The sequence below is a fragment of the Aquarana catesbeiana genome, linkage group LG04, assembly GCF_042186555.1.
Source record: "Aquarana catesbeiana isolate 2022-GZ linkage group LG04, ASM4218655v1, whole genome shotgun sequence".
NCBI classification, from domain to species: domain Eukaryota; kingdom Metazoa; phylum Chordata; class Amphibia; order Anura; family Ranidae; genus Aquarana; species Aquarana catesbeiana.
In genome coordinates, this window is record NC_133327.1 from 415,578,201 (window position 1) to 415,866,558 (window position 288,358).

At 42.2% G+C, this 288,358-nt stretch overlaps 3 protein-coding genes and 1 pseudogene across 5 annotated transcripts in view; 2 read left to right on the plus strand and 2 right to left on the minus strand.

Moving 5' to 3' along the window:
• Positions 1–6,903: 6,903 nt before the first annotated feature.
• Positions 6,904–32,296, plus strand: TBPL1 (TATA-box binding protein like 1). The gene is made up of 7 exons (XM_073627310.1): positions 6,904–7,041; positions 14,957–15,136; positions 17,189–17,271; positions 18,524–18,587; positions 27,144–27,247; positions 27,348–27,442; positions 32,118–32,296. Exons 2-7 carry the CDS (start codon positions 15,002–15,004, stop codon positions 32,195–32,197), a joined length of 561 nt encoding a protein of 186 aa, XP_073483411.1. The 5' UTR covers positions 6,904–7,041; positions 14,957–15,001; the 3' UTR covers positions 32,198–32,296.
• A 33,810-nt stretch (positions 32,297–66,106) lies between these two features.
• Positions 66,107–194,931, minus strand: SLC2A12 (solute carrier family 2 member 12). The gene is made up of 5 exons (XM_073627311.1): positions 194,672–194,931; positions 124,522–125,844; positions 117,178–117,300; positions 113,475–113,607; positions 66,107–72,886 (listed from the first exon to the last, which is right to left on the minus strand). The coding sequence occupies exons 1-5, from the start codon at positions 194,742–194,744 to the stop codon at positions 72,802–72,804; spliced, it is 1,737 nt and encodes a 578-aa protein (XP_073483412.1). The 5' UTR covers positions 194,745–194,931; the 3' UTR covers positions 66,107–72,801.
• A 46,274-nt stretch (positions 194,932–241,205) lies between these two features.
• LOC141141928 (U2 spliceosomal RNA) lies at positions 241,206–241,339 on the plus strand (annotated as a pseudogene).
• Positions 241,340–257,529: 16,190 nt separating this feature from the next.
• Positions 257,530–288,358, minus strand: part of SGK1 (serum/glucocorticoid regulated kinase 1) — a 206,663-nt gene continuing 175,834 nt past the window's right edge. Inside the window, exons 1-11 of one of the 3 annotated variants that reach the window (XM_073627315.1) lie at positions 267,034–267,433; positions 262,718–262,793; positions 262,196–262,271; positions 261,202–261,390; positions 260,556–260,687; positions 260,172–260,284; positions 259,939–260,062; positions 259,738–259,833; positions 259,302–259,457; positions 259,105–259,194; positions 257,530–258,602 (exon numbers count right to left, since the gene is read on the minus strand). In XM_073627315.1, coding sequence (XP_073483416.1) covers positions 258,435–258,602; positions 259,105–259,194; positions 259,302–259,457; positions 259,738–259,833; positions 259,939–260,062; positions 260,172–260,284; positions 260,556–260,687; positions 261,202–261,390; positions 262,196–262,271; positions 262,718–262,793; positions 267,034–267,067 — 1,254 coding nt within the window. In that variant the 5' untranslated portion in view covers positions 267,068–267,433 and the 3' untranslated portion in view covers positions 257,530–258,434. Of the gene's footprint in view, positions 258,603–259,104; positions 259,195–259,301; positions 259,458–259,737; positions 259,834–259,938; positions 260,063–260,171; positions 260,285–260,555; positions 260,688–261,201; positions 261,391–262,195; positions 262,272–262,717; positions 262,794–262,907; positions 263,083–267,033; positions 267,434–288,358 lie in introns of those variants that run through there. The other 2 variants (XM_073627314.1, XM_073627312.1) reach the window with 2 other exon arrangements.

Sequence of the window (288,358 nt, forward strand, 5' to 3'; positions counted from 1 at the left end):
ATCGGACATTTTCCTTCGGATTTTCCGACACACAAAGTTGGAGAGCAGGAGATAAAATTTTCCGACAACAAAATCCGTTGTCGGAAATTCCGATCGTGTGTACACAAATCCGATGGACAAAGTGCCACGCATGCTCAGAATAAATAAAGAGATGAAAGCTATTGGCCACTGCCCCGTTTATAGTCCCGACGTACGTGTTTTACGTCACCACGTTTAGAACGATCGGATTTTCCGACAACTTTGTGTGACCGTGTGTATGCAAGACAAGTTTGAGCCAACATCCGTCTGAAAAAATCCTAGGATTTTGTTGTCGGAATGTCCGAACAAAGTCCGACCATGTGTACGCCCTATAACAGTTAAAATAAAATAAAAATCACTCGTTACACTGTTTTCATTTACAAGTAATTGGACCACAAGCACATATTACAAATATTAGGTATCCCCACACGATAAATGTTACAGACAGCAAATCATAACTGGTGGACCCATGCTTTCTCATATCATTATCAGTATTTGTGTCCTCTTTGGATTTCAAAAAGGGAGGTAAGTGTTACATGGCTACATAGTAGGTGAGGTTGAAAAAGACACAAATCCATCAAGTTCAACCTAAAATTCCCCCGACAATTCCCAGACCAACCCCCTATCCTGATTAGCTAAAGACATTTGTCACCACCCTTGATGTGTATGTTGCCGGCTGGCTGACATCTTTGGACAGCCAGCGTTCCAGGTCTCGACCGCCTGCTGCTTTTATTGGCCAGGAGGAGATGATGTCACTCCAGTGAGACTCCAGTGAGATTTGGCATTGCTGAATTTGTACAGTGAGCTTTAATTTCATTAAATTTTTTTTTTTTTTTTTTTTTAATAATTTATTCAAATTACAAAGTATGTAATCATACCACACTATTAAAGAATAAACCCAATACCCTTCAACACTCAATTAAAATAGACAACGTTATCTGATTTTTTTTTTTTTTTATTAATTTTTTTTACATTTAAGACAAACCATACAATGCTGTACAAAAAGATATGTAAAAACAAAAACAAAAAAATGAAAGAGTAGACTGTATATATACACTTTTATCTTTGCACTTCTACCTTAAATCGCTTTTCTCAATTATATCGTTTATCTAATAAACACTTCTATACAATATTTAGAATCCACCTTCCCCACCTCATCCAAACAAATAAAAAAAAAAAAACTCCCCGAGAAAAAAAAAAAATAAGAGGGGAGAGGCAAGGGGAGGAAGCGGAGGCAAAAGAGGGGCACAATCCAAAAAAAAAATTAATACTACCGTACCAAAAATGTGCATGGAACCTACCAATAATGACGTAGGAAGAAAAACAAAACAAAAAAAAATAATTTTAAGATGCCTGTAAAAGAGAACGTAATCCCTTCCTAACTTATGTGCAATTGTGTATCTGTTATAAGTGCATTACATACCAAAAATGTGCATGAAACCTACCTTCAATGACGGGGGAAGAAAAACAAAACAAAAAACATTTTAAAACCCCTGTAAAAGACAACCTAACCCCTTCCTAACTTACGGTATGTGCAATTGTGTATTTGTTATAAGTGTATTACTTTATGTTTGTGCCTTTGTCCATATATATTCCATATTAGGAATAAAAAAAAAATAAAAAAATGTCCCTCTCCACTTTCCTGTTCCATCCCCTCCCCCCCAAAAGAAGAAAACCCCACCCTACTCACCAAATTAAATACTCTACATTTATTTCCATATACATTATCTTAATATCTGGTACACCTATACAAGGGCTGAGACTTCATTGCAATGTTACCTCCTATTATTACAATGCTTACCTATATCCTCCTTTCTCATGTATTTTACTCTTTCCCAATCTCTGGGGAATATTGTTTCCAATCTGCCCGTATATTCTCAAATTTGTCCTGTTGATTTCTGATTTTATTCACCCATCTTTCCGCCTCCATTATTACTTCTACCTCTCTTTTCCATTCCAGGAGTGTACGACATATAATCTGTTTCCAGTGCCTAGGTATCAGTGTTTTTGCTGCGTTCAGCAAATGTGGGATAACACTTTTTTATATGATTTAATAGAAGCCGGCATTCAATGGAATAGAAAATGTAGAGGCAACACGTTATCTGATTTACAAGGATACAGGTACAGACATAAGGATGACTTCTCAGGGGTGCAAGCATCTAATGTATTAATCTTACAGTGTCAAATTCCACCTTAGATAACATACTGTGCCACCTTGATGCCAGTTACCCAGGTATATAAATAACACATGAATACCAGCATAAAGCTACATGGAGTGACAGACACTGCAAGTAAACCTGAACAATATGTGTAATAAATCAGTTAACAAAGTTCATAAGTTTCATAATTTGTCATTCCATAAGTATTATCAATAGTCCATCAATCAGAGATGTTCAGTTTGCAAGGGTATTGTGTGATAACAGCCATAATCAAGTCTTGCATTTTACACTGTGGACTGAAGCAAGTCGCAAATTTTCTGCTCACTCTCATGAGAGTTTGCTGGCAGGGGAGGGGCATGGAGAGTGGAGCAGGGCTGTGGGGAGTGATAGGAAAGCAGAGGATGCCTGCAAGGCTGGATGAGGGCGGAGATAGGGGAAAGCACTGGTTCTATTGTGCAGGCGCGACTGAGCCGAGCCCTTCATGCACATGCGCTTCCAGGCCTTCGTGTACATGTTACTATAGCAGCCACAGCGGAAGTTCGCTGCCGCTGTGCCGCCGTCCGAACAGGTCCGTCTGAAAAACGTACAGGCGGATCTGATCGGACAGCATATGTGAAAGGGGCCTTATATTGACACTGTGTGGGGACACTGGGCCAGTGATCAGTGTCTAAAAAGCTGTAAAAAACAGCTCATACTCACTGATCATCAGCCGGCTGCAGCGATCCGCTCTCTCTCTCTCTTCACTGACAACTTCCGTCTGAGGAGAAAACAGCTGATCGCCTAGCAACCAGCTCTCTATTTATATCACATGATGGCTGTGATTGGACACATGTGATCAGGAGGGCCAAACACAAAGCCCTCCTGTCGATCTGAGATGCGCTGTGTCCGGGTGACAGGAGCACATCGGAATCGCACCGCTGCGCTGGCACGTGAGCCCTCTCCTTCTTACGGACTTTCCTGAACGTCCACTCAGAAGGAGGAAGCGCCCACCTGGCCGTATATGTGCAGTGGTCGGGTGGAAGGTGGTTAAAAACTGCACCGCAAAGGTGGTAAAATCACATCAAAAATCACATTTTTGCAGTGGATCAGTGTGAAAGTGCCCTAAGCAAAATGGAAGCCATTCATGACTGTTTTGTTGAGATTGCAATCATGTGGTCGCTATGACCAATTATAGTGATTACAGGATACCCTGGCCTTCACAGTACTAATGGGCAGGGGATCTGCTGAACGAGGGTACTAATAAGCTGGGGATCTGCTGAATGAGGGTACTATAAGCTGGGGATCTGCTGAACGAGGGTACTATAAGCTGGGGATCTGCTGAACGAAGGGTACTATAAGCTGGGGATCTGCTGAACGAAGGGTACTATAAGCTGGGGATCTGCTGAACGAAGGGTACTATAAGCTGGGGATCTGCTGAACAAGGGTACTAACGAGCTGGGGATCTGCTTTACGATGGTACTGATAATCTGGGGATCTGCTGAACGAGGGTACTAATAACCTGGGGATCTGCTAAACGAGGGTACTATAAGCTGGGGATCTGTTGATTGAAGGGTACTATAAGCTGGGGATCTGCTGAACAAGGGTACTAATGAGCTGGGGATCTGATGAATGAGGGTACTGATAATCTGGGGATCTGCTGAACGAGGGTACTAATAATCTGGGGATCTGCTGAACAAGAGTACTAATAAGCTGGGGTTCTGCTGAACGCGGGTACTTATAAGCTGGGGGTCTGCTGAACGAGGGTACTATAAACTAGGGATCTGCTGAATGAGGATACTAATGAGCTGGGGATCTGCTGAACAAGGGTACTATAAGCTGGGGATCTACTGAACGAGGGTACTAATGAGCTGGGGATCTGCTGAATGAGGGTACTGATAATCTGGGGATCTGCTGAACGCGGGTACTAATAAACTGGGGATCTGCTGAACGCGGGTACTAATAAACTGGGGATCTGCTGTACACGGGTACTAGTAAACTGGGGATTTGCTGACCGAGGGTACTAATAAACTGGGGATCTGCTGAACGAGGGTACTAATAAACTGGGGATCTGCTGAACGCGGGTACTAATAAACTGGGGATCTGCTGAACGCGGGTACTAATAAACTGGGGATCTGCTGAATGCGGGTACTAATAAACTGGGGATCTGCTGAACCCGGGTACTAATAAACTGGGGATCTGCTGAACGAGGGTACTAATAAACTGGGGATCTGCTGTACACGGGTACTAGTAAACTGGGGATTTGCTGACCGAGGGTACTAATAAACTGGGGATCTGCTGAATGCGGGTACTAATAAACTGGGGATCTGCTGAACGCGGGTACTAATAAACTGGGGATCTGCTGAACGAGGGTACTAATAAACTGGGGATCTGCTGTACACGGGTACTAGTAAACTGGGGATTTGCTGACCGAGGGTACTAATAAACTGGGGATCTGCTGAACGAGGGTACTAATAAACTGGGGATCTGCTGAACGCGGGTACTAATAAACTGGGGATCTGCTGAACGAGGGTACTAATAAACTGGGGATCTGCTGAACGCGGGTACTAATAAACTGGGGATCTGCTGAACGAGGGTACTAATAAACTGGGGATCTGCTGAACGCGGGTACTAATAAACTGGGGATCTGCTGAACGCGGGTACTAATAAACTGGGGATCTGCTGAACGAGGGTACTAATAAGCTGGGGATCTGCTGAACGAGGGTACTAATAAGTTGGGGATCTACTGAACGAGGGTACTATAAACTGGGGATCTGCTGAACAAGGGTACTAATAAGTTGGGAATCTGCTGAACGAGGGTTCTAATAAGCTGCGGATCTGCTGAGTGGGAGTACAACTGAGCTGGGGTTCTACTGGGCCCCTTTAAAACAAATACAAAATCAACATACAGCCCCACATCCAATCACTTTCCAAAGCTTGCCCCCTCAAACTCCGCAACATCTCTAAACTAAGTCCCTTTCTAACAAGTGAAACCACAAAGCTCCTGATTCACTCCCTGGTTATCTCTCGCCTCGACTACTGCAACTCCCTCCTCATTGGCTTACCTTTAAATAGACTATCCCCCCTTCAGTCCATCATGAATGCTGCTGCCAGACTCATCCACCTTACAAACCGCTCAGTGTCTGCTAGCCCTCTCTGCCAATCCCTCCATTGGCTACCACTCGCCCAACTAATTAAATTCAAAATACTAACAATAAGTTACAAAGCCATCCACAACTGTGCCCCCAGCTACATCACTAACCTAGTCTCAAAATACCAACCTAATCACCATCTCCGTTCCTCACAAGATCTCCTGCTCTCTAGCTCCCTCATCACCTCCTCCCATATCCGCCTCCAGGACTTCTCCCGAGCCTCGCCCATCCTCTGGAATTCCCTACCCCAATCTGTCAGACTGTCTCCAAATTGATCCACTTTTAGGCAATCCCTGAAAACTTTCCTCTTCAGAGAAGCCTATCCTGCCTCCATCTAACAACTGCACCATTTTCTCTATTAGCTCATCCCCCACAGCTATTACCCTTTTGTACAACTTGACCCTCCCTCCTAGATTGTAAGCTCTAACGAGCAGGGCCCTCTGATTCCTCCTGTATTGAATTGTATTGTACTTGTACTGTCTGCCCTAATGTTGTAAAGCGCTGCGTAAACTGCGCTATATAAATCCTGTATAATAATAATAATAACATACACTGAGTATTTGGCAAGCTTCATTAAAGTTTTATAAAAGCATCACCGAAGTATCATAAAAGCATGTTGAAGCTGTAGGCACTTTAATGTCTGTTAAAGAAGTACAGCTAAAGCTCGTTTGGCTGTACTTCTCCTATGGATCATAGTTCAATCTGCACTCCTGTGACCTGTTTTCAGCAGACAGCAGGCTGAAACCCGCTGTCAGCTGATGTCACAGAGCCGGTCCAGGCTCAGGGAAGATCCCAAAAATATGGTTGGGATCCGCCCACATACCTGGACCGCCACCCGTTTCAGCTTCTAAGCAAGCCGCTGAGAGCCTGAGGCGGCCACTCCACAGCCCAGAGCTCCAGTGAGCACGTTGGGGGGGAGGGCAAGGCAGAGAGCTCTGAGAACGAGTGATCAGCAATGTTTGATCGCTCGGTTGTCAGTGTTCGAGCCGGCGGGGGGACAGATGCTGCATCGGAGTCCCATACTTTTCTTTTAAAGTGGAAGCAAGTGTAAATGAGCCCTTAGTCCATTGAATCCATACCCAGAGGTGGGGTCCTGGGGCGGGGAGAATAGTCTGCAGGAGCCTTTGAATCACACCCCTGAAACACTGATTGGGGTTGCAATGTTTTACAGGCTCCAATCCTAAAACAGAATAAATGGACATTAGTCTTGTATTCAATATGTATACATGTGCTCCTTTTTTTACACAAGGTGGACTGGCAGCTCCGTTGGAATAGCTACCAAAGCTGATTCCATTCCTTCAAACAATAATAAAGAGAAGAATTCCGTTAGAAATGCATTGGAATGAGAACTCCCTGTCCTTGAGACTTCTAGCCTGTCACTCACAGACCTGCCCCCTCCCTTATCTCCTCCCAGGAAGACTCTGCCCGGATGTGACATATCCGCCTCTCATCTCTCCCAACATCCAGCATTCCCAAACAAAGACCACGACCACCCTACACCCCACCCCTAACCGCCACGGCCCTCCTTCCAGCCAATCACACACAGACTCTTAGCCCGGGCGAAGGCGGAGATGCTTGAGCCGTCGTAGGCTATTGGCGGCGTTTGCTGATTGGCGGGAGGGCGGAGCGGCACGGACTGCGCTCCAGGGTTACCAGGTCCCAGCACAGCTTCCGGAAAGACACGGATTTGGATGTGCACTGTACTGGCTGCACCGGCTGTGACGGTGCACTCACAGGTACGTTGTGGCAGCAGCAGGCCCGGCTACGGACGGGTGGTCTGTGCCCTGTCCCGGGTGGGCGAGTATTACTGAGGAGATGCCGTATGGTGACCACTCCTTTGTGACACTGCATTACAGAACCTCATTCATTAAGATGAGCTCCCTCAGTGCTATCCCTCATCTCCTGACATGTCACAGCTCCTTCTGCAGGCACAGGGCCAGCTTTATTATGTGCACAGGACTATAGGGCCCCTAATGTATCACAGACAACATGGAGGCCATTTACACTACTGACTACACACACCAATTCACCAGGACCTGTCCTCACACTGCAGACAACATCCTCCTAGAATATCATTTGTCTGTATGTTCTTCCCCCTACAAAGTCCTCCCTTCTCTACACCTCCAATAGGCCAGAGACTGCTGCTGGGTGCTGCCATCTTGGATGTGATATCAGCAGATGTAGGAACTCTATAGTGTTCCCTCCCAAAAGCAACATAGTACGTTTTTGTAGGGAGAAGTGGAGGAGCTGGGCCAGCACAGGCAGCAGTTAGATATTCCCAGATAAGTAAAACCTTAAGTGCAACCTTAATGCTGATGCGGCGCATGATGAAATGGGGTTTGACACCCCTGGTCTAGAACAACATAGTGAAGAAAGAATGGGACACCACACATCAAAGACATCCAAATCAGTTGATTTGTCTGTAATCAGTGTGCACCATCCCATTCACTATGATGTTCTAGACCAGGGGTGTCAAAACTCCATTTCATCACGGGCCGCATCAGCATTAAGGTTGCACTTAAGGTTTTACTTATCTGGGAATATCTAATGGCTGCCTGTGCTGGCCCAGCTCCTCCACCTCTCCCTACAAAACGTACTATGTTCCTGCTGGGAGAGAACACTATAGAGTTCCTACGTCTGCTGACATCACATCCAAGATGGCAGCACCCAGCAGCAGTCTCTGGCCTATTGGAGGGGCGAGCTGCGTGCAGGGTTCGCGGGCGAGCCGCGTGCAGGGTTCGCGGGCAAGCCGCGTGCAGGGTTCGCGGGCGAGCCGCGTGCAGGGTTCGCGGGCGCGCCGCGTGCAGGGCTCGCGGGCGCGCTACATGCAAGGTGCGGTGTTCAGGGGTGCGCTACGTACAGAGTGTGGCATTCAGGGGCGAGCTACGTACAGAGCATGGGGTTCAGGAGTGTGCTACATGTAGCGTTCAGGGATGTGCTCCATGCAGGGTTCATGGGCGAGTTACGTGCAGGCTGCGGTGTTCAGGGGTGCACTATATGCAAGGTGCGGTGTTCAGGGGTGTGCTACGTACAGAGTGTGGCATTCAGGGGCGAGCTACATACAGAGCATGGGGTTCAGGAGTGTGCTACATGTAGCGTTCAGGAGTGTGCTCCATGCAGGGTTTAAGGGTGCTCTATGCGCAGAGTTCGGCCCAATATGTACAGAGTGCAGGATTTAGAGAGTGTGCAACCCCAACCCACACCCCTAAAACTTCCTCTCAACTCTACTGCCTGGCTCTAGTTCCTCCCTGTGTAAGTGGTTCTGCTACCCATTTATTCAGCTTTAGCGCCTCCCTGTGTAGGCGGTTCTGCGTCCCCTTGCAGGGAGATTGATCTGTCCCCGCTGTGAGTGTGTGCAGGGATCTGTTGGATCTAGGAGCCACTGAAAGCAAAGCTGTCCCTTATAACACAGAAGTGGAGGGTGAGAGCCAGAGGTGGTGGAATGGAGTTCTGGGTGTGATGGCCACATGACAAGGCTTGGCAGGCTGGATTGGGCCCCCGGGCCTTTTTTCTTTTTGTTTTTTCACCTGCGTTCTAGAGTATGCCAGGATGAGTTTCTTGGATGCCAGCCCTCACCGCATGAATTTACGTTGGTGCTTTGAGTGGCACTTCACAAGTCCGCGTTAAGGAAACTTGTGGCAACCTACCCTTCTTGAAAAGTCATCATTTTGTGCCAAGTTCAAAGGTGCTTTGCATAAAGTGGGGCTCGGGAGCGAGCACGCACCAGCTTGCTATTGGTAGCACTGGTTGAAGAGAAGGAGCCAGGAGCACCTTCGGGGGACCTGAAAAGAGGAGGATCTGGGCTGCTCTGTGCTAAACCACTGCACAGAGCAGGTAAGTTTTTTTATTTTTTATTTTTTTTTTGTTTTTGAACAACCTTTTAACCACTTCAATACAGGGCACTTTCCCCCCTTCCTGCCTAGGCCAATTTTCAGCTTTCAGTGCTGTCACATTTTAAATGACAATTGTGCGGTCATGCCACACGGTACCCAAACAAAATTGTTATCATTTTTTTCCCCACAAATAGAGCTTTCTTTTGGTGGTATTTGAACACCACTAGGATTTTTATTTTTTGCTAAACAAATAAAAAAAAGATGAAAAATTTTGAAAAAAAAAAAAAGTTTTTCTTTGCTTCTGTTATAAATTTTTGTAAATACCAGTAAGTACATATTCTCCTGCACTGATGGGCACTTATAGGTGGCACTTATAGATGGCTCTGATAGGGAGCACTGATGAGGCACTGGCAGGCATTATTGATTGGCATCTTTAATGGGCACTGATTGGTAACCCTGATGGTCCTGGGTGGGCATCCCTGGTGAGCATCCTGGGGGGGGGGGGGGGGCTGCACTGATAATCAGTCAGTGCAGACCCACCCCTGTCAGGAGAGCAGCCGATCGGCTCTCCTCTACCAGTGTCTGTGTCAGTGCGAGTGGAGGAAAAGCCGATAAAAGCCTCTTCCTGTTTATGCTGTGATTGGACACAGCTGACCACGTGGTAAAGAGCCTTCATCAGAGGCTCTTTATCCAGATCGGTGATGCAGTGTGACAGACTGGCACACCAATGATCGCCGCACTGCGCCCCCCCTGCCCAGTCAGGTCAACTTAACCACTTTGTGCACGTCATTCTGCTATATGGCGGACGGGAAGTGGTTAATGTCACTCTATTATGTTTCAACTTACCAGTTCTTAGAAGTGATGGCTGTATTTGTTTTTCTTTTTCAGGCTTTATTTTACTTTCAACTGGTGTTCCAGCCAGTAAGTCTGTTGTTTTTCAAAAGAACAAGCTGTCCTGCGAGATGTAGCAGTTAGAGATGAGACAAACCATTTTACAACTGGCAGGGGTGCTTAACCTCTTCAGTACTGGGCACTTTCACCTCCTTCCTACCCAGGCCAATTTTCAGCTTTCAGTGCTGTTGCACTTTGGATAATGCTTTCTTTTGGGGGTATTTATTCATCACTGAGTTTTTTTTTTTTCTAAAGAAAACAAAAAATGAACGAAAATGTAAAACGTAGTTTCTGTTATATAATAGGTATTTTTTTTTTCCTTCACTGATGTGCCCTGATGAGGTGGCGCTGATGAGGCAGCACAGATAGGCTGCACTGATAGGTGACACTGATTGACACTCATGGGGCTGCACTGATAATCAGGGCACTAATGCTGATAACTGGCTGACCCTTTGTGGAAATAACTGATCCGCTGTGTCCGAAGGACACAGCAGTCACAGAACACACCCAGTGTGTGCCTCGGGGGTGGTTTTGGGAGGACTTCCATGGACGCCCTCCCAGAACTAGACGATCGCGCTGTAGCCGTATTTTGGCTATAGTGCAGTATTAAAGTGGAACTTTACCCAGAATAACTTGATAAATAATAATGTTCTTTAGCAAGAAACATAAATTCCACATTAATAATTATGCTACCCAAATAAATGTGCGCTGTAAATAGCCTCCAGCATTGCTCCTGCTTCGTCTTGCTAAAGCCCCTGAGCAGCAGTAAATCTTTAGGCTGTCAGCAGATTGGCCTGTTGTGATTTTCAGCGCAGCGCTGAAAAATAGAGAGCAACTGAGCATGTGCAGAGCTCAGTGAGACGGAGTGATGATTTACTAAAACTGGAGAGTGCAAAATCTGGTGCAGCTCTGCATGGTAGACAATCAGCTTCCAGGTTTTGTTGTTGAGGCTGAGTTCACACTATAACACGCTGCGGATCGTACAGGAGCACTGTGCATCCCTGTTCCCTGTTTCAGGGACGAATCAGGGCGATTCTATGCCTGAATTTGGCCCTGAAACGGAGCCAAGGACGCACAGCATTTTTGTGCAGTGCGCTCCGCAGCCGCCCCGGAGATATGTGAACCAGCTCCATAGGGAGCCGGTCACATTCTCCTGCTATGCGAATTAGGTGTGGGGAAACGCACATCTAATTCGCATAGGTGTGAATGGGGCCTAAAGCTCAATTGAACAAGCTGAAGTTAGAAGCTGATTGACTACCATGCACAGCTGCACGAAATTTTGCACTCTCCAGTTTTGGTAAATCAACCCCATTGTATTACTGGATTTTAAGCCACATATGCACTTATTTTTAAAGTTCTACATAGCTACAAAAGGGTGTGGTGCTCAGGTAGCCTCCTAAAATGCCGGCTACACAAGCATTAAAGGATATCTAAACCCAAAAACAAAAATGTAATATATAGCAGGTTAACAATCATTAGATGTGGTAACGGCATTTGGTTTCTGTATTTGGTTTTATTTTCACTTGGTAATCTGGTCACTTTAATGGGACGTGGCAGGAGCAGGTGAGTGAATGCCCGCTAACAGGCGCTGCCTGGGCAGGAAGGGGCGAGAGTGCCCGGTATTGAAGTGGTTAAATGTAAAGACTTATTCTTGCTGGTAGTTAAAATCTTTTAATATTTGCAAACAAAATATAGAATAATATAAGAATAATAAGCTGTTGTGCTAGTAAAACAGCGATATCAGAACCAATTCAATCATACGGTTTGTAGTGTATGTAGATTTGCAAAACAATGGGATAATAGATGGAATTCTTCCGCTGTATCCTGCATATCACTATCCCACCAGTAACTATTCTGTAATCAGCAGCAACAATGTTGCAATGTTGTAATGTTGCTGATATGCAGGATACAGCGGAAGAATTCCATCACTGGAATCACCTCTCGGTCCATGGTTGTGTGAGCTTTCAGCTCCCTGTCATGATATGAATGATATCATGCTTTGGTAAATCTAACTCGTGCAACTCAATCTTCAGTGGATGCTCATTGGCGTGCGGCTCCTGTCCCTTCGGTTATCCATGTCTCCTGTGAGTGTGCCATGGAAGTTATTCCTTATTGACGTCAGTTGGTCACCCGTGAGAGAAGTGAGTCCTTAACAGTGTCCCTGCTGTTTCTACTAAGCCTGACTTGACCCCCCTGGGAAGGGCGGTCACAGGCTTTCTGGTAAGCCTCCATTATTTATTGAAAGGTGACGGGCAGCACAAGTGGTGGAGAACACATTTTCAAGGTCCTGTATCGGAATTCTTTCGTTGGGACACCTTCACTTATGAACTTTTTTGTTGTCACATTTTGTGTTTCATTATGCACGTATTTTCTTTAACACATTAATTACGTATGGACTATTTTTTTCACTCAATGTCTCTTATTTTTGATCATGATTAATTTCATATACTTTACATTAGTGTAAACCTACACATTATATTCACTTGGTAAATATTGGTCTATTATCCGGCGCTGCACTTTTATTTTATACATTTATCTTTCTCTGCCCTATATCGGGGTTATAGTGCCTAGCAGCAGGATATCCTTCACAGTTTATTTTAGTAATTTACATGTTTTTTATTTATCACGCACCTAGCTCAATTCTTTCTTTATAAACGGAAGGGGTTAACACTAGGGGCAATCAAGGGGTTAAGTGTGTTCCCTGGGAGGTGTTTCTAACTGTGGGGAGAGGGGACTGACGGAGTACAGAGAGATCGCTGTTCCTGATCATTATGAACAGACAATCACTCTGTACTTCCCTGTCAGAACGGGAAAATGCACGGTCACTGTACTAATGGCTGGGAAGGGGTTAACATCAGGGGGCGATCAAAGTGTTAAATGTGTGCCTGACCAGTGCTTTACTACTGTGGGGGAGGTGCTTGTACTAGGGGAAGGCATGCATTGGTGCCCCTGCTTAGCAGAGACACAGGATCCATGCCTTCTGTACTGACAGAACAGTGACCTGCCTTGTTTACATAGGCAGAACGCCGTTCTGCCTGTGTACCGAAGCATTGGCGGGTGCTGGCGGACATCAAGTCTGCGGTTCAGCTCCTGCTGTGTCTAATCACAGCAGGAGCAGGCCACTGGCAGCATGTGCACCTCAGACTCAGAAATGCAGGATCATGTATTAAGTACGTGATCCTGCACAGCAGAGCCGCCTTGCGCCAGGAGAGGAGTTTCACCCATGTTGAGAAATCCAAGTGTAACAATTCATAGGAGTCCAAAGTCTTTATTGCTCAACTGGTTACAAGCAGGACAAAAGACAGTCGATGTGTTTATACAATTACCTTCATCAGGGCTGTGTGCAATAACAGAATGTTAAGTGGACTCAAAAGTAAAAAAGGGACTCAGCAGTCAGTGCTGGTATTCGGAGTGGAATTGGAGGCCACTGACTGCTGTTTATGATGACATCTGCCTGCAGGAGTACTATTGAGTCCCTCTTCCATTCCGCCATTTTATCCAGCCCTGAAGAAGGGGGGTTGTGTGGCCCCTTGGCTCTCTTTTGCCCTGTTTGTCGAACAATAAAGACTTTGGCCACAAAAGGATTTTTTTATTTGGTGCGGTATTTGACACAAGACCCTTGCTGCTATGCAAGTCCGGTTCAGTTAAAGATTTATGGTGGCGGTATTTGAAAATCTGTAAAACCTACAGATCTGTGGACTACCAGTAAATAACCAGTTGCTGACTACCAGTTTTCTTAATGGAAATCTCTATGGGGGGATATGAAGGCTGCTGTTGCTGAAATCTTTTGGAAAATCCTTGTTTCCTAGATGTCTTTAACTTCAGTACTTCGAGGGCCTATTCACACCCTTTTTCTAGATGGTGTCTAGAATTTACTCCTTCAGCCATATGAGGCAAATGATTAACACCAACCCAGACCATTGACTGGATTTTGTAATTAGAACTGGGTTGACCCACAGCTTTTACACTTCCCACCCCATTCTTGGACAATCAACATCTGCCCTGATCCCATTGTCTGTGTCCCTTGTGTGTATAGATGTTAAGGTATCTTCCTTACACTGATTAAAACTGAAGAAATGGCTTGGATAAGGTACGAATCCTCCAACATTACTGAACAAATCCAGTTGAATGTGACTAACTACTTCTAGCTAATTAAAGTGACTTATGTGATGGTACCTTTACATATTGTTAACATGTTAACCCTATGCAAGAATTGTGTGGAAAGGTATTTTATAAAGATTAGTATTGCGCAGCATGTGGTTTCTCATCTGCTACCTAGGTCGCTATTGTTACCATAGGCTGATATGGTTATTGTTGTAGGGCTTTTGGGTCACCTAAGTGTCCAGTGTTGGCATCTGTCATTCTCCCTATGAGAGAGGCAGGGCGAGCTCATATCAATGACACCTTGAAGCATTGCAGCTTAGCAATTCTTAGATATGGTAGTTGTATTAGTTTCCTGTTTAGGCTTTCTTTGCCTTATTTTTCACCTGGTGATCCAACCAGTAAATCTGTTGTAATACTCTCTTGTAGTTACAGGGATGAGACAAATCATTTGCCACTGACAGGGGTGCTTGAAATGACCAGCTTTTATTCATGCAAAACCTGTCACAAAAGGAAAAAACTAATTGAATATTACGTTTTTGCTGGCGTTAAGCTTTAATTTGTTAGTGTGTTTAAATCTGGTAGTACTTCTAACACCTCCCTCCCCCCAGACTTTTTTTTTTGTTTTGGGTTACTTCAGCTTTAATTTTGTTGACTTTTCTTTGAGTAGAGAGAGACAGTCTGAAAGCAAACAACTTCTACCCATAACCCTCCATAAAAGCCAAAATGTTATCTACTGTAAAGCTATTAAGCTTGAATTTAAACATATCAGTCTTTGATCCCACATGTAGGCATTGTATATTAATTTTTGCATATTACTTTTTAGGGTGCATTCTTCATGGTTTGTACAAGAATCGAGTAATCCACCTCAATGGATGCGGACAGCGATGTGGCATTAGATATTTTAATCACAAACGTTGTATGTGTGTTTCGAACCAGATGTCATTTAAACTTGCGAAAGATTGCATTGGAGGGGATAAATGTAATATACAAGCGTGAAGTTGGCGTGAGTAACTTTCTTCTATCCCTGTCTCTCATAGTTAGATGTTATGGAAAACTTGGGGGGTTATTTACGAAAGACAAATCCACTTTGCACTGAAAGTGCATTTGGAAGTGCAGTCGCTGTAGATCTGAGGGGAAGATCAGCTGATTTTATCATCCAATCATGTGCAAGCTAAAATTGCTTTTTATTTTCCTTGCATGCCCCCCTCAGATCTACACTTGTAGTGCAAAGTGGATTTGCCTTTTGTAAATAACCCCCTTAGGGTGGTTGTAAACCTCTGAAATGAAAATTGAACAAAGCATATCCCTCCATAGTGTGCATTTGCCTCAATCCAAAGCACCTAGTTTGGTTCATATATTTTCTCTTATCCCTCTGCTAATTGCAAGTGTTACTTAGTCACTCTGATCCCCCACTCACCCCACCCCTTACACATAGAAGGTGATTGACAGTCTCGGCTGTGCATGTTTCCCTATGAGACTGTGTACAGGGGGTGTGTCCATTCCATCCATTTAAGTTTCCTATTAGACCGCTGTCTGTATTCTGTAAACCTGCTGACATTGACATTTTTAAATGTCAATGTGTTTTTAAAACTGTATATATCATCACAACTACTTACTGTATTCAGGTGGATATTATTATACCCTTTTTTTTTTTTTTTTTTTTTTTTTTTTTTTTGAAGACTTATTGTGCTTTCATTTGGTTGTTAATGGATATCTCCTGTATTTTTTTTTTCTTTTTACTAAAGGAAAACTGGCTACAAATAGTAAATAAAACAAAACAAAAAACTTAGCTATATATTTTTATGCCATTACCGTGACCCACCACCAAAATAAAACTGCAAAATAAATTCTCCTACTCCTGGCGATCGCAGCGATACCGCATATCTATGTGTTATTTTTTTCTTTGTACCCATAGTAGTACACTTTTTTTTTTTTTTTTTTTTTTTTTGTGTGTGTGTTTTCCTACCTAAACACGCTGACAGTAACTGACACTCACTAAACTAATCAAGCCCAGTAGTAAGCTAATCGGCGATCACACGATCAGGAGCCGGTCCTCCCTACTCCCAATATTTGAAGAAGACCTGGAGCTGTTGGTAACAGCTCAGTCTAAGTCCTGAGAGTGCGTGATCGAGCGCTATCCCAGCACAAACACAGGAACGCATATATGTGGCTCCCAGGAAAAAAATCCCCCTTTCTGAATTCTGCATATATGTGTGGTTAAGGCTTTCAATAATACGGCTCATAGGGAGACATGGGGGGGGGGCTAAAAAAAATTATTACAATGGAAAAGTTGAGATTTGCATATACTTAATAGGGTGCCTGTATCCCCGGAAATGCTGCTTGTTGTTTCTTAATACTTTTGAGTTATTTATTATTTTACAAGATTAATATAGTGCCAGCAGTTTCCTTGCTCAAAATGTGAATGGTTAAAAAAAAAAAAGAGTTGATTTGCTCTCCGGTAAAGATTAATATTTACAGCAAATTCATTTTAGAATTCATCCTCATTAATCCCAAAACACTTTACATACAGTGCCTTGAAAATGTAATCACGCCCCTTGAAATTTTCCACATCTTGTCATGTTGCAAACAGAAACGTAAATGTATTTTATTGGGATTTTATGTGATAGACCAACACAAAGTGGCACATAATTGTGAAGTAGAAGGAAAATGATAAATGGTTTTCAATTTTTTTTTACAAATAAATATCTGAAAAGTGTGGTGTGCATTTGTATTCCTGATACCCCTAACTAAAATCTAGTGGAACTAATTGCCTTCAGAAGTCACCTAATTAGTAAACAGAGTCCACTTGTGTGTAAATTAATCTCAGTATCTCAGTCATTTTCCTCCCATATTACAATTATTTGCCACTTTGTGTTGGTCTATCACATAAAATCCCAATAAAATACATTTTATGTTTTTGGTTGTAACATGACAAAATGTGGAAAATTTCAAGGGGTATGAATACTTCAAGACACTGTATGTAGAATAATGCATGTATTGTAATCTTTTGACTGTTTAGACTAAATGTGTTCTTTCTTGATCTTTCTTATTTTAGAAGGTGTTGATGAAACTGAGAAAGCCTAGAATAACTGCTACAATCTGGTCATCTGGAAAAATTATTTGTACAGGAGCTACAAGGTAAAACATTTCTTCAAATTTCATGAGAGTCCTAAGGACAGGTCTTGTAAAGATGGGTGAATAAAGCTGTATTCCTTTCTGTCAAAATATATAATGCACACATGTTCAACATTTAACTTACTGCACTAAGTAATTAGTCCAAAAAGTAAAATTTCCATTTTTGTGGATAATCATGTGCCAGAGACTACCATAGTAATATTTCCCCCTCTGTAGTTCCAGGCCTGACCTCAGCTACCTCAAACAAAGCCATGTAAGCTGGCCCCTCTTTCTGTTATCTCCTACAAATAAATAATACATAAGATATTGAACTGCATAAATAAGACCTACTCCATGATAGTCATAGCAATTAAAAGGTGCCTATAATTTGGGTATAAAATTTTGAATTCCAGATGCAAAATAAACTTGTTGGGATAGAAATATTGGAGCTGACATCACTGAATTGATTTGAAGCTTACTACTTTCAGAAGAATCCAGATTTGATAGCACCATATCTTTACATAGTTGGGTTGAATAAAGACCCCAGTTCAGCCTAAGTGGTTTCCTTTAATAACTTATCATTTGAATCCATCCACCAACATACACTGAAAACCTAAAAGTGAAGTATGGTCCAAGCTTTTTGTCAATACTTGTCTTTTGGGTCACAAGAGTGCACTTACGTTTGCTCTTGTGTCCCAGAATCAGCAGGCTAAAGCACGCTGTCGGCTGATGTCACAGGGCTGTTCTAGGCTCTTGAAGGATCTCCACCATATTGTCGGAATCCACTCAGCTGCCTTGTGGACAGCAGGCTCCAGGTCTCAGCATGGGGTAGAGAGCCGAAGCCCACTGCGCCCACCCCCTCACCTACCTGGCACTCCGGTGAGCGCTGAAGGGGGTGAGCAGAGACAGTCTAACTGCCACTTCTCTCTTCTCAGAGCTGAACGAGCAGTCATGTGATGATTCAGTTCTTGGGCTTGGGGGGGGGGGGGGGGGGGGGGGCAGCTGGAGCATCAGACCAGTGCTGAAGCATGGAGGTATTTTTTTTTGTTTTTGTTTTTGTTTTTTTTATAATCTTATACTTCTTTTAAATATCATGGTAATTTTTTCCCTACCGGCCAGATTCCAGTTAGCATGTTTTACAGGGATCTAGTTGTTATGCATTACAGCATTTTGTTTTTGTTTGTGTGTTGTGTTTTTGTTCTTCTTTTTCTTTTTTATTATTGTTTTATACTCCCCATAATTGTTTGGCTCATTGTTTTTTCTTTTTCTGCTCTAGTGAAGAGGAAGCCAAATTCGGTGCTAGGCGGTTGGCTCGTTGTTTGCAAAAACTTGGCTTTTTGGTACAGTATTAATTTTCTCTGTTTATGCACAAGGATAACTGCATTGTGTTTATCCTGTGCAACAGATGTGTGTATAATGTGGGCTATATCAATAATAGTTGTCATCTATGCAGTACAGAACTATGCGCATACAACAATCAACATTAAGACAGCTGTACCCCTCTTTAAGCAGCCAGGCTCTAATGCCGATCCAGTGGTTTCAGTATGTAACGCAACGTCCCACACTCCGCTTGAGTGCTTTCGTCATATACCGCTTCCTCACAGTCTGAATACAGATATCAGTTATTCCAACTGCTCACAAGAACAAAACAAGACGATACTTGTTTAGCTGCTGAACATGGATTCCTTTGTTTGAGATGACACACCAATATATACAGCAGTCTTACAATACAACTGTAACCGGAAACCTAATTAATCCCTTAAAGCAGCCGATGTTACTCCGTGCCCTCCTGAGCATTGTTATGATTTCACTACAGGTCAGACTTGTTGTCACCGAGCTTCACACATTAGTATAAACACAGGACACCTTCTCACAATAGCAGGAACTAATTACAATTAACAATACAAACCGTGATCTCCCCCCCTCAGCCTAGTAGGCAACAAACTATAGTAGGAGTAGACTGTCCGGCTCCTACCCAGTTCTAGAGGCCAATGTGATTGGCTCTCTCAACTAACATGTTGAGTTCAGAATCAAACAAACCAAGAATAGTCTTTACATATATCCTGGAAGACATTGTGGATAAATATTACTGTCCCATTTTAGGCAATCCAAGACATACCCTCCCAGTCACCATTTCCAATATGGCATACACAGGGTTCCCAGAGTCTGTGTGTCCTGGGGGACAAGGACCCAAATCCAAAGTAACACCACCTCAAGGGTCCCCCAGGCATACAACTCACAAAGCACACCGTTCCCTCAAATGCCAGGGCCCATAATCGGTAGGCAAGGGGCTAGCATTCAGTCCCCTCCAAAAGCCTCTGTCCCAGGTGAGTCTGTCTGACAGTACAATTAGAGTTATGGATAAGTAGGTTTTGAAAAAGAACAAGTATGCAGATAATATCTGACTTCACTGAATGCATACTTCTGCTTGGTCTCTGACAAAATATATTCAAGCCAGAGGCAGACATGCGGTAAGCTTGTTCAAGAAATCGGAAAATGTCTCCCTAAATGTTTCTTTGGCAAATAAAGATAAATAAAGCAGTCATTTCAGCAGTTATAGCATGAAAATAAAGCTGTTGCGCAATTTTACATATATGCTTGCTCAAACGTGGATCTTCTACTTCAATGCCAAGCAAAGGTTGTTGAAAAAACTGTCAATAGTAGTTTTGGCAAAATGGTTGAACATGTGCAGGAGAAATATGTAGACATTTTAATGTATTCTTTTCTTCTCTTGGGAAGCTAGTTATAATAACAAGGAAGCAATGTGGATCGCTTGTCTAAATGCTTTGGAACCCTTAAGCTATTTTCACGCTGGGGCATTGGGGGCGTCAGCGGTAAAGCGCCATGTCGTTTTACCGTCGCTATTCAAACGAAAAAGGCTTAAAACCGCCTTAAAAAAAAAAAAAAAAAATCTGTAACCGAGTCACTGAAATCAGTAAAAGCACATTTGTTTAGTTGAGTGAGGAGAGGTTAGAGCATCTGTCAGTTTTTTGTTGTCTTAATCCTGTTCCTTTTTAAGTAGATTTTCTGTGCTGTTACCTAGACAGTACGTAAGATATGCACACAGCAATAAAAACATTTTTCTTATTGTTCCTTTGCAGCCAAAACTTTTTTTTTTTTAAATTAGGCTTTAACCAGTTGCCGATCGCCCTATAGCAGTTTTACTATTGCAGGGCGGCCGCGCTGCACAGGATCATGTACAGTATATATTTACGTGATCCTGCACTTCCGGGTATCGGGCTTGAGTGTGCCCCGCAGGCGGCTTGCTCCCGCTGTGATTCTATACATTACAATTGCTGTTTTGCCGAACACGAGAGTGGGAGGCTATACAATCTGGTGAGTTCACTCTTCAGAGGGAGTGGTGTCACTATCACGGTGGTGTGGTGGAAGAGTAGAAGATTTATCACACAAGAAGATTGAAAAACAACTGTTGAACTTAATCATTCAATTCTTGTAATTTATTATCTATAATTACACTTTTCACTGGGTGTTGAAAATTTTTTTCATGATACATTTATTACTATTATTTTTATGTATAATTAGAGGGTCATAGGCATCATGGTGCTCTGACTCATTATTTCACACCATTTATATTAGCGCCACTATCTCTATCTGTACACATGTGAGAGATATAGTTTTGGGATTCTGATCAATTTACGTTTTTATTTAAGTGGCAGCTTTTTTCACTGTACACTGTGTATGTACACACATTTTGTATTCGTTTACACATCTTTTATATAGCTTTGCACCTTTCTTTGGCGCAGTGGAGCAAGAGGGATTCAGGGGCGGCTTATTTGTATTTCTCTTGCACAAACAATATGTTTTATTGCAAAAAGTAAAAAAAAAAATAGATTTTTTTTTTTTTTTTTTCAAAATTGTCGGTCTTTTTTTGTTTATCGCTCAAAAATAAACGCAGAGATGATCAAATACCACCAAAAGTAAGCTCTTTTGTGCCAAGAAAGTACACTTTTTTTTTTGTACAGTGTCACACGATCGCGCAATTGTTAAGTTAACTTGTGCCGTATCACAAAAAAATGGCCTGGCCAAGGAGGGGTTGGGGGGGGGGGAGGGGGTTGTGTTATCTTCCAAAGGGCAAGTGGTTAAAGTAAATCAGTCACAGCAGCTATTTAAGAACAGACATGTACCTCTGTTAGTTGTAAAATTCCTGCCCAATGTTTAAAAAAAAAAAATCCTGTCTTCTATGATCCTTCCCTTTTTCCACAGTCCCCAATCCATCTGCTGATAGAACAGCCCTAGGAGGCACTCTGCACTTGCGCAGTTTGGTGGGTCTTGCTAGAGAGTTGTGTTTTTTTGTGGTTTTTTTTGTTTTTTTTGGGAGGCTGCATGTGATCAGCATAGGGCCATACAGCACTGTCAAGACAAAGAGAGGGGTCATGCAGCCTCATAGAACAGTCAGAGAAGAATGAAACTCCTACAAGCTTTAACCAGTTCTTGGCCAGACACTGATAGAAGTCACAAGACTGCTATATACTGCAGATGAAATAAGATATTTAGCAGTATATACTTACTAAAATAATTGCATTTCCATGTTCTGTGTACTATGGGAGACCAGATATAGTGAATGCAGGGTCCTGGGTTTAGTAACACTTTAAAATACACATTTAGACAGATTACTTAAAACACCCAGCACATACGTATATACAGTGGGGACGGAAAGTATTTAGACCCCCTTTTTTTACTCTTTGTTATATTGCAGCCATTTGCTAAAATCATTTAAGTTAATTTTTTTTCCTCATTAATGTACACACAGCACCCCATATTGACAGAAAACAGAATTGTTGACAGATTTATTAAAAAAGAAAAACTGAAATGTCAAATGGTCCTAAGTATTCAGACCCTTTGCTGTGACACTCATATATTTAACTCAGGTGTTGTCCATTTTTTTTGATCATCCTTGAGATGGTTCTACACCTTCATTTGAGTCCAGTTGTGTTTGATTATACTGATTGGACTTGATTAGGAAAGCCACACACCTGTCTATATAAGACCTTACAGCTCACAGTGCATGTCAGAGCAAATGAGAATCATGAGGTCAAAGGAACTGCCTGAAGAGCTCAGAGACAGAATTGTGGCAAGGCACAGATTTGGTCAAGGTTACAAAAAAATATCTGCTGCACTTAAGGTTCCTAAGAGCACAGTGGCCTCCATAATCCTTAAATGGAAGACGTTTGGGATGACCAGAACCCTTCCTAGAGCTGGCCATCCGGCCAAACTGAGCTATCGGGAGAGAAGAGCCTGGATGAGAGAGGTAAAGAAGAACCCAAAGATCACTGTGGCTGAGCTCCAGAGATGCAGTCGGGAGAAAGTTGTAGAAAGTCAACCATCACTGCAGCCCTCCACCAGTCGGGGCTTTATGGCAGAGTGGCCTGACGGAAGCCTCTCCTCAGTGCAAGACACATGAAAGCCCGCATGGAGTTTGCTAAAAAAAAACCCTGAAGGACTCCAAGATGGTGAGAAATAAGATTCTCTGGTCTGATGAGACCAAGCTAGACCTTTTTGGCCTTAATTCTAAGCGGTATGTGTGGATAAAACCAGGCACTGCTCATCATCTGTCCAATACAGTCCCGACAGTGAAGCATGGTGGTGGCAGCATCATGCTGTGGGTTTTTTTTTTCAGCTGCAGGGACAGGATGACTGGTTGCAATCGAGGGAAAAATGAATGCGGCCAAGTACAGGGATATCCTGGACAAAAACCTTCTCCAGAGTACTCGGGACAGACTGGGCCAAAGGTTTACCTTCCAACAAGACAATGACCCTAAACACACAGCTAAAATAACAAAGGAGTGGCTTCACAACAACTCCGTGACTGTTCTTGAATGCCCCAGCCAGAGCCCTGACTTAAAGAAGTTGTATACGGCGTGTCTTCCGGGTATCGCGGCTCCAGCGCTGTGAGTGGCTGGAGCCGCGATGTCATCACTCCCGCGCATGCGCGCGGGAGATTTCTTTCCCGGCAAGGTCCGGCATCTGCCGGGCCTTTAGCGGAGAATCCCCTGTGCGCATGCGCCGCTGCAGTCAGCGGCTCATAGCAGGGGGAATATCTCCTAAACCGTACAGGTTTAGGAGATATTTTTTTTACCTACAGGTAAGCCTTATTATAGGCTTACCTGTAGGTAAAAGTTAAAAAATGGACTATACAACCGCTTTAAACCCAATTGAGCATCTCTGGAGAGACCTAAAAATGGCTATCCACCAACGTTTACTATCCAACCTGACAGAACTGGAGAGGATCTGCAAGGAGGAATGGCAGAGGATCCCCAAATCCAGGTGTGAAAAACTTGTTGCATCTTTCCCAAAAAGACTCATGGCTGTATTAGATCAAAAGGGTGCTTCTACTAAATACTGAGCAAAGGGTCTGAATACTTAGGAGCATGTGATATTTCAGTTTTTCTTTTTTAATAAATCTGCAAAAATGTCAACAATTCTGTGTTTTTCTGTCAATATGGGGTGCTGTGTGTACATTAATGAGGAAAAAAATGAACTTAAATGATTTTAGCAAATGGCTGCAATATAACAGAGAGTGAAAAATGTAAGGGGGTCTGAATACTTTTCGTCCCCACTGTATATTCTCATTAGTTTTAGTGCATGCAATCCCAATATACCACCCGTTCCCTATTTTTGATAAAACATGAGACTGTGCTGAATAAGTAGATACCAAATATGTAAAGTCTCAAAATTGTGCATGCTTGTGAAACAGCAAAATCTAGGGTACACAAAATTATCTATAGGTTGCGCCTTAAAAGCCTTTTTATAGCTCATCAATTTTACATTTAATATCAAATAATGGATCTATTTTTGTTAACTCCAGCATTCACTGCAATCACAAATATATATGGAAATCTTAATTTTCATACACGTTTGTGGGAATGTGTGACTTTAGAAAAAAGTTTTTAATGTGTGTGTTTCATTTATTTTTTTCTGTTTTTTTATCAAACTTTAATGTTTTTAAACATTTGAATTCTTGCAAATGTTATTGCTATCGCAACAGGACTGATGAGCCCCCTATGAGATAGCATAGTGCAGGTGACATGTGCCTTTTTTTTCCCCCCGATTCTTTATTTCCAGAGTTCGAGAGAGATAGAATGGTAGTTCAGCTCACACGTGGGACAAACTCGCATGGCATGTCCTCTTTTTTAAAGGGACATCAAGGGTCTGTTAGACTCCTAAAGTCACCTATGCACTTTGTTGAAGCTCATCCAGCACAGAGTGGGCATGGTTAGCCATATCTGCTTTTATATATAAAATATAATTTTCACACATAGTTGTGCTCATAAGTTTACATACCCTGGCAAAATTTATGATTTCTTGGCCGTTTTTCAGAGAATATGAATAACACAAACTTCTCTTTCACTCACTCATGGTTAATGTTTGGCTGAAGCCATTTATTATCAATCAACTGTGTTTACTGTTTTTAAATCATAATGGCAACAGAAACTACCCAAATGACCCTGATCAAAAGTTTACATACCCCAGTTCTAAGGCCTAATGTACACGAGATGTTTTTACAGCCTCTTCTAAACGATTTAACTAACTTGACAGATAGTAACCAACGTTTAAAACGTCAGTTTTGCCACGTTTACATACCACGTTTAGCTGCGTTTGCGTTTAGAAGCGTTTGAAAAAAACATTTTCAAAATAGTCAAAAAATGAAAAACGCCTGTAAATGAAACGTGGCTAAACGCGAATTACTGCGTTTAGAAGCGTTTGGCACTTGAAATGCCTCTAAACTCAGCGTCTGAACTCATTTTTTTGCTTTCCAATAAAGGCCTCTAAACTCAACTGCCTAAAAACAACATTAAACGAACCTGTGTACATGTACTGTACTGATAAGATAACATTGGATGAGTTCAGGGGTAGCTGAAAAAAGCATCCAACTGCCTCTGAACTTCCGTTTACCAGCAGAAGTGTACATGAGGCCTTAATGCTGTGTATTGCCCCCTTTAAAATCAATGACAGCTTGAAGTCTTTTGTGGTATTTGTGGATGAGGCTCTTTACCTTCTCAGATGGTAAAGCTGCCCATTCCTTTTGGCAAAAAGCTTCCAGTTCCTGTAAATTTTTGGCTTGTCTGGCATGAACTGCACGTTTGAGATCTCCCCAGACTGGCTCAATGATATTGAAGTCCGGAGACTGAGATGGCCACTCCAGAACCTCCACTTTATTCTGCTTTAGCCAATGACAGGTCGACTTGACCTTGTGTTTTGGATCATTATCATGTTGAAATGTCCAAGTATGTCCCATGCCCAGCTTCTTGGCTGATGAATGCAAATGTTCCTCCAGTATTTTTCAATAACATACTGCATTCATCTAGCCAATAATTTTGACCAAATTTCCTGTGCCTTTTGTAGATCACACATCCCCAAAACATCAGCGATCCACCTCTGTACCTTTCATCATAGGCCTTGTTGACTCCTCTCCAAATGTAGTGTTTATGGTTGTGACCAAAAGCTCAATTTTGGTCTCATCACTCCAAATGACTTTGTGCCAGAAGGGTTGAGGCTTATCTCTGTGCTGTTTGGTGTATTGTGCGTGGGATACTTTGTGGCATTTGCGTAGTAATGGCTTTCCTCTGGCGACTCGACCATGTAGCCCATCTTTCTTCTTCAAGTGCCTCCTTATTGAGCATCTTGAAACAGCCACACCACATGTTTTCAGAGAGTCCTGTATTTCACTTGAAGTTATTTTTGGGCTTTTCTTTGCATCCCAAACAATTTTCCTGGCAGTTGTGGCTGAAATGTCTGTTGGTCTACCTGACCGTCGTTTAGTTTCAACAGAACCCCTTATTTTTTACTTCTTGATTAGAGTTTGAACACTGCTGATTGGCATTCTCAATTTCTTGGATATCTTTTTTTATATCCCTTTCCTGTTTTATACAGTGCAACTGCCTACACACACACTACAAGCAAACAGATCACAGGTGAGGATGGTTACCTTTTAATAGCCATTCAAACCCCTTTGTGTCAACTTGTGTGCATGTTATCAGGCCAAAATCATCAGGGTAATTTGGGTGATTTCTGTTGTGATTATGATTTTAAAAAGAGTAAACACAGTTGATTGATAAATGGCTTCAGCCAAACACTAACCATGAGTGAAAGAAATGTTTTTGTGTTAACATGGCCAAGAAATCATAACTTCTGCCAGGGCATGTAAACTTATAAGCACAACTGTGTGTGTGTGTGTGTGTATATATATATATATATATATATATATATATATATATATATATATATATATATATATATATATATATATATATATATACACAGCCCTCAAAGATTCCACTCGCATTTTGAGGTATTTTCCTTTTGTGACATTTGTGTACTTTGAGGGCTAGCGAGCTATGGCTGCCTGATCACCTGTCCAATCCCAGGACGGGCGATCTGTCAATCAAAGTTCCATGGCCAGGGGGCGGAGGTCTATGTGACATTGAGCGGCGGGAACACAGCTGTTGAAATAAGCTGTTATTGTTGTGTTTCTTGTGCTCTGATCATCCGGACGGTTCCCCTGTTCCTCTCCTCCCCTGTACAGGTAGGCTGCATTGGTGGGCAGAGGCTGCATTGGTGGGCACAGATAAAGTTGTTGTTAATATTTATTTTTATAACTTAATTCTGCATAAAACATTTAAGTGTCATTTCATGAGATAATTTGAGGGAGTGTTTTGGGGCGGGGCAACTGGTGGGCAGTAACCCTTGAGGCCTGGCTAGTAGCTCAGGACTTGAAATTTTGAGCCCTGTGTGTGTGTGTGTGTGTGTGTGTATGTGTGTATATATATATATATATATATATATATATATATATATATATATATATGTGTGTGTGTATACATGCGTTAATGAATATTGCTCTCATAATTGAGTGTTTCTTTGTTTTTGTATAACAGGTAAAATTTACAGAATTTAAAGTTGTCAATGTGTTGGCAGTGTGTAATATGCCATTTGAAATAAGGCTCCCAGAATTTACAAAGAAAAACCGCCCTCATGCAAGGTACGTTTTTTTTTTTTGTTTTTTTTTTTCTCCCCATCTATCATTTTAATTCATTTCATTCCAATGTGACTTTTATGGTAAATATTGTGTTTTCGTGCAGTTATGAGCCTGAACTTCACCCTGCGGTTTGCTATAGAATAAAGACTTTAAAAACAACACTACAGATTTTCTCAACTGGAAGTATTACAGTAACAGGTAATACACTCAAACTTTTCACATATTCTTTCTTATGCCTAATGCAGTTGTGAACCAAAAGGAGTGTTCTGAATTTTTGCATGGATGGTTAAAAAAATGTGAGATGCTTTTCATATGTGGTTTGTGAAAAGCATCCCAGTTAAAAGCAAGCAATTCTTCTGCTTTTAAAGTGGAATTGAAGGCTACATCTAATTTATTCATAAAAATGTTCCCTCCCCCTCCTCCTAGCTGTCCTGTATTAAAGCGTTTGCTACCCCCCCCCAAAAAAAAAGCTCCTGTTCCTTTAAAGCATAAATAACAGCACAGTGCTTGTGCTGTGTAATCTGGCCCGTTCTATCACCTGAAATACCTGCCTGATCCTGCTTGGTTCTGTCCTCCCTCCTGTAAACTGACCCCAGTTTATCATGACTGCTGAGCCCTGACACCGTGGTCAGTTTACATGCCTCTGTCATCTGCAGCTCTCCTGTGTGCTCTCCCCCTCCCCTGCCTGTCAGCTCTGTGTGTGAGCCTCCCCTCCCCTTCTCTTCTAGCACCGTTCTGGGCAGTGCAAAAATTACTGCACACAACCATTGTCGACCCCTCTAGTAGGATAACATGCATACAGTGTATGTTGTTTTTGAAAATTTGATCTTCTAAATACCATTTCTTCTCGCTGATCAGCAGTCATGTGACCGCCCCTTGCTCTCTTTCTCCGAAGTAAGTACTACAGAGGGAGGTCACATGATCGCCTGGCAGACATCTGGGAGATCTCAGCCCCTCCCTCTGTAGTACATACATCGGAGGAAGAGAGCGAGGGGCGGTCACGTGACTGCTGATCGACAAGATGTCGGCCGATTTTTATTGAACCAGTCGATGTCTCCCGAAATTTGACCCGTGTGTACGAGGCTATAGTCTTATCTTCCACTTTAAGCAATGCTTCAGACTCCTGGGTCTTTATTGACCCAGTAGACTGTGATAATGAGAATTTTAAGGCAGTCAAGACACAGGGAAACATTGAGAAAAGGATCAAAAGTACCAAATGTTGTCTTCTGTCAGTAATAAGGGAAGGTTGTTATAGGTTCTGTGCACTAAGGGGTTTATTTACTAAAACCGGAGAGTGCAAAATCTGGTGCAGCTTGCATGGTAGCCAGTCGGCTTCTAATTTCAGCTTGTTCAAGTAAGCTGTGACAATAAAATCTGGAAGCTGATTGGTTTCTATGCAGAGCTGCACCAGATTTTGCACTTTCCAGTTTTAGTAAATGAAACCCTTATGTCTACTTATTCAGAGCAGGCAGATATTGTCCTGCCCATTGTTATTGAGGAGATATATGGCCATCCAGTCATTATAAGATAAGTCTCTTATGGTCTTGATTTAAGTTTCTGTGGGAGGAACAGTCTTGTACACTCTACCTTGCCCTACAGCAGGGTTGTCCAACCTTTTGACCTTCATGGGCCACATCGGAAGAAGAGGAATTGTCTTGGGCCACGCATAAAATACATGACTAATGAGGATAGCCGATGAGCAGAAAAAGTCAGGCAGATCACAAGTTAAAGATTACTGATACAGATAATGTACCTATCTGAGTGATAAAACAATTTTTTTTGTATTTTTTTTTTTTTTTTTTTTTTTTTTTTACAATTGATGTAAAAGAGTAACCTAAAACTAGTGTGATAGTTTATCAAAAACTGTGTACAATAACGCATCAATATCTGGTTCAGTGGCTGTAGTAGCAATTCTCAAGGTGCTCATCAGATATTTTGGTTTTAATTTTGCCCTTTGCTTCATCTTTGAAAATAGTTGCTCACAAATATAGGTGCTGCCAAAAACAAATGACCTGAATAAGGAGTTTGTGAAGAGTGGGGTATTTTTTCTTTGGGAAGGTAAAACTTATAAAAGTCCAGCAAAGAGACACTGTAAATTTTTCTTCAGCCTCATGTGTTTGCTAATTGTTAACGCATTATTACAAAATTTTTTAAAAAAAATTAATATTTTTAAGTACGTTTACGATTTTGTGTTGGGCCGCATTCAGAGCCACCTTGGGCCACAGATTGGACACCCCCATGATACATGGAGAGGAAACAAATCCTCGTTCGTAGGTTGTACTTGTTTATCTGCAGTCTTCTCTTCTCTGCAGCCATTGAAAGTGCAGAATATGTACATATTTTCTGAGCTTTCCGAAAGCAGGGGGTGGGGAGCTGGTTACACTCGGTGAGGAGAGCTGATTGGAGGGAAGGGACACACAGAGCAGTGGCTGTCATTCACAGGTTGTGCACTAGAGCCCCCCCCCCCGTCACCTGTTTATCTCTTTGTGTCAGCAAAACGTGTCATAAGTGGCCCATGATGATAGCAGAGGAACAGGGCAGTAGACAGAAATGACAATTAGTACTTTGGATTGAGACAAGGACACACTAGAGGGATATGGTTTGTTCATATTTTATGTCAGAGGTTTACAAGCACTAAAGTCACACATGCATGTGCCTTCAAAATTGTTATTTAAGAGATGGAACATCTATCATTGCCAGAAGTATTGGGACGCCTGCCTTTACACACACATGAACTTTAATGGCATCCCAGTCTTAGTCCGTAGGGTTCAATATTGAGTTGGCCCACCCATTGCAGCTTCAACTCTTCTGGAAAGGCTCTCCACAAGGTTTAGCAGTGTGTCTGTGGGACTGTTTGACCATTATTCCCGAAGCGCATTTGTTAGGTCAGGCACTGATGTTGGTCGAGAAGGCCTGGCTCACAGTCTCCACTCTAATTCATCCCAGGTGTTCTATTTGGTTGAGGTTAGGACTCTGTGCAGGCTAGTCAAGTTCCTCCAACCCAAACTCGCTCAGCCATGCCTTTTATGGACCTTGCTTTGTGCCCTAGTCCAAATCATTTGGTGGGGGGGGGATTAGGGTGTGGGGTTGTTTTTCATGGGTTGGGCTTGGCCCCTGAGTTCCAGTGACAGGAATTCTTAAGGCGTTGGCATACCAAGACATTTTGGACAGTTTCATGCTCCCAACTTTGTGGGAACAGTTTGGGGATGGCCCCTTCGTGTTCCAACATGACTGCGCACCAGTGCACAAAGAAAGGTCCATAAAGACATGGATGAGCGAGTTTGGGATAGAGGAACTTGACTGGCCTGCACAAAGTGCTGACCTCAACCCGATAGAACACCTTTGGGATGAATAATGCCCCTTACACACGGTCGGACATTGATCGGACATTCCGACAACAAAATCCTAGGATTTTTTTCTGATGGATGTTGGCTCAAACTTGTCTTGCATACACACGGTCACACAAAGTTGTCGGAAAATCCGATCATTCTGAACGCGGTGACGTAAAACACGTACGTCGGGACTATAAACGAAAAGCTCACATGGGTTCCCTCCTTGCTTCGCAATCCGGTGCTTGATGGATTTTCAATCTTATGTCATATGTAGGCTGGACTGGTACTTCGTAATGAGGAAGTCCTGAAGAAAACTGGCAACTTCATTACAGAGGCAATTTGGTACAATGTAGCTGCAAAAAAAGTTTCTGAACTTTTAATAATTAGTAAAAGCTATGCAGTTTTTGCCTGGTGGTCAGTTTCTGAATTTGGGTTAGTTCTAAAAATGTAGCCTTCTATAGTGCTTTTTTGATTGGGGGTGTAGCATTACTCGGGGCATGCATTTCTTTGCTGACTGCTGCATATTTAGAATAGTCGTTTTTTTTACCATTCCTTACCTGTGATCCGGTTTCCTCATACCAATCCTCATGAGTATCATTCCTCACTATCAGGCAAGGATCAGTCTTCCTATCTCACTCATTAGCAACGATAAGTCTTCATATTTATACCATTCTTCACTCCATAAGCAAGTAACAGACTGCTTTATTCCATTCCTCCCTTTTTAAAGCGGAGGTCCGTAGAAAAAAAAAATATTAAAAGCCAGCAGCTACAAATACTGCAGCTGCTGACTTTCAATATATGGACACTTACCTGTCCAGGGAGCCCACGATGTTGGCGGCCAAAGCCGATCTGTCTGTCGGCTCTCGGCTGCTGCCACCTCCATCCTCGGTAAGGGAATCTGGAAGTGAAGCCGTGCGGCTTCACTTCTTGGTTCCCTACTGCGCATGCGCGAGTCACACTGTGCATCCTCACTGGTCCCTGCTGTGTTCTGGGACCTGTGTGTCTCCCAGAATACAGCGGGGAGGACAGAATAGGCGCCGGAAGTGGTGTAGGACACCGCGGTGATCTATGCCAGGGAGTGGGAGCAAATACCTGTATTAGGTATCTGCTCCCTCCTCCCCCCTGAAAGGTGCCAAATGTGACACTGGAGGGGGGGAGGATTCCAAAAAGTGGAAATTCCATTTTTGGGTGGAACTCCACTTTAATACTATCTCCACTCACGAGGATCAGTCTTTATACCAGTCCTTACTCGAGTCAAGAATTGGTCTTCGTAGCATCCCTACTTGTGAGTAAGGATCTGTCTTAATATCATTCTTCACTCATTAACAAGAATCAATCTAATTCATACCTTTCCTCACTTATGAAAACTGATCACTTTTCATATCAAACACCACTCATGGCCAAGGATTAGTCCTTTTTTTTTTTTTTTTTTTTGTTTCAACTAGCACTGTTACTGCATGTATGCCAGGTACAAAAATATGTTTAAGTACTTCTAGGATGAAATACTTTACTTTTTAAAAAATGTTTTTCTTTTTCTGCAGGTCCAAATGTGCAGGCCGTTGCCACTGGTGTGGAGCAGATTTATCCTTTTGTGTTTGAAAGCAGAAAAGTGATTTTGTAAATAACCACTCTGAGCCCCATCCCTTTTAACCACTTCAAGGATTGAGGTTTTAAAGTCAGGCATTTAAAAAAAAAAAAAAAAAGGAAACTTGTAACTTGATCAAAGAAAATCGGACCAATAGAGGGACAACACTTTTTACCCTGTTGTCTGTCGCAGTGTTGCCGCTTTGTGGATTCAGAGACATGTCTGTGTTTTAAGAAAGGACTGTTTACAAGACGTGGACCTGCTGCTTTTAAACATCTGTGCTATTTATTTGTCAAGTAATTCCCATGCATTCATATGGAGAGACCTGTAAAGACGTGCACTAAGGCAAATCATTTGTTTGAGCTTGTGATTTATTTATAGTATTTTACAATTTTTTTTTTTTTTTTTTTTTTTTTTTTAAATATGGGCACCAAAGAAAATGTAAAAGTTTTCTTCTCACTCATTGAATGTGTTTTTATAAATGTTTTCTTCTCATAGCACATGTCCCTTCTTCCTTTTTTTTTGTTTTTGTTTTTTTCTCCTCTTTCTTTGTGTAAATATTTTTTATTAAAATGAATTTGCTTAAAATTGTTTTTATTTTCTAATTTTTTAGCAATCACTCCCAGGCAGGAAATAAAATATGTTATTTCTTTTTCATACATCGTGGGACACAGAGTCAGGCTAATATTCATTACCTGCTGGTTATACTCCATCTCCAGGTGAATGGACACTGGTAGACAAATGGTCTTTGTACAGGAAGTGATCCTCTATATAACCCCTCCCATACAGGAAGTATTTTTTTTTACCAGTGTCTGCAAGGTGGATGGTGCGGTTTGTTTGAGCTCCAGGTCTCTAGTCCCACAAACGGTTCTTAAATGATTCAAGGGATTGACCGATCGGATCCATTTGACACAGGCTTTATATGCTTAGATAAATGGTACCCGAGCCTTGCAAAAAAGACTCAAGATCCTGCAAGATTTGCCAGTAATGCAGCCTCTGGGCGCTAGACCCTGCGAAATGGAATCCTGGACACTACAGCGCTAAGGCATTCCTGCAGGGTGCTGTACAGGTCCAAGGGAGTGGACCCTAACCATGAAAAGGGTACCCAGTCCTTGAAGGTCCTCAAGTGACAGGAACCCACCATGAAGGGTGAAGATTGGGCTCTTCTAAGTTTCTAAGCTGCCCTGTGTTTGGACGGGTAAGTGAAACCCCTTATATTATTATTATTGTTGTGTGTCCCATTGATTGTAATAATCAGTCAAGCTAGCTAGAGGCTGGACAACTGTGTGCGGTGACCATACGGGGGACTTTTGGGCTAGCTGTGGGTGTTTGCAAAGTGTACCTTTTTTTTTTTTGCTTGTGTCTGGCTGTTTTTTACCTGTATGATGGCGCACGATGGTGCGCCACTTCGCCATGACCCACGTGTGTTCGCAAGAGCGCCGCTGGGCTCAGCAGTTTGTTTGGCGGCCATGGCGCACGTGCATTCGCAAAAGCGCCTCTGGACTTAGCAGTTTGGCGGCTTCGCTGTACATGCGCAGTAGCCTTTTATCTGGTTGCACAAAAGGTTTGCGACATACGCGAATACAGCCAGGACCACACGCACGCACAGAACGTTCCGTGTAGGCAAAGCATGCAGTGCTTCCAGAAGGCAGCTGTGGAACACAAAGCAGGCTCTGCACAGACATTTGCAGCGGTTCATTTTTTCCTTACCCGGGTCACGTGAGTCATCAAGTGTTGCTTGGCAGGCTAAAGGTGCTTAGCAGGATTGTTACATAGGGGCTTGGTAAGCCCTATTAAAGGGCCTCCCTTTTGAGGTGTTTTAATACTACACCCAAGTACTCTCTCTTTGTGGCTGGTAGATGTCTTCAAAAAAGAGGAGCGGGACTAACACTGTGGGGAAGGGCACACCTATGTCGTCAGTAGTTCCTGATGAACCTAGTCGTATCCCTAGTGTTATATCCCCTGAAGGACCAGAGGCTTCCAGGCAATCTGAGCCGCTGCGCCTATCTGGTATTGTGCCTACAGTCAACGCCGTTGCTTCACCCTTTATCACCAAGGATGAACTGTCCTCGGCCCTAGCCAGGTTAGAGCACAGGATTGCTGGCATGCTCCATGGCTCCATGCTCCAAGTGTGACAGAGTCTCCTAGTCTGGAGCAGTAATGTGTTGAGGATGGGGAAGAGCTTAAATATCATGATTCTGTGGAGGGCCCGGCAGATGAGTCTGCTTCTGAGCAATCTGGACAAGAAGATATCCAGTTGATGTCTGCCTCTCAGTCGCTGAGGCTTTTGATCCTGACTCTGACCGAAATGATTCATTCTGCCTTTTAAGTTGCCTCTTGCAGAGGTGACTGAGCCCCCCTGGTCCTCTTTGGGATCCCTGAGGCCTCTTCAGGCCGCACAGGCTTTCCCCCTGCACCCCCTGTTGGAACAGGTGGTGTATGCTGATTGGGAACATCCTGACAGGATTTTTGTTCCTCCTAAGAGGTTTTCCCTTTTATATCCCATGGATGAAAAAGTTTGTTAAAAAAATGGAGTATGCCAACCATAGATGCAGCAGTTCCTTCCGTAAATAAGATCTTAAATAAGATCTTAACTTGTCCGGTAGATGACGCACAGGGCTTGAAAGACCCTGTTGACAAGAAATTGGAGTCATTATTAAAGGCTTCCTTTTCTTTGGCCAGTTCAGCTATTCAGACAGCTGTTGCAGCAATTGGTATCTGCCAGTCTGTAAAGGATCAGGTCAAATGGCCTGATAGGCCTAACCAGGAGTAGGATCTGCAAGATAACTGAAATACATCACAGGTGATATCATTTGCTGCTCAGTGATTGCAGTATTCTAGTCTGCATCTCCCCAAGGTAATACATAAAACCTGGCCTGTTAGTGGGCCCTGAGGACAGGGTTGATGACCACTGCATTTAAAGGATTCAATATAGCAGGTTTCTCATTTGGCTCTCTTGTCTGTACATATGCGCAGACTTTTGTGGCTTAGGAACTGGTCAGCCAAGCTTCCTTGTAAAAAGTTATTGGCAGGTTTCCTTTTTCATGGGGAACGTTTATTTGGTGATCACTTATAGCCAAAGATTTCCGGAGGGAAGAGTTCTCTACTCCCTGTGAAGAAAAGCACCAGACGTCCCTCGTTTAAAACGTCAGGGACTGCTTCCTCACATTTCCCAGCGTCAAGGCGGTTCCGCCACCAACAGGGCGCTAGGGCCAGAGGCAAGCCGCAGGGCCTGAAGAAGCCCTGGGTCCAAAGGTCTTCTAAACCCAACACCAAGCCCTCCTTTTGAGGGGATGCCTGCACTCCATCAGGTGGGCTGAAGACTACTGCACTTTGCGGACATTTGGAGAACAATAATTCAGCATGAGTGGGTCGCCTCAATTATATCTTGAGGTTACAAGCTGGAGTTGCGGGGGATTTCCCCTCCAGAGGTTTTTAAGATCCAGCGTTCCCTCGGATCCTCCAAAAAGAAACTTTATTGCTTCAGGCACTACATCATCTAGTGCATCAAGGAGTGATTGTAGAGGTTCCTGTATCTGAAAGGGGCACAGGGTTTTACTGAAACCTGTTTATGGTTCAGAAACCAAATGGGGACACAAGGCCCATTTTGGACCTAAGATCCCTGAACAAGTATCTACTGATACAGTCCTTTCAGATGGAGTCTGTCCGCTCAGTAGTAGCCTCACCCCAGAGGGGAGACTTTCTAGCCTCCATCGATATTAAAGACAAGTAAGCCTCATCAGAGGTCCCTACGTTTTGCAGTAGAAGAACGTCATTATTAGTTTGTGCCTCCACCCTTCGGGCTTGCTACAGCTCCCCGGGTGTTCGCAAAGGTCCTAGCACCAGTACTGGGTCTTTTAAGGGCCCAAGGGATCCTAGTGCTCGGGTATCTGGGCGACCTCCTGCTCAGAGATCACTCATTACAGGCTCTAGAACAGTGCATAATATGCACAGTGCACTATTTGAAAAGCTTAGGCTGGATCATAAATACCGAAAAGTATTGAAACCAGCTCAAAGTCTAAAGTATTTAGGTCTGATCCTAGATACGGTTCAGGCAAGAGTATTCTTGCCACCTGAAGATTCAGGTGCATCAGATAAGGGGCACCAGACAACCCTCCATTCGGCTCTGTATGTGTCTTCTAGGGAGGATGGTATCCTCCGAGGCAGTGCCCTATGCCCAGTTCCATTCCAGCCCTTTACAACAAGACCTCTTGATGGCTTGGAACAGAGGATAAGCCCTGGATTATCCAATGTGCTTATCTCCTCGGGCACGCTTAAGCCTAAACTGGTGGTTGCTGACTACAGATGCAAGTTTCTCAGGCTGGGGAGCGACCCTAGAAGGGCTCACAGCTCAAGGGAAATGGTCAGGAACAGATCTTGCCCATCAACGTCCTGGAATTACGGTCAGTACGTCTGGCCCTACGGTCCTGGATGGTGGAGCTTCAGGACTGCCCTATCAGGGTTCAGTCTGACAATGCCACTGCAGTGGCCTATATAGACCACCAAGGCGGTACCAGGAGTTGTTCAGCTCTGAAAGAGGTGAACCACATACTAGCCTGGGCAGAGGAACATGTGCCAATTCTATCGGCAGTACATATCCCGGGAGTAGAGAACTGGAAGGCAGATTATCTCAGCTGCCAGCAGATCTCCCCAGGGAAATGGTCCTTACACCCAGAGGTGTTCCAGGAAATTTGCCAATGTTGGGGATGACCAGAGGTCGACCTCCTGGCATCCAGGTTCAACAACAAACTACAACAGTTTGTGTCCCGAACAAGAGATCCTCTGACAATTGGAGCAGATGCTCTGGTAGTTCCATGGAGCCAGTACTCCCTGATTTATGCTTTCCCTCCGATCCCTCTCCTTCCACTGGCTCAGAAGGCCCTGGTTTCCGGAGATTGTGAGACTGACAATAGATAGTGTTACGACCAGTTTCATCCTTTTTGCCAAAGATTATGTCGGCCTTTCATTTAAATCGGGACATTATTTTGCCTCTTTTTTTTTTTTTTTTTTCCCCCTCTCGCCCTCATTCAGTGGAAGAGAGACGACTGCATTCTTTGGACGTTGTCCGGGTAGTCAAGGTTTATTTGTCTAAATCTGCGGAGATCCGAGGATTAGACTCCTTTTTTTGTTTTGCCAAAAGGACCCAAGAAAGGGCAGGCAGCTTCCAAGGCTTCCATTACCAATTGGGTCCGTCAGTTGATCATTCAGGCCTATGGTCTGAAACATAAAGCTCATTCTACCAGGGGTGTAGGAACCTCCAGGGCTTTTCGCCATCAGGTATCTGTGGCTCAGATTTGCACGGCTGCTACCTGGTCTTCAGTGCCTACGTTCATCATTTTATCAAATAGATGTTCAAGCAGCCGAGGATTCGGCTTTCGGCCACAGTGTACTGTGGGCTGCTGTATAAGTTCTGATGGCTATTGTGTGGCAGGGTTTCTCCCTCCCCTCAAGGCTATTGCTCTGGCACGTCCCAGCAGGTAATGAATATTAGCCTGACTCTGTGTCCCATGATGTATGAAAAAGAAAATAGGATTTTTTTTGTCATACTTACCTGTAAAATCCTTTTATTTGAGTACATCATGGGACACAGAGATCCCTCCCCTCTTTTTTGAGGATTCAGTGCTTGCTACAAAACTGAAGTACTTCCTGTATGGGAGGGATTATGTAGGGGATCACTTCCTGTCTAAAGACCTTTGGTCTAGCAGTGTCCATTCACCTGGAGATGGAGTATAACCAGCAGGTAATGAATATTAGCCTGACTCTGTGTCCCATGATGTACTCAAAGAAAGGATTTTTTTTTTTCATCATACTTACCTGTAAAATCCTTATTTTAAACCTAAAAGATGCATACTAGTAATTACTTGAGGCAAAAACTGATATTTACAGATATTTTGGCATATCCCCTTTAACCATTTGGTAGAAGTCTAATAAGCCTCATAAACACTGTATGTAACCTTTAAAGATGCACTCCAGGAAATATTAAAAATGAATGTGTATGTGAACTAAAAATCTAGTTATCAGCATCTTTTGGCATACATGCCTTACCTTTTTGTGTTTTTCCTAAGCAAATCATTTTCTAAATTGTACAGTGCAGGACACAGGCTTAGTCTTAAATGATTGGGTTATATGCAAGTGCCTTTGGGTGACTGGACACTGGTAAAGCAGAGCTGTCTGAACACCCACCCAATCTCTCCCACTCCCAGCACTTCTCGGTTTTCTTTTCTTTTCTTTGTGTATCATTAGGTGACTGAGAGAAATCTTTGACTTTTTCTCCATGGATTTATTCTTAGCCTTTTCTATCAAGCTTTTGGCTGCACTATAGCTACTGTGGCTATTCCCCTTGCAGCTTCTGGATTGGTGCCCCTCAATATTGGGCCACGGTCTATACCAGTGATGGCGAACCTATGGCACGCGTCCAGCCCAGTATCGCCACTCGGAGAGAGAGGAGTCATTGCTGCAAGGGAGAGACTGGAGCAGCGTGCTGTGAGCCAGGGGACAGAGCAGCTGCGAGGATACCGCCCCTGCAGTGCCAGTTGTGGGTGTCACCCCGGGAAACCGAGAGTGAGAAGACATCTGTTCCGAGGAAGCGTTGTTGCTGTGTCGCTGGGATTATCGAGAGGCCCCTGCGGCCATTATCTGTGGCTGTCACTAATTGCAGTGTTGGCACTTTGAAAAAAAATAAGTTGATTTTGTGTTGTAGTTTGGGCACTTGGGCTCAAAAAGTTTTGCCATTACTGGACTATACCCAGACCTCACAACATGGAAGACACAGGGCCTGCCTATAATATCGCTTCAGGTACTGGAGCCTGAGTTAGGCGATCTCCTTGGCATGTGGAGTAACACATTGTCAGCTGCTGGGTGCTTTCAGGTCCAGGGCAGTGGCGACTGCACCAATGTAACCCAGTCCCTTAAGATCACTTCATGGGGTATGCCCACCTGTGAACAGCAAAGCCAGGCTGGGGTTTGTCCCTGTTCACAAGATGATCTGCTTTGATGCCTCTGGACTTACAGCTTTTCCCTGGGCACAGTGCTATATTCCAATAGGATCTAGCAGAGCAGTGACTGTGATAATTTAACCACTTGCCAACCGCATACTGTAAATATACAGTGGCAAAGTGGCTCTGCTGGCATTTCCAGGTTTAGGGCACTGGTGGCCCGTTCCTGCTGTGGCTAGACACAGCGGGAGCTGATTGGCGGGTATGGTGGACTCTATATCCGCCAGCACCCGCTGATTCTTCAGTACAGTGACAAAGCGGTGCTCTGCCTATGTAATCAAAGCAGATTGCTGTTCTGTCACTACAGAAGACATGGATCCTGTGCCTCTGCTAAGCACAAACACCTCCCCCACAGTAGTAAAGCACATCTTAGAAACACATTTAATACTTTGATTGCACCTGTTAACCCCTTCCCTGCTAGTGTCATTAGTACAGTGACGGTGTATATTTTTTAGCACTGATCACTGTGTTGGTATCACTGGTCCCCAAGAAGTGTCAAAAGTGTCAGTGTCCTGACTGTCCACCGCAATATCGCAGTCCCGCTATAAGTTGCTGATTGCCGCCATTACTAGTAAAAAATGTAAAATAAATAAAAATATCCCATAGTTTCGTTTGCACAAAAGTTATAAAATATGTAGCAGAATACATTTTGGCATAAATGATGATGAAATTAGATTTTTTTTTACATTTTTTTTATTGGATATGTATCATAGCAGAAAGTAAAATATATATATATATATATATATATATATATATATATATATATATATATATATATATATATATATATATATTTTTTTTTTTTTTTTATAGCGCAAACAATTAAAAACCACATAGGTGATCAAATACCACCAAAAGAAAGCTCTATTTGTGGGAAAAGAGACAAATTTTGTTAAGCTACAGAGTTGCACGACCGTGCAATTGTCAGTTAAAGTAACGTAGTGCCGTATGGCAAAAAATGGCCTGGTCACCAAAGGGGGTAAACGTTCCGGAGCTGAAGTGGTTAAGCCTGTCAGTTTGAGCATGTTTGTTTGCATTTGGTGCAATTTTTGCTAGCCAGGCCTTCCCATGCATGTCCCCAGGCTGCCATCACGCCTGTATAGTTCTCAGTTACCAAGTTTACAAAGCAGTGTGTGACAATTTTCCTGGCACACAGAGCACCAGCCAAACTCATGGCTTTAGACAGCAAACTCTATTCCTCCTTAATAACCCAGTCCCCTCAGTCAAATCTACCTTTCCTGCATAAATGGCAGAAGGATCTCAAAACTAAAATTGACACGTTAATATAGGACCCCCAGCGATTGTAACAGATATACCCCCAGGCTTCACAACGCTGTTGGCTTTGGCAAGCAGTGGATGACTCAGTTCACATATTTTGGAAATGCAGGATTTCTGGAAAATAATTGGGCAATAAATCAAGACTCTAATTGGAGTTTCCCTTAAAAACAGAGCGTATCTTATACACAATACACCCCTATTGTTTAAAAAGTACAAACACTCTGTTCTAAAACACCACCTGACAGCAGCTAAGACGTGTACCCCTGCGATGTGGTAACAAACTGATCCACCTACCAAGCAGCACTGTTATGTTAGCGATGATGAGATCCAATGTATAGAAAACCTTCCTATGACTATAAGAAATCAGGAAGAGAAATTCTTCCATATATGGACACCCTGTTTTTTCTTTAAAGACTCAGCATCCCAAACCATGTAAACAATGTAGAGATGGTTCTCACGCTAACGTTACTGTGTTCCAGTGATTTGAAGGTTTTTTGGGCAAGAGTACACTTCCTGCCTCCTCCCTTAACCCCCTCACTGCCAGGTCCATACGGACCTACAGCACTGCTTCCAGCTGGCCAGGCCTGTACGCCGTACAGACCTCATTTCTCCTGCTATAAGCTCATGGTCACTTCAGTGACCATAAACATATAGCAAAATTGTTCAGCAGACTCTGCTGAACAATTCTATAGCTCTGATCAGCAGATTACAATCTGCTGATCAAAGTTATTCAGCTCAAATGGGACCCCCCATGCCGTCGCTTCCTGTCTCCAGCCTCTCCACCTCCCGCCGCTCTTTTTCCTCTTAAAGGGCCCCACTTTTTTCCTATCTGCTACATCCCCTCCCCCCCCAAAGCATCTATCTGACCCCACCCCCAGCAAACTGCAGCTACCCTTGAGAGTCCAGCTTCCCTCCTCTGCCACTCCTGCCGGCTTCAGGTGCTTAGAGGGATCACACTAAGTCGCCCCCACATCTCCGATCCCCCTCTGCTCTGAGTGGCATCCCTCCTTCCCCTTCCGCCACCTGTAGCTGCTGCCCAGCATTCAGCTCCAGCTAGCTGGCAGGCTGGAGCATGGGAGGGGGGAGCTTTGCGGCGACGAGTGAGATTGGGGCTGGGGGGCTTGGTAAACTCTGCAGAGAAAGGAATGGTCTTCAGTCTTTTTCTCTGTCTCAAAAAAGACCTCAGGGGCTGTTTAGACTTCTGATATCTCGCCAAAGAAAAGTGCAAAATCTAAAAAAATATAATTGTACAAGAATCTAAAAAAAACAAAACACCATAGTAAGGACCCTTTCACATGGAGCGGACTCTATCAAGCAGATCCGCCTGCTCTGCAAGGGATCTGTCTGCTAATCCCTGAGCACACGGATGACAGGTCCGTTTCCACTCCGCTTATGCAGATCAGGCACGGAAACAGCCGACTATTCTCTTTGGGGCGGTCGGATGGAAACCGACCACCTGTCCATTTCCATCCAATTGTCATCCGATCTGCTAGACGGCTAGGGAATGGATGCCCATCCGTTTTTATCGGATTGGATGCAGACAGGTGTAAACGGACAGGTCCATTTACTACCGCCTCTCCACAGAGAACAATGGGTGGTCTGATCAGGTCCGATCGGTCTGCTCATGTGAAAGGGGCCTAAGGCCTTGTTCACAAAGGGCATACACAGCGTACACCTCTGCAAGCCCTTTTTACCTGTACAAGGATGCACAGGCGTTCTGTGCATCTCTGTGTAGGCAGTCCCATTGATGTCATTTGGGATGTAGCAACTGCCTGAACAGAGCCAGTGCTCCCAATTTGACATCCATATAGGTCCGGGTGCGTGTCCTTGAGCTCACACTGTTTTTTGTTCAGGGGTCGTGCACCCACACCAATACAGATGTCAGATTGGGAGCAGCGGCTATGCCTGTGCATCCATTGCATCCCAAATGACAAATGGGACTGCCTGCATGGGGATGCATGGAACACCTGTGCATCCCCATGCAAGTAAACATACCCCTCCAAGAGCGTACACTTTAGTATGCCACATGTGAGCGATGCTTTAGTAGCAATTTAACAGGAATTCTTGTAAGTTACGTTTGTGTGCACTAATAATGATTTTAGTGTATTTTTAGTGAAAATAGCAATTTGATGAACATTTGTGCAGTTATTGCGGGGCCTAAAAAAAAAAAAAATCAGTAGCACATTTTTTTTTTTTTATTCTGTAGGTCATGTGCTTTCAGAAAATCTTTAGTTTGAGATGTATTTTACAAATCCTGAAAGCTGTAAGTGAAAAATGGTAACCTCCAGCTTTTTAGAGTAAATTTGTTTTTATTTACCATTTTGCACACCTTTAGTTTTCACCATTTCACAAAAAGGTGCAATTTAAAATGTACAAATATTTGTTATTAATTAACTCAATACATTTATTTTTGATAAACATTTGCACAAATATTGCGGGGCCTTAAAAATCAGTAAAAAACAAACAGATACAGCGCTGACAAAAGATAAAATAAAATATAACCACACCATATATATGATACTATATAAAAAGTGCTCTGTGCAATGTTCCAAATATTTGTTATTAATTAACTCAATACATTTATTTTTGATAAACATTTGCACAAATATTGCGGGGCCTTAAAAATCTGTAAAAAACAAACAGATACAGCGCTGGCAAAAGATAAAATAAAATATAACCACACCATATATATGATACTATATAAAAAGTGCTCTGTGCAATGTTCCAAATATTTGTTATTAATTAACTCAATACATTTATTTTTGATAAACATTTGCACAAATATTGCGGGGCCTTAAAAATCAGTAAAAAACAAACAGATACAGCGCTGGCAAAAGATAAAATAAAATATAACCACACCATATATATGATACTATATAAAAAGTGCTCTGTGCAATGTTCCTAAAGTCATAAATCTATAAATAACTAAAATAACATAAATAATAAATAATTAATATACAGTTGGTCCAATACACAAACCAGCTGCTAATTGGTGGATTACTATTTGCTAATAGAGCACATACATAAAGTGCGAGTTTAAATATATGCAATAGGTACTAACCAATTGCTAGTGAAATGGTGAAAAGCAATATAAATTGTGTACTAACAAGATTAATTAATATAATGCTAGTGAATAGTCCCAGATGAATAGCATCGGCTAGGCTACTACACAGGGCTCTTGATGGCGGCCTCACTGGAGAGCAAACAGCATCTCTTCAACCTATGCTGACAGTCAATCTCAAGGAGTGCTGCAATATGATACCTCTGATGTAAATGCAATGTGAATGGCTTGTAATCATAACAAATAGGTCATATGCTTGTAGATGTCGACCATCGAATCAGACCCAAAAAAGACAAGGAAAGGCAATTTATTTATAGATTTATGACTTTAGGAACATTGCACAGAGCACTTTTTATATAGTATCATATATATGGTGTGGTTATATTTTATTTTATCTTTTGCCAGCACTGTATGTGTTTGTTTTTTTTTTTTTTTGTTTACAACGTTTTTATTGCAGAATAGTATAATATCTGGGTGAACAAGTGTTGAAAGTACAGGAGGTACATTGGTAATATAATCAGTAATAGCTGAACAATATAATTCTTACAAAGCATATCTCGTTGTACAGTACAATCATGGTGCACCCAATAAATCAGAGCAAAAAATAACATAAAAAAAAGAAACAATACAAAAAGAAAAGGGAAAAGAAACAAAAACACATTATTGTGATAAATGTGCATCCCAAGCATAATAATATAGCCATCAATCCATGAGGATGTTGTGTGACCTTATACCTGAAGTCAGGAGGCTATGCAGCTATTAGAGGTACATTTTCATACAGATTCTAACTTTTGGAAACATAATCATACCTATTGCGATTCAGCTATTGGGGCCGAAGGATCCCCCAGTCTATCACTTAGCAGGTGGGCCGTCCAAACATTCCATTTACGGTCAAAAATGTGCATGGAGTCCAGGAGAGTATGGTGTATTCTTTCCATAGTCCTAATGGACTCGAAATCACCTGGGACGGTACGTGGGGATGTTTCCAGTTCGAGGCTATTGTCCATTGAATAGCACTAAAAAGAGTGTGAAATAATTTCTGTAGTGGGATGGGAACCTCTGGGAGCTCTGCAAAAAGCAGACACATTGGAGAGGTCAGAGTAATCAAGATACCTGAGAGAAGTGTTATGAGAGACATTGTCTTATGTCATATGGCATCCAGGGCCTTACAGCTCCAGAACGTGTGCAACAGCGTTCCCCTGTCCTGGCATCCTCTAAAACATGTGCCAGGTACCAGGGGATATATTCTGTGGAGACGATCGGGAGTGTAATACCACCTGGTGTGAAGTTTGAGAGTTGTCTCTTTAATGGATATAGATCGCGTACATTTGTGCATATTAGCTATCATATCTTGCCAATCCTCCACAGGGAATTCTTGGGCCATCTCTGCCTCCCAGTCCTCCATTGCCTTAGATTTTTGAGGAGAGTTAAGGTCATTAAGATATCTATATAGAATGGATACGGTCCCCTTATCTCTTGAAGCCTCTCCACACAACGACTCAAACGGGGTTTTAGACAAATCAACTCCACCAGAGATCAGTGCCGAGTAAAAGTGCCGTATTTGCAAGTATTGGTGAAACTCAAATCATCCCATTTCATGGGTTTGCTGCAGGTGAGCATAAGAGCAAAAGGAGGCGTTCTGCAGCAAGGATTCAAGGTTCACCAAACCCCTAGCGATCCAGCTAAAGAATGATGATTTGGATGAGAAGGCCGGAGGGAAGGATGGTTCACCCAAAAAGGAGGATAAGAGGGGTCTATCTGATTGTAACTTAAACTTCTTGGAGTAAAGGGACCAAAGGTACAGTGATTGGCCTACTATAGAATTAAGTGAGGTGATATCTTTTGGAGTTATAGAGCGAGACCATAATAGACCTGGAAGGTGGTAAGGTGCTATCGAGATCTGCTCAAATTGTAGCCATGGAATAGAGGCGGAGGGGGTATGCCACTGCGCCAATTGAATGAGGCGGGATGCCAGGAAGTACTTCCAAAGGTCCGGGCAACCTAAGCCCCCCCTTGTCTGAGTTCTATACATCATCAAACGTCCTATGCGGGGTTTTTTGTTTTGCCATACAAACTTGAGCAGAGCCGATTGCATCATCAACAGGGTGGACCGAGAAACATATAGAGGCAAAGACCTAAACAGGAATAGAAGTTTAGGAAGGATATTCATTTTTATTGCTTGAATTCTACCCAGAAATGATATACGATAAGAGGACCATTGATTTAAAAGGAGTTTAACTTTGGAAAACGCCGGGGGGTAATTTAAGGAGTATATTTGTTTGAGAGTGGGGGCCAGCTTGATGCCTAGATATTGTAAGGAGGTGTGGTTCCATGTGAATTTGAATTTATTTAAGTGTGGTTAATAAAAGTTGTGGAAGGTGGATGGGCATCGCCGTACACTTGCTAGGATTAATTCCAAGGCCTGTTAATTTTTGGAAAGAGTTTAGAGTGGACATGAGGTTGGGGAGGGAGGTTAAAGGGTCCGAAATAAATAAAAGTACATCGTCCGCATAAAGGCTAAGTTTAAATTCTCGGTCGCCTTTTGTATAACCTCCAATGTTCTGGTTATTGGATATGGACCTAGACAGGGGCTCCATGGCGAGTGCAAATAATAAAGGAGAGAGGGGGCACCCCTGTCTAGTTCCACACTGCAAAGAAAAATAGTCTGAATTACATCCCGGCAACTTTATGCGGGTCTTAGGGTGATGGTAAAGGGCTTTAAAGCCTTGTATAAATGCCCCCCTAAATCCAAATTTTAACAATACTGTGTTGAGATACGTCCAGAGGACACTGTCAAATGCCTTATTTATGTCCAAACTTAGAAGCAGTACCTGGTTTGAGTGCATATGGGCGTCCTGTACAATGTTGGTGGCTAAACGGATGTTATCTGTGATCTGTCTCGATGGGATGAAACCGGTTTGGTCAGGGGATATCAAAGTCTGTATCACTTTAGCTAGCCTATCTGCCAAGATCTTTCCAAATATTTTTAGGTCGTTATTAATAACCGATATGGGGCGGAAATTTTGAGGGAGAGTATGGTCTTTGCGCGGTTTGGGTATGAGGGACATGTTTGCTAACAGCATTTCCTCTGGGAATTGTTTTCCCCCGAGGACCTGATTATACATGTTGGTTAGTGTGGGGAGTAAGGAATCTGCAAATTTTTTATAATAGACTGCGGGAAAACCCGTCCGGGCCTGGGGCTTTGGATGGTTTAAGGGAGGATATGATAGAAGCCACCTCCTCTGACGAACAAGGAGCATTGAGGATATCAACATGCTCCTCTGACAACTGGGGAAGCGAGAGGGTGTCCAACCATGTCTGCGTGGGTGGGGGAAGGGAGGGATCTGGGCCCGAAAATAGTTTCTGATAAAAGGAGGAAAAGATATTTAAAACCTGTTTAGGATGGGAGGTGAAGTTGCCATTTTTATCCTTCAGTTTATAAAGGTGGGTCGGTTGGGATGATTGTTTTAGTTTACGGGCAAACATCGTGGAGGCTGAGTTGCTGTGAAGGAGAAAACGAGCTTTGGACCACCTAAGAGATTTTTCTATGTGTCCTGAAAGTATATCGTCAAGGGCCCTTCTCTTTTCAGTGATCTGCTGGAGCAACTCCGTTGAAGGTGTCTGAGTGTGACTATGATATAGTCGTTCTAGTTCTAAGGTGAGTTTATGAGTCTCCTGTTGTCTTTGGCGTTTTTGTGTTGTAGAGATTTCTATTAGGTGGCCTCTCATAACAGCCTTATGGGCTGCCCAAAGGGTGATTGGTGAGATATCCTCGACATTATTGAGTCTAAAATATTCTTTAAGGCGATCCATCAGCTGGGCCAGGATCACCGGGTCTGTAAGTAGTGCTTCGTTTAGGCGCCAAGACCTAGCCGTGTGGGGGAGGCCTAAACAAGAAACATTGGTGGAGACCATATGATGGTCCGACCAAGGGCATACATGTATGTTGGCTGAGGTGGAATTCACCGCTAGGGAAGGAGTGCAAAAAACATAATCCAGGCGAGAGTAACTATCGTGGGGGTGGGAATAAAAGGTGTATTCTTTCGAGCCTATATTATGGGCCCTCCATACATCTATCAACTGAGAGGATCGCAAGGAATACTGAAGGGATTTGGGAAAAGCCTTAGAGGTTGGGCATGTCCTACTCCTGTCCAATCCTGAATGGGCTACCAGGTTGATATCCCCTCCAATTAACAGATGGGGGGAGTGAAACCTTTCCAGGATCTGGAAGAAATCTTTAAAAAATGTGGCCTGTGAGGCATTAGGCGCATATATTGAAGCTAGGGTCAATTGTTTGTTCTGGATGGTGCCCTGAATAATCACAAACCTACTGCCTGGATCTTTATATGTCTGTTGGACCTGAAATAACACCGAATTCCTAATAAAGATAGCGGCCCCTCTAGACCTGGACCCATAGGTAGTGAAAAAGCATTGTTTAAATGTTTTATCAAAGTATGATGCGTGGTTATCGCTGGAGAAATGCGTCTCCTGAAGCAGTATAATATCCGCTCCAAGTGACTTATAAGCTTTAAATGCTTTCCTCCGTTTTTGAGGGGTATTAAACCCTTTTACATTGTGAGAAATTACCTTGATACCCATAGTGGGTCAAAAGGAATGGCTTTAAGATTGGAATAGGGTCCAGGTCGAGAGTGGGCCCCCCAACAGTATGAAATCCCCTTGGGTGAGGCCCAGCCAGGGAGTACAACCCCCACAAAATACATACATGTTTTAACTGAGATGGCAATACATATATCAAAATGATAGAACCGTCTGAGTTGGGTAGCACAGAAAAAGCAGAAAAAGCAGAAAAAAAAATTAAAATAAAATAAGAAACCAAAGTGAACAAGAACCTGAAAACCAGGCCAAAAAATGGCCAACCATAGTCAAGGGGGGCAATGGGGAAAGACATCCCATATACCCAAAAAATGGTGTCCATTCGGACCAAAAGGTCCAACACTCTATGTTTTTGTGTCCATGTGATCTGCACGGGTGCAGATATATCCGGAGGGTTTACCTGTGATGGGTCTGTCGGCTCCAACATCACTGAACCGATGAAGAGCCGGCCAGCCCCAAATATTGACGAGTGTGGGGTCTCACAATCGGACGCGTCCAGGATTCCACAAGGAGCCAGGAGAGTCTAGGTGCATCAAAGCATGGCAGGAGAGGATCAGTGCTCTCAACCTTAAGGGAGAAAAACAAAACACAGCAGAGAGAGGAGACATCGAAAAAGGAAAAAAAAAGAAAAAAAAACAAAACAATAAGGGATGCTGCTGCTTCTGTTAGTCCCGTCTTTGATCTCGGCGGTCTCTTCTGGGTGGAGGAGTAGCCCAAATTGCTGAGTGTCGTGGCGTGGATGGTAGTCTGGGCAGTGAAGCCGCATCTAGGAGGCCCAGTTTCACAAGTACCTCCTTGCCTTCAGCCAGCGTGGTCACAGTGTAGGTCGTGCCATTATGGGGCACCTGAAGCTTGAAAGGGAAGCCCCAGCGGTAACCAATACTTGCCGACTGCAGCACCGACGTAACCTCCTTCATCTTCCTGCGTTTGTCCAGGGTAGTGGGGGAGATATCCGGGTAAATTTGAACAGGGGTCCCATCCAAACGAATGCTAGGAGTGTTCCTTGAGGCCCTGAGGATTTCTTCTTTAATCAGGAAGTCCTTGAGGCATAGCACTATGTCCCTAGGAGGTTTCTCTGGGGGTGGAGGGGGGCGTAAGGCCCTATGAATCCTATCACAGGAAAAGGCAGTCAATGGGGAGTCAGGCAGGAGAGATTGAAATAGCTTTTGGACGGCTGGCAGCAATTCTGTCACCGATTCTGGGACTCCACGCACCCTAAGATTGTTACGTCGATTCCTGTTATCGAGGTCCTCTATGTGTGCTTGTAATTGTAGGACCGTTTCCGACAAAGATTCATGCTCTTTTCTAAGATCAGAGTACCCTAGGGACAGTTCATCATGCTTGGTCTCCAGCGAGTCCGTTCTACTTCCCAGAGCTGCAATCTCCAGAGACAGAGTATTAGTGGACTTATGCAGCTCTGATTGAAACTTCTGGGCAATTTTGTCATACATCAGGGTTAGACTTGCATCCAAATCCGCCTTAGTTAATTGTAATGAGTACTCACAGTCTCCCAGGGAGTGTGCCGGTGAGGTAGCTGCAGCGGGAAGGCGCGCCTGTGACTGTGTCCTCCGGGCGCCATCTTGGGCCTGCATGTTTTTCTCTCTCACTCTTAGTAAGTATGTGGTTAGAGATCTTTGAGCCGGTTTGGAGCGGCGATTTTTGGGTCCCGGCATGCGCTGGATGTTCCACCGGGGGTGTTGGAAAGAATTGGGTCAAAATTCCGCGTGGATGGCCCCGGGGAAGTGCCGTTCTCCTTCGTGGCTCACGGAGCTCTCAGCCCTTGCTTCCTCCTCGGTTCGCGTCGCGCATGCGCCCCCCCCTGTTTTTTATTTTTTAAGTATTATTACTTTTCTTACAGCAGCGGTAATACACTTAATATTTGTTTATTCGTCACGAGCGCTGCATTATTCATATATTTTCTTAAAAATCAGTAGCTTCTTTTTATTCTAACGGCCATGTGCTTTAAAAAAATATATGGTTTGGGGGGTCTTTTACAAACTCTGAAAGCTGTAAGTGAAAAGGTAAAACCTAGAGATTTTTTAGAAAAATGTTTGCGTACATCCGATTTTCAGCATTTCTCAAAGGAAAAATTTAAAATTTACAAATATTTGTTATTAACTTAGCTTTTTTATTTAGCAGGAATTTTGTAAAATTTGCTGTGTTTTGTATCTGCTAATAATGATTTTAGTGCATTACTAGCAAAATAAGGATTGGGTAAACATTTGCGCAAATATCACGGGGCCTTAAAAATCAGTAGCACCTTCCTTTTATTATACCGGTCCTATGCTTTCATAAAATGTATGGTTTTGAGTCTTTTACAAAGCTGTAAAGCCGCGTACACACAAGTGGAATGTCCGACAGAAAAAGTCAAACGAAAGCTTTTCATCGTATATTCCGATCATGTGTGTGCCTCATCTGACTTTTTTTTTTTCGAAAATTCTGACGGACTTAGAAATAGAACATGTTCTAAATATTTCTGAAGGAACCAATTCCTATCTGGAAAACCGCTCATCTGTATGGTGTTCCGACAGACCAAAAATGACGCATGAGCTGAAGCAAGTACAAGACGGAAGCTATTGGCTACTGGCTATGGAACTTCCTTTTTCTAGTCCCGTCCTACGTGCTGTACGTCACCTCGTTCTGGACGGTCGGACTTTGGTTTGACCGTGTATAGGCAAGATCGCTTAAATGGAATTCCGTCAGAGTTCCGTTGGAGAAACGTTCGGAGTTTATTCCGACAGCAAAGCTGGTCGTGTGTACGCGGCATAAGGGAAGAATGAAAACAGATTTTTTTGAGGAGTTTGGTTATTTATTTAGATTTTTGCATACGTTAAATTTTCACCATTTTACAAAAAAGGCGTAATTTAAATTGACAAATATTTGTTATTTATTAACTCAATACAGGTTAAAGTGTTTGCCTTTTTATGATAAGCTGTCAGCCGCTCTATTAGGGGCTGGCATACCACACTGAGTAAATCCTTTATAAAAACGAGCATTCTAAATAGCTATTTAGAGCAGTCTTCAGCAGTTCGGGACCGCGATCTCCCTCTGACTCTAATTGAGAGGCTGGCAGTGACAGTTTTAGGTTTTTTTACTTTCAATAATAGCGGCAGAGCAGAGACAGAGAGTGCGCTGACAGGCAGGAAGGAGGGGTTGAGGGGGGAGGGAGGAGAGGAGAGCAGGGTAGCATATGACGAAGGGACGCACTTTGACCATGGTGATCAGGGATGAACAACCTTGGCTATCGTGGGCGGCTTTGTTCCAGCCTCCTAATCGTAAACACGGAAGCAACGTCATGACGTCACTTCCCGTTTACTCGGCTGCCAATGACGTCGGTTTTAAAAAAATACACAGTATTCAGAATCGCTGTTTTCGGCGATCTGAATACTTTGAAGTGCAAAGGAGGGATCGGGGGTCTTAGACCCCCGATCCCTCCATAAAGAGTACCTGTCACCACCTATTACTGTCACAAGGGATGTTTACATTCCTTGTGACGGCAATAAAAGTCATCAATTTTTTTTTTTTTTTAAACACAATTTATAAAAATAAATAAGAAAAAAAAATTTAAAGCGCCCCCATCCCCATGAGCTCGCGCAGCAAAGAAAACGCATACGGAAGTCGCGCCCTCATATGTAAACGGTGTTCAAATCACACATGTGAGGTATTGCTGCGATCCTCAGAGCGAGAGCAATAATTCTACCACTAGGCCTCCTTTGTAACTCTAACCTGGTAACCGTAAAAAAAAATTTAAAGCGTCGCCTATGGAAATTCTTAGGTAGCGTCGTTTGTCACCATTCCACGAGTGCGTGCAATTATAAAGCATGACATGTTTGGTATCTATTTACTCAGCGTAACATCATCTTCCACATTATACAAAAAAATTGGGGCAACTTTACTGTTTGGATTTTTTAAAATTCTACTGGTCGTGTGCTTTCAGAAAATTTGAATTGGGGGGGGGTCTTTTTTATAAACTCAGAAAGCTGTAAGGGAAAAATAAAAAAAATGAAAAAATTGCAAAAATGGTCCGGCCAGCTCAGTTTAAAAGTGGAGCGTAGGGTCTGGCAGCGGAAAGGTTAATATACCTTCCTAAAGTAGCATCTACCTGGATTTCCTTTTCTTCCATTTCTCCTCCCTGCAAAGTTTGCTTCACAACCCCATTCTAAACTAGTTTTTATAAAAAAAAAAGTAAAAACAAAGGAAAGCAAAAGGAATTGTTGATCATAGATATGATTGTTAAATATTCACCGATGGCAAGACGGCCCCGTGATCTGAGGCTTCTACCAGGGCTGCAGCTGCTATGTATGGAATTTATTCTTTGCACCCTACAGTGGCTTGAGTACCCCTCTGGGGAAGCTGTAGCATTGCAAACAGCAAATCTAGGGCTCAAGAGTACTGCGTCAGGGGGCTCACCAGCTCATTATTGACTAGGAGGAGCAATACTGTAGTGTCTTTCTCAAAGGCCCTAAGGCTCCATTCACACCAATGTGTTTTTTTCATGCTTTTTGCAGAAACGCAAGACATTTTTTTAACATGGATTTCTATGGAATACGTTCACATCAATGCATTTTTGTGCCTTTGCATTTTTGGAAAGGAACGCAAATTGGTGCTTTTTTTTGGTTCAATAGACTTTAATGTAGAAGCCGCAGAAAAGCAGGTAGTGCGTTTTTAATGTCCAACAACAAACCCCCCCCCCCAAAAAACGCAAATCGCTGTAAAAAAACGCAGAAAGCACTGCAGAAATGCTCAAAAGCAACATGCATAGATGTGAATTGAGCATTATACTCTCTTTACTGGCTGGGTCTGTAGAGCAACCAGCTCTGCAGGAAGGGCTTGTGAGTAACCTTTACTTGTAGTGTCTCACTTGAATGCTGTTCTGTTCTTAGTGGGGTTATAGTGACCTGCTCATGGACAGCTGGTGTCCTTTCATGCTCCACAGTAAGTCCGTGAGTATTTCTTGTATGTAATGTCTCACTTATGTACTGTTTGTACAGTGGCCTATAGCAACTTAGTCATGAATGGCCTTTAACCCCTCCTGCTCCTCAGAAGGGAGAAGGGTTTGTAAGTAACTTTTGTTGGTAATACTGTTTGGTAGCCTATGGTGGCTTGGTCACGGTTGACAGTTACACCCCTTTTCCACAGTAGGTATGAGTAACTTTTGTTGTTAATGCATCACTTTAGTTCTGTTTGTGACCCGATCGATGACCATTGGTCCCTCCACACATGCCAGGGTGCTGGGTCTAATCCTTGACTCTGACCTCTCTTTCAGCCCCCACATCCGATCACTGGCTAAATCTTGCCGCCTTAACCTCCGTAACATCTCCAGATATCACCCCTTTCTGACTAACGACACCACAAAGCAACTTATTCACTCCTTGGTTATTTCCCGCCTTGACTACTGCAACGCTCTCCTTAATGGCCTACGCTTACACAGACTATACCCCCTTCAGTCTATTATGAATGCTGCTGCTAGACTCATACACCTCACTAACCGATCCGTGACTGCTGCCAATCCCTTCACTGGCTTCCACTACCCCACCGTATAAAATTCAAAATACTAACTACAACATACAAGGCCATCCACAACATCTCCCCCAGCTATATAACCAACCTCATCTGCAGATATTGCCAAAAACGTCCCCTCCGCTCATCCCAGGACCTCCTGCTCTCTAGCTCCTTTGTTACTTCATTTCCATGCTTGCCTACAGGACTTCACTAGAGCCTCTGCCATCCTCTGGAACTCCCTGCCCCGGTATGTCCTAACAGCCCCTACCCTGTCCACTTTAAGAAGATGCCTGAAAACTCATTTATTCAGGAAAGCCTATCCCACACCCACCTAAGAACTGTACCTGAGCCACCCCCATCAAATCACCCCCCCCGCAGCTATTACCTTTTGTACCACCGCCCCCTCCCTTTAGAATGTAAGCTCCACGAGCAGGGCCCTCCTGTCCCTTCTGTATTGAAGTGTATTGCAATTGTGCTGTTCCCCCTTTACATTGTAAAGCGATGCACAAACTGTTAGCGCTATATAAATCACGTATAATAATAATGACCTATCACAGACAGATACTTATACCTTCTGCTCTGCAGTGAACTAGGAGTACCCCTAAATGTCTCCCTTGTATGTTGCTATACAGTGACTTATGATGATCCCGACACGGACAACCATGTCACCATCTGCTCTTGGGTGGATGCATAAGTAAACCTTTATTGGTCATGTTTCACTTGTGTGCTGCTGTAAGCAGTTTCTGGTGGCCTAGCCATGGTCACGTTTGACCCCTCCTGCCTTTCAGTGGATCTGTGACTACCCTTAGTGGTCCAGTGACCTTTTGTGCCTTAGTGTGCCATTAACCCCTCCTGCTCTGCAGTGGGTTCAAGGATAATCCTTATCGGAAAAGTCATGCTTGTATGCAGTTTGTGCTGCAACCTAAGTTTCACCTAATCACGTTCAGCCTTTAGCTACGGCCGCTTTGCAGTTGGTTCATGGGTAAAACTTGCTGGTCCTGTCTCACTTGCATATGGTTTGTATGATGGTTTAGGGCAGGGGTAGGCAACCTCGGCCCTCCAGCTCTGGTGAAACTACAAATCCCATCATGCCTCTGCCTCTAATGCCACGTACACACGAGCGGACTTTCTGGCAGACTTGGTCTGGCGGACCGGACACCGTTGGACAATTCGATTGTGTGTGGGCTCCAGCGGACTTTTTTTCCCAAAAGTCCGACGGACCTAGAAATAAAACATGTTTCAAATCTTTCCGATGGACTCGAGTCTGGTCGAAATATCCACTCGTCTGTATGCTAGTCCGACAGACTAAAACCGATGCTAGGGCAGCTCTTGGTTACTGACTATCAACTTCCTTATTTTAGTCCAGTCGTACATCATCAAGTACGAATCCGTCGGACTTTGGTGTGATCGTGTGTAGGCAAGTCCGTTCGTTAGGAAAGTCCGTCGAATAGACCGTCGGACCAGTCCGGTCAAAAAGTCCGCTCATGTGTATGCGACATAAGAGTCTTGCCTCTGATTGTCAGGGTCTTGCAATGTCTCATAGGACTTGTAGTTTCACCACAGCTGGAGGGCCGGGGTTGCCTACCCCTGGTTTAGGGTGTTCTAGTCTCCAGCGGCCATTAACCCCTCCTGCTTTCCAGGCAGTCCACGAGTAACCCCCCGTAGATGTGTTTTTTGTTTACTGGATGCCTAATACAACCCTTATCCCTGCTTTGTACTAAGATGCAATGGAGAGTGCAGTCATTGCAAAGCTATATGTGGATCCTCAACTCAGAACCTTGGCAGTCTAAGAAACATGGTTTGAGAGCGTCTTCAAGCTTCCCATCAACATTTTGAAACTCAAGGCCATTCAAATTTCCCTTCAGCATTGGATACCTCAGCTTTGGGGGCTTCCAAAGAGGGTTCAGTCAGACAATACTTTGGCTTACATCAACCATCCAGATCACAATAGAAGTCACACAGATGTGGCACAACGGATTCTGAACTGGGCGGAATGGCATCTTTCAGCCCTGATTGCCATGCTCCCTGGTGTGGAGACGTTGACAGCTGGACTTTAAAGAATGGTCCCCAGGTATTTTAGGACCTCTGTCGCAGATGGGGGAAGCCAGTGGACCTTTTAGCATCCAGGTGCAACAATAAATTGGGTAGGTTTGTTGCCAGGTACAGGGATCCTCAAGCCTTAGCTGTAGCTACTCTGGTAACTTTGGATCAGTTTTCCCTAATCTGCACCTTACTCTCATAATGATCCTACCTTGGCTGCTCAGCAGAATTGAGCTGGAGGACTTCCACTGATCCTCGTGGCCCAGAAGTGCACAGTACTCGCATTTACGCATGCTTCAGATGAACACGCCATGGCTGCTTCCAGACCACCCAGACCTACTGTCTCAAGGATCAATACTCCATCCTGCTTCTCAGTTTATGGCTTTGCCAGCTCAGTTGCAGAGGGATCAAGGTTATGGGACTCAGTGATCCCTAAGCCTGTCCATGCTAAAGGGTCCACTTCCCATATGGTCTACGGTCTACCGTCACACAGATGTGGCACAACGGATTCTGAACTGGGCGGAATGGCATCTTTCAGCCCTGATTGCCATGCTCCCTGGTGTGGAGACGTTGACAGCTGGACTTTAAAGAATGGTCCCCAGGTATTTTAGGACCTCTGTCGCAGATGGGGGAAGCCAGTGGACCTTTTAGCATCCAGGTGCAACAATAAATTGGGCAGGTTTGTTGCCAGGTACAGGGATCCTCAAGCCTTAGCTGTAGCTACTCTGGTAACTTTGGATCAGTTTTCCCTAATCTGCACCTTACTCTCATAATGATCCTACCTTGGCTGCTCAGCAGAATTGAGCTGGAGGACTTCCACTGATCCTCGTGGCCCAGAAGTGCACAGTACTCGCATTTACGCATGCTTCAGATGAACACGCCGTGGCTGCTTCCAGACCACCCAGACCTACTGTCTCAAGGATCAATACTCCATCCTGCTTCTCAGTTTATGGCTTTGCCAGCTCAGTTGCAGAGGGATCAAGGTTATGGGACTCAGTGATCCCTAAGCCTGTCCATGCTAAAGGGTCCACTTCCCATATGGTCTACCATCGCGCCTAGAATACTTACATATCCCAGACTTTCTCCAGTCTGGTCTGGATCAGCGTTTGGCCTTGAACACCAGTAAGGGGCAAATCTTACCTTGGCTATCTTTTTTCAGTGACTGCTGGCCTCACTCCCTAATCAATTCTTTTGTGAAGGGTGTAGTTCACCTAGCTCCCCCCAGATTATCTCCAGTTACTCCGTGGGACAATAAGCTGGTCCTGAGGGCCCTCCAGGAGCCTCCTTTTGAACCTAATGGCGACTTTCACTTGAGTGATCTTACACTTAAGGTGGTTTTTCTTTTCATGATCCCCTCTGCTAGGCAGGTACAGAGTTAGAAGTCTTGTAAGGTGAGAAACCGTTCTTGGAGTTTTATAAGGATAAAGCAGAATATAGATTATGCATTTTTTCTTTCATTCCACTACGGAACTGATCGAGGTTCGATCCATCTATGGCTGGCTTGAGGCCTCCATATTCCCTAATGTAGTCCCTCCTTTCCTCCCCTATATGGACATTGTCGTACCTTTCTTTTATCCAACTCCAGACAGATCTCCTCTGTCTGGATGTGCTTTCAAAAGTTATTTGTTGAATGTGTATGGGGGAGGTTCCAACTAGGAATGTGTTCCAGTGGAAGGTTATCATCCTTGTTTCAAATATACGACAAGACAGAGTAAATAATAGGACTTTAAATTCCCCTCCAGTAAGCACACAGATGCAGTTATATATAAAAAATACAGAACTTTATATCAATAAAATGTATAAAAACACATATTTAATGTTACAGCTTGCATATTGATGCCAACAATTATCGTCCTCTGCAAACACTTTTGGTCGAGATAGAGCGCCTAAGGTTGATGCGTTTCGCGAAGATCACTGGTTCTTCAGGACCTCCTATCTCTCACATCAATACATATGACTAAAGGAATAAATTATTTTCATAGAAAGGTTTCATCCATACGTAATATATTTCGGCTATGCTGGGTTGCATATGATAGTATAATGATGAAAGCAGTATAGGTCATTTTATACATGGGCAGGGCTTGATTGGCCAATTCTACCCACATCTGTAAAGTGGGGGGCTCAGATTTCTTCCAATGCAGGGTAATTGCTTTTTTTGCATAGAAAAGGAGGAACCGGACCAATACCTTCCGGGCAGCACCTAACTCTTCCTCTTCCAGACCTCCGAGGAGGCACCTGACAGGGTTACATATATTGGGTAAAGCCAGTCTCGTTTCCATAAAGGAGGTAATATCTGACCAGAACTGATGTATTTTTGGACAATCCCATATCAGATGGAAAAAGTTGCCTATAGCGTTCAGGGGATTCCAACCTACACATCTTATATAAACGGGTCGGGGTAAAATGTATTCTATGTAGATAATTCAGTTGTATTACTTTATCTCCTGCAGCTATACCATCTGTTAACTGAGCACCTAAAACCTCTTCCCTGGTCTCATCCAGCAATGTGGGTATATCAGTTTGCCATTGATTTTTAACCTTGAGTAACCTGGTAGTAGACAAAGACAACAATAAAGAATAGTATCTGGTGATCAGCTTAGAGTGATCATTATTATATAATAAAGCTTCCAAAACTGAGGGCTGAAGTTGGACATCCCACAGCCCAAATTGGGCTGCCACCATGTGTCTTAGTTGCAGATATGAGAAGAAATAGTTGTTAGGGACACCCAGGTCAGCCCTCAGGGTCACAAATGATTTAAAGATCCCAGAGGAAAATAGCTGGTGAGCATACTTTAGTCCAACACGAGCCCAGCGATGCATGTCAGGTAGATGAGCAAGTTCAGCCAAGTTGTTATTGAACCACAGGGGGCATTTGGTGAGGAGGTAAGAGGGGAGGCTTTAATTTTCCAACTGCATATATGAAAAATTTTATAATATAGCTTTAGAACCTCTGCCCCCTTACTGGGATAAGGTCCATTCCTATAGAGTAAGTTAACCAAAGCTTCATAGGAATGCATAACGACTGCCTGTGCCGCCACTGAGGCATTATCTATGTCAGGAAAAAAACAGCTGTGTATGTGTGTCAGCTGAGCGGCCAAGTAATAGGACTGAAAATCAAATAACGCCAACCCCATCTTTGCATCGAGAGTTGTAACATTTTTTGGGAAATTCTTGGGGGATGAGAGGCCCAGAGGAAGGAGGTGAGCTGGGTGTTAATATCCACAAAATGTTTTTTTGCACAAAGAAACCAGAGTATGCCAAAATATATATAAAACCTAGGCAGGAAGATCATTTTTAATAGGTTGATCCTACCCAGCAACTTTAGGGGGATTTTAACCCAAGCATTTAGATAGTGTTTCAGTTTGCGTATTAGGGGATATACGTTCTTTTCTATATAGGTAGTTGTATCTAAATTCCTAAATAGCGACATTGAGAGACCATTTGAAGTGGTATACCAGGAGGAATTACTGATTTGAATAGGTGGTCTAAAGATTTAGGTCTTGCACCCTTTAATAGCCTCAAACTAAAGATGAGGATCCCTCTAGGTGCGAGCCCCTGCCAGTGCTAGCCATAAAGTGAAGTGAAAAAATTGTATGTATGTAAATAGCCCCTAAAAAATAGAAAAGAAAATCAAAAGCAAGCAAAAAAGGAGGGGGAGGGGGGAAAGGAATTTGGGTGGGAGCTCTCGGGAAATAAACAAAAACTAATAATAAAAACCCTGTATAGGCTCAACCAATTCCAATGAAAAGAGAATAGGGAAACACAGCTCATTGTGCAACTGAAAGAGTAAAAATGTATTATATCAAAACACATAGTAGAATAACCAATATTAAAAGCTGAATCATGCGGTTCAAATCAATCATACTAGATTAAAAGCTCAATGTCCACCATTTATGCACTCTTCCAGTGACAAAGGTGAAGATGTGGCACTATGATGGCACAATAAACTCAATCCTAGATAGCAAAAATGAATTCAAAAGTGAAGTTGTATACAAATGGATTGGATGATGTGCTTAATCGGTTCCCAACCTGGGATGGATCCTGGGAGGGTCAGACCCAGATATTGGAGAGAAGGCACACTGGCAATTTGTGATGAATGTTGGCTCTTTACTGCTTTACTACTGACAGCAGTAAATACACATGGCTGAATGAGATCTAGCAATAAGCTATCGTGAGCTTATACACGATCATGTACTGAAGCAAAAAATAGCCATTGCAGTACAAAAAATTGTGTAAAGTGTTTATTTGTGAGAAATCGATAGTGATCCATTCAGTTCAGTGGTGTCGCTGGGGGGGGAGGGCGGGGGATGGACACCCAGAGGGGTGATATAATCCCGACTCTGCCGAAGAAAGCCCTGTCATTTTGTTTTTTTTCTTTTCAGCTGACCCGGCCGGAACACCTCCAGTGCCGCAGCCTGGCCTGTGTCCTTCTTCCTCCTCCTACGTACCTGCTGAGCCTGTCACATGTCACTATCTCTGCCCAGGCTGCGTGGCTGCACACTGTCCTCTCCAGCTGCCGCCCGGGATGAGTCACAGATGTTTTGTGAGCCACCCGCCTTGCCTTGGCCCTGAGCTAGTGCTATAATGGGCGAAAGGGTGTCGGCTTGCGATGAGGGGGTGTCCGCCACCAGCCTGAGCCCAAGGTGAGGTGTGATAGCCTTAGGTGAGGGGGGAAAGGGGTTGCCATGGTGTCGCCACACCACCCACTTACACCCCTGTGAGAGGAGTGTACATTTCTGGCGCCCTGTGCTTGTCCGATGGGGGGGGGGGTGCTGGACACACACACACATCAGACCAGCTCAGGGTGGGCATCTCAGTCAGCTTCTATGCCTATATATAATATAAATATAGCTGTATCTAGCAGCAGCACCCCCCCCCCACACCTGTTATCAGACACAGCTAAATTATATATAGGTATAGTAGCTCACTGAGCTGCCCACCCTGAGCTGGTCTGATGGGGGTGCTGTGTCCACCACCCAGGTATAGTAGCTGAGCTGAGTCACCATAAGCTGGTCTGATAAGGGGGAGGGGGTGTCCGCAGCCCAGGTGTGGATAGACAGTGACCCACACCCACATCAGATCCGGCAAGCAAGCAGAAGTTCACAGCAGCATCTTGCCAGCTTCCCTGGCTGCAGCCATCAGATACCATCCACCAAGGCGTCCAGCAAGCTACGCCTTGTCAGCAGGTCACAGCATCTTGCCATCTTCCCTGCGGCCATCAGATCTGGTTCAGCAAGCAACACACCATGTCAGCAGGTCAGTTCCAAAATCTAAATTAAATCATCAATGCCACTGATGCAAATATCTGCTGTACCCAAGGACTGATCCAATCCTGAGATACCAATACAGTGGGATCTCTGGATCGGATCTGTCCCTGAGAACAGCAGATAATGAAAAGTATGGGCAGAGCTGCGATGACATCACTCCCGCGCATGTGTGCAGAAGCCCTCAGTTACGGCACGGTGCTCTGAAGGTGCGGCACAGTATGCCAGACCTTCAGCATGCATGCGCCAGTGACGTCGATGTATGGAAGGGGGGGGAGGGGGTGACACTGTTTTACCGCACCATGTGATCATGTGATACCAACCCTAGTGACGCCACTGATTCAGGTTCAATGGTTCTAATGCACTAAGCAGCAGTTCCAATTTATTTTAATGTCACAAGAGCACAGGGAACCTAGTGGTAAACCATTACTCATAACATTTTTTTTTAAATCATTCCCAAAAAACTGATAATTCTGTTTGTAAAATTGTGTATTTGGAGTGTAAATTGTAGTGCTTACATCTTCTTTTTTGTAGTCCATAAATGGTGCATGTTTCCAGCTAAGATCTTGACATCTTACAGTGCATCTGGAAAGTATTTACAGCACTTCACTTTTTCCACATTTTGTTATGTTACAGCCTTATTCCAAAATGGATTCAATTCATTCTTTTCGTCAAAATTCTACAAACAATAACACATAATTACAACGTGAAAGAAGTTTATTTGAAATCTTTGCAAATGTATTAAAAATAAAAAAAAAATCACAAGTACATAAGTATTCACAGCCTTTGCCATGACACTCAAAATTGAGCTCAGGTGCATCCTGATTCCACTGATCATTCTTGAGATGTTTCTACAACTTGATTGGAGTCCACCTGTGATAAATTCAGTTGATTGGACATGATTTGGAAAGGCATACACCTGTCTATAAAAGGCCCCACAGTTAACAGTCTATGTCAGAGCACAAACCAAGCCATGAAGTCCAAGGAATTGTCTTTAGACCTCCGACAGGATTATATTGAGGCACAGATAGATCTGGGGAAGGGTACAGAAACATTTTTGCAGCATTGAAGATCCCAAGGAGCACAGTGGCCTCCATCATCTGTAAATGAATGAAGTTTGGAACCACCAGGACTCTTCCTAAAGCGTGCTGCCAAACTGAACGATCGGGGGAGAAGAGCCTTAGTCAGTAAGGTAACCAATAACCCGTTGGTCACTCTGACAGAGCTCCAGCATTTCTCTGTGGAGAGAGGAGAACCTTCCAGAACAGCCATTGCTGCAGTACTCCACCAATCAGGCCTGTATGGTAGAGTGGCCAGACAGAAGCCGCTCCTCAGTAATAGGCACATGACAGCCCCCCTTGGAATTTGCCAAAAGCAATCTGAAGGACTCTGATCATGAGAAATAAAATTCTCTGGTCTGATGAAACAAAGATTGAACTCTTTGGCCTGAATGGCAAGCGTCGTGTCTGGAGGAAACCAGGGACTGCTCATCATCTGGCAAATACCATCTCTGCAATGAAGCATGGTGGTGGCAGCATCATGCTGTGGGATTTTTTTTCAGCTGCAGGAACTGGGAGACTAGTCAGGATCAAGGGAAAGATAAATGCAACAATGTGTTGAGTAGAGCTGCATGATTAATCGTTAAGAATTGCAATTGCAATTCTTTTCCCTTCTTGATCTTCAAAACATAATTTCACGATTCTTTCTAACAAGTGCAGAGAGTTCTCACAGCTGAAAAAAAAAATCCAGGGAGCTTGCCAATTTGTTTTTACAACATCTGGATAAGTATAAACAAAGTAACATTTCTTCTTAGATCAAAGGAATGAACTTCTGCCTGTAGATGGGGGAAGTTTAACAACTTAAACCCGGGTTCACACTATAACGCGCTGCGGATCGCACAGGAGCGCTGTGCGTCCCTGTTCCCTGTTTCAGGGACAAATCAGGGCCGATTCTATGACTGAATACGGCCCTGAAACGGAGCCAAAGACGCACAGCGTTTTTGTGCAGTGCGCTCCGGAGATATATGAACCGGCTCCATAGGGAGCCAGTCACTTTCTCCTGCTATGCGAATTAGATGCGGGGAAACGCACATCTAATTCGCATAGGTGTGAACCCGGGCTAAAGGCTAAACCTTTTTCTGGCACTTGCTGCTTACAAGTTAAAACCAATATTTTTAGCTAGAAAATTACTCTGAACCCCCAAACATTATATAAAGTGGGGACGGAAAGTATTCAGACCCCCTTACATTTTTCACTCTTTGTTATATTGCAGCCATTTGCTAAAATCATTTAAGTTCATTTTTTTTCCTCATTAATGTACACACAACACCCCATATTGACAAAAAAAACACAGAATTGTTGACATTTTTGCAGATTTATTAAAAAAGAAAAACTGAAATATCACATGGTCCTAAGTATTCAGACCCTTTGCTGTGACACTCATATATTTAACTCAGGTGCTGTCCATTTCTTCTGATCATCCTTGAGATGGTTTTACACCTTCATTTGAGTCCAGCTGTTTTTGATTATACTGATTGGACTTGATTAGGAAAGCCACACACCTGTCTATATAAGACCTTACAACTTACAGTGCATGTCAGAGCAAATGAGAATCATGAGGTCAAAGGCCTGAAGAGCTCAGAGACAGAATTGTGGCAAGGCACAGATCTGGCCAAGGTTACAAAAATGTTTCTGCTGCACTTAAGATTCCTAAGAGCACAGTGGCCTCCATAATCCTTAAATGGAAGACGTTTGGGACGACCAGAACCCTTCCTAGAGCTGGCCATCCGGCCAAACTGAGCTATCGGGGGAGAAGAGCCTTGGTGAGAGAGGTAAATAAGAACTCAAATATCACTGTGGCTGAGCTCCAGAGATGCAGTCGGGAGATGGGAGAAAGTTGTAGAAAGTCAACCATCACTGCAGCCCTCCACCAGTTGGGATTTATGGCAGAGTGGCCCGATGGAAGTCTCTCCTCAGTGCAAAACACATGAAAGCCCGCATGGAGTTAACTAAAAAACACCTGAAGGACTGCAAGATGGTGAGAAATAAGATTCTTTGGTCTGATGAGACCAAGATAGAACTTTTTGGCCCTAATTCTAAGCGGTATATGTGGAGAAAACCAGGCACTGCTCATCACTTGTCCTAAACGGTCCTAACATTGAAGCATGGTGGTGGCAGCATCATGCTGTGGGGGTGTTTTTCAGCTCCAGGGACAGGACGACTGGTTGCAGTCGAGGGAAAGATGAATGTGGCCGAGTACAGGGATATCCTGGACGAAAACCTTCTCCAGAGTGCTCAGGACCTCAGACTGGGCCGAAGGTTTACCTTCCAACAAGACAATGACCCTAAGCACACAGCTAAAATAACAAAGGAGTGGCTTCACAACAACTCCGTGACTGTTCTTGAATGGCCCAGCCAGAGCCCTGACTTAAACCCAATTGAGCATCTCTGGAGAGACCTAAAAATGGCTGTCCACCAACGTTTACGATCCAACCTGACAGAACTGGAGAGGATCTGCAAGGAGGAATGGCAGAGGATCCCCAAATCCAGGTGTGAAAAACTTGTTGCATCTTTCCCAAAAAGACTCATGGCTGTATTAGATCAAAAGGGTGCTTCTAATAAAATACTGAACAAAGGGTCTGAATACTTAGGACCTTGTGATATTACAGTTTTTCTTTTTTAACAAATCTGCAGTTAGCTCAATTTTTTTGTATAATGTGAAAAGATGACGTTACGCCACGGGAATCGTGATCTTTATTCTGAGCAAAAAAAAAATCATGTGATATTTCAGTTTTTCTTTTTTAATAAATCTGCAAAAATGTCAACAATTCTGTGTTTTTCTGTCAATATGGGGTGCTGTGTGTACATTAATGAGAAAAAAAAAATGAACCTAAATGATTTTAGCAAATGGCTGCAATATAACAAAGAGTGAAAAATTTAAAGGGGTCTGAATACTTTCCGTCCCCACTGTGTGTGTGTGTGTGTGTGTGTGTGTGTGTGTGTGTGTGTGTGTGTGTATATATATATATATATATATATATATATATATATATATATATATATATATATATATATGTATATATTTTTTTAGCAGAGACCCTAGAGAATAAAATGGTGGTTGTTGCAATATTTTATGTCACACTGTATTTGCGCAGCGGTCTTTCAAACACAATTCTTTAAAAAAAAAATACAATATAATGAATTTTAAAAAAACTAAACCGTAAAGTTAGCTCAATTTTTTTGTATAATGTGAAAAGATGACGTTACGCCACGAGAATCGTGATCTTTATTCTGAGCAAAAAAAATCGTGATTCTCATTATAGCCAAAATAGTGCAGCTCTAGTGTTGAGACATCCTTGATGAAAACCTGCTGCATTCTGGACCTCAGACTGGGACAAAGGTTCATCTTCCCACAGGACCACAAACCTAAGCACACAGCCAAGATAATATAGTAGTGGCTATGGGACAACTCTGTGATTGTCCTTGAGTGGCCCAGCCAGAGCCCAGACTTGAACCCGATTGAACATCTCTTGAGAGATCTGAAAATGGCTGTGCACCGACGCTCCCCATCCAACCTGATGGAGGTTGAGAGGTCCCGCAAAAGAAAAATTGGAGACACTGCCCAAAAATAGTAGAATAGTAGAAACAAAGAAGGGGTAACTGGGACTTTTAATGAGGTATGTGTGGCAACAGAAAGGCAGTCAGTGTAAAAACACAATGTTTATTCCTTAGTAATTATTGCATAACATGTTAAAAAATCCATTCATGGGTTTGTATCCATATAAACAACATGTAACAAAACATGGTATATAGAAGAATCAACAACAATAAATTGATACATTGTATAATAAATATATGAAAACTGGCAACAGCATCAAGGTTTACAAAAGGCAAATCCACTTTGACTACAAGTGCACTGAAAGTGCACTTGGTAGTGCAGTCGCTGTAAACCTAAGCGGTAGATCTGAAATGAGGGGAAGCTCTGCTGATTTCATCATCCAATCATGTGCAAGCTAAAATGCTGTTTTTTATTTTCCTTGTATGTCCCCCTCCGATCTACAGTGACTTTACTTCCAAGTGCACTTTCAAGTGCACTTGTAGTGCAAAGTGGATTTGCCTTTAGTAAATAACCCCCATTGCCTGATAAATATGTAGCAACTATCCTAGATGACATAGACCACCTCAAGGACAGAGTATAAAAAATGAATTCTGACCAAAAATAGGTGTGCCAAGCTTGTAGCATCATACTCAAAAAGTCTTGAGGCTGCAATTGGTGCCAAAGGTGCTTTATCATAGTATTGAGCAAAGGCTATGAATATTTATGTTCATGGGATTTTTTTAGTTTTTTTAATTTTTTTTTTATGAATTTGCAAAGATTGCAAGCAAAGTTCTTTCACATTGTGATTATGAGGTATTGTTTGTAGAATTTTGAGGAAAATAATGAATGTAATCCATTTTGGAATAAGGCTGTAACATAACAAAATGTGGGAAAAAGTGAAGCACTGTGAATACTTTCCGGATGCACTGTATATGTCTTTCATTTTTTTTTTTTTAATAATTTAGTTTACTTTCCTGAATACCTACAGTAAATAAAGGGAAAGTATACTGTATTTATAGTAGCATATTTTTTGTCACTGCAGTGTGCATCTGGAATTATTTTTTTTCTTATGTTCTATGTGTTTGCTTTGTAGTTTTTGTATTAACCACTAGAATAATCACTAGAGGGAGCTCTGGGCTTGACCTAACTTCCTTCCTAAAGGGAATATATAACAAGGACGCATGGAGGCTATCTAGTTGTTGGTCTGGCTACATGGCTTCAGTACTTTTTGAGTCACTAACCCAGAATAAATATGCAGATTGGGAGCTCTGAATTTACTTTGACTTTTTTGATCTGAAAGTGTTGATAGCAGATATAACAAACATCATCAATAACATATTGCTTTCAGTACTGATTTCCTTGAACAATTGTTAAGTCAGTAACAGATCTACCACCATATTAGCATATGCAGCTTCAATGGGGCCTATGGTCCCCCAGCCAGATTGCCGTCCTTGGGGCACGTGTGGCCAAATTGTTGTTTTACAGATTACATTGGCTCTTACACTGCCTTGAGAAAGAATTCATACCCCTTAAATTTTCCACATTTTGCCATGTTACAACCAAAAACATAAATTCATTTTATGTGATAGACCAACACAAAGTGGGACAGAATTGTGAAGTGGAAGGAAAATGATAAATGTTTTTACACATTTTTTATAAATAAATATCTGAAAAGTGTGGCGTGCATTTGTATTCAGCCTGATTTACTCTGATACCTCTAACTAAAATCTAGTGGAACCAATTGCCTTTAAAAGTCACCTAATTAGTAAATAGAGTCCACCTGTGTGTAATTTAATATTAATATAAATACAGCTGTTCTGTGAAGCCCTCAGAGGTTTGTTAGAGAACCTTAGTGAACAAACAACATCATGAAGGCCAAAGAACACACCAGACAGTTCAGGGATAAAGTTGTGGAGAAGTTTAAAGCAGGGTTAGGTTATAAATAAATATCCCAAGCTTTGAACATCTCACGGAGCACTGTTCAATCCATCATCCGAAAATGGAAAGAATATGGCACAACTGTAAACCTACCAAGACATGGCCGTCCACCTAAACTGACAGGCTGGGCAAAGAGAGCATTCATCAGAGAAGCAGTGAAGAGGCCCATGGTAACTCTGGAGGAGCTGCAGAGATCACAGCTCAGGTGAGAGGATCTGTCCACAGATTCTACTATTAGTCGTGCACTCCGCAAATCTGGCCTTTCTGGAAGAATGGCAAGAAGAAAGCCATTGTTGAAAGAAAGGTATAAGAAGTCCCATTTGCAGTTTGTGAGAAGCCATGTGGGGGACACAGAAAACATGTGGAAGAAGGTGCTCTGGTCAGATGAGATCAAAATGGAACTTTTTGATCTAAAAGCAAAGCGCTATGTGTGACGTAAAACTAACACTGCGCATCACCCTGAACACACCAACATGGTGGTGGCAGCATCATGTTGTGGGGATGCTTTTCATCAGCAGGGACAGGGAAGCTGGTCAGAATTTATGGGAAGATGGATGGAGTCAAATACAGGGCAATCTTAGAAGAAAACCTGTTAGAGTCTGCAAAAGACGTGTAACTGGGGCGGAGGTTCACCTTCCAGCAGGACAACGACCCTAAACATACAGCAAGAGCTACAATGGAATGGTTTGGATTAAAGCATATTCATGTGTTAGAATGGCCCAGTCAAAGTCCAGACCTAAATCCAATAGAGAATCTGTGGCAAGACTTGAAAATTGCTGTTCACAGACGCTCTCCATCCAATCTGACAGAGCTTGAGCTATTTTGCAAAGAAGAATGGGCAAAAATTTCACTCTCTAGATGTGCAAAGCTGGTTGAGTCATTCCCAAAAAGAATCGGCAGCGGTAATTGCAGCGAAAGGTGGTTCTACAAAGTATTGACACAGAGGGGCTGAGTACAAATCACGCCACACATTTATTTGTAATACATTTTGAAAACCATTTATCATTTTCTTTCCACTTCACAATTATGTGCCACTTTGTGTTGGTTTATCACATAAAATCCCAATAAAATAAATTTACGTTTTGGTTGTAAATGTGGAAAATGTCAAGGGGTATAAATACTTTTTCAAGGCACTGTAAGCCTAGTACACATTCAGAAAATCTGACCAAAAATACAGCTTTCAAAGCGAGAGTACGTTGATCTGATCATTCGTACACAGTTTTCGAGAGCCGATCACGACAGTTCATCCAAAATTTTCCAAAGGGACAAACATGAAAAATGTTCTTGTCTGATACCAGAACGTATGATTTTCGTTTAATCAGTATAGTATTCGGCCAAAAAAAACCCAGAAGACCAAGACCACGCATGCTCAGAAATGAATACATTACAATACAATACAACAAATTACATCACTTCCAAAGTTGTATTTTGTGTAGGAGAATTTTCGTAAATTGAGTAACCTCTTCATTTTCGATATGAGACTAGCATGCAAAACAAAATAAAAAATCATTCGTCCAATATTTTCATTGTATCTACGAGGCTTTATAGCTTCTGTCCTGGTGTAATCTGCAAAGTTTAGCTATCACTCTGATAGCTGAGTATGAGTACTGCTGACAGAGGCTCCAAATGCAAAGAGCAGGACTGTATGTTAAATCGACAACAAAGCCCCCGCTGGTGATATATGAACAGTACTGCCAGCCACTCTGGATATACAGAGTGTAGCTGTGGATTACACAGGTAGTGGTCAACGGTTTGACAGTTGATCTTGCTCTATGTATTAGGAGCCCTGACAGTGGCTGCTATATGAACGATAAACTCCTTATTTTACCTATATTAGTTCTTATTAACTTCTTCCACTCTTTCTTACCTTAGGGATTTATACTTATTAGATCATTTTTGATTATTTAATCTATGTTGTTTTCATTGTAAATTATTTATTCTCTACGAAAATCCGATTATGTTTGCTACACTATGGGGTTGATTTACTAAAACTGGAGAGTGCAAAATCTGGTGCAACTCTGCATAGAAACCAATCAGCTTCCAGGTTTTTTGTTAACACTCGATTGAACAAGCTGAAGTTAGAAGCTGATTGGCTACCATGCACAGCTGCACCAGATTTTGCACTCTCCGGTTTTAGTAAATCAACCCCTATGGGCCTTGGAACAAGGGACATCTTTTCATATTTCACTTTACTTTATTTTGTTTTGGTTTGCTTGTTATACTCAACCTGTTCAATGCCTTGCAACAGGATTACCAGATGTATGACACTAGTACCATTGTGTGTGTCATACTACACTTTACAAAGACGTTAGCGGGATTCTGTTCACTGTTCATTGTATTATTACAGCGGCTGCTTCCGCAAGTATGTCTATTGCTGTATACCTTCTCTTAAGACTCAATAAAAATTGACTGGAAAAAAATCCAATTATTCCATTCTAATTATATAATTCCATTGAAAGGGATTGTAGGTGTTCTGTGCATCCCTGTGCAGACAGTCCCATTGTTTTCAATTGGGGTGCAGCCACTGCTCCTAATTCGACATCTGTGTGGGTGGGAGCATTGGCTGTACCTGTGCAGCCGCTGTGTCCCAATTGACATCAGTGGAACTGCCTGCACAGAGGATGCACAGAACACCTGTGCACCCCCATGCAGATAAACACAGCCCTTCACGGGCGCACGCATCACTACGCCCTGTGTTAACATAGCCTTACGCACAAAAATTTTCAGTGGGGGTGACTGTTTTTTTTTTTTTTTGTTTTTTGTTTTTTTATAGGGACCTTGTATAAATATCAATGTAGTAAGATTACTATGTTTTAGTTTTTCAGGTTTATTGATGAGAAAAAAAAACAACACATATTCATTTAAAGAGAATACAATTTGAAATCAGTAGACAAAATAAACCACTTTAAATATTTACATTGAATAAAACTAGCAGCATATATTACAAGAAGAACACAAAATTCAGTAATAAATATTTTGTGCTTCTTCTTTACCGGTTTATGATTTTCATCTGAGATACATTGTTTGACACAGAAAGTAGTGTTCCACACCGATTTTAGGCCTGTAACAACTCCAGAGGCCTGTAACAACTTTCATTGTGACAAGTTTACCAAGGTCTGTTGAATCTCATTACTGTTACCAGTTCTGGAGCTGATTTCTAACCTTCAATATAACATTGTCTTGTTGTATATGTATAAAATAGATGCAGATAATTCATTAAATGCTGATTTATTTTTCTCCTGGGTGGGCCAAAAAATTAAATAAACTGCTGCAGCAGTCTCCCAAGTCTTGTCAACTTTCCAAACTATCATTTTTATTTCATTCTGACAGGCAGAGTCTCAAGACTTCCAGATAGAGCTGAAACTTGCAGATAAGCCCCATCACACAATATTTGTTTTGATCCATCACTATGACAGCCAGCCTTACCAATAGGAGTGTGCAGAAGGTATGAAGGGACAGTCAAGCTTAATGCTAAGATGTGCGGAAACTTTACCTGTTTGAATGACATGAGATTTGGATTTAGTGGGAAGGGTTGAGAGGCTGCTAAGGCTAGGCGCCTGCACCTCATTACCTTAAGAGCCCTTTCACAGTTGGGCGTCAGCGGTAAAGTGCTGCTATTTTTAGCGGTGCTTTACCTTAGTTTTTGCGGGGGTTCCGCAGCGGCGCTTTGCTGGCGGTTCGGCAGCGGTGTCCATTCATTTAAATGGGCAGGAGCGGTGTATACATCGCTCCTTCACCGCTCCAAAGATGCTGCTTGCAGGAGTTTTTTTAACGTCCTGCCAGTGCATCTCCTCAGTATGAAAGCATTTCAGCTTTCACACTGAGACTGCAGGGGAGCCGTTTTTCAGGCGCTATTTTTAGCCCAAAAGCGCCTGAAAAATGTCTCAGTGTGAAAAGGGTCTAACAGTTTTATTTTTATTTCAGTGATCATTTATACCATATATATATTGAGCTGCGTATATCTACAAAGATCAAAACAAAGGCACATAAGAGTAAGACCTCTTTCACACTTGTGCGACCTGAAAGTTGTGCGATTTTTGCCGCAACCTTGACGCGACTAGAAGCTGTGTAATCTTGAGGTCTATGGACCTCAAGTCGCATCAAAGTCAGACCAAAGTAGTGGAGGAACTACTTTTAAGTCGCACAGATATGAACTGTATTCACTGGAAATCATGGGGTACGAATTGTCATGCGACTTTGCAGTTCCCAAGTGTATCAAAACTGGAGCAGCTGTACATGGTAACCAATCAGCATCTATCTTTCATTTTCAAGGCTTAACTGATCAAGCTGAAGATAGAAGCTGATTGGTTGCCATGCACAACTGCTTCAGATTGTGACTGCTCCAGTTTTAGTAAATTTCCCAAAATATATTCCTGTTGCAAATATTCCTAAAGAAAGCCTGGAGTAGGGAGTGCTGAAGCAACAACCAGCAATTTAAACTGGCTTTAGCACCTTGGAGAACATTTGTTGCCTGCACATATGTGCTGGCAACATGTGATCTCTCTGGTGTGAATAGGCACTAAGGCTGAGGAGGAAAGAGTTAATTGATACTGCACATGAGGAGGGCTTTATCTGACTAGCTGCAGCTTGTAATGCACACTGTGAGAATATTAGTGTGCGGTGAAATCAGATTAAGCAATTTCAGTACAAGAGCAGAGCTTAACTGTGCATAACTGAAGGTAATACTGGAGTTTAGCTTTAAATAGCCAGTCATAAATCTGCAAACATAACAAGGCTGTTGCTTAAAGTGATAGTAAACCACAGCTGGAGAAAAAAAAATGTGTTTTTCCCTGCAAGGCAATGTCATAATGTGCTAGTATGCATCGCATACTAGCACATCATGAGAAATCTACCTTAGAACGAAGCCCTCCAGCACCGCGCTGTCACCGCTGAGAGGGCCTCCATCTTCCTTCCAGGTTAGTGGCCTTCGGCTCTGAGTGGCTGGGGGTGCGATGACGTTATTCCCATGCATGCGCATGGGAACCGCCGTTTATGGCATGGGCTCTGAAGGTCTGGCACTGTATGCTGGACCTTCAGAGCTCATGTGCTGGTGATGTCTCCAGCTGTACACACTCTGAATATCTCCTAAACAGTGCAAGTTTAGGAGCTATTCACAGTACCTACAGGTAAGCCTTATTATAGGCTTACCTGTGGGTACAAGCGGTGTAACAGAGTTCACTACCACTGTAAGCCTGATCTGCATCTTTCTCAAGGATAATGACAAATTTGCAATTACCACTTCCCTATTTATTAATAGTGTAGTTTAAAACAAAGGGTACTGTTTATTGATTTAAAGTGCACCTTAAAAATATTTCATTATAAATTGCAGATTGCAGTCGTCCTAAATGGCATCTATGTTGTGTTCATATTGAGCTCCACTGGCACCAGCTTCTGTCTACTTCTACCCAAGGAGCAAAGTGAATGGCACACGAATGACCTGGAAAATAAAGACACAGCTATTTTACAACTGCAGTATATTACATATACAATAATAACATAGACGAAAGATAATAGCGTCACCAGCAACAACTAGTATTTTAAATAGCTTCAGCTGTGTATTTTTTAGGGACATACTAAACTATATTGGGACAATGGAATGATTGGATTATTGGATGCAATACTCAGAACTCTCACTAGATGTCAGTGTACTTTGTACACATATATAAATGGTAATGACTGTTGTTTCTCAAATTATGTTAGTCTTTCCTGCAGTGCTTGATACAATGTTGCAAGAAGCAGTTGCTAATGTTTCAGGCTCCATGCACACTAGGAGCAGAAAAAACGTCAACGTTTTTAGCTTAAAAAACGTGGCATAAAAGACACAAATAGAAAACATATTGTACAAAGTTTAGGTGAGTCTATGAGAGTTTAAGCATTTTAGTTTATAGGCGTTTTTTGCACTACATGCCCCTCTGCGAAAGTTTTACTCCCAAAATAACCAGAATGCATTTCACACTGCATTGCATTTTTACTAAAAAGCGTTGAAACTTGATCTTCAGAAGAGATAAGAGGAGTTTAGGAGAGACTAATGTTTTTACAGCTCCTAATCTTCTCCAGAAAACGCGATAGAGAAGGGTTTTTTCTCCTGCCTCTGAACGTCCCTGACAGAAAATGCCTGTAGTAGTCATAATGTGCAAAGACACATAGAACACAATAGAAGTGCTTCTAGACGCAGGTGAAAAAAATGTCAAACGCCTGTAGAATCAACGTTTTTTAAGTCCAGTGTGCATGGAACCTAACTGTTCACTTGCTGATGTATATGCAGCTGTACAACAGGATCATAGTAAATTATACAGAAGTAATGGAAAAATTACATTTGACTTGTTTTTGATGGACATATGGGTAGAATTATTATTTTTCTTGGGGATTATGGGAGGAATATCATGTTAACACCAAACAATTAACATATTTAACCTATTTCTGATAAGAATATGCATATAATTATTTTTCTACATGGGGATTATGGGCGGAATATTGTAGTTAAACATACCTAGGAACATATTTAACCCATTTCTGATAGGAATATGCATATAATTATTTTTCTACATGGGGATTATGGGTGGAATATTGTAGTTAAATATACATAGGAATGTATTTAACCTATTTCTTTTAAGATTTTGCATATAATCATTCTTATACATGGGGATTATGAGTGGAATATTGTAGTAAAACATACATAGGATCATATTTAACCCATTTCTGATAAGAATATGCATATAATTATTTTTCTACATGGGGATTATGGGTTGAATATTGTAGTTAAACATACCTAGGAACATATTTAACCTATTTATTTTAAGAATTTGCATATAATTATTTTTCTACATGGGATTATGGGTGGAATATTGTAGATAATCATACCTAGGAACATATTTAACCTATTTCTGATAGGAATATGGGTATAAATATTGTTCTACATGGGGATTATGGGTGGAATGTCATAGCTACACATCCTATTTAATACATTTGACCTGTTTCCCCTAGGAATTATTGTTTTTTAGGGGGATTATGGGTGGAATATCATGTTTAACCTATTTCTGATAAGAATATGCACATCATTTTTTTTCTTCATGGGTGGAATGTCATGGTTAAACATATCTAGGAATATAGTTAACCAATTTCTGATAAGAATATAGGTATAATTGTTTTTCTATAAGGAGATTATGGGAAGAATATCATGATTACACAATTTTTGATTGTCCCTCATTACAATTGAAAATAATTTTTACTAGGATGAAAAATATGAAGGGTTGATGTTTATTAGAGGTGCTTTTAGGAATGTCTGGGGCTTTTGAAAACAAAAGGGGTTTTTATGGCAACCTAAAAACTTTAAATTTTTTTTTTTTGCTAGAAAGTTCCTTAGAACCCTCCGGTTGGGTTCACACGGTTGTGAATTGGATGTGGGATTCCCCACATCTAATTCACATAGCAGAAGACTGTGACCAGCTCACTATGAAGCCGGTTCACATATCTCCGGAACGGCTCCGGTGCGAATTGCACTGGGGTCCTGTGCGTCTTCTGGTCCAAATTCAGCCAAAAATTTGGGCTGAAATCAGACCTGAAGAGGTGAATAGGGACGCACCGGACCCCTGCTGTGAGCCGCTCCGGAGTCACATGGTATTTTTGCACAGCAGTTTTTCAAGCTCAATTTTTTTTTTGGGAACAAATATACTTTTTAAATGAAAAAAACACAATATATAACCATATTTTTGATAATATATAAAAGATAATGTTACGCAGTGTAAATAGATACCAAACATGTCATGCTTTAAAATTGCGCATGCCGGTGCAATGGCAATAAACAGCGTAAATGTTATTAGCCATAGGGAATGCTTTAAAAGCCTTTACAGGTTACCACTTTAGATTTACACAGGAGGTTCGGTGCTAGAATTATGCCCTGTACACATGATAGGATTTTCCAACAAAACCGTGGATCTTTTTCCGAAGGATTTGGCTCAAACTTGTCTTGCATACACACGGTCACACAAATGTTTTCGGAAATTCCGAACGTCAAGAACGCGGTGACGTACAACACGTATGACGAGCCAAGAAAAATGAAGTTCAATGCGGCTCTTCTGCTTGATTCAAAGCATGCGTGGACTTTTGTGCGGCGGAATTGTGTACACACGCTCAGAATTTCCGACAACGAATTTTGTTGTCGGAAAATTTGAGAACCTGCTCTCAAACATTTGTTGGCGAAAATTCCGACAACGAATGTTCTATGGAGCATACACATGGTCAGACTTTCCGACAACAAGCCCACATCCAACATTTGTTGTCAGAAAATCCTATTGTGTGTACAGAGCATTACTGTCCATGATCTGACGTTCGTAGTGATACCTGATGTGATGTCTGAGTTGTTGCTTGTGTGTGTGCAGCACCGACGTGTGCATTTGCCTTTGCGCACGAGCATGCGGGATGGGGGTGCTTTAAATTTCTTCATTATTTTCTTTTCTTTTACACGGTCGCTTTAAATTTTGTTTTATTTTTTTATCACTTTTATTGCTGTCACAAAGAATGTAAACATACCCCAGATCTCTCCAATGTCCTTAAAAGCATTTGATCCCACCAAAATCAGTGTGATCAAATGCTTTCCATTTTTAAAACCGGCTCTGGGGAAATCAGAAGTAATGTATGCTAATCACTTCATGTTTCCTATATCATAGAGGCGGACAGAGCTGTTCTGGTCTTTGTCCGGCTCTGTGATCAGCCGGTGGAAGCGCTGGCTGGTCGATCAAGTGTCAGGACAGCCCACTGAAGGCAGCGGGAGGGGAGGGATATCCCCTTGCGCTGCTTGTAAAAGCGATCAAGTGGCTAGTTAGCTGCTTGGATTGCTTTTACAAAAGAGCCGACCGTCGGCTCTAAACCTTGCTGCTTGCAGGGCTAAATGTAAAAAATAAAAGAAAAAATTCTTGCCTAGCGCCCAGAACTGCATGTCCTGGGTATCGGGTGATAGGAATTGAGCTTGCCTGCAAAAGTCACATTTGACCGGATTTTTGTAAGAATATGGGTACAATTACTTTTTTATATGGGTATTAAGGAGGGAAATCTCATGCTTAAAGGGGTTGTAAACCCTTGAGGTTTTTCACCTTAATGCATTCTATGCATTAAGGTGAAAAACCTCCTGTGATGCAGCAGCCCCCCAGAGCCCCCCTTTTACTTACCTGAACTCGTTTTTTCCAGTGACGTGGACGAGCACACCAGCTCAAGCCGGTGTCTTCGGTCCTGATTGGATTGATTGATAGCAGCGCAGCCATTGGCTCCAGCTGCTGTCATGCAAATCCAATGACGTGAGTGCTGGGGGTGGGGCCGAGTCCTGCTGTCTGTGTCAATAGACACAACAGCAGGACATGGGAGAGCACCCGCACGAGTGCCCTGAGGGAGAGTAGCACTTGAGAGGAGGAGGAGCCAGTAGCACTGATGAGGGACCCCAGAAGAGGAGGATCAGGGGCCACTCTGTGCAAAACCAACTGCACATAGGAGGTAAGTATGACATGTTTGTTTCTTTATCATACATCATGGGACACAGAGCCACAGTAATAAATGTATGGGGTTATATGGCACCTTCAGGTGATGGACACTAGCACACCCTAAACAGGAAGTTCAATTCCCCATATAACCCCTCCCCTTACTGGGAGTACCTCAGTTTTTTCGCCAGTGTCTTAGGTGTTGGTCACGAGTAAAGACATGCTGTGCTGAGCTCCGTTGGAATATTCCTTGCTGGGGCAAGCTACGCAACCGGATCCATTCAAAGTGTCTTTTCCAGGCCGAATTGAATGGTACCCGGGCCTCGTGTCCGAAGAAATAAGGTTTGCCTGTAATGCTTCTCTTTTTAGAGAGCTGGACCCCAGGATCCAGTATTTTTTTTTTTCAGCCATATTCCTGGTGGGGTGCTTTACAGGCCCAGGGCTGTGGATCCCCCAATAAAAAGGGGGCCCCAGTCCCTAAAGGTTTTTTAACGGAGCCCGCCATGAGAGGTGAAGATTGGGTCTGTTACCACAGAACCCTGCAGCTGGATAAGGTAAGGGTGATTCCAAATGATTTTTTCTAATTCTTGTGGGTTTTCTCCTTTAAAGTAAATGTTGTCATGCCTATAGTCACCACAGGGGGCTGTCAAGAGCATGTACCTGATTCCATGCTTGTCAGTCACGCTCTGTGTCACAAACTGCATGCTTCCTCCGGCCCAAGCTCCAGGTAAGACGTGAGAAGGGGTTTTTTTCTCCTTGGAATGTCCCCCCACCTGGATAGCTTCACTCCAGGAGGCAGAGGGAGCATGGCCTCAGTCGTCGGTGTGCTGTGCCGCTCCCGCCACCATTTCAATGGTTCCCATCAGCAGCTCTCCTCCTCTCCTCCACCCCAGCCCTCCTCCATGCGATCCGGTCGGATTGGAGCCCGCTCACGCGGGAAAACAGTCTATTTTTAAATAAATGGAGGGGGGCGCGGTGGATGGTCGGAGGAAGGGGCGGGGCTTAGCAGCATTGGCGTGCTTCAGGGTCCACAACGCGGGCTGTGTAGCTATTAAATGCACCTTTTTTCAGGTGCATACAGCTGAAGGAGGGACACACAGCGGGTGGGTGGCATGTGAGTGTGGGTGACACAGGCATTCCCAGGCACGTTTACTTAAGCATCAGGCTGAGCTTAATAGCAGCGGCAGTGAGTGGGCTATTGCTCAGCAGTGGGTGCATTTTTTTTTAGTAGTACCTCTGCATTTGTGCTTAGCACTATGACCAGAGGGGGTGGTACAAATACCACAAAACCAAGGGCACAAAGGGGTCACCCTAAGGGCCCTAAGGACCCTCCCTCTACAACACCACCCACCCCTGAAAGACCTAGGGAGGCTGGTCAGAGTGAGCCATCAGGGTCATCAGGGGCTGCAATTGCTTCCGACACTTCAGCCCGTCTATATAACTGAGCAGGTTTTCTCCTCAGCTATGAGTGGATTGGAAGAAAGATTAGTGGCTTTAATTGCATCTTCACAGAGTGGAAGAAAACGCATTAGGTCCCCTTCTACCACCCAGGATCCTCAAACAGAGGAACAGTGGGAGGGGGAAGATGAATCCCCCTCAGGGGACCGTGAAGACCCTGATGATTCCTCTTCTGAGGGATCAAGTGGAGAAGGATCTTCTTCCACTTCACATGCTGAGAAGTTGCTGGTGCATTCTCTTACTGAAATGGTCTGCTCCACATTTAAGTTACCCTTAACAGAGTCGGTTGAAGAGCCCACTTCCTGTTTGGGTTCACTAACGCCTCCTCAAGCCTTGCGTGCCTTTCCTGTCCATTCATTACTAGAAAAGCTTATGTATTCTGAGTGAGATCACCCAGATAAGCATTTTCTTTATCGTACATCATGGGGCACAGAGCCACAGTAATTACTGTATGGGTTATATGGCACTTTCAGGTGATGGACACTGGCATACCCTAGACAGGAAGTTCAATTCCCCATATAACCCCTCTCCTTACTGGGAGTACCTCAGTTTTTTCGCCAGTATCTTAGGTGTTGGTCACAAGTAAAGATGTGCTGTGCTGTGCTCTGCTGGAATATTCCCTACTGGGGCAAGTCATGCAAACGGATCCATTCAAAGTGTCTTTTCCAGACCGAATTGAATGGTACCCGGGCCTCTTGTACAAAGAAACAAGGTTTTACCTGTAACGCTTCTCTTTTTAGAGAGCTGGACCCTGGGATCCAGTTTTGTTTTTTTCAGCCATATTCCTGGTGGGGTGCTTTTTACAGGCCCAGGGCTGTGGATCCCCTAATAAAAAGGGGGCCCCGGTCCCTGAAGGTTTAACTGAGCCCACCGTGAGGGGTGAAGATTGGGTTACCACAGAACCCTGCAGCTGGATAAGGTAAGGGAGATTCCTAAGGAATTTTTCTAATTCTTGTGGGTATTTCTCCTTTAAAGTAAATGTTGTCATGCCTATAGTCACCCCTGGGAGCTGTCAAGAGCACATACCTGATTCCATGCTTGTCAGTCTCGCCTCTGTCTCAAGCTGCATGCTTCCTCCAGCCAGACAGCTTTACCCCTGAAGGCAGAGGGAGCGTGGCTCAGTCAGCGGTGTGCCGTGCCTCTCCCACCGCCATTACAGTGGTCCTCCATCCCGCGGCTCTCCTCCACCCCAGCCCTCCTCCATATACGATCCTGCGGATCAGAGCCCGCTCGCATGGGGAAGCTGTATCTTTGAAAAAGATGAGGTGGGCGCGGTGGGTGGTCGTAGGAAGGGGGCGGGGCTTAGCAGCGTTGGCGTGCTTCAGCGCCCACAACGTGGGCTGTGTAGCTATAAAGTGCACCTTTTTTCAGGTGCATACAGCTAAAGGAGGGACACACAGCAGACGGGTCGCATGTGAGTGTTGGTTGACACAGGCATTCCCAGAATACATTTTCTTTGCATAATGCTGAGCTTAATAGCAGTGGCAGTTGCTGCACTTTGCTCAGCAGTAGGTGCATTTTCTTGGCTGTACCTCTGCGTTTGTGCTCAGCACCATAACCAGAGGAAATGGTACATATACCGCAAAAAATAAGGGCATAAAGGGGTCACCCTAAGGACCCCCCTCTGCAACACCATCCCCCCCTGAAAGATCTAGGGAGGCTGGTCAGAGTGAGCCATCGGGGTCGTCAGGGGCTGCAATTGCTTCTGACACTTCAGCCCCTGTCTATGTAACTGAGGAGGTTTTTTCTTCAACTCTCAGTGGATTAGAGGAAAGGTTAGCGAATTTAATCGCATCTTCACAGAGTGGAAGAAAGAGCATTAGGTCCCCTTCTACCACCCAGAATCCTCAAACAGAGGAACAGTGGGAGGGGGAAAATGAATCCCCCTCAGGGGCCCACAGAGAGACTGACTCCTCTTCTGAGGGATCAAGTGGGGAAGGACCTTCTTCAGCTTCACATGCTGAGAAGTTGCTGGTGCATTCTCTTACTGAAATTGTCCACTCCACAATTAAGCTACCCTTAACTGAGTCGGTTGAAGAGCCCACTTCTTGTTTGGGTTCACTAAAGCCTTGCGTACCTTTCCTGTACATTCATTGCTGGAAAAGCTTATATACTGTATTCTGAGTGGGGTCACCCAGATAAAAACATTTTTAGGAGGGAAAAAATGCTTAACACTTTATACTATGGAGGAAAAATTCACTAAGAAGTGGAGTATACCAGCATCTGATGCTGCTTTATCCTCTGTGAATAAAAGTTTGACTTGTCCAGTTGACAATGCGCAAATGCTTACGGATCCAACTGATAAGAGATTGGAATTCCTGTTAAAAGATATTGTTTTCCTTGGCAGGTTCAGTGGCTCAACCTGCAGTGGCGGCAATTGGGGTATGTCAATCCTTGAAAGACCATTTGAAACAGGTGCTCAAGGTTTTCCATGAACAGCAGGCCCAGGAGTTAGCTGAGCTGCCAGCAGCTTTGTGTTTTGCAATTGACGCAATCAGAGATTCTATTCTTCAAACCTCTTGCCTTACGCTTGGGTTGGTCCATATGCGTAGAATCTTATGGTTAAAAAGTTGGTCGGCTGAAGCGCCATGCAAAAAGCTCTTGGCTGGTTTTCCTTTCCGTGGTGAAAAGCTGTTTGGGGTTGATTTGGACAAAAATATTTCCAAAAAATATCAAGTGGGAAAAGTACCCTTTTGCCAGTTAAGAAAAGGAGTAAACGTCCCTCATTAAATGGGCTCTTTCTCAAGTGCCAGGGGCATCAGCCTCCAGGCAGTCACGACGGCCTCCACCGTCAGGTTCAAGAGGTAAACCTTGGGTCAACACCCAGGGACAAAAGAAATCCTGGGGGAGGAAACCCACAAGACAAAATGCTAAAGCCTTTTTATGAAGGGGCGCCCCCCGCTCGTTCGAGTGGGGGGAAGACTTCTGCAGTTCTCAAGGGTCTGGCAGGAAGAATTTCAAGACAGGTGGGTGGTCTCCACAATAGCTCTAGGTTACAAACTAGAGTTTCGAGAATTCCTCCTCGTTTCCTCAGGTCAAATGTCCCCAAAGATCCAGAGAAAAAGACATCTCTCTTTCTAGTGTTAGACCGACTTTTGTCACAAAAAGTGGTCATGATGGTCCCCATGGAAGAGCAGGGGTTGGGGTTTTGTTCAAACCTTTTCACGGTGCCAAAAGCAAATGAAGATGTAAGGCCCATTCTAGATCTCAAAGATCTAAACTGGTTCCTGAAAATTCACTCTTTTCGCAATGCAGATCAAGGTACTTGAGGCACAGTGAGGCTGAGGCATGCGGATGGGCACAGTGAGGCTGAGGCATGAGGTTGAGGCATGTAGATGGGCACAGTGAGGCTGAGACATGAGGCTGAGGCATGCAGATGGGCACAGTGAGGCTGAGGCATGCAGATGGACACAGTGAGATGGACACAGTGAGGACACAGTGAGGCTGAGGCATGCAAATGGGCACAGTGAAGCTGCAAATGGGCATTGTTGACCCTCTTTTCCACTTACAGTAGCTGCTGCATTCTCATCCTAGGCTTATACTCGAGTCAATAAATTTTCCCATTTTTTTGTGGTAAAAGTAGGTGCCTCGGTTTATATTCAGGTCAGCTTATACTCGAGTATATACAGTATATAAATCACCAGGGGGGCACCAGAAGTCAGGCAGCCCAGGGAGAGGTAAACCAGAGCCTAACCTGGGCAGAAAAGCATGTGCCGTCTATATCGGCAATCTTAATTCCAGGAGTAGAGAACTGGCAGGCGAATTACTTAAGTTGCCAGCAGTTGTTCCCAGGGGAATGATCCCTTCACCCCGACATCTTCCTGGCTATATGCCAAAGATGGGGATCCCGGACGTAGATCTGTTTGCGTCTAGGTTCAACAACAAAATCGACGGCTTTGTGTCAAGAACAAGGGATCCACTCGCATGCGGAACAGATGCGTTGGTGACCCCATGGGATCAGTTCTCATTGATTTATGCATTCCCTCCTATTCTGCTGCTACTTCGACTTCTTCGCAGGATCAAGCAGGCAAATAAGTCGATAGTTCTTGTGGCCCCAGCGTGGCCCAGAAGATCTTGGTATGCAGAAATAGTAAAGATGGTGGTTGGGGCCCCATGGCCCCTACCACCACGTCCAGACCTGCTATCGCAGGGACCAGTGTTTCATCCTACTTTACAAACGCTAAATTTAACGGTTTGGCTGTTGAAACTCACATTCTGAAGAATCGTGGGCTTTCAGGCTCAGTGATATCTACTTTGATTAATGCAAGGAAGCCAGCTTCCAGAGTAATTTATTATAGAGTGTGGAAGGCATATGTTTCCTGGTGTGAATCCAGGGGTTGGCATCCTAGAAAGTATGTCATAGGTAGAATCTTTGCCTTTCTGAAGATTGGGTTAGAGATGAAACTGGCCTTGAGTACTATAAAGGGCCAAGTCTCGGTCTTATCGGTATTGTTTCAACGTCCGCTTGGTTCGCATTCTTTGGTCTGAAGCTTTATACAGGGGGTAACGCGGCTTAATCCACTGGTTAGAGCACCCCTGAACCCTTGGGACTTGAATTTAGTTCTATTGGCGTTACAGAAACAGCCTTTTAAGCTGATACAACATATTCCTTTAGTCCTTTTGACAAAGAAGCTAGTTTTTCTGGTAGCCATTTCTTCCGCAAGAAGGGTATCAGAGTTGGCGGCTCTTTCTTGTGAAGAGCCATGTTTAATCATTCACAAGGATAGAGTAGTATTGCATCCTCATCCTAGCTTTCTGCCAAAGGTGGTTTAAGGTTTTCACCTAAACCAGGATATTGTTTTACCTTAAATTTTTTCAAGAACCCTGTTCTAAGGAAGAAAAAATCCAAAAAAGGAAGAAAAGAATCCACTATTGCCAAATGGATTCGGCAAGTAATTATTCAAGCTTATGGTTTGAAGAGGAAAGTTCCACCTTTTCAAATCAAAGCGCACTCCACCAGGGCTGTTAGTGCTTTGTGGGCAGTGCATCACCAAGCCTTCATGGCTCAAATCTGCAAGGTCGCAACTTGGTCTTCAGTCCATACATTCACCAGATTCTATCAGGTGGATGTAAGAAGGCACGAGGATATCGCCTTTGGGCGCAGTGTACTGCAGGCAGCAGTATAGGTCCTCAGGTCTGATTGCACCCTACATTTGTTTGTGTCCCCTCAGGTGGCATTGCTCTGGGACATCCCTTACAGTAATTACTGTGGCTCTGTGTCCCGTGATGTACGATAAAGAAAATAAGATTTTTATAACAGCTTCCCTGTAAAATTCTTTTCTTGAAGTACATCACAGGACACAAAGGTCCCTCCCCTCTTTGGTGACTCATGTATTGCTTTCCTACAAAACGGAGGTACTTCCAGTAAGGGGAGGGGTTATATGGGGAATTGAACTTCCTGTCTAGGGTGTGCCAGTGTCCATCACCTGAAGGTGCCATATAACCCATACAGTAATTACTGTGGCTCTGTGTACCGTGATGTACTCCAAGAAAAGGATTTTACATGTAAGCTGTTAATAAAATCCTAATTTTTCCCTCCTAAAAAGTTTTCAACACTTTTCCTATGGAGGAAAATTTTTCTAAGATGTGGAGTATACCAGCAATTAACGCTGCTATATCCTCTGTGAATAAAAGTTTGACTTGTCTGGTTGACAATGCTCAAATGCTTAGAGATCCAACTAATAAAAAATTGGAATTCCTGTTAAAAAACATTTTCTTCTTGGCAGGTTCAGTGGCTCAACCTGCAGTGGCGGCAATTGGGGTATGTCAATCCTCGAGAGACCATTTGAAACAGGTGCTCAAGGTGTTCCCTGAACAGCAGGCCCAGGAGTTAGCCGAGCTGCCAGCGGCTTTGTTTTTTGCAATTGATGCAATCAGAGATTCTATTCCTCGAGCCTCTCGCCTTACGCTTGGGTTGGTACATATGCGTAGAATCTTATGGTTGAAAAGTTGGTCAGCCGAAGCGCCATGCAAAAAGCTCCTGGCTGGTTTTCCTTTCCGCGGTGAAAAGCTGTTTGGGGAGGATTTGGACAAATCTATCCAAAAAATATCAAGTGGGAAAAGTACCCTTTTGCCAGTTAAGAAAAAGAGTAAACATCCCTCATTTAAATAGGCTCTTTCTCCAGTGGCAGGGGAATCAGCCACCAGGCATTCGCGACGGCCTCCACCGTCAGGTTCAAGAGGTAAGACAGAACGCTCTTTATGAAGGGGTGCCCCGCTCGCTTGAGTGGGGGAAGACTTCTGCAGTTCTCAAAGGTCTGGCAGGAAGAATTTTGAGACAGATGGGTGGTCTCCACAATAGCTCTAGGTTACAAACTAGAGTTCTGAGAATTCCTGTCTCCTCGTTTCCTCAGGTCAAATGTCCCCAAAGATCCAGAGAAAAAGAAGTCTCTCTTTCTAGCATTAGACAGACTTTTTTCGCAAAAAGTGATTATGGTAGTCCCCATGGAAGAGCAGGGGTTGTGGTTTTATTCAAACCTTTTCACGGTGCCAAAACCAAATGGGGATTCCAGATCTCAAAGATCTAAACCGGTTCCTGAAGATTCGCTCTTTTCGCATGTAATCAATCCAATCAGTAGTCTCCATCCTACAAGGAGGAGAACTTCTGGCATCAATCGACATCAAGGATGCAATGAAATATCTGCGTTTCAAAGTAGAAAAACTTCATTTTCAGTTTGTAGCCTTGCCTTTCGGTCTAGCTACTGCACCTCGGGTGTTTACAAAACTTCTGGCCCTTCCTCTGGCCTGATTAAGGACTCAAGGTATAACAATAATAGCATACCTAGACTACCTACTCTTGATAGACCGGTCAGTAGCCCACTTGGACCAAAGCATGGTCACCACAGTCATCTACCTGGAATACCTAGGTTGGGTCCTCGATCTAGAGAAATCTTCTTTAAAGCCAGTAAGAAGATTAGAGTACTTGGGTCTGATTATAGATACAGCCCAGAAGAGGGTGTTCTTACCCCAGGCAAAAATCAGCACCATAAAGGAGCTGGTTCAGGTGGTCAGGGCAAAGAAGGGTCCTTCTATTCGCCTTTGTATGAGGTTGTTGGGGAAGATGGTGTTTTCATTCGAAGCAGTTCCCTCTGCTCAGTTTCATTTGAGACTGCTGCAAAACAGTATCCTATCGGCCTGGAACAAGAAGGTTCAAGCACTAGATTTTATGATGCATTTGTCGCCATAAGTGCGCCAGAGCCTCAGTTGGTGGAGGATATCCAAGAATCTGCAGAAGGGGAAATCCTTCTTACCAGTTACCTGGAAGGTGGTAACAACAGATACCAGCCTTTCAGGTTGGGGAGCAGTCCTGGAATAGGCATCTGTCCAGAGAAAATGGTCCAGAACCGAAAGGACCTTGCCCATCAACATTCTAGAGATTTGGGCAGAGCGTCCAGCCCTAAGAGCCTGGACATTCAGGTTGCAGAATTTTCCAGTCAGGATTCAATCCTACAATTCCACAGCAGTGGCTTATATCAATCACCAACTGGGCATCAGAAGTCAGGCAGCCCAGGGAGAGGTAAACCATATCCTAACCCAGAAAAACATGTGTCATGCATATCGGCAATCTTCATTCCAGGGGTAGAGAACTAGCAGGCAGACTACTTAAGTCGCCAGCAGTTGTTCCCGGGGAATGGTCCCTTCACCCGACATCTTCCTGGCTAAACACCAAAGATGGGGGATCCCGGATGTAGATCTGTTTGCGTCCAGGTTCAACAACACAGTCGACAAGTTTGTGTCAAGAACAAGGGATCCAGATGCATTGGTGACCCCATGGGATCAGTTCTCACTGATTTATGCATTCCCTCCTATTCTGCTGCTACCTCGACTTCTTCGCAGGATAAAGTGGGAAAGTAAGTCAGTAGTTCTTGTGGCCCCAGCGTGGCCCAGAAGATCTTGGTATGCAGAAATAGTAAAGATGGTGGTGGGGCCCTCATGGACTATAGTGCTTTGTGGGCAGTGCATCACCAAGCCTTCATGGCTCAAATCTGCAAGGTCGCAACTTGGTCTTCAGTCCATACATTCACCAGATTCTATCAGATGGATGTAAGAAGGCACAAGGATATCTCCTTTGGGCGCAGTGTACTGCAGGCAGCAGTATAGGCCCTCAGGTCTGATTGCACCCTACTATTATTTGTGTCCCCTCCCCTCAGGTGGCATTGCTCTGGGACATCCCATACAGTTATTACTGTGGCTCTGTGTCCGTGATGTACGATAAAAAAAAATAGGATTTTTATAACAGCTTACCTGTAAAATCCTTTTCTTGGAGTACATCACAGGACACAGAGGTCCCTCCCCTTTTTCTGGTTACACGTGTATTGCTTTGGTACAAAACTGAGGTAAGGGGAGGTAAGGGGAGGGGTTATATGGGGAATTGAACTTCCTGTTTAGGGTGTGCCAGTGTCCATCACCTGAAGGTGCCATATAACCCATACAGTTATTACTATGGCTCTGTGTCCTGTGATGTACTCCAAGAAAAGGATTTTACAGGTAAACTGTTAAAAAAAAAAAAAAAAAAATAGGATTTTTATAACAAACCTTTAGGTATCCTTTAAACTTAACAAGCAATATGTTTATCCTGTTTCTGAAAAGATTATGTGTATAATTGTTTTTCTGCATTGGGATTAAGGGTAGAATATTGTGGTTACACATGCCAAGGACCGCATTTGACCTGTGTCTTATAAGAATATTGGTATAATTCTTTTTCTACAAGGGGATTAGGGGGTTAATGTTATCATCACACATCCTACATAACATATTTGACCTGTTTATGATAGGAATATGCATAGGTGTGTGCAGCCCCTTGCATAAGGGTGTGCACCTCAAAGCTCAAACACACATGCGCGTAGTGGAGCAGTGGACAATGTCAGTAGGGCAGAGGTTGGTGTCAGTAGGGCAGTGGACGGTTTGAGTCATTTATTTTTTAATACAACTTTGTACAATTTTATTATTTTTTTACAATAATTTATTTCTATTATTATTATTACATTTTTTAGGAGCTCCATTGGGAGGCTTTGGAGAAATATCAGAGGTATAAACCCCTGACGTCTCCCTTTTGAGACAGAGAAAGGGACTGAGAACAGAGATTCCACAGTCCCTTTCTCTGCAGCCAAGCATCAGGGCAATCTGCGCAGGAAGGCATCATTAAGGTGTGCCCAGGCACACCTGACACACCCTGTGCGCACGCCTATGGGAATATGGCTATAATTATTGTTCTACATGGGGATTATGGATGAAATACCATGGATGCACTTAACAACGAACATATTTAATATATTTCTGAAACAAATATGCACATAATTACTTGTTTACATTGGTATTATGGGTGGAATATAATGGATATACATTCCAAGTAACATATTTAAACTGTTTCTGATAAAAATATTGGAATAATTATTTTATTATATTGTTATGTATTATGGGGACATATTTAACCCCTTGCCGACCGGCTCACGCCAATACACGTTGGCAGAAGGGCAAGTACAGGCATATTAATGTACCTGTACGTTGCCCTTTAAGACACGGCATTGTGGGCGCGTGCGTACCGCGAGCTCCATGAGTGTGATCGACTCGATGTCCGCGGGGATACCCGTGATCGTCTGACGAAGAGGAAGAACGGGAGAAATGCTGATGTAAACAAGCATTTCCCCATTCTTCCTAGTGACAGGACACTGACAACAGCTCCCTGTGATCGGGAGCAGTGATCAGTGTTGTGTCACACATAGCCCATCCCCCCTACAGTTAGAACACATCCCTAGTACACACTTAACCCCTGCAGCACCCCCTACTGGTTAACCCCTTCACTGCCAGTGACATTTACACAGTAATCAGTGCATTTTTAATCGCACTGATCGCTGTATAAATGTGAATGGTCCCAAAATAGCCCCAAAAGTGTCCGATCTGTCCGCCATAATGTCGCAGTCACGATAAAAATCGCAGATCGCTGCCATTACTAGTAAAAAAAAAATTCTTAATAAAAATTTACATAAAACTATCCCCTTCTTTGTAGACGCTATAACTTTTGCGCAAACCAATCAATAAATGCTTATTGCGATTTTATTTTTACCAAAAATATGTAGAAGAATACGTATCGGCCTAAACTGAGGAAAAAAATATTTTTTATATTAACATATATTTGTTATAGTAAATAGTAAAACATATTGTGTTTTTTTTTTTCAAAATTGTCACTCTTTTTTGTTTATAGCGCAAAAATAAAAAACGATGTGATCAAATACCACCAAAAGAAAGCTCTATTTGTGGGGAAAAAAGGAATTTTGTTTGGGAGCCACGTTGCACGACCACGCAATTGTCAGTTAAAACGACGCAGTGCCGAATCACAAAAATGCTCTGGCCTTTGGCCAGCCAAATGGTCCAGGGCTAAAGTGGTTAACCTGTATCTGAAAAGATTATTGGTATAATTTTTTTCTACATGGGGATTATGGATGAACTATCATGGTTACACTTGACAAGAAACATATATAACATGTTCTTGATAAGAGAATGGATCAGAAATAGGTTAACCACTTGACAACTGGGCACTTAAACCCCCTTCCTAACCAGAACAATTTTCAGCTTTCGGTGCTCTCACATTTTGAATGACAATTACTCATTCATACAACACTGTACCCATATGAAATTTTTGTCCTTTTTTTCACACAAATAGAGCTTTCTTTTGGTGGTATTTAATCACCGTTGGGTTTTTTATTTTTTGCGCTATAAAAGAAAAAAGACTGAAAATTCGGTAAAAAAATGAAATTTTCTTTGTTTCTGTTATAAAATTTAGCAAATTAGTAATTTTTCTTCATAAATTTTTGCCACAATTTATACTGCTACATATCTTTGGTAAAAATAAGTACAAATTGGTGTATATTATTTGGTCTTCGTGAAAGTTATAAAAGTCCAAAAGCTATGGTGCCAATATCTGAAAATTGATCACACCTGAAGTACTGACGGCCTGTCTATATTCTTGAGACCCTAACATGCCAGAAAAGTACAAATACCCCCCAAATGACCCCTTTTTGGAAAGAAGACATTCCAAGGTATTTAGAAAGATGCATGGTGAGTTTTTTGAAGTTGTAATTTTTTCCCACAATTCTTTACAAAATCAAGATTTTTTTTTCTTTCTTTTTTTTTCACAAAATTGTCATATTAGCAGGTTATTTCTCACACACAGCACATGCATAACACAAATTACACCCCAAAACACATTCTGCTATTACTCCCGAGTACGGTGATACCACATGTGTGAGACTTTTACACAACGTGGCCACATACAGAGGCCCAACACGCAGGGGAGCATCTCCGGTGTTCTGGAGCACCCAGGCCAATTCTGACATTTCTCTCCTACATGTAAAACTCATAATTTATTTGCTAGAAAATTACATAGAACCCCAAAACATTATATATGTTTTTTTTAGCAAAGACCCTAGAGAATACAATGGCGGTTATTGCAACTTTTTATCTCGCACAGTATATTTGTGCTTTAAAAAAAAACTAAAACAGTAAAGTTTTGCATAATATGAAAGATGAAGTTACGCCGAGTAAATAGATACCTAACATGTCTCCCTTCAAAATTGCACACGCTCGTGGAATGGCGCCAAACTTCGCTACTTAAATATCCCAATAGGCGACGCTTTAAAATTTTTTACTGGTTATATGTTTTCAGTTACAGAGGAGGTCTAGGGCCAAAATTATTGCTCTCGCTCTACCGATCGCAGCGATACCTCACATGTGTGGTTTGAACACCGTTTTCATACGTGGGCGGGACTTATGTATGCGTTCACTTCTGCATGCGAGCACACGGACTTGGGTGCTTTAAAAAATTTTTTTTCTTTTTATTGTTCATTTTACATTTATTTTAGTTTGACACTTTTTTCCCCCCAAAAAAAATTTTGATCACTTTTATTCCTATTACAAGGAATGTAAACATCCCTTGTAATAGGAATATGGCATGACAGGTCTCTTTACAGTGAGATATGGGGTCAATAAGACCCCACATCTCACCTTTAGGCTGGGAAGCCTGAAATAAAAAAAAAATGATCCTGGCTTCGATCGTAGCGGTGAGTCGGTAGAAGCACCGGAGGGCGGCGGGAAGGGGGGGACGTCCCCTCTCGCCTCCCATAAGAACGATCAAGCAGTGGAACAGCCGCTATGATCATTCTTATGGTGTAGGGAATCGCCGGCTGAAAAAGCTGATATCTGAATGGTGCCTGTAGCTGCACCCATCATTCAGATTTCCCTGCACAAAATCAAGGACGTCGTATGACGGCCGGTGGGCGGGAAGGGGTTAAAACACATTATTTTTTAACACAAAGTTGGCCATTTATACAATATTTCTAACACATAACATGTACACATACCAAAAATGACACCCCAAAATAGATTCTCCTACTCCTCCTGAGTACGGCGATACCACATGTGTGAGACTTCCACAGCCTGGCCACATACAGAGGCCGAGTATGGCAGAGTATAGCCGAGTATGGCTGCGTATGGCTGGGTATTGCAGGGTGTCACTGAGTATGACTGGGTATGGCAGAGTATGGCTTTGTATTGCAGAGTATGACTGGGTATGGCTGGGTATTGCGGAGTAGTGCAGAGTATTGCAGGGTAGTGCGGGGTATTGCGGAGTATTGCAGGGTATTGCGGGGTATTGCAGGGTAATGCAGAGTATTGCAGGGTATTGCGGGGTATTGTAGAGTATTGCCGGGTATTGCAAGGTATTGCAGGGTATTGCAGAGTATTGTGGGGTATTGCAGGGTATTGCAGAGTATTGTGGGGTATTGCAGGGTAGTGCAGAGTATTGCGGGGTATTGCAGAGTAGTGCAGAATATTGCAGGTTAGTGCTGGGTATTGCAGGGCATTAGAGTATGGAGGAATGGCTGAGCATGGGTGGATGGATCCATGGATGTGACTGTATTTGTCATTGAGCAGCGCTGTGGGCACTACACATCCAGCCCACAGCGCTGCTACCATCCGATCCCTCCCCCGCTCCTCCCCCTCTGTACCGATTGGTACACAGAGGGGAGGAGAGAAACCAGCATCATGACATGACGCTGGTTTGTTTACATGTGATCGCTCGGTCATTTGATGGATTTGGTTTACCGGTTTGGTTTGATGGATTGGTTTACCGTGATCCGTGATGTGCCGTGTCCTCTTGACCCAGCGGTCACAGCTGTTCTCGGGTGCGCGCCCCAGGGGGTGCGTGAGAGCAGGATTCTGGGAGGACATCCATGGACACCCTCCCAGGATAAGCCGACCGCGCTGTAGCCGTCTTTCGGCTATGGCCCGGTCGGCATGTGGTTAAATATGTTCCTATGTATGCTGTAATTTTCCACCCATAATCCCCATGTAGAAAAATATTGATATGCATATTCTTTTAAAAATAGGTCAAATATGTTCCTATGTAAATTATTTAACTACAATATTCCACCCATAATCCCCATGTAGAAAAAGAATTATATGCATCTTCTTATCAGAAATAGGTTAAATATGTTCATTGTTTAGTATTAATATTATATTCCGCCCATAATCCCCATGAAAAATAATAATTTTACCCATATTCCCATCAAAAACAGGTTAAATGTAATTTTTCCATTACTTCTGTCTAATTATTTGGTCTTCGTGAAAGTTATAAAAGTCCAAAAGCTATGGTGCCAATATCTGAAAATTGATCACACCTGAAGTACTGACGGCCTGTCTATATTCTTGAGACCCTAACATGCCAGAAAAGTACAAATACCCCCCAAATGACCCCTTTTTGGAAAGAAGACATTCCAAGGTATTTAGAAAGATGCATGGTGAGTTTTTTGAAGTTGTCATTTTTTCCCACAATTCTTTACAAAATCAAGATTTTTTTTCTCTCTTTTTTTTTTCACAAAATTGTCATATTAGCAGGTTATTTCTCACACACAGCATATGCATACCACAAATTACACCCCAAAACACATTCTGCTATTACTCCCGAGTACGGTGATACCACATGTGTGAGACTTTTACACAGCGTGGCCACATACAGAGGCCCAACACGCAGTTGAGCATCTCCGGTGTTCTGGAGCACCCAAACTCATCATTTATTTGCTAGAAAATTACACAGAACCCCAAAACATTATATATGTTTTTTTTTTAGCAAAGACCCTAGAGAATACAATGGCGGTTATTGCAACTTTTTATCTTGCACGGTATTTTTGTGCTTTAAAAAAAAACTAAAACAGTAAAGTTGGCCCAATGTTTTTGCATAATATGAAAGATGAAGTTACGCCAAGTAAATAGATACCTAACATGTCTCCCTTCAAAATTGCACACGCTCGTGGAATGGCACCAAACTTCGCTACTTAAATATCCCCATAGGCGACGCTTTAAAATTTTTTACTGGTTACATGTTTTGAGTTACAGAGGAGGTCTAGGGCCAAAATTATTGCTCTCGCTCTACCGATCGCAGCGATACCTCACATGTGTGGTTTGAACACCGTTTTCATACGTGGGCGGGACTTATGTATGCATTCACTTCTGCATGCGAGCACACGGACTTGGGTGCTTTAAATATTTTTTTTTTCTTTTTATTGTTCATTTTACATTTATTTTAGTTTGACACTTTTTTCCCCCCCAAAAAAATTTTGATCACTTTTATTCCTATTACAAGGAATGTAAACATCCCTTGTAATAGGAATATGGCATGACAGGTCTCTTTACAGTGAGATATGGGGTCAATAAGACCCCACATCTCACCTTTAGGCTGGGAAGCCTAAAATAAAAAAAAAAAAAAAAGATCCTGACTTCGATCGTAGCGGTGAGTCGGTAGAAGTACCGGAGGGCGGCGGGAAGGGGGGGGGACATCCCCTCTCGCCTCCCATAAGAACGATCAAGCAGTGGAACAGCCGCTATGATCACTCTTATGGTGTAGGGAATCGCTGGCTGAAAAAGCTGATATCTGAATGGTGCCTGTAGCTGCACCCATCATTCAGATTTCCCTGCATCAAGGACGTCGTATGACAGCCAGTGGGCGGGAAGGGGTTAAAACACATTCTTTTTTAACACAAAGTTGGCCATTTATACAATATTTCTAACACATAACATGTACACATACCAAAAATGACACCCCAAAATAGATTCTCCTACTCCTCCTGAGTAGGGCGATACCACATGTGTGAGACTTCCACAGCCTGGCCACATACAGAGGCTGAGTATGGCAGAGTATAGCCGAGTATGGCTGCGTATGGCTGGGTATTGCAGGGTATTGCTGAGTATGACTGGGTATGGCAGAGTATGGCTTTGTATTGCAGAGTATGACTGGGTATTGCAGAGTATGACTGGGTATGGCTGGGTATTGCGGAGTAGTGCAGAGTATTGCGGGGTAGTGCGGAGTATTGCAGGGTATTGCAGGGTATTGCGGGGTATTGTAGAGTATTGCCGGGTATTGCAAGGTATTGCCGGGTATTGCAAGGTATTGCAGGGTATTGCAGAGTATTGCAGGGTATTGCAGGGTATTGCAGGGTATTGCAGAGTATTGTGGGGTATTGCAGAGTAGTGCAGAGTATTGCGGGGTATTGCAGAGTATTGCGGGGTATTGCAGAGTAGTGCAGAATATTGCAGGTTAGTGCTGGGTATTGCAGGGCATTAGAGTATGGAGGGATGGCTGAGCATGGATGGATGGATCCATGGATGTGACTGTATTTTTCATTGAGCAGCGCTGTGGGCACTACACATCCAGCCCACAGCGCTGCTACCATCCGATCCCTCCCCCGCTCCTCCCCCTCTGTACCGATCGGTACACAGAGGGGAGGAGAGAAACCAGCATCATGACATGACGCCGGTTTGTTTACATGTGATCGCTCCGTCATTTGATGGATTTGGTTTACCGGTTTGGTTTGATGGATTGGTTTACCGTGATCCGTGATGTGCCGTGTCCTCTTGACCCGGCGGTCACAGATGTTCTCGGGTGTAGAAAAATAATTATATGCATCTTCTTATCAGAAATAGGTTAAATATGTTCATTGTTTAGTGTTAATATTATATTCCGCCCATAATCCCCATGAAAAATAATAATTTTACCCATATTCCCATCAAAAACAGGTTAAATGTAATTTTTCCATTACTTCTGTCTAATTTACTATGATCATATTGTACAGCTGCATATACATTAGCAAGTGAACAGTTAAACATTAGCAACTACTTCTTGCAACATTGTATCAAGCACTGCAGGAAAGAATAACATAATTTGAGAAACAACAGTCATTACCATATTAATGTGTATAAAGTACACTGATATCTAGTGAGAGTTCTGAGTATTGCAGCCAATAATCCAATCATCCCATCATCCCAATATGCAGTTTAGTACATCCCATTTTTTTTAATACATTATATTTTTATTAGAAAGGAAAGATCAGAAAATACAGTATAAATACCACCGAATCAGAGAACAGATAAACTATGGATAGTAGTTACATTTTAACCAGTTCCTGACCATGTCACGCAGATATCACAATGGCTCTCCTGGGCAAAATCCCGTACGGTATGTCCTACCCTTTTTCGGCTACCAGGGGGCACACACGCGCCGCCACACCGTGGGGGACCCGATGCGCGTGGCCGGCGGGCATGACAAGTAGGAAAAACGATATGTCTCCTCTCCTAGTCAATCCTATCCCCATACAGTTAAAACACACTGAGGGAACACACAACTAACCCCTTGATCACCATCTAGTGTTAACCCCCTTCCCTGCCAGTGACATTTACACGTTAATCAGTGCATTTTTATAGCACTGATCACTGTATAAATGCCAATGGTCCAAAAAAAAAAGTGTCAAAAGTCTCCGATCTGTCCGTCGCAATGTTGCAGTACTGCTAAAAATTGCAGATCACCGCCATTACTAGTAAAAAAAATAAAAACAATCAAAAATGCCATAAATCTTTCCCATAGATTGCAGGCGCTATAACTTTTGCGCAAACCAATCAATATACGCTTATTGTGATTTTTTTTACCAAAAATATGTAGAAGAATATATATTGGCTTAAACTGATGAAGACATTTCTTTTTTTTTTTTAATTTGGGGGGATATTTATTATAGCAAAAAGTAAAAAAATATTGTTTTTTCAAAATTTTCACTTTGTTTATAGCGCAAGAAATAAAAACCGCAGAGGTGATCAAATACCACCAAAGGAAAGCTCTATTTGTGGGAAAAAAAAGGATGCAAATTTCGTTTGGGTATATCGTGGAACGACCGCACAATTGTCACTTAAAGCAACGCAGTGCCAAATTGCGAAAAGGGCTCTGGTCAGGAAGAGGGTAAAATCTTCCGGGGCTGAAGTGGTTAACAACATATATTAACATTTTAACAATATATTACCATACATAGATGGCCTGCAAAGTATGTCCACTGCTGTCGCTACTCCTCACCAAATTACAGACTCCCGGCTGTCGGTGTGTAAATACAGGGGTCGGCATGGTGGCTGATGTCATTGACCAAATATGGCCATTCCAGCCTCTTTATTAATATTTAGCTATCAGGTGGTAATCCGTGGTTTACAGTGAAATGGGTCAAGCTGGGATGTGTCAATGGCTGCTAGAAAGACAAGAACTTCCTAAAAACCAGCCTGAGCAGGAACTCTCACATTTAGCAGCAGTAGTAATACTGCTGCTAAATGTATCACTATATGTTGCAGCCATAGGTTTGTCTTGGAATGGCAGGCAAACACCCTATTTAGTTTCACTGAACAGGCAACGTTTGGATTAAATTTTACTAAGCCCCTCCCTCCTTTGAGTGCACCTCAGCCAGCAGCTTGCTACAGGTTGTCACCCAAGCCGAGTCAGAGCTCCAAGTATCCATTCAGACATGGAGCCCTGACCTGGCCCGCCCCCTCTCTCCCCTGACTGGCTGAAAGACTTTGATTGACAGCTGTAGGAGCCAATAGCACCGCTGCTCTGTCTCAGCCAATCAGGATGCGTGTACTGGATGGCTGAGGGGATCGTGGACATTGCTGGAAAGAGAAGGAGCTCAGGTAGGTAATTGGGGGGGGGGGGGTGCTGGAGAGGCTGCTACACACAGAAGGTTTTTTATCTTAATGCATAGAATGCATTAAGATAAAAAAAACCTTCTGCCTTTACAACTCATTTAATATGTATTCGGTTTTAAAGAAATGAGGTGGCAACCCTAGTCTATACTTGCCTGGAATTGCACAGAGCGCCATGAACCTCCTCTTCTCGGGTCCCCCACCAACGCTCCTGGACTCTCCTTGTGTCCAGTGCCCCCATGAGAAGCCGCTTCCTATAGGAGCACTCGTGCATGCCAGCTCCAGAGCCCCACTGCTGCATTCATTGACACACCCCAGCTTGGTTCTAAGCGCTTTAAGGAGACAATGAGTTGTTGTATTAGCAGGAATTTGGAGTGGTCAACTTAAAGTGGTTCCAAAGCCTAAACATTTTTCACTGTAATGCATTCCTTGCATTAAGGTAAAAAATGTTTAGGCATCAGCATCCCACCTCACCCCCCTTTTATTTACCTGAGCCCTCATTTGATTCAGTGCTGTGCACTTCTGCAGCTCTTCTCTCCCCTCACTTCTGGGTCTCGCTGGTTTTGCTGGGGCATCGGGAGCAATTGTCTCCCAGTGCTATCAATCAAAGCCAGTGATGGGGTGTGTCAATGAATGCAGAAGTGGGGCTCTGGAGCTGGCATGCACAAGTGCTCCTATGGGAAGCGGCTTCTCATGGGGGCACTGGACACAAGGAGGGTCCAGGAGCGTTGGCGGGGGACCCGAGAAGAGGAGGTTCATGGCCGCTCTGTGCAATTCCAGGCAAGTATAGACTAGGGTTGCCACCTCATTTCTTTAAAACCGAATACATATTAAATGAGTTGTAAAGGCAGAAGGTTTTTTAGCTTAATGCATTCTATGCATTAAGCTAAAAAACCTTCTGTGTGTAGCAGCCTCCCCAGCACCCCCCAATTACCTACCTGAGCTCCTTCTCTTTCCAACGATGTCCACGATCCTCTCAGCCATCCAGTACACTCCTCCTGATTGGCGGAGACAGAGCAGAGGCGCTATTGGCTCCCGCGACTGTCAATCAAAGTCATTTAGCCAATCAGGGGAGAGAGGGGTCGGGGCCAGGTCCGGGCTCCATGTCTGAATGGATACACTGAGCTTTGACTCGGCTTGGGTGACAACCTGTAGCAAGCTGCTGGCTGAGGGGCTCTCAAAGGAGGGAGGGGCCAGGAGCAGCAAAGAGGGACCCGAGAAGAGGAGGAGCTGGGCTACTCTGTGCAAAACCAACTTCACAGAGGAGGTAAGTATAACATGTTTGTTATTTAAAAAAAAAAAAGCAAGCCTTTACAATCACTTTAATTACACAGGTTCTGAGACTAATTTAATGCAGATAAGGCACTAAGTGAGTTTAAAGTAGTTCTAAAGGTAGAAGTTGCATTCTATACATTAAGATAAAAAAACCTTCTGTGGGCAGCAGTCCCACTCAGCCCCCCTAATACTTACCTGAGCCCCATCTCTGTCCAGCGATGTTGCACGAGAGACTCGGCTGCCGGGACTCTCCTCCTCATTGGCTGAGACAGCAGCGCCATTGGCTACCCCTGCTGTCAATCAAAGACAGTGAGTCAATGAGGAGAGAGAGGGGGCTGGACCTAGCCGGGGCTCAGTGTCTGAATGGACACATGGAGCAGTGACTCGGCTCAGGTTCCCCCATAGCAAGCTGCTTGCTGTGGGAGAACTCATCAGGAGGGGGGCTGGGAGAGCCGAAGAGGAACCCGAGAAGAGGAGGATCTGGGCTGCTCTATGCCAAACCACTGCAACAAAGCAGATTGTTTAGATTGATTTGATTGACAGCAGATGGGAGAACTGCAACCGCGCATTGCTACTGATCAGCAGGACAGAAGCTAATGCCGCGTACACACGGCTGGACTTCCCAACAGAAAAAGTCCGATGGGAGCTTTCGGTCGGACATTCCAACCGTGTGCATGTCCCATCGGACTTTCTTTGTCGGCATTTCCGACGGACTCAGATATAGAACATGTTCTAAATCTTTCCGTTGGAAATGCCGACGGAGTCTAGCCCGTTTGCAAGTCCGGCCGTGTGTATGCGGCATTAGAGTACACATGGATCACACAGTGGATCTGGAAAGGAGAACCTGTGCTCACATGACTGCTGATTAAAGGTACGATTTACTGGAAAGACTATTATTTTTTCTTAGCAATCAAACTTTATGTGACACATAGCAGTGTGTTTGAAAGTTCTTAACATGATTTAAAGGTGCTGACATCGCAAGCTTTAAAGATACAGTGGGCTTAAAATGGCTTTTGGAGCTTACAGAATCTGCAATGGATTGCTTTTCAGAGGGCAATAAAGCAATGGCTGACAGGCATTCAGGAGGCACTACAGCCACCTCCAAATGCCTTTAAATGCCGAGCTGCAGTGTTACATTGTGGGACTATGCCACAACTGCAACCCAAGCATTTGGCTTGTGATTGCAGTGAAACCAGATTGATCTCATTGGGCGGGTTTGACAGGTGGCGCTTCTTGTCAAGCTCTGCAACCCGAGTTAAAAATGCCATGGCCACAATGCTTTTCTTGTCCAGCCCTGTCAGGCTGTAATGTTACAATTTGGGTGGGCAGCAAGGGGGCATTAAAACCATCTGCTTTTACTGCCCCCGCCCCAACACTACCATGAAGACCAAGGAACTCTCCAAACAAGTAAGGGACAATGTTGTTAAGAAGTACAAGTCATGGTTAGGTTATAAAAAATATGCAAATCTTTGATGATCCCTAGGAGCACCATCAAATCTATCATAACCATATGGAAAGAACATGGCACAACAGCAAACTTGCCAAGAGACGGCTGCATACCAAAACTCATGGACCGGGCAAGGAGGGCATTAATCAGAGAGGCAGCACAGAGACCTAAGGTAACCCTGGAGGAGCTGCAGCGTTCCACAGCAGAGACTGGAGTATCTGTACATAGGATGACAATAAGCTGTACGCTCCATAGAGTTGGGCTTTATGGCAGAGTGGCAGAAAAAAGCCATTACTTTCAGCAAAAACAAAATGGCACGTTTTGAGTTTGCGAAAAGACATGTGGGAGACTCTCAAAATGTGTGGAGGAAGGTGCTCTGGTCTGATGAGACTAAAATGGAACTTTTCAACCATCAAAGAAAACGCTATGTCTGGGGCAAACCCAACACATCACATCACCCAAAGAACACCATCTCCACAGTGAAACATGGTGGTGGCAGCATCATGCTGTGGGGATGTTTTTCAGCAGTCGGGACTGGGAAACTGGTCTGGGTTGAGGGAAAGATGGATGGTGCTAAATACAGGGATATTCTTTAGCAAAACCTGTACCACTCTGTGTGTGATTTGAGGCTAGGACGGAGGTTCACCTTCCAGCAGGACAATGACCCCAAACACACTGCTAAAGCAACACTTGAGTGGTTTAAGGGGAAACATGTAAATGTGTTGGAATTGCCTAGTCAAAGCCCAGACCTCAGTCCAATAGAAAATCTGTGGTCAGACTTAAATATTGCTGTTCACAACCACAAACCATCCAACTTGAAGGAGCTGGAGCAGTTTTTCAAGGAGGAATGGGCAAAAATCCCAGTGGTAAGATGTGGCAAGCTCATAAAGACTTATCCAAAGCGACTTGGAGCTGTGATAGCCGCAAAAGGTGGCTCTACAAAGTATTCACTTTAGGGGGGTGAATAGTTATGCACATTGACTTTTTCTGTTATTTTGTCCTATTTGTTGTTTGCTTCACAATACAAAAAAAAAAAAAAAAAACTTCTTCAAAGTTGTGGGCATGTTCTGTAAATTAAATTATGCAAATCCTCAAACAATCCATGTTAATTCCAGGTTGTGAGGCAACAAAACACGAAAAATGCCAAGGGGGTGAATACTTTTGCAAGGCACTGTATATATATTTTTTTTAATAGTGAAAACAAAAGGAAAATAAAATATCCGACCACAGCAGTCAAACAGAGGAGCAGGAATCAGGAAATTCCTGTTGCTGGGATTTGCACCGTATGAATGCAGCCCTATGCTTTTGATTAGGTAGCAATTCTGGCAACAATGCCCAACCTGTAGCTGGATGAGCTGAAATTCTCCTATGTACGTGATTGGAAAAATAATGCTTTAATAATACAGTACTGTATGTTTTGACTGAAACAATAGACTAAAACTCTTTATTTCATTAAACAATATTGTTTTTAATCCCAATTATTATAATTTACTTGCTATTGAAAGTTGCTTTCACTTACAGTCAACAGGAACTGTTGTTGACATTGTATTAGCAGAACAATAAATGTTTACTGAGCACATAATTCTCACTTCATCTTCTGACTTACTTAGGGCAGTGACTTTATGGGGTGTTGTAAAATTAGTGGACTATGACTTTGATTAAATAAGAGTGATTCATTATTCTGAGGAGGTATGGAGGTCATTGCCAATTTTTCACACAGTTAACTGTGAGGTGAAAAACAACTTCAAAACTGCTGTGAACCATGGATTTATCCAGCAATAAATTAAGCCATCCAATATCCTGTTCTATTTTAACTGCAGCAATATCTTTGATACAAACAGATAATGACACCCAAAGATATTGTTTTTCCATTTTAATATAATGCAGGGTATGATAATGTGGTAATTCATGTATCCATATAAACAATATTTCTGACATCAGAATGTGCTGTGTGTACAGGCTGAATATTGTCTGACAGCTGTCAGATTAGGTCCCTCCCACTCAGCTGATGTCACGGTAAACCCTGCCTACTGTCCTCCGACATCCATTCCCTTTTAGTCAGATTTGCGTAAAGGTTGTCAGAATGTTTGTGATGTCGGCATAGCTTATTACCAGTAACAGTAAATATGAATGTCCCAGAATGTCATAGTTCCTGAACACCCAGCATTTTAAAGGACAGCTCATTTATTCTGCCCCCACTTATACATGCCACATTTTCATAAATTTGGGAAAAGACCCAGGGACAAAAAAATATATACCTACAGTATATTCATTCACACCTTGCAGCTTCCCAATCCTGAAAGCAAAAAAACCATCAGAAGCAAAGGTAACATCACCAAGTCTTCTATTGGGATCCCGGGAAAGCTTAAGATTCCAAATCCTAGAAAAATGCATTACTGGAAAGTGGTAAAGCATTTTTTTCATGAGATTTGGGGTCTTCTGTTTTCCCATACCTCCACAGTAAGTGCTGTCACAATTGTTTAGGCAAATGGCCACAAGCTGGGGTGTAAGATAAGGAACGTTTATTTTTTATCCTTCCACCAGGAACTGCAAATTGCACAACCTATTTTAGCACAAATCACCATATGTTCTCAAATATCCGTATCAAACAAAAAAGCATAAGCTGGTTTGATTTATGACTTTTGAGAATCGGCTTACTTATCTCTATCTGCCCTTAGTTTTATGTTTTGTTGTGTGCGCTACAGGCAGAGGAATAATACTGGAGCCCAGTTTTCTACCGTAGGTACAGGGGAGATATACCCCAAACACCATCCCTGAAACCATCGTATTTCTAAGATAGAATATACTTCATGCATTAATAATGCAATAATAATTTAGAGATAGATGGCATAGTATAGTAAAAACTTTAAATATTATATCCAAGTAGGGATGAGCTAACTAGTTTGTTTACAAACAGGAGCCAATAAGGGATCTGTTATTTGTGACTGCAATATCAATGGTGCAGCATTTTCAGGAAGCAGGTTGTCATTGCGACATGGAAACATTGTTGGGTGACAGGTCAGCATCATTGATGAGGATCTACATCACTTGACGAAATGGCTGACATTGGATTTACAGCAAACTTTTTCGGTGGGGGAGTCTTTGTTTAATTATTACATTTTTGGATGAATGAGTAACAACATAGTTACATAGCTAGGTTGAAAAAAAAGTCCATCTAGTTCTAGTACTAATGTCCCCCATACCCATATGTTGGTTCTCATTTACAGTATGCAGGTCATGATATATAGTCCTTAGAACTGAAGAAGTAGTTTAAACACGTCTTCAACATTACAGAACAATTCCAGTTGAATGTGATTAACTACTATCAGATACAGTGCATCCGGAAAGTATTTACAGCACTTCACTTTTTCCACATTTTGTTATGTTACAGCCTTATTCCAAAAATGGATTAAATGCATTATTTCCCTTAACATTCTACAAACAATACCCATAATGACAACGTGAAAGAAGTTTGCTTGAAATCTTTGCAAATTAAAAAAAAATTCACGTTCATTCACAGTATTCACAGCCTTTGCTCAATGCTTTGTTGAAGCACCTTTGACACCAAATACAGCCTCAAGTCTTTTTGAGTATGATGCTGCATGCTTGGCACACCTATTGTTGGGCAATTTCTCCCATTCTTCTGTGAAGGACCTCTCAAGCTCCATAAGGTTGGATGGTGAGCATCGGTGCACAGCCATTTTCACATCTCTCCAGAGATGCTCAATCAAGTCTGGGCTGTGGCTGGGCCATTCAAAGACATTCACAGAGTTGTCTCGTAGCCACTTCTTTGTTATCCTGGCTATGTGCTTAGGGTCATTGTCCTGTTGGAAAATGAACCTTCACCCCAGTCTGAGGTCCAGAGCACTCTGGAGCAGGTTTTCTTTTTTTTTTTTTTTTTTTTTTTTTTTTTCGTTCTTTTTTTTTTTTTTTTTATCCACTTCAGCGAAAGTTTTCCGAGAGACATTATTTCAACCTTATGTGTCAAACTTTATCTCTTCTCCTTTTTCACATCATTGTGGATTGTTTCCGTCACATCTTTATTATTTTTCCCTTCTAGGATATTCTTAAATAATTTTAAAAACCGACGACAAAACGCCTTCTATAATTATAAACCCTATTATTATCTTAATCTCTCTCAGTCCCTCTTATTTCCCCCCGCCCCCCCTCCCCCTCCCCTGTGTCTGGTCCGTTCCTTTTTGTTGTTTATTTATCCACTTGGCTCTGCACCTATTCTTTCTTTTATCCTATCTAAATAAATATCCGAGACTTTGTAGTTTTTCCAACTTTCCCATCTACTATTATCCCCTTTCTCTCCTCCTTCCATTTTGTAGTGATAATCTATTTCCTTTAGTCAGTTTCTAATGTCTGGTTTTCCACTTTTTAGCCAATTCTTGGGAATTAAGGCCTTGGCCGCATTCAGGAGGTTAGGTATTATTGATTTTCTATATTGTTTCTTAGGTTTATTGTAGATATGGAAGAGGCAAGTCCAAATATTTTGTTCTATTTCTTCTCCAGTTATTTCTTTTATGTTATTTAACACTTCCTTCCAGTACTCCATTATTATTGGGCATTCCCACCATATGTGTGTGATCGTTGCTATTTGGCCACATTTTCTCCAACACAGGGAGGTTCTATCTTGATGGAATCTGTGTATTCTTACTGGGGTCATATACCATCTTGATACTAGTTTATAATTCATTTCTATGGTCTTCATGTCCCAAGCCTTATTATATCCCATTTCTATCATTTTTTCCACTTTTTGGTTATCTATTTTTAAATTCATTTCTTTTTCCCATTGATTTATATATTCTGGTCTTTCTTGTGCTTCCAAATCTGTCAGTATACTATAAATTTTTGATGTTCCATTTTTTAATGGTGTTTCATTGCTACATAGCTTTTCCAGTGCAGTTAATTTTGTTTCATCTCTCAGTGGGTGTGGTATTGTGCTTACTAGGTGCCTTAGTTGAGTATACTTCCATTCATTCATCTTCCATCCATTCCTTTCCTCTATTTCTACTCGTGTTCTTATTTTACCATTTCTAGTGATATCTTTCAGTTGTGGGTTACCTATTCCTTGGATTTCAAATATTTCCCTCCCAGGGGTGAAGAGATTCGATCCTGTGAGTGCTAATAGTGGTGAATTATATTTCCATTCATTCTTTAAGTGGATGGTGTCCCAAATTTTAAATACATTTTTTGTTATTTCGTGCGTGTCGGTGTCCAATATTCTATATTTCCGTGAAATCCAAATATTCTTATGTAGTGTGGCTCCACTTATTGTGTTTTCCATTTCCACCCATTTTTTTTTCATTTTTCTCATTTGTCCACTCTAACATTCGTGTTAAAACTATGGCTTTATAGTACCTACTTATATCTGGAGCGGCAAGACCTCCATGCTCCTTTTTCCTTGTGATCAGCGTGTAATTAATTCTTGGTTTTTTATTAAGCCATATGTATTTTAGCAGGATTGTTTTAATTATTTTAAAAAAGCTCTGCGGGATTTTTACTGGTAACATCTGTAATCTGTAGTTTATTTTAGGTAATATCGTCATCTTAAACATATTTATTCTTCCAATCCATGAAAGTGGCTGTATTCTTAACTTTTTCATTTCTTCTTTGACCTCATTGATCAGTGGAATAAAGTTTGCCTGATAAATTTTTTCGACTCTAGGAGTTATTTTAATTCCAAGGTAATTTAGTTCTTTTACCCAAGTGAATGGGAATTCTTTTTGTATAAACTGAACTTCCTTTTTCTCTAGACCTATGTTTAATATTTCCGTTTTTATTGGATTAATTTTGAAGTTTGACAGTTCTCCGTATTTTTTAATTTCTTTCAGTATGTTTGGGAGTGACACTCTTGGGTTGAATACGTACATCAAGATGTCGTCCGCGTAAGCAGCGATCTTATGCTCTTTTCCTCCTAGTTTCGCTCCTTCTACCTCTTTGTTATTGCGGAGTGTTGCTAATAGTGGTTCTAAAGCCAATACATATAATAGTGGAGACAGTGGACAGCCTTGCCGTGTTCCATTCTGCATCTTAATTTCTGGAGAGAGTCTACCGTTTACTTTTACGACTGCTGTCGGGCCATTATACAAATTTGTTATCCACTTCATCATTTTTGTCCCGATACCCAAATGCCGCAATGTATCCATCATGAAACCCCAGTCTACCCTGTCAAATGCTTTTTCTGCATCCAATGACAGGAATAGAACTGGGGTCTCATTCTGCACCTTCTTGTGCAACATCAATAATGATTTTAGGCTGTTGTCCCGCCCCTCTCTCCCCGGGACAAAACCAGTTTGGTCCGGGTTGATCCACAGTGGGATTAGTTTTTTTATCCTAGTGGCCAGGATCTTGGAGTACAACTTCGTATCGGCGTTCAATAGGGCTATTGGCCTGTAGCTTGAGCAGTTAACTTTGTCTTTCCCTTCTTTTGGTAGTATTGTAATATGAGCTAATAACGATTCACTTCTTATTTCTTCATCTTCCCCTAGGGAATTCATATATTCTAATAGTTTTGGAGTCAGCTGTTCTTCAAATTTTTTATAGTATTTGACCGTAAACCCGTCTGGTCCTGGGCTTTTTCCTACGGGAGTTTCCTTTAATGCCAGTTTTACCTCTTCATGCGTAATATTTTTTTCCAATTCTTCTAGTTGGTCTATTTTTAGTTTTGGTAAGTTTGCTTTTTTTAAATATTCTTGTATCTTCTTTGTTCTTGTATTCGCTTCTTTCCAACTTTCCTGTCCTTTTATTGCATAAAGGGAGCTGAAGTATTTTTGAAATGTTATCGCTATATCTGTAGTTTTATTTACCACTTCTCCTTTTTCATTTTTGATCTTCTCAATGTAATTCAAAGACTTCTTTTTTTTACCAGATTTGCTAGGTATTTTCCTGGTTTATTACCCCATTTTATATTTTTCTTGTACTACTCTGTTGTAGTCCTTCCTTTCTTCTTGTTCCATCCAGTCTTTTAATTGCTCTCTCTTTTGAGATAGTAGGCCGAAGATTTTGTTGTTTACTTGATTTTTATGTTTTCGTTCCAATTCATAAATTTCTTTAATTATTTGTTGCATGTTTGTTTTCCTTTCCTGTTTTTTTCTTGCCCCTATGGCTATTAACTTGCCCCTAATAACAGATTTATGCGCCTCCCATATTGTTGCTTTCGATACCTCTGGTGTATCGTTTTCCTCAAAATATCTTTTAATTTCTTCTATGATGCTTTTTTCGGTCTCACTGTCTTCTAATAAAGTTTCGTTGATTCTCCATGGACCCCTTTCAAGGACTTCTCCTTTTATTTTCATTCTCAAGGTTACTGGGCTGTGATCTGAGGCGGTTATTATGCCTATTTTTGTTTCTTCTATTTCTTCCAAGTTTCTATGTTCGACCATGATGTAATCCAATCTGGAGTAAATTTTGTGTACTGTTGAGTAGAATGTGTAGTCCTTTGTGCTGGGGTGCTGAATTCTCCAAGGGTCTATTAGTTGCTGTTCATATAATGTTCTTTTTAATTTCTTTAGTTGATTTACCTCTTTGTCCCTTACTCTTGAGGTACTGTCCATTTTATTATCCATGCTGAAGTTGAAGTCTCCAGCTAGTATTAATTTTCCTTGCTTGAATTCCATTAGTATTTTAATTATATCTATCAAATATTTTTTAGGGTTCTTATTAGGACAGTAGACATTGGCCAATGTATATTTTACCCCGTGTATAGTTCCTGTAATAAAAAGATATCGACCCTCCGGGTCTATTTTCCTTTGATCTATTAGAAAACGTACATTTTTCCCTATACCGATGGCTACTCCTTTGGCCCTTCTTATTGGCGAGTCTCCTTGATACCATGTTGGTATGTTTCTTGAATAAATTTTGGCATTTGAGTTTTGGGTTATATGCGTCTCCTGTAGGAAAATTATTTCTGCTTTACTTTTTTCTAGTTCTCGGAGAATGATGTTTCTCTTCCCTGGGGAATTTAGTCCTCGGACATTGTAAGAGATTATTTTTATGCTGTTTACGTTTTCCATTCTTGTGCCTTTTCTTCCCCGCCCGTCCTCCGGCCCTCCCCCCCACGCGGTCCCCCTAGGTGACCGGATGGAGGGGACACCCAGCGGACGCACGGGGTCTCCTCATCTCTTGTCTCAAAATAGGTGCGCCTATGTAACCACTCATGTGACTCAGACCTTTCCCTCCCCACCCTCCTTCCCTCCCTTTTCCCTCCTCCCACCCTCCCCCTCCCTTTTTTCTGATATGGGCTTTTTACCCCCATATTCTCTAGAGCTGAGAGCGTTTTACTTTGTTTTGTGGGGCACGCTCTGCCCCCTCTGCTCTATTTATTGTGAGGCGGAGCTCTGTAAGACACCCTATTCCCCCCCTGCCTAAGCACTAATAGGGCGACCCCCTGTCCACTCCGTGAGTCCCTGTTTCCCTCTCCCTGCATTTTTGTTGTGTTTTAGCAATCCTTTCACTTTCCTTTTTTCCCATCCCATCAACCCCAGCCCCCCCCCCCTTTCCACTCTAAGGCCCCTTGCACCGTTGTGTGGTATTTTCTCAGATATTAATTTCCTCGAGAGTCCACATCTTGATGTCTGATCCTTGAATTTACTTGCCACTGCAGGTCATCTCCTGCCGTTATTCGCTCCTGACTATTTGCGTATTTTTCCAGTTCTGGGGAGGGGATTTCTAGTTTGTTGCAAAAGTCCGGAATCTCCTCCACATGTCTTAGCCTCGCACTTATTCCGTTTTTCCTTGCTATTAGACATGCTGGAAAACCCCAGTTGTATTGAATTTCTTGCTCCCGGAGGATTTCTAATAATGGCTTCAGTATCCGTCGTCTTTTCAACGTTTCTTGAGATAAATCTTGAAATATTTGTAATTTACCTCCCGCAAACTCTATTTGTGTTTTCCTCTTTAGGTTTATCCAGATCTGTTTTTTTTCTTCCCATTTTTCAAAGCGTACGATTACATCTCTAGATGTTTCCCTTGCGAACCTTTGAGGTTTTTTTACTCGAAAGACACTTTCTATTCCTATTGTGTTAGTTGTTTCCTTTCCCAAGATTTGGTTGAAGAGATTGTTCATTTTTTCTATTAGATTTTCTGCTTGTTCTGTTTCCGGTAACCCACGTATTCTCAAGTTTTTCTTTTTATCTCTATTTTCTTGCTCTTCTATTTTATATGATTGTTCCTGTTGTTCCCGTTTTAATTTCTTTATTTCGTCTTCCAGTTCCTTTATGTTTTTTTGATGTAGGTCTACTTTGATCTCTACTTCTTCCACTCTGTTTAACATATATCCCATATCTTTATGGAGTGTTGACATCTCTGCTTTTAGGGAATTCTCTAGTGCCGCGAACATTTTTTCCATATCCTGTTTTGTTGGCAACTGTGGCCCTTGTTGTCCTTCCTCCTTTCCTCTGTCTTCCTCTCCCATTTCTGGCTCCATTCTGGGTTCTGAGAGGTGGCTGGTTTCTGTTTGTACTTTATACTGGCCTTTTTTATCCTTGTTGTCCTTCTCTTTTGTATCTATTTGTCTGCCCTTTGAACCCACTTGTTTCTCTCCTTCTCCGATTCCTTGCTGTATATACCTGTTCATAGGGCCTGGACTTGGGCCTAGGCTGGTCCTAGGTGATTTCGGTATTGCTCCCGCACTTCTTGTTGTTTTCCCCTTCATGTTTGTTTCTATGGCTGGATTTATAAGATCTTCGAAGCTGCCTTCCAGAATACCCCTTGATTGGGGTCTCTTAATGATGAAAAAATCTCCCAGCCTTCTTAAATTGACTTATTTTTACTAATATTTCTTTTGTTCCGTTCTCATACCCGGCATCCTCCCCACAATCCAATAATAGAAATAATTAATGAGATATAAGTAGTCCCCGTTTTCCAGAAGTTATGTTACTACCTACATTAAGCATTCCTTGGTGCTGTTCAATTGTTTAAACCATAGTATTAAGTCCCCATGCACATGGACGTCTCCACAGCTGCTTTTCTGAGCCCTTTCTGCAGCTCAAAAAGGCCTGTCTATGTCAGTCCATGGCCTCACGCCCACCTAGGCGTCTCTGAGCCGCAAGTGGCATAGGCGTTCCTAAGCTGCAAGAAAAAAAAAAAAAAAAACGCTCAAAAACGCTATTGCAAAAATGCTGAAAAAAGCTGAAAAAAGTTAAAAAAAGTCACTGCAAAGACACCGGCGTCTTCACAGCGCTTTTCTAACCGCCCGTGTGCATGAGGGCCCAGGTGCTCAGCAAAATAATTCAAATGTTTTAGCGATATAATGCAATCTAATTCAAGTATTCAGCAAGATGATTTATATATTCAGCAGTATAGTTCCAGTATGAGCTTATATGTTCCACATTTTTGTTACTATGAAATTTCTTCTTATTCTATAGTTTGTACTATCAAGCCTATAGTTAGTACCATTTGCAAAAAACAAAAACAAAAACAAAAAAACAAAAAAAACAAAAATTCACAAGAAAGGGAGATACTGCAGCAGCAGCAGCAGCAGCAGCAAGCAGGTGGGGGCTGGGAGACAACTCTTCCGTTGGCTTGTCTTTCTTTCACCTTCTCCTTCTCTTCTCCCCTGTTCCCCCCCCCTGTTTTTATTGTTTTTCTTAGCTCACTTGATTCTACTTTTTCAGCTCTTTCGCCTTCATTTACTTTCACTTTTCATTCCATTTATTTCATTTTATTTCAATGTGATCTTTCCCTTTCCCTTTCTTTTGTTCTATTACTTTTCCTTTGCTTGTTCACTTCAAGACAATTGCAATAGAAAAGAGCAAAAAAAAAGAAAAAAACAAAAAAAAACGCTCAAAAACGCTCAAAAACGCTATTGCAAAAACGCTGAAAAAAGTTTAAAAAAAAGTCACTGCAAAGACACTGGCGTTTTCACAACGTTCTCCCAACAGCCCGTGTGCATGAGGGCCCAGGTGCTCAGCAAAATAATTCAAATGTTTTAGCGATATAATGCAATCTAATTCAAGTATTCAGCAAGATGATTTATATATTCAGTAGTATAGTTCCAGTATGAGCTTATATGTTCCACATTTTGTTACTATGAAATTTCTTCTTATTCTATAGTTTGTACTATCGAGCCTATAGTTAATACCATTTGCAAAAAACAAAAAAAAAAAAAAACAAAAAAAAAAAAATCACAAGAAAGGGAGATACTGCAGCAGCAGCAGCAGCAAGCAGGTGGGGGCTGGGAGACAACTTTTCCGCTGGCTTGTCTCTCTTTCACCTTCTCCTTCTCCCCTGTTCCCCCCCCTGTTTTTATTGTTTTTCTTAGCTCACTTGATTCTACTTTTTCAGCTCTTTCGCCTTCATTTACTTTCATTTACTTTCGCTTTTCATTCCATTTTATTTCATTTTATTTCATTGTCTTCTTTCCCTTTCTTTTGTTCTATTACTTTTCCTTTGCCTGTTCACTTCAAGACAATTGCAATAGAAAAAAGCCAAAAGAGGGAAAAAAAAAAAAAAAAAAAAAAAAAAAAACCAAAAAAAAAAACGGTACTTATCTTTTAGTTGTTGTTGAAGTTGGGACAAAAAGGGACGCTCACTACTGCTTGTTGCTGCTCTCTGATGCTGCGAACGTTCAGGTGCTGTCTCTGATGTTATCAATCTGCCCAGGTCTGTCTGACCCGCTGAAGTCTCAGCTGTTCTCTGCTCTCAGCTCTTCAGTGTCCGCTGCCGCTGCTCCTTGCTCCACTCACCCACCTTCCTGGCTCTCTCCTCCGAAATTCCCCGGTGCACTTCAGCTGGTTCCTCCGCACTCCGCGGCCGGCAACACCGCTGGGGACTTGAAACAGCCCCCAGCAGCGCACCGTTTTCCCTGCTGCCATCGCTTCCGAAGCGCTCCGATCTCCACGGTTTTCCAGTTCTTCTAACCCCCCGTCCTCGATGAGCCTTCTAGCCCATCCGACTCCGGAGGGGTGGGGGGGGGGATGCAGTCAGACGCAGGTACAAACTTCCTCTGGCTTACACCACAAGACAGCTCAGTGAGTGATGAGCAGGGGGGGGCGGGGAGGGAAGCTACCTACACCTTCTCATCAGGCCGATCATTCCTCTCAGCTGCAGGGAGAGGGTTCTCAGGATCTTCACGCCGTGCACAGAGCCATTACCAGGCTCCTCCCTCCGGCTGATCACTCTTCCCAGAAGAGTTGAAGCTGTTCTAGTTGCCTGGAGCAGGTTTTCATCAAGGATGTCTCTGTACATTGCTGCATTCATCTTTCCCTCGATCCTGACTAGTTTCCCAGTTCCTGCCACTGAAAAACATCCCCACAGCATGATGCTTCACTGTAGAGATGGTATTGGCCAGGTGATGAGCGGAGCTTGGTTTTCTTCAGACATGACTCTTGCCATTCAGGCAAAAGAGACCAGAGAATTTAGTTTCTCATGGTCTGAGAGACCTTCAGGTGCCTTTTGGCAAACTCTAGGTGGGCTGTCATGTGCCTTTTACTGAGGGGTGGCTTCCGTCTGACCACTCTACCATACAGGCCTGATTGGTGGAGTGCTGCAGAGATGGTTGTTCTTCTGGAAAGTTCTCTCTCCACAGAGAAACTCTGGAGCTCTATCAGAGTGACCATCAGGTTCTTGGTCACCTCCCTGACTAAGGCCCGACTCCCCCGTTCTCTCAGTTTGGCTGGGCAGAGTGCTCTAGGAAGAGTCCTGGTGGTTTCAAACTTCTTCCATTTACAGATGATGGAGGCCACTGTGCACGTTGGGACCTTCAATGCCGCAGAAAATGTTCTGTACCCTTCCCCAGATCTGCGCCTCAATACAATCCTGTCTCGGGGGTCTACAGACAATTCCTTGGACTTCATGGCTTGGGCTTTGCTCTGAAATGCACTGTTAACTGTGGGATCTTATATAGACAGGTGTGTGCCTTTCCAAATCATGTCCAATCAACTGAATTTACCACAGGTGGACTCCATGCAAGTTGTAGAAACATCTCAAGGATGATCAGTGGAAACAGGATGCACCTGAGCTCAATTTTGAGCTTAATGGCAAAGGCTAAGAATACTGATGTATATGTGACTTTTTGTTTTTTATTTTTTATAAATTTGCAAAGATTTCAAACAAACTTCTTTCATGTTGTAATTATGGGGTTTTGCTTGTAGAATTTTGAGGAAAATAATGAATTTATCAATTTTAGAATAAGGCTGTAAAATAACAAAAAGTGAAGCGCTGTGAATACTTTCCGGATGCACTGTATACTCCATACTCATTCACCTAGGGGGACCAGATATCTGGGAGTCCTCTTATTCTAAAGGGAGTTTTTAGATTCTGATAAGTATCAATAAGATCTGATTTGTAAGGAATACCATTATCCCTTTTCCAATTTTTTTAAAAATAGGAAAACTCCTTGGGGTCCCCCTTAAATTTCAAAAACAGACTTTTATTCATGCAGCCTGGATAACAAGGAAAGGGGAGGCAGTGAGTGTGCCCCCCCCCCCCCCCCCCTTCCTCCCCATCCCTCCAACTATGCCAGGCAATATGCCTTCAAAATTGGAAGGCACCTTGTCCCAATATTGAGCAAACAAAAGTGTCAACCCTACATGGGGCAAATTTCCCTAAGAAAAGTTAAAAGTAAATAAAAACATCTGCACATGGACAAAGTCCTTTATTTGAAAAACAAAGTAAACAATGCTTCTCAATGTAAATCCAATGTCCATCATTTTGTTCAACAATGTTGATCCTTGTCATGGGGGCCTTGACCAGGTTGACGTGACGATCCACTGCATGACAATGTTCACCCACTGCACGTCAGTGGCAAAATGACAGACCCCCAGCAGGCTGCTGTATGTAAGAAACTACTTGAGAAGCCTTACCAAGGATTCCTGGTCAGTTTACAAAAACCAGCTGGTCTGCGATCAAAAATGATAGATCCTGGCTAATTATTGTTTGCAACCGTCAGTCGGAAGTTTGGGAAGAGGGGGTCAGGCGAACTGGCCAAACGTGGCCAGCTTGTTTGGACATTTGCTGAACTGTGAATAAGCTGGGTATGGATCAAACTCACAGTCAACCTTCACACAAAACTTACCTCAATACCTAAGCATATTTATGGTGTTTTCATTAGATAATAATAATGGTATGTTAATTGGGTCAAGTGGCTTTAGCATGTGTATATTCTTTGGCCAACTTTTTGATGAAGTGCGTACTTTTGTAGGGATTGTCCCGTTTTGATTTTGGATAAAGGCAAGTACAAGGATTTTAAGCTAGTTGGGAAATATCTGCCTGCTCTAAAGACCAATTTTGACACAAGTGCTTATCATCACTTAGGAATTAGCCCCTACAAGCAGTTGCATCATTAATAATATCAGGACAAATATGACCTGTCTAAGTTTTTCAGTGCAAGGATAATATTAAACTACAGACAAGCAGATAAATCCACTTACCTATTTGCCAGTTCCATAGATATTTCTTCTAGTGAGCGTCCCTTTGTATTAGGAACAAACATTATAACAAATGCAAGAGATATTAGGCTCATTACAGCATAACTGAAGATCATCCACGGCAAGCCAATAGTCTCTGTTCATATGAAGGAGAGGGAAAGACACAATTACCATCTTTTCAAATTAGTGAAAATTTTTGAAAATATCAGAAAACATTGATTCAGTGTGCTGTGTTATCAAAATACACTTTTATCTGAACCCAAAAGCAAAAATGCGTGGAATCGCCACGATTCTGCCCGTAATTCAGAATCGCAGCAAAATGCAGGATGCTTTTGCGATGCCATTATTTCTCAATGGAACCCTAAACGCGGTGCGCTTTCGCTGCAATCGTCATGTAACAAATCGCTGCAAACTTGTGCCAACAAAATCGTAGGACGTGGGTCACCCAAAAGAAAGTCCTCTTTGGGGTGACACGCGTCTTGATTTTGTTTGCGCAATTTTGCTGTGATTTGTAGTGTGACAATTGCAGGAAAATCACACCACATTTAGGGTGCAATTGAGAAATAATGGCATCGCAAATGCGTCCCGCATTTTTCCGCGATAACGCCCATGATTTAAATGGCCCATGTGTGAATGGAGCCTTAGGTGTGGTAGCTACATTCGTTTTTTCATTTTTTTTCATTTACCTTTATTTTCACCTGATGATCCTACCAGTAACATACTTACTATCCTAGGGTGACAACACTCACTCACACTACTGTATCAGAAAACACGTTCAATGCTATGTTCATGGACCAAAGGGGAACAAATAACAAAGGTTCACTGTCAAGATTTAAATGTTCCATCAATAATTATTAATACTTACACACTTAATAATAATGAATTCATATGTCTAATAATAAATGTTATCTATTTAGTATTACCTTCACCAAAAGTATTGCCATCATGAAAATAAAGCTCCTAAAAGAATATAAAGTGAGGTTTTTTTTAGTGAGAACTTTCCCCAAAATGTTTTGAGTCTGCTACCTTTAAGAGAGAAATTATTCTGCTAAAAAAAAATTTTAAGCCACCAATGATTAAACCACTAGAAATTTTCAATCACAAAGGCTAAAATGCAAGCCCCAATATACAGTGGATATAAAAGTACACACCCCTGTTAAAATGTCATGTTTCTGTGATGTAAAAAAATGAGACAAAGATAAATCATTTCAGAACTTTTTTCGCCTTTAATGTGACCTATAAACTGTACAACTCAATTGAAAAACAAAGTGAAATCCTTTGGGGGGAGTAAAAATAAAAAACTAAAATAATATTTTTGCATAAGTGTGCACACCCTCCTATAACTGGAGATGTAGCTGTGTTTAGAATTAAACAATCACATTCAAACTCATGTTAAATAGGAGTCAGTACACACCTGCCATCATTTAAAGTGCCTCTTATTAACCCCAAATACAGTTCAGCTGTTCTAGTAGGTCTTTCCTGACATTTTCTCAGTCGCATCCTACAGCAAAAGGCATGTTCCGCAGAGAGCTTCCAAAGCATCAGAGGGATCTCATTGTTAAAAATTATCAGTCAGGAGAAGGGTACAAAAGAATTTCCAAAGCCTGGACGTCCCTCCAAAATTGATGAAAAGACGAGAAGAAAACTGGTTAGGGAAGCTGCAAAGAGGCCTACAGAAACAATAAAGGAGCTGCAGGAATATCTGGCAAGTACTGGCTGTGTGGTACATGTGACAACAATCTCTGGATTCTTCATATGTCTGGGCTGTGGGGTAGAGTGGCAAGACAGAAAAAAAAAAAAAAAAACATCCAAGCCCGGCTAAATTTTGCAAAAACACATCTGAAGTCTCCCAAAAGCATGTGGGAAAATGTGTTATGGTCTGATGAAACCAAGGTTGAACTTTTTGGCCATCACTCCAAAAGATATGTTGGGCTCAAAAACACTGTGCATCACCAAAAGAACACCATACCCGCAGTGAAGCGTGGTGGCAGCATCATGCTTTGGGGCTGTTTTTCTTTAGCTGGAACAGGGGCCTTAGTCAAGGTAGAGGGAATTATGAACAGTTCCAAATACCAGTCAATATTAGCACAAAACCTTCAGGCTTCTGCTAGAAAGCTGACCAAGAAGTGGAATTTAATCTTTCAACATGACAACGACCCAAAGCATACTTCCAAACCAACAAAGGAATGGCTTCACCATAAAAAGATTAAAGTTTTGGAGTGGCCCAGCCAGAGCCCAGACCTGAATCCGAATGAAAAACTGTGGGGTGATCTGAAGAGGGCTCTACACAGGAGATACCCTCAGAATCTGACAGATTTGGAGTGTTTTTGCAAGGAAGAGTGGGCAAATATTGCCAAGTCAAGATGTGCCATGCTGATAGACTCGTACCAAAAAAGACTGAGTGCTGTAAAAAAATCAAAAGGTGCTTCAATAAAGTATTAGTTTAAGGGTGTGCAGACTTGTGTAACCATATTATTTTCCTTTTTTAGTTTTCCTTCCCTCCACCTAAAAGATTTCAGTTTGTTTTTCAACTGAGTTGTACAATTTATAGGTCACATTAAAGGTGGAAAAGTTCTGAAATTATTTATCTTTGTCTCAGTTTTTTACATCACAGAAACCTGACATTTTATTTTAACTTTTTATATCCATGGTCCGTGTGTGTGTATATGTGTATGTATATATATATATATATATATATATATATATATATATATATATATATATATATATATATATATATATATATATATATATATATATATCTGTATGTATGTGTGTTACCTATTGAGTGGAGGTCATCACACACCTACATATACTCCTATGATAACTATTAGACTGGCTGCTTTAATCAGATTCTCTTATCTAGTTTTCGTCATATACATTCTGTCTGCAGCTAAGTGTGTTTGATAAGACCTTGAACTTAATAAGCTGTACTATATCAAATCAAAATTAAATATTTATGTGTTTTAGTGTTAATAAACCAGGAGTGTGAATTTGTATTATTCTGTGATAAGAAATAAATGACGTGGCTTTCAATAATGTGTTGTGTGCCTGTAACAGAAACATTTACTGTACTCGTATTAACACGAAAATCAGTGTTTTGCAACACACTTTTGAAAAACGTATTGAAAACCTTTTAAATAAGTGTTAACTGGGCTTATTCAACAACATTGAAAGAGTACTGGGTGGCACAGTGCTGCCTAGCAGTAACAAAGGGTCGCTGGTTAAAATCCCAACCATAACCACGACACTACCTGCCTGGAGTTTGCTTGTTCTACCTGTGCCTGCGTGGGTTTCCTCCGGGTACTCCGGTTTCCTCCCACACTCCAAAGACATGCTGGTAGGTTAATTGGCTTCTGTCTATATTGGCCCCTGTATATGAATGTGAGTTAGGAACCTTAGATTGTAAGCTCCTTGAGGGTAGGGACTGATGTGAATGTACAATGTATATGTAAACGTAAATTGACGGCGCTATATAAGTACCTTAAATAATAATAATACTGTCCTATGCTCAAACAGAAGAAAGATAAGTCAGATTTCAAACTTACTATTTTCAGATCAGTGCAAGATGAGTTTTGAATCGCTTCTATGGATTTCTCCATTGTTTTCAAATACATCCTCTTCTTTAATAATTATTTTTTTTGCCTCCATATATTTTTCATCAGGATTTTGAATGAAAAAGCATAAAATTAAACAAAACTCTTACCAGTGAGCGTAAGGAAGGTCAGGGATATGAGGAGGTTCATGCCCCAGTTCATGCTACTAGTTATTGCGAAAGCCCGACCTTTAATACCCGCAGGAAAGATCTCACTCTGCACCAGCCAAGCCACTAAAACACACAAAAAAAAACAGTTTACCAACTAGCTGAGGGATATGAAAATCAAGGCAATAGCTATCTACCAAATATCAACGTTTTATTTTGTGTTGAAATCCTTACTTATTAATTTCAGGATCTGCAGTGCTAAGCTCTGTCTAAACTAAATATGGTGTCATCTATTTATTGTATGTTAGTAAAATTTTAGTACATCTGTTTTAGTTATAGAGACCTAGAGAAAGAAACATGTCTAGTGCATGTGTGAAAATACTCAGTCTGAGCATTTATTGCTCTATTGGATGTGGTAAGGAAAATGTTGCTGCATTTGTTTTTAAAGATGCAATGGTCCCAGTTTATTTTAAAAGGGAACTGTTGTCCTTGATTTTTTTCAGTAATCTATCTGATTTAAACAATTTGTATAGCTTGTAATTATATATGAACATGGGGCAGTCATATTTCCTCAATACCTATGCAAGCCGTTCTTTGTTCTTAGTAGTGCTATACAGTAGTTGTGTCTTTTTGTGAAAATACAATATACTTGTCCTTTAAGCAGGGGCGCATGGGTACAGCCCCCTCTCTCCAGCCACCCCCCTCTATGTAGATAGATAGATTCATGCATTACATGAATCTATCCATGGCCGCCGCCAACCCCCTATTCAGGTGTCCGGCACCTGAATTACAGCGGCAGGCGTGTTTTTTTTTAAGCACCTCATTAGAGCCGTAGGTGGAGCCCATCCAGGTGTGTTAGAAAAGCAAATTAATATTGCTTTTCTAACACTGAACCGCCCCTCCACCAATCAGGTAGCGTGGGTCTGATACCTGTAACCTTATTGGCTGAAAGGACAGGCGCTGCTATTGGGCACCTAGCGGGAAGTAAGAAGAGACACACGGGGGAAGCGTGGAGGAAGCATGGAGGACACAGCTCGTCGCTGCCTGACCCGCCACCAAGATGGGGTAAGTGCCGGTCAGACAGCAGGTGGGGGATACAGTGGCTGCATTTGATGGGGACAGTGGCTGCATTTGATGGGCACAGTGAGGCTGCAATTGATGTTTTTTTTCCAGAATTTTTCAGCTTGTTTGCGCCCCCCCAAAAAATTTTGAGCACCAGCCGCCACTGCCTTTAAGTAATAAGTGCTCTTATTTAGTACCTGTTTGTGGTTCCTTAATTTTCATTTTAGGACACCATTACATCTTTAAGCCTACCGTATCTTACTTATTGTGTATGGAATATAAAAAAGTATGTACTCAAAGATTACAAATAATTCAAATCATAATTTTTTGTGTGAGTTGTCAATGTATTGTATGTGAGCTGATTTTCAAACAAATTATCAAATTTTTCTGTAACAAAAGTTTGCATTTTTTGGCTGTTCGTGTTTTGGCATGCAATAAAAAGGTTACAACTCTCAGTGATCTGTGTACTTTTTTAAAACTGTTCTGCTAAGTAAAACATGTAGCCAGTACATATAGTAAAATAACCAGTAAAATTGACAGGCAAATAGATTGCTACTGCAAAGATCTGTTACTGCAAGGTGAGGTGTAGTACGAAGCTTAAGGAGATACTGAGAGTCTAAACAACTACAGTGAGGGAAAAAAGTATTTGATCCCCTGCTGATTTTGTATTTTTGCCCACTGACAAAGAAATGATCAGTCTATAATTTTAATGGTAGGTTTATTTTAACAGTGAGAGAAAGAATAACAACAAAAAAATCCAGAAAAACGCATTTAAAAAAGTTATAAATTGATTTGCATTTTAATAAGTGAAATGAGTATTTTGATCCCCTATTAATCAGCAAGATTTCTGGCTCCCAGGTGTCTTCTATACAGGTAACAAGCTGAGATTAGGAGCACTCTCTAAGCCCAGGTTCACACTTATGTGATTTGGCGGCTACTGCCAGCAATGGCACCGTCCGAATCGATGCGACGCCGACTTTGCGGCACCGCACCGATTCCCAAAAGTAGTTTCTGTACTACTTTTGACAACTTTGGGGTGCGATTTGTATAGACATCCGTGCAGGAACCCGCACAGATGTCTCTGAAATCACCCCCGGAATTGGACTGACATGCGGGTATGAAACCGTGCGAGTTCAGCTGAACACGCACAATTTCAATCCCGCTGTCAGTGTGAACCTAGGCTTAATGGGGGTGCTCCTAATCTCAACTTGTTATCTGTATAAAAGACACCTGTCCACAGAAGCAATCAATCAATCAGATTCCAATCTCTCCACCATGGCCAAGACAAAAGAGTTGTCCAAGGATGTCAGGGACAAGATTGTAGACCTATATTTAGGAGAATTATTCCCGCGCTATCAAATATGGAGGCGGCTGGGGGTGGAAAAGCTGCATGCGCCGGTTCGGGTAAACACCTGACCTTTTGAATGAATATATAAATGGGTGGTGCTGCGCTAATCCTAAATGCAAAAACCAGTGTAGCTTAGGTGGTAGTCGTATCTTGTATCACCAGAGAAAAAATAATGTTTAGGCTGATTGGATGACTAATACGAGTGGTGCATATCACTGAACTGAATATAAATAGCATAAAACGTGACAGAAATTAATATAATAAAACACACATATTGAAAAATTAGATCACCATAATAAATAACTGACTCAGGGTCAGTGACTGAAAGCAATCCTAAATAAAGTGCAAAGTGGTTCAAGCTGTGTGCATACACAGCTCAAAAGTGACAGTGTGTAAAGTGCAAACAATGTGCACAATGTGAAATGTGTCTACACCTCTAAAAAATGGGGTAATAATATGCTATACTTCACATAAAGTGCATAATGTGAAAAAGCCATCAGAAATTGATACGATATAAATGTCCCAAAACTAAAAATAAAGCGTGAAAAACATTTTAAAAAAGTGAAAAAAACTTTCACAAAACAAAAGAGTCCTTTTAAAATGAAATATGTGACAGCAACGTCCTAGCATGCACACGTTGCAATTAAAGTGCTTTAGGTGAATCACATCAGGTGCTTCTTCGTGTGCAGACACTCAAGTGGGTAATGGCCCCTTACCTTAGGGTAATAGGTAAAAGCATATGACCAGGAGAACTTGTGTAGCATCCACCTAGGGGCTCCAACGCGTCCCTCACCGTCCTAGATCCTAGGATGGGGTTTCCTCAGATGTAGTGCGGGGGGGTGTAAAAGATGATAAAGCAGGAAGAGACCCAATAGTGTAATTCCGTTTGGTAAATATTACTTCTTTTTATTAAAAAATAGAGGTACTCACATTTAAAATTAAAAAAAAAACAGCAGTTTTATCCGACGAGCGGTGAGCTCGTAAGCCTCTGACAGTGTATGCAGCCTGTCCCGTCCCTACGCGTGACGTCACACCACACGTGACTTCATCAGGGGATAAGTACAGGCTGAGAAAGTGTCCTTAAATAGTTTAATATTGTCCGGCAATGGGGGGCCATTTTCCCGGAGTCTAATGGATTATAATGCGGTGGCCATTTTCCTAGAGGTTATAGGACGCAAGTTCCGCTTATGGTGTGCATCTGTGTGAGGCATCCGCTGACTTATAGGGCCAATGGGCGCTGTTCAGCCAATTCTAGTCACTTGTACTGTCAGCAGAGAGAAACAAGTGCTGCTTATAATATTCGAAACCTAGCGGGGGAGAGCCGAACGGGGATTTCTGCTAAGTGAATGAGGCTGGCTGTAAAATAATTAGACAGAATTGGCACGGTAGTTGTAGCATATCAGCATAAGTATTAAAAGGATTAGACCCATCGCTTATATTAATTTATAAGCTCTGCCCGGTATAGACTCTAGTCAGGGCGGGAGTTGTTTTTTAATACTTATGCTGATATGCTACAACTACCGTGCCAATTCTGTCTAATTATTTTACAGCCAGCCTCATTCACTTAGCAGAAATCCCCGTTCGGCTCTCCCCCGCTAGGTTTCGAATATTATAAGCAGCACTTGTTTCTCTCTGCTGACAGTACAAGTGACTAGAATTGGCTGAACAGCGCCCATTGGCCCTATAAGTCAGCGGATGCCTCACACAGACGCACACCATAAGCGGAACTTGCGTCCTATAACCTCTAGGAAAATGGCCACCGCATTATAATCCATTAGACTCCGGGAAAATGGCCCCCATTGCCGGCCAATATTAAACTATTTAAGGACACTTTCTCAGCCTGTACTTATCCCCTGATGAAGTCACGTGTGGTGTGACGTCACGCCTAGGGACGGGACAGGCTGCATACACTGTCAGAGGCTTACGAGCTCACCGCTCGTCGGATAAAACTGCTGTTTTTTTTTTAATTTTAAATGTGAGTACCTCTATTTTTTAATAAAAAGAAGTAATATTTACCAAACGGAATTACACTATTGGGTCTCTTCCTGCTTTATCATCTTTTACACCCCCCCGCACTACATCTGCGGAAACCCCATCCTAGGATCTAGGACGGTGAGGGACGCGCTGGAGCCCCTAGGTGGATGCTACACAAGTTCTCCTGGTCATATGCTTTTACCTATTACCCTAAGGTAAGGGGCCATTACCCACTTGAGTGTCTGCACACGAAGCACCTGATGTGATTCACCTAAAGCACTTTAATTGCAACGTGTGCATGCTAGGACGTTGCTGTCACATATTTCATTTTAAAAGGACTCTTTTGTTTTGTGAAAGTTTTTTTCACTTTTTTCCAATGTTTTTCACTCTTTATTTTTAGTTTTGGGACATTTATATCATATCAATTTCTGATGGCTTTTTGCACATTATGCACTTTATGTGAAGTATAGCATATTATTACCCCATTTTTTAGAGGTGTAGACACATTTCACATTGTTTGCACTTTACACACTGTCACTTTTGAGCTGTGTATGCACACAGCTTGAACCACTTTGCACTTTATTTAGGATTGCTTTCAGTCACTGACCCTGAGTCAGTTATTAATTATGGTGATCTAATTTTTCAATATGTGTGTTTTATTATATCAATTTCTGTCACGTTTTATGCTATTTATATTCAGTTCAGTGATATGCACCACTCGTATTAGTCATCCAATCAGCCTAAACAAGATTGTAGGCATACACAAGGCTGGAATGGGCTACAAGACCATCGCCAAGCAGCTTGGTGAGAGGGTGACAACAGTTGGTGCGATTATTCACAAATGGAAAGAAACACAAAATAAATGTCAATCTCCCTCAGTCTGGGGCTCCATGCAGGATCTCACCTCGGAGCGTTTCAATGATCATGAGAACAGTGAGGAATCAGCCTAGAACTACACAGGAGAATCTTGTCAATGATCTCAAGGCAGTTGGGACCATAGTCACCAAGAAAAAACTGATAACACACTTTGCCGTGAAGGACTGAAAGCCTGCATCCCCCTGCTCAAGAAAGCACATGTACAGACCCGTCTAAAGTTTGCTAATGAACATCTGAATGTTTCAGAGGAGAACTGGGTGAAAGTGTTGTGGTCAGATGAGACCAAAATCAAGCTCTTTGGCATCAACTCAACTCACTGTGTTTGGAGGAGGAGGAATGCTGCCTATGACCCCAAGAACACCATCCCCACCGTCAAACGTGGCGGTGGAAACATTATGCTTTGGGAGTGTTTTTCTGCTAAGAGAAAAACTTTACCGCATCAAGGGTAAATGGACGGGGACATGTACAGTCAAATTTCGGGTTAGAACCTCCTTCCCTCAGCTAGGGCATTGAAAATGGGTCATGGATGGGTATTCCAACTTGACAATGACCCAAAACACACGGCCAAGGCAACAAAGGAGTGGCTCAAGAAGAAGCACAATAAGGTCCTGGAGTGGCCTAGCCAGTCTCCAGACCTTAATCCCATAAAAAAATATGTGGTGGGAGCTAAAGGTTTGAGTTACCAAACGTTAGCCTAAAAACCTTAATGACTTGGAGAGGATCTGCAAAGAGGAGTGGGACAAAATTCCTCCTGAAATGTGTGCAAACCTGGTGGCCAACTACAAGAAACGTCTGACCTCTCTGATTGCCAACAAGGGTTTTGCCACCAAGTACTAAGTCATGTTTTGCAAACCTGGTGGCCAACTACAAGAAACGTCTGACCTCTCTGATTGCCAACAAGGGTTTTGCCACCAAGTACTAAGTCATGTTTTGCGAAGAGTTCAAATACTTATTTCATTCATTAAAAGTGCAAATCAATTTATAACTTTTTGGAAATGCATTTTTCTGGATTTAAAATACAAAATACAACTACCATCAAAATTATAGACTGATCATTTCTTTGTCAGTGGGCAAACGTACAAAATCAGCAGGGGATCAAATACTTTTTTCCCTCACTGTATAATATGCAAACAGACTGAGGGAACAGAGAATAGAGGTTGCAACACCAGCAGGTGGAATGTCTCACCACAAGATGGTTGGGTCTTTGCCAGAGCTCTGGGTGGTGAAGAAGGAGATTGGCTGACAATCCCAGGTTGTGGCCCTCCCTGGTGGCACATTTGAGACAGAAAAACAGACTCAACAACAGAGAGTTAAAGGTCTCACACACACACACACGTTTATAGCAGCAAGTACCAAGACTAGATCTACTAGATGAAAAGGTTGTCAGAGAAAACCATGCAGAGGCAGAAGCAACCAAACAGCTTACATACACTTGAATAGAAGGTTGGCAGAAAAGCGCACAACCCTGCCACTCAAGAGCGGAGGAAAACTATATGCACTAGATCAGAGTCAACCACACAGAATCAGAAGCAACACAACTGCTTGTGTTTGATGAGACGGTTGCCAGGACACACTTATGGAACTAAACATAACCACAAAATACAGACCAAGGAATAACATGACAAAATAAAAAACACAGGAATTGCAAAGCAAGAACCAAACATACAAAAAAAGGTAATGGATCAAACAAGTATGTTCTACTAAAAAGCAAACTGACATATGCCAAAAGGAAGGGTGGAAATACCACACAGGAGTAAATGATATGTGAAAGGCAAAGATAAGCAAATGTGCTCAGAAAGGATAGTGTACTGTACAGTGCAAAGCATGCAAATAACCTATGACTAAATCTAATAGATTCTCACACTTTTTATGTTTTTGTTTTTCATATATCTGTCTTATTTATTTTGTCAAGGAGAAACAATATCAAAATTACTTAAATTATTTGAGTTGTACAGAACTATGTAGCTACAAAGGTGTGTAATCATATATAAGGCTACATAAATAATCCTGGTTCAGGGACCACAAAAACAAAATTATTGTCTGCCTTTACTACAACCTGTAAAGTAAAAGAAACTGAAAACACTTACTTGGACCCAAACCTATTGAAAATGCAGCTACATAAATGAGTAGGCTGCCTAAATACAACCACTTCATGAATACTGGTACACTGTGTGCTTGTGCTGTAACAGCTTCTTCAGAGGGATCGGGTCCTGTCTGTATAGTCCATTGGTCCATTTCAGTCACATTTCCCGAAGAAGGAGGTAAAGATGTCCTGGTTGATAATTCACTGAATTCTTTCTGGAGAGTCTCATTGTTTTTGGTTATTAGGTCTGATTTGTAAAAGTGGGAATCTTCAAAGGACTGGTTTAGATAGGAGCTGGTTTTACAAATATTATTATAATTAATGTCAATGTTAAGGCTTATTATTCCCATTGTAATCAATGATGTTGCCATGACAGCAGACCCAATACAGAGGAAAGTCTTACTTCCAATTTTGTCTACAAAAAATGTTGCTGGGATTGTACTGACTACTTTCACAACTCCAATGCCTGTTGAGGCTAGGCTAGCAGCTTCATCACTCTGGTACCCAACCGATTTCAGTACTGTAGAAGCATAAAATAAGATGTTGGGTTGCCCTGTAATTTGGACAAAGAAGCTGAGAGCTACGCCTATTAATAGGCGGGCTCTCATATTGTCCCTTGAACAAAATAAGTCCCAAAAACTGTACTGGTATTCTGCTTTTATGGAGGATTTGATAGCTGTAAGCTCTTCATTGGTCTGTGAGGTTCCTTTTAGTTTCTGAAGAACTTTGCCAGCAGCCTCATCATGTCCCTTCATGATTAAAAAACGAGGACTCGGAGGGAGAAAATACATAGCAAATGCCTGTAATGCAGCCAAAGGAATTATGAGTCCAAACATGTATTGCCAACCACTGCTAACAGTTGCAAAGAGAAAATTTGAAATGTAGGCCAGCAGTATGCCAACTACAATCATTAGTTCATTTAGAGACACCAGCATGCCTCTTCTATGATGAGGTGCAATTTCTGCAATATAAACACAGGTAGCAATTGCAGATAAAGATATGGAAATGCCAATGATGAGGCGCCCTGCAATGAGGCTTCCATAGGATACAACAGTGATCAACAGCAAATTGGCAAGTCCAAGTAAACAAGACGTCATCATGATTGCGATTCTCCTTCCATAGTAGTCTATAAGGAATCCTCCAACCAGTGAGGCTAAAAGTGCTCCAATTAACAATGCACTCACTACTAGTTCTTGCTGTTGACAATTAAGATGCAATAGGCTATGTAGTTGAAGAAGAGCCCCGGAGATAATACCCAGCTCATAGCCCACAAGCAGTCCACTTATAGCCGCTATGACTGAAGAAAGGACAATAAAAAGGCCACATCCTAAAGAAAAAAAAAGAAAACACCCAATCAGTAACACATAAACAGCAGTATATACAGTACAAGTGGCCATGACAGAGAACCTCCATATATATTTACATGTAGGGATAAATTATAAATAATATCAAATTACGAATTAAATTCAAAATACTAACAACAACTTACAAAGCCATCCACAACTCGGCCCCCAGCTACATCCCTAACCTGGTTTCAAAATACCAACCAAATCGTTCTCTTCATTCCTCCCAAGACCTCCTGCTCTCAAGCCCCCTTGTTACCTCCTCCCAAATTCATCAACAGGACTTTGCCTGAGCCTCACCCACCCTATGGAATTCCCTACCCCAATCTGTCCGACTGTCTACTTTTAGACGTTTCCTAAAAACCCATCTCTTCAGAGAAGCCTATCCTGACCCTACCTAATAACTGTACTTTATCTTCTCCATCAGCTCATTCCCCACAGTTATTACCTTTTATTACTTGACCCTCCCTTAGACTGTAAACTCTATCAAACAGAGACCTCTAATTTCTCCTGTATTGAATTGTATTGTAACTGTACTGTCTGCCCTCACATTGTAATGTGCTGCGCAAAGTGTTGGCGATATATAGATCCTAAATAATAATAATAATAATTTGCCATTTTGTTATCTTTTTCTGCTACCTTATCAGACATTTAGAGGGGTAGCATTTTTCTTGTGTTACAACCAATATCAACTGCTTCTCTGTGAAAAGGCTAAAGCTGGATACACACTATACAACTTTCATTAAGTTTTTTTCCTTTACATTTACCACAGTTTCAATTTGTATGCAATCAGGCAGGCCCTTGTACTATATGGTTTTGGTAAATCTAAAGGAAATCAAACAACAAAAGTTTTATAGTGTGTATCCAGCTTTAGTGTATGTGAATATGATAAGCTTTTTTTCTTTTGTTGGTAATTGATCACCTCTGCGGTTTTTATTTTTTGGGCTATAAACAAAAAAAGACAGACAATTTAGAAAAGAAAACAATATTTTTTACTTATAAAACTTATAGCTATAAAACATATTCAATCAATTTAGGCCAATATGTATTCTACTACATATTTTTGATAAAAAAATCCCAATATATATATATATATATATATATATATATATATATATATATATATATATATATATATATATATATATATATATATATATATATATATATATATATATAATTTTTATTTATTTAAAATAAGTTTTACTAGTAATGGTGGCGATCAGTGTTTTTTAGCAGGACTACAACATTGTGACGGACAAATCGGACACCTAACTGACACTTTTTGGGGACCAGTGACACCAATACAGTGATCAGTGCTAAAAAAAAAAGCACTGCCACTGTACTAATGACACTGGCAGGGAAGGGGTTAACATTAGAGGCGATCAAAGGGTTAAGTGTGTCCCTAGTGGGTCCTTTCTAACTGTGGGGGGGGGGGGTGCTTTGACTGGGGGGAGACAGAGATCCGTATTTCTGCTTAGCAGAAACACAAGTTTTCCATCTTCCCCTCTCACAGAATGGCGATCTGCCTTGCTTACATAGGCAGACCACTGTACTGCCTCTCCTGAGATTGATAGGTGGGTCCCGGCGGACATTGCGTCCACCGGACCTGGTGATTGGCTCCCGCTGTGTCCAATCACAGCGGTAGCGGGTCGCTGGCGGCGCACGCATGCCCAAGATCCCGTGCACAAAATCACATACAGGTACGTGATTTCGTGCAGGAGGGCTGCCCTGCCACAGTATATCTGCATGGGGTGGTCCAAAAGCCTGCCAGAGAGTCAACAAAATGAAATGCCCTACACTTATAGAAAGACATTATTCAACTTTAGTCAAAGCTGCACAGTTTGTTTTTATCTATAAGAGTCCTTTACCTAAATAGGCAGTTTTTTTTTAATAAAGGTGAAATAACGCTTTAAGATATCACTTAGACTTGTCCATTTGCATTCAGCAAGAGAATTCTTGAGTTCAAAAGGGTCCCTGATATGCCCCGTTACATTGTAGCATGCTAGTAAATTGTGGGTGCATTTAAATGTTCACATTTTAAATTCTTTTTGCATGCTTACATGTGAGAAGTCATATTTTTTCATTAGGTATGCACTGCGTACTCTATCTAAAGTGATTGTAAAGTCTATTTTTTTTCTTCTTTAAAAATAACATGTTATACTTACCTGCTCTATGTAGTGGTTTTGCACAGAGCAGCCCAGATCCTTCTCTTCTCAGGTCCCTCATCGGCTCACCTGGCTCCTCCCTCCTGTTGAGTGCCCCCACAGCAAGCAGCTTGCTATGGGGGCACCTGAGCCGAGCCGCAGCTCTGTGTGTCCATTCAGACACGGAGCCGCAGTTCTGCACCACCCCCTCTCTCTCCTCATTGGTTAACTGACTTATTGACAGCAGCAGGAGCCAATGGTGCCACTGGTGTGTCTCAGCCAATCAGGAGGGAGAGTCCCAGACAGCCAAGGCACTCGTGCACACTCGTGCTGGATCGAGATGGGGCTCAGGTAAGTATTAGGGGGCTGCTATGCACAGAATGTTTTTCATCTTAATGCATAGAATGCATTAAGATAAAAAACCTTCTACTTTTACAATCACTTTAAGTAGAAGAGTACAACTATGTCTAAACAATGCCTTGTCTGTTTAAATACAGGCCAGAGTTGTGAAATAACACATTATGTTTATTTCATCCCGACTTGATTTTGTTCCAGGAATGGGATGAGAAGTCCCTATACCGCTGCTGTATATAGTATACACAGTGCTGACAGCTGGCACATGTATTTGTAAAGGACCAGCCTGGTCCAAACAAACTATTTAAAGTTTAATGAAACCTGTAACCTGAAGTTAGATTTTACAGTAGTTAAGCAGAAGACAACTTAGCAGCACTGATGACATTCAGTCCCTACCAGGAATTAGGAGCCAAATGCATTTCTATCAATAGGTATTTTTCTGTTTTTGCAGGGTCACTAAATTAATAAAACATGGGGAAAAGTGCATGTGTTGCATATGATTTTTTTCCCCCATTTTTCCCTGATATATACTTTAAGACCACATATTACACTGAAGAAAAAATAGGAAGAATGGGAGATGAAAGGGGAGTCAAGTCAAGTCAAGATTTGCATGTTACAGCACCTTGGGTATTGTACCATTTGTGGAAAAAATGTGAATTGAACTGCTAATTAATACTGTCCATTACTGCAACTATGCTAAAGTCAAGCCCACTTTATTTATAATTCAGTTTATTTCCATTAAATCCTCTGCAGATAATTTCAGATCTCATCACATGTAGAGTGGCTGGTTCTGCTTCTTAAAGTCTTCACTCTCCAATGTCCTCTGTCTGTCTGTTCATTGTTTTACCAATGAGATCAAACATTCCAAGGCAGGTGGAACCTAATGGATGCCCCTGCTGTTCACATGTTAAAGTGGTGTTCCGGCCGAATCTATACTTTTTAAATAAAAATACCCCTATAATACACAAGCTTAATGTATTCTAGTAAAGTTAGTCTGTAAACTAAGGTCTGTTTTGTTAGTTTATAGCAGTAGTTTGTTATTTTATAAACTTACAGCAGGCCGTGGCCATCTTAAGTCTGGACATCTGAAGCCAGACTGTAATTTCTTCCTGGATCTCATCCTTGCAGATCTTGCACATGCTCAGTGCAGCACAAGCAGTGTAATAGGTTTCAGGTCAGGTTTCCATAGCAACAGCAGTGTCAGAGGAAGTTACCGCCCCTTCCCAGAAGGCATTGCAAACAGGAAATGATGCGATAGGCCGTGGCCAGGGAGGAGGAAGTGAAAAATGAATACAGCAGATATACAGTAAGTGCTGAGAAAAAAAATTTAAAAATATCCAATTCGTTTACAGTGCACAGTTTAGTGAGGGATGCTGAAGAGTTGTAAAAGTGGGTGGAACTCCATTTTAAGAGGGGAGATTTTGTGCATTCTACTAGTACTGACAGAAATCATGACATTACTTCCTTCATTAATTGTAACACTAGGTATTTGATATATACAATTATGTGCAACCTTTGCAAGATTCAGTATATTGGCCGTACTACCCACTGATTGAGGGATCGCCTGCATGACCATCTTTATGTTACTCACAAGAAACATTCAACCAATGTAGCTAAGCACTTCGATGATTGTCATGCAGGTGACCCCTCAGCTGTATCTAGACCAGGTGTAGAAAACTCCCCAGGAGAGGTGGTGATAAGTCCAGACTTCTGTGTAAAAAGAACGCTTTTTGGATCTTCTGTTTGGGTACAAGTAAACCTTGAGGGCTCAACGTTGAATGTGATGTGTCACATTTTTATGTATGAATAAAGTGCATCCTAGGTTTTTGCTACTAGTTAACCCGACAGAAATTTTTTCTAACTTTTCTCATTTGTATTCAGTCTATTCTTTATATGATTCATATGATGTTTTACATCTGTTATATACTGTATGTTAGAATTTCTGCATTTGCATCCCTCAACAGGGGCGGTTATCTGCCCATTATTGGCAGCCGCAAACCAATTGTTTCACACAGATTGTTCCAATCACAAGTAATTGTGATACAGTATGTCACAAAAGTGAGTACACCCCTCACATTTTTGTAAATATTTTATTATATCCTTCATGTGACAACACTGAAGAAATTACACTTTGCTACAATGTAAAGTAGTAAGTGTACAGCTTGTATAACAGTGTAAATTTGCTGTCCCCTCAAAATAACTCAACACACAGCCATTAATGTCTAAACCGCTGGCAACAAAAGTGAGTACACCCCTAAGTGAAAATGTCCAAATTGGGCCCAAAATGTCAATATTTTGTGTGGTAACCATTATTTTCTCAGCACTGCCTTAACCCTCTTGGGCATGGAGTTCACCAGAGCTTTACAGGTTGCCACTGGAGTCCTCTTTCACTCCACCATGACGACATCATGGAGTTGGTGGATGTTAGAGACCTTGCGCTCCTCTACCTTCTGTTTGAGGATGCCCCAAAGATGCTCAATAGGGTTTAGGTCTAGAGACCTGCTTGGCCAGTCAATCACCTTTACCCTCAGCTTCTTCAGCAAGGCAGTGGTCATCTTGGAGGTGTGTTTGGGATTGTTATCATGTTGGAGTACTGTCCAGTGGCCCAGTCTCTGAAGGGAGGGGATCATGCTCTGCTTCAGTATGTCACAGTACATGTTGGCATTCATGGTTGCCCCAGACCATGACAATCCCACCACCATGCTTGACTGTAGGCAAGACACACTTGTCCTTGTCTTTGTATTCCTCACCTGGTTACCGCCACACACACTTGTCACCATCTGAGCCAAATAAGTTTATCTAGGGGGGTTATTTACGAAAGGCAACTCCACTTTGCATTACAAGTGCAAATTACAAGTGCAAAGTGCACTTGAAATTGCACTGAAAGTGCAGTCGCTGTAGATCCGAGGGGGACATGCAAGGAAAATAAAAAACAGCATTTTAGCTTGCACAGGATTGGATGATAAAATCAGCAGAGCTTCCCCTCATTTCAGATCTACCCCTCAGATTCCAAGTGCACTTTCAGTGCAATTTCAAGTGCACTTTGCACTTGTAGTTTGCTCTTGTAGTGCAAAGTGGACTTGCCTTTCGTAAATAACCCCCATGGTATCAGACCACAAGACAGGATTCCAGTAATCCATGTCCTTAGTCTGATTGTCTTCAGCAAACGGGCTTTGCGGCTTTCTTGTGCATCATCTTTAGAAGAGGCTTCCTTCTGGGACAACAGCCATGCAGCCAACCAGAATTCTTTTTGCTCAGGTGGAATCTAAATTGTGGCTGCGAGGAATGTGTTATTACTTTTTTGTTTTTTAAATTAGGCTTTCTGTGAGACACAAAGCAGCCTGCAGTGTGTGTTTGAGCATAACTCTCCTCCATTAGAAACAGGGGAGCAAAGGAGATTCACAGATTGGGCTGTCACAGATGGGCAGCTGGCTGTGGCTCCTTGCGGCTTCACAGCCAGTTTCCTATTGCACATGCGCAAGCTGCGCTTTGTGAATAGTCCCACAGCTATCCAGGACCTGTGACTTGTCCCAGAAAATTGCGGGCGGGGGGGAGGAGATATATACCTTGGTGATCCACCCGGAAGCATGAGTGAGTCCCTGTCAAAACCAGGTACCCCCCGAAAAAAATATTCTAAATGTGCGTGTGTGTGTGTGGGGGGGGGGAGAGGATTTGGGGTGGAGGAGGAAGAATGGAACTTCCCCTTTTGGGTGAAGTTCCACTTTAACTACAATAGCTTAGTACAAAAGTAATTTAATTTTTGCTAATGGGTACAGAGCTACCCAAGTACAGTATATATGCACTTCTTCAGTTCTTAGTAAGATATTACAACAATGTGTCAAATCATGCAGATTGCAGAAATTGTATTTTTAATGTCAATTCGATGTGCTAATAACTACAAAAAATTGAATATTTTTTCAGATATGTTTCTGTTAGTTTAAACAAGGGTAGTATGAGTAGCATTAAATATGTAAAAACAATGAATGCATGAAACCGTTATGTACTTACTAGCTGACTTGAAGCCAGTGAGTCATATTAACTTTGCCAGCTGGCAAGTTCGTTCATACTTTCCATGACAAGTAATGAATATTTAGCGAGAAGTTGCGTCAATGCACAAAATGCACATTTTAAAAAAAACAGGGTAAGCTGCCATGTTAAAGCATGACAAAAATCCTTCTTAAAATACAGATAAAGATTTTGTCATTGTAAGATCCATTGTTGCATACCTTATACGTATGTACTAACTTTTCTTGGCTTTTATTTTAGTTATCAGTGATTATAATGCACTGATCTAGTGGCTGATACACCAGATTGTTGTGGTGCATTGCTGCATGTGTGCTGATGTGTTGTTTTGTGTTTTAACAAGCACTGTGTAAACCTCCCTTACGGTATGATTATTTCAGATTTTTGATGCTGAAAGCGGTACAATTATTTTGCATGGAAATTTGGCATTTTATATTGTAGGCCTGGAATTCTTAGGAATAACACACTTAAATCTGTCCAAACAAGAGTCTAGTAGACATCCCGGGTATGAAAAGTTTGAAAAACGAAAACATAAATTATAATATAATAAATAACTATAAATAATTATAACAAATAATAATAAAAATTATTCAATAATGTAATCAAATCAAAAACACTGAAATTTGCTCAGTTGCAGAATTGTCGCTGTCATTACTTTCAGTGTTTGAGGACGGATTTCCCCACAATCACTATTGCTCAATTCTGCGAGTGATTCTAATTTATTATTGCTGTTTTCTAGATGGTCTAAAACCACTTTTGATGTAAAGGGATGGTTTTGGTTGCTATGGACAATCTCCAGTTTCCAGGCAGAAAGAACAGTATTTATAATATAAAACTGCATGCAGGGCACTTGACAGACCACTAGGGACAAAAGGGATGTGAAATAAATTGATACAGTAATGTAATCTGTAAGATTACAGTGTACTGTATATGTATTGTGTGTTTTACTTTTTGAATTTGGCGCCGTTGTCCGTCCCCGTGTGTTGCAACGCTCTCAGGGAATAGAGCTCGGCTCTGTGATAGATCGAGTGGAGGACGGCTCGCACACAGTGTGGGGAGACATCGCAGGATCCTGGGGACAAGGTAAGTTTGCTGTACCTGGATCCTGCGATGCAATCCCGAATATGGCTCGGGGTTACCGCTTTTGGCGCTGAAAATCTACCCCGAGCCACACAGGTTAAGGCAGCACATTTCAACGAGCTGAAAACACATTACTATACATATTTAACAGAAATGCATGATTTTTTTACAACACGGCACACTACAATTCACAGATGATTTACATCTGAGCTTTGCAGTGTTTTAAAACACACGTGGTGTGGTGCACCAAAACACACTCAGATCCGTACGTTTATATGCCATGTATAAACGTTCCTAAAGCATGTGGTTTACCATGGGTTACCAACAAGCACAGATCTAAATAAGCCTTCAAACTCATCATGCAGATACTTAGATGACATGGTGCAGGACTAAGTAGATTTTGAAGCAAGTTTGTGCTGCCCTAAACAGACCACGTGTGAGCAAGGGGCAGAGTGGTGTGGTGAGCAGCAATTGCATCTGAGTCCAAGTTATGCAATATCATAATATTGTAAAAAAGGTTCGACACAACTTAATCAGAGGGTAAGCACACCTGCCACTTACAAACTGTGACAACGGTTTGAAGACTTGAAGATGCACTGTCGGTGTCTGCATTGAGGAGCGGAACACGGCCTGGCTGATCCAAACCCAAAAGAGAAGGCTTCCTGGAGGGAGGTAGATGTAGTCCCTGCACTGTACCTTCTCCTCCAGAACCACTCCCTACCTCTGTACTGGGTGGGGAACCTGTCCCTACACATGCACTCGCATAAAGTGTGCCAAACCTGGGAGCCAGAGTCTTAAATAGACGTTGTCTGACCCAAGATGGTCACTGGAGTCAGATGGGGGGCCGGCATCAATCAGACATCTGTCTCCTTGTGACCGCCTGAAGTCATAGAGGAATCAAGTTCTTCACAACTTCCTTCCCCTTTTGCATTGCCACTTTTGTTAAGTGTTACCTCCAGTGGGGAGTACAGACTGCATCTGCCTACACACAGATCTCCATGGAGCTCTGCTACAGGAAATGTGGCACCAGAATCTTCTGTACCAACCCTAACCCTGAGCCAACTAAAATGTGACAGCATGGTATAAATAAATTGATGTCTGCTATTTAAAAAAACTGATCAATGTGTTCTTTAGATTCCTTACTCATTAAAGGAGGTGTATGAGGTTTATAAAAAAAACTACATACTCACCTATATGTCCCCTGTTGGCTGTAAGATCTAGACCTGAGTGATCACATGACCAGTGATTGCTCAGTTCTTAGTCTTCTCACCGGAGTGAGTTAAGGAGAGGGCAGCGCAGCTGGCTTCAGCTCTCAGCTGTACACTGAGAGCTGGAACCAGTTGTCAATCAGGTAGCTGGGTGGATCCTGACAATATGGTCGGGATCCTTCCAGAACCTGGAGTGTCTCTGTGATATCAGCAGGCTGTAGCCCGCTGTAAGCGACTCTGGGTCACAGGAGTGCAAAAGTGAACTCCTTTGACCCACAAGAGAAGCATGGCCAAAAAACTTTGGCCATATTTCTCTTTTAAAACAAGAAACACATTAGTTAAAAAACATTTATTTTAAATAAAGAATACCTATCATTTTCAGCCATGTTAATAATAAAAATTCCAAACAACAACAACAAAAACACAAAAATCAGCGCTGACCTCACAGACACTACTTCAATAAAAACTAAGTCTATATCAAAGTTCTCTTGCTCTAGGTGCTGCAGCTCTCTCAAAGATCCACTGGGTGGTGGACTCAATCTGAAACATATAAAGGAAAAGAGAGCACACAACTGCCCTAGTGTAATACCGTTTTAATGGTTTAAAATGAAAATTCAAAAGTAGAGGTTTTGCACTCACAAACATGGGACATAAATCGCATGTACAGCTGGATGTATGCCTCCTTTCCTGGTCTGTTTCACTGGGTAGACTCCCAAGAGCGAGTGGTGGTGGTCCTCATCTCATCAAGCTGTGTATACTGCTAAACACACGCACGGTCCAGCTGGCGCTGCATGACGTCACTCGCAGCCGGAAAGGGTCTTCTCTAGCTCACAAACAAAATGTTGCCAAGACTACATGTTTCAGAGGAACGGCCTCCTTCTTCAGGTCACGCCCTCACTACCTCTAACCTGCCTATATATGTGGATACCCCCATACCCCTCCCCCGGGACAGCCAATGCCGTTCAACAGACCAGGAGCACGGAGTTCACAATAGTAAGTGCATACAGAGAGGGAGGGGGCAAGATTAGTAGCAACAAATACCTAAACTAAATTTTACACAAATATATATGCATTGATTTTAATATATGTAAAATAAATATAGATATAGTTCTGTACTATTTAAAATATTTAAAACTAATAAAATTTCAGATATAAAATATATTATATATTTAGATTTTCATTAGTGTCATTTAACAGTAGAACTTGCTTTGCGAACATTGAGATTTGTCATATATTATATACTTTCAAGAATACACATATTTCTATTGTTGTGTAGGATCTGGGCATGCTGTCCCTCCCTCCCTCCCTCCCTCCCTCTCCCTCCATCCCTCCCTCTCCCTCCATCCCTCTCCCTCCATCCCTCGTTCATCTCAAATGCTAACCACATCACCTTAGAGCCACGCCCACTATTTCACTGAAACCATGCCCATTTTCACCAAGTGGGAGGGGTCAAAAAGGAAGGGCGGGGTCTGGCGCCCCCCCAATCCTAAAACTTCACCAGCCGCCACTCGTTATAAGACAATTTTGGTCTTCTTAGACCTGCTGGTTGTTCAAGCACAGCCTGCGTGCTTTCTCTTACACAGTGCCAGAGAAGACTTACATCCCAGGAAAACTGTGTGGCCAATGCATATTGTAACATAGACCTACTACTACTGCAAGCTTATTTTATAAAATGCCAGAGTCTAGGTGGCAGATAAACCCCATCTGCAATGCTGCTCAGTAGGGCTGTTTGTCACAGTATTCATTAAAAATCATCAAATTCATCTTAAATGAAAATAGTGTAAGTGTTTGAAATATATACAGTATCAAAGGGGATGGGCTCGTCTGTGTACTGCTTCTCCTTCACTGTCCAGTCACAGGCAAGGGTTGGGAGGTGACCAAGCTGTATTTTTGACTGCAGCAAAATAAAGAGCCTGGTCATCATACGAGCTGTGCAGTATGCCTTTAGATGGCTAGATGGACAGAAATACAACCTGTAAAAAAAGCCCCATGGTGTATTTCAGCTGTTTGCTTGGAGTTCAGGTTTTACTAATTAGTGATTATTTACAAGTCCTATTCTTGATTTCTTTTTCTGCTTTTTTTCATTTTTATTTTTTAATAAAGGGGAACCTGTTACCAGAAAAGTAACTAATTAAAAGTAATTTTTGCCTTATCTTCCAGTGTTAATTTATAACCAAATGTCTTTTCTGGGTTTGGCCTTGTTTATAATGATCTGCTGTGTCTAGACAAAGAGCAACGTACAGGGTTCCAATTCCACACAGCTGATACACACCTTTCTGCAAGTGTCCTTAACGTGCTGTACTTGAATCGCTAATGATGAGGCATCTTTAATACACAAAATACCTTATATGTAAAAAGTTATTTATATATGTCTGAGTTTGCTGTACAACACAGTTGTTTTCTCCATATGTCAGAGAAATGCTTTAAATATATACTGTCTAAAAACTACACCTCAGCCTTAACAATGCAGCTAACACATTTGGTTGTAACATAATATTAAGGTGAGGGTATTTACTGATGATCCTAACTTTGCTTGGAAAACTCCATTTCCACGCTTATGCCCCGTACACACGGTCGGACTTTGTTCAGACATTCCGACAACAAAATCCTAGGATTTTTTCCGACGGATGTTGGCTCAAACTTGTCTTGCATACACACGGTCACACAAAGTTGTCGGAAAATCCGATCGTTCTAAACGCGGTGACGTAAAACACATACGTCGGGACTATAAACGGGGCAGTGGCCAATAGCTTTCATCTCTTTATTTATTCTGAGCATGCGTGGCACTTTGTCCGTCGGATTTGTGTACACACGATCGGAATTTCCGACAACGGATTTTGTTGTCGGAAAATTTTATCTCCTGATCTCCAACTTTGTGTGTCGGAAAATCCGATGGAAAATGTCCGATGGAGCCCACACACGGTCGGAATTTCCGACAACACGCTCCGATCGGACATTTTCCATCGGAAAATCCGACCGTGTGTACGGGGCATTAGTCTGCGTAATCAAATTGCAAAACTATAACAATTTGGTCTGCATAGATAAAACTACTAACACCCACAAAGTACAACAACTAATCAGCAAGACATTTTCCATGACCTTAAAGCAGTTCCATGTAACTGAGCTTCTATTAAAAAAGAACATGTTTTAAAGGTCAAACCTGGACTGGCAATTCTGGCATCAGTCAAAAAAAAAAACTAATAGTCAAATAGTCTAACCATCCAAGTAATTATGAAATGATATTTACTCCTCAAAACCTATTTAGGTTCTAACTTTTATGAGAGTGATTATTTTGATTCTGACATGTTATTCTGCCACTTTAAATGTGAGGCAGCATGATGTCACATACTATTTAGGAATTATTAGCTCTACTAAGAGCCTTTTCCATTAATAGCTTCATACTATTGAAGTAGAATATATGGGTCAATAACGGTCCACAACCAAAGCTGGATTCACATTTGTCATCTAACAGCCAGGAGATGCATCTTGAAAAAGTGGAATCTCTCACAGGTACCTACTATTGCAGATGTCAAATCCTCAATCCACTATATATTCTTTAAAGAAAGATTAGACATGGAACTTAATCCAGATGCGGAAACCTCTAAATTGTTTTGTAAATGGGGAACCTACTGTATTACTGAAGTTACCTTTAACAGAGGAAGCAAAACAACTCCTTCACCCATGTAACTATATCAAATAATTTCTCAGAAATCAACTTCTAAACCTTCCAGACAAATTGACTCCTCCTCCTAGCGCTATTGTGTCTGTTCCTGATGTGCATACTTCCTCTTAACTTCTATTTATACTCCTGACCACATTTACTTGCAACTCCCTTCTCATTGGCCTGCCTCTCCATAGGCTGGCTATCCCCTCTTCAGTCTATCATGAATGCTGCTGCCAGACATATCCACCTTACCAACCGCTCAGTGTCTGCCAACCCTCTCCTCCAAGCCCTGCACTGGCTCCCAATCACCCAGCAAATTAAATTCAAAATACTAACCACAACATACAAAGCCATTCACAACTCTGCCCCGAGCTACATCACCAATCTTGTCTCCAAATATCACCCAAACCGTCCTCTCCGCTCTTCTCAAGACCTCCTACTCTTAAGCTCTCTCGTCTCCTCCTCTCATGTTCGTTTCCAGGACTTCTCCAGAGCCTCTCCCATCATCTGGGACTCGCTACCTCCACTGGTCCGGCTATCCCCTACTCTTACTACCTTCAGGCGATCCCTGAAAACTCATCTCTTCAGGGAAGCCTATCATGTCTCCAACTAATCTCCTACCACTTCCATCAGCTCATTCCCCACAGTTACAACCTTTTGTACTACCTGCCCCACCCTATTAGGTTGTAAGCTCTTCTGAGAAGGGCCCTCTTAATCCTCTTGTATTTTATTGTATTGTAACTGTATTGTCTCCTTTTATATTGTAAAGCGCTGCGTAAACTGTTGGCGCTATATAAATCCTGTATAATAATATTAATAATAATAATAATAATAATAATAATATTATTTACTGAGCCTCCAATTACTCCTATATTTCAACAATTCTGTTAAGGGGATTTTATACAGACAACTACTTGGCATCAGTTTATTCCTATAAATATGCTGAAGTTATTCTCCTTAGTGGTATTACTTTAATTATTGTTATACCCGGTTGTTTTCATACATTTTCAGATCATTTTCCAAGACTCAGGCTTTCTTGGTTCATATTGTATCATATGCTCTCTGTTAAGCCCTTGTAGGTTTCGAGTATTCTCAAGGTGGCCCAAACTAACTATTTCCATTACACAATAATGCGGCCAGCTAGTTTGCTGTAATCGACTGTAATAGCATTACCTACATACAGCAAATAGTATTGTGATCTGCCAGCAGTATGGATGACTTAGCATCTTGATCTAAAGAAAATTGAGCCAGGTGAGCAACCCATGCCGGGCCATGGCAAATATGGAGACTCAGAAATACAGGAACAGTCAGCTTAAGGAGGCTCAACAATAACACTGAAGATGGGCTGGGCAGCAGGTGGAGAGTCTGTGGAGTTAACCTGGGCAGCAAGTGGAGAGTCCGCGTAGTCAGGCTGGGCAGCAGGCAGAGAGTCTTTGGCGTCAGCCTGGGCAGCAGGCAGAGTGTCTGCTGCGTAAGCCTATGGAACTTCATGGATCAAATCCAGGTGCAGGGCCTTGAAAGTCAACTCATGGTACGAGTCCTCAAAAATCAATTCAGGAGGCCAGGAGTTTGAAACGAGGATGGGCTCACTCCTTTTGAAGTAGGAATATGATCCTAAGTCTTTATAACAGATTTTAGGTGCAAGGCTGATGAGGCAAGGTCAGGGTGCAGAGCATCCCACTTAGCTGAATGAGTATGTCTGTCCCATTGTTGGATGGAACTTGCAGCAGAAGAAGAGTGGAGTGCTTAGAGTCCCAAAAGCGGAGTGGGAACAGACAAGGCATAAGCTGACATGGGAGCAGACTGGAAGAATGCTGGCACAGTGACAAGCTGAACTGGAATGGCTGGTGGGAAGACAGGCACATCTGGAGCAGCTTGCACTGGAATAGGCTGGACTGAAACAGCCTGCACTTAAGCAGCTGGCACTGGAACAGGCTGGACTGCAGCATCTGGCATGGAGGCAGGCTGGACCAGGAATGCTAGCATGGAGGCAGACGGGACTGGAACTGCTGACACTGAAACAGGGTGGATTGAAGCAGCTGGCACATGTACAGGCTGGACAGGAGCAGCAGGCATAGCGATAGGCGTGAACATTTTGTACATTTGGTACAGGAACAGACTGGACTGGAGTTGCTGGCATGAAGACAGGCTGAACAGGAACAGCTGGGACAGGAACATACTGGACTAGAGGTGTTGGCACAAAGACAAGCTGGACAGAAACAGCTGGTAAAGGAACAGTGGACAGGAACAGGTGTCACAGAAACAGACTGGATGGGAACAGCTGGCATAGAGGCAGGCTGGACTTGCTGGTATGGAGACAATCTGGGCAGGAGCAAGCTAACTGGAGGTCAGGGTTAGTAAGTGAGCATGCTGGTCTGAGGTTAGAAGGAAAGCAGGCTGGTTGAAGGCTGGCAAAGATACTGTATTTATGGATGTTGGTTCAGTGGTATGCTGGTCTGGAGATGACACAAGGCCATTAGACTGGATGAGGGCAGAAACTGCCACAGAATCTGGCTTCAAAGATGCTGAGTGGCAGTGGATAGTGGCTGAATAGTGTGGACACCTAAAAAAAGTTTGCTTCTTTTTGGGTTTGGACTCCTGCGGGTAATTTCAGGGTACTTAATGGGTGGCTTTGTTGACAGGAAAGTTGGAGCATTAATGGGAAGCTGTAAAGGTAAGGTAGTAGGGGCAGTGCATGGCGTCTGAAGATTTGCCATGGAATGGATAACAGGGCTGTGGAGAGAGACTTCAGATAGTACAGCTAGTGTAAACAGGAGCAGAAGGCTGTAGAGCAGGGTACTGAAATATCGATGGGTTTAAACTATACTGAGTAGCAGCCGTGGTTGCTATGGGTAATTGAGATAATGATCTTTGGAAATGCTGATGTCTAGGAGGAAAAAATGGAGGACATTTATTCCGTCTCCTGTATATAATAGCCTAGTCATGTGTGATCTTGATCCATTCAGTCTTTCACATTCAAATATATAATTAATAATAATGTAGCTTTGTCATGTCTGAATTATGTATATATTTTGAAACTGAATTGGAGGAGCGGACTTTTGCAGGTCAAGAAGAAGAGCTATCAGGCCTAAATGTTTTTTTTTTACTATATCAATTAGCCCTGTGTACAGTGACGTCACTAGGGTTGGTGTCACCTGGTGCAGTAAAACATGGTGTCACCCCCCCTCCTGTCCAGGCTGCCCAGCGCCCTGCAGGCAGCACACGGTCACGGGATGCACCCCAAACCGGCCCTTGTAAATGATAGTATAGGGTGGTATAGTGGCAGCGTAGGGTAGTATAGGGTGTTATAGTGGCAGGCTAGGGTGGTATAGTGGCAGGTTAGGGTGGTATAGTGGCAGGTTAGGGTGGTATAGTGGCAGGTTAGGGTGGTATAGTGGCAGGTTAAGGTGGTATAGGGCAGGTTGGGGTGGTATATGACAGTTTGGGAGGTATAGGGCAATTTAGGGTGGTATATTGGCAGTTTGGAGTGGTATATTGGCAGTTTGGGGGTGGTATAGGGCAGTTTGGGGTGGTATAGGGCAGTTTGGGGTGGTATATTGGCTGTTTGGGGGTGGTTTAGGGTAGTTTAGGGTGGTATATTGGAAGTTTGGGGGTGTATAGGTCAGTTTGGTGTGGTATATTGGCAGTTAGGGGGTGGTATAGGGCAATTTGGGGTGGTATATTTGCAGTTTGGGGTGCTATAGGGCAGGTTAGGACTCACAGCTTACACAGCAACTTACAGCATGCCTGCAGATGAAGACAGACACCAGGACAGGGCTGCTGTGTCCTCACCTCTTTCTCCTTCTTCAGCTGCGGGATCAGCCAGAGTGAAGGAATCTGTGGGAGGAGTGGAGGAGGCAGCCACACCCCCAGCTCCGCCCACCAACTCCAGCTACCTCGCAAGATATTTGAGGTCTCAAGTGACAGCTTAGCCTGACTGGAGAGTGATACAGGCAGCCTCCCCCGCACGGCTGGGTGCACTGGTCAAACCGCTCAGCTGCAAGCAATATAGTGCACTGTGTAGCGCCAGCCCTGGTGTTACCCCTCTGGTGGGTGTCACCCAGTGCGGGCCCCGCCCCCCTATAGCAGTGCCACTGCCTGTGTAAGACATTTCATGGCACAGACTTTACTTCTAATGGGTTTAATTACCCTTCAGGTCTGGATCCCACTGGTGTGACATGCGCTCCGACTTTGAGAGCACATGTTGCCTGACAAGTCGCGCCCCATTAAGTGCAATGGAACCATTCTAATAGGAGCGATTTGCGTTGCTCCAACTCAGAAAAAAGTTCCTGCACTACTTTTGCCGCGACTTCTATTAAAGAAGTCGTATGCAAGTTGTGCTGAAGTCGCGCTGGGATGTCAGCTTCAAAGTCATGCGAAAGTCACGGCAGTGTGAACCGGGCCTCAGTCCACAGCGTGACAGAACTGAAATGTTTTACAATGGGGCTGATCGCAATTCCCTCAGTAGGAAACGTTAATAACCTTTGTAGATGTTTCGTGTTAGCAGACATGGAGATGATAAGCAAACCCTGACATACTGCAGTGTTCCATCCCAGACCTCCTGTTAAGGCATTCATTTAGACATTTACAGATTTAGCTAATAACAGGTCTATGCTAAGTAGGTTTTTTTGACCCTGCTGGAAAAGATGTGCAATCCTGAATCCCTGAAGGGGTTCACTGGCTTTGGGGTTAAGCTATTCCTGTGTCTCCTATTCTAAAAAATTTCATGGCTAACCTATGAATTCCACTTGCCCTACGGAATAACCACTTGCCCTACGGAAGGTTTACCCCCCCTTCATGACCAGTCCATTTTTTGCGATGCAACACTGTTACTTTAACTGACAATTGTGTGGTTGTGCGACACTGTACCCAAATAAAATTTATGTCTTTTTTTCCCACAAATAGAGCTTTCTTTTGGTGGTATTCCTGCGTTGTAGTAACACAAGATCACAACCTTCCCTTCTCACAGAAAGCTGATCTGCCTTGTTTACATAAGAAGACTTCCGTTTTGCCTGTGGTCGGAACGATCGGCAGGTCTCGGCAGACATTGTGTTCACCAGACCCGCTGATTGGCTCCTGCTGTGTCCAAGACCCAGACCCGAAAGTGCACGATCACATACAGGTATGTGATCCTGCCCAGTAAGTCAATAAGAGAAGAGTCCCAATTGGCCGCCGAGGAGGAGGGAGGAAACGGAAACCGTTGCGATGCCCGTGGAGAGCAGGGGAAGGTAAAGCTGCCGCCGCCGAGCAAGGGAGGGCACAGGCGCTGCCCACCATAGATGAGGTAAGTGCACCAGACCCACCCAACCGACTACATTGTCCTAAAGTAGGGGTCTCAAACTGGCAGCCCTCAAGCTGTTGCGAAACTACAAGTCCCATCATGCCTTTTCCTGTGATAGTCATGCTTGTAACTGTCTGCCACTAAATGCCTCATGGGTAGTTTCGCAACAGCTGGAGGGCCGCCAGTTTGAGACCACTGTCCTAAAGTGTGTTATGACACAACAAGGGTAAAGCCAGCCATGGGTTTTAGACAGATATTTACGCAAGAGTACAAAAAAAGGACAGTCATACAAATTAGAATTCAGAAGAATCTTTTTTACAGATTTGCATAGAAACATACTGTACAGGTTTTTATATGCATGCTTGTACATACAAGACTGTCTTTTCCTACCAGGATCTGACATCCAGGTTTGTTCAATGAGCTCTAAAGGTATCCTGATTATCCCTACTTAGTGTTACATATTTTTATCCTCAAAACCTGGGCAGGTAAAGAAATAAAAGATCATTGGATAGTCACATAATCTCAAAGTCAATTATCAAAGATTTCTGTTTAGAGCCTTTTTTTTACAGTTATGCTAAAATGAAAGTATATATGTAAACCCTAATAATGAACCCCTTGAAGAAGCCAGTACTGTCAGTGAAATGTCAGGGGAGATTAACATGCCAAGCTCAGCAAAGTAGGGAAAGAAAAACCAATCACATCCCTAGGTAAAAACAGCACATGTAGTACACATTTAACCCTTTGATCTCCCTAGATGTTTAAACCCTTCCCAGCCAGTGTCATTAGTACAGCGACAGTGCATATTTTTTCACTGTATTAGTGTCACTAGTTCCCAAAAAGTGTCAGTTAGTGTCCGATTGTCTGCCACAATATTGCAGTCCCACTACAAGTTGCTAATCGCCGCCATTTCCAGTATAAAAAAAAACAATTCTAGTATATATATCCCATAGTTTGTAGATGCTATAACTTTTGTGCAAAACAATCAATATACGCTTATTGGGATTTTATTTAACAAAAAAATGTAGCAGAATACATATTGACCTACATTTATGAAGAAATTTGATTTTTAAAAAAAAAAAATTTATTGGATGTGTTTTATAGCAGAAAGTAAAAATTTTGTTAAGTAAAAATAAAAAACGCAGTGGTGATCAAATACCACCAAAAGAAAGCTCTTTGTTGGACATACATTTTATTTGGGTACAGTTTTTGCATGATCGCACAATTGTAAGTTAAAGTAATGCAGTGCCATATCGCAAAAATGGCCTGGTCATGAAGGGGGGTAAATATTTTGGAGAGCAAGTGGTTAAAATAGCTGCTTTTGTTTACACTGGATACCACAGTTCCCAATGTAATTGCAGCTCGCTGCTGCTAAGAGAGCTGTGGTTGATACAAGTGTAAAGAATAGATACTGTAAAATTACAACAAATATGTAATACTAAGTAAAATTAAATTAGTGAGCAATGTGAAAATGAACATGAGTATATAAAATGTTGAGGGTTAAGTTATGAAGGCATAATTAAGGGGGTGGAATGTTTTTCACTGTACAGATGATCACAATATAGAGACAGGACAATGTGCTTGACAGGGGCGTTAGACTTTGTAACAGAGCAGGAACTACAGTAGTCATAAAAGTATAGCATACCAGCCTGAACTAACAGGGAACTAGAATTTTACAGGCAGTGTTATATTTTAAATAGAAGATACCATTGAGATAGGGAACAAAATAAACATCTAATGTTTACTTTGTTTACGAGGTATGAACTTTAGTAAACTGCATAGTCGACTATATAACTATATGCTATGCTAAGATTACTATTTGTGAAAACAATTAAATCTATATTCAAAGGATTTTTATTGGTTTTTGAGAAAAAAAATACAATACATTCGCAAGCTGTAGTTACACATCAGATATGTTAACAAACCAAAAATAGACATAACCATGGTATGTTGTAGGTGAAAACAATTAATTAGTTATGCACAAGTAACTCAGATATACAATGCATTGGGTCACTTGTGATAATATACACACACACACACACACACACACACACACACACACACACACACACACACACACACACACACACACACACACACACACACACACACACACACACACACACACACATACATACATACATATATACAGTGGATATAAAAAGTTTACACACCCCTGTTAAAATGTCAGTTCTGTGATGTAAAAAAATGGGTCAATGATCAAGCATTTCAGAACTTTTTCCTTCTTTAATGTGACCTATAAACTGTACAACTCAATTGAAAAACAAACTGAAATCTTTTAGAAGGGGGTAAGTAAAAATAAAAAACTAAAATAATGTGGTGTGCACACCCTCTTATAACTGGGGATGTAGCTGTGGTCAGAATTAAGCAATCACATTCAAACTCATGTTAAATAGGAGTCAGTACACACCTGACATCATTTAAAGTGCCTCTGATTAACCCCAAATAAAAGTTCAGCTGTTCTCGTAGGTTTTTCCTGGCATTTTCTTAGTCACATCCTACAGCAAAAGCCATGGTCCGCAGAGAGCTCCCAAAGCTTTAGAGGGATCTCATTGTTAGAAGGTATCAGTCAGGAGAAAGGTACAAAAGAATATCGAAGGCATTAGATATACCATGGAACACAGTGAAGACAGTCATCATCAAGTGGAGAAACAGTGACATTACCAAGAACTGGACATCCCTCCAAAATTTATGAAAAGATGAGAAGAAAACTGGTCAGGGAGGCTGCCAAGAGGCCTACAGCAACATTAAAGGAGCTGCAGAAATATCTGGCAAATACTGGCTGTGTGGTACATATGATAACAATCTTCCGTATTCTTCATATGTCTGGGCTATGGGGTAGAGTGTCAAGGCAGAGGCCTTTTCTTATGAAGAAAAACATCCAAGCCCGGCTAGATTTTGCAAAAACACATCTAAAGTCTCCCAAAAGCATGTGGGAAAATGTGTTATGGTCTGATGAAACCAAGGTTGCACTTTTTGTCTATAATTCCAACACCATACCCACCGTGAAGCATGGTGGTGGCAGGATCATGCTTTCGGGCTGTTTTTCTTCAGCTGGAACAGGGGCCTTAGTCAAGGTAGAGGGAATTATGAGCAGTTCCACATACCAGTCAATATTGACACAAAACCTTCAGGCTTCTGCTAGAAAGCTGAAAACACAAAGAGGAACTTTATCTTTCAGCATGACAACAACCCAAAACAACAACCCAAAACATACATCCAAAGGAATGGTTTCACCATAAGAAGATTCAAGTTTTAGAATGGCCCAGCCAGAGCCCAGACTTGAATCCGATTAAAAATCTGTGGGGTGATCTGAAGAGGGCTGTGCACAGGAAATACCCTCACAATCTGACAGATTTGGAGTGTTTTTGCAAAGAAGACTGAGTGCTGTAATAAAATCAAAAGGTGCTTCAACAAAGTATTAGTGTAAGGGTGTGCACACCTATGCAACCATATTTTCGTTTTTTATTTTTACTTCCCTCCCCCTAAACAATTTCAGTTTATTTTTCAATTGAGTTGTATAATTTATAGGTCACATTAAAGGTGGAAAACGTTTTGAAATTATTTATCTCTGTCTCTTTTTTACATCACAGAAACCTGTCATTTTAACAGGGGTGTGTAGACTTTTTATATCCATGTGTATATGTGAGTTCTGCCTGTCATCTCTTTCCACAACGTCCTGGATTCCCTGCATGCTCTGCAGCTTCTCCTCTACTGTTTACATTCTATGGACTACATATCCCATGGTACTGAACCTACTGCCTGAAACTCCTCCTCTCAGCTCCTCTGTAGTTCAGAAGTCAGGCTCTGTGAAATGTGACACACAGCAGTGCCAACTTAATGGGCATAGTGAATACAAGTCACAACATTTAAGTAAATGTGTGGCGGTTTTCACAAAGTAAGTTTACAAACTTCAAAATTGTTCAAATTAATAGGAGTAGAAATAGTGACAAGGATTGAAACTCAATGTGGAATTTAATATAATGATTTTACATTTTGATACTTTAAAACTGGTTGACCATACGTGATCAACCATCCTACAATAGGTGCAGACACAGCTTCTGCTTTATGCAGGGATACATGGGTCTCACATGTATTTCTGTTTAGGCATTAGAAAAATAATAATAGTTATTAAAAATAATAATAGAAAAATATAGTCTCACACCTTAAAGACAGCCCCAGTGCTACTTATCTCAGAGGGAAGTGACCATTCTTTCTAAAATGACTAAGAATCAGTTTGAATATTTTTCTTTCTAAATGTCAACTCTAAAAAACTGCAACTTACACAACCTCCATTCTCCACTTTTTTAATGTAATGCACTGGCATTCACCCTTCTTTGGGTGATAAGAGAACACACTGTCCTTAATCTACAATGTTCTTTCAAACTGTTCTTTACTAAAAAAATGTATTTTTTATATCCGAAATGTTGTCTGTTTGTCCTACAGCATTTCTATATGGGGACATACATTTTTTTTTAATCATGTGTTAATGCAATTTGCCACCTCAGGCATATTTAAATCCTCTCCAACTCGAAACATTTTACAAACAGCCATAAAATATGGGCATACCACCAAATCAGCACTTCTCTCTTGATAATTAGCATCCTTGACAACCTGGCTTTGTTTGCTATATTATCCCTTGTAATCCTCCTGTATACATGTTTATTTTAAGTGTAAAAAAAAAAGTGTAAGACAAAGAAAAATTTGATCTTAGCAGATTGGGGGCACCAATATCAGTCAAAAACATGCTGTTTTTCCAGATTCACCTTTTAAAGAACTAGTCTTAAAGTGATTATAAAGTTATTTTAACGAAAAAAAAAAACACACAACAAACATGTTATACTTACCTCCTCTGTGCAGTTGGTTTTTTTTGCACAGAGCAGCCCAGCTCCTCCTCTTCTCAGGTCTCTGTTTGCTGCTCCTGACCCCTCCCTCCTATTGAGTGCCCCCTCTGCCAGCAGCTCTCTATGGGGGCACTGGAGCCGAGTCAGAGCTCTGTGTATCCATTCAGACATGGAGCCCTGACCTGGCCCTGCCCCCTCTCTCCCCTGATTGGCTGACTGACTTTGATTGACAGCCATGGGAGCTGCTGTGTCTCAGTCAATCACGAGGAGTATCCAGCACGGCTTAGACACTCGTGGACAACGCTGGAGAGAAATGGGGCTCAGGTAAGTAATTGGGGGTGCTGAGGAGGCTGCTACACACAAAAGGTTTTTTTATCTTAATGCATTAAGTGTGCATTTAGATAAAAAAAAACCTTCTGCCTTTACAACTTATTTAAATAAGTAAATTCGTAAATGTTAAAGGAGGAGTTCATTTTTTAACAAAAACACGCCAGCCCACTCACCCTAAAACCCCCCTTCCCCAATGGTGACTCACTTACCTCTCTATGGGAAAATCGGTCTCTGTTGCCCCGACGTCTTTGGCCTAAAATCTTTTCAAAGATTCTTTTGCAATAAGTCATCATAGACTTTAATATCGCCAACACTTCTAGTATTAGAATATGACCCCATTCCAGTCTATTGCTACTTACTACACAGCAAGTGTTGGAGAAGATTTCGAGCTGCTAGCGTGTAAACACTGAAGAAGACCACTGCTGTCAAAAAATGCTAATTAAGCAACTGAGGAGGAAGGGGGTACAGTAGGTTAGAGTGTCAGCTTAGGGGGCTACGAGGAATGGGCTTTTGTTATAAAGGCTTTTGCTATGCTCCATTTGTAAAGGAAAGCATTTTTGTTTCTGTCTGTGTTGCTATAGGATATCTTTCTTCATTTCCTGTCTTGTAAAATGGTGTCATTGGGACAGAAAGTAAGGGTAAACCTTTCTTACACAGCACTGGATAGCACTAAACACCTCTAATCTTTCCATCCTCTACCGAAAACTAGAAAAAAGTTATTTGGCTTGATACCCTTTAATTCTGTCAAAAACTAATTACAATTTGTTAATGCTGACCCGTTCTCTAAGAAAATGGGGGATTCTTTTATGTTATACAATAATGAAATTCAATTCTAGTGAAAATCAAATGATGGCACCTAATGGATCTAAAGCGGTTGAAAATAAACCAGCTGTATACCTGGACAATTTAAACTGTGCATATAATTAAAAAAAATGCATAAGCAGAGGTTGCCTTTAGTGAAAACTGCATTTGATCAACAGATACAGAGCTAAAGGTATCTATCAATAGTGTACCGAGGGGAAATCCATTAGGACCTCACCCCCTGCTGGATGCACATTGCCGCATGGCCCATGGCTCCAAGGGACAAACCAGCAGCCTTGTCAGACTTCAGATACAGTGATGGCACGAAGCAGAGAACAGTTTTCCTAAGCACCTTCTTGGCTCTAATGTGTCACGTGACATATCCAAGCCAAAGTTTAGGAGACCTTCCCTTACTCTGCCAGAAACCATTGCATACCTCCCAACATTTGATGTATGTATCAAAATGCAAATGTATGTAGGCACAGGACACGCCCCCTGCCACACCCCCTTAAAGGAGAAAGGTTTAGCACTGGGAAACACTTTTTGAAAGATAAAAAGTGCATTTTATATACAACTATAAAGATCAGACCAAAATGAGGGACAAATGAGGAGGAATGAGGGACAGAGGGACTTTGCTCCAAATCAGGGAGAGTCAATCGAAATCAGGGACAGTTGGGAGCTATGCCATTGTTTCTGAGGTCTGGTAAGTAAAGTGGGGTTTTGCTGAAAATGGAGGGTGTCTTTCCCCGCTTTTTTTTTTTTTTTTTTTTTTAACCACTTGCCTACAAGGCAATTTCATCCCCTTCCTGCCCAGCCCAATTTTCAGCTTTCAGCGCTGTCGTATTTTCAATAACAATTGCGCGGTCATACAACACTGTACACATATGAAATTTTTATCATTTTTTTTCCCCACTAATAGAGCTTTCTTTTGGTGGTATTTGATCACCTCTGTGGTTGTTATTTCTTGTGCTATAAACAAAACAAGAGTGACAAGTTTGAAAAAACACAATATTTTTTACTTTTTGCTATAATAAATATCCAAATTTTTTTTTTTAAACAAATTTTTTCCTCAGTTTAGGCCGATACGTATTCTTCTACATATTTTTGGTAAAAAATATCGCAATAAGCGCAACATCGCGACCGCCGGGCACACGCACCGGGACCTGAATGCCCCCTGAGGTGACGGCGGCCCAGGATAACAGCTGCACCGTCCCGCCGTCATATGACGGCGGGCGGGCAGCAAGTGGTTAAAGTGTAACTAAAGGCAAAACATTTTTTTCTTCATTTTGGATAGAATAAGGGAGGGTTATAAGTCAGTTTTTTTTTGCCATCTCTATCCTATTTTTTTTTTTTTCTTTTTTTTTTTGCCACTTCAGTCGACCTTTTCGAGGGGCTTAAATCAACTTTGCAGTTCATTTTTCTTTAATCTCCCTCTCGATATCTCATCATCGTAGCACTTTGCCATATCAAAATAGTAAAAAAAAAATAATATATCTATTACATGACACATCCCATAGAGAATTAAACAGGCCCAATTACCATTTCCGAACTCCTCTCTTCTTATTATCCCTTCCCACCCACACTCTCCCTCCCTGCCCCAAACCTTCCCTTTCCCCTCCTCTCCAAGGTCTTTTCCTCTTCTACTCTCCTTCTCTAGTCTAAGGCTTTCAGTTCTTTAGCGTTCTTTTTTTAAAATTTTTTCCATCTCACCCACACGTCTAAATTCCCACTTCTTGTTTCGTCTATCGTGCTCGCCAGAGTCTCCATATTATATGTTTCCTCTACTGCATCTATCCACTCCCATGTCTCTGGACTCTCCCTCCTCTGCCAACTCTTCGGTATCAATCTCTTTGCAGCGTTTAAAAGGTGAGGAACCAGTGACCGCTTATATTTATTTATATCTCATTCTCCCCCATGAAACAAAACCTCCCAAGGGTCTTCTACCACCTATATTTCTGTAATTTTCTTAATTAGAGCGAGAATCCTCTGCCATCTCTATCCTATTGCGGATATTTCCCTTCACTTCCTTTGCCATAGCCAAAGCAGGAAGTCCAAATTGAGGGAATCCTGGTGCTGGCGTGTCACCATGTTCACCATACCTAGTGTTCCCATTGGAAGATTTTCCCTCTATTCCTGTTCTGATGTCAACCCAGAATTTGCGTTTTTCTTTTATTTCCACTTTCTATGATAATATTAAACAGGACTAATAGAGAGGGTAATCTCCCTAATGGGGGACACAGCCAGCATTAAAAGCCTGAGAAGAGTTTTAACCCCTCTTCACTCTATCCAAAACTAAAAAAATAATTTGTCTTTAGTGACACTTTAATAATAATTAGACCTTTCATACACAGGTCCCCTCCTCCCTTTCCTGACCTGCCATGATGCTCGGATAAGGGTCTGGTATGGATTTTGGGTGGGACCCCACAAAATTTTTTTTTTTTACATTTTGGCGTGGGGTTCCCCTCAAAATTCATACTAGACCCGAAGGGCCTGGTATGCATTGGGGGGGACCCCACAACATTTTTTTCTTGACTTTATTGCAGACAATTCTTTTTTTTTTTTTATTCTACATTCTGCTGTCAGGAGGCAACCCTGCTGACAGCTGATAACTCATTGGTTATTAAGGACCCGGCGGCCGCCTGCACCTTAACAACCAGCTATTCACAGTTTGTTAAAGAGAAGAAAAAATGCACAAAAACTGCATGCAAAAACACATCAAGAACATGCATTCTAAAATGCAAATCGCACCACAAAATGCACCCGAAAACTAGACTTTGTCAGACTGAATATGCTGTATGTGACAGAGAAAGGCCACCCTGATCAGAGTCTTGGTGTAAGAAAAAGGGACTTCTCCTTTCTCTTTGCTAAAATGCATGCATGTTACCGCAGGACAGTACAACACAAGTCCACTCATGTCTGTATTTACATCTTTGTTGTGCAGCACGGTATGCTCAGATATCAAATTTGGAATGCTTGTCTTTATGCCTTAAGGCCTGATGGCCTGATGTAATTAGACTTGTCCGTTTACATTATGCTATCTTCCGGAAAAATGGAAAAAGAATAGGGTCCAGTTCTGTTTTTTTTTCTGGACCTGGACGAACTCAGAGGTAGGCAGATACTGTATAATCAACCTGCTCATAGACCCACATGGAGCTTCCAATCAAGTTTGCTTGAAAGACTGAGAGATCAGAAAGCTTGTGTGAAAAAGCACTTAAAAATGAGATGTGTGGGAATTCAAAGAGAACCCTTTCTTCGCTGATTTTCCATGCACAGAAAACCACTCCATAGTTGCCAAAGAAAAAAAAAAATCACATTTGATTTTAAATCCTATTTTTAAAAACTGAATTGTAAGCATGTATAAAAAGCATTATTAAATGCAGTTATGGATTCATTAAAAAAAAATTATATATATTTTAGATAGACAGGTACTTGGCTATAAGGAGCAAGTCATCACCCTTTTTGCAGTTGCTCTTTAAACTATAACTAAACTGACGTGCTGGATATAAGCACACTGCCTGCTTCCCACCAGCAGGGGGAGCAGGCAAGCCAAAAGAACCCTATAGACTTCTATGCTGGCTGAATCTTGGATTGAAGTCAGAAAGAGAGTGACACTGGGGGACTTCTATGGGCCAGTGAACTACAACTCCCAAGAGAGAGAAGGTGATAAGGGAGGAAATAGAGGCTGTTTTCCCAGGCTGCTAATGAACTAGCTTCCTCTTTTGCCACAAGGGATCCAGAGTGAGCAAATCTCCCTTTTCTGGGTGTGCGTCCACCTGACAAACTAGTGGCCTGAGCAGCGATCGAGGCCCTATGCACTGGAGGGCAGAGAGAGAGCAGATTGGAGTGTGCAGAGACTGAATACTTAATCATAGTTGAGATATAGTTTCTTGCAGCACAAGCACTGGAGAGTCATGCCAGACCTATCCAGTGGGCATCTGAACAGTGGGACTTTCCCATCTGTATCGCTGGGTTAGTTAGCGGGCCTTGCTGCCATAACTTGTTTTGCTACTATTAGGGACTGAGCATCTAGGAATTGGACACTTGACTAGCAGCCTTTACTAATGCATGTAGATTCCACTGGGACTATATTCATCTTCACCACCATAAACATTGGGCCCTAACATTAGCCAGCTGAAGATCCAGGGCATAGAACCGTCCCTTGAGATAAGCTGCTATACAAGGACTCCATTCATGGCCTTTAACAAAGAGGCCTCACTGCAGTAGATCTGGATTTTAGCATAGTCATCCTGAAAGTACACTCTAGCAGTATAGTATACTGGTGGCAGGAAAGTTATGTCAATACTGTTTACCATTACTGTGGATATGGTTTGTGCCATTTTTTAATGCTGATTTGCTGTTCACCAAGCATAGATTAATTTAATTGCTTACATCATTACTCTAAACTACTACCACGTGGTCATTTTCTCTGTCTGGAGAATTGTGCTAGACTTAAGCGTCGTACACACGGTACGATTGTTGGCAGGGGATTGTCTGTTGACAGACTGTTGTCCTAAAATCTTACAATTAGTTCGCTCCTTTTGACAATTGTTGTCCAACTTTCGGCCAACACATTTTGGATGACAGGCTAGTAAATTTTCGGCGGACAACGGTTTGGTGTCAGATTTTCGTATGGTCAGTACACAAATCTGTCACACATAATTCAAAAGTACAAACATGCATGCTCGGAATAAATGCTCATCAAACACGAAATTAGCAGAAGGGGCCCAAAGGGTGGCGCTCAAAAGCTGAAATTCCTCGTAGTACGTCACTACATTCGTGTTTGTGGCACGACAATTGTGTAACGTTAGTATGCAAGACAAGTTCCTGGCACACGCCCTTAAGACAAAAATCAGACGCTCGGTTGGCCAACAATCGTACCGTGTGTGCGCGAGGCTTTAGACCTCATACACACTATTAGATTTTCTGCTGATTTTTGTGTTCAGATTTACCAAAACCATGTAGTGCCAGGGCATGCCTGATTGCATAAAAATTTAAACTCATAAAAATTTAAACTCATATTATATGATTTGGGTAAATCTGAAGACAAAAATCTGCAGAAAATCTAAAAGTGTGTATGGGGCATTATATTCCACCTGCCTCTGTATGTACATATTGCCATCTTCTTGAATTTGTCACAATAAAACACACTTCTTTACTCTAAACCAGACCAGTGTTTATTTCCAGATACTGAAATATAATTGTTTGAGTATGCATCTGTATGCTCTCAGCAGTGCAGCAGTTACTATCTGCTTAACCTGGTGTGTCAGAGGGGCCAGCACTGTTAATAGAGTCGAAGCCAAGAACAGAAAACCCAAACTGTCAAGTGGCTCTTTCGGACTTAGCATTGCAGATGAAACTAATTAAGATACCTGCATTTTACTTGGTATTAGTTTGTTGTAATTACCTGTACAGCAACACTCTGATTAGAAGAGGGAGAGGAAGCAAACATGGCTAATCCCTATGCTGTGTAAACATGTGATGACAATGAATATGGTGACAGTAGGAGAGAGCAGAGTGAGAAGGGGAAGATCTGATCAGTCTGCTGTTACTTCTTCCTCTATCCAATTACAGGCTGGGGGCAGGGAACAGAACTGTCTCTATTGCTTGAATGCAGCAAAGAAATTCAGACCAGCAACCAGCATGTACCTGAGAGCCGGGTATACAGATAAAACAGCTACTTTATAGATACAGTATCTCAAAAAAGTGAGTACACCCCTCACATTTTTGTAAATATTTTATTATGTCTTTTCATGTGACAACACTGAAGAAATGATACATAGCTACAATGTAAAGTAGTGTGTGTACAGCTTGTATAACAGTGTAAATTTTCTGTCCCCTCAAAATAACTTAACACACAGCCATTAATGTCTAAACCGCTGGCAACAAGTGAGTAGACCCCTAAGTGAAAATGTCCAAATTGGGCCCAATTAGCCATTTTCCCTCCAAGGTGTTACAAGGTCTCAGGTGTGAATGGGAGTAGGTGTGTTAAATTTTTTGTTATCGCTCTCACTAACTCATACTGGTCACTGGAAGTTCAACATGGCACTCTTGGCAAAGAACTCCCTGTGGATCTGAAAAAAAGAATTGTTGCCCTACAAAAAGAAGGCGAAGGCTATACAAAGATTGCCAAAACCCTGAAACTGAGCTGCAGCACGGTGGCCAGGACCATACAGCGGTTTAACAGGACAGGTTCCACTCAGAACAGGCCTCACCATGGTCGACTAAAGAAGTTGAGTGCATGTGCTCAGCTTCATATCCAGAGGTTGTCTTTGGGAAATAGATGTATGATGCTGCCAGCATTGCTGCAGAGGTTAAAGGGATGGGGGGTCAGCCTGTCAGTGCTCAAACCATACACCGCACACTACATCAAATTGGTCTGCATGGCTGTCATCCCAGAAGGAAGCCTTCTCTAAATATGATGCACAAGAAAGCCTGCAAACAGTTTGCTAAAGACAAGCAGACTAAGGACATAGATTACTGGAACCATGTCCTGTGGTCTGATGAGACCAAGATAAACCTATTTGGTTCAGATGGTGTCAAGGGTGTGTGGCGGCAACCAGGTGAGGAGTACAAAGACAAGTGTGTCTTGCCTACAGTCAAGCATGGTGGTGGGAGTGTCATGGTCTGGGACTGCATGAGTGCTGCTGGCACTGGGGAGTTACAGTTCAGTAACAGTTACAGTTCATTGAGGGAACCATGAATGCCAACAAGTACTGTGACATACTGAAGCAGAGCATGATCCCCTCCCTGTGGAGACTGGGCCGCAGGGCAGTATTACAACATGATAACGAACCCAAACATGCCTCCAAGATGACTACTGCCTTGCTAAAGAAGCTGAGGGTAAAAGTGATGGACTGGCCAAGCATGTCTCCAGACCTAAACCCTATTGAGCATCTGTGGGGCATCCTCAAACAGAAGGTGGGGGGGGCGCAAAGTCTCTAACATCCACCAGCTCCGTGATGTCATCATGGAGGAGTGGAAGAGGACGCCAGTGGCAACCTGTGAAGCTCTGGTCAACTCCATGCCCAAGAGGGTTAAGCAGTGCTGGAAAATAATGGCGGCCACACAAAATATTGGGCCCAATTTGAACATTTTCACTTAGGGGTGTACTCAATTTTGTTGCCAGCGGTTTAGACTTTAATGGCTGTGTGTTGAGTTATTTTGAGGGGACAGCAAATTTACACTGTTATACAAGCTGTACACTCACTACTTTACATTGCAGCAAAGTGTCATTTCTTCAGTGTTGTCACATGAAAAGATATAATAAAATATTTACAAAAATGTGAGGGGTGTACTCACTTTTGTGAGATACTGTATATGAATGTTATTATTTAGATGTTTGTGTGGAGTTCAGGTTTAAATGAATTTTATTTATTTTTTTAACAAAAGCTTTCCGTTTGGAAATTCTTTAACATTAGTTGTTTGGAAACTCTAATTTCTAGGAAAGCAGAAAAATGTAAAAGTGTATTGTATTTAGTGTGATATATCACGCAGTTGAGCATCAGTTCCTCATTTTAAAATATTATTTTGTTTTTAGTTTTCATGAAACATAAATTTTACATGGCAGTCCCATTTTACTGTTCCCACATAATCACTGCCTTAGGCATGTGATAGTATCTGCCGTTCCATAATAGAACTCGCTTCTCAGTTAAACTGACACAGTAAACGGCATCTTCCAGGATGTGCTACGTAATAGTAGCCAGTAAATATATAAACCAAGCCTGTCCTTGCAAAGACATTACAAATCAGCGTAACCCATAAACAAAGCAAATATTAGTCCAGCAGGGTCTGTCGCAGACAGGTCCTGATCATAGGAGCAAGCACTAGAAACATGTAAATTCCCACATGTAGGATGTCCATACAGTACAAGAAGTACAAACTGAATTAATTCTATAATGCTGACATATACCATAGCCAATTAGCCAAGTCACAATATGTGTTTAGCCAAGTCTCTGTTAATGTCTAAAGGTTTATAACTATCAGTAACAGTCTAGGGTCCATTTCATAAAGCAATCATATGGACTTACCATGGTCATGCTACTGCTTAAAAAAAAAAAAAAGGGCAAATTTATAGAACATAGTGATGTAATTAGTGCTCAGCTGGCGTCTGGAATTTGAAGGCAGCGAAGTGCTATTATTACGAATATGTGTAGTAAGAAAAAAATCTGGGAGGAAAGCCCAGTTACATAGACTTAGTGGGTATCGCTTTTGCCTTGCAGCTAGGGTCGCCACCACATCCCTTTAAACATGAACACATATGAATTACACAGGTTCTGAGGGTAATTTAATGCAGATAAGGCACCAAGTGAGTTTAATTACCATCTTAATCAGCCACAGAACCTGTGTAAATAATATGTGTTTGGTTTTAAAGGGATAAGGTGGCAACCCTACTTGCAGCACTAGGGTTCCCACTTTGAATCCCTGCCAGGACACTATCTGCATGGGGTTTGCATATTCTTCCTGTGTTTGCATTCCAAAGACATGCTGGTAGGTTAATTTGATCCTGTCTAAATTAGCCTTAGCATGTATGAATGCAGCATAGGGACCTTAGATTGTAGACTCCTTGAAGGCAAAACGTTGTGTAAATTGTTAGTGCTATATAAATACTTGTGATAAATAAAGTCATGCAACCAGCATATTCTCCAAACATGGAGTTCCTTTTTGCTGCATTAAGCAGAGAAACTTAGTATTACACTGATGGCTCTACATCTTGGGCTGCATTTTATGGATGGTTCGTGTGGAGTATCACTGCGGAGTATAGCAGTGTAGCACTCCCTAGTGTACATAGTTGGGATAAGTTAGGCAAATTTAGTTGGACTTCACTTTAGTCTGTGAAGTCATTTCAATTGGGATCAAGTGAAGTTCAGTGTAGATTTGTTGGCAGGCTGAGTCTCCATTGCCTCCCCCTGGCTTCTGGAAGCTTCTAGTAAGTTCCAGAACTTAGTGGGTGGGGGTATGGAGATGAGAGTCTGAATATTCAAGGGATATCTGCCAATATCTGGGTAAGGATGGCCCAGAAGGCGGGGAGATGGCCCTTAAATATTGTAGAGCATCGCTATGTAAGTAGTGATTCTAGGTTCCAGAGGCCTGGATGGGGATCCCTGTGATGGTGGCTCTACCTCCAGGCAGAAGGTGCGAGAGAGAGAGAAAGGAAGAGAAGGAAGAGCAACTCTCACCCCCTTCAGCCTCAGCGAACTTGGCTGAGACACCCTGGGAGCACATGCAACCTATTCAGCAGGAGACCTGATCAAAAGTTTTTATCCTTGCTACAGGACACTTGAGACTTAGTGAGTAAACCTCTGTTTGTTCATCGCCGACAGCCTACAGGGAAAGGCAGCCCAGTGCAAGAGCAAGCTAGCCATTCAGGAGGGAAAGCTATTGTTAAACCTTCACCCCATGCTTAGTAAGATTTGCTGCTAAAGTACCAGTGCTGGGATCAGTACTGGATTTGTTGTCAGTCTGTTTGGAAGTAGTCTCACATAGCCACTGCCCGGAGTTGGACTAAGGAGACAGAGTAGCTGCAATTGTCCTCATATATTCTTTTCAAGTCAGTTCAGGGCATCCCATACCTCCCTATATCCAATCCAAGTTGTTTACCCCAATAAATATAAAAAAACAAAGCCCCTTTGATTGGTTTACGGACTTTGTGTGCCTACCAAAATGCGTGTTGCCTGGCTGTACCGAAGAAAAATCCAGCAGCCCCTAAGGGGGTAGCGCTACAGCAGCAAATAAATAACTAATAACTATATTGACTCTGTTATTTACGGGGCCCTCTGTTTATTTGTTTTGGTGGATTATAAGAAAAGACATATACCCATAAATAATTGTTAGGACTCATTCTATATAAATATAGCAGCCAATATAGCCTTGAAAATGTATATGATTACTGGCCTTCTCTGAATTCTAATCCTTTTATATATCTTACAGTAGTGGGTAAATTCTTTAATACATTTTTTGCAATAAATACATTGTGCGCTAAGCAATGCTGCAGCAAACATACAATAAAAAGGAGGAATTATGAGCAATAGTGACTTCAGAAAAGAGACAGGTGCCAGGAGAACAGATATCTAATGACATGCCTACAACACTGGACAAATCTAACAGAAGTCCCCTAGGTTTCCTAAGAACCATGCGTAAATGACAGTTACCGTATATTGGCTACAGGAAAGCTTCCCCTCTTTCTTTGATGTTACTTTATTTAGGTGGGGAAGTGTTAAATAAGGATGGGTGAATTTGCTCAGGTGCTGCAAATTGCCTGCCGGGGTCAGGACATCAACAATCCCATCCCACCCATGTACAACATTCCTCTTGACACCTGCCCCATTTCCTCTTCCTCCTTCTCCTCATCACCAGCACCCCAACCCTCCTCCTACCAGGCAAGGTAAATGTGTTTTGTTTTTTTTTTGTTTTTTTCCAGACCAAGCCAGCAGGTTAGTGCTATTGTCACAAGCAAATAAAAAAAAAGTCCATACTAAAAGAATGTATACCTCCCCCAAAAACAAAACCTGGAACATTAAATCCCCAACTGATTTTTTTTTCTTCTTTGTTCAAATTGTTTATTGAGTTTACAAGTAGACAGGTAACAAAGAACTCCTATACTGAAGATATTACTGGTAACTTTACAGAAGTAATGAGTTTAAGATAGTCACCAGTAGGGTGACAGCTAGGTTCATTGCGAAAAAAATTATCAAAACAGCAGCCTCAGGAAACTACATAGAAAATCAATAGTAGCAGGTAATGACACAGAAACAGAGAGTGAGCAGAGTGAGGCAATTACAGTTTTTACCATTATTAACACTAACAGCCTCATATAAGCAGACAGGACCTCTGCTAAAGAGCCCACTGGTTCGCGAAGAGCTTGAAATAAGCTATTAATGTATACTAGGAGAAAAGAGGAGTGGTATAGAAAAGAGAAAGGAAAAGAAAAGGAGTGAGAAGAAGACCCCACTATGAGCGTGGGGCGACCAGAATAGATTCCCCAGGGAAAGAGAAAACACCCATGTGCCAGAGACCAATGACTAATAGATAAAAGGTGAGTCACCATGGCATAAGCACTGTTTCATTGAAGTCCGGGGGTTAACAATGCTTGATCCAAGGTTTCCAGATTTTATCGAATTGTCTAATCTTATCTGTATTGATGGCTTCCATTGTTGCATAAATCATAGACAGAATCATTTTATGTTTCACATCGGCTACTAGCAGAGAGGAAGATCTCCAGGCCTTGGCTATCATTCTTTTAGCGGCTGTTAGAAGGGGAACAAAGAGTTTAAACTGTTTGCGCAACAAGATCAACAGTTTCAAATTTAAGAGTGCAATTGCCGAGTCTGGTTGTATGGATAGTTCAAATACTTCCGATGCCAATGCAAATATAGCTTTCCAAAAGTTTTGTACAACTGGACACTCCCACCATATATGTGCGTACCCGAGGCCACAACCACAAAAACAGTTGTTTGTATAGCCAGGAACATATTTTGCAATGCGGGCCGGTACCAGATATCATCTTGCTAAAACCATGTAGTTAGCTTCCACCTCCACCACATTGGGCGAGGAGGACCTGTATACCAAATCTCCGACCATTCCACTGTATCAAAGTTACGGCCCATTTAGCTACATAGGGTGGGGGACCCACAGCAGGTTTAGCTAGTACTTGGCTATATAGGATTGATATGAGACCTCGAATATGTGGGTCAATTTTACAGATGCGTTCAAAGTGTGACATCTGTTTCAAGATAACGTCCGATCAGACGTATGGAGTATAGAAATTTTTCATTTGCAAATAGCAGGACATTCCTGACTGTGGTAATCCATGAGTTTCGCATAGATCTGGGAAGGAGCGAAACGCTGGTGCAGATGTCAGTTTACGGAGGCGAATTAGACCCAACGCTGTCCATGCCCGAAAAGACCCTGGAGAGTCCCACGCCGGAAAAAAAGGCTGGATTTTTTAGGAAAGAGAAGAGAAACATGAACAGACTACAGGCCATAAGCCATTTTAAATTTATCCCATATCAAGAGGGAATGTTTCATGACAGGGTTGGAGATAGAAGCTCGGTCTTTAGGCGTAGCCACAAAAGATTGACCATGGAGATAGGATCACATTCTACCTACTCAATCGCAACCCACATAGGAATTTCAAAGGTTGCCTGGTATTTAGGTAAAACGGCTAGATGAGCCGCATTGTAGAATGCCGCAGAGATTGGCAAACCCAGGCCTCCTCCAAGTTTGGGAAGAAATAGGGTAGTCTTATCTGTACGCAGTTTAAAAGAGCCCCATATAAAGTTCTCCACTCTCCATTGTATAATCCAAAAAAAAATACGCTGGGCCATGAATAGGCAAGACTCTAAAGAGATATAAAAATTTCGGCAGAATAGCCATCTTGATAACATTTATTTTGCCTATCCAAAAGAGAGGTGTCAGGTCAGAAATCTGTTTCAGGAGAATGGGGAAATTGGCTGCAAAGAGATCGTGGGTGTTAGCCGTGAGACGGGTACATAGATAAGGGAGACTGTACTGTCCATGAAAATGGAAGTGCTTCTTTCGCCAAAAGTAATTCCGAGGGAGACAGAGACATTCAATACCATAGATTTTTTAAAGTGAACGGACAAACCTGAAATGTTATAATTATTATTATTATTATTATTATTATTCGTGATTTATATAGCACCAACAGTTTGCACAGCACTTTACAATGTAGAGGGGGGGCAGCACAATTACAATACAGTTCGATACAGAAGGGACAGGAGGGCCCTGCTCATGGACCTTACATTCTAAAGGGAGGGGGGAGGTGGTACAAAAGGTAATAGCTGTGGGAGATGATTTGAGGGAGGTGGCTCGGGTACAGTTCTTAGGTGGTTGTGGGATAGGCTTTGATGAAAACATTTGTTTTAAGGGATCTCCTAAAGGTGGACAGATTAGGGGCTGATCGGATATACTGGGGCAGGGAGTTCCAGAGGATTAAAAAATAAATAAAGTGCGCTAATTATATGAAAATACACACATAGATGTGAATACATGTGGGTAGTAGTAAAAACCACAATCTACTGAGAGCAAGTAAATGACTCCATGAGTGGTAAAAATATATAAGTGCAAAACATAAAAACTCAAATAAAAAGAAGAAACAAAAAATGTGTACATGTGAAATACAATGATATTAATAGCGTGAAAATCTGAAAATCAAACAAACTCAGTCCATGGGTTCAAATATAAAAAGTTCATCAGTGAAAAAAAGCTTCCATCCACTATACAGCTCAGCAGCAACTAATCCACTGGCGGTGACTCCAATAAGTGAGAAAGTGATAAAGGTGGACTCTTACCCTCCGTGTTGGACCCCCTCCTTGGCAGGGTCTATCAGGCATGCAGATTTTTGCCCTCTGCAGGGACCATGTAATGAGAAGATCTCCCCAGCAGCTGTTAGGAATGTTGTCTCCGATCCGGGCTGGTCCAAGTGAAACGCCTGGAGAGGGGGGAAGGAAAGTTCTCTTGCTCCCAGTGTGGCAAAGGAAAAAACAAAAGAGCGGAGCTCCAATAGTGTAAAAAGTTTCGGAATTTATTAAATAAAAGTACAGACCGCAACGGAGAGTGCACGCTCCGTGAGGTGAAAATACAATTAAAAACAAGCCGGCATATAAAGGGGCCCCTTTGAAGACGTCTACTAATGACGAAACATGTAGGGCGTGGCTACGTTGTAAGCCGTCACGATTGCCCCATGTTATGCACGGGTTATTACGATTTTTATATGCCGGCTTGTTTTTAATTGTATTTTCACCTCACGGAGCGTGCACTCTCCGTTGCGGTCTGTACTTTTATTTAATAAATTCCAAAAGTTTTTACACTATTGGAGCTCCGCTCTTTTGTTTTTTCCTTTGCCACACTGGGAGCAAGAGAGCTTTCCTTCCCCCCTCTCCAGGCGTTTCACTTGGACCAGCCCGGATCGGAGACAACATTCCTAACAGCTGCTGGGGAGATCTTCTCATTACATGGTCCCTGCAGAGGGCAAATATCTGTATGCCTGATAGACCCTGCCAAGGAGGGGGTCCAACACGGAGGGTAAGAGTCCACCTTTATCACTTTCTCACTTATTGGAGTCACCGCCAGTGGATTTGCACCATCCTGCACATCTCTCTCCTTTGTCAATCCACTCATAGGGGGATTAGTTGCTGCTGAGCTGTATAGTGGATGGAAGCTTTTTTTCACTGATGAACTTTTTATATTTGAACCCATGGACTGAGTTTGTTTGATTTTCAGATTTTCACGCTATTAATATCATTGTATTTCACATGTACACATTTTTTGTTTCTTCTTTTTATTTGAGTTTTTATGTTTTGCACTTATATATTTTTACCACTCATGGAGTCATTTACTTGCTCTCAGTAGATTGTGGTTTTTACTACTACCCACATGTATTCACATCTATGTGTGTATTTTCATATAATTAGCGCACTTTATTTATTTTTTATTTTTCATGGTATACACAGATATTGGTGTATTTTGTGTGCAGCTTTTACCTTTGACCTTTTTTGCTCTGCAGCGCAGTTTTTCTTTTTATTTTTGAACCTTGCTATACCAGTTCCAGAGGATTGGAGAGGCTCTAGGAGGAGGTAACAAGGTAGCTAGAGAGCAGGAGGTCCTGGGACGAGCAGAGGGGACAATTTGGGCAATATCTGCAGATGAGGTTGGTCATGTAACTGGGGTCGATGTTGTGGCTGGCCTTGTATGTTGTGGTTAATATTTTGAATTTTACACAGTGGGGAAGTGGAAGCCAGTGAAGGGATTGGTAAAGTCATGGGGAGGGGACTGGGAAGGAGGAAATCTAACAAGCTCAGTTTTAGAAAGACTGAGTTTGAAAAAGTGGTGTGACATCATACTGATATGTCATTCAGTAATCCATGAACAGATCAAGGGGGTGAGTTGAGGAGTGGAGAGATAGATCTGAGGGTTGTCGGCATAGAGTTGGTATTGGAAGCCATAGGAGGTTATCAACTGGCCCAGGGAAGAGGTATAGAGAGAGAATAGGAGGGACCCAAGGACAGAGTCTTTGGGTACACCAACAAGAAGAGGAGCAGAGAAGATGGAGTTGTTAGTGACACTGAAAGTGCGCTGAGATAGGTAGGAGGAGAACCAGGATAAAGCAGAATCATGGAGGCCAAGGGAGTGGAGTTTGCTGAGGAGGAGCAGGTGGTCAACTGTGTCAAAGGAGAGGTCCAAGAGTATGAGTATGGAGTACTAGCCGTTTGTTTTAGGAGTTAGTAGGTCATTGGTGAGTTTTAGTAGGGCAGTTTCAGTGGAATATTGTGTGCGGAAGCCGGACTGTAGGGGATCAAGAAGGTTGTTGTCAATTAGGTAGCAACTCATTCGGTCGTATAGCAGCAAATTGCTCAAGAATGGCCAAAAAGTTGCCTGGTCGTTTGTTAAGTTTCAGGGCTTTAATGGCTATAGAAACTTCCTCTTCAGTGATAGGGTTTACGAGTCGATCATAGTGGAATTGAGATAGCGTTGGGAGGATTATATTGGCGAAAAGGGTCTCTGCCTGGGATCTATCCAGTTCGCAATCCGACGTGTATAACGAGGCTAGGTGAGAGCGGAAAGTGTGTCTTGATAGGATTGCTTGTGTAATCATCCCGTGACAGTTTTACCCGAATAGGTTTGGAAGGTATTTTATGGTGCTCCTAGACAGCATTAACTGAAAATCTATACAATCCGATCAGGTCTGCCTGTCAGTTTTTCAGGCGGACCTGATCGAACGCTCCATTCACCCCTATGGTGCAGCGGATGTCAGCGGTGACATGTCCGCCGACACCCACTGCTATCCGATACTGAATAGGATGAAAACAGACAGGTGGTCCTTTTTCATCCGATCTCCCCATAGAGCAGAGTGGGGCTCTGACAGGTCCATCTCTGCACAGTGAGCGGAGACGGACCTGTCATCTGCCTGCTCAGTGGGAATCCACAGAGCAAAGTGGAGTCCACCGGATAGACCGCATGTGTGAAAGGACCCTGACAGTATTAATACTCATGGTAAGAAGTTTACAATGGCATCTTTAAACTCTAAGACTGGGTTCACATATCTAGGGCCGCGGGTTCGTGCCTGGGGTCCGGTGTGTTCCTTGTTACCGGTTCGGGTGCGATTCAGGTGAAAACTGCATCCAATTTGCACATATGTGAACCTGGCCTTAGTGGGGATTCACACTTATGCAATCCTATGCACTTAATATGAATGAACTGCCAATGCACTGCAATGAATAAAAAAACACACATGACCCTTTTTTAAAAAAACACAGCACTCCCCAATGCACGGGTATGTGCACGATGTTGCTCTGCATGGGCAGACCAGACAAGATACAAAAAAAACAAAAAAACAAAAAACAAAACACTAAGTATTACCTTATGGTACAAATTTTAGACACCCATACTAAGGAATCAGCTATTTTTTTTAGCAGTATTACCTACTCTTAACTGCTGGAATGTGAAATCGGATTGCTCTCTATAGGTTATTGCAGTTTGCACAACATCAGTGCTCTTATTACTGCCTTACTGGACAAGTCAGTCAATTGTTCAGATGAGAACATGGACGTAAATCAGCAATTTCTAATCTATTTCCAGTAATTATGTAGATCACAAATGCAGAAGTCAAACTTTGTCCCTCTTCTCAAATATTCTTCCAGTTAAGGAAATACTGTAGCCTTAGTAAAATGTACAAGTTAGTGTTGCAAACCTTATGGGCCTACGTTAAAGAGATACCGAAGTTACTTTAGAAAAAAAAAAATTTATAGAAGTGATTGTGTATGTGTCTTCTGCTATAGATGCATCTCCCTGCCTGTCAGCATTTTTTTTCTGTATGAATACACTGAGCTGCGCATGCGCAACTCAGTGTAAAGTTTCGGCACGATTCTGTGCCAGGATGAAGTAACTCCAAGTGAAGATGGAATCGCTGGCAACAGAGGGAGCGCAGAAATCCCAATAAGTATGTCATAATATAAAAACAGAATCTGTTGCGCTTAACAAAACATATTGTAGAAGCTGCTGGCACAAAAATTGCTGGATACAATTGAAGAGATATCAATAGGAATGGTGCAGCGCTAAAAAATATTAATGTAAAAATGTCCCAATAAGAACCAAATTAAATGTGGTCAAACAAAAGTCCTCTCCATCAGGAAGAAATAATACTCTAATCAGCGAGATCCATATTGAAAGGAGACACAGAAGAGAGATGAAAACACCGTCACCAACACCCAAACAAACTGACCCTTACAATCAGTATATGGGTTATACATGTGTAGAAAAAAGGCAGTCTTCATAGAATAAACCAACGATCTTCTAATGGAATAGCACCAACATATTCCCCTCTGAACTAAATGGAAGGCTTTAGATCTCCTTTTGGTAGCTGGATATTAAACCAAGTATACTCCAGTATGCATATGCACCTCAAGATCGTGGTACGTAGGGAATAAAAAGAAAACGCTCATTGCGCAATCTCCATAAACAAGGATAATTTATTGAAAAGATAAAAACCACTCACATTTAGTAAGAAGGTATACAGCAGTGTGAAGCGTCCAGCGCTTCTAACCACAAAGATGGCCGCCGTGTCACCGTCCCACCGCATCCTGCGTCGCCAGTCAGGACAGGTCCTTTGACTTCCGCCTGCCCAGTTCTGTTGTTCCTATAAATACACGTCAGTTTGCGCCATAACTACACCCCTGAAGACGCATGTTGATGACGAAACGTTGGGCGATGACTGGATGTGGTGGGACGGTGACACGGCGGCCATCTTTGTGGTTAGACTGGACACTTCACACTGCTGTATACCTTCTTACTAAATGTGAGTAGTTTTTATCTTTTCAATAAATTATCCTTGTTTCTGGAGATTGCACAATGAGCGTTTTCACGATCTTGAAGTGCATATGCATACTGGAGTATACTTGGTTTAATATCCAGCTACCAAAAGGAGATCTAAAGCCTTCCATTTAGTTCAGAGGGAAATATGTTGGTGCTACTCCATTAGAAGATCGTTGGTTTATTCTATGAAGACTGCCTTTTTTCTACACACTTGTATAACCCATACACTGGTGGTAAGGGTCAGTTTGTCAGTTTGTTTGGGTCTCTTCTGTGTCTCCTTTCAATATGGATCTCGCTGATTAGAGTATTATTTCTTCCTGACGGAGAGGACTTTTGTTTGACCACATTTATTTTGGTTCTTATTGGGACATTTTTACATTAATATTTTTTAGCGCTGCACCATTACTATTGAAGTATGTCATAATGAGCAATAATGCTGTTCACGCATTATGGAAAAAGCTCCTATGGGCTCCCCAAAATGTTTCCACAGTTGCAGCAATTTAATTCCACTTTAACACTAACATACTGTGGGTAAAACAGTAATTAGCATAGATAAAGTTCAGTAAGGCCTCTTTCACACTTGTGCGACCTAGCCACGATTTTTGCGGTGACTTGAAGAAATACCTGTGTAATCTTGAGGTCTATGGATGTCAAGTTGCATCAAAGTCGGATCAAAGCAGTGCAGGGACTACTTTAAAGTCGCTGTGACTTGAAGTCACATAGATATGAACGGTACTCAATGGAAATCATGGGGTACGACTTGTCATGCGATGTTGCAGTCCCAAGTCGCAGGACAAGTCGCACAAGTGTGAAATGAGCCTAACTCATGGCAGCAAACTAAATTTCAAATGGTAAAGTATATCTGAAGCTGGATACTGGATAGAGTAGATGACGGTTAAAAAGCCTGTTAGGTTGCAAAAGAAAAACCTATGTCCCACTCCAGAGACTGGACCTTTATTCCACGATACTCCTTTGCCCCACTGTATTCCCCCACCCCTTAATTTTAAAAAGTGACACTTTTTTTGTTTTGTTTTTATCTTTTTTTTTTTTTTTTTTTTTTTTTTTTTATTTATGGACCACCCCATCTCCACACATCAGATTTTCCAGGAGGCATGAGCTGGAGGAAGAAGGACCTGGTTGGGCATCATCTGGGGCCTGGCTACAAGACACAATGGCTCCCAATGACATTACAGAGGAAGATGACATTGCAGTACCCAGTGTTCAGCAGTGGAATGGTGGATCACAACAGATTGATGTTGGATTTTATGGGTGTGTGTATACAGGTGCATCTAACAAAATTATAATATTATCAAAAAGTTAATTTATTTCAGTAATTTAATTAAAAAGGTGAAACTCATATATTTTATATAGATGCGCTACACACAGAGTGATATATTTGAAGCATTTCTCTCTTTTAATTTTGATGATTATGGCTTACAGCTAGGATGATCCCCTCCATGCCACACTGCTTTGATGCAGTAATTCATGCAAAAGGAGCTCTGATCAAAAATGTAGTGCATACTAAACTGTACATGGAGATACTTTTTAGTAAGCCAACATTTCTGTATTAAGAATCTTTTTCTTTATTGGTCTTATGTAATATTCTCATTTTCTGAGATACTGAATTGTGGAGTTTTACTAGCTGTGAGCCATAATCATCAAAATTAAAAGAAATAAATGCTTGAAATATATCACTCTGTGTGTAATGCATCTATATAAAATAGATGTGTTTCACTTTTTGAACTGAATTACTGAAATAAATAAACTTTTTGATGATATTTTAATTTTGTGAGATACATCTGTATTTACTACAGACAACCAAGCATAAAAGGGTAAGATGGGATGAAAAAAAAGTTTCTTGTTAACTTTGTCCTGTAGATGCAACAGGAAACAAGAAATCTCTCCAAATTGAAGGACTTTTCCTTTTAAGCATCGTACACACTACTAGTGGGCTGAATGAAAAAAACTGATAGCTCAGGTGGTAGCCGCTGTACTAACAATCCAATGTAAGATCAGCGATCTCCCCTGCTGTGCTATTGTGTTCTGACATAGGGACAGCTCCCCCGCCAGAACACTCTGGTCAGCGCTCTCAGTCATTGGCTGAGTGCGCATGATTAGGAGCCGGTCGGCAGACCTTTTTTGGTCATGACCCTTCGACAGAAAAAAAAATAATAGTAAGGGCTCATTGCTTAGTATGTAACTACGGTTGCAGCCTTCCCTAATAGACTCCCACAAGGGGCTATAGTAAAAATGGTTAATGCAGATGGGGTGAGTGGCGCTACCTTAGGCCAAACAGTGGTACTCAATCCCTTAGTATGACAATAAATGTGTATAGTGCAACAACCAAGAGGTCCTAAACTGCACTAAGTAACCCTTGAGTGGTTGTTTAACATAAACCCTCCTATAATGTGACATAAAATGTGTGATTAAATATAACAAACACAATGGTGTGAGATAACATATATCTTCGCAAGTGAATAAAATAAATTAGGGTAACTAATAAACCAAAAGAATTAATAACTACGAAGCAACACCAAATCCCACAGGTGAAAATATATATGTTGGGAAAAACAACTAGATAGTTCAACTACAGAACTAGTGATCAAAAATGGTAATGAACAAAATAAAATATGTGACTGTTCATCATATATGCACATCAAAAAAATAGTCCAATCAAATAAACCAGAAAAAATGCAAGAAAAAAAAATTGCAGTATTGCTGCGATAGATGCAGGAAATTTTGAAGTGACAAGGTACTCAGGTAACTCTTGTGCTCCCCCTTGCAGGTCCCCACTCACCAGCTCCTATTACCCCTACAGGGGTAGTTAGCATGTAGGAATAATCGGACGCTCCGTCCCTTGATGACTCCTCTAACCGGTTCCCCAGATCAGGATGCCCAAGCTTCCCTTTGTTGAATCCAGCATTTCACGAGTGCAGTTGCAAGAAGTACTCCAGTGAAATCCCAGTGGTAGATCCTCATAAGGAAGAGATATGGACTCTCATATAGTGTAGTATCGAAGGTTATTTTATTAAAAAAAAGAAATAAAAACAAGCGTCCAATACAATGGGTAAAAACCTCAGAAGAAGCTACAGTCTATGGTAAGCACTTTTCGCAATTCTGCCTCAGAAGATGTTACTTTCAAAACGCGTAAGACGGAGTCACGCACCCACGTCACTTCCGGTACGCCAACAGGGAGCCTGGAACGCAGTTGGAGCGCACGCTGCATACCGGCCCCTGGCTACTACTGTGCTTACCATAGACTGTAGCTTCTTCTGAGGTTTTTACCCATTGTATGGGATGCTTGCTTTTATTTGTTTTTTTAATAAAATAACCTTTGATAACCTTTGATAACCTTTGAGTCCATATCTCTTCCTTATGAGGATCTACCACTGGGATTTCACTGGAGTACTTCTTGGAACTACACTTGTGAAACACTGGATTCAACAAAGGGAAGCTTGGGCATGCTGATTTGGGGAACCGGTTAGAGGAGTCATCAAGGGACAGAACGTCCGAATATTCCTACATGCTAATTACCCCTGTAGGGGTATTGGAGCTGGTGAGTGGGGACCCGCAAGGGGGAGCACAAGAGTCACCTGATTACCTGAGAACCTTGTCACTTCGAAATTTCCTGCATCTGTCGCAGCAACACTGCATTTTTTTTTAATGCATTTTTTCTGGTTTATTTGATTGGACTATATTTTGATGTGCACATATGATGAACAGTCACATATTTTATTTTGTTCATTACCATTTTTGATCACTAGTTCTGTGGTTGGACTAGTTGTTTTTCCAAACATATATATTTTCACCTGTGGGATTTGGTGTTGCTTCGTAGTTATTAATTCTTTTAGGTTATTAGTTACCCTAATTTATTTTATTTACTTGTGAAGGTATATGTTATCTCACACCATTGTGTTTGTTATATTTAATCACACATTTTATGTCACATTATAGGAGGGTTTATGTTAAACAACCACACGAGGGTTACTCAGTGCAGTTTAGCACCCCTTGGTTGTTGCACTATACACATTTATTGTCACATACTAAGGGATTGAGTACCACCATTTGGCCTAGCGCCACTCACCCAATCTGCATTAACCACCCTTCAACAGAAGGCGGCCGATGGGTGGCTTCTTTCGGACTGACTGGCATACACATAGGTTGAAAGTGCCGCCCGCCATTCAGCCCGTGTGTACTAGGCTTTAGACAGTTTTCACTGGAATATCAATCTGTCCGTATTTATTCTATAGATGTCCGACTAAAGGAAAAACACCCAGAGCATTGGCACCTCATTCCAAATAATTAAATATTACAAATGGAGAAGGGAGAGGGGATTATTGCGGTGCTTACAAATAATAATGGAAACAGATATATAAAAAGATATAAGTTTAAGATTATAGTTAAAAACCAATCAAGGCCAAATGTTCAATAACGTTCAACATTTCATGGTGGAAGTGGTCATAAGGCAGATGTTCAAATTGAGACAGGAAAAGGCATATTCGTATATACACACGAATATGAATTTTCCTGTCTCAATTTGAACATCTGCCTTATGACCACTTCCACCTTGAAATGTTGAACGTTATTGAACATTGGCCTTGTTTGGTTTTTAACTTTAATCTTAAACTCATATCTTTTTATATATTGGTTTCCATTATTATTTGTAAGCACCGCAATAATCCTCTCTCCCTTTCCCATTTGTAATATCCATCTGTCCGTATTAAAAAACCTTCTACTCTATTCCTATTCTGGTGAAAACTTTTTTGAATTTCATTTTTAGTCCCACTGACAATGGTTACAAGACAAATAGAAATGGTGAAAGTTCCTAACAGGGACACAGACACCAATAAAAACCCTGACAGGGTTCTACCCTTTCCCTATGCTATCGAAAAAAATAAAAATAAATTAGACTGATCTATTAATTTTGTTCTGGTGAACCTCTCAACTAAAAAAAAAATGTTTTAGGTCTGATTCACACCTATGCATTTTTAGTGCTTTTTGCAGATTTGCACTACAGTCCATTTAACATGGTATCCTATGGTACACATCCTGTAGTGCATATCTGCAAAATGCAAAAAGCACTAAGAATGCATATGTGTGAATCGGGCCTTAAATAAAAATTGGCTTCACATACACTTTAAATCACTTATTGTTTGGTTGCTAGCAGCTACCATAGTCTACAAATCACATGGAATTCACCATATTCTTATCCAACAACCATGTACATATAAATACCAGCAGACACAGCATGACAGTATAAATATATCATCAAATCTAATAATCCTGACAACTGTCTTAGATCATAAAAAGGAGGACTGCTGAAGTGCATTTTGCTTCTTTCAATGTGTCTTACTTGCCTAAATGCTGAAAGTACACATTTTTACATGAAACTGAACCTACCTAAGACAGTGTTGAGTACAAGTGCTCCTTCTCATTTTTCCTAGGGTCATACATCAGATGAGTTTCTCTAAAATTCAGTAGCAAACACAAATCAAAGTTTTTTTTGAAGCACTAAGACTATGGAGCACTAATAGAAATGGTGGCTGTCTGCCATCAGGCTGGATGCTAATTAATCCTTAATTTCTCTATCCATATACTTTAATACAAGGCAATTTACAGATGTAGCTCTAAACATGTCTCGGGGCATGATATCCACATAGCATTCGGCCTTGTTCATGCTACCACCTGACAAAGTAGAAGAAATAAAATTCATTCCGTGTCTACATCATGTCTCCCAGAAATACTTGAAGTACAAGAGAGCAGTTGGCCTTGCAGGCACTATCCAACTGCTATGCAGCTTCTCCTGCTACATTCTCTGTTGTTTACCCCAAGAAGAAACAATAAAAACTGAAACAGGTTTTCTAACTGATCTGATCAAAAGGGATCAGCCAACTGCAGTCTCCCTGTCTCCAAGGATATGAGACTGTTGACCACATCCGGATGCTGTCATCTCATGTCTCTGACACTTTAAATGCCCTTGGTTGAACATACAACAAGTTAAACCACTAAGGTATACTTAGAAAACACTCACATGGCAGCAGCCCATCACTTTTCATACACTTAAAATGCGAAATCCAACTCCTCCAAGGGGTTGCATATTTGATTATGAGAAACTTTATTAATAATGTGCAGAGGATTTTCTTTACAGTGCAATTAACGTGCTTGGTTCACCCAAGCTTGTGGAAAGAATGTAGGAAAAAGGAGGTAGCCTTTTATAGGCCCCCTTTGCCCATGGAAATGTGGCGGCATCATAATAAGCCCCTTTTGAATGGTTTTCAATGAGGCTTATTGTGATAGGCTAATTGAGGTCACATGTCCAGGAATGTTCTGGAAGGTCAGTAGGTCAGTTAGGGATAGGTCAGTCAAGGTCAGGAGACCTCCCAGAACATTACAGATGGGTCTTAGAGCCCTTTATAAGGAGCCTGTCACAGGGTTTTTGTTGCTAGTCGCCAGGAGAGGTTCACCCAGAAGAGCTCCCCTTACAAATCCCCCCCGGCGCAGCCAAGGTTTCGGTGGTGATCCCCTTTGAATAAGATTAGATCAAAGGGGGCATATAAGAAGACATTAAAATTCTTTATTGGTCAGCTTGAGTCTAAGTGGCTAAGCTGAATTTTTTATTGAATTTTTAATATTAAAGTGGTTGTAAACCCTTACACACCACTTTTCCCTACAGGTAAGCTTTATTATAGGCCTTACCTGTAGGTAACCGATAATATCTCCTAAACATATAGGCTTGCGCCAACGTCATTGGCGCATGCGCACGGAAAAAAGTGCACGATCATGTCGTTTCTAAAGGGCCCATGCTGTGACCGTCAGCCAGTCACAGAGCCGGAGCCCACGCCCCTGGAAGGAAGAGGGGTGAAGATAGACACGGCCACCAGTGGGGACCTCGGGGACATTGCAGGCTTCGTATGTGATGCATACTAGCCCATTATGCTTTTAGTTTGCAGGGGAAAAAAGAGGAAGTAAAACCCATTAGGGTTTACTTCCTCTTTAAATTGTGAATAAAAAAAAAAAAAACACACACAATGAACTAGGCTGTGGCCTCTTTTAATCCACTATTGGTGTTGGTTGTTTTTTTAATAAAGAAATTCTATGCATGTTTGTTTTATTTAATATGTCGTCTACGTTCCCATGATAACCTGACAAATCCGTCTGACAAATCTTTTCTCCATGAAAATGGTTGGCTGAGTATCTGCAGTTGCCATAGACATGAGATTAGCCACTGATCTGATCAAAATCAACTGGATTCAGTGACACTTGTCTCATGTCTTTGGAGGTTGGGTTCACACTGCTGCACTGTGCGACATCGCATGTGATTCACATCGCACTGCTGTGCAAATCACATGCGATGTCTGTGCAATGCAAATTCAGCCATACAGATTGTATAGCTAAATTTGCATCGCATTCGGACCGAAGTCGTGCAGGACCCTTTTTCTGTCTCCTTTCCCCCAGATACACCCATGATTTCAACAAACACAGCAGAAACCAGCACAAAACATTTTTCATTCAATGCAAGTACCATCCTTGGTGGTGCTGATTTAAAAAAAAAAAAAAAATTATATATATATACGTCAGCGTAAAGGCAGTTTCTTTCAAATCTGGTGCATTGCCAGCTTTATTTACAGGTGGTTTGCAAAGTCATAAAAATAAACAAAACAGTAAAACAAATCCTTGCCGTCCGGCGCTAAACTAAACAGTACACTGCTCTCTATACGGTGTGGGGCTGGTCCCCAACACCCACAAAATATGAGGTAAAGAAAACCTTTGTTTTCAGTCCAAACAACCAGGGCTCCTCTCTCTCAGATTCCCTTCTGAGTCTCAGAGTTACCAAATCCTTAGAACACACCACTCAAGAGGTCTAAATCGGCATTTAAAAGATTAAAGATCCCGCATGTATGGATGGATTGATGGCTCCAGCTCTATTCCCCTCACACCTCAGCAAGCCTCAAGCCTCACTCTCTCATGAATGGTATGCCCAAAAGTGGTCACTGGATCGCTTCTTCTCATATACCGTTCTCAGCAGCAGAAACATATACCAAGGTAAGAGCAAGAAAATCCCAGAGAGAAGTACTGTGTAGAAAACATTTATTAATAAACCAAGTGGGCACTTACAAAACAGATAGATTGACAAGCATATCACACAGCACCGCTGATTCACCGGGTGTCATAATGAAACTGCTAAACTTCGCCCTACTCACGTTTCGTCCGATGGGGTGCTTGCAAGGGGCAACAAGTGTGAGTTAAGCACAATATTATATATATATATATATATATATATATATATATATATATATATATATATATATATATATATATATATATATATATATATATATATATAAAACTGAACCTAACTAAACTTTAACTAAACTTAAGCTTTACCTGCTTTACAAAAATACCTTTATGGGTGCCAAGGTGTCTCTGGACCACAGGGCAGTAGAAGTTGCAATTATATCAGCAATGATCCCTTGCATTGTGCACAAGACACAGCTATTGTAATCTCTGTTAATAAGATTAATAATAATCCCTGCCGTCATTCTATTAATGCATATTGCATAAATCTCATCGCAAACGTGAAGTGTTACATGCTTACCTAATCCAGTGCTGTCAGTTAATAGCAGTCACCTGCAGGGGCAGGATTATGACCCATGAAGTTAAAAAGTAAGCATATTTCACAGCAAAAGGAGTTTCCAGGAACTGGGGGGTGCTTACAAGAGAAAAAAAACAAAAACAGCAAAAACAGCACCCTACAGTTAAAGTCATATGTGCCTGCTTAAAGGGAACATGTCATAAACATGGGGTGATTGTTCCCCAAAAAAAGCTGGTAAGCCAGGGAAGGTCTGTTACATAGTTAGATTGAAAAACGACACTAGTTAATTTAGTTCAACCAATAAAAAACAAAACAAAAAAAAAACACATACACAAATAGGAAAACTCTCTATATTCTATACCCAAAGATGATCCGGAGGAAGGCAAGTATTATAAGCAAGTCTGTAAGTATTATAAAACCTCTTCAGACACCCCCTGGATGACAGAACTCTGGTGAAGATTAGCTTGCCGAAAATAAATTTTCATGAGAAGAAGGGTGTCTGCTCAGGCAACCCACACTGTAGCCTATAGGCCAGCCTTTTTCAGCCTTATTAACATGAAGGAACCCTCTAAAAAACATTCAGGTCTCAGGAAATCCCTGCCAATATTCACTCTACAGCTCACAGTGCATTAGCCCGGTGGTCAGTGGGAAGAGTGCTTCTTATATCAGTGGTCACTGGAAAGAATCACCCTACAGATAGTCTAAGGCTGGCGATAGACGGAGCACATTTATTTCCCTGTAAAATTCAGCAGGCTGGTTGTACCCAAGTTGATTGATCGATCAACTTGGGTACATTCAGCCTTCCCATACATGGTTCCAATCTTAGCCACTTCATGCTGAACCGTCTATGGCAGGCTTAAAACATCATTGATGTAATCGGGTCATATCTAAGAGGAAGAAAGTGCTCAAGGAACCCATAGCAACCTCTGAAAAAACCCTAGGGTTCCACAGAACCCTGGTTGAGAAAAGTTGCTATAGACAAGGTAGTGCATTGACCTGTGGCACCAAGAAACACTTGAAAATACTATGCACAAACTATTAGACAGTTGCAGAGTGCTTGGAAATACATATTGTACATATGGGCCTTGGGAAATTCGTTAGCAGTAGATAGTATACAAACAAGCATTTAAAGAACACAAAGGATGGAGCATGAATGCAATTACAATGGGCATAAGCAAATTTTTATATTGTGTATATGTGTCTACTGTGATCTTTGTGTTAACAACAGGGCAGTCGATAGAATTTACTGTATGTTTTATGGACTAGTGCCCAAAAAAAATATTTTTATGATTATGACAATGATGGTATAATCTGATAAGTAGCAATAGAGGGTGATTAGTAAAAGTAAAAATGATTAAAACATGTGACTGCTGTGTGCAGAAGGAATGCTCAGATGATCACACTGCAGGGCCACCATTATAAATCAAAATGTACAGCTTACGTGACAGGGCCTCCCTATCATGAATGTACTGTCATGTAAATAATGGCCCGCATGTAAATGAAGGAAGGAATCACAATGAGGAGGAAGTAAGGAAGAGTTACTGCACCATCTTTATTTACCTTACAAGCTGTGAACACTCTGAACTGGTCAAGCTAATTGGCCCGAAAAGGGCCTGACTTGAGCTTGCCTTTGGCTAGCTCTTTGTTGCTGGCTTCCTGAGCTGGTTTCTCCCACCGTGGAGGTCATGCTTTGCCCACTAGCTGGAAACTGCGGGCTGCTTCTGGATAGTGAGGCCTGAACACATACCTGATGGGGCCCAGTCCTTGTATAGGAGAGCTGCTTGTACCCCTGATTGGAGGCCTGGTCTCATTATGTGCTAAGAGGCAGGAAAAACTTGCACATCATTACCACTCACTGAGCAGTGGAGCAATCCCAAATAATTGAGCAAGTAAAGCGGCACATTAATACACATATTACAGGAGAGGGTCAGAGAGTGCAGACATACTACAGGAGAGCGTCAGAGACTGCAAACATACTGCAGGGGAGCATCAGAGACTGTAAACATACTGCAGGAGAGGGTCAGAGAATGCGGACATACTGAAGGAGATGACCAGAGACTGCGGACATGCTACAGGAGACAAATCTGAGACTGCGGACATGATACAAGAGACAATCAGAGAGTAAGGACATGCTACAGGAGGCAATCAGAGACTAAGGACATGCTACAGGAGACCATCAGAGACTGCAAACATGCTACAGGAGATCATCTGCAGACATTATAGAGGAGATGGTCAGAGAACTTTCAGCAATGCACAGCTTTACAGTTGAATAACACAGCTCAAGGTTTCAGCAGTCAGGTATTTTATGGGTGTATGGACATACCTGGCCAGCCGAGCTCACTACATACATTCAGAGGTCTGTGGGCATGGCTTCCACTCTCTGCTCTCATTTCAACTGCTCCATCCTGAGCATACAGGCTGCATGGGGCAGGGTTAGAGCATCAGTGGAGCTCCCAGCCCCACCCCCGGGCCTCTGTATTTCCCAGCTTGTATAGAGGGGGCAGGGCCGGGAGCTCCACTGACGCTCCCACTCTGATCACTGCTCTCACTACAGCCGCTCTGTTTCGAGCATACAGACTGCAAGGGGTGGGTTCAAAGCGTCAGTGGAGCTCCCAGCCCCACCCCCTCTCTGCTGGCTAGCCTCCTGTGTCCTCTGTGTGCTCTGCAAAGCCGTCATCGGGGCCCCAATTCACGGGAAGCACGGGCCCCCCAACAAAGATTGGGCCCAGGGCAGGTGCCCCGTTTGCCCTGTGCTAAAGACGGCCCTGCCAAAATGCAGAAAAAGCCAAACTTTTTTCTTTTTTTTTTCAAATATAATTTTTATTGAATTTTTGACAAGGAAAAGAGAAAACAAAAACAAATAAGAAAAAAGAAAAAGCGTATCATAATCGATATAATACATCCGTGGTCTTTCTATTAGCATTCTGACAAATACCGTCATCATATATCTTTCCATTAAAGTGTTCCATTCTATCTGCATGGAAACTGACCTATGACATCATTTATCCTCTTTAGATTCGTGAATCCGTCTTGTAGTCCATAGGTATATCAACCACCATACAGTATTACAATATAACCGGAATGACATCTTCCCAATATTTGGTTATTCTTACATATTTCCATCATAGTTGGTGTGAATAGAAAGTTGTCTGTTACTGAAATAATAGACCACTTATTGCACAGAAAAAAAAAAAAAAAATTATATATATATATATATATATATATATATATATATATATATATATATATATATATATGAAGTAAGGGCAGAGTGGAAGGGGTGAGAAAGGGAGGGGGGGGAGGGTTATAGATAGACGCGAGCGCGATGGATCCCGTATGGGATCCCGATGGATCCCGTAGCCGCTACCTAGTTAAGGGGTTCTCAAGAATTTAGTAAGGTTTGTCCTTCATCTGAGAAAATATATATGTTCCAGGATAACCAGTTTCTGGAATGTTTGTCTTGTTTGTGTTGGGCAGTCAGTATTAGGTCTTCCATCTTTTTGATTTCTTCAACTCTACGTAGCCACATTCCCACCGTAGGGGGTGTACTCTGTTTCCACAATGCTGGAATACAGGACTTCGCTGCATTGAGCAGATGTCTGACCACTGACTTTTTATATGATTTAATTGGGGCTGAGGTGGCATGTAACAGAAAAACGGCTGGATCTCTCTGCGTTATGTGATTCGTGAATTTTTTAACAATTGTCTCTACTGCTACCCAAAACTGCTGTACTAGTGAACAGGTCCAAAAAATGTGTAGGAGCGTCCCCTCCTCAGAACCGCACCTCCAGCATCTATCAGAAGTGCCGGGGAAAAATTTGTGTAATAATTGAGGTGTGTAATACCATCTAGTCAGAATTTTGTAATTTGTCTCCTGAATTTTTGTACAGATGGACGATTTCAGTGTAAGTTGAAGTATGTTTTGTGTTTGTGCTTCTGTAAAATTACATTTTAGATCCTGTTCCCATTTTCGTACAAATAACAAGTCTGGTTGTTCAGTCGGTGTGTTGAGTAGCGAGTATGTCTTGGAGAGCACCTGAGACAGAGTGCCCTCCCCTCTACAGTATTCTTCTAGCGTCGTCATATCGCGCTTATATCGCATCGGTTCTGGTATTGAGTGAAGGAAATGGTGTAGCCGAGTCGCTTTCCAAAATGACAATTGAAAGCCCCCATTATCATTCGTCAAAGACTGAATTGAGGTCCAGTGGTCGTCTTCCACATAATGTGATGCACAGTCTTTACCTGCCTCCCAGAGCGTCTCATAGTTTGAATAGTCTAGCCCTGGTTCGAACGCTGGATTCCCCAGAATAGGGAATAAGGGGGATTGTTTGGAGGTCAATGAAGTGTTTTTAAGTATATTTAACCCTACTGACAGCGTGGCACCAATGGTTGGGTGTGAAGTCATGTCCCTAGGTAATTTATCGTAGCACCAGATAGCCCCTTTCAAGGGTATATTAACCTGATGGTTCTCTACTTGGATCCATAGTTTGGTTTTGTCGTGTCTGTTCCAGTCAATGATCCTCCCTAGGTGCACAGCTTGATAATAGTGTTTTGCGTCCGGGAGGGCGAGACCTCCATAGTGTTTCGGTAGAGTCAAATAGCATCTTTTTAGTCTAGGCTTAGAGTGTGACCACACAAATTTTATAAATAGGGAATGTATTTGTTTAAAATAGTTACCGGGGATTCTTATAGGTAAGGCTTGAAATAGATATAGAAATTTTGGGAGAATGCACATCTTGATTAGATTGCATCTCCCAAACCATGAGTGAAGACCTTTGCCCCACTCTGCGAGTAACTCTTTAACTGTGCTCAGGATTGGAGGGAAGTTCAGTTCAAATGTGCGTTTCAGATCCCTGGGTATGTTAGTGCCCAGGTACTTGAAGTGACTGTCTGACCACTTGAAATTAAATTTGGACTTCAGAGAGGACAGTTGTTCCATCGGCATATTGATTCCCATTGCTGCTGATTTGTCAAAATTAATCTTTAGGTTGGACATGTTCCCGTATATCTGAAATTCTTTAATTAAATTTGGGAGGGAGATAATCGGGTTGGTTAAGGAAAATAAAAGATCATCCGCGTATGCGGAAATCTTGTATTGTCTGTGTCCTATGGAAATCCCAGAGATATCTGGGTTCCTGCGTATTGTGTTTAGAAAGGGTTCGAGTACCAGGGCAAAAAGAAGGGGTGACAGCGGGCATCCTTGTCTGGTACCATTAGAGATATTAAAAGGAGCAGATAGGATTCCATTAGCCTTGACCCTAGCTGTAGGTAACGAGTAAACATTAGAGATCCATTGCAACATGTGGTTACCTAATCCGATATGCTTGAGGACTGCTGTCATAAATTCCCAGCTCACCCGATCAAATGCTTTCTCAGCATCTGTGCTGAGAAAGGTACAAGGCGCTTTAGATATATTAGCTCTATGGATCAAGTTAAGGACTTTTGTGGTGTTGTCCCTAGCTTCACGCGTAGGGACAAAACCCACCTGGTCTAAGTGTATCAGGTTAGTCATATGTTGGGATAATCTATTTGCCAAGATTTTGGTAAGGAGTTTAAGATCTATATTTAGAAGAGATATGGGCCTGTAGCTACCACAGGCCGCGGGATCTTTCCCTTCCTTAGGTATAAGGGATATGTGCGCGCTTAATGTGTCTCTCTGCAAGTGGCCCCCTTCCGTAAGCTTGTTAAATAGTTTCAACATACGTGGGCCTAGAATCGGCAGCAGAGTCTGGTAGTACTGCAGAGTCAAACCGTCCAGACCCGGAGCTTTACCTGGTTTCATGTTTTTAATTGCGCCTTGCAGTTCTACCATTGTGATGGGTTCTTCCAGGGCAGCTGCATCTTCTGCTGATAGTTTGGGGGTATTAGCTAGAGTAAGATATTCCCTTATTGCGGTGTCAGTGACTCCTGTCTTTGGGAGGTTGTATAAGGAGGAATAAAAATTTTTAAATTCATCTGCTATTTGCGTGGGTGTCGCCCTTTTTTGCCCTGATGGGGATATGATTTGTGGTATATATGCGCGTAACCTCTGTTGTCTAACTGCCCTTGCAAGAATTTTCCCACATTTATTCCCTGATTCATAGGTGAGTTTTCTACACGCTTGTAAAGCTGCTTTCGCTTGGTAATGTAGTATATCTACCGTCTGTCTACGTAATGTAAGGAGTTCTGTTTCTATGGGTGTGGTCGGGTTTTGTTTATGTGTTTTTTCTAAATCGTGGGTTTTCTGTAATAGAATTAATAACTGTTTCTCCCGTTCCCTTTTGATATGTGCACCATGTTTGATCAGGATTCCTCTGATCACAGCCTTATGGGCTTCCCATAGTATCCCAGGGTCACAATTGTCAATATCATTCGTCTGAAAATAAAATTTAAGTTCTTTTGTGACATCAGCTAACACTGTGGGGTCCTGAAGTAAACTTTCGTTTAGTCGCCAAAATCTTGATTTTGTCGTCGCTGTTCGTGAGAGGGAATATTTCAGGGTAATAGGAGCATGGTCAGACCAGGTGATTGTGCCTATGTCAACTTTGTCTATTGCCTCCAGTTGGTTATGAGGCAAAAGAAAAAGGTCGATGCGGGAATATGATTTGTGTGGTGATGAGAAGAATGTATAATCTCTCTCTCCGACGTGTAAAAGTCTCCATACGTCAATCAGTCTGGTCTCGTGTAGTGTCTTGGTGACTCGTCTGTGCACACCCCTTCGGAGAGAGGTCGTTCCATTTGATGTGTCTACCAATGGGCACAGAGGAACATTAAAGTCGCCGCCTAGTATCAGTTGTCCCTCTGCAAAAGGTAGCAATTCGTTCAATGTTTTGGATATGAAAATATCCTGTCTGTCATTTGGGGCGTACACAGTCTCTAGAGTCACCAGTACATCACCAATCAGTCCTTTGAGAAACACATATCTCCCCTCTGTGTCAATTCTGGTGTCTCTACAGGTCCAGGGCACATTCCCCGAGATCAGTATAGACACTCCCTTTGATTTGGCTGAGGGATTGGTAGCGTGGTATGTAGTTGGGAAATATCGGTTTTTCAAACACATCGGTGCACCCGTCTTAAAGTGAGTCTCCTGGACAAACGCCACATCTGCTTTAGATCTTTTAAGATCATTCAGGAGCATGCGACGCTTCTCCGGCACATTCAGCCCTTTGGTGTTTAGGGTATAAATAGTAATTTGATCCATCGCGCCCACGCCAGTAAAAAAGAAATTTCTTTACAAAAAAAAAAGAGGAGGGGGGGGGGGCTAGTAATGAAATAGGGAACAGAAGACTTGAAGGAGCAGGGGGGGGGAAAGGAAAAGGTAAGAAGAGTAAGAGCAAAGAGAGCTCTAGAAACAAAACAAAAACAATGAAAAGGGGTGGACGATCAAACCAAAAGATCGTCCTACACGTACTAGTTGTCGTTAGGCAACTAGGTGCAATTCCTTGCAATGAAACACACTCCAGTTATCACCGGGAAGGTGTTTCGGCCTAATGGGGATGAGGTTAGACTACGACCGGGGGAGCTAATCCCGGCCCGCCCTCTCCCCTACCCTTACATATAAGATAGGCATGTAAGCATTGTAAACATCACAAACATTATTAAATGAACAGATAAGGTAAAACGCCAACCATATTCTTATTATTGGTAACTTCTTATCTATCTGCATCCCTTGTATTGTAGTGTTTCCCTCCTCCCTCCATGCCAACCCCTCTTACTCAAAACATAAGTGTTCTGTTTTCCCCCTCCCCCCTCCCCAGTTGACCCCCCTCCCGCAATACTGATATGCAATCGTGGCTCTCAGTGAACCCTAAGTTTTCAAATTCCTGAGAAATAGTTCCCTGCGGCAATACACAGACATATTTAAAGTGTGCGTAACTTAGTGCAAGACAGTTCCAACAGAAAAAACACACTGGTGAGGAACCAGGATAGAACACTTCCGTCACAGAGTGCAGTGACGTAATGATACACCGTATTCCCAATACTGATTGTCCATTGCATAGCGTGGAGACAGGGTCGGGAGAAATTAATTCCTGCCGTCTGCACGGCGCAGGCAGAGTCACCGTCAAAACCCCTTCATCAATAGAAAGTTCCTTATTCCAGGGACTACCATTAGGGGGTGCAATGTTAACCTGACTCAATTCCAGGACTCCTTCTCCAACTTCCCTGGTCGCAACAGTAACCATATCCTGTCCTAAGCAGCCAGATTAGTGGGGGGGGGGGGAATGGCTCATATCTGCAACTCTAAGCGGAGGACAGTTGGTTCTTTTGGTATGTTGATATGTTGTTAGGGGAGTTCAGACTACACAGCATTAAGAATGGGGCCTTAAGTGATGAACAGTAAAATATGAAAAACAAGAAATCCAAACAAACGTGGATAAAAAGGCAAAAGTCAAAGCATCTGGGGCAACATACATATTCTCACCACAGCAGACGACTCTAGGTTTCTCTGTCTTCTGCTGGAGACGTGATCCTTGATCTGCGTTGAGTGCGTTGTGGTCTGGGTGAGCCTGGCCTTCTCAGATTTGGACCCCCCGGGCGGTTAGCAAATCTTGGGATCAATTGAAGCCAGTCTGGAACCGTTACCGGATCGGTTTCTAGAAAATCAAACAGTGTAGGAAGTTCCGCATAGGATCGTAAGGTGAAAAATTGTGATCTCTTCTTGAAAGTCACCGATATGGGGTATCCCCAGCGATACGTGACGCCCGCGCGTTGGGCCAACTCAAGCACTGGCTTCAACATCGCTCTGCGCTGTAGGGTGGCTCTGGAAAGATCAGGCATGATCTGGATAGATGCACCGTCAAATTCCACGTCTCTCATCTCCCATGCTTTCCGCAAGATGATCTCTTTATGGGTGTACTGGTGTACTCTGCAGATCACATCTCTTGGGCGGTTCGGGTCCGTTGATTTCGGCCCCAGCGCCCTGTGAATCCGGTCAAAGGACATCGTCGCAGGAAAGTCCGCTCTTGCTATGTCTCTGAAAATGGCTATACTGTAGCAGTAGCTGTGAGATCCTCTGTACCCGTGGCTTCGGGTAGGCCCCTTATACGCAGGTTGTTCCTCCTGCTGCAATCTTCCATTTCTTCTAGATGAAGTTGCTGGGTCAATAGTGATTTTGTTTGATTTGCTTGGATATCCTCCACTTGCTTTAGGCGCTGTGTAAGCTCCGTTACTGTGGCTTCTCCTGCACCCATGCGGTCTGACAGTGCTATGATGTCGGTGCGCACTGCTGCTATGTCTCTGCGGTGTGAGGCTTCCAGCCTGCTGGCTAGAGATTCAAAGTCTGCTCTGGTGGGTATTGCTCTCAACAGTGCTCTCAGTTCCTCATCTGCGTGCAGGGTCAGGGGTGTATTATGTGAGATCTGTGTGTCTTGGATAACATCCCTGAGCAGCAGAGGGGTAGAGATGTCTCCATCTGACGTATAGGGTGTCATGGACGGTGTTGGTGAGCAGTGCTATGAGGTACTCATAAGCTCTGTTGTCCGGAGCAGCGGAGGGGTAGTAATGTTTCTGTCAGATGCACCGGGGGCCATGAGCTGCGTCAGTGAGCAGTGCTGTGGGATACTCACATGCTCGTTCGCCTGCATGGCGGCCGCCATCTTTGGAGCGGGGGATGGGTCACTGGGGTCCGAAAGATATTGTCTGATGGCTCCGTTCCGCTGTGTTTTTGGCGGTGTTCTTTTATGTTGTCGGTTGCTCTTTCCTCTGCGTCTTCCAGCAGAGTACATGCCGCTGATTAAATGCTGGTATGGCTGGTTTAAGGGCAGGAAAGGCCGGGACGGACCGGGAGCCGCTTAGAAGCACATCTTCACACGGCCATGTCCAGACCACGCCCCCGTATATGTCCCTTTAACAGATTTTCTGCTCATCTGCAGTTATAGGGTGCAGAAGGTATCCACTTCAGGCCTCCTCAGATAGATCAGAGTATGCAGCTCAGTCAGGGATCTCCTGAATCTGGAGGACAGGGGGGGGAGGTAATCCGGGAGTTGTTTCCCTAAACAAGGATATATCCCCACTCAGCACCGGGCCTCCTCCTCTGGGCTAGTAGCATCCGATCCACCCTCAGTCAGTCCTGTGGCTCTAGAGCTTCAGGAGAGGCCGCGGTTGCGGCCTAGTCACGCGTGGAGGGAAGGGGAGACCAGGCCCAGATCACGGCCCATAAGCAGTCCGGGGTCTCCTCACCTGCTCCCATCCAGAGTCCACCGCAGTCAGGAAGGCCGGGCAAAAGGACCGATCACGCCAGGGGACTCGTGCTGCGCCGCGCGGCCCGCTAGGAAAGGCCGCGGCCTCGGCCTAGTCGTTCACGGCAGGGAAATCCTCTTCTCCCCTCACTCACCAGGGATTGCCAGGTTCCCCCACGAGAAGCTGGGGTGAAATCTGTGAGTTTTGGGAGCGATGGATCCGGATTTTAAAATCTGCTGAGCGGAGCTCTCTGGAAAAGCCGCCGCTCACAGCGCCCTCTTCAACACGGGTCCCCCAAACTTTTTTCTTACTAATGCAGGGTATACAAATTTTTTTTTTCATTCAATCAGCAGGATGAACCAGCAGGTTGAACAGAAAAAAAAACCTGATAGATCCCTGCATCAACACAAGCAATGTTGATGCAGGGATCTCTACCATTGTGTCTAACAGGCTGAACGAAAAAAAAAAACGGAGCAGCTTGTTGTACTAGCTATCCCATGTTAGTACAGCGATTTACCATGAGCTATTGTGTTCTGGGCTAGTAGCATCCGATCCACCCTCAGTCAGTCCTGTGGCTCTAGAGCTTCAGGAGAGGCCGCGGTTGCGGCCTAGTCACGCGTGGAGGGAAGGGGAGACCAGGCCCAGATCACGGCCCATAAGCAGTCCGGGGTCTCCTCACCTGCTCCCATCCAGAGTCCACCGCAGTCAGGAAGGCCGGGCAAAAGGACCGATCACGCCAGGGGACTCGTGCTGCGCCGCGCGGCCCGCTAGGAAAGGCCGCGGCCTCGGCCTAGTCGTTCACGGCAGGGAAATCCTCTTCTCCCCTCACTCACCAGGGATTGCCAGGTTCCCCCACGAGAAGCTGGGGTGAAATCTGTGAGTTTTGGGAGCGATGGATCCGGATTTTAAAATCTGCTGAGCGGAGCTCTCTGGAAAAGCCGCCGCTCTCAGCGCCCTCTTCAACACGGGTCCCCCAAACTTTTTTCTTACTAATGCAGGGTATACAAATTTTTTTTTTCATTCAATCAGCAGGATGAACCAGCAGGTTGAACAGAAAAAAAAACCTGATAGATCCCTGCATCAACACAAGCAATGTTGATGCAGGGATCTCTACCATTGTGTCTAACAGGCTGAACGAAAAAAAAAAACGGAGCAGCTTGTTGTACTAGCTATCCCATGTTAGTACAGCGATTTACCATGAGCTATTGTGTTCTGATAGGGGGACTGCACCCCCCGCCCCCCCCCCCCCCCAGAACACAATGTTCATCGCTCACAGCCATTGGCTGCAAGTGATGATTGGATGCCGATCAGGTGCCCATTTTCCAGCATGCTCCTTCAGCCGGCTTCTGCCAGACAGGCAGGTGTACACACGAGCCAAATGTTGACTGGTGAACCTGCTGATATTCGACCTGTGTGTACCAGCCAGTTGTCATGGGAACAAGTGTCCCCATTGAAAGATTTCCCCTCTATTCCTGTTCTGGTGGGAACTCAGAAATGTGGATTTATCTTCTCCTTTATCACTGGATACATTGGTAATAAGGAGATTTAGAGACAGTAAACCTCCTTAATAGGGACAGCAATAAAGGAAGTTTTATGAAACTTACAACTCTATCCAGACCTAAAAAAATGTTTTGCCTTTTGTTACAACCCTTTCATGACTAAGCCTATTTAAATTTGGTGTTTACAAGTTAAAATCCATATTTTTTGCTAGAAAATTACTTAGAGCCCCCAAACATTATATATATATATATATATATATATATATATATATATATATATATATATATATATATATATATATATTTAGCAGGGAATCTAGAGAATAAAATGGCGATTGTTGCAATATTTTATATCACACAGTATTTGTGCAGCAGTGGTTTAAACGCAACACTTTCATGAATTTTAAAAAAACCAAACAGTAAAGTTACCCCAATTTTTTTGTATAATGTGAAAGACGATGTTACGCCGAGTAAATAGATACCAAACATGTCACGCTTTATAATTGCACGCACTCGTGGAATGGCGACAAACTACGATACCTAAAAATCTCCATAGGCGATGCTTTAAATTTTTTTTACGGTTACCAGGTTAGAGTTACAGAGGAGGTCTAGTGCTAGAATTATTGCTCTTGCTCTGACGATCCCTGTGATACCTCACATGTGTGATTTGAACTCCGTTTACATAAGCGGGCGCAACTTCCGTATGCGTTTTCTTTGCTGCGCGAGCTCGCGGGGACGGGGGTGCTTTAAAAAAAAAATGTTCTTGTTTATTTTATATATTTTTATATTAATAAATTGTGTTTTTAAAAAAAATGTTTTTTTGATCACTTTTATTGCTGTCACAAGGAATGTAAACATCCCTTGTGACAGTAATAGGTGGTGACAGGTACTCTTTATGGAGGGATCGGGGGTCTAAAAGACCCCCGATCCCTCCTTTGCACTTCAAAGTATTCAGATCGCCGTTTTTGGCGATTCTGAATAATGTATATATTTTTTAAAACCAGCACCATTGGCAGCCGAGTAAACGGGAAGTGACGTCATGACGTCATTTCCGCGTTTACAACTAGGAGGCTGGAACGAAGTAGTTCCAGACTGTGACTAGCCGCTGGAGGCGGTGGATTGGTCATCGGGCCTCCCGATGGAACGGGAGGCCCAGTAAGAGCGGCGGGGGGGGGGAGTCCCCTCCCGCCCCTCCGGTATAACAGCCGAGCGGCTTTTAGCCGCATCGGTTGTTTTACCAGGAAAGCCTATCGCTGGCTCTAAAAACCAGTACCGGGATGATGCCTGCAGCTGTGTGCATCATCTCAGTATAACCCCCGAAAGCCGAGTACGCACATCTGCGTAAGCTCGGGGGAAGGGGTTAATTGGTAACATGTACCCTAGATAGCAGGCACCATAGACCGCAAACATTCCTGTATATTTTTTGACTTTTTCTAAGTGACAGTACTCAAGCGTGGCAATTGGCTGTTCAGACCCCTGAATCGCACTGTAGTAAGCAAGAGGAAGGACGTGTTCCCTCACACCTGAAAGGACAGGGTATTTACCAGTTCAGATAGTGGTCAGGCACTTAGAAGTAAGCCAGCTATACACAGGTCGATTTGCGAACAAATTTTCTTTCGAAAATCTGAATTGTCCGTTTTGTGGTCCATTGGTGCCACCACTGATTTCAAAATTCGACCAACCAAGCCTTTAATTTCAATTCATGTTACTACAGAAAAGAAAGATTGTGGCTGGGAATCTTCTTTTCTTTCAAAGCTCATGTACATTTCTTTTTCGATTCTATTCCCTACATGATTCTCCCATCATTGATTAGAAAGATTTGTTTCTCCAAAAATTTCCAACATGCCTGATCACTCAAATTCAATGGTCACAAAAAATCGGCCATTACTGCAGCCCGGAATTCGAAAGAAAATTCTTAGTTACGATTTGTGTAAGAAAATTCTTTTGGAATTCAACCCATGTATGGCCTGCTTAAGTATGAAATCCTAGTATTGACTCCTATTAAACACACTTGTAATATGGCAAAAGTACAGGTTCACTTAATTTGGTAATCATGATGCAGCACCCTGATGTTTAGGCAAGGTTGCTATTAAATTTATTTGCCGAGTGTTGTTTGCCTTGGTCAATTGTTAGAAGGTCAATTGATTTCACCCTAATTCTGGAATTGCTGCACTTCTCTCTTCTGTCACTAGATGGCCGGGTATCTGGTGACATTAGATAAGACAAGGGCACTGCAAAGACAGATTAGGAATGAATGGGGTGTCTCAGCCAATGGGCAGGGACTTTCTTGGGTCCCTTGGCTTGCTGGGAGAACCTATTTATTTGGGTGGAGTCAGGTGATCAGGGTTCTGTGCCACCTGGACGGCTGTCTGGGTGGACTTGTGTCATATTGGCCTGGGCTGCTAGGCCAGAAACCTAAGGCCTATCCGGGGGGACATCAGGCTGCTAGGCTATCTGAGAGCCTATCCAGAAGTAGTGCAGGGTTGGGACTGCGGGCTTGTAGTCCAACCAGAAGAAACGGTTCCGCCGGCCCGGGGAACCAGTCGTGGTCGGAGGTAGAGGGGAGGCTGTTCCCACAAAGGGACCATCCACCTTGCTACCAGAGACCACAGTGAGTGAGCTGAGACCAGTACCAGAGCAGACTTCTTGCCAGCCGGGGATGGTGAAGAAGTGGGAAAACTTCAGCAAGTGCCAAGTCAGGGACCCAGTTGGACAGCAGAGGTGACACTTGTGAAGTGCCAAGCCAGGGACCTAACGTGTCAGCAGGGGTGAAGCTTGAGGAGTATCTGTGAGTGCCAAGCCAGGGACCCAGCAGTGAAGCGGGGGTGATGCTTGAGGAAGATACTGAGTGAAAAGTGAAAAAGCTCAGGGGATCCAGTGGCTAGTGGATCTGAAGTCTAGTGAGAGAGACTGGGAGCTTGTTGAGTGAAGACCCACAGTGAGTGAGTGTGGGGTAAAGAGAACTGTTTGTGTTGCAGATAGTTGAATACCTTTACAGTTAGTAACAGCTACAAGATTGTTGCCATAGGAGACAGCGTCCTACCTATACAGAAGTGGTATCCGGCTGGAAGCCTTCACCTGTATAGCTGTGTACCTATAAAAGTCTCGGAGTCCGCCAATTATCATTGCATCTACCTAAGAGTGTCCTGGCCCTAATCCTCTCTCCCACAGTTCTGTTTAAGAGACAATAAATCTCTTTGCATTCAAAAAGTGTCTGGCGCCCACTTGTTCATCTTGCATTAAACCCACCATGCCTTGTAACCCACTCTACACTGAAGGATCTCAGCTGTCCTTAATTCTAGAGGTCACCATTGGGCTTCAGGGGCCCCGGGACTTTGCTACAATTATTAAGGTCTCTTTCATACCAGGTGGTCTGATCTGGCCCGTTTGTCAGTTTTTCAGGTGGATCTGAGCAGAAACGTTATGTAAAGCTTGGTATACACTAGTAGAATGTCATTCAACAATTTTCATTGTAAGAATGTTCATTTGTTTTTCTAACCATTTGTGGAGTCAAATCAGCATTCCTTTTCAAAGGAGCAGGATGGAAATTTATATGTATACAAATTTCTAACAGTGTATGTGGTTTTTCATTCGGTAAAGTCCATTTATTCCAAAATCAAATGTTAAAAGCAAACAAATTATTGCATTATTTTTTAACAACATTTCAATATACTGAGATTTTTTGCCCAAATTGATGTTTGAAATCCCACTAGTGTATACCCAACTTAAGTCTATGGGCAGGTAGATGTACCCAGATCTCTGCGTCCTTTTCCCTTTATTTGGACCTAAATGTGACAGATCAAAGGTAGTCTGATATAAAGGGACACAAGTCTGTTATCACCTGGCCACCCATAGATCTGAGAACTTTTGTACAAATTTTTGTTTGAAACCCCACAAGTATACACCCAGCTTAAGTCTATGGGCAGGAGGATGTACCCATTTCTCTGTGTCGTTTTTTTATTTGGACCTAAATGTGACAGATCAAAGGCAGTCTGATATAAATGGACACAAGTCTGTTTACACCTGGCCACCCATAGATCTGAGAATTTTCATACAAACTTTTGTTTGAAATTCCACTAGTGTATACCCAGCTTAAGTCTATGGGCAAATGGGTGTACCCATATCTCTGCGTCATTTTCCTTTTATTTGGACCTGAATGTGACAGATCAGAGGCAGTCTGATGTCAGGCTGGGTTCACACTATTGCGAATTGGATGCGGGTTTCACCGCATCCAATTCGCATGACAGAAGACTGTGACCGGTTCTCAATGGAGTCGGTTCACACATCTCCGGAGGGGCCGCAGAGTGCACAGCAGAAGAGTCCTGTGCGTTTTTGGCTCAGTTTCAGGTCCGAATTCAGCCAAAAATTCAGACCTAATTCGGACCTGGAGCGGTGAACGGGAACTCACCAGACCCCCTGCTTTGCCCCGCAGCCGCACATAGCGTGAACCCAGCCTAAATGGATGCAGGTCTGTTTACATCTGGCAACCCATAGATCTGAGAATTTTTATTTAAAATTCCACTAGCGGAATTGCCCGATTTTACTTGAATGGGTTGTAATGGGCAGGCACCCAAAGCAACAGGGGGCTTAATTCCTGCTGCAGCATGTGTACACCTTTTGGCTGCTGCCTCAACAGCTAAAGGGGGTAGGGATTGGGGCAGTAAAACTCGCAACTCAACCGCAGGATTTTATGTGTGAACGAGCCCTAAGAGTGCCACTGCCGAATGCAACTAAGGGCTCATTCACAAGTGCAGCGAGTACTGCTGCTCCTCTAAAAAGTGATCAGAGTGTGTTTGACAGGCAGTGAGGAGGTGATGTTGCCTCCTCACTGCCTGATTTAAACCCATGATTGCCGTGCAATGCACGTGATTGCGACACGGTGGTACGGCAATTACAGGTTTAAAAGTGGTGTGAGGAGGCGACATGCCCAGTGATCTTTGACTTCTCCCATTTTGTTCAGGCAGATCTCCACCTCTTTAAAGTTACCTACCCATGCACTAGCATATACCCAGGTTAAAGGGATAGTTCACCATTACCACAAAACTGCCTATGCAGATAAGGGACATCTGTACATAAAAACAAACTGTGCAGCTCTGACTAAAGTTGAAAAATGCCCTTTCTATAGGTGTAGGCCATTTACATACCTTATGAAGCCTGACTGGAATACTCCCAGGATGTTGCTAAGTACTTCCAGGACGTTGCTAAGTGAGGCCTAGTCAAAACTGCTCATCTCCACCATCACAGGAGTACGCTCTCAAATGTTGAGCTCAGAGCTACTGCATGAGGGGAGAGAAAGAGTATGTGATAGGGTTGCCATCTCTTCCCTTTAAAACCGAACACATATTAATTACACAGGTTCTGAGGCTGATTAAGGTGGTAATTAAACTCACTTGGTGCCTTATCTGCATTAAATTAGCCTCAGAACCAGTGTAATTAATATGTGTTCGGGTTTAAAGGGATGAGGTGGCAACCCTAGTATGTGTGGGGGTTTGAATCAGAGAAAGAGCTCACTCCTGTGATGATGGAGATGAGTAGTGATTACTAGGCCTCACTTAGCAACATCCTGGGAGTATTCCAGTCAGGCTTCATAAGGTACGTAAATGGCCTACACCTATAGCAACTGTATTATTCATCTTTAGTCAGAGCTGCACAGTTTGTTTTAATCTACAAACATCCCTTACCTGCATAGGTAGTTTTTTTGTAAAGGTGAAATATCCTTTTAAGTTTATGGGCAGGCGGATGTACCCAGATCTCTGTGTCCTTTTCCCTTTATTTGGACCTAAATATGACAGATCAGAGGCGGTCTGATGTAAATGGACACAAATCTGTTTACACCTGGCCACCCATAGAGCTGATAAGAGTAAAAAAAAAAAACACCTGCAGCAAAAAGATGTAACAAACAGGGATTGGATTGCATGGGATTGGAACAGCAGGCGTATGGTTCAGCAGGGAATTGGATCAGCAGGGGTATGGTTCAGCAGGTGATTGGATCGCCAGGGGTATGGTTCAGCAGGTGATTGGATCAGCAGGGGTATGGTTCAGCAGGTGATTGGATCAGCAGAGGTATGGTTCAGCAGGTGATTGGATCAGCAGAGGTATGGTTCAGCAGGGGTATGGTTCAGCAGAGGATTGGATCAGCAGAGGTATGGTTCAGCAGGTGATTGGATCAGCAGAGGTATGGTTCAGCAGGTGATTGGATCAGCAGAGGTATGGTTCAGCAGGTGATTGGATCAGCAGAGGTATGGTTCAGCAGGGGTATGGTTCAGCAGGTGATTGGATCAGCAGAGGTATGGTTCAGCAGGTGATTGGATCAGCAGAGGTATGGTTCAGCAGGTGATTGGATCAGCAGAGGTATGGTTCAGCAGGGGTATGGTTCAGCAGGTGATTGGATCAGCAGAGGTATGGTTCAGCAGGGGTATGGTTCAGCAGGTGATTGGATCAGCAGAGGTATGGTTCAGCAGGTGATTGGATCAGCAGAGGTATGGTTCAGCAGGGGTATGGTTCAGCAGGTGATTGGATCAGCAGAGGTATGCTTCAGCAGGGGTATGGTTCAGCAGGGGATTGGATCAGCAGAGGTATGGTTCAGCAGGGGATTGGATCAGCAGAGGTATGCTTCAGCAGGGGTATGGTTCAGCAGGGGATTGGATCAGCAGAGGTATGGTTCAGCAGGGGTATGGTTCAGCAGGGGATTGGATCACAGATACCCCTCTGCTCAGACCGGGCACGGCTCATATAAAAGGGGCCTAAGACCAGCTTTTTGTCTTCACTACCGACATCCTTTTCGCTATGGGTCAGCCTGATGTTGTTCTACATAACAATCTAATAGTTATAAACAAGTCAATACAAACTTCCAAGCATTAAAAAAAAAACAAACAGAAGCCTGTGTTTCAATCTGTTTGGTAATAAAAAGAAATAGACATTCCCAGACCCAGCAAAGAATCAGAACAGTGTGTACCCTGGCTGTCACTCAGGATGGTGTTACCTGTTTGCCTAGGGACTGGTTGGTGGCCGTGTTGCTGCAGGATAAGGTCCTCTGTAGTGTTTTCTGGAAGCATTTTCCTGGTGCTGGGAATTTTTCCAGGTCATACGGAGATCTATGATGAAGATGCGCTCCCCTTGGCAGCAGCGGTGTGTGATCTTACCTTGCACATCATAGCATGATCCAGACTGCTGCTGAGAACAACTTTGTTTCTATTTCAAAATACTTTGCCCTTCAGTGACACAGACTGCAACTATTCTTAGCAACCTATCAGAGAGCGGGAGGGCGGGGCCTGGGCCAGCAGCATAGTGTTCTGTCCCTAACACAAAAACTGCCTGAAACCTGCAGTGTTTACATTGTGTTCATTTGCATTCTTTTTGTCATTAATTTCAGCTTAGGAAACATTTAGAGCAGGCTTTAAAGGTTAGCTAAGGGCCAGCTCCACTATTGCAGCCAGGATTTGTCTGCATCCAAAACTTTTTTAGGCACCTAAAACTTGTTTGGGGGTTAAATAGTCTTTTATTTAACCTTGACGCACAAGCTTTATTTCCCTTCTTAAAAAAGATTGAGATTTTTGTTATTATTTGCAAAAAACAAAAAAACAAAAAATTAATTAAAACAAAAAACTCATCAATCTCAATGGTCTAAATTAATCTGCATAAAGCACTGGAAAGATACAGCATCTCATTAAAGTGAGTACGCCCCTCACATTTTTGTAAATATTTTATTATAACTTTTCATTGCTACAATGTAAAGTAGTAAGTGTACAGCTTGTATAACAGTGTCAATTTGCTATCCCCTCAAAATAACTCAACACACAGCTATTAATGTCTAAACTGCTAGCAACAAAAGTGAGTACACCCCTAAGTGAAAATGTCCAAATTGGGTCCAAAGTGTCAATATTTCGTGTGGACACCATTATTTTCCAGCACTGCCTTAACCCTCTTGGGCATGGAGTTCACCAGAGCTTCACAGGTTGCCACTGGAGTCCTCTTCCACTACTCCATAACGACATCACGGAGCTGGTGGATGTTAGAGACCTTGCGCTCCTCCACCTTCCGTTTGAGGATGCCCCACAGATGCTCAATAGGGTTTAGGTCTGGAGACATGCTTGGCCAGTCCATCACCTTTACCCTCAGCTTCTTTTGCAAGGCAGTGGTCATCTTGGTAGTGTGTATGGGGTTGTTATCATGTTGGAATACTGCCCTGGGGCCCAGTCTCCGAAGGGAGGGGATCATGCTCAGCTTCAGTATGTCACAGTACATGTTGGCATTCATGGTTCTTTCAATGAACTGTAGCTCACAGTGCCGGTGTTCTGTCGAGAAGTGCCCCCCATCGAATAGTACCCGCACATGCGCAGGACGGAGCCGCACTTCAGCTGATTTGCCGATCAGCTGGAGTGACGTGACCAGGGCTCAAGCGCACATCGTAGGAGGCATCTCTCGATGGAACATACCATTTCATGACCACAATTGAAACCTATACAAACACCGGGGGGAGACCGTAGTTCTCACATTGTACCTCGCTGTTGCGGGGCGGCTTTACAGTGTGCTGATGGTCCGGTTTTGTCTGTGTTGCAGGGCGGGTTTGCTGTGTTGAAAGGCCGGTTTTGCCTGTGTAAAAGGGCGGGTTGCAACACAGACAAAACCAGCTCTTCAACACAGCCACTAGCCACCCTCCAGTAGCAACGATGCACAATCTGACAACTACGGTCTCCCCCCGCTGTTTGTATAGGTTAAAATTGTGCCTGTGAAATGGTATCTCCCATCGAGAGATACCTCCTATGATGTGCACATGTGCTCTGGTTACGTCAGCCCAGCTGATCGGCAAATCAGCTGTTGTGCTGTTCTGTATGGCGCATACCGGGCACTTCTTGACAGAACACCGGCAGCACTCATGCAGCCCCAGACCATGACACTCCCACCACCATGCTTGACTGTAGACAAGAGACACTTGTCTTTGTACTCCTCGCCTGGTTGCCGCCACACACACTTGACACCATCTGAACCAAATAAGTTTATTTTGGTCTCACTATTCCACAGGGCATGGTTCCAGTAATCCACGTCCTTAGTCTGCTTGTCTTCAGCAAACTGTTTGCATGCTTTCTTGTGCATCATCTTTAGAAGAGGCTTCCTTCTGGGACAACAGCGATGCAGACCAATTTGATGCAGTGTGCGGTGTATGGTCTGAGCACTGACAGGCTGACCCCCCCACCCCTTCAACCTCTGCAGCAATGCTGGCAACACTCATACGTCTATTTCCCAAAGACAACCTCTGGATATGACGCTGAGCACATGCACTCAACCTCTTTGGTGGATCATGGCAAGGCCTGTTCTGAGTGGAAGCTGTCCTGTTAAGCCGCCGTATGGTCTTGGCCACCATGCTGCAGCTCAGTTTCAGGGTCTTGGTAATCTTCTTATAGCCTAGGCCATCTTTATGTAGAACAACAATTCTTTTTTCAGATCCTCAGAGAGTTCTTTGCCATGAGGTGCCATGTTGAACTTCCAGTGACCAGTATGAGAGAGTGAGAGCGATAACACCAAATTTAACACACCTGCTCCCCATTCATACCTGAGGCCTTGTAACACTAACGAGTCACATGCCACCAGCGAGGAAAAATGGCTAATTGGGCCCAATTTGGACATTTTCACTTAGGAGTGTATTCACATTTGTTTTCAGCGGCTTAGACATTAATGGCTGTGTGTTGAGCTATTGTGAGGGGACAGCAAATATACACTGTTATACAAGCTGTACACTCACTACATTAAATTGTAGTAAAGTGTCATTTCTTCAGTGTTGTCACATGAAAAATATAATAAAATATTTATAAAAATGTGAGGGGTGTACTCACTTTTGTGAGATACTATATTGTTATTATTATACAGGATTTATATGACGCCAACAATTTGAGCTGCGCTTTACAAAAAAAGGGAGATGCAAGACAAAAGGATTAGGAGGGCCCTGCTCGTGATACACCAAATTGATGGGATGCAATAACAACAATCTGCTGCAATCGATCTGTTTTATTCCTCTTAGGGCTCTTTCACAATGGCAGACTCTGCCAGCAGATCTACCTGCTGATCCCCGCTGAGCAGGCGGATGACAGGTCCATGCCTGGTCCAATGATGCTTAGCGCACGCAGACGCAGCCCGCTTTCTTCTATAGGAGGTCGGATGTAAATGGACTGCCTGTCTGTTTACATCCAACTGTTATCCGACCTGCCAGATGGATGGGGAATGGATTCCCTATGCGTTTTTAGCGGATAGGATTGGCTCAGATGTCAGCAGGTATAAATGGAAAAGTGTCCATTTACATCCGTCGCTCCATAGAGGGCAATGGGAAGTCTCATCGGGTATGCCTAAAAAACTGAAAGGCGGACCCAAACTATCTGCCTATGTGGAAGGGGCCTTAAGTTGAAAACAAATAGTAACATCACAGTATTAGCAATGAACGTGCAATGGGAACTGATGTTTGTTTATTGTTATTACTGTGATGTTAATATCTTTATTGTAAGAGGAAAAAAAAAGATTGATTTAAGCAGATCAATGGTATCGGATAACATCTATTTGGTATAATATTGCGGAGAACGTTTGGTGAGTAGACCTTTTATCTGCCTGGCAGCACTAGGGTCGTCGGTTCAAATCCCAACCATGACACTACCTGCGTGGAGTTTGTATGTTCTACCTGTGCCTTTATGAGTTTCTTCCGGGTTTCCTCTCACACTGCAAAGACATGCTGGTAGGTTAATTGGCTCCTGTCTAAACTGACCCTAGTATATGTAAGAATGAATGTGAGTTAGGGACCTTAGAGTAAGGCTCTTGAGGGCAGGGACCGATGTGAATGCATGATATATATTTAAAGTGTTGTGTAAAATGTCAGAGCTATATAAGTACCTGTAATTGAAATACAGAAATACAATTCTATGATTTACACCAGTATGTGCAGCTCACCCAAATTAACATGTACAGTATATGTATTAGTAGATTTATTATTTATTATTTATTTCAGGTACTTATATAGCGCCGTCAATTTACGCAGCGCTTTACATATACATTGTATATTTACATCAGTCCCTACCCTCAAGGAGCTTACAATCTAAGGTCCCTAACTCACATTCATACATACTAGGGACAATTTTTTTTTTTAGACAGGATCCAATTAACCTACCAGCATGTCTTTGGAGTGCGGGAGGAAACCGGAGTACCCGGAGGAAACCCACGCAGGCACAGGGAGAACATGCAAACTCCAGGCAGGTAGTGTCGTGGTTGGGATTCGAACCAGCGACCCACCACTGTGCCGCCCACAGATAGATAGATAGATAGATAGATAGATAGATAGATAGATAGATAGATAGATAGATAGATAGATAGATAGATAGATAGATAGATAGATAGATAGATAGATAGATAGATAGATAGATAGATAGATAGATATTGCAAATAAATAGGCTAGCATTTGAAAATGCATTGGACACTGTGACTTTGTTCTCATATACTAGGTTTCCTATGCTCACAAATGTTGGTAGGATAACATCTACGACAGTACGATAGGAATCAGATAACCAAAAAAACTGTCATGGTGCTACAAATGAAACACAAAATATTACTATGCATACATCAATCTGGTTTTCTAATCACTTTTCAGTATCTGCTACTGGTTGGCATCATATGATAAGTTTTTATTATCATGCAGAATATATTATTTTAGTATACATGACAGAGGGAAGTGTATCTCTAGGCAAAACCATTTTTTTTAATGTTTTGGATAGACCTGGGAAAGGTTAGACCTTTCATCGAGTTTTATTACTGTTTATTGCCCACTGGGGAGATAAATGAAGAAAAATGCAACATTTTGTCCCCAGAACAAGAGGTAAGGGAAAACCAGTGGAGACAACTGTTAAAGATAAAGAAGATCTATCAAAGTGAGTAGAATTTCTAACTTCTTGTTACATCTCTGGGACAGGAAGTGAAGGGGAATAATAATAATAATAATAACGATAATGACCTGGCATCATTTTTTATATTAGTGGCAAGAAACCCACTTTTTTTAATCCAAATAATAAATATAATTGGTAATGTTGGCATTATCCTGTTGAGTCAAAGGAAATATAATTCATACTTTCAATGACTGTATCGTATCTACAAAAATGAAAACAATACTGCAAACCTCAGTAACAGTGTGAGTGGATTTGAGTTACAATTTTGGGTGGATTGGGGTGGATTTGATAGCTCATGTCATTTTAACACTTTAAAGAGTGGAATACTGTGATTCCATTTTTAAATCTAGAATTGTGAATGACTATACAACAATAAAAAGTACAGTTTGCTGCTGCAGGGCATGGCTATGGCTATGAATAAACTTGTTGGTGGACTAAAACACCCATTTGCTATAAAGCGAAAAAATATATATACATTTGCTGCCAGTTCTAAATTATAGAGGGGAAAATGTTGTTTAATGTAGGTTTGTGGGACATTTTTGGAGAAGCTTTTTAAAAAAAAAAAAATGATTAGAGCCTTAAGATTGCCCAGTTGGATGCAGAAAAAAATATACAATTTAGGTTTTATCTAAAGAATCCTTCTGAGGAAATGGAAGATCGATATCAATGTAAAGCATCCCTCTGAAGAGGGGAAAAATTGGCCTTAAATTGAGCTAATATGAGAGATTTGTCTGTTGTTAGACATGGAGATAAGTAAGACGTTTGAATGCCAGTAAATGATTATCTTGGGATGTCCCTGACTCAAAATCTGGGCTGGAAAATATATGAGTCATTGAAAAGACTATGAACTGAATAGAGAATTTAAACTGAAACCTTCTTCAGTTAGAGGATAATAGAGAATGACATTTCTAATTACAGATATAAGGATTATGAAGGACTGCATTCTATCTGTAAGGGGCGTAGACTGGACTTTCTGAAAAAGACTGCCCTGTTCGAAGAACCTGCCCTAATGAAGGTAGATTGCCATGTGAAAAACTGTCCTGTTAGAGAAAATGTTTCCTGTTAGAAGCTGTCCTGGCAAAGACTGCCATCTGACAGACTACCTTATTACAGAGAGACTGCAAGGTGATAGACTGACCAATAGTAAAAGTTTTTTGATTTCACATTCAACACAATGGGACTTGGAAAGTACCAAACAATGTCTCAATAATTTATAAAAAATAACAGAAAAGTATTGAGACATTGTTTGGTACCTTGAAAGTCCCATTGCGTCGATTGTGGAATCAAAAGTAGGTAAGATGAATGTAGGTGCCTACACATTGATTACCTAATAACCTGGGTCCATAAAGGTTTATGTAAAGTGACAATTAGTGAAAGTCATGACGTTCTTTCCTGTTAGAGGCTGCATGTTGGGAACGACTCCACTGTTAAAGTCTTTCCCCTTAGAGACTGCTATGTGAGAGACTGTCCTGTTGGTGTGTCCTTTTACAAACTGTCCTTGTCAAGGGATTCCATGTGATAGACTATCATTATAGAGAAAGACTTCTATATAACATGCTGCCCCATAAGAGGGATACTGCCAGTAAGGGACTGCTCATTAAGAGACTACACGAGAAAGAAACAACTATATTATAGATTTAAAGTGACATTAAAGGCAGCTTTTTTTAAAAATAACATATTAGGGGGTGTCTCTAATTTACAGTAGGTAATGCCATCATCCCTGGTGAATACACAAGAGAAAACCCTCTAGGGGTGGGATTATGTAGTCACTGAGAAAACGTCTGATATATATATAACAATTATTTGTTGATACAAAAAGATAAAATCTAGTAGGACATACAGGACATAATGCAATATGTGAATACAAATACAAAGAATTCATGAAACTAATGACAACTAACGCGTTTCGATTAATCTTCTTTAGAGGTGTCAGACATTCGATGTTACAAAATGTTTGTCTGAACGATAAATGTCTACATTAATACACAAAACAACAACAGTGTATATAGAAAATACATATACATACACGCAATTGTATAGGTTGCATCAACTGTATGCATGTACTGATCTCCCGTCATACACCCACTACAGGGGTCGGGGTGCCCAAACCCAGGTGTTGCACTACAGAAGCTCCCCCAATGAAATTGAGCCTTTACAACCACTTTGCCTGAAATTTTTCAGATCAGAACAAGGGTGTCTGCTCAGACATACCGCTATGTACCCTATAGACAGCCTTTCTCAACCTTTTTAACATGGAGGAACCCTTCAATTAAGTTCCCAGGCTCAGGGAACCCCTGCTGATATTTAGTGAGGGACTATTATGTGAGAGACTGCCAATATGAGAAAGCATATGCACATAGTACAGTATCCACCAGGGAACAATTTAGAATTTTAAAGTGGCATTCCAGTCGAAACCTAAGTAGGCTTAAATCTACTCCCACCTCCATTCTAAGCCTATTCTACCCTGTAAAAGAAAGATGTCACATGATCAGGTCCCAGCGCCAGCTTCAGTGAATAGGAAGGACAGCCGAAAAGGCTGCCACATAGTAAGCCTATGGGTGAGGTCTAGGGATGAGCTGAACACCCCCCGGTTTGGGTTGCAGCAGCAAATGCGAATAGGAAAAATATTTGTGCAAACACGCGAACACTGTTAAAGTCTATGGGACGCGAATATGAAAAATCAAAAGTGCTCATTTTAAAGGCTTACAGTATATGCAAGTTATTGCCATAAAAAGTGTTTGGGGACCTGGGTCCTGCCTCAGGGGACAGGTATCAATGCAAAAAAAAGTTTTAAAAACAGACGTTTTTTCGGGAGCAGTATTTTTAATAATACTTAAAGTGAAACAATAAAAATGAAATATTCATTTAAATATCGTGCCCGGGGGGTCTCCTTAGTCTGCCTGTAAAGTAGTGCATCTTTCCCGTGTTTATAACAGTACCACAGCAAAATTACATTTCTAAAAGGAAAAAATGTCATTTAAAACTGCTCACGGCTGTATTGTCTGATCCCGGCAATATAGCTAAAAATCATTGAAAAAAACGGTGTGGGTTCCCCCCTCCCCCGTCCATTACCAGGCCCTTCGGGTCTGGTATGAATATTAAGGGGAACCCCGCACCAAAAATAAAAAAAAAATGGAGTGGATGTCCCCCCAAAATCCATACCAGGCCCTTCAGGTCTGGTATGGATATTAAGGGGAACCCCGCACCAAAATTTAAAAAAAAAATGGCGTGAGGCGTGAGGGTCCTCCAGGAACTACATACTCTGTATATATATTATATGGCCTGCCCTATATACTCTGCAGAAAAATTGGGCCTTAGGTGTTGGTGGTGCCAGAACACTGTAACCCCTCACAGTTACACTTGTTGGGTGCAGGAACGGGCTCTGCTGTTAAATATTATATCAAAAATTGTAATTATATGACCCCATTAAATAGGGGCAGAAAAATTGGGCCTTTGGTTTTGGTAGCTCCAGAACACTGTAAGCCTTCACAGTTACTCTTGTTGGACGCAGGAACAGGCTCTGCTGTGAAATATTATATCAAAAATATTATATCAAAAATATTGCAGTTTGGCCAAGCTAGCATTGAGACGCTGAGCATGTGGATGGCTGGGACCGAATTTCTTTTTACGGCTCAGCAACTGGGGTAGGGAAATTTGCCTGCTAACGTCAATTGGTGGTGTACTGCTAGCAGATTGGCTGCAAGTACTTGGGACATCTATTGCTATACCTTCATTCCTCTCAGTGCAGGATTTGGACTCAAGGTATTGTAGGGTTGGAGATCCCAGATGAGGAGCAAGGAGAAGTCCGCCTTTTTCTATGATGTGGGTCTTTCAAGTGCTGTTGCCAACGGACTGCATGGCAGGTCGTCATATGTCTGGTCTGGTGCCCAAGTGGCTGCTGTTCTAGCCACGCTTGAGCTGCTTCAGACATAGGTTGCAAACAGCAATGGTGCAATCTGATGCACACATGTCAAAAAAGGCCCACACCAAGGAACTTTTAAAAGTCAGAGGGGAGTCAGCAGCGCCCGGCACCTGCGGAGCTCTGTGGTGTGATGCAATAGGGTGGCTGCCCTTAAGCTGCCCCCTAGAGGACATCCTGCCTTGTTGTGCCTCCTCCTCATCACTTTCCTCCTCTCTTCTCTCAGGCACCCAAGTACAGTGACCTCATCATCCCCTCCATCCTCATCACTGGAGCAAACTTGGCAGTATGCTGCAGCTGCGGAACATGATTGCCAGTTTCTTGTCTTTCTGTTGCCCCCCCCCCTCTCTAGGCTCACGTTACTCCCTTCCTCAACCTGTGAACCAACATCAAAGCCTTCAAATCTTTGCGCATCCTCCAGCAGCATATAACCGATGCTGTGCTCGAATAATTCTCTTTTAGTGGCCTGTGAGTGTCTGCCTCTCCTTGGTGGCCTTCCAGATATGATGTATTTGCCATGCTTAGAGAGGTGCACTGATGCACCTATATATTGTGAGTACCCCTTTTGGGGAGAGTATCTCAATTTTTTAATACATTTTAAAACTGTATTATACTATGTAGTTTTTTCTTCCCATCTATATGTACCTTTTACTGCATTCTAGCCTGGGATCCTGTGATCTACATAGAACCTGGGGTGGTTCACAAGCGTGGTTTGACTTTGTCTAGCGACTTGGTCACACGCTCTGAGGTGAGCGCATTACCTTTGGGGTCACCGAATCGCACCATTGCATGGTCTGTGGCACTTTGAGAGTTACTAGCAAGTTTGATTGTATCACCAGTGGACATCACGTTTAGGCATGTTTATATCTTTTGCAGGACTTCACAGTGAACTATATGTTTTGGTTCCATTGAGGACTTTTTTTACACATGAACTGTGTGACACCAAATTACCTTTTGTATTGTTTTTGGCACTTAGCACTTTTTACATGCTCATGCTTCGGCCAATCATCATACAGCAATGCACTGCAATCTTGCAGTGCATTATGGGGCGTTCCGCGGCGCTCAAATTTCCCGCGAACGCCCCATATGTTCGGTTCATTTTAGAACAAATGAACACCCGATGTTTGAGTTGAACTTACGTTGGACTTGAACCGCTGGCTATCCACACTTAAGCCGGTGCTGCAAAGATCATGTGACCGAACTGGAGCGCCCTCAGGATATGTAAGTATACAAACCTTTCCTTTATAGGGTATATAGAATAGGTTTAGAATGGGAATGGGAGTAGATTTGTTAGCCTTTGTTAGGTTTTGACTGGAATTTCACTTTAGCCAAAGCAAGACCACTACAAAATTGATCCTGACTGGTGACTATGAGTTTTGGACTTTGCACAATGTTCCTTGCCTCATGTTATCCAGTAAGATCACTGGTGCCAGATATTTATAGTAAGGCAAATGTTAGGCAAGCTAAATGTGTTTGTGTATACAGGTGTTTGTCCATATACCCATTCGTTTGACTTGTGCTCATCATGTAGTGAGCAGAATGCAAGCAGTGCACCATTCTGATTTAATTGCTTTGGTTTTGAGATTAACAAAATGCAGATTAGGCACAGTAAGATCCAGAATATGTTAAGTGCAATGTTTTCAGTTATTGTTACTCTAACAGCCTACTATGCAAAACTATCAAGAGCAACTCTCCATCAAAACAAATAAATTACTTTGAAACATTTTCAGCTTCAATGCCTCTTCATCATGATTCTCTGTGACAATTTGCAGCTGACTTCAGAGTTGATGCTGTATCTGGCTATAATGCTTCTCTGTGCAGCTATAAATTACTAGTTTAATGTAATCCTCCACAGCTGTATTAGGTAACATGACGCTCCACGCGGTCCCATGACTTACTGGTTCCAACCATGAGTGCTGTGCCTGTATTGGGTCTGCCTACTCCCCTTATAATCAGAAGTGAAAATAAAACTGTAAGCAATACATCCACCAAATCTTCGCCTTCAGTTTTATTTTACTTTTAACAAGGATTTTATTGTAACTTTGCAGTTGATTTTTTTTCAGTATTGCACTTATATATTGTTAAAAGCTTGAAAGCATTTTAAAAAAAAAATATTAAAAAAATACATTTCCTAGATATTTTAAAACTAAAATATATTTTACAGCAATACAAATGTTCTCTTGAGCTGTGCAATGCAGGTTAAGTTATGCTAATTCTGTAAGCCCAGACTGTCATTAACACCCCCTGTATGGGTACATCATCAATGGGGCCTCAGATCTCTAGACGATGTTGTAGAAAATGTAATTCGCATCACTATGGGGGATAATAGGCAAGAGGGTTGAAAAATGTAGATGTGCTCTAAATACTGTAAATCTTTGTATAGTTACATAGTTAGTCAGGTTAAAAAAAGCCACAAGTCCAACAATTTCAACTATAAGAATAAATAAATAAATAAATAAATAAAAAATAATATTATATACTCCCATCTAGACAATCCTATACCCACAGTTGATACAGAGGAAGGTGAAAAACCCTAGCAAATCATGATCCAATTTGCTACAACAGGGGAAAAAATTCCTCCCTGATCCCCCGAGAGGCAATCGTATTTTCCCTGGATGAACTTTACCTATAAATGTCAGTACCCAATTAAATTATGTACATTTAGGAAAGAATCCAGGCCTTTCTTAAAGCAATCTACTGATCTGGCCAGAACCACCTCTGGAGGGAGTCTATTCCACATTTTCACAGCTCTTATGCCCCGTACACACGGTCGGATTTTCTGACGGAAAATGTTCAATGGGAGCTTTTTTTCAGAAATTCCGACCGTGTGTAGGCTCCATATTTTCCATCTGAATTTCGTCACACAAAATTTGAGATCTGGATCTCAAATTTTCCGACAACAAAATCCGTTGTCGTAAAATCCGATCGTGTATAAACAATTCCGACGCACAAAGTTCCATGCATGCTTGGAATCAAGCATAAGAGCCGCACTGGCTATTGAACTTCATTTTTCTCGGCTCGTCGTACGTGTTGTACGTCATCGCGTTCTTGACATTCAGAATTTCCGACAAGATTTGTGTGACTGTGTGTATGCAAAACAAGTTTGAGCCAACATCCATCGGAAAAAATCAATGGATTTTGTTGTCGGAATGTCCGATCGTGTGTACGGTGCATAACTGTGAAGAAACCTTTCCGTATTTGGAATCTCTTTTCCTCTAGGCATAAAGAGTGCCACCATGTCCTCTGTGTTGACCGTAAAGTGAATAACTCAACACAAAATTCACTATATGGACCCCTTATATATTTGTACATGTTGATCATATCCCCCCTTACTCTCCTGTTCTCAAGAAAGAATAAACTCAGTTCCTCTAATCTATCCTCATAGAGTTCATCCATGCCTCTTATCAGTTTGGTTGCACTTTCTCCAGTTCCCAGATACCCTTTTTGGGAACTGGTGTCCAAAACTGAACTGCATATTCCAGATGAGGTCTTACTAATGATTTGTAGAGGGGCAAAATTATATCTCTCTCTCTGGAGTCCATACCTCTCTTAATACAAGAAACGATTTTGCTTGCTTTGGAAACTGCAGCTTGGCATTGCATGCTATTATTGAGCTTATGATCTACCAAAACCCCCAGATCCTTGTCCACTATGAATACCTTTCACAGTTGTACTCCTCCTAGTATATATGATGCATGCATATTCATAGCCCCCAAGTGCATAATATTACATTTATCTACATTAAACCTCATCTGCCACATAGTCGCCCAATTAGACAGTGCATTGAGAGACATCCTGTAAGGACGTTATTCTACTGCATAGCTTAGTGTCATCTGCAAAGACTGAAATGGTACTTTTAATCCCAGACTCTATATCATTTATAAATGTATTAAAAAGTAAGGGTCCCAGCACTGAACCTTGGGGCACACCACTGATAACCTTAGACCATTCAGAGTAAGAATCATTAACCACAACTCTCTGAATTCTGTCTTTTAGCCAGTTTTCTATCCATTTACAAACTGATATTTCCAATCCTGTAGACTTTACCTTACACATTAGCTGTGTGTGGGGAGATATATCAAACACATTTGCAAAATCCAAGCATACCACGTCCACAGCCACCCCTCTGTCCAAGGTTTTACTTACCTCTTCATAAAAAGAAATCATACTTGTTTGACAACTTCTGTCTTTCATGAATCCATGCTATCTGTTGCTTAAAATATTTTTTTTTCCAGAAAGAACTCATCTATGTGCTCTTTGTTATATTACAAGAGCACAAGGTGTATTGCAAAACTTATAAACTGTATTTTTGTTCATTTTCTGTTACCTAGATTGCAAAAAAAACTTTGGTATTTATAGTGTGTTCAAATATTTAAAGCTGAATTCCAGATATGTTTTTTTTGATTTGTATAGTTTTATTGGTCCAACTTGGGCCAGTGTATGTATGCTTGTTCTATACCTGGCAGGTCCCTGTGGAGGCAGAGAATCACTGTAATAACCACTGCTACTAAAGTGCTCCTCACTCTCTACCAGATCCCATGCCACGGGTACCTTTCAGAGAATGTCTTGCATCTTTCTCAATGACAAGGATGAGGTGGACATTGTGCCATTACCGCCTGTCCTCATCCAATCAGAGAAAGCTTTGTAATCATTGAGACTATGCAAAGTGTTCTCTGAATGGTGCCTGTGTCAAGTGACCAACACCCTGTGTTCACTATGCAGCAACTTTTTGGCATGAGATCCAGAAGAAAGAGGAACACTTTACTAGCAACGGCTATTACTGTGATTCTCCTCTTCCACAGGACCAGAGATTGAACATGCATGGATCCAAGCTGGACCAATGTAACTATGCAAAAAAAACATACCTGGAATTTAGCTTTAACTTTGTGCCTACAATTTAAAATCAAATGCAAACTGTCACCCTTAGGGGCACTCAGCAGAAAGAACAACTCATATAGATACTCTAGAAAATGATCATCTGTGAGGTTTGTCCTGACCATTATAATCTGAGAGTGGTTTACCTTACTGGTTTGTAAAAAAAACAATAAAATACACTAGTGCAGTACTTTAGAAAACCTGTATTGTAGCCATCAAAGCCGATTATAGTTCAGTTAAAGGTGTCTTTCAAACATTCTCTGCATTGCTTCAAAATTAAAAGTTTGCTTAGTATTTAGCTCTGTCAGTTATTTTAAAGGGAAGCTATAATTCTTAGTCCAAGGTCCATTATATCTTGTACTTGTTTATGTAAAAGGAATTAAAGCTGAACTCCAGGCTTCTAGCTAAACACACACAAGACATACATATAAGGGAGTTGTTTCATCTGCCAAAGGATTTGTCTTTTGTGTTCATCCATTTCTGAGATTCACACAGATCCGTCACACAGCACAGCTCTGTTTGGTAGGGCAGAAGACCTGAGAATTTTTGGGTTGGAGTAATACAACTTGTCATTCTTCCTGTCTGTGACTGTACAGTAAAGGTGAATAAGCAGACTAATGAGCCCATCTCTCTGTCACCCTGCTTTTTTTCCTATCAGCATGTTCCTTGTTAGCCCATAAGCACTACAGCACAACTGGTTGGTTTCTTGTGTATCTACATCTAGTGGATCACAATAAGCTGATGCCAGGTCAAATTCCTTAGACTGCTTGTGTTAAAAAAAAGGAATTTAATTATGTATTAATGAATACAGAGCTACACAAGTCTGTGTCTTTAATATGTCTGGATAACTATGAGTAAAAAAAAAAAGACCTACAGTGCCTTGAAAAGGTATTCATACCCCTTGAAATTTTCCACTGTAGCGGTACCCCGTGGGGGCCGCTGAGTGTAGTAGTTCTACCTGTCACCCTCCCCCAGCCTGGCATTCACTTCCAGTCACTCTACAGACAATGAACAGCCCATCGGCTTTGTTTTTGTTATTTAATTGAGGGATTAAACTTGGATGGGGTAAAAGGGATTATGGGGTGCCCAGATTCAATAGTATTAAACGATTAAATGATTGATTGGAACCTCTATTCACATTCTCTAAAGCTCCAGACTTCTCCAGAACAATGCTTATTTGTAGAGTGTTACTTTCTCTCCTGTGCAATACTTGGTTCCTGGCACAGCTAGCACATGGTTAGGCCCAACTCTGAATTAAGCCCAACTTCAGGGATTTACCATTTGCTGGCAGGGACCGCAGGCCCCTTTGGTGTAGCAACTAACGATGAAAGAAAGTCTTTTAGTGCCAGCTGTATTTGAGGTGGACTACTGATCCCAGTCAGTCCTGTGCAGACTATGACAGCCCTCCTGGCTGCAGCCACCTGTCTTCAATGTGAGTAACATCACAGTCTCTCCTGCTGGCTCTACATCCACTCCTGGCATGCCTCTCCCAGCCCTCCTGACTGTGCCTGTCACTCACCGACACCTGGTGGATCTCTCCTGAAGAGTTTTCTGGCAGTGTTCCCTGCTGTCCTCTCCTGCTCCTGTTCAGGACACCCCTTGAGTTGTGTGGGTTTCCTTCACAGCTCTGAGCCCCTGGCCCAAGTTCACCACCCCCCCAGACAGGGGGGCTCCCTCAAAGTCCACGACAGCCTAACACTCCATCTCTCAGTTCTTCCACCGAAACAACTCCTCCCCAGCTGGGCTGACCCAAGGTATTTAAGGAGGCCTGCCCCCTGCCAATCCTAGTTTGGAGATTGGTCAGGGCTCCTTACCACACCCCAGACAGCTCCACCTCTCTTCCTCTCTAGAATCTTCTAGAGGCCAGAGGGAGGTAACCAAGAGGTGATGCTATCTGTGAGTCACCAGCCTACACCAAAGCACTCCCCAGCCCCCAGATTAAAACAAACAGGCCTAGATTTCAGTTAGGCCTGCCTACATTTACCTGCACTGGCCAAAAAACTAACTCTAGCACCTACCTAAGGTAGAGGGTGCTACACCACATTTTGTCATGTTACAACCAAAAACTTAAATGTATTTTATTGGGATTTTATGTGATAGACCAAAACAAAGTGGCACATAATTGTGAAGTAGAAGGGAAATGATAAATGGTTTTCAAAATCTTTTACAAATAAATATCTGAAAACTGTGGCATGCATTTGTACTCACCCCCCCAGAGTCAATACTTTGTAGAACCACCTTTCGCTGCAATTACACCTGCAAGTCTTTTTGGGGATGTCTCTACCAGCTTTGCACATCTAGAGAGTGAAAGTTTTGCCCATTCTTCTTTGCAAAATAGCTCAAGCTATGTCAGATTGGATGGAGAGTGTCTATGAACAGTAATTTTCAAGTCTTGCCACAGATTCTCAATTGGATTTAGATCTGGACTAACACGAATATGCTTTGATCCAAACCATTCCATTGTAGCTCTGGCTGTAGGTTTAGGGTCGTTGTCCTGCTAAAAGGTGAACCTCGGCCCCAGTCTCAAGTTTTTTGTAGACTCTAACAGGTTTTCTTCTAAGATTGCCCTGTATTTGGCTTCATCTATCTTCCCATCAACTCTGACCAGCTTCCCTGTCCCTGCTGAAGAAAAGCATCCCCACAACATGATGCTGCCACCACCATGTTTCACAGTGGGGAAGGTGTGTCAAGGGTGATGTGCAGTCCTAGCTTTCCAACACACATAGCGTTTTGCTTTTAGGCCAAAAAGAGCACCTTATTCCACATGTTTGCTGTGTCCCCCCCATGACTTCTTGCAAACTGCAAATGGGACTTCTTATGGTTTTCTTTCAACAATGGCTTTCTTCTTGCCACTCTTCCACAAAGGCAGATTTGTGGAGTGCAGGACTAATAGTTGCCTGTGGACAGATTCTCTCACCTGAGCTGTGGATCTCTGCAGCTCCTCCAGAGTTACCATGGGCCTCTTGGCTGTATCTCTGATTAATGCTCTCCTTGCCTGGCCTGTCAGTTTAGGTGGACAGCTATGTCTTGGTAGGTTTGCAGTTGCGCCATACTCTTTTCATTTTCGGATGATAGACTGAACAGTGCTCAGTGAGATGTTTAAAGCTTGGGATTTTTTTTTATAACCTAACCCTGCTCTAAACTTCTCCACAACTTTATTACTGACCTGTCTGGTGTGTTCCTTGGCCTTCATAATGCTGTTTGTTCACTAAGGTTCTCTAACAAATCTCTAAGGGCTTTACAGAACAGCTGTATTTATAACGAGATTAAATTACACACAGGCGCACTCTATTTACTAATTAGGTGACTTCTGAAGGCAACTGGTCCCACTAGATTTTAGTTAGGGGTATCAGAGTAAAGGGGGCTGAATGCAAAGAAATACCATACTTTTCAGATATTTATTTGTAAAAAAATATGAAAACCATTTATCATTTTCCTTCCACTTTACAATTATGTGCCTTGTTGTGTTGTTCTATCACATAAAATCCCAATAAAATACATTTGCATTTTTGGTTGTAACATGATAAAATGTGGAAAATTTCAAGGGGTATGAATACTTTTTCAAGGCACTGTAGGTAAAGCAGAAAACATAAATGAAAAGTGGACCTTCAGAGAAGATAAACAGTAAAATCACAAGGTTAATACAACCAATAGATAAGAAAAGAAATTTCTTATTGTGCCGTCCATGGCTGCCAACCTTGACATAGTTTCTAGGGCAGTTCCTATACACGTCAGTTTGTACATATATAGGTAACACTGCATTAATGAAAGATTCCCATGAATCCACTGAAGGGGTCTTGGGGAGGTCCATTTACTAAGTATTTCTTTCTTAGAATTATACAGTAAGTAAGAAACCAGTGTTTTAGTGTAGCGAGGCCTCTGTTCATCATCCTGGATGCCCGGGAACGGGAGGGACAATTGCAGACCGGTATTAATACATGCAAATACTTCCGTCCAGAACTGCGCCACTCTAGGGCAAGTCCAAAACATGTGATAATATGTTCCAACATAAGAGTGACAGCGTGAACAGTCAGGAGACCTTTGTGGATAAATTCTGTGCAGTCTCTGAGGTGTGTAATATATTCTATGCAAAAATTTAGCTGGAATCAATTTATCTTGCAAAAAAATAACCAACCTAGAGTTATCCTCAAAACATTCCTCCCAGCACTACCTGTCCCTAAAGATCCTCTTTAACCACTTGCCGACCAGCCGCCGTCATTATACTGTGGCAGTTGGACACGTTCGCGCGAACCGTCGTAGCTGTACATTGGCCCTTTAAGCGGGGATAGCAGGCACGCGTGCGCCCGCTGCACTGCGGGGGTGCCGATGCGCGTGCCCGGCAGACGCGATGACCGCTGGCCACGCGCAATCGCAGGCGCGAGAGCTAGAACAGGGACGTGTGTGTGTAAACACACAAATCCCTGTTCTGTGAGGAGAAGAGAGACATATCGTGAGTTCCTACTAGCTAGGAACAATGATCTATCATCTCATCTAGTCATTCCCACCCCCCTACAGTTAGAAACACACACGGGGAATACAGTTAACCCCTTGATCGCCCCCTACTGTTAACCCCTTCCCTGCATTTTTATAGCACTGATCGCTGTATAAATGTCAATGGTCCCAAAAATGTGTCAAAAGTATCCGATCTGTCCGCCATAATGTCGCAGTCCTAATAAAAATCGCTGATCACCGCCATTACTAGTAAAAAAAAAAAAAATAATAATAAAAATGCCATAAATCTTTCCCCTATTTTGTAGACTTTTGTGCAAACCAATCAATATACGCTTATTGTGATTTTATTACCAGAAATATGTAGAAGAATACATATCGGCCTAAACTGAGGGAAAAAGTAGCTTTTTTTTAAAAAAAAAAATGGGGATATTTATTATAGCAAAAAGTACAAAATATTGTGTTTTTTTCAAAATTGTCGCTCTTTTATTGTTTAAATCGCAAAAAATAAAAACCGCAGAGGTGATCAAATACCACCAAAAGAAAGCTCTGTTTGTGGGAAAAAAAAGGACGTCAATTTTGTTTGTGTACAGCATCGCACGACCGCGCAATTGTCAGTTAAAGCGAGGGTGCCGTATCGCAAGCGTGCCGTATCGCAAAAAATGGCCTGGTCATTGAGGAGCCAAATCTTCTGGGGCTGAAGTGGTTAACAATGTAAATAGACCTTTGCTGACTTTAAAGAGCTGTGCATATAATTATTTGTGCATAATTAAGACTATGTGCATATAATTGTACATACTGTATGGCTTTCAGCGCTGAATGGGATGTTGTTCAGTTGTAGCTTTTCAGAACCAAATCTGGAAACTTTGGCACAAATTCAGCCTTTTGCCAAACACAAACAGCAACCCTACATGAGAATAGCAGTCTGCATGATGACAGGTAAATAATCCTGGGGCCACTATTGCAGCTGTCTGTTTGTTTATATCCTTTTGCTGACACTTTAGTGCCCCCATACTCTCCACTGAGCACCAACGCCAGGCATTCTTCCACTGAACATCGCATTTTTTGCTTCCTACCAACTTTTTTTCCTCTTGCTGGCGACAAGAATTATTTTCTCCCATTAACCACCAGCACTGGGCCTCCTACTGATTTCCACTACATTTTTTCTTTCTTCCTATGTACCATTGAATCCAGGTCACCCCCCACCCCCCGGCCCCTAACTGTCTAACTGCCACTTTTGCTGAACAGCTGGGTCTGTTAAAGATAGCGGCAGAATCAACAGGTGAAAATATGGGTAAAAAAGCCTGATTAAAAAACAAAACAAGACCTTGTTGATGTAGACAGCAAACAGTGGACGGAGGGGGTAGCAGGTGGGACCCCACCCCCCCTCAGTCCCCACTTTTTCTACCACTCACCCTTCCCTCTTCCACCTCTTATTTTTTCTGCTCTCTTTTCTTCTTTGTTCTCTAAACCCTTTATGGTCGAGGATCTGGAGGTTGGAGCTGACTGCTTGGGCCGGTCCTGACCTCCAGGTTGCCGTTCCAGGAAGTCAAAAGTGGGTAAAACAGGGCTGCTACGAATGGGCCCCCTCAGGTGGTTTGGATGGTCTCCGAGAGTGTTAGTAGGCTAATTTGAGCTGAGACACATGATTAACGAGAGACGCTATTACACTCTCGGACCTTGCATATTGTCTGTAATGTTATAGTGTTCTTTATACTTCTAGCTTCTCTCCTAGACAATTTTGATGTCATCAACCTGTTAGCCACTGTTGAGCTTATCATGTATGGAACCTGTATCCCAGCTTGATGTATTTAGCTGAATATTTTACAGGAAACTCTAATAAAATCTTTTTGGAGAGAAAAAACAAAAAACAAAACAAAACAAATGGAGCCACCACATTATTTAGGAATTGGTCAGCTGCAATATAATCATGTTTTTTTGTTTTTGGTTTTATTATCGCTTTCAGAAAAAATTCTTAGCAAGAATAGCTTGCTTTAAAGTTTCAAAGTGCAGAGGTGTTTTCAGTCTTCTCATAGTATGAGCCAGCACAGTAAACAATAAGAAATGCTTGAAGCCAAACAGAGGAAATGCAGTAGGCTTCAGGTAATCCTGACTGAAGCAGAAAAGCCAGGGATTGTTTGACACATAATCACCATGCAAGTAGATAATTAGGACAAGGATACAAGGAGAGACAAAACGACTTCCTATTAGCTGAGCAGGCCTGAATAGCATAAGTATTTACTGTAACTAAGTGGGTGGGACCAATTATTTAATTGCAATCCAATGTGTTCTTTGTGCTTCTGGCTCCTGCATTAGTTGAAATTCTCCTCCTCTGATCCCTCCACCCCCTCCCCAGTAATCTGCCACTGCAGCAGGGGTTAATAGAGCAAAGGGACCTGCCATATGCACTCACCAACAGTGCCAACTATGCCCGCCCTTTCTGCCCACCATCCTCCATTCATAGAAGCCGTACTATACTTTTGTACTACATATGCATCCACAGTACCACTCTGTGTCCATGATGCATTTACATTGAGATATAGAAGCCGTACTATAGCTTCCATGAAAGAAAAACGATCTATGAATGGAGGACGGGTGGATGAATTAAAGGTCCATTTACTCTATTTTTGAAATCATTTTGCATGCAAAGAAGCCATAGTACAGCTTTTATAAATGGACGAGGGGGTGGAAGGAGCGGGCATAGTCTGCACTCTAGATTAGCGCATATGACAAGTTTCTTGGCTCTATTAATCCCCAAAACATCAGAAGATTATGGCAGTGGAGGAAGGGAGGGATTGGAGGAGGAAGATTCCAGATAATGCAGAAGTCAGCTGCACAAATGAGATATCAGATTGATAGTAATTAATATCTCATGCTGAATTGTTTTTTTTTTTTTTTCCCTAGGCTTTTGGGTGGCAAATGTCTATGCAAAGACACCCTGCCTCCGTATTTTACTCAACTTACCAGCACTTTCTCTCTTAGTCAGCATTTAAATCCAAGATAGATTATATGCTAGTGACGGATATGGTGACACCGCTCTCTCAGTCTAGCGATTGGCTGCTAAACTTGGTCACTGTCAGGATCCCTCTAGTTCTATTAGTCCACTACAGGGTTTGATCAACAATATAGCCACAATTAAAGGTGAACCTCTGACCCCCCAAAATGCATTGGATTACTATGTTGCAAGAATCTGAATAAAATTAAATGTGGAATTTATATATTCTTCTTTTGGTGCTTTTCTCTTTGCACACCTAATCTTTACTCAAGTAAAGGCCGATCTTCAGCCACCACTTCTTGAAGAGCTGCCTAATGGTCATTATTGCTTTTACACTGCTAATAGAGATCCAGATCCCAACACCATCATTCTACTTCCTTTGCCCTGAATGTCACCTTTTTATTTTTTTTTAAATAAGCTTTAAACAAAAACTTTCCACTGCACTGCCTACCTTCCCCACATTTCTGCATTGTCCTTCACATCCTCCTGCATCGCTTGTGACCATTCTTCTTTTGTGTTAAACAACACCCAGCATCGTTCATCCCACTTCCTGTGAGCCCAGACTGTCATTAACACACCTCCTGGGGATGTCTTATTATGTAGTGTGGTCTTACAGTACATTGCTGCATAGAATGGGGCTCCCAAATCACAATGCTACCAACGCTGGGGAAGAAGGACCAGTTCTTCACATAACCACCTGGAAGATGCTTGAAATTTAGATATGTGTCCTATATATTTTTTACAAAATAGATGCAGGGAGGGGTGCAGAAGGGGAGGGATGGTCAACCTGGGGTTAGGCATTAAATCTCTGCATTTTTCTCAGAGTGCAGTGATACTGTGAGGGAAAAAAGTACTTGATCCCCTGCTGATTTTGTTTGTTTTCCCACTGACAAAGAAATGATCAGTCAATTATTTTAATGGTAGGTTTATTTTAACAGTGAGAGACAAAATAATAACAAAAATATCCAGAAAATGCATTTTAAAAAAGGTATAAAGTGATTTGCATTGTAATGAGTGAAATAAGTATTTGACCCCCTTCGCAAAACATGACTTAGTACTTGGTGACAAAACCCTTGTTGGCAATCACAGAGGTCAGATGTTTCTTGTAGTTGGCCACCAGGCTTGCACACATCTCAGGAGGGATTTTGTCCCACCCCTCTTTGCTGTTAATCTCCAAGTCATTAAGGTTTCGAGGCTGGAGTTTGGTAACTCAGACCTTCAGCTCCCTCCACATATTTTCTATGGAATTAAGGTCTGGTGATTGGCTAGGCCTTTCCAGGACCTTAATGTGCTTCTTCTTGAGCCGCTCCTTTGTTGCCTTGGTCGTATGTTTTGGGTCATTGTCATGCTAGAATACCCATCCACTACCCATTTTCAATGCCCTAGCTGAGAGATGGAGGTTCTTACCCAAGATTTGACGGTGCATGGCCCTGTCTATCGTCCCTTTGACTTCGGTGAAGTTGTCCTGTCCCCTTAGCAGAAAAACACCCCCAAAGCATAATGTTTCCACCTCCATGTTTGATAGTGGGGATGGTGTTCTTGGGGTCATAGGCAGCATTCATCCTCCTCCTCCAAACACGGCGAGTTGAGTTGATCCCAAAAAGCTTGATTTTGGTCTCATCTGACCTCAACACTATCACCCAGTTCTCCTCTGAATCATTCAGATGTTTATTAGCAAATTTCAGATGGGCCTCTACATGTGCTTTTTGCAAGGTGAGCAGGGGGACCTTGCAGGCGCTGCAGGATTTCAGTTCTTCACGGCGTAGTGAGTTACCAATTGTTTTCTTGGTGACTATGGTCCCAGTTGCCTTGACATCATTGACAAGATTCTCCTGTGTAGTTCTGGGCTGATTCCTCACGTTCTTGTGATCACTGAAACTCCCCGAGGTGAGATCATGCATGGAGCCCCAGACCGAGGGAGATTGACAAATTTTTTTGTGTTTCTTCTATTTGCGAATAATCACACCAACTGTTCTTACCCTCTCACAAAGCTGCTTGGCGATGGTCGTGTAGCCCATTCCAGCCTTGTGTAGGTCTACAATCTTGTCCATGACATCCTTGGACACCTCTTTGGTATTGAACATGGTGGAGAGATTGGAATCTGATTGATTGCTTCTGTGGACAGGTGTCATTTATACAGGTAACAAGCTGAGATTAGAAGCACTCCTTTTAACAGAGTGCTCTTAATCTCAGCTCGATACCTATATAGAAGACACCTGGGAACCAGAAATCTTGCTGATTGATAGGGGATCATATACTTATTTCACTCATTAAAATGCAAATCAATTTATAACTTTTTTGAAATGCGTTTTTCTGGATATTTTTGTTGTTATTCTGTCTCTCACTATTAAAATACACCTACCATTAAAATCATAGACTGATCATTTCTTTGTCAGTGGGCAAAGGTACAAAATCAGCAGGAGATCACATATTTGTAGTGCTAAGTAATTTGTTAAATATAACATGAAAAGCAGCAAAATAGATCCCCTGCAGCCAGCAACAATAGGCTCCCCAGCAACAATAGATCCTCCAAACAACAATGCCCCTCTGCAGAAAAAATACCACCCAGCAACAATAGATCCATCCCAGCAACAATAAATCCCTAGCAGCAACAGCAGATCTCCTAGCACTGAAAACAACAAAAGAAATTACGCACTGACCTAGTGCATTACCAACATAACAATTTTTATTGAATGATAAAAAGCAAACTCTTAGCAAGCATAGACATGTAAAATGGTGCTGACGAGACCACCTCAAGATCCACAGTGCTTGGCCAGTGGTGTGGGAAGCCCTTGTAGCATCCAAAGACTAATGCGCTTTGAGGGCTGAGCCCTCTTCGTCAGAGCCAAACTATCTCCTAGAGATCCCCTAGCAGCCAGCATCAATAGACCCTCCAGAAGACAGCAACAATAGACCACTCTCTGAACAGTAGATCCCTCACAGCAACAACTGACCCCCTGGGGATATAAGACCTCTCCCAGCAACAATAGACCCCCACCAGTGACAATAGATCCCCAGCGGCCATCATCACTATACCCTCCAGCACACCCCAGCACCTCTTGCCATTACATACATTCAGAGCTGCAGGTGCTGGAGGTGCCGAAACTGCTTTCCCCCATGTTCCGCCTGAAAAAAAAGCCCTGGTATTTTATAGGAAAGAATATACAGTTCCCAAAGAGAAAGGTATATCACAGATTTATTGTGAAAACATTGTCACTGACATTTCAGGGCCTCACAGCGTCCCTTCCTCAAAGTAACAAAATGAGAAATGGCAGTATTTTTTGGACTTATGTAAAACTTTTTTCACTATAAATCTGTAATACACATTTGTCTGGAGTGCTGGTTATTGTGTATTTTCTTATCTAGTTTTGGCATGGCACCAACCGTCGCAATCATTTCAAGCACCCAGTGATCACTTAAAGGTCTGGTACCTCCAGGAGTGCCACTTCATATTTAGACTTTATCTAGTAATTTATAGGCTATGCTATACTCTATTTTTAATGAGCGTTTTCTCTACCCATCTCCATTCATATAAACATGAATATTCAGACAAACTAAACATTCCTGCATATGGAGTGTTTGACATTCACAGGTGCTGGGGAGGGAGGCTGTTCATATTATGAATGGCTACTCACCCTTTGTCTATGGGAATTCTAAGACGTTGTCACACTGTTTATATCAGAGGCATGGATGGCTCGAGAATATGCAGGTTCAAAGGTGAGTATAAGATGTGGGGTCTAAACTGAGCATGCGGCTAATTGTGAGAAATACTTTTTTTGGGGTCTGTTTAAATAGCGATAGGCATTTCAGTCTCTAATGCTCTCAGCTGCTTAGCAATCCTTTTTTCCAGATCAGTGATTGCACACTGATGGGGGGGGTGGAGTCAAGAGTGTTGCTAGGAAGACCTATAGTATTCTTGGGTACCTTGAAGAAAGGAAATCTTTGGCAACAAGAACACTTATAGGAGTATATAATGTAGAAAGAGCAGAGATCTGAGTATGTAAGATACAACATAGCATATGTTTAGAGGTCAGAATTATATAGCAGAATTTAGAGGTCAGGACGGAGTATGTAATGTAATGGTCAATGGTAAAACAAATATGCTCTAATGTCAGTGGATAGTAGGAGTAAATATGGGCAAGGGCGTTAGTGGTCAGTGGGAGCAAAAAATGGTCTTATAGGGCGTACACACGGTTGGACTTTGTTCGGACATTCCGACAACAAAATCCTAGGATTTTTTCCGACGGATGATGGCTTAAACTTGTTTTGTCTACACACGGTCGCACAAAGTTGTCGGAAAATCCGATCGTTCTAAACGCGGTGACGTAAAACACGTACGTCGGGACTATAAACGTGGCAGTGGCCAATAGCTTTCATCTCTTTATTTATTCTGAGCATGCGTGGCACTTTGTCCGTCGGATTTGTGTACACACGATCGGAATTTCCGACAACGGATTTTGTTGTCGGAAAATTTTATCTCCTGCTCTCCAACTTTGTGTGTCGGAAAATCCAATGGAAAATGTCTGATGGAGCCCACACACGGTCGGAATTTCCGACAACACGCTCCGATCGGACATTTTCCATCGGAAAATCCGACCGTGTGTACGGGGCATTAGTGTGTGTGGTCATTGAGAGTTTAAAATGCCAGACCACTGGTGGTTGGTGTGACACAAAAATACCCTAGTGTCAGTGATCAGTGGGAGTAAATAATATCCCAACACTGGTAGTCAGTGAGAAAAATGAGCCAAGTTTGCTGGTCAGTGGGAGTGAAAAATTACCCACTGCCTGTGGTAGCAACAAATGCTCGGCATCAGTCATTGGTGTGAGCAAAAAAAATACCCTGTGTTAGTGTTCATAAGAAAAAATATTGCCCAGATTTGGTGGTAAGTGGAAATAAAATTGCCTCCAAAACAGTGCTCAGTGGGAATCAAAAATGCTCCAGTGTTGATAGTCAGAATGGAATGGAAGAATGCTCCAATGTTGATAATCAGAATGGAATGGAAAAATGATCCAATGTTGATATTCATTTGGCAGAAGTACACCTCATCATTTTGAAAGTCCCAGAAGAAACGGTCGCACTTCCTTAATTCTAGTGTAAAAAAAATATTTATGCAGTGGTTTTACCCTGTTTACTTGCATTATATCTCTGTGAACCAGCTGTGCCAGCTATGGAACCTGTAATACTCAATACTACATACTAGTCAACTCTTCTGCATCTTACAGTGACTTGAAAAAGCATTTAACCCCCTGGAAATTTTCCACATTTTGTCATGTCACAACTAAAAACATAAATGTAATTTATTGGGATTTTATAAGATAAAACAACACAAAGTGACACATAATCATGAAAGTGAAAGGAAAATGATAAATGGTTTTTAAAATGTTTTACAAATAAATATGTGAAAAGTGTGGTGTGCATTTGTATTCAGCCCCTCTGAGTCAATACTTTGTAGAACCACCATTCACTGCAATTACAGCTGCAAGTCTTTTTGGGTATTTCTTTACCAGCTTTGCACATCTAGACTGAAAGTTTTGCTCATTCTTCTTTGCAAAATAGCTCAAGCTTTGTCAGATTGGATGGAGAGCATCTGTGAACAGCAATTTTCTAGTCTTGCCACAGATTTTTAATTACATTTAGGTCTGGACTTTGACTGGGCCATTCTAACACATGAATATGCTTTGATCTAAACCATTCCATTGTAGCTCTGGCTGTATGTTTAGGGTCGTTGTCCTGCTGGAAGGTGAACCTCTGCCCAGTCTCAAGTCTTTTGCAGACCCTAACAGGTTTTCTTCTAAGACTGCCCTCTTTTGGCTCCATCCATCTTCCCATCAACTCTGACCAACTTCTCTGTCCCTGCTGAAGAAATGCATCCCACCACCATGTTTCACAGTGGGGATGGTGTGTTCAGGGTGATGTGCAGTGTTAATTTTCCGTCACACATAGCATTTTGCTTTTAGGCCAAAAGTTCAATTTTGGTCTCATATGACCAGAGCACCTTCTTCCACATGTTTGCTGTGTCCCCTTCAGGGTGTCTCGCAAACTGCTAACAGGACTTCTTATGGCTTTCCTTTATCAAAGGCTTTCTTTTTGCCACTCTTCCATAAAGACCAGATTTGTGGAGTGCACGACTAATAGTTGTCCTGTGGACAGATTCTCCCACCTGAGCTGTGAATTTCTGCAGCTCCTCCAGAGTTACCATGGGCCTCTTGGCTGCTCTCTGATGAATGCTCTCTTTGCCCGGCCTGTCAGTTTAGGTGGACAGCCATGTCTTGGTAGGTTTGCAGTTGTGCCATACTCTTTCCATTTTCGGCTGATGGATTGAACATTGCTCTGTGAGATATTCAAAGCTTGGGATATTTTTTTTATAACCTAACCCTGCTATAAACTTAGTTAGGGTATCAGTGTACAGGGGGCTGAATACAAATGCACGCTGCGGTTTTCAGATATTTATTTGTATATAATTTTGAAAAACATTTATTATTTTCCTTCCACTTAACCATTATGTGCCACTTGTGTTGGTCTATCACATAAAATCCCAATAAAATACATTTAGGTTTTTGGTTGTAACATGACAAAATGTGGAAAATTTCAAGGGGTGTGAATACTTTTTCAAGACACTGTATGATTCTCTCCCAAGAGATAATGGATATAACAAAATATGTAACATACCAAAAGGTCTGCTAAGCAGGGCCACCAGCCGGGAAGCACCAAATTAATTTAGAATCAAATTACATACAGTAAGTATAAGACAGCAAGTGTAATACTAATGTTGTTGGCAGCCATTAGCACTGGTGGAATGGTAGTAGAGGGATTTATTATTACAAATGAAAATCTCAGCCTGGGTCTCGTGGATCTTTCCTTCAGCTTGGAGATATAACAGCTGTGACAGCTACCCAACTGCAGAAAAACACTAGATGAAAAAATGGAAAAACAAACAGTATTACAATTAGTGTTATTGATATTGTATTTGAAACCTGCACTAATCATATTTGTTTTATAGGTGAAACACAAATCATTTTTACCAGCACAAAGGCAAGGCATAATCAAATGGCAAGTAGCAACACGTTAGCATGGAAAATCCTCTTAGCTAAATGTAATAAAGCAGATTATAAAACCAAGAATCCATTCCTAATTTAATTATCACCGGCCCTTATTATGACATCATGCGTCTTTTATAGTTAAAAAGTTGAAATAAAATGACAGAGGATAAAGACATAAAAAAAGGAGCCTCTCAAGCAGTGTTATCCCAATCTGGGGCATGTATGAACTGCTATTTTACACTTTTTCTTACATTGGTGAGGCAAGGAGTGGGGCTTAGTGGGAAAAGGTGGCATTTAGCACACATGGAACTCACACACAGTCCAAGTGTGATGTAAAGAACTTGTATTGAAGTAATGCAAAGGCAGTTCAATAAACCTGGTGTGAAGACTCACTCACAGGTGTCAACAGCATGTAGAGAGCAGGTTCAGAGAGAGAGGGTTACCCAGCGCATAACAATGAGAAAGCCTTATAGTAATTCAGCTTTATATATAGGTAATATTGTCCTTCTTGTGGTAGGAGTTGGTCCATATATACTCAAAAAGGTTCAGGTGCAAGCCATCCCCAGAGCGTATCCAGAGTACTCAGTGAGAAATGCAAAAGAGGAAGGGAGGGAGGCGCACCTAAGTATAGTGTTACAAGGTTATTTATTAGCGCAAATGTAATGCATATCAAAGGCATATCTGTCATATGAAAGGTCCTCCTCGAGAAGTGCCAGACTTTAAGCACAGGAAACTAGGCTATGCGCTCGGAGCATACAGGTTTCAGCCAGACTGGCAGCATCTGTTAGGAGGGGCAGAATGCTGCCTGGTCATCTCACACCCAAGTGGGAAGATGTTCAGAGAAGTTGCAAACCCTAGTGTTGCATGGTTGGACAACCTTCCTATCTTTCCTGTTATGATGCAGGAACACAAACAACATAAACATGTAAAAAAAATAATATGTCTGCCTTCTGATGCTATAATTCTTGAACAGGGTTGGTTGGTAGAACTGGTACAGCCCTAAAATAGCAACAGCAAGCTCAAATAAGAGGTGACTTTCCTGGGTTTTCTGTAACATCATCCCTGTGTCTCAGTCTCCAAGGGTAACCTTCCTAGATCTCCCTTACCACTTAAAACCCAATTGCAGGTTACCACCCTCCTTCGCCATGATGCCCCCCCCTCCATATTATTTGCTTTATTTTGTTAAAATACTTACCTTTACCAAATGTCTTTGAGCCTATCATGTGGCATGCAGAGTCATCATGGATGCAGATGGAGTCAGTGCTGCTCTCTGCATCATTACACTTTGAGTACAGGGTGTCATGGTGAAGCCTCTGGGTTGAATGAAGCTGGGTGAAAATCAAATGGGAAAACTGAGGACATCTTGTGGCAAAAAGGAATTACTGCAGAGAACAGTGCTGGAAAGCAGATAGGTACAGCAGCTGCTTATTTAAAAATCGTAAGCCAGTTTGGGGAGCTTTTCAATAAAAACCTTTAACACTGTTCTCACAAGGATTATTTTTAAACTTTCAAGATGGGGGAGCCTATGTTACCCCTTTTGAGGTCCTAGATGAATTTCAGCGGGGATAAGATCTTGCATAGTACCTAGAAAGAAAATTGCATTGCTTGGCATTTAATCAAACTGAGAGTACCACAAGACTTTTTTTTACAGTTATGTGGGGGAATAATTAAATGCTTCAAGAACTGATAAACAGTTAAGGGGTTTTCGCCAGTGAGAGGTCATAACCAACTTTGCCTCCCATGGGTAAAAGTTTGGACATAAACTCAGTCTTATGTCAGCTTGCCAGCTATAGAGAATGCAGGCTGGTATCAGTATGGCATCAGGCAGCATGTTCCCTGTCTCCTTATCATAGGGATGCAAGCGCGTATGCTTGGGTGTGCCAGGCTGGTTCACAAGGCGTGTTTTTTTTATTACAATAGAAGGCAATAAAAATGAACCCTCCAAGTGCGAATGCCACATTTTTTACACAGGATCCACATCATAAAAAACACAGAACATACTTCTAAGCATTGGGGGACCTTTATCAATCTGGTTGCAAGAAAAGGCAATGTTTAAAAGGAGCAGGGTGACATTTTTATTACAAGGTTGTAGCTAAAATTTTCTACTTTGGATGCTCTAAATTCCACATTTGTGAATGCATTTACTCTTTCGCTACCGGAGCCATTTATGTATACATGTTTAAAAAATCCTTTCAGGCCTAAAGATTATGAAAACTGCCAAGTATTATATATTTTCTGAAAGCAGACACTATAGAGAATAAATAGCAGTAGTTCCAAATTTTTTATACCACATGATATTAGTGAAACGCACAATTTCAGTAAAAAATACACTAAAATTAATTTTAGGGCACACAGTCTCAATATATTAGCCATTTAGTTAAATATAAAAGATGAGATTGTGCCAAGTAAATAGATACCTAACATGTCAAGGCTTAAAATTAAGTGCCCCGGTGACAAACATTTATACCCTATATTTTACATAGATGATGCTTTAAAAGACCTACAGATCATCAATGCAGCTATATGTAACAAATGTATCGCAATCAAAGTTTTTGTGTGTAGGTGCTCCTGATGTGAGGTTTTTATCTTCATATATGCGTGTATGAGGAGGGAGATTTTAACTCCTTGGGTGTAAGTTTCATTTTTTTTACACTTTTAATAATTTTTCAATAAACTTTGTTTTATTTAACATAGTAACCAAAATGTCCCCGATGTGATGAATTTTTGGTGACAGATTTTTTTATTGAGACATTAGAGGTCTAAAAGACCCCTGATGTCTCACCTGCCTTCCAATAAAGCTAATGGTGTGCAGAGCACAGCCACCGGATAACTTCCATCTGACAACTGACAATAAAACCACTTCTCAATAAGACGTCTGTAGGCAGGTGCGGTTTACCCTCCCCTCTGTAGATGGCACTGTATTGCTGACCGCTGTACAGAGGGAATGGAGAATGAAAGGAACTTTGTTCTTCTAAAGCTTTCATTTGAATTAAATCATTTTTATTGCTTTTATATACATACATCACAAACAAAAGTCTTCATAGGTGTCACCAGGGTAGCAGTGGTCCAACTGGACAGTGACTATCCTCTGCAGCCATCTTTGCTGAGGGCAGTACTAATAAATAAAAACACTGCTATGCTGCAGTTGGCAAGCATTTGCAGTGGATAGGCAAGGGACAGGATCCATGCTGGCTAGGGACACGGCATCTAGTCCTAGGGAGATGTTCCTGATAAGGAGGGACAGAACAGGAACTCTTTTGCTGGCTCCGATACCTGTGGACATTAGAGCTGGTGATAAGGATCAGCCATCAGTCTGCTTAGTGCCGCTTATACTGCCAAAACAGCCCCCCTCTTCCAAACAGCCTCATCAAGGTGACACTAAAATGGCTGGGACTATTCCGCTGTGCCAATAACATTGCTGAGAGTTTCTTTACCCTTGACAACTGTGTCAGTGAGACCGTGTTACAAACTTGCTTGAGACTGTTAAGCAAAAATCTCCACCTGTGACTTGTTACTTCTACTTAACCAAATAATAACCGTGCCACTCTACTTGGCCTTGGTGTTCCTTTTCTCCACCTTGGGTACCAACCAATTGCCACTGTCCACAATTCTATTTCTCTTTAATAATAAATCTGTCTTTGAACTTTGAAAATTAAACCACTTGGCTTCCCAGGAATACAGGCACACAGGTGTGCAGACTTGTTGCAGAGATATTGTTGAAGGAGATGCAGCCTGATTTGCAGCTAATTGTGTTGTTAAGTTGCTTGATAAATGTTCCTCATTGTTTTGAAGCAAACTTTGTGAACTGCTTTTTTTAAGCTTGTGTGTGATTGATGAATTATAATAAAATGAAGAAATGAAGGTCATGTGTGACTTCTTCCTCTGAAAATGTGCCATATCCCATCTGTTTTGGGCTATATTACCAAAAGTACTGGGACACCTGCCTTTACATGCACCTGAACTTTAATGGCATCCAAGTCTAACTGTAGGGTTCAATATTGAGTTGGCCCAACCTTTGCAGCTATAACAGCTTTAACTCTTCTGGGAAGGCTGTCCATAAGGTTTAGAAGTTTGTCTATGGAAATGTTTGACCATTCTTCCAGAAGTACATTTGTGAGGTCAGGCACTGATGTGGATCACAGTCTCCACTCTAATCCATCCCATAGGTGTTCTATAGGGTTGAAGTCAGGCCAGTCAAGTTTCTCCACCGCAAACTCGCTCATCCATGTCTTTATGGATCTTGTTTGTGTACTGGTGCACAGTCAAGTTGGAACAGGAAGGAGCCATCCCCAAACTGTTCCCACAAAATTGGGAGCATGAAATTGTCCAAAATGTCTTGGCATGCTGACACCTTAAGAGTTCCCTTCACTGGAACTAAGGGGCCAAGCCGAATCCCTGAAAAACAACCCCACACCATAATCCCCCCTCCACCAAAGGATTTGGACCAGTGCACAAAGCAAGGTCCATAAAGATATGGATGAGCGAGTTTGGGGTGGAGGAACTTGACTGGCCTGCACCTCCTGACCTCAACCCAATAGAACATCTTCGGGATGAATTAGAGCGGAGACTGCGAGCCAGGCTTTCTTGTCCATATCAGTACCTGACCTCACAAATGTGCATTTGGAAGAATGGTCAAACATTCCCATAGACACACTCTTAAACCTTGTGGACAGCCTTTCCAGAAAAGCTGAAGCTGTTATAGATGCAATGGGTGGGAGAACTTAATATTGAAGCCTACAAACTAAGGCTGGCATGCCATTAAAGTTCATGTGAGTGTAAAGGCAGGCATCCAAATATTTTTTTGTGATATAGTGTACATGTGCAGAAGACCATCCCAGGGCTGTTGTCCCATTGGAGTTTGTCTGCCAGGACACACTGTTGCTATGTGATTCTTTCTCTGCTGTCGATACCCCTCAAAGGGGGCTTCTGCTGTCACTACCTCTCAAAAATCTTCCGGTACTCCAGTTGCTATGGATTTTTTAATTGCTTTGGACTTTATACATACAGGTATTGGCAACACTATGCTCTTTATGCACCTTTTTTATATGTAATATTGCGAGGGACAGTGTAATGTTACAGCAGAACAGTCAGTTCTACCTCAGTTGAATTCTGTGAACCAATTGTACATATATGTGAAGATTGATGTGAGATGTATCTGCAATTCTCAAGTTAATCAGTACAAGGAACTTTATTCAAGTAAAGAAGTTGTCAGTGTCTTTGGCTAACAGAAATGTCTATGATGGGAAAGTGTAACCTTGGTGTACTAGAAGAACCTTACATTGGGTGTTAAAGCCATTTAACCCTCCAGGCTAAGTAGCTTTAAGCTGCTCTAGGACATTTGTACCAGGTTAACCCCTGTGATTAAATACATTTGATAGAATACACATTATAACCTTCAGGATTGGGACACATTTCCAAGTGAAGGTGGCCATTTAGAGGAGGAAGCAGGTGATAATGGCAGGTGATGGCAGCCCTTAACGGTTGGAGGGCAGGTGTGCTTTATATCCCTCACCTTGCTGCTTGGTCTCATTTTAGAGCCTGTTGTGGCACAGGGTTGGCCTATGGACCTGGCCTGGAGAGTCAGGAGAGCAAGGCCTTGTGACTATGAAAGTGTGGTTGCTTCCTGTAATAAAGGAGTGTAGATACAGGTCAAGTGTAATACTCATGTCATGATGAAGTGTTGTGTGTCCGGGAAAGGACATGAGAGACTAGTGAGGTATGGGACATGTTCTGCATCCACATCCTGAAACATTTATTCATCTTGAGAAGGAGAGAGGAGAAAATTGGTGTCCGTTAGTTCCAGGTGTGAGAAGGTTAAATACTTTGGAACCAAAGTGTGAAGAATTACTGTCATGACCTGCAGTTTCTAACCTAGGAAAGGGAGCTGCAGTGACTGATCCCCGTCCACCTTGTAGGTTAAGAGGTCCTTCAGGGGAGGGAGAGGACTGAGGTGGTAAAAACACCGTGGAGGGTTCAGAATATATGATCAGTGTAAAACACCAGTAACTAGATGTGGAGCAATTACATATAAACTCTGCACCTCTGTTACTACAACCCCTACAGGTCTGTGAAGTGTAGAAATGGGGCTTTGACCTGGTGCTTTGAATCAGGACCCCCGTGATTAATTATTGGTTGTTCCTCAAGAGCTTATGGGCTGGTATCCAAGAGGAAGTCACATGTTTAGCCCTCTTACTATGAAGATACCAACCTGTATGCCTAATATGTTTGTTTGGTATCTTTCAAGAAGTAGGAGTTTTATTGAAAAATAAACTGGCAAAATATAACAAATGAGTTGAAGTTTGTAAATGAGCTTTCTCCAAGTTTGGAACTTGGCAGGCTCAGCCAAAATAACTTTTTTTTTTTTTTTTAGTTTTGGGTGGTATTGAAAAAGGTTAGCAGCTGTCAGCTTATTGATATTTTTATAGACATTGGAGAGATATTAATAAAGAGACAGGTAATAAACATATTTTCTCTAAGAGGGCACAAACATCAATAAAACGTGTTTTGGCTAAAGTTGCATTTTAATAGCTCATAACAACCAACATATATTGTACCGACAGCAATAATAGTGAAGGAAAGGTGAAATTTGATTGCTGTCGATTATTTTTGCAGATAATGTTTATGGCGCGTAAAATGCTGCATTATTAAACAAACCTGTGAACTGCATATGGCACTCTAAACCAGACAATAAAACCCATACATTTATGGCTTTACATTTTTTTATTTTTTAGCAAAACAAATACCAATAAGGACATTTTAATTTTTGTTGTCATCTGAAAATAAACATGTGGTCCAGTTCATGGTGTATTACCTAAATTACACCACTAGATGACAATATACATTCACAAAATGTGTTCTAAATATGCATCTGAATAGTAGGGAAGAGCTGGGAAGTTAGTATAAGCAATAAATATTAGTGACTTAAATGCCAAAATCAATGATTGAGCTTGATCAGGCCAATAAACATTTGGGGGTGATTTGTATACATTGCTCGATCTACAATATTGAATGCCACTGGAGTTATTTATTGTTTGTGTTACTCTTTTTTAACATTATTTTGGCAAACTGAAAAAATACGATCACCCGCTTCCCTACCCTCTTATCATAACTGTTATGTGGGCAGATATCAGTTTGTATGCTTTTTGGCACTAGGCAATAAAGAATAAAGTTTCCCTAAAAAAAATGGTTTACACACTCAAAACACCGGCACGGTGCTTATGGGCACTGAGGTCTTTCCAAAAACTGCTGCACCAGGAAATGGTTCAGGAACTGGGAAATGGGTTGTTTGTATGCAACTTACCTGTTTCCACTTCATTCACATTGAATTATTTCAATAACATTGATAATAGTTGTTCAAAATATGTGCTTGCTGAAAAAAACAAAACTATAATTCCCCCTTGAAGCAAGCCTATACTATGCAAAATGAGTTACATGTACCTAGCATAACAGTAGCCATCTCCAAGAGCTTCTGATCAGCCTCAGCAATCCTCATAGGCGTGCGCACACCCTAGTCACCCAGTGCGCCAGGGCCCCTGATAAGGCAGTACAGTTGGCTCTTCTGTAGCAGGCGTGGGCTCTATCAGCTTAAAAGGGGGGCCCGGGCACTTGCCAAGCAGGAGGACTGGCTGTACTGCCTTATTACAGACACTTCCCCTAAAGAACTGCTGACTTCTCCTCCTCTCCCTCCCTCTGGCTGCACTGCAGGGGGAATCAGTTCTAGTATCTATGCCCCCTTCCCCTTGCTGTCCGGACCCCCCATGTGCCTTCCTCCGCAGCACTGCCGGCTTCCCTCTTCTCCTCTCTCAATGGCAGCTGCTGCGGGCACACAGGGGGATGTTTCAGTATGGAAAGCAGGGGAAGGGGCCGGTAGATATGAATTCTGATTGAACACAGTGAGCGAACTACCGATCATGTAAAAGATATATATTTATCATGAGTGCACTAACACCCCCCCCCCCCCCCCCCCAAATAGCGGGCATTTAGTTATGAGATGGGCCGTAATGCCCACCAAACACAGCAGAGAGTTTCATTCTTGCCTCAGCATGTGTACACCCCCATCCACTGTTTGCTATTTAAGAGGGAGCCTTTGTAGGGCAGTAAAAACATGGCTGAACCATGTGTTTTTATTCCCCCTCAACCAACTGCAAATATATATATTTTATAAATAATTGTGTTATATTCTACTCTTTAATTAATATCATCAATTTAAATGAATATGAATTTATTGTCAGCCATTATCTGCACCTTTTGAAGCATTGTTAAAAATCCTGCTTGCTGCATTTTTGGTGCGTATTGGGTTAGTTTAAAAAAAAGCACCAAAAATGCACCTCCCCGTTGAAATGCACTGAAAATGCAGCGCATCAAAAATGCACCGTGTTACATTTTTGATAAAATTTTTGAGTTACATGACCTATGAAAAAACACACCATAAGCATGGTAAAATTGCATCAAAATCACAGTAAAATTGCGGAAAAATTGCAGGTGTTTTCAGCAGCCATTATTGCTACCCTTTTTTCTTTCGGCACAGCACTGAAAACCCTATTTTCCACTGATAATTTTTGGCAGCTGAAATTGCGGTGCATCACTAATTTCCTTCACTTTAGTTGTGCTGACAATGGTCCTCTACAGAAATAGAGACCTACCAGGGACACAGACAGCAATACAAACCAGATAAAGGGTCTAACCCTTCCTAACTTCATCAAAAATAAAATTAAAAAATACAACAAAAAAAAAGGTTTTGGCTGGAGATTTACTATAAATATACCGTCCTTCATCTACAGTATCTCACAGAAGTGAGTAAACCCCTCACATTTTTGTAAACATTTAATTATATCTTTTCATGTGACAACACTGAAGAAATGACACTTTGCTACAATGTAAAGTAGTGAGTGTACAGCTTGTATAACAGTGTAGATTTTCTGTCTCCTCAAAATAACTCAACACACAGCCATTAATGTCTGAAGAGCTGGCAATGAAAGTGAGTACACCCCTAAGTGAAAATGTCCAAAAATTAGTGCATTTTTGCCTGCATCTTTTTCTTTTTCTGCATCTTTTTCTGCATTTTTTACTACATTTTATTGTCTTTATAGACCCCCTTTGCTCCTCTCAGTGGGGGTAATTTATAGTGTCTGACTGCTTACGGTCCCTGTATGTTGCACAGAGTTAGGTTTTGTGTCCGGCTACGCCTGCATGTGCCCTGCTGAGTTGAGTCTGATGTCCCGCTGGAAGATACCATCTATATGCACCTGATGTCTTGTACATGATGATTACTTGTAAGTGTGCATTTTGATCCTGCCATATTATGGTCCATATGTTAACCTTACTTATTGCATATTTTATTGTCTGTTTCTTTATTGTATCTATAGATTTTGTGCACCCTTTTCTTCTCCCCTGAAGAATGAATATACAAAACATTTTCCGAAACGCGTTGGATTCGGGTTCAGCTGTGAACACCTTGAAACCTGCTGGGCCATTATTCCATCCTAGCCAGCTCGGTGCTCCAGCCCACTTAATAATTGGGTGCTTGTTTTGTTATTTTATCATCATGCTATGCTCTTATGTATTTTATTGTCCACTCTTGGGAAATACTTTTATATTATGTAACGAATAAACTTTGTTATATTTTATACCTTGTATTACTTTTTACACTCCCCTACCTGCCTATAAAGTCCACACTGGGTCAATTTCTTTCTTAATTGCATTTGGGATGTTGACAGGTATCTTGGGGTTCCTACAGTGGTTCATTAGCCCCTCCTCCTTCACGAGACTTCCATCCTTTATCCAGACTAGATACCTACAGCCTGTGTGAGTGCATAAGTGGGAAGGATCATTAATAATATATTACAGACCAATTTTGTTTTGGATGCCAGTGACTTATTTTCAGCCGTTGCATATGTGAATATTTAATTTAAAACGTATTTACTGTATGTCCAAACTTTTTTTTTTTTTAGTTTTGGATGAAAGGGAATGGTTAGAACCTCTGTCAGTTTTTACTGCTATCTGCTATCTTTAGAGAGGGAGATCTCCCCTTATTTTCTATTCGGAAGACAACCTTTTACCAGACAGGAAGTGAGGGAAAACCTGCAACAATAAAACAAGACAGACAACAATAAAAAGCTGACAGAGGTTCTAGCATTTCCCTACTTAGCTATAAAAGTTATTTTCCTTAAAATGAGGAGACATCTCTCTCATTTCCTGACCTTAAAGTATTACTAAACCCAGGACCCAGCATTCATTATATCTGTCTCCCACAGTACACAGAACATAGAAATATTTTAATAAATATAAACTGCTAAATACCTTTTCTCATCAGCAGTTAGATCAGTCTTGTGACTTCTATCAGTGTCTGGTTAAAGCTTGTAGGAGGAGTTTTCATATAGCACTAGCTGTCCTATGGCCCTCTCTCTGGACAGTACTGATTGGTCCCGTGCCAATCACATGCACTCTCCGAAGAGAAAAAAAAAACTCTCTAGCAATACACATCAAACTAAGCATGTGCAGAGTGCTCCCAAGGCTCTGTACAATCAGCAGATGGATTGCGGACAGTAAAAGAAGGGGAGGATCAGAGAAGACAGGGTCAAATAGCCTTTTTACACAATGCAGAGGATTAACCCCATAGGTTCCACAGTTAGTAAAATAAACATGCTTTACTGCATATGCAGACCTAATACCAGACAGGAAGTGAAAGAATCTCTCCAATGGAGCCTCTGATGGCAGTAAAACCTGCCTAAAGAGTTATAACCCCTATCCAAAACTAAAAAAAATATTTTTTCCTTATAGCCACACTTTAAATAAGTACTCCAAGAAAAAACAATATCACACATAGACTATATGTCTTATCTTACCTTGACAGCTGCAGTCATCCTCTTTGTGCACAGCAAAAAAAAGCCTTCCTCCAAACTGTAGTAATAACAGTGACCCAGCATCTGGGAGACTACATGGAAAAATTAATGTCTTCTTACTTGGTCACTTCCAGCTGCAGACTCCTATGTACTCCCTTCTTGTCAGCAAACTGCCAGTATTAGATTTACAGCGCTGTTCCACACAATAGAGTCTGACTTGCTCCACATAAGGCTTACCTTTTTGAAAAATGATGGATTCTATAATGATATCAAACACCAACAGGGATCCTGGAAGACAGATTCTGTTCTGTCACTTTCATGTCATTTTTAAGTCTGGTATGGAAGGGGTGGAGGTTATCAATTTTCTGTAATATGTTGGCATCTAGTGGTGGTTTTGGGCCACTGCAACTTGTTTAGAATGTGATTTTGGTATCTTCTTCTGTCCTTCCTTCCCTGTTTAGGCCTAATTAATCATGTCCTAGCTAGACCAACCCCCCCCCCCCCACACACACACACACAATTTTTACATGTTCCCTCAATCAGTGTTAATTTTTCAAAGAGATAGGGCTCAGGAAAGTAATTGATGCAGCCTCGTACACACTACTAGTTTTTTTTTTTGTTCAACCCAGAGGGTTGAACAAGAAAAACTGACATCACAGGTAGAAGCCACTGTACTAACAACCCAATGTTAGTACAGTGATCTACCCCGCTGTACTATTGTGTTCTGACAGGGGGGACGGCTAGGGTTGCTACCTCATCCCTTTAAACCTGAACACATATCAATTACACAGGTTCTGAGGCTAATTAAATGCAGATAAGGCAACAAGTGAGTTTAATTACCACCTTAATCAGCCACAGAACCTGTGTAATTAATATGTGTTCTGGTTTAAAGGGATGAGGTGGCAACTCTAGGGACGCCCCCCTACCAGAACACTCCGGTCAGCGGCTGAGAGCACAGAACGAGAGTCGATCGGCAGACCTTTTTCAGTCATGACCCTTCAACAAAAGCCAGCCGAACAGCCAGCTTCCATTGGACTGACTGCTGTACACACGGGCTGAATGTCGGCCGGTTTCTATTGGCCCATGTTGGCCCATGTGTACTAGGTTTAAAACTGGTGCACACAGAATCTGCTGCAGCTGTGCATAGTAACCAATCAGCTTCCAGGTTTGATTGTCAAAGTTAAATGAACAAGCTGAAGTTAGAAGCTAATTGCTATTATACACAGCTCCACCAGATTCTGTGTGCTCCAGTGTTAATAAATCTTCCCCATTGTCTTCTTACACTTTAAAAGACTGGAAAAATATCCTCTGTACTGCAATTGGCTGAGTAAAATTGCATTGGATTCAACTTCTGCATCTTATTGAAGCGTTAAGCTGCCTGTGGATGGTGCAAAGTCAGCAGGTGACTATACTGTCCAGACAGAGTGAATCTAAGTAGGTGCGTATATCAATGCATAGAGAAGCATTTTAAACAGAACAGAGTCTTTGTGATTCATATCCTAGGTTGATGGAGGTTAGGTTTTATTTTTATCTATGCAAAAAAATAGGCACTTTTTTCTTCATAGAAAAAATGCAACTTGTTAATACTGATACCTGTCCAAGTGATCAATGTAAAATTTAAAGATAGCTTCACTAGTGATTACAAATGTGTCTGTGTCCAGGGATGATCATCTGTAATGATAGCAGGTAATTGCTACATGTGTAATTACTCAGCTAATTACAGAAGAATGGATGTATTCTTTGCCAGCTGGGTAGGTCTGCAAAGCTCCCAACTGCCCCTGATTTAGAGGGACTGTCCCTCTGCCCTCTCTTTCCTCCTCATTTGTCCCTCATTTTGGTCTGATCTATAAAGTTTATGTAGTGCTGACAAATTTTCAATCAAGTGCTTATTGGTAAATTTAGTGGGTTGTCTGTTCTGTACATAGTTCAGAGTTAATCTATAGCTAAATTAGCCTCTGTTCCAGCATTGGCTGTGTTGCGTGCAGTTCCACTCTGTTGCCTGTAGGTGTCGTTGTCACCATAGGCCAGTGTTGGAAAGCAACAAGCTGAAGTATATTGAGTGCTCTTCTTTCCCGGAGGTAACACAGCAGAGGTGGTCCACTGCTATGCATTCTGGGAGAGAGTACTTAAGAGGCAGACGCCATTTTTCTTTCTCTTTCACCTGCTGGCCCTCCTGGCCTAAAGGTATGTGACGGGGAGTTCTACCTTGTGGCCCTCCACGCTGGAGGGTTGCGATGCTGCAGCCGTGCAGGTAAGCCCAGAAGCCTGTCTGGGGCCTACTGCTGCAGAGATGGTCCTGTGCTGTCTGTCCTGCGGGAAGAAGCCGGACAATTGAGAAGACCCAGGGGTGGACCCATCTTTGGAGAGGACTGAGCGGAATGCTGGTGTCTCAAGAGGGGCCTGGTGACACAATTGGGGGATGCATCTTAACCTAATCTATCGCACAAGTACTGCCGGGTTGGCTTAAAGGTTCTGGTACTGTGTTGCAGTTCATCTAAAACTACTACTACGTCCTGTGGCAGAGGATCATACAGTAAAATTGTTCTTTTCAAGTCTGTGGCAGAGACTTTTTGTTCGTGCTACGCTCCGGCTGCTAGGTCAGTGAGAGAGATCTATCCGGGTGAGCAAAGATTTAGTCCTGGACTGAAGGTATATTCATTCACAAGATTTCAAATTCCTCAGTGTCCTAAAGAAAAGGTATTTGAACTATCCTGCAACTCTTCTTCTACCTCTTTCCTGCTACTTCTTCAAGTTACTTCCTATTAAAGCATTGAAAAAGTACTAAAGTGACTGGTGCCTACATTGTCAGATACTAAGCTCAACATGGACTCTAAGTTCTGGTATTGGTGAAACTACGGGTAAGGAGGTGACGGTAACAGCCCGATATAAATCAGCAGCTCCTTCGGGGGTTAGTGCTACATTTATATAAAATGTACTTTTTATCTTTCAAAAAGTGTTTTCCAGAGCTAAACCTTTCATCTAAATTGCTGCATTTATATATTTGAAAAGCCAGTATAAAGGAATAGTAGTGGTAAAAAAAGCACTTGTGGGTTTAACTAATCTTTTTTTTTTTGTTTCATTTTCCTTTAAGGGGGTGTGGCATGGGGGTGTGTCCTATGCCTACATACTTTTGCTAATCGGTGTCCTTCGTTCCCATTTCAAAAAGTTGGGAAGTATGAAGCTGTCCTTCGTTCCCATTTCAAAAAGTTGGGAAGTATGAAACTGAGCTGTTTAAATGAAATGTGTGATCCATTTCCATTTACTAACACAAGATGTCACTGTAAGCCTACTTTTCTAGGTTTTATATCGTACTAATAGTCAAGGCAGGACTGTAGGCCCTAAAGCCCAGCTCCAGGCACAGTTTACTTTTAACATTGTTCATATTCTTTGTTTCTAACATTTACCTACCTAGCAGTTACTAAGCCTCACTAAACAGTTGTCGGAAGATGCAATGGGATTTATTTACTAAAGCTGGAGCATGCAAAATCAGACCCACTTCTGCAGAGAAACCAATGAGCTTCTAACTTCAGCTTGTTCAATCAAACTTTGGCAATAAAATCTGGAAGATGATTGGTTTCTATGAAGAAGTGAGCCTGATTTTGCTTTGATAAATAAACCCCCACAGTCTATTAGGAATGCCAGTTTTTTAAGACCGAGTACGAGTACCAATACTTTTTCTTACCTTTTTTTGCCCTTGGATTCATTTTTTTTTATGGGTCACACCAGTGCAATTTGACATACGATTTGACAGTTCAAAATCACAAGACAAGTTGCACCCGATTTGTGATTTCATTGTCACTTGCATTGACTTCTGAAATCGTCAGTCCAAATCGCACTGATTTGCGACTTTGAAATCACAATGAAGTAGCGTGATTTCAAAGCTGCACAGTATGGCTTTAAAATAAGGCTAAGGCTTTAAAATTGCATTACCTCAGATCAGTGTGACTTGGACCTACGATTTCATTGCGGCTTGCAACTTCTTTTAACAGAAGTCAATGCAAGTCGCAATGAAATTGCAAAAAAGTATCGGTTAGTATCGAAGGAATTGCATGAGCACAAGTACTTGTGCAAATCCTTAGTATCGGCACTGATACCAGTATCGGTGCAATACTAGTGTCTATGAATGAAAGACAACAGTTCCGGAGAGCCCATAGGCTATGGAGGCAAGGGGAGGAGGTATAGCTATAAATATGGTAGAAGCTGTAACTCTTAGTAAATGAATATGGGATGTAGCTTGTTACCTTAAAAATCCAGAACAATGCTATCTTATACGGGATAGGTGTGGGGTTGCCACCCAATTCCTTTAGACCCCTTTCACACTGGGCTGTGCAGGCATTAGCAGTAAAGCGCCGCTAGTTCTAGCGGTTATAGAGGCGCTTTTGGCTGCTAGCGGGGCACTTTTAACCCCTGCTAGCGGCCGAAGAAAGGGTAAATAGTGCCTGTGTTGCGGAGCTTCGGCAGCACTGCCCATTCATTTCAATGGGCAGGGTGTTTTGGGAGTGGTGTATACACCGCTCCCGCATCGCCCCAAAGATGCTGCTTGCAGGACTTTTTTTTCCTGTCTTGCAAGCGCACCGCTCCAGTGTGAAAGCACTCACCTGAAAACACCTGAAAAGCGCCCCAGTGTGAAAGAGGTCTTAGGCTCGATTCACATCTTTACATGTTGCTTTTCAACGTTTCTGCAGTGCTTTTTGCTGTGCTTGCTGCGTTTTTGGACACATGTTTTTACTGCGATTTTATCGCAATTTGCATTTTTTTACACTGTATATAGAGGAGGGGGCTGCCCGCTGACAGCTGAATGTAAAAAAAAAGAATTGCCGGCTAAAAAATTTCCGAAAAGAAAACAGCATGGGGTCCCCCCCAGGTCCATACCAGGTCCTTGGGTCTAAATCTGACCTGTGGGTCTGAATCCATACTAGACCCAAGGGCCTCCCCAAGGGTAGGGATCCCATGCTGTTTTTTTTCATGATTTTGTTTTGCTGCCAATTCTTTCTGGGTGGGGAAGCCCGGTGACAGCTGATGACTCATTGGTTGTTCAGGACGGGGCTGGCGGCTTCCCGCCCCTCTCCTTAGTAACCAGCTATATACACTGTAAAAAAACAGAGGTACAAAATGCATTGATGTGAACGTGTTCCATAAGAACCCATGTTAAAAAATTCCCTGCATTTCTGCAAAATGCATTAGTGTGAATCGAGCCATAAACTTGAACACATATGAAATACACAGGTTCTGAGACTAATTTAATGCAGATAAGGCACCAAGTGAGTTTAATTACCATCTTAATCAGCCACAGAAACTGTGTAATTAATATGTGTTCAGGTTTAAAGGGATGAGGTTGTAACCCCAGATCCCTGCCGGGAGAAGACAGTGATTATTGCTAGCGGCTATAGCAATCCCCTAGCAATAATCAATTGATCAACTTGGTACAACTTGGTACATACAGCCTACCGTGTATGGCCTGTCATACTCTATCCAAAAATTTAAAAACAAGTTGCCTTAAGTTCTCCTTAAAAACCCCTTAGCGCTGACTGTACGCACATATGCGGCCTCGGCTTGAAGAGGTTAAACCTGCATGCATCATCCCGGTACTGTTTTTTAGAGCAGGCGGTTGGCTCTTTAGAGATAACAACCAATGCGGCTAAAAGCCGCTCGGCTGTTATCCTAAAGGAGCGGGAGGGGACGTTCCCTTCCCTCCCGCCACTCTTTCTGGGCCTCCCATCCCAACAGGAGACCTGATCCACGATCCGGCACTTCTGCCGATTAGGCTGAGACTGGAACAAAGCCGGAAAAGGCTTCGATTGAGTCTCCTATGTAAAAACATGGAAGCAACATCACAACGTCACTTCCGGTTTACTCGGCTGCCAATGGCGGCAATTAAAAAAAAAAATTACAGTATTCAGAATTGCCATTTTTGGCGATCTGAACACTTTAAAGTGCAAAAGAGGGATTTGGGATCTTTTAGACCCCCAATCCCTCCATAAAGAGTACCTGTCACCACCTATTACTGTCATAAGGGATGTTTACATGTGACAGCAATAAAAGTGATCAGAATTTTTTTTTTAAAGCGCCCCCGTCCCCGCGAGCTTGCGCAGCAAAGAAACCGCATGCGTAAGTTGCGCCCGCATAGGTAAACGGTGTTCAAATCACACATGTGAGGTATCACCATGATCGTTAGAGTGAGAGCAATAATTCTAGCAAAAGACCTCCTCTGTAACTCTAACCTGGTCACCATCAAATTTTTTTAAAGCATCGCCTATGGAGATTTTTAGGTACTGTAGTTTGTCGCCATTCCACGAGTGTGCACAATTTCAAAGCATGACATGTTAGGTGTCTATTTACTCAGCATAACTTCATCTTTCACATTATATAAAAAAATGGGTTAACTTTACTGTTTAGTTTTCTTTTAATTCATGAAAGTGTATTTTTTCCCAAAAAATTTTGTTTGAAAGACCGCTGCGCAAATACCGTGTGACATATATTACAACGATCACCATTTTATTCTCTAGGGTATCTGCTAAAAAAAATCTATATAAGGTTTGGGGATTCTAAGTAATTTTCTAGCAAAAAATACAAGTTTTAACTTGTAAGGAACAAATGGCAGAAATAGGCTTAGGCGTTAAAGGGTTAGGGTGTACTAAAGTGACATCTTAAACAGTATTATCTTATCTGATAATTTCACCTAAGAGGCCACTTAATCCATATGTATTTTTACAACTTAAATCATGATAAATCATAGCTCATGCGGCTAAAAGGCTACTCATATCAACAGCTAAATAAAGACATTTTTGCATCATCTACAAACCTGACAAGGGTTTCTAGCCTTAATCACTATAAAACAGTTTTGGGTTAAATGTATACTAAACAATTTATACTATAAAATTACAAACAACATAATGGAACTAAATTATTAAATCACGGCTTCACACAATAAAGTTGACCTTAGACAGCTTGGTACTTCATCTAATGACCCTTTTGTTAAATCAAAAATAAGGAAAAAAAACTGCATGGGTATTTATTATATACCAGTTGATGAGTAAATGTGAATGTGGCACATCTTATCACAGAAGCGGATTTGACAAACTGTCAAGGGAATTATTTGCTCAACTCTACAGTATGCATTGTTACTAAAGGCAAACAGCGCATTGTCCTTGCTTGGTTCCTCCTTTTAAGTTATTGTCATTGGGACTTCTAAAAATGATAAAAGTGATAAAAGTGATAAAAGTCCTGAGAAAAGAATTCCTCCAACAAATTAGCTAAAAATAAAGGACAGTTCTCAATGGTGATGTGCCAGGGGAAGTACAGGAGTTACCTGCAATAGTAGTAATCTATATCTATTACAAATCAATGGAAGCAAACAATTGGGACCATGGAAAGTACCCCCCAGCACATAAATCATAGATCAATGGACAGGTATATGCAACCACTTGGCGTTAAGGCCCACTCACCGAGTGGCTGCATATATGCGTGCGGCCGTCATCAAGATCGCTTCTCTGCCTTTTGGCTAAGATCAAGTGTAGTATCTGTTCTTATCGGTTGCCAGGAGGTGGCGCTTGCTTCCGTCCCTGATCTACGGCAAGGTGGTATCAGGGGTGGCAGAGGCTATGCAAAACCTGCTGGTGTAAAGGTAACCTGGAGCGGTTTGTAGCTGACAAGGAAGCCTTCTGATGGGCAATGGAGAACCATTGGGTCTGGCCAGAGAGTCAGGTCCCTGACCTTCTGGCCTAGATTGGGGTAGCTCTAGCTCCGCTCAGTTTTTCGGGAGAGAACACTGGCTCCCCTTTCCCACCGGGGGAGTGGTTAGTATTTCCCGAATGTTATTAGGTAGGAGGGATGGGAGCGACGGTGAGGCCTGATGGTAAAGGGCTCTCACCAAGCTTCCAGAACTTCAGGCCTTCCTGGCTGGGGTGGGGGCTGCTGTGGTCTGGGCTGGTGGTCAGGGTTGCAGGAAAAGCCAGTTGTGAATGTTCTCCTGAAGTGGCAGTTCAGGGGTGCCATACAGTCACAGTGTTCAGGCACTTGATTTATGGCACCATGGTCACTGCACCACAACACACGTTTTTCGCACCTGCCTCTAGGGCCGAACCTTTTGGCTAGGACCAGGGGAAATTGTTATTCCTGGCCAGAGGGCCGGCCATTGTATTACATAATGGTCACTTTTCACTCTCCCACTTCCTTCTCCCCACTTTCTTTTTATCTATCCCCATGTTTGTCACTTTTTGGTCTTCTGGCTTGGTTCGCCCTCTCTCATGGGGTCTCCCTTCCGGGGAGTCCCACCTAAAACTTGGGTGGATCTGTTTCGGCAGACCTTCCAGAGAACGAGGGTCCGTCTGGTTTCGGCCAGATGGACCCATGTGAAGTACCTCAGTCCCCGTCTGGAGCCTAGCGCCTCGGGGGATCAGGGTAAGGTCATTTCCTAGTGGAGGACAGTGTAACGCCCATTGCACGTTTTTGTGTTTCACTCTTTATGTGTGTGCATTTTTTTGGCACCAGGTGGAAGTTTTTGGGTGTGTTTTGTACGCCACTGGCTTTGGTGTTCTGATGTGCTGGCTGTCAGAATACAATGGCTGGCAGAAAAGGTTCTATTCACACCCTTGGACATAGATTGGGGGAATTGAGTGTGTCGTTCTGCCCACAGGGCTGGCAAGAGAAATCTTGTAGTGTATGGCCAGCTTTAGGGTCTCAGAAGCCGGAGTCAGCCAGGTAACCAGTGTTTTCAGTGGAAGGTCAGCAATGGCAGCCAACATATTTGCCTCAGTTCAGGTTTCCTTTAAGGTAGCACTAAACCCCCAAAACAAAAATTTATATATTGCAGCTTCCCATTGCTTAGATGTGATGGCTGAATTCGTTTTTTTGTTTTTTTTTCTTGTTTTTTTTCCTTATTTTTACTTGGTGATCCTGCCAGTAACACACTTCTGCCTTAAGGTGGCTACACCCATTTCTTTGCTGTATGTATGAAGGAGCAGTGTAGACACCCTTGAACAGCAGCATTTTCTGGAAAGGGTAGTGTCAGATAGACTAATAGATTTAAATGGACTTTACATAAGTAGCTAACAAACTCATTACAGAAACATTTTTGTTCCTTTTAGGATAAAGGTTTTATATAAATGAATAAAATCTGATCATTATAAGCACCGCTGTTGGCTGTAAATGGTTTGTCCCTGCCTTCTAACTGTCACTTTTGCTGCACAGCTTGGTCTGATAAAGGAAGTTGAAAAATAACAGACTTACTGGCTGGATCAACAGGTGAAAAAAAAAAGTAAAAAAAAGAAAAAGCCTTAACAAAAACAGTAATGCAGCAACCACATGCTAAAATCAGTAAACTGCAATGTATTAAGGGGTTTACATATATGATTCATGCTTCCAAGTGTTGAATTTCTATTTCACCTGAAGGTGTCGCTCTAAATCAAGGAACTACAAGACATGACAGCATATAAGTTTATTCATGTGCCAAAAGATACACAGCACTCTTGAGCATACAGATAAATGGGAATGCAGGAAAGAATATTACAGTCATCGGATAAAATTCTGAAGTGTAAGGCTCGGTTCACACGGGGGCGACTTGTCAGGCGACCTAGCCGCCTGACAAGTCACCTCCCGTTCTGTACAATGGAACCGTTCTAATCGGAGCGACGCAAGTCGCTCCGACTTAGAAGAAAGGTTCCTGTACTACTTTGGGGGCGACTTGCATAGACTTCTATACAGAAGTCGTCTTGCAAGTCGCCCCGGCAGTCGTGTGCAGGTCGCCTCGGTGAGGCGACCTGCAAGTCGTGCCGCGTCTAGTGTGAACCGGCACTAACTATTAAACAATCTGGTAAACATCACTCCCTGCTTTTCAAAGCTTACAGTCTCATTTCAAACCAGTATAAATATATCTAAAAATGAGGTAACCTTTGGAAAATAGATCTTCTGACAGCAGACCGCACTGCACTGATTTATGGTCATAGTTCTTTCCCAAATTTGATTATCCAGCCTGTCAGAGAGAAAAGAATTTGTGAGTTCACAGCTTGTTAAAGGCTTAGTCCACCCAAAACGATTCAATTTTTAGTGCCTACTGCAACCCTGAGGAAGTTACGTCACATTCCCGGTATCGACACGCATTGGGGAGGGGACAGGATGGTGCAGGAGACAGTAGACCGGACTCAGTGTACAAAGAACACACCAGTTCAGTGGTTACAGTGTTTTTTCATTTGGTCTGTAAAGAGTGGTGCACTGAAGCACCCTATTAAAGGGGCTAGTGTTGTGTATTAATAAAAATAGTTTAAACAATATCACAGTATCTAGTTTCCTCTGTTATATTTATATGTGGAAAACGTGACAGCAATCAGCCCAGGATCCCATTACAGACACTGAACCCAGAGGTGGTTCATATGCGTGTTTTGACCAAGCTTAACTACAAGGTCACAGGCTCTAAGTTGAGCGCATACACTGAAGGGGGAGAACCTGAGAGGACACAAGAACACGCTTGCTATCACCACCATTTTTTGGATCTGATTATTGATTTTTGGAATGGATTTTTAATTATTTTATTATATCAACGCATGTCTTCACATGAATTTTTCAACATAGAACTTTGCATGTAGCACTTTAGTGCACTGGAACACTCTTTTGTATAGGATCTGAGCACTCAAATAAGGACTTTTTTATAATATATGATGGTATGAGTTTACAGAGTTTACACGTTGCATTATATTGTTGCACAGAGTCACTTTATTGTCACTAGGGCACTTTATGTATTGGGTATATTTGTAACATTTGAGATACATTCTTAAGTATATAATTTACAGTGATTTGTGGAAGTACACACGGAAATAGAAATTTATTGTGGTTATCGCAAAGATTAAGATAGCGCAGCACTTTCAAAATGGGACTCATCCAACATACCTGAAAGAGTACAATAGCTCTCAAGAACATCTGATTCAGACAGGTACATTTTCAGCATGTTTTTTTTTCAGGGGGATTTGTTTATACAGTTTCATCCAAGCAACAGGGTCGCTCAACATTTGAGGTCTTATCATTGGGGTCCGAAGTAGATACAAGAAGCCAGTAGGTGACTCAGTCCACCAAAACTTCACCTAGAGCTATAATACCACTATTATTTGGACTGACCCTTTACAAATAACAATCATATTTCCAATTTTTGCAACCAGAAGCTGTTTAACATAAAATACTTTGTAACAAACTTTGGAGAGTACTTTGTGGTTAGTTACATCCATGTAACAAAGTGGATCAGAAGATAAGTTCCTACAGACCTTTGGACAATGGTTGCCCTATGCAAGCAATTTCAACATTAGATGATATAATATTTGGACAGTGTTTTCAATCAAGGAAAAGACATTATACACTTAATTGCAGAAACAATGCCTCTTGCACCCCATCTGTTATATATTTTTAAATCTGCAAACTTATAAACTGAATGTAAAAGCAATTCATCAGTAAGATGATTTTAAAGGATGTCCATTGTGCAGAACTATGATTTTGTATGCTGGACACAAGAACTTCAATGAGCATATCACTTCCTCCCATACATCACTTCTACAATGTGTTAGCACCTTTCGGATAATGTCAGATGAGAGTCTTTGAGTGCTGTATGTTATCCTGTATTATTTGAGATCATTACATCAATTTACCATGGACACCTATAAGGGAATACTGGTGTTGATTTACTAAAACTGGAGAATGCAAAATCTGATGCAGCCCTGCATAGAACCAACCAGCTTCCAGTTTTTTTTTTTTTTTTTTTGTCAAAGCTCAAAGGGTAACTCCACATTCATGTGGAAAAAAAATCGCAAATAAAGAAAAAGTAATATAGCGTATAAAATTGCGACACAAGTCATATTGTAATTGAATGTTATTAAAAATGACATTTCCTTTTTTACTCTGTAGCCACTGTAATTTTCTGTAAATGCAGTGCAATATGGCTACCTGGAGTTGTTCTGTACACAGACAGCTAAAGGTCTGCCATAGACGATTTGCAACCAGACAGACACAGATGGGGGATTCCCTCCCGTATAGCCATTATGTTCTCCTGGCAGGGGGCTCCATCCCCACAGGAAGCACACAGTGATTATTGCTAGTGGCTATAACAGCTGCTAACAATAATCGCATATAAAATCCGGCAGGATGGTTGTACCCAAATTGATTGATCAATCAAATTGGATATATTCCGCCTGCCCTTGCATGGTTCGAATCTTGGCCGGTTCAAGAGGAACCATCTATGGCCGGCTTAACTCTCCATATCTGATGTGCTGAAAACCTGTAAAAAAATCCCTTACCTTTGATGCAAAGGCAGGTATGCTAATTTGGCAAACCAATGACAGGTCAGACAAAAGCTAAAGTCAGGCCAAGCAAAAATTGAAGACAACCTGTATACATTAGGCACCATGACCATGTTTTTTAAGACTAACTTTACTAAGTACTATTGAGGCTCTTTACTGTCATATATTTAAAAAGGACTCTAAACTAAGGAAGACCAAGGGATCCTATAAGAGTGCGCATCAATCCATGCAAAACATCCAAGTGTTACTAAACCCACAACAGTAAAATCAGTCTGTATATGCAGTAAACAAAACTTGCTCCCATCTATAGCTGGCTATCGCAGTAAGAAGCATTGGAAGGCTAACAACAGGTACAAATAAGGTCAAGGATAAATCCAAGGAAAAAAACAAGCTTAAAGAGGGAGTCCCACGAAAAAAAAAAATTAAAAGTCAGCAGCTACAAATACTGCAGCTGCTGACTTTTAAAATAAGGACACTCACCTGTCTCAGGGTCCAGCGATGTCGGCACCTGAGACCGAATCGTCCCTCGGTCCTCGGGTGCTGCCGCCACCATTCTCTGTAAGGGAATCAGGAAGTGAAGCGCTGCGTCTTCACTTCCCGGTTCCCTACTGCGCATGCGCGAGTCGCGCTGCGCTTCCTAACTGGTCCCCGCTGTCTCTGGGACCCGTGTGTGTCCCAGCAGACAGCGCGGTTGGGACGGGAAGAGGCATAGACTCCCGTGAGAGTCTATGCCGGAAGTGGGTGCAAATACCTGTCTTAGACAGGTATCTGCACCCCCCCCCCGAAAGGTGCCAAATGTGACACCGGAGGGGGGGGGTTCTGAAAAGCGCAGGTTCAATTTTTGTGTGAACCTCTGCTTTAACTTACCACCAGCCCGCAGACAACCAAATAACCTGTTTAACAGTATGCGTTAAAAGCAGGAGTTTAGTCTACACACATTCGCAAATGCATGCGTAAGCCACAGAGCCTCATCAAAGGCACCCTGGCATACTGTTAGATGGGTTATTTGGTTGTCTGCGGGCTGGTGTTAAGTTAAATTTAGTTTTTCCCTTGGATTTATCATTGGTCTTGTTTTTACCTGTTGTTACCCCTCCAATGCTTCTTACTGCGATAGCCAGCTATAGATGGGAGCAAGTGGCGTTTTTTTTGTATCACTGTGGTGTTTTTTGGTCAGGCAATGCACTGACATCTGTGCAGCCATTGTGCTATATGCTGGGTGTTCCATGTGCCCCTGTACCTTTAAGAAGGGGTGGATCCCCTTCAGTCCGCCTGCTCTCACCTATCCATCAAAATGCATGTGCCTCCACTGTGGAGTCACTCATCAGTCAGTGATAGGAATTACAGATACCAGGGTGCCTTGATGAGGCTCTGTGGCTTACGCATGCATTTGCAAATGTGTGCAGACTAAACCCCTGCTTTTAATGCATACTGTTAGACAGGTTATTTGGTTGTCTGCGGGCGGGTGGTAAGTTAAGCTTGTTTTTTTCCTTGGATTTATCCTTGGCCTTGTTTGTACCTGTATATGCAGTAAAGCATGCTTGTTATACTCACTGTGGAACCTAAGCCTGCACATTGTGTACAAAGGCTGTTTGATTCTGTCTTCTCTGATCCTCCCCTGCTTTCACAGTCCCCAATCCACCTCCTGATAGAACAGAGCCTTGGGGACTAGCTGCACATGCTCAACATGGTGTGTATTGCTAGAGTGTTTTTTTTTCTTGCAAGAGTGCATGTGATCAGCACAGGGCCAATCAGCACTGTCCAGACAGAGGGTCAGGGGTCCTGCAGCCTTATAGGACAGTCAGAGGAGAATGAAACCTCCTCCTACAAGCTTTAACCAGACACTGATAGAAGTCACAAGACTGCTCTATCGGCTGATGAGAAAAAGTATTTAGCAGTTTATACTTACTAAAACTATTGCATTTCCGCGTTCTGTGGGAGACCAGATATAGTGAATGCTAGGTTTAGTAACACTTTAAGAAAAGAAAGCTGTTTTTGAAAAATCAATAAAAATGGGTTTAACCATGACTTACGTACTTTTCCATTGTCAGTTATCATGCACTGTATTTGCACATTGATAACAAAAACAATAAATAACAAAGTCAATAAATTCAAAGGCAAAGTGCAGCAATCCATAACAACCAATCAACAATGTGATTGGATGTTACAAAGCATTGCACTGCGCCACTGTTAAGTTCATCACAGTTGAATAAAATAGATGAAATAGCATGCCATACAAAGTATACCGTGTAAAAATCATCAGACAATAGCAAAATGAAGGCTTAAATCTGCCAGAGATGCATAAAACACTGTAAAGGTTTTTATTACCATTGTAAAATGTATTCATAGTAATGCATAATGGGAGGAATTTACTATAATTGAAGAAGACAGAATCTGGAGCAGCTGTGCATAGTAACCAATTAGGGGCACATATAAGACCAGTCAAGAGAGCAGCAGTGATTGGTCTTTAATACAGGAAGTTCCTGCACAGCGGCACAGTTGTTCAGGGCTAGATTATTGCACAGATCTGGAAGAAATACACAAAGAGTGACATAAAAACACACATGCAATTTGTATTAGTACAATTTTTGAATATCTCAGGGGATCTGGATACACATAAAGTGCGTATTTATCAAGATGATAGACTACATAGCAGAAGTTTCGCTGGAGACCAACACAAAGGTTCCAGCTGTCCTGCATCTTCTAAACAAGTGCTCAACACTTCTTTGTCTATATACTTTCATCCTAAAGCAGGCCATAGGTTATGCAATTTTCTTTCCCACAGGTTGCAGAAAAGAAAATTGCTTGATTCCCCTATCAACACTGACTGTGTGTTGATGGGGGAATCCCTCCCATGGAGCTATTGTGTTCTACCGATGGGGAGTGTGGGGAGCTGCCCATACCGATAGATGGAAAAGCAGCTGAAACTAGTGTAGAGTAAAGATGCAGCAACCAAGTGAACTATTGCTGATTCAGACATCAAAAGTGTGACGCCACAGGATACTATAAGTCTAATTGTCCTGTCACTGGAGAAGTGTTACCAGCCACACTTTGTCCATCAGACATGGGCCTTAATGTGATTCCCTGAAAAACAACTGATAGGAACATCTGCTATGCGTCCCTTGCTTTAGGCTTGAAAACATGCATTTTACTTGCACTGTGTCAAAATGTGGTATAAGCATTTGTATTTAAAGGGGTTGCAGATCTCACTCCTCTCCCACCGTAGCTTACATTTGCTCAGATATAGCAATTATATTATTTCAATATTTTAGATATCCTGGTTTATTTGATAGGGCAATGCACAGAGCATAAGGAATGTGAAAAGTCCAATATTCTACAGCAGGCCAGCACATTTCACCTTTTATTGGTCAAAACAAAGAAAGCTGACTGCTGATGTGTCATTGCACATTGTTCTTTGCTTGCTTGCTGCCTGTTGAAATGCTATTCTACCAGACTGACTGATACTCATCTTAAAGTATAACTATAGGCAAAACTTTTTTTACATTCTGGATAGAGGAAGGCTAGGTTCACATTGCTGCAACTAGGGATCCGACCTGTGAAACCCCAAGTCACATGACTTGTGAAATCCCATGTTAGTCAATGAGAGCTGTCTTAATTAGCACTACTGAAGTTGCTCCGACTTTAGAAAAGGTTCCTGTACTTCTTCAAGGTGACTTGTATCCGATTTATGACCATAGACTTTAATGAAAGTCACCTCTAAGTCGGATCCTCATCTATATTGATGTGATTTGGATCCAACACTACAGGAAAATTACCCAGGCATTCCTGAAAGTCACTTTTAAAGTTGCATCAAAGTAGTACTCAAGTCGCCAGCAAGTCGCCTGGCAAAGTCACACCGTAAGTCACGCAACTTTCAGGTCGCAGTAGCGTGAAAGGAGCCGAAAGGAAAGTTATAACCCCTTTTAGTTTGTTTTTTTTGCCATCTGTGTCCCATTGGGGAGATTTCCCTTCACTTTCTGTCCCATAGCCAAACAGGAAATGACAGGAAAGCCCTTCAAATTAAGGGAATCCCCTGGGGACCCCCAGATCACCAGAACTGGTGTCCCTCATTGGAAGATACAAAACATCTTACAGCGCACACATACAAAAATTAAATTTATCCTGCAAGGTTAGTTAAAAACACCTGAACATATTCAAAAATACGGGGGTTTGGTCACACTATATGGTCATATAGCACTAAGCCCACTTACTGCGACAAAGTACCCCGAATTAGTGGGTTCCACCTTAGTAATAGAATGAAAGTACCTGTGTCTCAACCATGGGAGATAACCTCTTCTATGTAGGAGAACTGAAGGGATTCCTCCTATGCAATGGTGGCAACTAATAAGAGGTAATGAAGGGGGGGGGGTGCTCCCCATTGGAAGATGTCCCCTCTATTACTTTTCTGAGGATAACCCAAAATGTGGGATTTTCTTTTACTTTCACTTTAATGGTAATGGTAAATAAAATAACAAATAGAGAGAGTGAATCTTCCTAATGGGAACAAACAGCAATAACAACTGACAAGCTTATTAATCCATCTCCACTCTATCCAGAACAAAAAAAAAATCTCTTTTCTTGATCATTTTTTTGAGTAAAAACAAATGCTAATATCATTAGGATAAACATTTATAAGCAGATTACTTTATGTGAAATTATGGCCATAAATATAAAAAGGAAGCTAATTAGTAATGTCCATACAGTGCAAAAAAATCACAGTCGCAGCCTCAACAGAAGTGGAATGATGATAGAAAAACATGCTCAGTGCATGCAAGTTTCATGAAGGAAAGCTGATTACAAGGTAATTCCATATGGAGACAGGCCTTCTTCAGCCAGAATCATGGTCAGGTCAGTCAGGTTAATGCCTTAGTCATGTGGCACTGCCAACACTTCATTAAGCTCATTGTCCAGATGCCAGATCTTTCCAGAATGTGGTATGTGTAAAAATTGAGCACCAAAAAAATGAAATTCTTCATCATCCTTCAAGATGCAAACTTTTCGATACATTTACTTTCATTGTTCTATTGCTACTGGTTAAAATGTATGTAAAAGCATTTTGAATTCCTTTTGGATAAGAGTAGAAAAGTTTTAGACCCTTTGTCAAGTTTTTTGCAGCCAGTGTCCCCTCTATATTTGTTTATTGAGACAGTAAATGAGGAGAATTTGAAAACCTTGGATGGTCACCAAAGCAAGAGGAGAATGAAAAGCCTTCAATGGGGACACTAGCACCTGTGACAACTCTCCAAGACTGGAATTCCAATCACTTTGGAGAGATTCCCTCACAATTCCTGTTGTCCCCAGCTCAGGAAAGGAAGGAAAATCTCCCCATCAGGACAAAACAAATAACCTGATTGGAATCTAAACCCTTCCCTACTGTATTGAAAACAAAAAATGTGTAAGCTTTAAATAACTTTAAGACCTCATGCACACAGGGCGTTTACCCAACTCTCCTAAACATCTTTCCTCCTGGCAGCATCAAGGTTTTCCTGACACCAGGGCATTTGCCCAACTTTCCTAAACGTCTTTCCTCCTGGCAGTAATGTTAAACCCTTTGTCAAGTTTTTTGCAGCCAGTGTCCCCTCTCTATTTGTTTATTGAGACAGCAAATGAGGAGAATTCAAAAACCTTGGTTGGTCACCAAAGAGAGAGGAGAACGAAAAGCCTTCAATGGGGACACTAGCACCTGTGACAACTCTCCAAGACTGGAATTCCAATCACTTTGGAGAGATTCCCTCACACTTTTTTTAAAAATTTTATTTCAGTTACTTATATAGCGCCGTCAATTTATGCAGCGCTTTACATATACATTTTACATTCACATCAATCCCTAACCCTCAAGGAGCTTACACTCTAAGGTCCCTAACTCACATTCATACATACTAGGGACAATTTAGACAGGATCCAATTAACCTACCAGCATGTCTTTTGGAGTGTGGGAGGAAACTGGAGTACCCGGCGGAAACCCACACAGGCAGAACATGCAAACTCCAGGCAGGTAGTGTCGTGGTTGGGATTCGAACCAGCGACCCTTCTTACTGTCAGGCGAAAGTGCTATCCACTACACCACTGTGTCGCCCACTCCTGTTGTCCCCAGCTCAGGAAAGGAAGGAAAATCTCCCCAGCAGGACACAGGCAAAACAAATAACCTGATAGGAATCTAAACCCTTCCCTACTGTATTGAAAACAAAAAATGTGTGAGCTTTAAATAACTTTAAGGTATCATGCACACAGGGCCTTTGCCCAACTCTCCTAAACGTCTTTCCTCCTGGCAGCAGCATTTGGCAGAAAAAACACTTGGTGCATGTAAATGCATGTAAACACTTCTAGATGTGTTTAGGCGCTTGGGCATTAATTAATTTAATTTGCAAGAATGCTCATTTATTCTGGTGAATTAAAAGATAAAGTCTGGGTTCAAACATAGGCGAATTGGCCGCAGCCGCAGCATATGTGAACCCAGCCCTAAGCTCAATTTTCACAGCTAATTGACAAAGTAGTTGTTCAGAGTTTCAGGTCAGTTTTTAATCAGGTTTAGGTTACGATTGCATCAGTATCCAGTCAGTTTTACATCAGGATCAGGTCAGGATTTTATCCTGTTCACAACTGAATGACATGTGCGATTCAGAAGTGTTCCCGTAGAAGCCAGTGGGCCTGAATTTGCACCTGAGCCTGACCACCCCGCTCAGAAAACTGACAGGACTCTTTTTCAATTTGCACTGAATTCGCACTCCGGCTGCACTGGACATATGTGAACAGGTACAATAGAAAGCAATGTTCTTTCGCATGTCATGCGAATTGGATGCGGTTCAAAACGCATCCAATTCACATATATGTGAACCTAGCCTAAACACTCAAGCGCTTGATGTACCTAGCATTAGGAGGGTCAAGTATTTGTTTCTGTCAAAACGCTGTTGCTCCTTGATACACTGGCAGTGGGTATTTTTTTCTGCCTCTAAACGCATATGTGTGCATGGGCACATAGGTTAACATGTCTGGGGCGTATAGAGGCAGAAAACAAAAGCCAGATAGCCTAAAAGCAGCGTTTTTAATGCTCAGTTTGCATTAGGCCTTAAGCTCATTTGACTCTTTTTAGCAAAGTGCCTGAGGGCCGGTTCACACCAGAACACACATGATGCAGGAAACTTGCGTTCCATGAGCATTACAAGAAGTACCATGCGATTGCAATGAGTTTTCAATAATTGGGGATAAAACTTCAGCCTATTCAAAATGAATGGGCTGAATTCTCATTGCATAGAACGGCATGTGAATCGCAAAGGAACGCACAGCATGTTCTTGTGAGATTCTTGGTGTGAACCAGCTCCTAATGAATTCTGGTGGCCACAGGCAAAAGGAGCAGTTCTTTCAATAGACAATTTGGGGTTGATTAATTAAAGGCAAATGGGCTGTACACTTTCCAAGGGAATTTTCCCCAGACTTCCATCCAAACATGTATAAGCATTTTCCTTTTTTTTAATTTATTTGGCAAGGGATTGGGTCATTTTTGCAAAGTGAAATTTCACCACAATTTTCTTTTTACTTAAGTTTTTTATTAAAGTTTTGCAGATTTTACAAACTTTTATTTGCGAGTGCATCGGAAGGCATAGGAAATGCAATATACCATATGACAATCAAGAAAACATTAGTGAAAACAAACATAGCAAAGCAGAATTCTTATGACAATATGTTATGGAGTCCAGATTTCAGATGCAGGTACATTGGTGGGGGGGGGGGTTATGGCAAGGGTTGTGTTCTGCAAGTAAGGTAGGCATTGTCGAGTTCAACGGAGAGTAGTACTGTGTAATTAACAAAGTAAGGTGGTAGTGTCGATATTGAAGCCATGGGGGGCCCATTCGCTCTGGAATTTAGGCAGGGTCAGGTTTACTTTGGCGAACATAAGTTCCATCTGGAGATGTTGATTAAGGAGTTGGGGGACTAGTTGATAAGAAGGTAACGACATGATATTCCAGTTCCTTGTTATGGAGTCCAGCCACAATTAGGATGTGGGTAAGGATGATATGCTGAGAAGCATCCCATGTTCCCATTCCCAAGCCTAGCAATGCTAGTTGGGGTGTGATTTTTGTAGAGTTGCCGGTGATGTTGGTGATGAGGGTTTGAACAGATTGCCAGAAGGGAAGGCGCAGAGGGCAGGACCACCAGACATGTACAGTGGACCCTGTGCCTCTGCAATTTCTCCAACAAGCAGGTGAACGAGATAGTGAAAAGCGGGATCATTTTGTTGGCGTGTAATACCAATGGTGAAGTATTTTTTGCGCTATTTCCTAGTGCGATATGCATCTGGAAGCTTTCAAGGTGAGGCATGTTGCGAGGTGCCCGGATGTTAGACCTGTGAAAAGTCCAGAGTATCTTCCCATTTTTTCATTGATGGAGTCTTCTCTGGGGTTTATGTAGAGTCCAGCATTTTGTAGATAATAGAGGATCCCTATAGGAGTGATGCAGGACGGTCATAGATTTGTATAAGGTCGGTAGTGAGGGGTTGATACGATCTTGTGATAGAGGACAGAGCATGTCGCACAGTTAGGTACTTGAAGAAGCCCTTATTGGGAATGTCGTAATCCTCATGTAGGTGTTGGAAGGGGCGTAGCTTGCTCTAATGTAGAATGTTTACAATTGTGGTAATGTTCACTGTTATCCAGGAGGCTAGGGACATATCAGAGCATATTATTTCCAGCGCAGCCAAAGGAAGAGATTCCATAGCGTTTTTCCGAGGGACCGTTATTTTGATGATGAATTGAACTCCAGACTTTGAGGGTTGCGTTTACTGTGCTTAAGAAAATGGCGTTATTTGATGCTGTAGCCATATAGCAACTAGCAGAGGTTTGGTGGGGTAGTGAAGGGCGGATTCTTCTATTTGCGCCCACAGGGGGCGAGATGAGGGTGAACACCAATGTTGGGTTTGGTTTAGGAGAACTGCTTTGTAGTAGTTCTTGAGGTTAGGAGCTCCCATCCCTGCTTTGGACGTTGCAGTGCACATGATGGAGTGTTTAACTTTGGAGCAATTGCCATCCCAGATAAAGTTGTTGATGGTGCATTGTAGTGTATCCAGTTGAGAACAGAATAGCGGTATTGGAAGAGTTCGGAACATATATAGCAGGTGCGGCAAAAGAAACATTTTGGATAGTACTATCTTCCTAGCCCAGGTGAAATTTCACCACATTTAACTAAGCATTGGGAGAAATTCCTTGCGAGGTGAAGCGCCTATTTGCCTTTTTGTAAACCAAGCACCTGATTTGTGAGGCCCATTTTTATGTTGTTTGCAATGTGGCCTAAAGGTTTGGTCACATTTTGGCTTCTTGAGGGTTTTTGGTAATTACGCAGTTAGTTAAAACCCATAAGCATGCAGCACGTTTGAGCTGGATGACTCAGTTCACACTGTGCAATTAAGACGGCCAAAAACAGAGAGATTTTCTTTCCTGCAACCATGGGTTTCAGGAAAGAACATTGCTTGTTTCCCCCATCAACACAGTCATTGTTGATAGGGGGAATCCCTCCCAAAGAGCTTGTGTGTCCTCCCAGCGGGGGTATCCCCGCCAGGAGAAGACAGTAATTATTGCTAGCAGCTATAACAGCCGCTGGCAATAATCACATGTAAAATTGTATAGGCTGGTTGTACACAAATTGATCAATCAATCAACTTGAATACATTCAGCCTGCCCATACATGGTTCGAATCTCAGCCAGTTCCTACTGAACCGACCACGATTTCAACCATCTATGGCCAGCTTTAGTAGATCAGTGTGTTAGGGCAAAATGAATGCCGTCTGAGCACTGAGAGTGCAGTTGCCTATTCTTCTGTATGGGTTCTCACGCAGGATCTCCCCAGGGGAAAGCATCTGCAGGCAGAATGGTTCCTGTAAAATGAATATGTACTATATTGGATATTCTCCTGCATAGCACACTGTGTGAACAAGGACTAAGTTAGGTGCCCCATATTAAAAACTGCTGCCTAAAGTAACTAGTCAAGTGTTCTCCATCACCTTCTAACCTGGAAAATTACAGCTTAAAAACGACTGGTCACAAAACCAACACATTAAGGCCCGGTTCACACTATTGCGATGACAGACATTGCATGTGATTCCCACCTCACTGCTGTACAGATCACATGCAATGTCTGTGCCATGCGATTTCAGCCATACAAACTGTATGGCTGAAATCGCATTGCATCCGCACCAAAATGGTGCAGGACCCTTTTTTTGGTCAGCACTGGAATCGGATCTCATGGGTGTTCACACTTATGCGATCCGATTCCTGCACCATTTTACAGTTCGCACTGCGATCTGCAAACTGATCTGGGGGTGTTGTTAACTTCACATTGACACCCGCAGCGGTTCACAGATTTCAGTGTGAACCACTGTGTGATTCTGGTGCAATGCAGGAACTCGCACTGGGTTTGCAGGGTTCCCTCATCGCACAAGTGTGCACCGGCACTTACTCCCACTTCTGACCTCCTAAAAATGCCAGTTGCCTGAATGTCATGTTGACCCTTTGGCATCAATGCTTTTTGAGTGGCTGATCCATAATCATTATGCAGAGATTTTTTTTTTGGGCCAGTGGCGCAGGACAACAGTCAATTAACCAGCAGTTTTTTTAAGGTGGCCAGCAATGAAAGGCTCCCATGACAGGTATCCTTTAAGGCAAACTTTACTCAAGGGATAAAACAGGGCTTCCATTACTGGCCTCTTGCTATAAAAGGCTAGTTGCCTGGCGGGTATATGAAGCCACTGGCTTTAGTACCTTTTAAAGGTAACATGGATCAAATTCCAGCTGATTTCTGCTGACTTTTGTTGAAGGAACCGGGTGCAAAATTCTTGGCCGAACAACACCTATATCTGTACCTATAGACACTGTTCAGGTATCCTGACATGGGCAGGTGTCAGCTGTCAGAATACAATAGTGGCCCTGCAGACTCTTCCGTCCATGCTGTTTGGCTTGGATGAGGGAATCAAGCAACATCTTATGCTGGCCATAGACGGTTCAAATCTCTACCAAGTTCAGCAGGGAGTGGCCCAGATTCGCACACTGTATGGGCAGGCTGATTGTACCCAAGTTGATCGAATGATTTTTCATCCAATTATTGCCAGCAGCTATAGCTGATAGCAATAATCAGTGTGTTCTCCTGACTGGGACAGCTCCCCCTACTGGGGGAACACAATAGCTCTATTGGAGGGATTCCCCCATCAACAGTTATTGTGTTGATTGGGGAAATTGAGCCTGTGGTTGCAAGAAAGAAAATCGCACCATCTATGGCCAGTTTTAATATGCAAGGCCAGCTTTACTGATCTAAAACAAACATTAAAATTCGGAAAGTCAGGAATCTTTATGTGCATACTTGCTCTGTGTTGATAACTGTTACTGAAAAAGAGTCAGAAATGGAAGCCTCCATGTGGATCTTAGGAAGATTGAGGACCATTTGGTGATATCTTTCAGCCTTGTGTATGTCAGATCACTTTATTGCTACAAAATACTTTTCATTTCCATTCCCACTGTCCCTTTTTCATACCAGTGTACAGAACCATACATGTATTTTAAAGTTTTATTGCAAACCCTTGGGTTTGATCACAGAAAGGTACATTTCCTCTTATTATAGTACATTGGCATTTTTTGTAAGTACATCCATAAGTTTAAATATACAGCTCTAGTATATATACACAATATATACAAAGATGGTCAGGAATGTCAAAAATAAATCATAAATAATGTACATTTAAACCACATATTACAGCTTCAAATAACTAAATGTGGGGCATTTTGGTCCATAAAACCCATTTCTAAAAATAGAAATCTTTGAATAGCAGCAATGCTTTACTTCAAGCATTTTAAACCAAAAAAGGTAATTGCAAGCCCATGGCAATACACTTAGTTAGTACTATCCAAACAAAACAAAAAATGTACATTAAACTTCACTTCCACATATGGAAGAAAAAAGGTACAATGCCCCAGAATTAGTGTCACATTAAGGTGTGAACATCACAGTTCTACTGCAATTGTAAGTCACACTCATACCACTGTTCACTTGTGAAAGCAGAGTCCACCAGCCAAGAAATTCCATCTCATCCGGACAGTTCTCAAGCTATTCTGGACCTCTGGTTTAGAAAGGCACGTTGCAAAACGAAAACAAATCAGACTAAAACTTCAGATGTTCTTCCACCTCGAAGACTCTTCCTGAAACTCCTCAATCTGCTTACAAAGTCTGGAATCTGCAGTCTCACTGGCAGAGTTGGTTCTTCATAAAACCAGCCCCCTCACAGCTGAAGGCCATGCCTGTATTAAAGTCACTTATTGTCCCTCGTTGACTAAGCTCCACTGTGCGTTCATCCAGAAAAACTGGTCATGTTGAAATTAAGGCTGTGATGCTGTCATGAAGGATGTGCAACTTTTGTGACTTGACTAAGAAAAGGTGACCACATGGTGACGGAAGCCTTTCTCAAAGGAAGGACTCCATGGGTGGGGCGTAGGAGAAGCCCATAAAAGCTTCCGCTGCCTCTTTAATGCTGGCTGTTATTAGAATGCTGTCAGGTGACTGGCCAATGGAATTTGGAACTGGTTCTTCTGTGAATTCAGGATCAAAGTGTTGCAAATCGCTTGGGCCACTCTATTGAAAAGGAAGGTAAACAAAAACAGTTTAGGACCATGAACTTGCAGATGAAGGAGATACTTCCCCACTATGCTACCTCAGCAATCTAAACCGCTAACAAATAAGGTCATGCTCTTAGATGGACAGTCTGCCATCGTGTTTTATCAAGTTACAGATTAGTGCTGTGAATCTAAATATACATGTGAATCCTGCATGACTGCACTAACGTCCTAATTCATTCTCATACAAGACACAAGTGAGGGAAATTTACTAAAACTGGAGCTCTCAGAATCTGGTGGAGCTGTGCATGGTAGCCAATCAGCTTCACACTTGAGCTTGTTCAATTAAGCTTTGTCAATAAAACCTGGAATCCGATTGGTTTCTATGCAGAGCTGCACCAGATTTTGCACATCAACCCCAATATGTGATTTACAAGCAAATGAACTAATTAAACTGCAAGTCTAATGTCTTCCAACATTAAAAATAGCCTGGCATTAAGACATAGCTGCTTAATACTTACCACATTTGGGTTAAAAGGAGGAGTAATCTTCTTATTGATGAGATCATCCCAATTAATTGGAGAGAAAAAGATGTGGTTCTTAATCTCCATCTGTCAGCAAAGGAAGAATAGGATTAGACCATCAAAAGTAATTATGCAGACATGATCTTTGAGTGTCAGAGCAGCATGGGAATTTTGTACATGGAATTTCCACTTACAAAGTCATTCTTGGCACCGAGTCTTTTAGTGCGATCTTTCTGCAGTAGGCCCTCCAGAAGATTCCTGGCTGAGTTGGTTATGTTTGGTTTTAGCTGCAGGGGCTTATTCAGGATGTTGTCATACATCTCAGCTGTGTTACGGCTGTAAAACGGTGGCTGTGGGAGGGAAAACAAGCCTTTTGTTAGATTTGTGGACAACACACTTTACCATTATTACCAAAAAAAGGCAGTGGGGTTGATTTATCAAAACTGGAGAGTGCTAAATTTGGTGCAGCTGTGTATGCTAGCCAATCAGCTTCTAACTTCAGCTTGTTTGATTAAGCTTTGACCAAAAAAACTGGAAACTGATTGGTTTCTATACAGAGCTTCACCAGATTTTGCACTCTCTAGTTTTAGTAAATGAGTGTAAATTATAAATGATTTGGATGCTACTTACCAGGCCATAAAGCATTTCGTACAGTACTGCTCCTAAGCACCACCAGTCAACTGTTCTGTCATAAGGCTGTTTGTGAAGAACCTCTGGTGCTAGATACTGTAAATGGAATACAAATGATTAGAAATCACATTTGGAAGTACAGCAATAAAAAAATTACACAATATCAATAAAAAAAAGCAAAAAAAAAAAAGACAGACATACCTCTGGAGTGCCACAGAAAGTAGAAGTTGTGCCATTGGGCTCAATGTTTTCCTTGCAAAGTCCAAAATCGGTTAGGACAATGTGACCCTGTGAATCCAGTAGTATGTTCTCAGGCTTCAAGTCTCTGCAAAGAAAAAGCAAATAAGATAAGACAGTGCTCAATGCCTACACACAAGACAGTGCTCGGTGCATTCGACATATGGAGTCATCTGGATTAAGGAAAGCCAACTGACCTGTAAACAATATTCAGAGAATGCAGGTATCCCAGTGCACTGGCTATTTCAGCTGCATAAAATCGAGCTCTTGGTTCCAGGAAGCAACGCTCTCTTTGTAGATGGTAGAATAGCTAAAAAGAGAAAATATAAATAAAGATTAGAAAAGACGCTCAAGCAGCTGCACTTAGACAATTGACGTGTACTGGTATGCAAAGCTAGAAGACAATGGCTGGAAGTTGCTGGCTGCAGCAGCCTGACCCTTGGCAGCCCATAGGGAAATGCTAAATCTAGTAACTTTCCACCCTTCAGCAGTATTTTCCCATAGTGAAAGAAAAAAAAAAAGACAATGCTACAGCTAGCTGAAATGGGAAAAAAAGTTTGCTGGATGGAACTCCTGCTTACCTCTCCACCATTGATGTAATCCAAAATGAAGTATAATCGGCTGGACGTCTGGAAGGAGAAGTGAAGCCCGACCAGGAAAGGGTGCTTGACGTTTTTTAATAGCACGTTGCGTTCTGACATTATGTGTTTCTCCTGAGGATATAAAAAAGAAGAGAAAAAGCACATCAAACTACTGACAAACCTGAAAACACTACCATCACAAAAAATTAATTAATTAATTAAATATATATATATATATAGATATATATATATATATAGATATATATATATCTATATATATCTATATCTATATCTATATCTATATATATTAGTTTTTTATTATTATTACTTTTAAAGAAAAATAATATTAATTAAATAAATATTTCTGTTTATAAGAAGCAACCGGTTTCATTTTTTTTTCTCCAAACCAGGTTTAAAAAAAAGAAACAAACATTGTGATTGGTTGTTATGGGCATGAAGATGTTTTTCCTATAACACTCATAATACATCAACCCATATTTCACAACTGATTATAGACTTATAATGTTGGTTTCCTTAGCAGCACACTGTTTGTCATAACTTTTCCTCGTTCTCAAGAGCACAGTTCATAATTCCAGACTGACCAGTATGAGTCACATTGAAGCAAGTAAACACAAGTCATAATTACCTCTTTTTTCTTAAGGATGGCTTTCTTCTGTAAAACTTTAACCGCATAGAATTTTTCATCGGCTGTGTGCCTTGCCAGGAGCACTTTTCCGAAGCTGCCCTTCCCGATGATTTTCAGAAACTGGAAGTCGGATGGCTTGGCATGAGGATTGGATGATGGACCAAGGTTGATCTGTTGTGATGGGCTAGGCTGAAAGGCAAAATGGTCTTACTTAGTATATGGCAAGGTATCCATATAAGTTGTTTTAAAAAAATTAAAGCATCTTAGAAGCCTATAATCAACAGTTATATGCATTTGGCATCTTAGAAGCCTATAATTAATTGTGATATGCATTTGATGCCTGTGTACTATTAGATGACAAGATTTAGATTGTAAGCTCCATGAGCAGGATCCTCCTATTCCTTCTGTATTGAACTGTATTGTAATTGTGCTGTCCCCCTTTATGTTTTAAAGTGATGCGTAAGCTGTTGGCACTATATAAATCCTGAATAATATTAATAATATATTGGGCATCTTGATGTTGAGCATTGAAGATAGATAATATGTTTCTGAACTGCAACATAGACTGGTATCAATCCCTGTGATGCTATGCAAGAACCCACAAAGGGGAAAAACTGGGGAAAATTTTGACTTTTTGATACCAAAAAAGATATACGCAATATAACAAGACAAACACTTGTCTAAAAGTATATGCGAACAATATTAAAAAGCCCCTAGAAGAGGGGGGGTTAATATAGTGCCACATAAAATGATCAAGTACAGAACTATAGAAGCTAAAACTATATAGGACACAAGCTTGAGCATTGAAGAAACGTGCTTCAAATTGCTCCGGTGGGAATGGGTTGCAAACTGCAGGTCATAGATGTGAACCAGCCACATAACATACACAATTTCTACTTGGCGTGTATATTAATATCGCAAAATGCAAGCGTTTTGCAGCATGAAAATAGACACAGGTTCAACAATCATTAACAGAAGCGACATAGATACTTACAGGGGGCGAGGGATTGCCGTTTAACAGTTCTGGCTCTGAAGGTTGTGAAATATTCAGGATGGATTGCACTTCATTACTGAAATAAAAGAACAAAAAAACAAACTTGTGAATAAACTCCACTTTGGCCAGTAGGAGGCAGTGTCACACATACAATTCTGACTCATAGGATACTATGAATGGAAGAAAAGTATTCTCTGCCTTCAGATCAGCCTCTCATCATTGTATTTTGGGAGCGATACAAAAATCCAAGGACTGCTCGAGTTATAAAGCTCATCATACACGTTACAATCGGATTGTACAATTTAGATCTCCCAAATAGTGCTAGTTGATTGGATAGCTTAGGTAGGTCCTCAAAGACCATCGTTTAGGTACGATTGTAGCATGTATGGTGAAGAATGATGGCTGGTATATAGAAAGCAGGCAGATTTGTGCAGTCATCAATGAATAGAGAGATTTCCTAGCTGTAAATGATGAAGTTGGGTCCAACCCATGTCTAGGAGGTAAGTAAGAAAGTCCACTTACTGCTTGCAGGTGTAGGTGTTGGTGGAGATCTTCTGGATGAAGTCATTGAGGCCCATTCTCCTCTGCTTCATGAAAGCTGTAAGACACAAGAGATAGGTAGAAGATGAGTACAGCTATAGATGATGGTCCACCCAGTGTCCCCCTATGTCCTCTCCATTGGGGTCCCCCATGTCCTCTCCTGAGCACTCACCGATCAGCAGGGCCACCATGCCCCTCATCTTGGAGTAGGTGAGTGTGCTGGGCACGTTGTCCGGGCTCTTTACTGTCATAGTGATATAGTAGATGGATAAGTCCCAATAGGAGATTGTACAGTCCCGAGAGCTCCGCTGATTCTACTGCCCTCCCGGCTCTGTCTGCCTTTATATATGGGATGAGCTCGGGGGGCGGGGCTTAGCACACAATGAAACAAACTTGGCTCGGGTTCAAAGCGCCCAGATCCAGCTGGGGTCAGTCAGCTGGTGAATACCGGGGCACCGCCCCCTCGTTCGTCTGATGACGCCACAAGGGGGCGGGGTGTGCGCGGCTCACCTCTTTTTCTGGAGAGAGAAGAACTTCGTGTCCTCCGATGTGATCGGCCTGTGCCAAGAGGAAGGAGAAGGGGGGCACCTATGTACAGTACATACCACAACGCCCAGCAGAACCTGCTTCACCAGGAACGTACAACAGAGACACTGCGGGCTAAATTCACTATGTTCCCATACTAATCACACATAGGCAGCGGAGGCACTAGGTAAAGTGAACGGGGCTTGTCATATACAAGGGACGGAGGCTGGGATCACACAGATATAGGGGTACAGAGCTGGGATCACACAGATATAGGGGTACAGAGCTGGGATCACACAGATATAGGGGTACGGGGCTCTGATCTCATAGGACTAGGGGTACAGGGCTGGGATCACACAAATATAGAGGTACAGGGCTGGGATCACACAAATATAGGGGTACAGGGCTGGGATCACACAGATATAGGGGTACAGGGCTGGGATCACACAGATAAAAAGGTACAGGGCTCTGATCTCATAGGACTGGGGGTACAGAGCTGGGATCACACAGATAAAAGGGTACAGGGCTCTGATCTCATAGGACTGGGGGTACAGGGCTGGGATCACACAGATAAAAGGGTACAGGGCTCTGATCTCATAGGACTGTGGGTACAGGGCTGGGATTACACAGATAAAAGGGTACAGGGCTCTGATCTCATAGGACTGGGGGTACAGGGCTGGGATCACACAGACAAATGGGTACAGGGCTGTGATCACATAGATGGGGGGGGGGGGGGCAGAGGTTGAAATCCCACAAGGCAGTGAGTACAGGGCTGTGATTTGCTAGGACAGGGGGGTACATGGCACTGATCACACACAGAGATTAAAGGGGTACAGGGTTGGGATCACACAGATGAAGGGGTACAGGGCTGTGATAACATAGAATAGGGGGTATAGAGACTGAAATTCCACAAATCAGGGTGTACAAGGTTGTGATCTCAAAGATCAAATGGGCTGGGGAAGTGATCCCACAGATCGGGGATACAGCGGTTGTGATCATACAGATAAAGTGGTAGGGAGGCTATGATCTCATAGGATAGGGGGTTCAGGGTTGTGATCATATAGATTAGGGGGTACAGAGGCTGTAATCCCACAAATCAGGAGGTATAGGACTGCGATCTCATAGATCACAAGGGCTGGGGTGGTGATCCTACAGATCAGGGGGTACAGAGGCTGTGATCACACAGATCAGAAGGGACTGGTCTGGGACATGGATCACACAGATCCAGGGATACCGACTAGTGAACCTATAAGCGATGCAGAGGCTGTGACTCCATAGATCAGAAAGGACTGGGGTAGTCATTTTACAGATCAGGGGGCACAGAGACTGTTATCTTATAGATCAGACGGTACAGAGGCTGTAATCCCACATATATAGGGGGTACCGAGCTGTGATTCCACTCTCATAAAGTGGGTATAGGATCTGTAATCCCACCACAAATCAGGGGGTACAGGGCAGTGATCCCATAGATCAGAAGGAACTGGGGAATGATCTCATAGGGTTGTGCAGTGATAGATCAGAAGGGACCGGAGCAGTGACCCCACAAATAAAGGGGCACAGCCAGGACTATGATCACACAGATGAGAAGGGACTGGGGCATGGATCCAGTAGGTCAGAGGTTTAGCCTAGGGCAGTGATCCGATAGATCAGAAGGGACTGGGCCAGTAATCTCACAGATTAGAGGGATGATCACATGTGCCCAGGATCCCCCTGTCTATTCTAAGCACACAAGACTCAGAGCTGAGCTGATGAAAGTATAAAGCATTGCACTGCTCCACTCCACAACCACATCACATCTAATAATAAGAGGGGATCCCTATCAGAGTCAGAACACAGTAATGACCATTAGATCAGCAATGTACATGGAATCATGGAGTTTTTATCCCTGCAATACCTGGAATCATTAAGTTTTTATCCCTGCAATAGGAATCCATTGCTCTCCACCTATACTGAGCTGTATTAGCTGTTCTGCATGGAGCAGGTGTTTCTCCAACGCACTGGTGGGAGGCAATGACAACAACACACAGCACATCCATCCCACTCATTTTGCTCATCTCCCCCCATAGCACATGTCACCGTGGGCAGAGGGAGTCCCTGTGGAGGTGTGTGGACAAGTGTGACAAGGAAAACAAAGCCAGGCATACCCTGCTGAGCTGATCAGACTGATCCCACCACTCTCCCAACCAGTCTGATGATTTCAACAGTCACTGCATTAGAAAACATCGATTTCCTCTATGTTACTGGTTCTGGGGTCACTGGGCAGGATTGGGTGACAGGGATGCATCTACTATAGGGGACAACACTGGAGCAGCTGTGCATAGCAAACAATCACCTTCTAGCTTCAGCTTGTTCAGTTAAGCTTTGAAAATGAAAGATGGAAGCTGATTGCTCCAGTTTTGATAAATTCTCCTCAACGTTTATTATCGCCTTCAATATACTTTATATATGAGATATATCTGCACTAAGTGATTGCTTCACTCTGCCACCATGTAGAATGCTTGGACCTGCAGATGTGTGTCTCTGCAACCTGTTTATTGTGATAGCCACCAAAAAAGTGCAAAATGTTTAGCAAAAAATTTAAAACTGATTAAAAAAGAAAGAAATGCTTCTAAATGCCCTCAAAATGCATTGTGGTGTCCATCAATGCAATTGCATCGCACTGCTTCTCAATCACATGGCATTTATGCGATCTGCTGCAGGCGTCAATGTTAAAGTAATGACACCCCTTGAACCGGATCACAATAGGCAGTGTGATTGCCAGAATAGCATTGCATGGGTGTTCACAGGTTCTATTCTGGGGAAAAAAAGGGTCCTGCACCGTTTTGGTGCGGATGCAATGTGATCTGAGCCATACAAAATGCAGTGCGATTGCCGTGCAAAATAAATGCGGTATTTTCCACACACCAGTGTGGACCTAAGTTCAACTATGTAGTGCAAGGGGCTGCCTGATTGCATACAAATTGAAAATGTTTAGGTTTGACCTCATCTGGTATTGGTAAATCTAAAGGAAAAAAATCGAAAGAAAATTGTATGGTGTGTATCCAGCTTTAGTGACACTGCACAGCTTCTCCTGCTGTCACTTTCAGCAATAGCACTTTCCCAGCACAAGGGGGCGCCCACAAGACATACTGATATATCCAGACCCTACATTCTATAGTACATACAGTAAAGCTGTGCTCTGAAATCTACACTTTACTTTTTTTTTTTTAACTGACATTTCACTGTACTCATTAAACTAACCACAAAGTGACCGAGAAGCCAATTGTCACATGTCACAGGCTGGATTTTTAGATGAGATGTAAACTTTTTGTTTTCCTATGACTGACCATGATCATGTATCCTAAAGTTACAAGTGAAAACATTGATACAAAGTGGCAACATATTTTCCAAATAAGAAAGGATCATCCAAAACAAATGAAACTAGAGCAGGAAACCAAATCCTGTGTAAGCAGCAGTAAGTGATCTCCATCAACCCTTTCATCATGGTATGATAAATACCATCCATCAGCCAGCACATCTCCTCCTAAAGTCATTCAAAGTGAGCTGATAATCCTCAGACAATACTAAATCCATAAAGACACTAAACACATCAGGCAGACAAGTTATTGACAGACCCAGCATGATCAGCAGAAAACAATAGGACTTTCACTTGTTTACAAGTCTGCAGGACAATGTCACCCTCCCCAGTCCCAGATCTTCACACCTGATCCTCTTCATTTATATGGTGATCAGAGTGTACACAATGGCTGTATCTATAGATCAGGAAAGCTTACCTTTCAGAGGAGACTTTTCTGTCTTGGTTCTCATGTTGGAATGCAGAGATGTAATAATAATCCACAGTCAGATCTCACTCCACCCCTCCTTCTACAGTGCTCAGGGAAAAGAGAGCCTCTCCACTGCAGCCTGCTACTTTATGAAGCCACAGGCACTGTGATTAGCATAGAGTAGATAAGGGTAGGTTGCTTGGCTCTGCCCAGGATCACAGTCCAAGTGACAGCAATCAACTGCTTCCAAAAGTCACCAGGGTGAAAGGACTAGAGGAGGGGAGAGGAGAGGAGTAGAGAGGAGGGGAGAGGAGAGGAGGGGGTGACAACCTGGGACAAGGAAGGAAGCTCTCAGGGGTCGCCTGTCTTCTGCTTGCTGTGGCGCCTGGCTGGGGTTGTCACATTGCCTTGTGTCATCTGCAGGAAAGTCAGCTTTGTTGAGACTTTTCTTCCTCCGGGCCGGATACCCAGAGGGTGGAGCAGGCGCCCCCTGTTCAGCCCTGCCACCTACTAAGCATTTCCTAACAGGAAAAATACCATTTTTTTCCTTCCTTAGCTACTGATCCCATCTATGAAGAAAGCTCAATGAGCTTGCACATCGTTGGAGTCTGATCCAATACTACAGGGTCAGCTCACACTTCTAGAAGTACACAAATCAAGAAGCACTCATACTGGATGGCAGCCTACATCAGACTTTCTCTAACTTTTTAACATAGAGGAACTCCTGAAATAACTTTCAGATCTCAGGAAACTCCTGATAATTATTATTATATTGATGGATCAGGGGCTGATTTACTAAAACTGGTGCAGCTAGTAGCCAATCAGCTTCTAATTTCAGCTTTTTCAATTAAGCTTTGACAATAAGCCCCCAATCTCATTGAGGCCAAGTTGACATGCGATTTGACATGTCTAATCAATGTCCGAATCAATGGGAGGCCAACTTTGCGGCGCCGCACCGATTCACAAAAGTAATTCCTGCATTACTTTTGGCGACTTCAGTGGCGATTTCAATAGACGTCTGTGCAGGAACCCGCACAGATGTCTCTGAAATTGCTCCCGAAGTCATATGGAAATGCGGGTTTGAAATTGTGCAAATTCAGCTGAACTTGCACGATTTCAAACCCGCATTCAGTGTGAACCCAGGCTAAAACCTGGAAGCTGATTCATTTCTATGCTGCACCAGATTTTGCACTCTCCAGTTCATCCTTTTTCACATTGACAGCGGCTTTGACTTCATCTGAAATCACACAGTTTCAAAGCTGCATGTCAGTGCGACTTCGGGTGCGACTTAGAAGACATCTGTGCGGCTATGCAAGTCGCACCTGAAATTGCCAAAAGTAGTGCAGGAACTAGTTTTTCACTTCGCTGCTGCACCGCAAAGTCCGTGTTGCACCGAACAGTGTGATTGCCGGCAATAGGGTGCAACTTGTTGAATCGCATGACAAGTTGCTCCAATGTGAACAAGGTCTAGTAAATCAACTCCATTAGAGTAAAGAGTGAGCCAAGATGTAAGAAAAAGTAAAAGAATAAAGAATGTGGTATACGAAGCATGTTTGACACCCAGAGGTGTTCTATAAGATACAATTATTTTCAGACATAGAAATAAAATGAAACAAATACTAATACATAAAAACTGATCATTGATGGTCAATTGAAAAATAGCCCATTACATAGATGGTCAATGGCCAGAAGCCCCTTACATTTGAGGTCAGTGTAATGTCCCTTTCCTTGGGGGCATTAAAATGCTACCTTAAATTGGCCATAGGTGGATCTTGTTTTTATCATTCAGCCAGCGGACTGAACAGAGAAAAAAAAAAAAAGGCAAACTGATTCCTTCATTCACAAAAACAAAGTGTATAGAGGAATTCTCCAAGCTGAGACATTGCATTCTGACAGCAGGAACTTCTCTGTCAGATTACACTTGATCAAGAAACATTTTCTAACATTCCAGTTCAACAAAACTCGACCATTAGATTGACTTTTTTTTAACCGTTTCAGCCCCGGAAGATTTTACCCCTTTCCTGACCAGAGCACTTTTTACAATTTGGCACTGCATCGCTTTAAATGACAATTGTGCGGTTGTGCAACGCTGTACCCAAACAAAATTTTTGGTATTTGATCGCCTCTGCATTTTTTTTTGTGCTATAAACAAAAGAACAGCAACGATTTTGAAAAAAACACAATGGGGGTTATTTGCGAAAGGCAAATCCACTTTGCGCTTCAATTACAAACTACAAGTGCAAAGTGCACTTGAAATTGCGGCAAACTAGCGGATAGATTTATGGCATTTTTATTATTATTTATTTTTCCACTAGTAAGGGTGGCAATCTGTGATTTTTATCAGGACTGTGATATTGCGGCGGACAAAGTGGACACTTTTGACACATTTTTCGGACCATTGAAAATTATACAGCGATCAGTGCTATAAAAAGGCACTGATTACTGTAAAAATGTCACTGGCAGGGAAGGGGTTAACACACAGGACAATCAAGGGGTTAACTGTGTTCCCTAGGTGTGTTCTAACTGTAGGGGGGATGGGACTTGCTAGCAGAAGAGAGAAATCGGTGTTCATACTTTGTATGAACACACGATCAGTCTCTTCTGCCCTCAGAGAACCGGGATCTGTGTCACTGTGTCGCTGTGTCGCGAGCGCCCGCCGGGCACTCGCATCAGCTCTGGGGGCGAGCAGCGGGCGCACGTGCGTACCTCTGGCGGCACGAGCGCGTGCCTGGTGGCCACAGGGCAAAGCGATATAACATAACGTTGCTTCACCCAGCCATGCCATTCTGCCGCAGTGAAACTGCGGCAGCTGGTCGGCAAGTGGTTACACATGAGCAGAAGCACATGGATTGAAATTCAACCAGTCCCCGTGGAACCAGCAGAATTTCCATCTTTGGCCAGCTTTACATTAGTGATCAATGAAGAAGTTCCCCCCTTAGATTGGTGGTCAGTGAGAGAAGGATCCACTTAAATTGGTGGTCATTGGAAGAAGGGCAATTTTACACTGGTGTTCAGGGGGGACAATGCTCCTTACATTGATGGTTAGTGGGAGGGATAACCTTCATATTGGTGACCAGTAGAAAGAATAACCTTCATATTGGTGGTCAGTAAGAGGAATAACCTTCACATCGGTGACCAGTAGAAAGAATAACCTTCATGTTGGTGGTCAGTGGGAAGAATAACCTTCATATTGGTGGTCAGTAAGAGGAATAACCTTTATATTGGTGGTCAGTAGGAACTAGGAAGAATAACCTTCATATTGGTGGTCAGTAGGAACTAGGAAGAATAACCTTCATATTGGTGGTCAGTAGGAACTAGGAAGAATAACCTTCATATTGGTGGTCAGTAGGAACTAGGAAGAATAACCTTCATATTGGTGGTTAGTAGGAAGAATAACCTTCATATTGGTGCTCAGTGGGAGAAATAACCTTTATATTGGTGGTCAGTGTAAAGAATAACATTCATAACGGTGGTCACTGGGAAGAATTTCCATTTAAAGATAGCCAAAAAAGATCATTGGTGTCAGTGGATACTTATATGGTAAACAGAGCATTGGCTTGCCCTGGCAACCTGCCATGCCCCCCCTTCTGCACAGCCAAATTATGAGTGCGACTGGGACAGCTTTGACCAAATTTGCTATTCCCCTAACTTATCAAAGTATCATGAAAGCTGTAGCTGAGATCCTTACACTCTGAATTGACCCCTGGGTCCTTTACATTTCAGAAACCACCAGAAATAAGTATGTTGGAAATGAAAGAAAAATCACAGTAGAGAACATTACTGAGGGGACTAGATTCTAGATCGTCAACACATTCCCGTCCTTCCCTAGAGCTTATATGCATTCCCGTCACCTGTTATTTCCTGCTATAGAACAGTCAGTTTACCTTGTTTAGCATTAACTCTAAAACAGTCTTCTACCATAGGTGGCGTAACTGGCCTTATTTTAATCTTGTATTAAAAAACTGTACAAAGGTGCAGTCATTTACATTGCATGCTTTAACATAGCTGTGAGGTATGCAGAAAGATTATACTGCATAGCAATCTCTAAACTCACTGACCTTTAGCACAAACTCACTCAACTCTAGCGTGCAGCTTAGGCTATCGACCCTCGGTTTAAACCCTGTGACCAGACAGAGAAGAACGTTTGTGTTTTAAAGTTTGTTAGGCCCATGTCTTTTCTTATATTGCCATTGATTCGTGTGTTTACATTGAATTATGAAAATACAGAAATGCACATTCACCTTACAAAGGCAATGACAGAAAAGAATGCATTGGCTTGGAAGAATATTTTTTTTGTGAGACCTGATGAAAGAGCAGAAAAGGATTCTTTGCAAGAATGATGCAAAAACATTGTGCACATAGTATGATGACAGTCATCAACTTCTGGTCCCTGGCTTGTTAGGCTGAAAAGTAAGATTACATGTTCTTAAATGCTATGTATTCCCCTATATGGGTATGACTGGTCACAAGTAAATGAAATTACTGCAATCCCTCTCCATAAACTACCAAAAAAGGAATGATCAGATTACTCTGCAATCAGGGCAGTGCTGGGGGCAGCCACTTGTGTGACATTAGCAAATTAATATTCGCTTATGCTTCAGGAAGCGGGTCCTGAGACCCGATTGGCCAGGCAGTCTTAGGCATTCCGGACAATCAGGTCTCAGGACCTGCTTCCTGTTCTGCCGGGAGGAGAAGCAAAGGACCCAACTCTTCCCTCCGCAACCTACTCCCCGCACCTCTACTGCAGCATAAGGTAAGGCCATAGATTGCCACCGTCCTGATCGTTTGGGGAGGGGTAGTGCAAGTGGATCACCATCTTTCTAATCGATCCAGCAGCGGGGGGGTAGTGAGAGGGGATCGCCTCCTTCCCGGTCAATTGAACAAGCGAGCAAACACCAAAATTAAACACCAGCCACCACTGACTGCAGCAAAGATGGCTGCCTCTAGCAATAGCACAGCCTCACACACACACCACACACATTTGGACACTCTAGCCTCAGTGCCACACTAACCATGCCTAACCATGTCATGCCTGAGGCAACTAGCTCAGTTGGCCTTCTGGGAGGCAGGACCCTGTCTACAATCCAAGTTGTGGGTGGGTGCAGCATGGTGCAGTGGCAGTAACACACACCCAGTCCAGATGCAGTTTAAAAACTTGTATTGAAGTCAAAGTACAACAGTTCACAACAAGCCAGGGGGAGAACCCATACATCAAAAGGAGATAGGTCCTTCTGTTCTATTATGGTGGCCTCTAGGTTGCAGGAAACCAAAACTAGAAGATGGGCAACAAGAAAGTTTTTGTTATATAAATCAAAGTCTGGTAGGCCCATGCCTCTGGGTAATTTAGATTTGCTGAGGAATCTATTATGTAAGGAACCACAGTTCCAGATAAATTTGATGAATAAGGATCGTAGGATGTGAAAAAGGTTTTGGGGAATTGGGGAATAGATGGGTGTAGTCTGGAATGTGTATAAAAGTTTGGTAAGAGTATCCATTTATAAGATGTTTATTCTACTGAACTAATGAATATTTTGTGTGGAACAAAAGTCTTTGTAATTCTTACTTAGTATTGGGGAGTGGTTGAGGATGTGTAGGTCAGTAAGTGAGGAGGGGTAAAGCTGCCCAAGTAGGTGATTCTTTTATTTTTTATTAAAAAGAAAAATATTTTTTTTGGAAGGGCAAGGCATTTTTAAAACTTAATCAGAGTCATCTGCATAAAGGGATATTTTGTAATGGAATAAATTAGTTTGGATCCCTTGAAGAACAGATCATGCGTAAACATAAATCTAATCAAAATGTATCCATCAGTATTGGGGAAGAATGGTAAATTTGGTCCTATGTTGACTGCATCTGAGTGTGTAGACCAGAGATAGGCAACCCCCGGCACAAGCGGCACACAAAGCCTCGTTTGCCGGCACCTCCCCATCAGCAGAGCAGCGCAGGGAAGTGTCAGTGAGACACTAATGCATTCCACTTTCAGAGTTCCTGATGCTGTACCTGCACTGAGGGGGAGGCACTGTGCCCCAACACATTGTAAAAGATGGGAAACATTGTTTGGTTCTCTAACTTTGCTGTAGCTGTGATCGTCAGCTTTTGTGATGGGGAAGAGATTAGGTGTAATTCTGCTGGGTGGGGGGGTGGACAGTCCCTGTTTCCAGGAGGAGGAGTACTGTCATTGGCCACTGCTAAAGCCAATCACAGTCCTGCTAGCCCCGCCCACCATCCGTAGGAAGATGACTTGCTTGGTTGCCACTATCAATCTCAGAAAGAAGGGATTTCACTGTGATTGAGAAAACCACAATCAGGTGACAATTTGTAGAATTACTGTTGAGCTTCTGGGAACTTTGTTGAAATTATTCCTGAACCTTTGCATTACTTTCTACCCTTTAAGCCAGTGCCAGTATTCAGCGCAATGAAAATCACACCCAACTTTTGCTGTGGCGCAGAGCGCCGCACTTTTTCTCATCTGCGGGGGCCCAACTTATGATCCTGCACACAGGCCCACTGCTTTCAGAAAATGCCCCTGACCTGAGTTCATCATTGCGCATCCATTCAAGATGCTTGTATGTGACATCACATACATCACATACAAGCACGTGGGCTCTATGCGAGAGTTGGATCAGCAGGATGAGTGTGTCAGGATAGGTAGATGTGTCTCATCTCTGCTTCCTTTCACCACTCTGCATATCATAGATGAGAAGAGGGTACAGCGGTGGAGCAGAAGAGCAGGAGGATTCAGTGTTGGGCCAGATGAGTAGGGGGTTCAGTGTTGGGCCAGATGAGCAGGGGGTTCAGTGTTGGGCCAGATGAGCAGGGGGTTCAGTGTTGGGCCAGATGAGCAGGGGGTTCAGTGTTGGGCCAGATGAACAGGAGGGTTTAATGTTGGGCCAGATGAGCAGGGGGTTCAGTGTTGGTCCAGATGAACAGGGGGGGTCAGTGTTGGGGCAGATGAGAAGGGGGTTCAGTGGTGGCACAAAAAAACAGGGGGTAGAGCAGTGGGGCAGATGTGAAAGGAGGTGTATTGGTGGGACAGATGAGCAGGCAGTTATAGTGATGGGGCAGGAGAGCAGGGGGAACAGAGGTGGGGCAGAAGAGCATGGGGGCACAGAGGTGAGACAGATGTTTAGGAGGTACATTGGCGAGGCAGATGAGAAAGCGGGTTTCAGTGGTGGAGCAAATGAACAGATGGGTTCAGTGTTAAGACAGATGAGAAGGTGATTCAGTAGTAAGACAGAAGAGCATGGGGATACAGCGGTGGAGCAGATGTGCAAGGAGGTACAGTGGTGGGGCAGATGAGAAAAGGGGGTACATTGATGGGGCAGATGAGCAGGGGGGTTACAGTGGTGGGACAGAAGAGCAAGGGGGTACAATTGTGGGGCAGATTTGCAGGAGGTACAGTGGTGGGAGGGATGAGAAGGGGGTTCAGCGGTGGGACAAAAAAGCAGAGGGGTACAGTGATGAGCAGGGGGTTACAGTGGTGGGACAAATGAGAAGGGGGTTGTTGGGGCAGAGGAGAAAGGAGGTACATTGGTGGGACAGATGAGCAGGGGGTTACAGCGGTGGGGCAGAGGAGCAGGGGGGTACAGAGGTGGGGCAGATGTGCAGAGGGGTGCACAGGAGAAAGGAGGTACATCGGTGGAACACATGAGTAGGGGGTTACAGTGGTGGGGCAGAAGAGCGGGGGGTACAGTGGTGGGACAGATGCACAGGAGGTACAGTGGTGGGGCAAATGAGAAAGGGGGTTACAGTAGTTGGGCAGAAGAACAGATAAGTTCAGTGTTAGGAAAGATGAGAAGATGGTTCATCAGTGAGACAGAATAGCATGGGGGTACGGCATGGAGCAGATGTGCAGGGAGGTACAGTGGTGGGGCAGATGAGAAAGGGGGAACATTGGTGCGGCAGATGAGAAGGGGGTTACAGTGGTGAGACAGAAAAGCAGGGTGGTACAGTGGTGGGGCAGACGTGCAGGGTAGTACAGTGGTGGGGTAGATGTGCAGGGTGTTACAGTGGTGGGGCAGATGTGCAGGGTAGTACAGTTGTGGGGCAGAAGCGCAGGGTAGTATAGTGGTGGGGCAGATGTGCAGGGGGGGTACAGAGGTGGGGCAGATGTGCAGGGGGTTATAATGGTGGGGCAGATGAGCAAGGGGCGTACAGTGATGGGGCAGATGTGCAGGGGGTTACAGTGGTGGGGCAGATGTGCAGGGGGTTACAGTGGTGGGGCAGATGTGCAGGGGGTTACAGTGGTGGGACAGTGATCTGAAGTGTGGAGTTGCATACATTGGGGCTGATCTGAGGTGTGAGAGTGCAGGATGTTAATTTCTCACTACTAAAGTAGTTTATAGCATTTACTTTGTACAAAATCCTTTTCGTGATTGAGAGTGTGAAGTAGACATTGTTTTGTTAAAAAAAACAGCACGCACAATTTCTTTGTAGGGTGGAGGGCTGGGCTGCTCTTTGCATGTCAATGGACACACAGAGCGGAGCTCAGGAGCAACCATGCACCCAAGTGCCCCCAGTACAAGCAGCTTGCTATGGTGGCACTTGGCGGGGTAGAGGAGCCGTGGGACCTGAGAAGAAGAGGATCGGGCTGCTCTGTGCAAAACTATTGCACAGATCAAGTAAGTATACCATGTTTGTTATTGTAATTTTTTTTAAAAATCTGCATTTACAATCATCGTTATATGCATGGTAAGCCATACAGCACTGCCTGTGGAAAGCATTTCCTGAATTTGTGAGCGGAGATGAATAGACCATTTAAGAAACACCCATCATATGACTGCATTAGCTCAGCTATTTATTCATCACTTAAAGAATTAAATCCAAAATGAAAATGTAATATATTGCACTTTACCAGTGCTTAGATGTAGTGGCTGATTTTTCAGGCTAAAAAACATTTTCAGCAAGTACAGAAAATTCCTGTTGATCCTGCCAGAAATACTGTGCCCTAATCAAAGCAAATAAAATGCAAATATCGTCTGAAGACAAGAAGCATGTATGTTCTTCCTTGGATTTTGGTGTGTTTCGTGTATTTCTTTCAGACCTTCTGCAGGGGGACTGGTTATGTCTCCGGCCCCTCTTGTCATTTTCTGCAGGCAGCCTGTAATGGGTGGAGCCTGCTGGGTTACAATGTAATATCTGGGTTTGTAAAGGCATTTGGTACACAAAAAGAGGATTTGTGACTATTGAAGATTATATTTAAATAAAACGATTGTGTTCGCAGTTCAGCTTTCACATACAGACCTGGGACTAAGCTCAGAATCTATTTATGATTTGTAATGTTTAAAAATAACAAACAAAATCCATACCCATGTGTTATTTACCCATATTCTGATATATTCTAGTATTCATTAGATTTACTAACAAAGGTGACTGACTTCCAGGTCTCTGACTTTGGCCTTCTGATATGTCAACTCAGGGCTCCAATTGAGCGGCGGTTTTATTTTCTGAGTTCACATGCTATTGGCCTTTGGATAAGTTCATTGCTCCTGGATTTGCCTAAATATACAATACAAACAGATCCCTGCAATTTCCCTGTAGAGTAAAGCTTATTCATGGAATTTGAAAGTAGTATAGTACGTGTTGTCAAAATTTAATGACAGCAAACCTATTGAAAAATAGCATTTAGATCTAACCATCATCTAAAAAAAATCTAGTAACCAGCAAAGGTTAAACAGGTACAAGTGGATGGAATCATGTAAATAATGTGGTTTGATTGGTCAAGATATGGTAGAATCATAGCTCACTGATATGTCAGAACACTAAGGGGCTACACAGAATAAGACGTATTGTTGAATTTCCTTGGCTTATCCCTTGCATAGTGCCCAAGTGTCCAAGTTGGTCATTATGTCTGTTGCAAATTATAGCTAACTGGGATTTCCATGTACTTTACATGTCTGTAGCAGAGTTTCCCTAGATCTTGATCTGTGCAATGCTCAGTGGTGGTCCTGGTGCTCAACATATTCCTGGCAGAAAATTCCATGTGCTCAAAATTGCATGTCCCTGACCCTGCGCCATATGGTTAGCATGTCACTGGTAGAGAATGCAATGTGATCAGCATATAAATTGACACTGAATTAGAGGTAGTTAGCATCAGGGCAGTCTTTAAGGCAGGGCAAAAGGGGCAGCTGCCCTGGGCCCTGTCATTGTTGTGGGGCCCAGAGCAGCTGCCTCATCCTTGCCAACTATCCTGGTTTAAATTCCCTTGTCTCTTGAATTTTTAGTCCTGTGCTGTGTCCCGATATCTCAGTGTAAAGTGCTGCTACTAATGCTGCCCAGCTCAGCCCTATTGTGTTCAGACGACTCACCTGCAGACCATGTTTACATGCAAATAACCTGCACTGATATATAAATAGCGGCGGCATTCAGTTACATTACATACATTCTATGTAAATAGCCATGGCCTGCAGCATTGATATGTAAATAAGGGTGGCATTCCTATGTATATCATGTCACCTGAGGTCATATCCACCATCACCTATACTGAATGCTGCCCACTGGGGAGACAAAGGGGCATGCTTAAAAGCCCTGCCTGCAACTGTGGTCATTAAGCCTAACATCAGCCTGTTCTGCAAAGATAAGCAAATTGGTGGGGGGAGGGTAGTGTGGGGTGTGCAGAGGTAGGCAGAGAAGGAATTACAGTTTGGGGTGTACAGGTAAGCAAGGAGGGGGATGTATAGAGGTATGAAAGGTGGGTGCAAAAGATAAGCAGAGGAGGCAGGTAGCGTTAAATGAGGAGAGGGTTGGAGTGGAGAGGATGGTGCAGGTTTGGGGTGCAGAGGTTAGCAGGGGTTTTAGGATGCAAAGGTGTACTGACAGGGTGGATAAAGATGTAGGTCACGTGTATGGCGGCCTATTCATTTCAGTGGGCTGCTCTATGTGCTAGAAATGCGGAAGAAAGTCCCTAACCCTTTTTAAAAATCTCAATTAATGGCACTGCTGGGCAACAATTAATGGCACTGCTGTGTATCTGCTAAAGGACAGCATGTTTCTGTGGTGTCAGGAAAGCGATTTTGCTTGCATTCCTGACACACGCAAATTTGAATGCAGGCTAAATGTCTCAAGTACACTGGTGGTCACTGTAAATCTTCTCATTACATTGGTGCTTGGTGTAGAATCCTTTCATTCACACTAGTGGCCATTGTGAAGGCCTCCCTTACATTGGTGGTGAGTTTAAATCCCTCCTTACATTGGTGGTTACTGTTAATGCTTCTATTACATTAGTGGTTAGTGTAAAGCCCTATTTTATTGGTGGCCAGTGTTGAAACTCCTCTTTATATTGTTAGTTGGTAAAAAAAAAATCAGCTTTGCCATTGATCACACCCTTATCTCCACCCAGCACTGCCACTGATCCCAGGGGTTCTAGGATCCCTAGGAGTTTTCTGTCTATTGATGGGTCCCCTCACCTCCCCAGTCCATGGTGTGCAGGCATTGAGGAGATGATGTGCTGTAACTTCTAGCAACCAATCAGTGAGCAGTAATGATGTACAGTAACCTCTAGCAACCAATCAACAAGTAGAAATCATGTGCTGTAACCTCTAGCAACTAATCAGTGAGCCGTAATGGGTGCTGTAACCTCTAGCAACCAGCCAGTAAGTAGTAATGATATGCTGTAACCTCTAACAATGTGTCAGTAAACAGTAATGACATGCTTTAACCTCTGGCAACCAATCGCAATCGCTGTCTGATCTGATTCTGTAAACTGATTTTGAGTCTAGCTGGTATTTATTGTATGTCTCAGAGCAGGTGGAGAGTGAAATTGCATGGGGGCCCCAAGAAAATGTTTGCCCAGGGTCCAATCAATATTAAAGATGGCCCTGGTTAGCATAGCCCTAATAAAGAGCTTCTTGTGTTCAGCCTGTTCTTGACAGTCATTCTTACTCTTAGAATGTCCATGGGAGACATGGGACTCTTATGGTAGAGAAACCCATGCAGTCAGTATATTCTTGACAGAGAATTAAATGCAATCAGTGTGTCCCTGGCAGTGTACCTTACTATCAGCATGCCCCTTGCAGTCTGTACAATGTGGGTACCGTGTCCTTGGCAGAGAATCCGGTGTATTTAGCACATCCCCGATTTGCATGTTCCTCCCTAGCAGAGTGTTTATCATGGTTGAAATAGTAGTCATTGTACTCAGCATGTCTCTCGGGACAATTTCCTCACTGCCAGAGTTAAATGTTTCTAAAGCCTTAAGATTTTTCACCTTAATGTATTCTATGCATTCTATGCATTCTATGTCGAGTGCCGGGAGTGAGCATGCACGGATGCCCCCATGGAAAGCAGCTTTCCATGGGGGCACCCGCCAAAGAGGAGGGGCCTGGAGCACCTGTGGAGGACCCTAGAAGAAGAGGATCGGTGGCTCCTCTGTGCAAAAGCATTGTAGAGAGCAGGTAAGTATAGACATGTTTGTTATTTAATTTTTTTTTTTAAATGAAGGTTTAATATTACTTTAAACATGTCCCCAGTAGTCATTAGCTGAACAAGGCTCTGTTTTGTGATTTTTTTTTCATAAAACGTTTAAAAACACAATTTATAAAAAAAAGTATACTAAGGTACATCAATACTCCAACAAATGTAGTGGAGCTCAATGCATATGTGCATTCCCTGCATACCTCATTGGATTACGTTTGCTGGAATATTGATGTGCCTTATTATACTTATGTTTGTGAGTATATAATATTTTACGCACCATTTGGAATAAAATAATTTTATGGTAATGCATGAGGCTGGTGCACCCTCTTTTTGTGTTCTCTTGTAGTTGTTTCATGGATTTCCCCTATCCACAAAAGGCCTGCAAAGCCTTTACATCACCTGTTTTTCAATGATTTGGAGATCATGTTGGAAGATTCTTCTGCTAAAGATTATCACATGCACGCAGGACTAGTGAACTCCTTGCTCCTTAGCGCTGTTTTTTTCTTCCTTTGTTTAGCTGAATATACCTGGGTTCAGTTTGAGGCAGGTTCGGTGAACATTACTAAAGTTCAGGTGCTAAATCCAATCAGGTAAGTGCCCGGACATTAGTCTGAACTTGTGTTTGGACCAAACCTTAAGCTCAACCCTAGTCTCTGTAGGAAAGTCCCATCAACTCCTCCTGTGATATCTGTACTACAACCAGAACTACAAGTCTCGGCACCAACAGCAGACTATGGAGTAAAAGTAAAAGTTTTAACAAATGCTGCAGCCAGAGATGGGGCACTCTTCATCTGAGGCAACTTACTTTTACTGCACAAGGGAACTATAGCTTATTCAGCTTTAAAGGAAACTATAGCTTATTTTTTATTGTTTACACAGTTTTAATTGTTATTACAGCGTTTATCTAAAGGCGATTTACCCATTGTTTTACATACGTGTGGTTTCATATTTTAATGTTTGTTGTCAGATAGTCTGAAAAGAAGGAAAGATTTTCAAACAAATGGAGAGCGCTGCAGCAATAGCCACCTAAAAGCTAGAAGCTTTAAAAAAGTATATTCTCTGTAAGGTGGTTTGTGGGAAAAGACATGAATAACATTTCTTTATGCCCCTGTGGTCCACTGCATCACTACTATGGAGTATATTACCTGCTTAAAAAAAGGAGTATATTATTTGCCTAATATCTACCATACAAGCAGCTTGAAAACATATAATAGATTTGGTTGTACATTACATGGTTATCAGAAAATGTAAACTATGCTTAGTAGGGCAATGTTAACAGCAATATGTTGTGTTACAATGTATTATAAAATTAAGCATGATGTGTTTTTGTTGCGTTGACCTACATGGTGCCACTCTTGCCCATCAAGACATATTCTGTAATGCATGGCAAAGCAGTGTGCTGGAACACATGCATTTCTGGTATGAAACCAACCTAAGGGCTCATTCTCAGATTGTGTTGTTTTGCCTTTTGATTTTAAGTGCAGGCAATAGGCAAGGACAAGAACCTTTCAAACCAATGGGGTGCTTTAAAAAATGTTGGAAACTAGTCCCCCTGCACTTTGGGTGATCTGACGTACATTTTTTTTTTTTTGCATTCTTTTTTTATACAATTTTTCAGTACATAAACAAACAAAGGGCAGAACAAGCAATGAAATGACAAAAGAATATTGGACAGATAAACCAATCTGTGTGTAACAAGTAATGTTCATCATATTGTGAACTACCAGAAGAATCTGGGGGGGGGGGCACAAATAATAGTAGGATTATACAATCCTAGTGAAGATACATGTGAGGCCAGAAATAGGTCAGACTATAGCACATAAAATATAGTATAGAAGCAGTAGATGTGGGTGAAGGGGGTCCAAGGTCCGACTTCGTAGATACTGTGACACGGTGACACTGCACACCTTTCCATATCTCATTTTACGGTCACATGGAGGACCCCAACATGCCTTGACCTACATTTTGCCAATTAATTGTATACATTTTCTTTTGACATGCCATGTAGGGCAGCAAGTCCTAAACAGCTGGTTATGTCTGCATCATCTTGATCTGTCCAATAATTGGATAATGTATAGGCACCTTTGATTTCATCAGGCACAGAAGCTGTTTTCTGCCAAAAGATAGTATTCTGTTCAAATTTTCTACAAAAAATTATAGAAGCCCTTGATTTTAAATTCTGTCTCAAGTTTTATATTATTTTTCTACATAGGAATTAGAAACTTTGTATATTGTACATTGTATTCATTTTCCTTCAACACTAAAATTATGATAGTGTCAAATCTGTTCACCTGTGTACATCATCACAATAACAAAACTCTAGCTATGTTATATAATTTAAGTACATATTTATCAATGTTTTCACGAAAATTCTCACAACTTTCACCAAGGATTCAGACATGTTTTACCTAAGATTCCATTTAAAAATAAACATATCTTTGGCGAAGGTTATATGAATTGTTTATGAGGTTTGAAAAGTGTTATGAAGAATTAGAGTCTCTGCATATTTTTATTGGTGTCTGTGTCTCTGCTGGAAAAATTCACCCTGAAATTGAGGGATTGAAAGTGGGGGGAAATCCAACATTTTTGGTTGTCAACAGAAGAGGAATAAAGGAAAAATCTTAAATTCAGGACACTTGTTCCAGTGACAAGCAGATAAAAGGGGAATTGCTTCACCTTAAAGAGATCCCTTTTACTTCTTATTGTCTACATCAGTCTTTCTCAACCAAGGTTTTATGGATATCTAGGGTTCCTCCAGAGCAATGAGCAATTTCTGCCTCTCAGAAAAGTTCACACTGACACCTCTGATCTTTTTAGCTATCTGTAAGGGGGTATTTCTTCCTAATGACCCCAAATGTAAGGGGCATGTTTTCCACTGACCATCCCACTAAGATATCATGAGTTGTAGATATAGTAACATTTTGTAGGGGAGACCAGAAAGTTATTTGAAGGGTTTCTCTATGTTGAAAAGGTTAAGAAAGGTTGGCCTACCTAATAGAATATGAAGGAAAATCTCTCCAGTAGGACACAGATGGAAAAAAACAGATGGGGTTTAACCATTGCTTAATCTTAAATGAAAAATGCTGTGGCTTTAGATATACAGCATTTTAATATAAAAATGCCCATTTTATAGCTACACGAGGAGCTTCAAGTTTTAATACTAATAGTTAAATGACATCAATATTTTCCCAATTGGCATAAGAATTTGGAGTATAATTCCTGTCCATCATGCACTTGTCACTTCCACCCTTTTCCCCGGCTAACGCAAAACAAAGGCTTGTTCACAAAACTGAGTGATGAAAGAGTGACTGAAAATAAGGAACACGATGCACGCAGTCACTGAACAGTCCCCACCTACACTAAAAGAATGACTTTAATTCTTTGGAAATTCATCAGAACAATAAGAGTCATAATCTGTATGCTAATTTGGGCAGTACATGAAAAGTGCTAAGTCTATGGGCCACTAAAGGCTACTGCCAAGATCGTGAATAAAAAATCATGTAAAAAAGATAATTCTGGCCACATGCTATTGATCTTCTCAGGCGATGTAAAAGATGTTATAACTGAATTATGTATGTGTTCACAAACTTAGAAACATTTCCCCACTGGGACATTTCTATAGTTTAAGGATACAATCCACATTGTAGTTATCTTTAGAGCTTGCTTGTCTATCGTTTAGAAATGTAGGTCTATATTTCGATCACTGGGCTTTTCATGACATCATTCTTATGCTTCAATGGTTTTAGCTAGATTGAATTTGGTTTATATCTACCAGTAACTATTGAATCTCAAAAACCTGCACCTTAAAGATGGCTATGTAGTTATTACAATTAGTTTAATCTCTTAAAATGAAGCCTTTTCTGATGTACACAAATGGCAAGCTCTAGCTTAGGCACATATTTGGTTAGTTAACATTAAATATGCTGACTGTGGGGTTTTATTGAGAAAATCATTACCACAAAAATACTCTATGGTGATGCGTAGAACAATATCAACTGATCAGAACTTATCAGGTGACTGCAGTAAACTCAAATGTACAAATACCTTATGAGTCACTGACCTGAAATAAGTATATAACAATTTGGAGGACTGTGAACTATTTGGGCTCTTAAATTCAATGCATATTTCCCCCATACATGTTCTGTTAAGACCCTTTATATATCATCTGCTATACTGAATAAGTAAAAAAAAAAAAAAGCATACAAGGTACAAACATACAGACATATATGCATAAAATAAACCAAAATAACCTCTACTTACCCTTTGTCATTTTATCTGTCTTATAAGTGTTGCCACTGCCACAGATATACAGTAAATTCATGATTGAGAGCTTGATCAGACCGGGGACCTTATATAAATATGTGTCAATAGGTCTCTAGAGTAGTTCAGACAGCTCACCAACATAAGTCCTCTGGTTTCCTACAGTCTGGATTACGCTTCCATGCCAAATCTGAAGCATTTATATCTCCTACATCCTAGATGGTGTGTATACAGCTTAGTTCTCATGGTCACAGCGTTCTGAACTTATTTTTACGGCAAGCCTGTTTTTGTAGTTAATCCTGATAAATAAAACATTTTGATTATAATACTAAGCTAAAAGAGTCTTAGTAGGACACACAATGATAGCCAAGATAAGACCAGTAATGGAGTTACAAAAATCCTCAGATTTATTTATTTATTTTTCTGTTTTCACGATCCATCTGCTGTTTGTGGCTGCCATAATCTGTATATGGCAATGTGACTCATATTTATCAGATAAATATAACTAGCGCTATACACAAGCATAGGGTATGCGTTAAAAGAAACAGGTTACACATGGGCTCCCACAGATGGCTGATGTACATAAATGACTGCGATGACAAGGCTTATTTTGGCAATCATATTAGATGAATAATGGTAACGTTGGTTTGATTAGTTAGGAAGAAAACATTTTGATTGGTTGATGATAGTATTACAAAAAAAAAAAAAGAACAATAGGAGCCATTGTGAATCAGCTAAAGCATGATGGACCTGGCCTCAAAATATGCCTAATTCCATCCCTTCAAATTTTTATTAGCTAGTAGCTTCTATTGGGTTTTAGATATTTTTGCAGTGAGTAGAATTAAAATTACTATTCTGCCAGGTTAATATGGTTTTGGATTTTAAATGGGAAGGAAAAAGTCAGGTTGTAGAATGACCTCACCTGGATAGGCTTTACTGATTTTACTGTTCCCTGCAAAGTACAGTCCAAAATCAGAAGGTACCTGCATGCCTCACTTTCATTAATAATAAAAAAAAGGGGTTTAATCCTCATTTTAAAATAGCGGATGGAGTAATGCAAATAGTTCAATCGAACCCGCAGGCCAACTGTGCATTCAGAACCACTGTTTTTCAGTACAGATCCAGACTAATATTATCAAGCATTTATTTCAAATGCTGTTTCAGGATTTTTGGCCATAATTAAGATAATGTGTAAAAACCATGATTTCTATGTTATAGTGTATTATTCTTCCCTGCACAAATTTAAAATCCAGATGAATCGCTAAACATCTGGTTCCCACTAATTTATGCTTATATTCTTTTGTACATTTGGTCTAGTTTGGTCCTCCTGTCTGCCTTTAGTATACAGAGGTCAGTTTCTGTTCACAGTTATCCATACTTTTCTGTATCTAATTATTTGTCTTCAGCCTTCATACAGGCATCTGTTTGTCTCTTGCGTCCTGAAGCAAGCTACACTACTGTTTGCTGAATTGTATTTATCAACAGCCATAATACTGATTTTGTGTCACTTATCAGCCTTTTGGCTAAGAGAAAGTGTAGCGTCTGTTCTTATCTGTGTCCAGTAAGGGTGCTACGCTACTATTCTGGCCTTTTGGTAGGTAAGGCTGGCTGTTTGGTATCCCTGCTGGTGTAATGGGGGCTGTGTAGGTTGGACAGAATCCGGGAGTGTCTGAGGGATGTGGGGCATGGGAGTAATTTGCCCCGGAAGACTAGAGGAGCCCAGTGCCTCCTGATTTAAATGAGTCTACCTGGTCTGGGCATGGGCTGGGCAGGCCAAAAGCCTGTGTTGTCAGTGCCCCCAGGGAGTTGGTCACCCCTGGGGTGCTCATAGTATCACTTGGACATGGGAAACCCACTGTGAGAAATAGCACAAGGCCACGTCACCTAAGCTTTTTTCTGCATAGCGCCTGTATGGGCTAGGCCTTTTGGCTAAGTCCTGGGCAATTTTAGGCCGCAAGGCCTAGCCAATGCACCCGCACTGGCACTATTTATTTAATTAATTTTTCGAACTGTTTTGTCACTTGCACTTTTGTCTGTGTATCTTTTCACTTGGATGGAGGGTATACTTCCTCAGGCCAAACCCTGAAGTCTAAAGGGAGGATGAGTGGCCATCAGGTTCCTTCCTCCCCTGAGCCAGAGGGCCTCTTTTTGGGGCAGCCCCTCACCTAGTACTCGTTGATCGGCTTCGGCTAACCATGAGGAGAGGGTCTGCCAGGCCTTTGGCTAGGTGGACCAAGTTTAGCCTTGCCCCTGCAAGAAGCCTTGCGCCCCAGGGGGTCAGCTTCTTCAAGAGGTGGACTAAAGACACACCCTTAAGTGCACTTTTTTGTGTGTGCTTTTTCACCTTTGAGTGCACTTTTTTTGTACACTTAGGTGTTTACGTTTTGCACGCCACTGCATGTTAAAAAAAATACTGATTTTGTGATGTGTTACATAAACAAAAGTATAGTATCCTTGAACAAGGCTGTCAAGAGACAAACCTACGTCTCCCTAAGAATGAGAAGTAGATAGATTTTGGCCAAATTTTGAAAGTGGTGGGTCCTGCTGCATTCTAATACATGTTTCAGCCAACAGAAAGGGACAACGAGATTTCACCAGACCTCAAGAGCCCTCCAGAGACATAAGAAATTCTCAGATCTCACATATACACGTAACTGGACTTGTTCTATAATGTTGAAGAACTAGAGAATAACCTTGGGTAAATTGTGAGATGTCTTCAACATCACAGAACAAGTCCAGTTGAATGTGACTAATTAATACTAGCTATACAATGACCTGGATAAATGAGAACCTTCACTGACAAAGAAAGTAAATAAAATATCCCCTTCTCAGCTATCCAATATCCTATTTTCTGAAGGAACATCTTGTCCATGGTCATTCACTTGGTAATTTTAATTCTTTGATTACTATCACAACAATTAGAGGTGTAGCATTCCACCTTGTAATGGCAAGCATTAAACTAAACATGTGATTTTATTTTGAAGCGTGGGATCCATCGTGTTTGTTGGAAATTGTAAAAAACAAAAACTGGTAAACAACAGTTGTTAAGTAAAAGCAAAATTTTCCAGTTATTTTTTTCTTCCTCTTTCCTTGCTTCAATATCCTCAAAATGAACCTTACTTTGAGGGCAATGTCTTACTCGCACTCTGAGTAACTGGAAATAATAAAAACTCCCTGAGGACAGATTGCAAGCTTTGCACAAACAATTGCAGCAAAAACTCAGACACACAGAGGGGTTGATTTACTAAAGGAGTAGAGGCTGTTCACTTATCAAAGTGAATGTTTACTGAACATAGTAAATTAGATGCAGCCTTACTCACTTTAATCAACTAATTATGTTGTAGCAAAAGTCCTGTTTTTTAAATTCCCTTCTCACACAACTGGTATTCAGAGAGACTATAGAATCACCTTTTTTTTTTCATTCTCTGTTGTGTTTGTGTGTTCCCTATATAGCTAAGCATTGGCTGACGTCCATTGCACCAGATGAAATGCACATAGGGTGAGGCCAGATGCTGTACACGCACTGTTGATTCCTGGTGTTTTGCCTGTGTTACTCTGTTACTTTTGTGAGTATATCTACTTTTAATAAATCATTTAATTTTAGCATACTACTCTATGGTCCTTTGTTCTTTCTTCTACCCATTATTACTTTGAGGTGCTGAACCATGGAGGTGATGGAGTCAGTGGTATCCTGAGAGGAGGCACTCCATTTGGATGGTTTCTGCGCTGTTGATCTCGGATCATTTGGAGATCATTACTGTTTGGTAAGGGAACTGGCACACTAGTCTGTTATGTGGTTTGGAATTCTGATGCCCCGTACACACGGTCGGACTTTGTTCGGACATTCCGACAACAAAATCCTAGGATTTTTTCCGACGGATGTTGGCTCGAACTTGTCTTGCATACACACAGTCACACAAAGTTGTCGGAAAATCCGATCGTTCTAAACGCGGCGACGTAAAACACGTACGTCGGGACTATAAATGGGGCAGTGGCCAATAGCTTTCATCTCTTTATTTATTCTGAGCATGCGTGGCACTTTGTCCGTCGGATTTGTGTACACACGATCGGAATTTCCGACAACGGATTTTGTTGTCGGAAAATTTTATATCCTGCTCTCAAACTTTGTGTGTCGGAAAATCCGATGGAAAATGTGTGATGGAGCCTACACACGGTCGGAATTTCCGACAACAAGGTCCTATCACACATTTTCCATCGGAAAATCCGACCGTGTGTACGGGGCATGACACGTGGACTTTCATCATTTTCAAGATTTAACATTTGGACTTTTATATATTTCTCTTTAAAGTTTACCCCTTTGTTATGTATAAGTGAATTATATGTTATGGGGCTGCTATTTCACCATTTTGATGCACATTGTTCATTATGGTTTAGTTTTTGCACACACATATTTTTGTATTGATCACTACAGAGACACTGCAAGTGCACTTGGAAATGCAGTCGCTGTAAATCGGAGGGGAAGATCTGAAATGAGTGTAAGCTCTGCTGATTTTATTATCCAATCATGTGCAAGCTAAGATGCTGTTTTTTATTTTCCTTGCATGTCCCCCTCGGATTTACAGCGACTGCAGTGCACTTGTAGTGCAAAGTGGAGTTGCCTTTAGTAAATAACCCCCTTTGTGTGCACCAAATACCTTTACATACC

Coding starts and splice junctions, on each gene's coding strand:
- TBPL1 (XM_073627310.1), top strand. CDS start 15,002: ATGGATGCGGACAGCGATGTGGCATTAGATATTTTAATCACAAACGTT. Junction 15,137..17,188: donor TATACAAGCGTGAAGTTGGC/GTGAGTAACTTT, acceptor TTCTTATTTTAG/AAGGTGTTGATGAAACTGAG. Junction 27,443..32,117: donor TGGAAGTATTACAGTAACAG/GTAATACACTCA, acceptor CTTTTTCTGCAG/GTCCAAATGTGCAGGCCGTT.
- SLC2A12 (XM_073627311.1), bottom strand. CDS start 194,744: ATGCTTCCAGAAAACACTACAGAGGACCTTATCCTGCAGCAACACGGC. Junction 125,845..194,671: donor ACCAGTCCCTAGGCAAACAG/GTAACACCATCC, acceptor TTTTTTCTTTAG/GATGTGGCCTTTTTATTGTC. Junction 113,608..117,177: donor GACCTTCCTTACGCTCACTG/GTAAGAGTTTTG, acceptor TCATATGAACAG/AGACTATTGGCTTGCCGTGG.